The following is a 288358-nucleotide window of genomic DNA, read 5'->3' as shown; positions in this document are numbered from 1 at the left end:
TTAAGGAATAGAGGAACTGAGAACAAGAAAGCCTTCTTTGGGGCATTTGAATGTATATCTTTGGATGTAGGAATGCTAGGCAGCATACTGTTTAATTTGAGTAAAGTTGAAAATTCATGCTTTATCTTTGAGTTGAAAAATCCTCCACATACTATCTACATCCTTCCTTGCTAGTTCCCCCTTCTTTCCCCTTTCCCTCCCCTTACCAACTCAAAATAACAAAGTTAATCAAAATCCTGACTTTTCCAGAGTGGTATTGGAACTAGCACCAGCAATAGTAAAAATCTTTAATTTCATTTGAGGAGGGAGGGACTCCTCCATCATCAACATTATTATCATTTCAATTTTTATATATGTGATCATAGATCTAAAGCCAGAAAAGCCCCTAGAGATTATCTAGTTCACTGTCCTTATTTTTACAGGCGAGGAAACTGAGTCCTAAAGAGATTGTGACAAAATATGACATGCACTTATGTTAAAATATCCTAAATATAAGTAGGGATGGGCCTTTCTTTAACACAATCAGAAGTTTCAATCTTGAACATTAATTTGATTGACAATTTGAAAATCAAGAACTACTGTTATTTACCTAGAGAAATACTAGAAACTTTCCTAGTACAAATAGAGGTAAAGTAAGGATGCCCCTTCTTATTACTACTATTTGATACAGTTCTAGAAATGTTAGGTATAGAAATAAGACAAGGCAGAAAAATCAAAGGCATAAGCATAAGCAAAGAGGAGATGGAATTATCGGTATTTGTAGAGGACATAATGGTTTGCTTAGAAACCAAGAATCAGCAGAGAAACTATGTTTTAAAAGTGAAAATGCAAAGTTTGCAAGATACTGGAAAAATGTTAGAAGTCACTAATATTTAGAAAAGTAAATTTGTTAAAAATTCTGATTTAAAAAAAATGGATTTGTTGCTGGTTGAATGACTGGACATAAAGAGTAATTATTGTTCAATGTTAACTTGGAGTGACATGCCCCAGAGGTCTGTTATTTGGCCTGTGATATTTAACATTTTGATTGAGTTGGATAATAAGATGGAATTTAGTCTGCTCACATAAAATTATTATTGCTCGAATCTTTCTGATTTGTAATATCTTTATCTTACCCTGTAAGTCATGGAAGCCCTGTGAAAATGTTATGATCTAACATCACAAAATGAATTTTTAACTTGTTTTCCCTTCCCATTGAAAAACACTGTTACTGCCTGGTCACTTCAGTGCCAAACCCTCCAGTATGAGTTAAATTCTAGAACTTCCTATAATTTTCTATGAGGATCAAACTAGATCCCTTGGTTGATCAGGGAGGATCCCTTTATGGAAAAACTGTCTTCTAAAGAGCTGTTTGATAAAATTTTCAGGATTATTTCTAATAGATCTAATCACTTAATAAAGTGCTAAGTCATTCAGTTGAGTGGGAAGAAATCTGTGTCTCACTGGTAAAATGAAAGAAAAAAAAGCAAATACGGGGGAGGTTAATAACCAAGGACATAACACTAGAATGTAGACTAATGTTTTCACCTCATATTTCAAAAAATCTTTATTATTTTTTCAATTATTCAAACAAAAACAACCTAGTACTCTCTCCAGTGTGGCACCCAGCAGCCTCACTTCCCCCTCTCAGGCACCAAAGCCCATGGGTTCTCTCTAAGGTCTTTGACATCTTTGGGTTCCTTTCTATTTCCAGAACATTAGTTCAGCTCTTTATTACCTCATGCCTAGACTATTCTAACAGTCTCCTAACTGGCCATCCAGCCTCTCTTCAAGTTTTAGATAAAATCTAACCTTCTGCAAGAAGCCTTTCTTAGCACCCCTTAATGCTGGTGCCTTCCCAATAAGAGCACCTCCAATTTATTCTCTACTTAACTCGTTTTACCTAGTTGTTTTCATGTTGTCTCCCCCATCACTCAGTGAGTTCCTTTGAGGCAGGGAGGGTTTCAGCTTTTCTTTGTATCCCTAATGCTTTTTAGCACAATGCTTGGCACATGGTAGGAGGTTAATGAAAGTGAGTCGATGGCCTCTCATTTCTCTCTTATCTAATATAATCTCTATGTACAGCAAAACCAGAAAGGCTGGTATGAAGGAGACAGCCAGGGGCTGTGTTGACTAGATTGAGTAGGGAACTTTCTGTTGTTAACAGGGCAGGAGACTAATGGTTCCAGATGGGCCCGTCCCTTGAAAAAGGAGAAGCCAAGCTCTGATTGAAACACCTACTCACTTGTTCTGTCCCACTCCTCCTTCTTCCCCCCTCCCCCCACCATCTAATCCACCCAAAGCCAGAGTCCACATCTCAGTCTCTTTCTTCCTGCTGAGCCATTTATAAACTTTAAAGTGCTGTGTAAACGTCAGCTGTTATTATTATCCCTGCCCTCTTGTCTTTCTCCCTTTCTTTTCCTCCTTTGGAGCTTGTGGCCTGATGTTAAGCCAAGTAAGCCCTATGGGGCTCCAGGAGAGGTAATGTAATATGTAATCTAATTCTACCTTCTTAGTAGGAATGCATGTGTCTGTATTTTTAATCGATCTTACAAGTTATATTCTTAATTTATAGAGATGGCATTCCATTGATTTCATTCTTACATTAGAGAAATAATTTTTGTCACTCAGTTTTTTTGATATGTTTTATTTCTACAGTACAAACATTTACAGATTATTCTTGGTTTGTGAGAAGTCTCATAATAAAATAAAACAGTTAAGCAAAACTAATGATACAATGACCTCATCTGAAAGTTCATGCAATAGTTCACATCTTTAGCACCCTCCTTCTCCATTTAAAAAAAAAAAGAAATCTATTTTTTTTCTCTCTCATCCACCACTACCCTACTGGGAAAAAAAAGAAATGAGAAAAATTTCCTGTAAGAAATGTGAACAGACAAGAAAAACAAACTTCCTCAATGGCTGTGTATATATATACACACATATATACACACATACACATATATGTAAAATTCAGCACACCAAATCTCGCCTCTCTCTAATGGGTAGCATACGTTCATCATTGATCCTCAAAAAGATATAAAAAATTTCTATAACTGATGCAGAGTGAAATAAGCAAATCCAAAAGAACAATTTATACTATGGGATCCATATTGTAAAAAGAAACAATTCTGAGGACTTTTAGAAACTGAAGAATGAAATGAGGAGAACCAGGAGAACAATGTGTAAAGCAAACTGTAAAACCAACAAACCAATTCTTTCTGCATTGAAGGAGGGAGTTCATCCCTGGGAGCTCCCTAAACTTAGGAAATCACAGGTTCACTTAAACATTTTTTTCATTAGGTTTATAGGCTTTTATTGGGCCAGCAATTTCTCTGAAAGTCAATGAGCTTGCACGTCCTCATTAGCTAACTTTGCCGCTATTGTGAAAGATCCCATCTGTCTCATTGGACATCAGCTTACCATAACAGTTTGTTGGCCAAATGCTATAAAAGATCTTGGCAGCTGCTGCTTGACAAACTTAAAGAAATATGAAATATAATGAAATAAGAATGGGAGCAGTAGATCGGTTTCCCTATTAACCTGGCACACAGCCTCCCAACTTACCCTTATCATCCATGGACAGAGCACATTCACCTAGGGAGAAGGATATGCATAGGGTACGGTCATGGCCAAGACACACATATGTGAAGGAACGATCCATCCCTCTGACACTGTAGGGCTACCTTATGTCTTTTGGAGATGTCATCTCTCTGCTCCCCTGGTACCTACTCCAGGGACGTGCTGGGTATGGTTGTTGTGTTGTTGTTTCAGTCATGTCCCACTCTCTGTGACCCCATTTGAAGTTTTCTTGGCAAAGACACAGGAGTGGTTTGCCATTTCCTTCTCTAGCTCATTTTACAGATGAGGAAACTGAGGCAAACAGGATGAAGTGACTCACCCAAGGTCACACAGCTAAAAGGTATCTGAGGCTGGATTTGAACTCAAGTCTTCCTCACTCCTGGCATTGCACTCTATCTACTGCACCACCTAGCTGCCTCCTAGCTGCCCAAAGGGCAGTTAAGTGGAAAGTACTCTGGCTCTGGAGTTAGAGGACCTGGGTTCAAATCCTCCTTGGGCTCTGAGATGAGGAGGTTGGACTAGGTGGCCTCTGAGAACCCTTCCAGCTGACCGTCTTACCCTGTGATCCCACTGGCCTTCTACAGGAGCTCTCTGTTTCAAACAAGTTGCCCATCTGGGCTTTGTTCCCCAAACAGGTGGTAGGTGTTCCCACTTCCTTGTCTTTGCTTATGTTCAGCCTCTGTTTGCCTAGAATGCCTTCCTTGTTCCTGTCTGCTTATCTACATTTTTATCATTTTCAAAAGTCATACTCACAGCTCCTCCTCTTCTCTGTGCAGCAAGCCCTCTCCAATCACTCCCACCCCAGGGATGTCTGTGCTGGTCACATGGACTTGTTTAAAATTGTTAAATGGTCAATGTATTTACACCTTGGAATCCAGAAAAACAAACGAACAAACAAACAAACTACAGACTTGGGCTTGGTTTATTATTTTGGTTTTTTGTCTAGATTTAAGAAAGTGGTGGAGAAATAATAACAATGCAGATTACATTTATGTGATTTGGAGAGCTGATTGTTAAATATTTACTAGCAGGCCCTTGGCACTCCTCTAAACTCCTGTAGGAGCCATCATTCATCATTCATTTGGCATTTAGGATAATCGGATCATAGATCCAGAGCCTAAAAGCACCTTAGAGGCCCTTTATGGCAACTCCATTTCACACAGCAGGGGAAGCTGAGGACCAGGAAGGTCAAGTCATTTGCCCTAGGACACGGTAGCAGGATTTGAACTTGAGTTCTCTGACTCTAGAGCCTGTGCTCTTTCGCTTGTACTATGATACCCAACACCATGATGCCAACTTGTTTTGTAGTGGATCATTTTGGAATACTTAGAACCACTCACTCATATAAACCTTTACCCAGTAACAACCCTGTTATTGTTCTAACAGTCCTGTATTGTAGGCAGTATCAGAAGTAATATGACCATTTTACAGATGAGGAAACTGAGGCTCCCAGAGTCTAATGACTTGCCTATAGTCACACAGCAAGTCAGTGTCAGAGTCAAAGTTTGAATTCAGATCTCTGACTCTGGCTCAGGGATTGAGCTGGCAGAACATGTTGAAAAAGAAAAAAAAAATGGATTGTGTTTGAAGTTTGATTAGGAAGGAAGAAGAGAGAAAGAGAGGGAGGGAAGAACAGAGAAAAGAAGGAGAAAGAGAGGGAAAGAAAGGCAAGAATGAAGAAAAGAAAAAGGAAAGAAGAGAAAACCTAATGCATATACTAAATTAGGCAAACAACCCAGATACAAATGGTTTGTCCAAACCTTGAGTGAAAACAGGCTGCAGAGTGCCTGTCTTGGTTCAAACAACACTCCCAGTCTGAACCCCAAGCTGCTTGCCAACATTCCCCTGGAAGGCAGAAGCAGAGGCTCCTCTACCACAGGGAATTGCCTTACTGCCCTTGGCAAGCAGGCCAAAGCCTCCAGGTGTGGGAGGAGGCTCGTTAATCCAGGCAAGCCTCTCTTCTTCCCATTTTAGGGCTTGCTACTTATGAGTTAGTTGGAGAAATGTGTTTCCTGGTAAGCACTCCTTTCCCCTGCCTCCGGGCTGGAATCCAGGGGCTTGCCAGGAAAGCAGAGCAGGTGGGGGTGGGGGTAGGGAGAGCATCTTCCTGTCTGGTTCATAATAGCCTCCCTCCCTGTGGCCTCAATAGCGAAAGAGAGAGAGAGAGAGACAGAGAGAGAGAGAGAGAGAGAGAGACAGAGACAGAGAGACAGAGACAGAGAGACAGAGACACAAACAGACAGAGACAGATACAGAGAGAGACAGAGATGGAGAGACAGACAGATACAGAGAGAGACAGAGACAGAGAGACAGATACAGAGAGAGAGACAGAGACAGAGAGAAGAGTGGGAGGGAGAAATATCATAAAGCAGTTAAAGCAAAGGATTCAAGCTATTGGCTGCTGGAAGAGCACCCGGTGGAATCCAATGACATGTAAAACCACCTATGCTTCTTGTGAAAATCTGTGGCCATTTCTCCAGTTAAAGGAGAATGTATCTTTCTTACATCAGCAGGGAAAAAAAAAATAAAAGTATAGTCATGCTCCTAAAAGAGATCAGCAGCAGACATGATTGGTCTTCCACCAAATCTGTGGTCCATCAATGACATTTGAGTCAAGTGTACATGGAGGGGGAAGCCAAAGTCCTATAAAAAGCGAGAGGTGAGCAATAGCCTTGGGGAAGGACATGACAGTGTAAGCAAGTGGGAGAGACAGAAGATGGGAGAACAGATGCTTCTCAGCATGGGAGCCACTGCTATGACCACAGATTTATACTGAGATGAAAAAAGGAGTGACTATTGCTGCTTCTTTTTCAATGAGAGCAACAATCGTGAAAATCTGTTTTTCCTGTCTAATATTTCATGCCGATTCTCACTGACCCTACTTCCCATTTCTTATTTCTTTCAACAAAGTCTATTCACTTTTTGCAGTGGACATAAGTGCTCAGAAATAAACTGATTTCTCTAAGGGGTGTGTGTGTGTGTGTGTGTGTGTGTGTGTGTGTGTGTGTGTGTATGTCCATGGAGAAATTAAAAGAAGCAGTGGAGAGAGAAGTTAGGCTAACTACACAATTAAAGAGAAGGAAACTACATTTCTGGCTTACCAGATGGGGGCTCAAAATTAACAAGAGATTTTTTTATTGAAAGTGTGTTATTGAACTTACTAAAAGTGGAGACCAGAAAGGAATCTCAACCTTCCTGAATTTCTCCTAGACAAAGAATGAACTAAGTAATGGTATGAGGGGGAAGGAGGCTCAGTGAAGAGCAGTTAGCTCTCTCACAGCCCCTCTGAGGCAATTAGCCTTAAACAATTCTGTCTCCTCATGATTTTTTTCCCACTACAGGCTCAAAGAAACTCTTTTTACCCATGAAGCATAAAACAAGGGCATATAGTGAGGGAAATCTCATGCGTGCTGTGATGGCTGACAGGAGGAGCTGGAAGAGAGGAGCTTGAAGGGACTGTTTGCCAAGTTCCAGAGAGGCATAATTCATTAACTCGTGAGGCATCCCATTCCACTTTTGGCTAGCACTGATCAGTAACAGGTTTTTCCTTATATCAAGCCTACATCTGCATCATCGCAATTTTTACCCGTTGCTTCCAGAACAAGTTTAACCCTTTTTTCATAGGCCAGCCCTTTGAACAGTTGAAGACAATTCCATCTGCTCTGAGTTTTATTTTCTGATCGAACCTCCTTTGTTCCTTCAGATGATCCTTGTATCTTCTTACCATCATTGTTGTTTTTTTGGGGACAAGTAATAATACCTTGTCTAGCTCTTATCAAAGGCATGGTGCCCAGAATTGAACACAAAACTCCTGAAGTGGCATGCCTGTGGCAGAGAACAGCTGGACTATTGACTGACTTGTTCTACACATTAGTGCCCCTCAGCACAGAATAGGACAGTATAGGCATTTGGGCCGTCACATCCTACTGTTCATTGATATGTTAGCTTGTGGTTCACTAGGGCCCCAAGATTTTTTTTCACAGAAACTATTCTCTAGTCATGCTTTCACAATCCTACGTCAGTGAAGTTGATCTTTTTGAACTTGTATGTAGAATCTGGTATTTCTCCCTAATCGGTTTCAGCTTACTCAGTTTATCCCATTGCCCTGGCCTGTCTCAAGGTCTTTATGCATTTGAACTAGGTCATCCAATCCCAGTCAGGTGAATTGAACTTACCTATGAATGCACTGTGATTCCCTTAGTCACCCAAAGTAAATAGGTTTTCATGGGTGCCTCAGATCATAGAAAGGCTGGTTAATTTAGAATACTCAACATAGAGAAGGCTTGGTGGGCGGGGGGGAGGCAGGAATTAAAGCCTGGGGTTTGATTTTAAGGAGACATCAACACATTCTTCTCTTTACCCACCAGAGTTGAGAAATGAGAAAAAGCCGTTTCTAACAGCAAACAGTCCATATACTTCCTGACCTTAAAAGGCCTCCTTTCTGGACAGCAAAGAAATTTTTGGTGCTGGACATTTGGCTCTCATTAAAAGCTTTTTGATGAAGTTGGCATGGCTGATGCTTTCCGCTGTAGCGACTTATTTAAAGCCTGGAAATGAATGTATATGAATGTATTACCTTTTCCCCATATCTAAGGACTGTTTTTCAAAAGCTTTAACTACAGACTGATTAAGAAGCATTTTCCCTGGAAACTTTCATTCCAATATCCTTTCCTTGACCCCCTCACAGTGAGGGATAGGGAGGCCTTGGGATGCTTCCTCATTCCCCACCTCTGTGTCAGTGAAGGGAGGGTCCATCACAGATCTCTCAAAACATCAGAATATCTCATTAAAGGGTGCAGGCTTTCTTTCTGTAGGCTACAACTTGAAGGAATTTTTTTTCTTGGGAACCCATTTTTAAAGGAACTAATAACCATTTACTTAGTTCCTAGCAAAGTACCGAGCTATCCCCCACCATTACCATTTGCTGGATCCTTGGGCAGAACACTTCCCCTTCTGGTTTCATAGGAATGGGACAGAGGGATGCTGGGTAAAAAGGTGGGAAAGAGGAGCAAGGCTGCCTTCTGTTAAGTAGTTCAAGCTATGTGAGAAGCAGGTGGGAAAGGAGCCTTGAATTTGGTGCTGAAATCCAGACTATTGGGTTGGAGTCAGCTTTAAGAATGTAGTAATTCTATCTTGTGGGAGATGGATCAAGAGAGGCAAAGAGAGCTAGAAAGGAAGGGGGAAATGTTGGAATTCGTAGTAATAATGGGATGGAACAGGATTTGACTTGTGATTACATTGGTGAAGGGAGCTCCTTATATCAGTATCTACTGTGCAGCTTGTCTTAGAGAATTGCCTAAGACTGTATTGACAAACTCAAATAAAAATGGGATGGGGTTGGGGGTGGGGGACTAAGCTGTACATAAGGATCCCTGCAGTCACATATTGACTTAGAAAACCACTTATTACTATTATCTACGTTTTATTGCATTTTTGTTTTTTTAAAAAAATGTTTCCCAAATACATTTTAATCTGGTTCCAGCAACACTAGGGAGTGTTTTAGGAGGTGGGTAACCTGGGACCTATGGCTGACACCTCTAGCCTAGGTCACCTACCTCCAAGGGTTGTTGGGAGGGGAGAAGGGGTAAAATGAGATAACACTTGTAAAGTACTTTGCAGCTGAGTGGATCAGTGGATAGAATGATGGGTCTGGAGTCAGGAAGACCTGAGTTCAAATGTGGCCTCAGACACTTAGTAGGTCTGTGACCCCGGACAAGTCACTTTAACCTTTGTTTGCCTCAATCCACTGGAGAAGCAAATGGTAAACCATTTGTCAAGAAGATCCCACGGATGGTATTGGTGTGCTGTGGTCCTTGGGGTTATGAAGAGTCAGACATGACTGAAAACAACAATTGCAAACCTTAAAGCCATAATAAATACTAGCTGTTATTACAGGTTAAGTGATTGACCTAGGGTTACAGAGCCAGCATGGATCTTGGGATCATAGATTAAAATCCAGAAGGCACTTAGAGGTTACTGAGTCCAACCCATTCATTTTACAGATGAAAATAAAAATGAGGGAAGTAAAGTGACCACTCCAGGGTCACAAAGCAAGTAAATATCTGAGGTTGAATTGGAGCCCAGGCCTTTCTAAATCTGAGTCCAACATTCTATCCACTATTAATCAATCAGTATCAATCAATAAACATTTATTAAGCCCTTACTATGCATCAGGCACTGGGGATAAACGAGAAGCAAAAGACAGTTCTTGGCCTCAAGGAGCTGTTAGAACAGTCCGGCTAGCAGCTGCTGTGGGGGGTATAAAACCAACAACAACGAGCTCACAGAATGCTGCAAGCCCAAGTTCTTTTGATCTGCTTTACTAAGGAAAGCAACATTAAAGGGTTAACAAGCTTACTTTAATCCGGCATACAAATACCATTCACTTACTTCAAGGGAAAAAGCCAGCACCCTGAACTTCAGAGAAATACAAAGTACAAACATACATTTATAAACAGACCAAATACAATTCAAAGTTACCAGCATCTGAGTTCATCCGGGGAGCTCTAGACAACAGCTGGCTCAGAGTCACATGTCACTACTGCTGCAGGTCAGAGCTCCGAAAAAGAGAAAGCCAACCCCTGGCTTCATATCTTTTTCAGGGTCAAAGGTGAGTCACACATGAGACTCACTCATGTGACCTAAAATTGGCACAAAAATGCCACTTAAACCCATATGGTCACAAACATGTCACTCGAACCCATGTAAACTAGGCTTTCCCTTGAGGCAAAGAGGTCCTCAAGGACTCTTAATTTAATCAAGGAAATAAAGGCCAAACTCTTCAAGGGCACTTGGTTGAACTAAGTGCTAAGAGCCCATTTAGATTGCCAATACAGGAGCTTACAATTTAATGGAGGAGACAACATGCAAACAAATATATGCAAAGCAAGTTATATACAGGATAAATAGGAAATACAGTCGATTCTCAGCATTTGGTAGTTAGGTTCTACAAAGTCATCTTGACTTTGAACCATTGACTTGAACCATTAGTCCTACATCACACCGCCATAGGTTAGAGTCCAGACTAGAGAGAGCCCAGGTTTTCCTGTCACCAAGTTGTTGAAAATCAGGCTAAGGCTAGATTTGAACCCAGGTCTTCATGACTCCAGGATAATTGCTCTGTCCACTGTGCCACCTAGCTGCTTACTGGGATTTGAATCCAGGTTTTCTAACTCCTTCCATGGTACCATGCTGCTAGCGGAGGTTCAGGGAGGGGTTAAGATTAAAGTTGTGGCAGTTATTTTGCTGATAAATATGTGTTGGAATTTTTTGGTGGTTGATTTAAGAAGGAAAAAAAAAAGACTTAAGAAAACAACTCTCTAAAATCCTCCTGGCATGGTCAGAAGAATGCAACCACGGGAACACTATGACTTGGGTTCAAATTCTGTCTCAGAGCCGCTCCAGCGACGTGATGCTAGAATAGTCATTTAACCTCTCTGTTCCTCAGTTTCCTCATCTGTAAAATGAGGGTTTCTGAAGGAATGTGAACCCCTTGAGGGCAGGGACTGGTCTTTCTTGTTGTTACTGTTACTTCTTTGTTCTTGCTGTTGTCGTTTTTTTGTTGCTGTTATTGTTATTTCTTTCCATCCCTAGCACTTAGCGTCATCACACTCGGCCCACAGTAAGCCTTTACTGAATGCTTATCCACTTGGCTGATTGACCAGCCCTTGGTTTCCTTATCTGTAAAATGAGGAGGCTGGTCCTGTCTAGTTCTAGAAGTACGATCCCATGACTGTATGCTTCCTCGTTGTTACTGCTCCTCCTTCTTTCTCAAAGAAACCAATGACATCAGCAGGGTGATGTCTTGACTTGCAAGTGAATTGGATTTAAGTGAGGCTGGGCTGTGCAGTCATCAGCCAGTGTCCAGTGGCGAGACATAGGTCAGGACGATAGATGATAGCCCCAGATGCAGTGGGAGATCTTGACCTTTTTAAACAAAAGTCTTTCCCAAGTCTCAGCTTGTCTGAGACAATGCCCAGTCAGTAATTAAAGGCTAGGTAAGAATTGAGGCAAAAGCTGGTCTAATTTGCCTTCATAAAAGAATAAATCTGGGAGGGGAAGACTCAGAATTTTAGATGCTCCCTAAAGCCTCCTCCAACCCTATAACCTTTGATCCCAAGGAAGGAAGAAAAGAAAGAAAGAAAGAAAGAAAGAAAGAAAGAAAGAAAGAAAGGAAGGAAGAAAGAAGGGTTCTTTGAGGGAGGAGAAGCAGACATGAAGGAATCTACCTAGTAAAATAAGAGCTGAACTGAGGTCCCCTTCCTCCCTCCTCTCCATAGGTCTGGCCAGGGAGAAATGAATTCCATCCCACAGCCTCCTAACCTTCCAGAGGTAAAGGCTTCTTGTTGCCTCAGCCCCCTAGCCAGAGACACTCTCCAACAGCTCTGAGCTATCAGCAGAGGCTAGATAGAAACTGGACTTTTAATGAAAAACCTGATCTGCAAGGAGAGTTTACAATGCCAGGGAGGCAAGGGAGATGGAGCCTGAGCTACCCTCAAAGAATTTTCAGGCTCTCTCTTCTCCAAAAATAATCATTTATTGGTGAGTGTTAAAGACAGTGCTTGCTGCCTCCATTGACTGACACCATGGCTTGCTTGCTGGGGTGGGCTGGGGTGAGCTGGAAAAGGGGTTGAGGGTGGGCTGAGATAGGAAAAGGGGTAGAGGGTGAGCTGAATCAAAATGGCTGAACAGGCTGTTTATTTCTTCTTGGGGAAGAAACAGTCTAATCAGAAACTATAGGTTTTGACACTGACTCAGGAAATCAATCAGTCAATAAGCATTTATTGAGCACCTACTATGTGCCAGGCACACTGTGCTAATCATTGGGGATACAAAGAAAGGCAAAAGACAGTCCTTGCCCTCAAGGAACCGTAACAGCAAGCGAAGTGGGATTTTTTGCTGTTTTTTTTTTTCTTTTGGAATTCTAGCACTAAGGCAATCAAGTGCCTTTGATTGAGTCTTGCCTTTGATTGAATCAAGAATCTTTGATGACCTGCTTAAGTCACAAAAAAGCCGATGTTATATGAGTTTGAGTCACATGAGCCTAGGTCATGAAGGTTATGATGACCTGTGACCCTGAAGAAGTACATACACACACACACACACACACATACACACACACACACATATATATATATATATATACTCTGAGGTTATATACACACACACATACATACATATGCTCTGAGGTTAGCATTTTGCTTTGGAGGCTCACTCATAGGAAGAGTGTTCTTGTGATGCAGCCAAATGAGACTCTGGGTAGCTGTTAAGGAGCCCCCAGCTTTGATAACCCAGATGTTGGTGCTTCTCTCTCTGATAAATATGTATGTATGTAATGGTCAGACAGCTAGAAGCCATGTCTGTTGATTTGTGTTATTTTCTCTGCTTGTAATTCCTGCTTGTAATTTCTGTTTGTATTTTCTCTGAAGTTCAGGGTGCTGACTTTTCCCCCTGAACTAAGTAAATGATATATATGTTTGACTAAAGTAAGATTGTTGACCCCTTTAGAGTTGCTTTCCTTTAGAAAAGCAGATCAAAGAATCTGTGCTAGCAGCCCTCTTGTGTGCTGGTGTTATTGACCTTACACCCCCAAAGCAGCTGCCACTAACACAGTTGTTGTAGGAGCTCACAATCTAATGAAGTGACCTTGAGCAGGTAGCTGATAGGCCCTCATTGTACCTACAGCCCTAGGTGTAAAATGAGCATGGCTGCTCTATCCACCCTTTCACTTCAGATGAGAGGCTATTGGTTAGGAACTGAGGAAGCCTGTGGATAGAACAGTAGACTCAGAGTCAGGAAGACTCGGGTTCAAATCCTGTCTCAGAGATTTACTAGCAATGTGATGCTGGACAAGTGGCTTAACCTCTCTATGTCTTAGTTTCTTCATCTGTAAAATGAAAGAGGTTGGCCTTGATGGTTTCTAAGATCCCTACTGGCTTTAGATCTATGATCCTTTCAACATCTTGGGCACTTTACAGTAGTAAAGAAGAAAAGGGGTTTGGCCACTCTGGGAGTGAAACACTTTGGACCCCTTTCTCTTTTGAGCCATCCTGGTTTCCCTCCCCTTTGTTGTTGTTTAGTCAATTAGTTGTGTCCAACTCTTCATGATGCCATTTGGGGTTTTCAAAGATACTGGAGTGGTTTGCTATTTCCTTTTCTAGCGCATTTTACAGATGAGGAAATTGTATCAAATTAAGTGACTTGCGCAGGGTCACACAGCTAGTAAGTGTCTGAGGTCAGATTTAAACTCAGGTCCTCCTGACCCCAGGGCTGGTGCTCTATCCACTATGCAGTCCTGGTTTTGGAAGAAAACAACAACTGAATTATAAAGTTTGTAACCCTAAATAAATGATGAAGGTCTGTGTTATGACAGACTTATAGGCAAGATTTCTCCCAAGCCTTTTCTTTACAGAGGATTCCAGGGTTAACATGCTGTTACGTTAAACCAAAGGTGGCTTCAGGTTGATGGTACAGAGGAAGCATTTCCCACCAAAAACCCAAGAGTAGAGTAGCAGAGGAGTCAAATGCCAGGAAAATAAACAGAGATCAAAATGACAGGAGGCCCAAGTCCATGTAAACAGCAACCAAGAGATCAGCAGGAGATAAAGAAAAAATGCAAGATGAAAGGGCCAGGCCAAGAACAGCCAGGAATCAAAGAATTAGAAGAAGCCTCAAAAGTTAACACATCAACGTTTAAAGAAGTCCAAAGGAAACTGAAAGATTGGGGCTTGGTAGGCTGGTAGCCAAACAGATGTGGAATGCCAACAGCTCATAAAGAACTTGGATACTGAGGCCTCTTGAGGTCTTAGCCTCATCTGTCTTTAGTGTTCTTTCACCCTGTTAAGGTCAAGTCCCCAAAAGTCTTGTGCTAAAGGCCTATAGAGGATGACTGAAAACAGTCACATCTATAGTAGGAGCAGGGACAGGGGCTACATTTTGTTCTCTGGTAGAAGCAAATTCCCTGATACTCCCTCTGTTTCTCACACATTCAACTGTAAGGTTTGGTTGTCTAAGGAAATCTGGGTTTGCATTATTTTTTTTTTTTAATTTTAACTTCCTTTCTATGGATAGTTTCAACTTTAAGCCACACCCAAGTGGTATTCCTAATGGTAACAAAAACCAGGCATCTACACTCTCCTCCTCTCACTGAGCCCTTTTCCTCCCATGGGGGATGAATGACTTTTTTAAGTGGGAAAAATACTAGCTGAGATGGCAGAGTTTTCCAGTTGTAGGAGAGGCCCAAATGTATGATGACAAGACCAGCCACTGCTTAGGTGACTATCTGTGCTCTTGGCTTCATGGATGGGAGGTTCCGGTTAAGCCCTCTTGCCCCTCCCATCTACTTTTATATTTTTCCAGAACTACCAATGTCCCTTTTTCCTGGAAGGTTTGGTGCTTCTGCCTTCCCTGAGTCTTTGGTGCCTGGAGTTCTCTGGCTTGGATAATATCATTTTTGCTGAACTGGGAACAGCTCCATTGCAGTATACCGTGTAACCTGCAATGCCTTTTCTCCAAAGGGTCCAAGTGTGAGCCAGACCAACATGCCAGGAAGGAGCTTGGGAACTTTCAATTCCCTACTGAGTTTGTCCTGTGGTTTTGGTCAGTTCCAAATACAGAAACTTGCAAAGGGATGTCCAATATCCCAATTCCCTTCTCACTATTCCTTGTAGTCTCAGGAAGGTAAGCACTACAATCTTGGTCCTTATGTCTTTTCTTCCCTCCTTATCTCCACTCCACACTTAATTTTTCTATTTCTAGAGGCATAGTGGCAGGAGTGTTGGCCCCTCTCTTGGCCTCTGATGGTAAAAAATAGAGCTACGTCTCCCAGGAGGAGTGGTCATCAAGTAATGAAGGCAGATTTTTGTTTAGGATGGCTGGTATTATCAGTCTTGTTAGTTTATAGTCACATCTCATATTCATGGTCTCAGTATGAGGAAATTTAAATTTATTACGTACAGTTCTCTTTTAAGGTTTACCATCTGACTGGAACACCTTTGGGACAAACGAACAAAATCCAAAATGACAGCCACCTTTATATATTAAGCAGCTATTAAGAGCTAGGTACTATGTTACACATTAGGGATACAAGGGCAGAAATTAACAAGTTCTTATCCTTAGGGAGCTTACACTTAAGTGGGGAGAAACAGTATGTATGCAGATGAATAAATACAAACCATATGCAAAGTGAATACAAAGTCATTTTGGGGAGAGAGTGGTTACTAATTAACTGGGAGGATCTGGAAGGGCCTTGTGTAGAAGATGGCATTTGTTTTTAATTGACCTAAGTCGTTCATCCTCCCAAAACTGAATCAGCTAGGCCAAAACTGTGGAAAGATTGACCGAGCAGCTCAGTAGTTTGAGTACAAAAGAGAGTGGGATTCAATGAGGTTTTCTGGAGAGTATCAAAGGAAAGACCTTCGTGGGGTGTTACAGAACAGATGGTCTCCCGGTCAGAGCCCCAATCCAAGCTTCAGTACACATATGTCCCCAACAGCTACTTAGTACCAACCATGAAGAAAAGATCTGCCTTACCTTGGGGTGTGTGCTGTGACCTAGCCAATGGTATCATACCTAGGAAGCTTCCTTGCCATTTCTCTTTCCTAGTTCTTTTCTGTCCACTTTCCTACTTAAGATGATCTGTGACTATAAAGAGAAACAACTGACTTAAAAAAAAACAAACCTAACAACAAGGAACATTTTACAGCAAAGGCTTCATCTATTACTGGGTTTTTTTCTTCCCATTCTGAACAGTGTCAGATGCCAATTAACTTCCAAATTACCATTCACAAACCCAGGAGAAAGACCCAAACTCATAGTCTTTTTGTCACATTTGATGATAATCACTACTTGTATCCTGTGCCTTTTCCGCATTTGGCCAGGCTGAGTCGTTGTGTGATTTTATTAGTCAATCCTTGCTATGTGTGTCATTTTTATAGCTGTTGGGAGTTGAAACTGTCTTAATAAAGAATATTTTAGAAACGTTTTTAAAAAAAGAATGTTTCAGAAATGTTAAAAAAAAGAATATATTAGAAATGTAAAAAAAAAAAAGAATATTTTAGAAGCGTTAAAAAAAAGAAAGAAGATGGCATGTGGGCTCAGCCTTGAATTCCAGGATTCCAGGATGTGGAGGTGAGGAAGAAAAGTGTCCAGCCAGTCTGGGCAAGGGAAAGGGGCAGAAGAGTCTCCTTGTCCCCTCTATTACTCCCCTACCTAGGCCAGGAACCTGGAAGGAGTAGTTCTTACTTCTTACCAGTGGGGGAAATGGTGGAGATGGGCTCCGCTGTCCCTCTGAAAAGAGTTGCTCCTGATGCCTGTATCTGACACCAGCTGGTAGCTTTGCTGTGAGGCAATGAGCAAGTATGAAGTAAAGGTACAAGAAGACCCAGAGAGGAGTCTTTGCCGCACATCCTGCTCTGCCTCAAAGAAAATTCACAAATCTGGCCTGCGTCATCTGAAGCAGGCTTCTGATCTCTTCCCACTGAAGGTTTTTTTTTTTTTGGAGGGGGGAAGGCAGGGCAATTAGGGTTAAGTGACTTGCCCAAGGTCACACAGCGAGTACGTGTCAAGTGTATGAGGCCGTATTTGAACTCAAGTCCTCAGGGCGGTGCTCTATTCACTGTACCACCTAGCTACCCCTGAATGGTTTTAAGATGTGGCCTTCTAGCAAAACAATCAAAAGTCTGGCATCTGGCCCTGCTGATTAAAGCCTCATAAGTGACACTCAGTCACTACTGTTCCTGACCAGGTTAGACTGGAGGAGATTTCTGAATCTGCACTTCCTTGAGGAAGGAAGTTCACATATGCAGGACTTGGTTATAGCAAAAGAATGAATGAATTTCTATGCGTAGCTGCATTCTTATCCAAACAGAATTGTGACTCTCCCTTCCTACTTTCTCTTGGCAGAAAAGGCAAGGACTTAAAATGGTCAGTCTAACTTTTGGTTCTTCTTTTCTTTGACTTTTGATGACATGAAGACCTAGATGAAAGAATATAGATAGGTCGTATTGGTCCAGCAACATATGACACAGTTTATTCATTCCTCAGAAAAGTCTCTCTAGGCTTCTCTCGGGAGGCTTCACTATCAATAAATTACAAATTAAATCACTAGACCAAGGGCTTCTGAATTTGACTCCTATGGTCTCTTCCGACTCTTATACATTCTGACTTCAGTTTCTTCCTGTGTAAAATGAGGGGAGTTAGTCACAGCTCTAAATCTATGATCTCATGATCTCAATAGCTCTTTTCATGTCTAAAATTAGATGACTATGTTTTCTGATCAGTGAACCAGCTCCTGGTAACAGGTATCATAAGATGATTGTTGTTTAGTTGATTTCATCATGTTTGACTCTCCATGACCCCATTTGAGATTTTCTCGGGAAAGACACTGGAGTGGTTTGCTATTTCCTTCTCCAGCTCATTTTACAGATGATGAAACTGAGGGAAACAGGATCAAGTGACTTACCCAGGGTCGCATTCCTAGTGTCTGAGGCTAGATTTGAACTCAGATCCTTCTGACTCAAAGGCCAGCATGCTATCCATGGCTCCACCTTGCTGCCTACCATAACATGGATCCAGGAACCAACAGCTTTCTTTAGCATCCATTCTATGCTGTTGTGAGAGTCTCAGGAAGGATTAGAAACTTGCTTCTTAGCATAAGTAGAGAAATATAAAGAACTTAAAAACTGTTTTTTTGCTTTCCAATTCACTTAATCCATTTTATCTCTCCAGACCCAGATCATGATTCTCTTCTTATCTATCAGGGCATCTTGTCATATGTCCTGCTGTGTCCCATACCTCCTCATCAGTGCCACCATCCACACTCACTTTCTACCTCTTGTTTTAAAATGTCAGGTCAATACCATCATTGTTTCTGGGAAGAGCATAACAATCTGTTGCACATTAGCTCTACTCACAGTTCGTGTGACTCTGCAGAATAAAACTTGCCCTGGCCACCACTCCCCTTAATGTGCTCTTTCTGTCTACTGGAATATAAGCTTCTTGAAGGCAGAGACACTCTCACTCTCCTCTCTGTATCTTCAGTGGCTAGCATAGCACTGGACATATAGTAGACATTCAAATACTTTTTCTTCATTCATTTATTTATAAACTAAAGGATGGCTCAAAATATTAGGGAAAAGAGAATCATTCTTTCCCTTGGATCAACTCCTAAATTTAGGGAACAATTTCTATATTTCTCATTGAATCACAGCATTTTTAAAAATAATAACTGTAATACATGGTCAATTTTTGTAAAAATTCCATGTGGTCCTGAGAATATACATATTCCTTTGCTATCTCATTTAGAAGATGCCATAAGTCTTATAATTCTAGCTTCTCCCACAATTTGTCCAGTTCCGTATTTTCCCTTTTGTTTATCTTTCTGTTAGATTTATCCAAACTGGAGAGAGGGATATTGAAGTTTCCTATCACTGATTGTGTTTAACTGTCTATGTCTTGTAGCTCAGTCAATGTTTCCTATATGAATTTGGATGCTAGGGCATTTGGAGCATAAAAATTTATTAATGACATTGGTTTGTTATCTATGGTTCCCTTCAGGAGAATGTAGTTTCCTTGTTTTACCTTTTTATTTTTTGAATACTTGTTGTTTTTTTTCTTGGGCAGATAGCATGATAACAATTTTTACATTTTTGGATTCACTTGACACACAGCAAATTTTTTCCATCCGCATAGTTTTGCTTTGTGGGTGTCTTTGTTTTTTAAATATGTTTCTTGTTAGCAACAGATTGTAGGGATTTTTTTTCTTACTCATGCTTAGTCATAATTTTTCATTTTATTGAATTGTCTAATCCATTCCCATTTAAAGTACTGAGAGTTAGGCTTGTACTTTTCTTCATTTGTCTCGAATATTGGGATTTTTTCAAGTTGTGACTTTTCCCTTTTCTGTTGTAAGCATAGTATTATGTTCCTTCAGGTACTTTAGCTCATTCTTTTTTGAGGTGGCCCTATTCCCACTGGCTACCTTCCCTTCACTTCCAATCCTGTTTGTTACTCCTTTCCCTTTGGATTTTGCTTACTAATTCCTTTTTCTTTCCTGCTTTTTAATGCTTATTTAATTCTTCCAGCTCCCCACCTTTTTTTCTACTAGGTCAAGTAGATTCCACTTTCTTCTCCTCTTCCTTAATTAGTCTTGTTCATCAGGTGTTTTTTAATTTTTTTTTGCACACCATTCCAGAGAGAATTTCTCTCTCTCTTCATTATCTATTTTCTTTCTCTACTCTAGACTCATTCTCTGGACCACTAAAATTCTCTAGTCTCTCTATTCTCTGTATTCTTCATGGAATTCAAAACTTCTGAGGTCCCTGTTCTGGGCTCTCCTCTCTAGGGAGTTTCAGCCACTGCCTTGTAGAACCTGTCCCATGGACTCTACTTTTCCATTATTCCTCCCTCTCAGAACAATGCCAATTCCTCCAGGTGACAGAGGACGCTGCCCCATGGTCAAACTTCTCCCTCCACCATGTCCTTGATTATGTAGCCCCCTACTGATCTGTACCCTCCCCCCAGGTACCTTCTCCCCCCCCACCCGTTTGCCTCAAAATCTCCTCCCTTGGTCCATTCCTTCCCACTTCCAAGGGTGCCAGGTGCCCCCAGGAGTTCCAACCACTCCCCTTCCAAAGTAGGGCAAGTAATCTTTACTAGCACTAAATCCTTCAAACCTCACCTAGTGCAAGGTCCCTATATCCCTTCACAGAACATCTCCCTTCACCCATAGGAGAATTTATCAGCGTTACATCCTCCTGCTGTTAAAGTAAGGCTTTCCTCCCCACCCCAACTTTTAATCCTTCTCCTCTCCTTTTCACTCTCTCCTTTCAGGTTCTACTCTTTCTAAGTCCACAAGTGTCCCCTTCCCCTCATTGCTAGCCCTCAATTTGGCCGGGACATATCACAACTCTTCTGTATCCTCTTTCTTCCTTCTCTCCTCCTTTATTACCTTCCTATGTTGCAATATAGTTCCACAAAAGAACATTGATTCACCTATAGGCAGGGTGTTGCCAGGTACTGTCTGTAATGCCCTAGGTCTGGCTCTTCCCTGTAATCTACATCAGACTACCCTCTTCAGCCCATCTACTTGCATACATTTAGAAAGAAGTCTCTTGCTGGTCTCTCTGCTGTCACTTTTTAGCTGTTTCTGTCATTGGCTGTTACATTTATTCGCCCCTCCTGCATTTCTGTTGCTTGGGGGTATTTAAGAAGCAAATAATCTGGTTTTCATTCCAGAATGTTTCTGTCTCTTTATTATTGAATGTCCATCTTTTTTTTTTTCATTTATAGGTAAGCTAATATTTGTAGGGTAGGTCACCCTAGGCAGCATGCTGAGTGCCACTGCTTTCAAAACGCATTGTTCTATTCTCTCCTGAATTTTCAGGTAGGTGTAGAATAGTATCGTGTCATTCACACATCCTTTTCTTTGTATTTTAAGGTCTTTCTCATTTGTAGGACTTGTTTTTGAACTGAGTTGTTAAAGTTAACCATTATGTATCTTGGAGTATGTAGCCTTGGGTTTTTTTTTTCTGGATAAGATCTATGGATTCTTTCAATTGATATTTCATTTTTTGATGTTCAGAAGTTCTGGAAAGTTCTCTCAAATTATTTTTGGTACTGTAGTTTTAAAGTTTTGGGGTCTTTTTGTCCTGTTGTCCTCTTCTAGGAGACTTATGATCCTTAGGTTGTCTCTACACATCCTGTCTTTGAGGTCAGTATGTTTTGCTTGGATAGCAAGCATATTTTCTTCTAACAGTTTTATTTTTTGTTTCTCTTCTTCTAGATTGTCCTTCACCTCAGGGTATTTACATTCCCAATCTGCTGTTATATCTTTTATTTCTTTGGTGAGGCTTGCCAGTATAGATTCTGGTTTTTCAATTCTCACCATCACCACCACCACCACCCTCCACACCATCATCATCATCATCATCATCACCACCACCACCATCATCATCATCACCACCATCACCACCACCACCACCACCACCACCACCACCACCACCACCACCACCACCATCATCATCATCACCACCATCACCACCACCACCACCACCATCATCATCATCATCATCACCATCACCACCACCACCACCATCATCATCATCATCACCACCATCACCACCACCACCACCACCACCACCATCATCATCATCACCATCACCACCACCACCACCACCATTATCATCATCATCACCACTACCGCCACCACCACCACCATCGTCATCATTAGCTACATAGGCCATAAATTATGCTCTCTTAATTTTCATTTCTCTTTTAAACCACCCAGGAACAGAATGTTGTAGTTTCGTGTTCTTCTCAGATTTCATAGGATCTTCTGTCTCATCAAGCGTTGGATCATTTTTCTTTGTTTTGCAGTATTCATTCATAGATGCCTGAACTCATTTATTAGATCTGGAGGCCATATTTCCTTCTACTCTTAGTATTTTCTTAGTTTATTTATCTGTTTATATTCAAGGTCTTTGAGTTTTCTTCTTCCTGAGATATTTGGTAATTTCAGCCTTTTTCCGCCCTCTTATTTTTCACTATTGCTCTCTTTCAGACTCTTTTTGACTCTCCTCTAATAATCATCTCCTGGGGGAATAGATCTCAAAGCATCTCTGCTTCCTCCCACACTGGTCATTTCATGATTCATCAGCTTCCATCTCTGCCCCAAGTGACTCTTAGAGGGACAGAACCAGCCCCAGTTAAATGCAGAACTCTTTCTCTCAGGCTTAGTGGAGTGTTACACAGTTCCCCCATCCCCTGGTCTACTGTTCTAGTGTCCAGTTCCACTCCCTCTGTTCCTCAGTTCTTTGGCCTAACACTGGCAATTCAGACAGCTTCTGGGCTGATATATGGGGTTGATTTCTATAATTTGGGTCTGTGGAGCTCTGGGAATAGGGGGACATGGGGTGTGAGAATGAGCTCTATTTTAAAAAGTTAATTATTAGTATTTTTTTTAGTTTACAACACTCAGTTCCACAAGTTTTTGAGTTCCAAATTTTCTCCCCCCTTCCTCCCCACTCCCCCCTAAGATGGCATGTGATCTAATATAGGTTCTACATATACCTTCACATTAAACTATGAGCTCTATTTTCAGGCCCAGAAGCATGTCCTGGCCCTTTTCCTCTGTTCTTCAGCTCTTCTGCAGGGATCTTTTGCACCTCAGAAGGCTACTGCTGCTGCATTCTTTGTCATGGCCTCAGTAAGCTTCCACAGCCTGGAAAGAAGGAAGGGGGACTGAGGTATGGATTTTGTTGCAATCCTGTTTGTCAGGTCTTTGAGTCAGCTAGTCCAGCCTTGCCACTGGTAGCATGGTGCTATTATTCACAAGAATGAACCCCAAACTCTAAAATAGCTTTAGAAAGACATTCATGAGATTGTTTGGTAGAGGAAAGCAAATCAGAAAGGGTGTGGCTCCCTCTTGTCTAGGCTCTGGCAGTTTATATTATGTATAGGATTTAGACAAGGGTATTTGCACATGAACCACCAGAAAGGCAGCTTGAAAACAAGGTAAATAGGTATGGATAATAGCACATATAAACATTCAACAAAATTTGGGCAAAGCCAAAACACAAGCTTAGGCGAACCCAAAGCAACACCTGGGCGAATGGACCTAAAACATAAGTGCTTTGGGTGGATCCAAGACTTGGGAGAACTCAAAATTCCTTGTGGCCATTTTTGGCATTCCTGGAGAGTTACTGGGGAACATTCTGGGTTCAAATAATCTCTAGTTACATAAAATTAGATTTAAACAATATAATAATTTAATGTTTTCCAAACAATGTAATACAATATTTCCCACAGTGCAAGGTGTGAGAAGGGTACTAAGTGAGCTCATGGTAGCATAGAATTTTTTTTAACCTTCTTTTGGATTCTGAGTGTCCTAGACTGTGGAGACAGCTGAAGTTACTTTAGTGTATAATTCCTGTTTTGGAGAGGTCTGAGAGATTGAGAGGATCAGAGAAATATCTAGTCTATATCTTGTTGGTCATGTAACTCGGAAGTTCCTTTTTTTTGGTGGGGGGTGGACTTATAGCATGTTAGAAATGGAAAAGATGTAGAGATCATCTAGTTTCTCCCCTCCCCTTAATTTTATAGATGAAGAAAGTGAGGCTCAGAGGTGCTAAGTCAGCAATAATATAATTTCTGTATATCACTTATGGCCCGGGGGCTACAGCATTCTTTCCCTCTAAGGACCCTAGCTCTGGGCTCACACAGACTTAGTTCAGTCCTGGGGAAGTCTGGCTTCGAAAGAGAGAGCACGAGAACTCTGGTTCATTAATGCTTGAGCTGAGTAGAACTCTGGGGAAAAATCTCTCAAAACAAAGATTAACCCTCTCCAAGCTCCAGCCCCGCAACTGGCAACATGGCTAAACGTACCCAAGAAGGTCAGAATTGTTGGTAAATATGGAACACATTATGGTGCGTCCCTCAGAAAAATGATGGAAGAAAATTGAAATTAGCCAGCATGCCAAGTATACCTGCTCCTTCTGTGGCAAGACCAAAATGAAGAGATGGGCTGTGGGTATCTGGCATTGTGGATCCTGTACAAAAACATTAGCTGGTGGTACATGGACCTACAATACCACCTCTGCAGTTACAGTCAAATTTGCCATCAGAAGACTGAAGGAATTGAAAGACCAGTAAAATCTTCTTATCAAATATTTGTAGCCCATAGTCCAACAATAAATGGGTTAATTTATGGAATAAAAAATTTAAAAAAAACAAACAAATCCCCCCCCCTCCCAAAGATTAAGTTTGGCTCATATCTAGGGTCTCCCTAAAGGTATTAATGAGATCTCTTCTAGAAAGGTACTCTGTACAAAGTAGATGAGTCAAGGACTGCTATGTATTTCCTCTACCACAAAAGAAATGTTTAGAACACAAAAGCTTCATGAGTGTACATTGACAAATACTTGAAACATCAAATAGTAACCCATAACTCCAATTGCACTCTCCCAAGGGGTTAAAAATTCAAAACATGACACATTTTGTGAGATTATTGAACACTTATTTTATTTTCCCTTCAGATGTGCGTTTTCTGAGGAAATCATTCAAGGTCCATATCTTTTGGCTAGCTAGGGAAGGTTTTAATCTCATGCTCTTGGTAGAAGTCTTCTTCAGCACCCAGAGCCAGAATCTCCCAAGCTCTCAAATGCACAAAGTTGCTTTCATAGCTAGAAGCATCTTTCTCAGGATCATCATTTAGTCACCTATGTTCAGAGAAAGAAACACAGAGGAGAAGAGGGAGACACTAAAGGTCCAGATTCAGGCCTATTTACATAGGCATATTGCTCTTGAAGCTACGGACAAGAAGTCACCATTGATGCTGAGGGTTAGTGGGGAGGGAGAGAAGAAACATCCCTTCCTCCCCTCCATGGGAATCTAAGGGAGAGGACTCAGAAAATCCTGATATGCTTGACAAAGTAAGAAAAAGTGATAGTGGAAGTTCTTTGCTTTCGAAGTCTAATGAGTAGGCTGGGGTGGGGAGGTGGCCGCTGATGGGCTAACCCAGGTTGAGAGTAACCCTAAGCATATGAAGACTTCCCCCAGAGGAATGGGTGGATGACAACAATTTGTTCCAGTGGCCATGAAGGTGGCTGAAGCAGACACTATGGAGGATTAGAGCTTAGTCAAACACCAAGGTCACCCACTGGCCATTGCCAGTTGTCTTGATTTTTGTCTTGCCACTGGACTTTGATGAGTCTGGAAGAGAAAGTGAAGCTGATGACTTTGTGCAACTCTGTCTCACTTAAATCCAATTCAAGTGCAAGTCAAGACATTACTCATTGGTTGTCTTAGAAAATGAAGGATGAACAACAACAATGAGTAGGCTGCTCTTCTCATTCAATGTAGCTCCCTTTTCCTCCATCAGACCCAAAGTTCAGTTCATGAGACCAATATGAGATTGCTGCGTCATCCTAAAGCAAAAGACCTTCAGCACTGATTCAGAGGATGCACACCAATGGAAGAGACATAGGATTGCTCAGCCCCACAGGATAAGCCTTGAAAACCAGTTCCCAAGTCTGGTCCATAGGATGTGCTGGATCCAGTCCAATCCTTCATGACATACTTTGCAAATGCATTTTAAAAACTTTGCTAATCTCAAAGTCCTATATAAATGTCAACTATTAAGTGACTTGTTCAAGGTCTCACAACTCTTACTTAGGGGTAGGTGGCCTCCATATGTAGCAAGCTAGGATCTGCAGGAAAAGGTCAAATCCCTCTCTATGGAATTATGGTAAGAAACATTTGTGAGGAGGTTGGTTTTGTAATAAAATTAACAAAAGGGAAAAAATAGCTCCAAAGAATCCAAAGAATAAACTTGAATATAAATTACAGTCTCATTCCATAGTGTGATTCCTTCCCTCCTCACCTTCTTAGAGAGAAAAAAAATAAGGGGGGAAAAGTGCCTCAGATTCAAATTAGTTCTCTGAGTCCAAGTATTGTAAACACAGAAAGGCTGCCAAATCTGGCTCTAAATATATTCCAGTGATCTCATGTTTTCTTGTGCATTGGAAAAAAGAAAATCATTTTTACCCATCTTGGATGACAAGTGATATTTTGGTCTTCCAAGGAAGCACTGGGAAAGGGTCAACTTAATCAAGAGCTGCAGCTCTTCTCTCCACACTGGAACCATCTCAGGAACAGATTAGTATTTTTTGGGGAAAGTGTCCTTCACTCCCTCCTCCCAAATGTTTGTCTACAAATTTATTTTTTATTTTTTTAAAAGCCTCTAATCAAAAAAATCCTTTTGAGAGCTGAAAGGAGGGAGCCCTGAGTGCTACAAGGCAATTCACATTTTGGGTGTGGCATCTATAATCAGGACTGATTTCCTTGCTTTTAATTTACCAAAGAGACCATGTGTGGCATCTTCAAGGAGGGGACAGGGGAACTTTGTTGAGGGTTTCACCAGACAGCATGGAAAGTGGGGACCCCCTTGGTAGACGGTAAATTCCTTGAGGGCTGGGACTGTTCTTTGTTTTTCTTCTCCTTTGTATCCCTGGCACAGTGCCTGGCATGTAGCGGGCACTTGTTAATTCTTGTTGAATTGAACTAAAGGAGGCAGTGTGTGGTGCAATGGAGAGAGCATTGGCTCTGATTCAGAGGACTTGGGTTCAAATCTTGCCTCTATTGCTTACTTCTGGTGGCACCTTGGACAAGTGAAGTCATTTAGCTTTCACAGACCTGTTTCCTACTTTGCAAAATTAGAGGAGGGCGGTGTGGACTAAGCTAGTCCCTGTGAATTGAGTTGAACTCACTTGGGCAAAAGCAGGATCTCGTTCTACCTGCCCTCATTAGCCTGAGGATGAAGAGCTTGTGACGCCCCATTCTGCTGAAGCACCTTCTGGCAGCTTCTTCATTTCCTCTCTTCTTGGCAAGGTGGACACAAGTTTTGCCCTCTTTCTGGTTTCATCCAGAAACTGCCATGTGCATCAAAGGTAGAGAAGGCTCTCTTTCTTTCTGAACTTGAGTCATTCAATGGACAATTAGCTCACCAACAGACTGTCTTGCCTTGATGTGTAGAAGGGAGCTGGGGTCGCTTGGGGCGATCACGTCTTCCTTGCCTACTTCTTTCTGTTACCCTGCTGTCCATGTACGCAGGTTAGGTTTCCCCTCGACACCTCATGAAATCTCTCTCCTGACCCTGTCTGTATATAAATCAAACTGCAGGATAGCTCAGAAATATGACGAATTTGTTGGCCAGCTCCTGCTTGGAAAAGGGGGGCGGGGAGGAAAGGAAAGGGATTCTAAACTAACCAGTACTTGGCTGGAAAAGCAGCCAGAATTTAGTGTTCTTGGAGGCCAGCCCCAGCTGCTCAGACAGGGATCTGCCAGGGGAGTCTCCTGGGGAGAAATGGGGGAAGGGGGTAGGGAGGAGGAGATTGCTGACTCTCCAAAGCTCCAAAGCAGGAGAAAGCTTTGGTATCTGTTGAGCACATTATCCAGAATTTTTTGGACACTTCTTACTCAGAGCCGAGAACTCAGGGGGTTGCTAGAAACTAAACTCCAGCTAGTGTATCCAAATGGGCTTTGTTTCATTCCTGGGTGAATTCTGCAGGTTTGAACTTTGTAGCACTGCTTTCCTCACCCCAGACAGAGAGTTAGGACTCAGAATGGGGTGTTTGCCAACTCTCCTTGAGGTTACAAACTACAGCTCTGACTCTAAGTCCCTGGGGGTTTGGCTCTTTCTCTCTTTCTTCACTTGTTTAAATGTTCAGCTTGCTAGGCTCTTTTGTTTAATGTTCAGCTTGCTAGGCTCTCTTGTTTAATGTTCAGCTTGCTAGGCTCTCTTGTGCAGTGTTCAGCTTGCTAGGGTCTCTTGTGCAATGTTCAGCTTGCTAGGGTCTCTTGTGCAATGCTCAGCTTGCTAGGGTCTCTTGTCTAATGTTCAGCTTGCTAGGGTCTCTTGTCTAATGTTTGGCTTGCTAGGGTCTCTTGTGCAATGTTCAGCTTGCTAGGGTCTCTTGTTTAATGTTCGGCTTGCTAGGGCTCTCTTGTTTAATGTCCAGCTTGCTAGGGGTCTCTCAGAAGGCTCAAATTTTCATAGAATCCTAGAAACGCAGAGCTGGAAGGGACCTCAGTGGGAAAGCATGAATGCCATAGATAACCTCAGTCAACCAAGAAGCACCTACTGTGTGCCAGTCATTGATAATACTAAGACAAAAGTGAAATGTTGCCTGACCTAAAGGAGATGGCACCCTAGTGGGAGAGATAACATGTATATACAGAGGTATACACAAAATTGATATGAGGTAACTTTGGGGTGAAAGTATTAGCAGCTGGAAGTGGTGGTGTATGTGGTGGGAGGCAGGGGGGGACCCGGGGGGGCGGTGGTGGAGGGGAGAATAAGAAAGTAGCCATATAGTCTCTGCTTGAAAATCAGGGAACTCACTATCTCAGGAGGGAATCTTGGTCTTCTGGCTGTTCCACGAACAAGACACTCCCTCTCTCTGCTCTGGAAATTCTCTCTGACTGTCCTCCATGCCTAGAATGCTCTCCCTCCTCCACTCAGACTACTGACTTCCCTGGCTTCCTTTCAGCTCCAACTAAAATCCCACCTTCTTATAGGGGGCCTTCCCCAACCCCTCTTAAATCTAGTGCCTTTTTTCTGTTAATTTTTTCCTATTTATAGCTTGATTTATATATATTTATTTGCATGTTTTCTCTCCCTGCTAGACTGTGAATTCCTTGAGGGCAGGGGCTGTCTTTTGCCTCTTTTTGTATCCCCAGTGCTTTGCACAGTGCCTGGCACATAGTAGGTGCTTAATAAATATTTATTGATTTATTGCATCTATTATTCCATTTTGGGATAGCTACAAGGCTGATTATTTTCAGTGAACTGAGATATGGAAGTCCAGCAATAATCCCTTCTGTGGCTTCTGGCATAGTTGGATTTTGGATCATATCTTCTCAAATTAATGTTTTGAGCCCCCATTCCCTCTGAATTGCTTTCCCATGACCAGCCAGTAATTCATCACATGACATCACATGGTAGTGGTGGAAAAGGATAATTTACTTAAAATAGAAATTCAGGATAAAACCAAGAAAATATATTAACAGCAAACATTTTCAATGTCAGCCCTAAAAGCCCCTCCCTCAACCTCTAGGTTCCAAGTTTGGTCTCTGTCTCTTTCCAATCCCCTTGCTTTTTTGTACAGGGGTAGAGGGACATGGGCAGTTTATAGGTAATTTCACCCCTTCCCAATTTTCCTCTTCTACCTCCCAGGAAGGGAACTTGCTCAATCATTCATAGAAGGTACTGGGGCCCAAAGGTGGGCTGTAGGCAACACCTTTGGGCAACTAGGTGGAGCCATTGTGGATAGAGTGCTGGTCCAGAAGATTCATCTTCCTGAGTTCAAATCTGGCTTCAGACACTTACTAGCTGTGTGACCCTGGGCAAGTCACTTAACCCTGTTTGCCTCAGTTTCCTTACCTGTTAAATGAGTTGGAGAAGAAAATGGAAAACCACTCTAGTATCTTTACCAAGAAAACCCCAAATAGGTTCATGAAGTATTGGACAAGATGGAAAAGTGATTCATCAGAAAAAGGCGGTACTTTTCTTTCCATTTTGCTGTAGTATCAAGTCTTGGCTGTTTGGATTTCTTAACACTACAACAAGAAAGCACAAAGGAATGACAAGCAGTAGCAAATCTTGGGGGCTTAGGCTTCTTGCTTGGGAGCCAAAGAGGAAATTGAATCTCATCATCTTACTGTAGTGACGTTTGTCACTTACCTCAGTTTCAGCGTAGTTGGATTATAAAAGTGGCCCTAGTTATCTCATCCTGTCATTCTGACTTCTCCCAGCATTCCTTTAAAAATCTGATTTTTATTGATTTTTTTTTTTTGGTTTTTAACATTACATTTATTTATCTTACCCTTACCATTCCCCTACTCATGGAGACATCCTTTATAACAAAGATTTAAATGGAAGGGGGAAAAACGAGCAGTTTATCAGAACCAAAATACTGATGTCTCACAGCATATACAACAGTCCACACTCAGGATTCCCATCTCTTCCCTGAAGAGGAAAAAGGTTCATTTTCTCTGGGGCCTTCTTTAGTCTTTATAATTACACAATGAGTGGGTTTATGCTGCTGTTCTTTCTATTTACACCGTTGTAGTTCTGTGTGTGTGTGTGTGTGTGTGTGTGTGTGTGTCAATAGGGGTTAAGTGACTTGCCCAGTGTCACACAGTCAGTAAGTGTTAAGTGTTTGAGGTTGGATTTGAACTCAGGTCCTCCTGACTCCAGAGTCAGTGCTCTATCTACTACACCACCTAGCTGCCCCATGTTGTAGTTCTTGTGTACATTGTTTTCTTGGTTCTGTTTACTTCACTCTGCCTCAGAGAACTGATGGTACAGTGTGATAGAGACAATGGACAGTGATACAATTTCATCTAAGGGAAGCCAGATCTTAGATAGAAGGAATATGAGAGGAAGATATCCAGAAAGAAAGAAACATGGAAGGGGTGGAGAGCTGGAGAAGGAGTAGGATTGAAGAAACAGGGGATGAGAGAATAGGTGGGAGAAAGCAGGGCAGTTTACTCCTAGGTATCCAGTAATTAAGAAACACATGGATAGGTAGAATAACATGTGGTTGTGTTTGTCTAGGCACATGGCTGAACAACAGAAATGCTCTCACTCTCCATAGTGCCATCTTGGGGTTTGAGTAGAATCAATTTACAATTCTAATAGTCGTCAGTAGTCAATAAACATTTATTAAACGCCTACTATATGCCAGGCACTGTGCTAAGCACTGGGGATACAAATACAAGGAAAAAAAAGGAAAGATAGTTTCTGCTCTCAAGGAACTTATCATTTAATGGGGGCAGACACACAAAAGGAAACTGAAAAAGAATGAGGAAGGAAGGCATGGGGGAACGTGATAGAGAAGTCGGAGGAGTTGAAAAGCAGTTCATCCAGGTGGGTATTGAAGAGACATCTGTGCTGAGACCCCTCTTTAAGTGAAGTCTTTGGCTCCACCTTCCGATCAGGGGGCAGATGATGTATGAACACCAAAGCTGGCCGGATCTCACTGGATAATGAGATTTTACCAATGATGAACTTCCTGGGGGATGGCTGAGAAATCAGAGGGTTGGGGCAGCTAGGTGGTGCAGTGAGTAGAGCACCGGCCCCGGAGTCAGGAGGACCTGAGTTTAAATGCAGCCTCAGACACTTGACACATGTACTAGCTGTGTGATCTTGGGCAAGTCACCTAACCCCAATTGCACCCCCTCCCGCCAAAAAAAAGAAATCAGAGGGTCAACAACACCACCACTGGTATCTTGGCATAGCTCCTCTAATATTTTGTCCTATTTGCCAGGTATACTAATTATATGCAATTGAAAAGCATCTTAATGAATAAAGTCAATACAACTAGGATAAAAAAAAAAGAAACTGCCAATTGAGGAAAATTACTTTTCTCTCAGAAACCTCAGAACTGTTTTTAATCTACATTTATCAAGTTATTGGTGATTTAGAGCAATTTTTCATGCGGTTGTTTCTAATTCTTCTTTTGAGAACTATTTATTGAGAACTGTTTGTTCATATTCTTTGACCATTTATCCATTGGAAAATGATTCTTGGGCTTACGTATTTCTCTTATATATAAGAGAATATATACATATATATATATATGTATGTATATGTAAGGTATCAGACTTTTGCCAGATATATTTGATAAGAATATTTTCCTTCAATTGGCAGTTTCTTTTCTTATCCTAGTTATATTGATTTTATTCATGCAGAAGCTGTTCCATTTCATATAATTGAAATGATCTGTTTTATCTTCCTTAATTTCCTCCAACTCTCGTTCGAGAATTCTATCCGAGCCGTAGTTCTGAAAGTTACCTGGCTTTGTTCTCTCTTCTTTTTTTTTTTTTTTTTTTTTTGTGGAGCGACCTTTTACATTCAGGTCCTGCTCCCATTTTGAGCTTATTGTGGACTATCATAGAGGATGTTGGTACAAACCTAATTTCTACCAAATTGCTTTCCAATTATCTCAGCAGGTCTTGTCAAAAAGGAGTATACATCCTCAGGTTTAGAAAATACTGGGTAATTGAGTTCAATTATTTTTATTTCTCTGTTATCTTGTCTGTTCCATGGATCTTCCTTTCTATTTAAAAAAAAATCAGTGCCACATAGTTTTGGTGGTTAATGCTTTATAATATAATTTGAAGCCTAGAGGTAGTATTCCCCCTTCATTCCTACTTCTTGGTGCTCCTTTCAAAACCAAAGGGCTTCTCACCAGTCTGGAGAGACTGCTGAGGCTTAGAATAGACCTACTGTGCAGGCTCGTGGGAAATGTAATTCTCCAAAGGGATGATGTCCACTTCCCTCACAATCATAGTAATCTTTTAAATTTTTATACAGTTTTATACTTTTCAAAACATTTATACAGACATCTAATTTGATCCTTAATACAGTCTTATGAAAGTGGTAGGGCAGATATTATTTTTAAATATTATGATATATCCCATTTTATTATGACATACCTCCTTATTATGATATGATACCCCCCTCATATTATAATATATCTCATTTTACAAATAAGGGAAACTGAGGCTCAGATTCAGTGCCTTGCCGTGGGTCAAACAGCTACTAAGTGGCAAAGTAAGGACTGAAACTCAGGTCTTCTCATTATGAGTGAAAACTGATGTTCTATTATACTAACTAATATTAAAAGTTTCTATCCCCAGGTAGTACCGACAAACTCACTGAAAAGATTTCTAGGAAATGACATTGCTGCTTTCAGATGATGATGATCATCCTATTTTAACTACGTGATCCCTTTCTGAATGTAAGATCCTTAAGGGCAGGGACTATCTTGAATGTTTTTATCTGTATTCTCAGTGTTTAGCACAGTGCCTGGAATACACTAAGCACTTAATAAATGCACCGTCTATCTATCAGCCCTCTCTCACTCAAATCAAAGTCATCTGCAAGTCATGTCATCATCTCCCTGATGTCATGGTCCTCTTCAAGAATGAAAGACAAACACAGCATAACAACAACTCATCTAGCATCTTTCTAATCTGTAACCCATGGGACTCTCTCTTTATTGGTGAAGATGAACGCCCTGTCCTGTGTGAGGGGACTCTTTGGGACTTTTTCATGATTCAAATTGCTTTGAGAGTTTCTGACTTCTAGTTTGGAGAGGGAAGATGAGAAAGCCTCACTTCAGGTTGCTGAAGACTCTGGGAAAACATGAGAGGAGTGGGTGGTCTCCATCATGTCACTATCCCATTTGCTGCACTTTGGGGAACGTCTCCTTGGGTGAGATCCAGGACTCTCCCTCTCTTGGTTGAGCTGAGTTACCTCTCCCTTAATGGGAGAGCTCCTTCACTCTGTATGATCTGGTCTATATTTTCCTATGCATACCAGCTCTGATTTCTGTTTTGCTGTGATTTGGACAAGTGGATTTCTTTGCTATTTGCTATGCATGTTCATTGTGGAACTGGTATTTGGTGGGAAAGGGACAAAGCCTTGGATATAAAGCTTTCCCTCAGTAATGACACAGCAATTGGAAGTTAGAGCAAACCCGATCATATTCCCCTAGACTAATAATATTTAAAGAAGCAGATAGATACAATTCTAACCTTGTACCCTTTCTTTCTGAGAAGAGCAGAGTGGTGGCCTCTGACCTTAATTTCCTGCTTCCCTCCTGGCAGGAATTAAAGTCTTCCTTGGAGAAAGGGGCAGGGGGGAGAAGAGGCTAGATATGTTTGAGCCATACAAAGACAATTCCTGCTACATGTGAAGGGATGTGCGCCTTGCCACACATGGGGCCCTCTTCTTTCTTAGATATCTATCTTCCATCTAACAATCTATCATCTATCATCCATCCATCTATTATTTATCTATCATCTACTCATCTATCAATCTATCATCTGTCCATCTATCATCATCTATTATTTATCTATCATCTATTCATCTATCTTCCATCAATCATCCATCCATCCATTTATCTATCATCTACTCATCAATTTATGATCTGTCCATCTATCATCCATCCATCTGTTATTTATCTATTATCTACTCATCTATCAATCTATCATCTGTCCATCTATCATCATCCATCTATTATTTATCTATCATCTATTCATCTATCTTCCATCAATCATCCATCCATCTATTTATCTATCATCTACTCATCTATCAATTTATGATCTGTCCATCTATCATCCATCCATCTGTTATTTATCTATCATCTACTCATCTCTCAATCTATCATCTGTCCATTTATCATCCATCCATCTATTATTTATCTATCATCTACTCATCTATCAATCTATCATCCATCCATCCATTATTTATCTACCATCTATTCATCTATCTATCATCTGTCTTCCATCTTTCTATCATCTATCCTTTTATCATCTATCTATCATCTATCTTCCATCTATCATCCATCGATTTATTATTTATCTATCATCTACTCATCTATCTATCTGCTATCTTCCTTCTTTCATCTATCCTTTTATCATCTGCCTATCATCTATCCAACCATCATTTATCTATCAATCAATCTGTCATCTATCTATCAATCTGTCATATGATTAGAGCCAGCACTCCCTCACCCAATGCAGCTGGTCATCCCTCCATGACTTAGTAGAAAGTTTCATGAGTTGCTATGGCCAAAAAAAGTACCACTTAGAGGCTAACCATCTAGAGACGCTCCTTTCTCCCTTTAGCAAGGCTGACCCTGAGCTGACAAAGAACATCAAAGCTTGATCTACATATCATAACCTTTAAGGATGCAGGATCAGCTCTTCACAATGATTGGAATATGGCTTTCATGGGGGAAATCATAATAATCAAAGCTCCATTTATATATTACTCTATTTTCGACAAAAGGATTTCTTTCGCAACAACCCAAGTAGTCATTGCATGTTTTATTATTGTTCTCATTTTATAGATCCTAGGAACATTGACTGAGAACTGGAAAGGACCTTAGAGATAATTTGATCTGATCCTCTCAGTTTACAGATCAAGAAATTGAAACCCAGGGAGGGCAAGTGACTTGTCCAAGGTCACACAGGTAATAAGCTTCAGAGACATGATTTGAACCCAGGTCCTTTGATTCCAGAGCCAGGGTCCTTTGCACCATGCCATGAAAAGGAGTCGGCCCACGGATTGTCCAGGCACCACATATGCATGCATCACATGCCAAGACAGTGTTTGCTCCTTCCCCCTTGTCACACCAATCCCCTAAATGGGCTGGTAGAGCAATTAGTTCTTCATGGCAGGAACAGATCACTGAGGCAAATCTCCTTCCAGGGATTTCCTGTCACCAGAGCCACACTAATACAAACACATTTTTCATTAGGAGAAACTAAAACTCACAAGTGACATCAACTGAAAAATGTTTCTGCAAGCCAGTTCTTTCCATTGAAAGTTAAGTGCATGACAGCTGGTGACTTTTAATGGAAGGAAAGTTTGCTGGGCTGAATTCCTACCAAACCACTGGAGAATTTGTGTTTTTAATTTTGATTTTTGGAGAAACACAGCACTTCAGGGTCCAACCAAGCAGGCCAGGAATGGAAAGATCTGGTCTTGCTTTTCTAATTGTAGCCTTAAAAGACCCTATGGATGGTCCTTAGATAAAATCATGTTACAATTTATAAAAGTGTTAATTTCCTTTACTTATCCTTCACTTTCGAGTCATTGTTTGAGAGTTGGTTAAGAAGGAACTCAACTTTTCCCACCAGTCATCTGGGTCTCAAACCAAAACAGCTGGGTTTCTTCAAGAATACCTCATTCCTCATTCTGGTTAGCGGGAAAAAGTCCTAGCATCACCTCCACACCCTGTAATACTAACAGAGAGGGGAACAACCAGGACCTCAAAGGGCCTGATATTATGCCATAGGAAGAGTCTTTTGAAGTGATGAGATATTTCATCTAGAGAAAAGAAGACTTTAAGAAGATTTAATAGCTAACTTCGGGGATTTAAAGGGCTATTATGCAGGGCTTAGATTTGTTCTGCTTGGCCCCAGAGGCCAGAACACGGGTCAGTAGGTAAAAGTTGAAGGGAGGCAGAACTAAGTGTAATGTACTTTCTACCAATATAAGCTGCCAGCAAGGCAAACAGCCCGCCTCTGTGTGCCAGGCACTATTAGTCCCTTAGGAAATAAAAGGGGAATAATTCCTATCCTCAAGGAGCTTATATCCTAATGGAGGTGACGTAAGTATATACAGGCAGACGTAAGAATATACAGAATGTGTCACCCCCAGAACTTGGGAAGATATTCTCTGCCTGGGAAAAAAGCTGTGTGATTCATTGCTGCGTTAGGTCCCTTCAATTTGTGCAGAGCTGGAAAAGCAGATAATGAAGCCTGTCACATCTAGTAGAAGGGTTGACTTCCAGCTTGGGGAGCGGGCTTCTTGGAGGTGTCTTCAGGAAGACAAGATTTGAGAGGTGGAGGAAGGGTCCTTTGCCCAGATCCCAACATAATGGTGGACCAGGCTTCATTCCCTGTGTGGAATATGGGCTCAACTAGCCATGCCTGAACCAAAGGTCCCTGGCTGCTTTGTTGCTCCATCTTTGTTTCCTTTCCTCTAGCATGGACCCAATAAACATCAGGCCTGTGAGCGCTGGCCAATTCCAGTGATTACTGGAATGAGTGGTGTTTATAGTAGCAAAATTCAGATCAGACTTGTGACAAAGAAAAGCATCAGAGAGGACCCCCAGAAAAGAAAAGATTGTTTCTATCAGGTGATAATAGTGCAAGGTGAAATGTGTTCCCCAGAGACTTAAGGGTTAGTCTCCCATTTGATTTACTAGTATTGTTGACCCGAAAGTTTGGTTAAAGGAGGAAACAGGCTACACACACACACACATGTATATATACATATATGTATATATACACACATATATGTATATATATACATATACACAAATGTATATACACACATACTTTGCAGGTATATATGTATATATGTGTGTGCATATTATATATATATATTTATAAAAAATTTATTCCCTTAAAGGTGGCAGATACATGATCATGGAGTTCTAACTGATAAAAGGATGAGGTTTAAATACACTTTAGAACAATACCGAATCAAATTTATGGTCTCCATATGTTTTTATTCATATCATGAGAAAGGAAGTTTTTTAGTTGAATAAGTCATAAATACAATAAGACAAGACAATTGACAAAGTAGTGTCAATTGGAAATTACGACCCCAGAATGTCTGTTTCCCCTGTATATGGACATGTCCCTAGGATACCAAGATAAGAGAAGCCCCACTATTCTGGTTGCAGACATCCTGTCACAAACAGGAAAAATGCTTCTTGTCCATCTTATCCTGACACAGGAAAGGGCATTTTTGGAGCAAAGCAAAAATAAAAAGTCTGGTTGATTATTTCAGGCTTTGGTCTTTATTGGGGTTCAAATAACCTGAAAGGATTGTCAGTATTAATATTACTTTCCTGATTGTTTTGCTATTCTTTACTGCTTAGCATTCCATCTTCTGTTGGGGAATAAATTATCTGTTCCACACCTGACTTATTTTTGTACATTGAATATTTTTTTTTAAACTTTCTGTCCTTATTGAGGAAAAGCAATAGACTTTGATCCCTAAATCATTTCTATAGTTAGCAACTCTCTAAATAGTAACTTTCTTCTGGAATCCAAGGGTGAGATAGGATGGGGTGGAATGAAGCATAGGGGAGTCTAACTCCCCTAGTGAGAAGCCAGGCAACTCCAGAGCAAATGAACCTGGTATACAACTTCATGGCTGGGTTCAGAGGAACCCAGGAAGCAGCAAAGGGAAAGCCCCCAAGCTTCCATGACTCTCAGGTGCTATACTAGATAGACAAAATGATGACAAGATAGTTTTAGATGGGAGGGCACTAGAGCCTGGTGAGATCAAGAATGGCTTCATGTAGTAGGTCGTTGTTTTAACAACCCAGCTAGCAGCTTCTCTGGGGGAGTAAGATTCCCGCCCCCACAGCCGGCACCAGGGGGCTGCTGGGACCCAGGAGGCTGCCGGGACCCAGGAAGCTGCCGGGAAAGCACAGGTTCTTTTTATCTGCTTAAACAAGGAAAGCACGGTGAAGGGGTTGACCAGCTTACTTTAATCCAGCATTCACTTAGCATACAGACAACATTCATTTAGTTCAGGGGAAAAAACACCAGCATTCAGTTAGCATTCAGTTAGTTCAGGGGAGCATACAGACAAGCATCAAGAGACAGACCAAATACAGATTCATTGACTTACTTCAGGGGAAAAAAAAAACCAGCACCCTGAGGTTCAAAACATTTATTTAGTTCGGGGGAAAAACAAACCAGCATCCCGAACCTCAAAACCAAAATACAAACAAATTACAAATATCAACAGACAGACCCAATACAATTCATAGTTACCAACATCTGGGCTTGGCCCGAGAGCAAGGGCTGGCCCAGAGTCACGCTTGCTTGCTGCTGCTCCCACACCAACCGGAAGAGGAAAAAGAGAGAGATCTTCAAGCTGTCCTCTCCCCTCTTATAGAGTTTTTGACATCATCAAGCGCCGCCTGAATGACCAGGGCCGATTGGTTCTTGACTTGGCCCCTCCCCCTAGCGTAGACCAGGTTCTGGAGCTAACACCTCCCCTCAGTCAGCCCCATGACTCATCACACAGGAAGTTGTCTGCTTCCTGGAATGCTCTCTGGGCTTCCTGCCCCGGAAGAGCAAGCCACAGTGTCCAGAGGCTCAATGAGGTAAGCCGAGTCATTCAAAGAAAACAAAGGCCATTCTGGTTACAGTCGTAGGTTTCATGTAGTATAAATTGAGTTTTAAGGGAACCAGAAACTTCAAGAGGTGGCAGTGATAAGGCTGGAGCTGGGACTACAAAGATAAAAATGAAATAGTTCAGGTCCCTATGGAACTTACATTCTATCAGCCCCAGCCAAGGTTGGTTGGCTACTTGTTTGGAGTTGCTGAATAGGGGATTCTTGGTTGGGCACAGGTTGGCATTGATTACCTCCGTAGCTGCTTTCAAACTCAGAGATTCGATGATCCTGTCGCATTTTCCTGTGAGAATGATGAATTTCAATCACTCTAATAGCAGTCATAGCTCCTGTGTATGTAGCAATCTGTTATGTAGGCAGTCCTACTGTTTTTGTTCCTATGTTATAGATGAACAAATTGAGACTCAGAGGGGTTAAGTGATTTGTCCAAAGTCACACGGTTAGTAAATAGCAAGAACTAGGATTCATTGCCAACCTTCTGACTCCAACCCATCTCCCCTACTTCCTACAAATACTCTTTTCCCCCCTCTATTCTTGAATAGAGAGAGCCTAAGATATGAAAATTAAAACAACAGATCTATTAATAAATTTAAATTTGACTCGACACATGCAAATATTCAAATATATGACCTAGCACCAAAGACATGAGCAAAAGCATTAGAAAAAACCCAAATAACAAACAAAATGGAAAAAGACAAATGATAGAACAAAACAAACAAGTGTTTGCAAATAATTGCACGTGCAACCGTTTTTGCAGTTACTTACCAATTGTTTTAAGAAATGAAGATTAAGTTCATCCCCTCAGCAAAGGAGCACAAATGTTGTTCATTGTGTTTACCACAAGTTTTGTTGTTATTTAATATGGTCTGGTGACATAGTTGTATTTGCTGAGTCTATTTTTTTCCTTTGCTTTATTAACCCTGTATCGCTTCATGAAGACCTTTCCAAAGTTCTTTGTATTCTTCATTTTTGTCACTCTCTTTGGCACAATAACACTATTCATTTATAGCCACATACCGCAAGTTATTTAATCTACGTGACAGATTTTTCTGATTTCACTGCTATTTGCTGCTTAGACATTAAACTGCAGAAAACAATTAGAAAACATAATGAAAATAAGGGGCAGCATGGTGTAATGGATAAAGAAATAGCCTTAAAGTCAGGATGACCTGGGCTCAGGTATAACTTCTGACATATATTACATGATACAGTGGACAGAGGGCTGGGCCTGGAGTCAGGAAGGATCATCTTCCTGAATTCAAATCTGGCCTCAGACACTTCCTAGCTGTGTGACTCTGGGTAAGTCACTTAACCCGGTTTGCCTCAGTTTCCTCTTCTGTAAAATGAGCTGAAGAAGGAAATGGCAACTCATTCCAGTATCTCTGCTAAGAAAACCTCAAAGGGGGTCACAAAGAGTTAGACACAACTGAAAATGACTCAACAACAACAACATCACAACCTCTCAGTGGCCCCCAGGAAACTCTCTAAGATATCAATTGTACAACAGGTGTCATCTGCAGGAGTAGAGAAAACTTCCTCTCTGGGAATTCCCTATGCCAATGAAATCATAAGTATGGTACAATTTTTTTTAAAGGTTAAGAAGAGATCGTAGGTTAAGTTCTTTCAAATATTCAGTTTCCATTTATCTACTGTGTCCTTCCCTGCTGCCTACAGATATATCTCAGGTTTTCCTAATCTTAAAAAAAAAAAACCTTCACTTGAGCCTACCATCTTTTTAAACTATCATCCTATTTCTTTCTTTTCTAACACAGTCAAAATCCTAGAAAAAGCTCTTTATGGTCCCTGAATCACAAAATTTAAGAGCTGGAAGGCAGAAAGACAGAGAAAGAGACAGAGAGACTTGTACTCAAAGCCTTTCAAAGTGTCATTATATATAAATTGTGAGGGTGTTGGGCTAGGAGATTGGTTCAGCTCTAGATCTATAATTCTATCCTACACACTTAAAAATAATACTGGAAGCAATCTAAATGTCAAAAAATAGAGAGATCATTAAATGAATTTTGACATAATAATGTAATGGAATAGAATAATGTAACTAAGACCAAGAAGTAGAAGGAATACAAAGAATTCTGAAAAGATCTTTAAGAAATAATTCAGATATGAAACTGAAGAGCTTTTGTGCTGGCAAAATCAATGCAACTAGCATAAGAAGGGGAGGTATGGATTGGGGAAAAAATTGCTACATATGTAGCCCTACCTTGTAAGGCATACCAAACTCGGAATGCTCAGCAAGAGATGTTTCGGAATAGAGACTTTGGGAAGACTGTGTGTGAATGTGACCCAGGTTGCAAGGTCTAGTCCCCTCCATCTTTTGGCCATGTGGACTTTGCAGAGTCAGGTGCTTAGCATCCAATTTGTATTTCTCTGCTCTCCCATTCAAAGGCTAACAGAAGTTGCTGTTAGCACTGTGGCAGTCACTCTATGGGATGATGCCACTGAGGCAGGCAGGGGACTGTGACCAGTGAATGCTGAGCCTAACAGAACAGGTTGGGTGAGATGACCTTTGCTGCTTTTAAAGAAAATTGTTTCCTTCAATCGCTCTGAGTCAGAGAGAAAGCAAATTCCTTAATTGCCCCACTCCTTTAGAGTTCCTGCTTCACCTTTTCCGCAGAAGGACACAACACAGGAAGGCCACGGTACCAGCAGCAGAAGGCTGCAATCAGTCAGCATACACTTGGAGAGGTTCTCCTCCCCTCTCTCCCACCCACGACTTTTGCCCATTTCTTTTTTGCTAATTGGATGTCCCACGGTTGGATAAAAGAAAAACAATTTGTGCTTGGGTTGTTATTTGGGAGGAACATAGAATCCCAGAGTTATGCAAGATTGGAATAAGAAGTTGTCAAGTCTTCCAGCACTTAGTGAAAGGCTGGAAAATGGGGAGGCAGCCGAGCAATGGGTCTGGCCCTGGGCAGTTCCCATCTGGTGGCATTACCCAGTGTGTTAACCTTTATCCAGCCCAAGATGAAAAGCAAGGAGAAATAAGAACACAGAGATAAATTTTAATTTTAACTTTCATCTCCTAGATATCTACATCCATCCATCCATCCATCCATCCATCCATCCATCCATCCATCTATCCATCTATCCATCTATCTATCTATCTATCTATCTATCCATCTATCCATCTATCCATCTATCCATCTATCCATCTATCTATCTATCTATCATCTATCTTCATATGTATACATGTATGCACATGCATGTGTAAATGTATGTGTATCCGTATATGCATATATCCTGATGAGGAAACATATGCACACATATACATATGTTCACAATACCTACATATGTGTGCATACATATTTGCATATATACACATATATTTTAGTGAACCCCAAAGCCAAGGATGAAAGGAATTGTGCTTCCTGGTTTTTTTGGGGGGATCCTTTACCCCTTGAAGTTGAGCCTTTGCCTTATCTATGATAAGGTTCTGATACCTAACAAAATTAGGGAGCTCAATTGTATAGTATCAAGAGCCATTCCCTAATAGATAAATGGTAAAAGACATGAAAAGTTCTTTATAAAATACAAATTACAATCATATGAAAGACTGCATCAAATCACTAATAGAGAAGTGTAAATCAAAGCGATTTGGAGCTTACCCCTCACCCAGGAGATCTGCACATATGACAAAGAATGGTAATAGTTAATGTTGGAGAAGCTGTGAAAAGATAGGCACACTAGATACACGGTTGGTGCAGCTGTGAACTGATTTGACCATTTTGGAAAGTAACTTGGAATCATGCTAAAAAAAATGACCCAAATTTCTATATTCTCTGATCCAGAGATCCTATTGCCAAGCATATGACTCCAAGGATATGAAATGCAGAAAGAAAGGTCCTATAGACACCAAAAGATTCATAGTAGCATTTTTTTTTGGTAGCAGAAAATAACTGGAAACAAAGTAGATGCTAATCAATTGGGAATGGCTAAATAAATAAATTGTGACACCCAAATGCAACAGGGTATTACTCTGCTATAAGAAGTGATGAATATGAAGAATTCAGAGAAGCATAAGAAGACATAAATGAACAGGCACAGAGTGAAGTGAGTAGAACCAGGAAGACCATACAATAACATGATCACAACAATGTAAATGGAAAAAACAAAACTGGATGCTCTTCATTGATCAGTGCCCAAGCTTGACCCCAGAGAATAGGTTAGAAAATGCTCTCTATTCCACTTCTTTTCAGAGTGGATGGATTATAAGCATGGAACATTGTATATACAGTAAAACATGGTTCCCCCCCCCCCATTTCTTTTTGTTCTTTGTTACAAGGGATAGTTCATTGTGTAGCTTAAGGGGTGTGTGAGTGTGTATGTATGTATATACACATACATACAGATATGTGTGTACATGTACATATATGTATGTGCATGGATACACACATATATAGTAGCTATCTGTCTCCCCAATCTAATCAGTCCTTTGCAGAACTACCAAAATGTCTTTCCTAAAGCAGGTCAGACCATGAAACTCCTTGATCAATATACTTCAGTGGCTCTCCACTACTTCTGTGAGTAAATATAAAACTCCTCTATTTGGCATTTACATCCCATCACAGTCTGGCTCTATCCTACTCTCCCAACTTTATTACACATTACTTGCTTCCTTATACTATTTCTCAGGCAGACTGGTCTTTTTGTTCTTCCGTTTGCCATTTCTGGACCTTGTACTGCTTGTTCCCCCATGCCCAGAATGTATTCCCTCCTCATTTTTTTTAAATTCTTGGTTTCACTCAAAACTCAACATTGGTGCCATTAGTCTGTCCAGAGGCTACTGCTTTCCCTTGTTAAACACTGGGGATACAAATCGAAAAGCAAGAGAATCCTTGCTCCAAGGAGCTTATGTTCTAATGGGGAAGGGCCATAAATGGAACTTTCCAGCTGTAAATCAGATGAAAAGTCTCATGGCTTTTAGGGTGCAGTAGCAAACCAGAGAGTAATGCATCTTCTTAATGTTATTTCCACTAATAAAACCATATCCATTTCTGATGTCGAGCCCCATGACAATATGGGAGCCATACTAAACAAAACCATAGATTCTTCAGAGTGAGCTCATACTCTCATTGGCCCTTTTAATCCCAACCTTTGTTCAGAGTATTTGACTTATATTGGATTCATTTTGTTCCTTTGTTCCTCCAATCTCTTCTTGTAGAACTTGATCTCCTTGAGGGCGCAGACAGTTCCATTTTTTCTTTGTATTCTCATTGCCTGGAACAGTGCCTGGCCCATAGTAGCATCTTGATAAATGTTTGTCAAGATGAATTGAATCCCACCTCTCCCTAGATTATACCATCTTGGAAGAACTAAAAACTTACAGGTCCTTGTCTCTGAAAACAGCAGCACAAAAAACTTGAAGATTGGAACAGTGCCCTCTCTATTCCAGAAGCAGACCCCCCACCCCCGACTTTAGTATAGAGTTAGAAGTCAAGAAATAGTCTGGAAAAATGAGCAAACAGCAGAAAAAAAATACTGATTATAGAAAGTTACTATTTTGACAGGAAAACAGCAAAACACAAACTCAGAAGACAACAACGTCAAAACTGCTATATCAAAAGCCTCAAAAGAAAAATATGAATTGGTTTCAGGACATGGAAGAGCTCAAAAAGGATTTTAGAAATCAAGTAAGAGGGGTAGAGGAAAACTTGGGAAGAGAAATGAAAGTGATGCAAGAAAATCACGAAAAAAGAGTCAATAGTTTGGTAAAGGAGATACCCCCAAATACTGAAGAAAACAACATCTTACAAACCAGAATAGGCCAAAAGTAAAAGAGGCACAAAAATCTAATGAAGAGAATACCTTGAAAAGCAGAATTGGCCAGATGGAAAAAGAGGTACAAAAATCCACTGAAGAAAAGAGCTCCTTAAAAAGTAGAACTGGCCAAATGGAAAAGGAGGTACAAGATATCACTGTATGAAAGTGAGAGCTTTTAGCTATGAGGAGAACAATGTCACTTTCTGCTGACAGTACCATGTAGATATGCCCTGGTGTCTCTTCCTTGGATGACTGGACTGGATGGCGTCTCTAGAGCTCCCAGATACTGTTCATAAGACTTGGAGTCAGGAAGACTTGAATTCAAACCCTGCCTCAGACATTTACTACCTGTCTGATCCTGGACAAATCACTTAATCTCTTGGGGCTCAGTTTCCTCATCTGTAGGATGGGGGGGATCACAGGGTTGTTGTTGGGATTAAATGAACTAATGTATGTAGAGTGCTCTGCAAACCTTTAAGTGCTCTCTATCTGCTAGATAACGCTATTTTTGTTGTTGTTATTATTATAATAAACAAGCATACTGTCTGCAAAGGGTCCCTTTCAGTTTTCATTTATTTTTAATAAACAACGAAATGGTCCTGTTTGTTCAGGTTGCTTCCTCTGAATTAGATTAGGAACCTGAAAAGTTGAGTCATAAATTCAACTTATTTTCCACATGAGGAAATGCATTCATTTTTATTTCTTGGATTTAACAAGAGGGCTTCCTTCCCCTTTTCTTCCCCCCTTGTTCTAACTGACATTCTGTTTTCATTTTTTAAGAGGAGAACTAGAGATGCTACACTCTCATAAATGATCACAACCATTCTGTTTTCCTCTCTGCCTTTGTTTTGACATGTCTAAAATAATTATGCTTTTATTCTCAAGCATTTACATTATCAATCATTCCATGAAAGAAGCATCTCTCTCTCTCTCCTTTTCACTGTTTCTGTTTCTCTCTCTATATCTCACTCTGTCTTTGTTTCTCTCTCTGTCTCTCTATCTCACTCTCTTTGTGTCTGTTTTTGTTTCCGCCGCTCTCTGACCCTGTCTTTGTCTCTGTTTCTGTTTTGTCTCTGTCTTTCACTGTCTCTGTCTCTCTCTTTCTGTCCCTGTCTTTCTGTCTCTGTCTGTCTGTCTCTCTCCCTCCCCTTGCTCCCCCCACCCCAGGCCTATCGTGCTACTATGGTATCCAGTAAACATCTGCTAAACAAAGCCAGAAGTCTTGCTTAAATCAAATGCTTGTTTATACTCCTCGTTATTCCATCAATCCTGAACTCAGCAAGAGCTGGTAAGTGTAAAGAGAGCAGAGCCTCAAACCTTTGTCAGTGACTCCTATAATGCCTTAGGTCCTTCCTTACTCTTTAAGAAGCCAGCACATTATTACTCCTGCCTTGTTCATTGCCTGAAGGTCAGATATACTGTCACTCATGTAAGGTTCTTATGGAACAGAAGCCAAGGGGAGTAAATCAAATCAACTATACATCTTATGACTAGATGGTGCAGCAGATCAAGTGTTGGACTCAGGGAAAACCCGAGTTCAAATCCTGCCTTAGACAGTTACTAGAGGCAGTGAGGTGGTACAGTAGAGAGAGTGTAGACCTGGAATTAGACCTTACAAGGTCTGAGTTCAAATCTGGACTCAGATACCATGTGAAGTCACTTAAGCCCTATCTGCCTCAGTTTCCACATCTTTAAATGGGGATAATAGCAACCACCTACCTTCCAGGGTTGTTGTGGAGATAAAATGAGATAATTCATAAAGTGCTTTGCAAAACCCTAAAGCGCTATGTAAATGTTGACTGCTGTTCTTACTACACATCCCTTCTGGTGCTAAATTTATAATTCTAAGATCACCTTGTATGTGTGAAAAATCAAGCTGGACAATTGGGCAAGGAATTCTAGGGGATACACAGATAAGTAAGACATATTCCCTTCTCTTCAAATATCACATAATGACACACATAGAAACCCTGATCTAGAGCTGGGTCTAAATAGAAAAGGAAATAAGATTATGGCCCAGGAAGGTTGAGAGACTCATCCAGAGACATGCAGGTGATAAACATTTGAAGTGGGATTTGAACCCACTTATTTTTTTGACTCCTAAGCCAGATCTTACCCCACCGTTCCATGCTCTAGGGCTTTCTTTATAGGTTAACAAAGTACTTTCTTCAGACAACTCTGTGAGGTAGGTAAGTATAAGCATATTTCTCCCCATTTTTACAAATATGGAAACTGAGGCTTAAGAGAGGTTAAATAATTTGCCTAGGGTAATATTGCTAGTAAATATTAGAACTAGGATTTGAAAACAGGTTACCATACTCCATAGTCCAAGGCTATTTCCACCTTGATGCTTTAGACTTTATCAGGGGTGGGGAACTTGTGGCCTCGAGGCCACCTGTGGCCCTCTAGGTCCGTCCTCAAGTGTGGCCCTTTGACATTCAGTCAAATGTGTCCTCAAGGCTGCAGATTCCCCACCCCTGGACTCTAGATGGTGAGGCAAGACATATACATACAGAAAAAGCATCTTCCACTAAAAGGTGCTATCCTAGAGGAAAGGCAAGGCAAGGACTGACAACAAGCACTTATTAAGCACCTGTTATATACTAGGCACTGTGCTAAGTGCTAGGGATACAAATGTATACTTATGCAACTGTGGACGAGTTACTTAACTTCTGTGGGCCAGGCTTAGCACTGGACTTTTCAAGGACTCTACATAGGCTCTGCATGTCCAGGGTTATAAGCTGCTTTGGCCATATGTATTTTACATATGTATGCCTCAATGTACTTTAAGTTTGTGTCTACTTTTCCCATGGGTATAGTGTGTATTTCGTGAGTGTTTCTGTAATTACTTTTTTTTGCTATGCCATTTGTGTCAAAGTCTCTGAGACCTAATGGTCTACTGGCTAATTATTAATGGGAGTGGTGAGGATTAGTGAGCAAAAGCGTTAGCCTTGGAGCTTGAGATAGTAGATACTTTCTGGAAACCCCACATGTGATGAGTATGAGTCAAAGCTAGGAGAGTAATCAAGATGGGGTATTACATAAAAATAAAGAATTAAATAATTAAAGATATATTAATTGCTCATCGTTAGGCTGTGCTAACATAGACAAAATGACAGTACTACCTACATTGACTTACAGGGTCAGTGTCATGCCAATCAATCTACCAAAGAATTGCTTTATAAAATGAGACAAAAGAATAACAAGATTCATCTGTAGGAATACAAAATTAAGAATGTAAAAGAAAATACTGACAACAGTGAAAAGGGGTCCTACCACTATCAGATCTCAAACTATATTACAAGGCATTAATCATCAAAGCTATTTGGTATTGGTTAAAAATTAGAAAAAGTTGATCAGTGCAACTGAATAAGTAAAAAAAAAGACCCAGAAGCAAATGCACAGAGCAGCACAGTGTTTGATAAACCCAAGAACACCAACTACTAGAGTAAGGACTCACTTTTCAACAAAAACTTCTGGGAAAATTGGAAAGAAATCTGGAAGAAACTAAGCTTAGACCAACATCTCATACTACATACTGCAATAAGTTCCAAATTGATACATGACCTAGATACAAAAGGTCATATCACAAAATAGTAAACAAGAAAGGAAGGGGACACCTTTCATAACTATGAATAGAAGGAGAATACTTGGCAAAACAAGGGATAAGGGTTATTCATGAAAGTTAACTGAAAAATTTTAATTCCATAAAACCAAAAAGCTTTTTGCACAAAATGAAAGCAGAAAGGAAACAGTTAACTAGGAAAAACTCTTTGCAATAAAATTTTTCTGATAAGTATCTAGTGCCTAATGCAGGTAGGGAACTGATACAAATATATAAGGATAAGACCCATTCCTGAATAGGTAGTCCTCAAAAGAAGAAAGGTTAACTATCAACAGCCATATAAAAAAGACTCCGACTAACTAAGAATAACAGAAAGACAAAATTAAACTAACTCTGAGGTTTCATCTTATACTGATCAGATCAGCAGAGATGACAAAAAGGAAAATGGCAGTTGTTAGAAGGTCTGTGGAAGAACAGGCACACCAAAATGTACTGTTGGAGAAGTTTTATGAACGGTCCAACCATTCTAGAAGGCAATTTGGAACTAAGAATCACTAAGCTGTGCACAACCTTTTGACCCAGCAATACATTTACTAGGCTTATGTCACAAAGAGAAAAAAATAAAAAGAAAGGAGCTATATATGCCAAAACATTTATAACAGCATTTTTCCAGTAGGAAAAAACTAGAAACTAAAGGGGAATGGCTGATCAAATTATGCTATATGAATGTAATAGAATAATATTGCATGGTAAAATATGACAAAAGGGGACGGATTCAGTTAAACCTGAGAAGAATTGCATGAACTAATGCAAAGTGATATGAGCAGAACCAGGAGATCAATTTATATAATAACAACAATATGTAAAGGAAACGAACTTGGAAAGACATAAGAACTCTAACTGCAGTGACTAGTCGTAACTCTAGAAAGATTATGATGAAGTATCATCATTAGCCAGAGAGGTGGTGGATTACTGTAGATTCGGAATGAAACACACATTTTTAGACATGATCGATATATACATTTGCTTTGCTTGATTATGCATATGTATTACAAGGAGAGATTTTATTTTTTTGGAGGGGGGAAGGAGATTTTCTGACAATGAGGAGGGTAGTGAAAGTGATGAAAAGAAGAAGAGAAGGAAAAGAGTATTAACCACAGAAAAGAGCAGAAGTAAATTTAGAAGGGGACATTGATAAGTAGAACAGTATTGGTACTACTGTGTTAATATTATATATACTTTAAACAGTCTAAACTAGAATAGAGACTTACAGTTTGATATAAAAACCTCTTTTTAAAGTTTTTTCTTTGTGTATGGAAAGGTTTATGTTTGTTGACATTTGCTCAGTTCATCATAAAAAAAAAACAATTTAAATGAAAGATAGGTAGGAAGATGTGGAGGAAGCAATTTCCAGACATAGAGAACAGTCTGAGTAAAGGTGCAGAAATATGAGAACACAGGTGGAATGAGTGAGGCACTGAAGGTGATGGGTGCATTTGTATGTAGGTACTTACTTCAAGGTAACTAGGCGGTGCTGTAGCAGATAGATTGCCAGGCCTGGAGTCAAAAGGAAGATTCATTTTCCTGAATTCCAATCTGGTCTCAGACGTTTACTAGCTGTGTGACCCTGGGTAAGTTGTTTAACCCTGTTTGCCTCAGTTTTCTCATCTGTAAAATGGCCTGGAGAGGGAAATGGCAAACCACTCCAGTGTCTTTGCCCAGAAAACCCAAATGGGGTCATGCAGATCCAGAAAAGACTGAAAACTGAAACAATTAAACTTACCTACTTACTGCAAATGATCACTCAAGATTTTCAATTATTCATGCCTCCAGTCTTCTCTGCCATTAGTGAATGTAATCAAGTGTTGACTAAAATGCTTTGAATGATGATAGCTTTATTTCTCCTTTGGCTCAGAGTTCAGTGGGCCCTCACAACTCTAATTTTACTTTTTTCCCAAAGGCATTTTTGTAATCAGTTAGGTCCAAGACTTGGATTGCTTCTGATCCCTCACTAACATTATTTCTTCATCTCAGATGGTCTTACTCTATGGCAGTCGAGGAATGGCGAGATGATGAAAAACAGAATAGAAAATTAAGATATGAAGTCAATAACCTTTTCAGACCATAGGTAAGAAGGGAGAAAAGCATTAAGAAATTCAATTCATTTTAATAGGATTTTAAAGTGTACAAAGTACCTTCCTTGCAACAACCCTTTGAGGTAGGTTCTACAAATACTCTTCTCCCACTTTATAGATGAATAAACTAAGGCTCTTGAATTAAAAAAAAAAACTTGTCTAACATCAGTAAGTGACTGAGAAGGAATTTTAATACAGTATCTCTCATATCACAGGAGAAAGTCAGGAGAGAACAAATTACTTTTCCCAAGATCTTGTTGACCTATAGCTTATCTATCATTCAATTTCAGAATTCCTAGATGGTCCCTGATTAGCTAAGTACAAGATCTGCGTCTCTTAAAAGGAAAATATATCCAATCTTTAGCCCTTTCCCTGCCCCATACCTTTACATCTTCCCCCAATACACCCTAAGAAATCCATCTCCCAACAAAAGGAGCTCTGATGGTAAGGCAATTTATGTTTTTTTTTTCCTTTTAACTAAGTTTAAACAAACTGGAAGGTAGGAAAAACAGATGATAAACTCTTTTTCTAAGAAGTATTTTTAAGCACTTCCAGAGGGTTTGTTACACTTAAAAAAAAGGCATTCAGAAGAGAAGTTCATGGTCCTAATGAACAAGAAGCCCCAAGTTTACAATCTGAAGCAATGGTAAGTGTACCCTACTTCATGCTAAAAGCCGTATAATCTAGCTCCCCAAAAGTTTACAATAGAGGAAAGGCCTAGAACGCTAGGACATACCTGGCATGCTATTTTGTTTGGTTCATAGGCTCAATTCTTTCATTTTGTACTTTCTCAATGGAGTAAAATTAAAATATATCAAATGAAAGAATAATAAAATGTCTGAGCTGGGAAGTATACTTACAGGGCATCTCACCTGATGACGACACCCCCCCCCCCCCCCCCCCCCCCCCGCCATGAGGGTCTAGTGAGGTTGAGGAACTATGCTTCTTCTCTCTGGCTGTTTTCTGCCCTCCCCAGCAGATCTATTCTCCAAACCTAACCTCTAGAAGCGTTTTCCACCCTGTCCAAAAATGTGCTCTCCCCTCCTTCTCACTTCTTGCTCTAACATAGGGGTCAAATACACACATAGGCAAGCCTTGCCTTGTGCAAAACAGGCACGATGGTATTTATCCAGTGTTGAGAAATTGCTGTTAGGTCCAGAGAGGCTGGAGTGCTAAACCCATTTCCCATTCCATATCTAGACATGTAGTTTGGATTGGTTTTAATCCTGGGGGAGCCTGGCCTTTATTGGGAGGGCGGAGGCTCAGTCACTCTCTTTGCCTCATTAAACACCATCCAGATACTTGGGGGAATTTACTAACAGCTTAAAACAGGCAGTATAAAAATACTCCATGTACAGTACAAATCAGGTACAGGAAAAGTAATTTATTCCTACACACAAAAAAAATTCTAAACAGTAAAAAAAAATTCCAGTGCACATAAAGAGAATGACAAAACATGATTCAAAACTGAAATTACAAGTCTTACAATTTGCTGAGAGGACAATTTTTTTTAGAAGGTAAAGCAGTTTGCGGGACTGCTAAATAGGCATTTTATATTTCACTTTGGCTCTGCACTGTCCAAATAACTCTTAGTATGTTTGCTGAGAAAATGGCCAGGTTGGGGTATTTTTCTTCTTGAAGGCCATTCTCTCTATGAATTATGGAGTAGTTGCCAGGGGCTGCTTTGCTGCACCTGTTCAACTCCAACTCAGTGAGACCCAAGACCTCTGGGGCTCTCCAACTTACAAGATCTCCTCAAAGTCTGAAATTTCTATCTCAAGATAGATATTTACTTGCCTAAGGTCAGGAAGGGAAACACAAAAGAGAAAACCCACACCCAAGTTCAGATTTGTCTCAACAGTGTTTTAGATACCATATGCTCATAGCCACACAGTAACCAGGGTGGGATTAATGAACCATACCTTTCCCATTCCCTCTCAGGAAGCAGCTCAGAAAAAAGTCATGGCATTATTTGAATTGATAAAGGAAGAAAAAGGCTGAGGGGATGGTTGCTCCCTGTTCTACATTCTCTGAGGCAGTAAGGGGAATCTATCGTTTCAAGATAGAACCATCCTTTAGCCCTAGGGACAGAAGTAGACCCCAAATCAACAGTGATTGATCTGAACTTTGAAGCTACACTTAACATCTGCTAATAGCATATTCTGGCAAGAGAGAAATCATGTGGAACAGATGGAATCATGGGCAATGTATTCAGAGAAAACACTGTTGCTTTAGCACAGAGTATTTTTGCTTTCATCTATAACTGTATTGCGTGCCAGTCTTTTAAAAGTCCTGTTCTCTTCCAAGCTGGCTCTGCCAACTGCCCCTTTAACTGGGGGGTTAGGGAGAGGGGCGGTTTCCAAGTAAACAATAATTGCCTTTTGCTTCAGCAAAATAGGTTCCCATGAAAATGTAATTCAAAAGGAAATAACATTTGATGCCCTGTCAAGTTTGTAAAAGCAGGATTTTAAGTGAAATATTCAGTGAAAATTGAATTTTTATAAATGAAACCTTTTAAAAAATGTAGTATGGAATTCTCCTGTTTAAGACTATTTGTACATTATAAACACATACACCTTTATCCTTTAAATCTCTGATGCAAAATCTCATGAGTCTCTAGGTCCAGGACCTGAGCCAGAGGAAATGAGGATGGAGGAGGAGAATCAGGGACAGACAGTTGAAAGTTTTATTGTTACAATATGTCACAGATCTGTGATTTTGGTGATGTGCACGCTTCCTCCATTTGTCATCAGGCCTATACTGAAGTCCATCCAGTTTGCTAGGAGCTCTGGAACTTGTTCTCTGCTGGCACGGCCTTTAAGAACCCAGGGTGACGCCTCCATGCCATGATGGGAAGATGGAGTCAAACCTTGGTAGAAGAAGTTTGTGAAAACTTGAAAATAAGATCAGTGACAAAGAAACTACTACTTCTCACTGCTGCAATCAGGAACACAAAAGACAGGCTCAGGTGAGCTCTTAAATATTTTTAGGCTTCACAATGCCCAGCACATAGTAAGTACTATATGAATTTTAGGCATCATCATCATCGTCATCATCATCTAGAACTGGTCGTACTGGTGGATTTTAGTGGTTAACAGCTCATTGTTAACATGGCAGAAGTTTCTAGTGAGGACCTCCAGAAATCTAGGCTTGATGTATTGTTTTACATTTTTATGATTGACTTTTGGATAAAGGCATTGGTAGCATGCTCAACAGAAATTCAAATGACCAAGCTAGGAGGGATAGCTAAGACTCTGAGTGATAATGTCAAAATCAAAAAGAATCATGAAAGGCTAGAGTCTTGGGTTGACTCTAAAGATGCGATTCAATAGAGATAAATGTAAAGTCTCATACTTAGCTCCACTTAGCTACTAAAATGATTTTTCTAAAGTGTCTGACCATGTGACTGCCTTGTTCCCTACACAATAATCTCCAGTGGTTCTCCATCACCTCCAGGATCCTATATGATCCTCTGCTGGGTCTTTAAAGCTCTTCACAAGCTAGTTCTGCTTGCCTTTTCAGTCTTTACACACTTTACTCTCTTACACCTACATTCTACAGTTGATTAACCTTGTCCTACTTTCTTTTTTGCTCACTACACACTGTATACTCCACCATGTCTCAGTATGGCTGTTTCCTATGCTTGGAGTGCTCTCCCTTCTCACTTCCACCTGTTGACATCTATTGTTGTTTCCCTCCCAGACTCAGCTCCAATACCCACTTCTGTACGAGGACTTCTTGGTACCCTCAGTCACTTGAACCTTCTCTTCTAAGGTGACCTTCTTTCTGGGCTGTATGTACTCTACATGTTGTCCCTCCCATTAGCATGTAAGCTCTGAAATGCTCACATGGAATATTTGTGCCCAAACTGTGGGAGAGCATTCCAAACTCATATTGGTCCATCACACTGTAAACTCTAAAATAGTGGTCATTTCCTCTTTGAGAAAGGACAACCACCAACCAAGCTCCTTGAAGGCAGGGACTGTTTCATGCTTTCGTCTTTCTTTGTATCCCCAGGGCTTAGGATATCAGAAGCACTTGGGCCCCAGTGGAGTGATTTTCCCAAGGTTACACTGGCTTTAGCAGGTGCCAGAGTCATGGGCACTGTGCCTTTCAATGAACCTGAGGTCATCTTAAGCCTTCTTGGCTTATCCCATTCTTGATTTGTATTGAGTATGAAGTCCAACAAGACTTCAGAATATATTTTCCCAGTAAGTAGAATGTAAGTTTCCTGAGCACTAGAAATGCTTCATTTTTATCTCCATATCCTTAAAGCATTTAGCACAGGGATTTACACATAACAGTTGCTTAGTGAATATTTATTGAATTAAAAGAGGGATAGTCTTATTGTATTTTGCCATTGTCAGCTCACATTTGGGGCACATTACATTTAGTCCTGGGGATGGAGGGGGAGGGTGTCACATTTCAGGAAGCATATTCAAACTGGAGCATGGCTGCTAGCATGGTTAAGGGATTGGATCAGTTGAAAGAACTGGGGATGTTTTGGCTTAGTTTCTGCTAATTTCAAGTGTTTGGGGAGCTGTCGTGTAAAAGATGGATTAAATTCCTTCTGCTTGGCTCTTCAGGGAAGAATTAGGAGCAATTTGTGGAAGCCACAGAGAAGCAGATTTAGGCTGGAGGTAAGGAAAAATATCCTAGTGATTAGAGCTGTCCCAAAAAAAGAATGAGTTACCTTAAAAGGTTTGCTTTCACTGGAGGTCTCCAAGTCTCAAGCCAAGGGTGGAAAAACCATTTGTCTGGAATATTGTAGAGAAGATTTTCAGTCAGACACAGATTGGATGAGAAGGTCCCTGAGGTCCATTTCAAGAGTCTGTTAGCATTTGGAGAACTTAACCTTTAATTTAGAATCCCTCTTCCTTTTGGGCTCTGGGTAGGATAGCTTTCATGACCCTGTTAAAAATCGTTGGTAAATATGTCTCGTTTGTTGCCTCACTCAATGTTGCTATACAGTGGATATTTTTTAAAGCAAAATTATTTCTGTGGTTTTATCTGCTGTGGAGTCTTGTACACTTTCAACGTGTGGGAGATGCTTTGTTTGACAATTTTAAGCGCTGGAGGATTTGAGTAGTTTAAGTATGTATTTTGCTTTACTGAGCAAGTTATTTTTGGGAAATCAACTGGGATTTATAGTCTCTGGTACCTCCCTGTCAGCTGTGATTATGAAACTGTGGTTTTCTAAAGAAAACAGTTGGTAAATGCTTGCTGCTTTTTCATGTTTACATCAAGGCCTGTGATATCCTGAATATATCTTGTTTGTAAATAGCTGTTTGCTTGTTGTCTCTCCCCCTTAGATTATGAGCTACTTAAGAGCATGGGCTGTCTTTTTTTTTTTGTATCCCCTGCACTTAGCAGGGTGACTTGTACATTTGTTCAGTTGTTTCACTTGCTTCTGACTCTTTGTGACCCCAGGGACCCTCTGTCAATGGAGTTTTCTTGGCAAAGATACTGGAGTGGTTTTGCCATTTTCTTCTCCAGTGACAAACAGAAGTCATGCGACTTGCCCAGCATCACACAGCTCGTAAATGTCTGAAGCCACATTTGAATTCAGGGCTCAGGCCCAGCACTCTATTTACTAAGCTATCTAGTTGCCACCTTGTACATTATTTATTGACAGTAGCTGCACAGACCATTCAGATAAAGATTTCAGAGAGAATAGAACAGGCATGAATCAGAATTGGCTGGTTTCTTCTGGGTCACTTTATTTTCTCCTAAGTTATCTATTTTTTTCTTTTGGAGTCTTTTCTTCCTTGAGACAGCTTGAAAATTAGTCAATTTGACTTGAGATAGCTTGAAAATTAATCAATTTGAGTACCTTTAAAATTGTGTTGCCTGTAGCACAGGTTTCTTCTGTATTTGGTAAGGTTGTTGCCTTCCAGACTTTACCTCCTTCAACATCACTGCCACATTTTCAGAGTACATAGGGTACCTACCATTCAGAGTACAAATATCTTAGTTCCTCTCTGTGTATTAGAATGAATTGCTCTAAAACATCAGATCTATTCCATCTTTTTATTGTTCTTTCTTGTTCCAGTTTTATCCATGAAAGGGCTAAAGATGATCTAATTTAATTAGACCTCATCGAGTTCTCTGCAGGTATCTTATCTTTCTCCTCAAACGGTTTTTTGCTGCTTTGTGGAAGATATTGCTCAAAATCTTCCACCATTATCTTTCAAAATGTTTGCAAATAAGCTTGCACTCTAACTCTGTATTTGCTTTTGGCAGTCATGCTTTTCTGCTTGGCAAGGAAAGAGTGTTTACTGGTTGTGGGGGTCTTTGGACTTCTTGCGATGACTGGTTGGTACTGGTTTAACTTCTCTAAGAAAGTCAGTCATAGTCTCTAGTCAATAAGTCCTTATTAAGTGCTTAGTATTGTGCCAGGCACTGTGCTAAGGACTGAGAATAGAAATATAAGCAGAGAGAAGACGACATATAAAAAGATGCTGAAAACAGGAAAGGGGAGAGAGTACAAATGATGGAATGATGCAGGGCATGCTAGAGAAAGTCCAGAGAGTCAGCAAGTGCAGCTTGGAGAGGAATGAAGGACCTCTTCCTTAAAATGGAGGTTCTGGAAGGAACCAATCAATCAGAGAGAGAGAGAGAGAGAGAGAGAGAGAGAGAGAGAGAGAGAGTGTGTGAGAGAGTAATCCAGTTGTGTTGGGTACTTGCAGAGTGAAGAGGTTTCTCTACAGCACAGTAGAGAAAATCTTCTGGAGATGAGTCAAGAATGAAGACCGGAGATGAATAAAGACATAGCTGGCCTAGGCTTCCTCCTTAAAATTGTCTTTACTTTCATCCATTTCTTGTTCTCTCTTAGGAGCTGAAAGTTTGTTAAAATACATCAGGCCAGAGGCACTCAAACTTTTCTTTGGTGTGGTCCTATCTTTACCTATTCTTCTCAGTTGGCATTGATTTTCATCTTTGCTTTAACCAGTCAAAATCATTGTATACAGACAGCTGATTATGAAGTCATCGCCTATCTGTTAATATATAGTCAATTTAATTTAAAAAAAAGATATTGTTCAGAACTTGAGATGTTTTAGTACCTTCTTTCTTCTTGAAAATATCACAATTTGAAATTTCTGAGTAATATTTAAACACTCATTTCTTGATCACAGCTGTATTGTACAAGAGTTTTTCAACTGATTTTTTTTTATGTGATACAAAACCTCAATGTACCTATATTTGAATCTTTCATAATGAATGAATGGAAAGGTAATTAGTATTTGCCTTAAGCACTGGGTTACAAAGTAAGCAAGATGGTCCCTGCTCTCAAGGACCTAATGGGGGATGGGTTTCAGCTGCAGATCAGATTGGAGGGTCTAGTAATCCTGAGTGAACAGTGGCACCTTCTTTATTGTCATTCCAAAATCTTATCTGTTTTGGATGCTGAATCCTTTGATGGTGTCAGGGTAGACTTTGGTAAGGAGCAGTTCACTTCCTTTCCCAGGTCTTCATTAGCAGTGGTTGCTGAGGAGATGGAGGCTTCAGCACCTACAGAGGCAGTTGCCAGGTCGTATTCTCACAAGGTTTGATTTCCCGGATGATGGTTGCAAGAGGAACGCTGTGTTGATGTTCTGTGGTGTGAGGGAGAGCATTGTTCTTCCTGGGGTTCTTGGACTCTACCTGCCTGTTAGTGGTAGCTGGTGCTGGTAGTGATGAGATAGTAAGCCCCGCTCAGAGATAACTGTAGTGTCCATGCTAGAACAGAGGTGACTGGTATGGGGGGGCATAACAATGCCTGGGGTTCCTGGGCTTTTGCCCATCAGTGGCAGTTGGTGTTGGGGATAAACAGATAAAAGTTGTCTCCTTTAGTGATGGTGTCTGGGGCTGGGCTGGAAGCAGGCTATGGTCTGGGGCTCCTGGGCAACAGGGCTCGAAGGGAGGTGGTGGTCAAGGTATTGTCTGTGGTTTGAGCTCATCACATCCTTTTGTCCTTCCTTCAGGATGCCTAGCTGCTTCATTTAGGCTGGCTTGTCCGCCCTGTTGGTGGTTGTTGGTCAGCAGTTACCCAGTGTACAACCCCAAACAACTAAGTAAACCAACAAAAAATTGATTGAAACCTTCTACTTCAGTAGTTCACAGTTTTTTCCAAGGATGGGCATGTGCTTTTTAAATTAGTACCAATACTGGCCATGAAAAAAAAATCAACTGTTAAGGTCAACACTTTTTTTCATAAACTCAAAAATGAATATGAACAAAACATACAATGTCATTTGTTTTAAATAGTTTAAAGATTACAGAAGCTATTATGCATCATAATGTGTCAAAACACAGTTGAGATATTTCTCATTTTGTTCTCTCTCTTTTTATATACACACTACTCTTTGCTATGTTTGTGAGACATAAGATTACTTAGAAATATTTTCATATTTGGTACTTCTTCTGTGTCAAAATTTTAAGCAGGCATCTGATGTTCTGAGAAATGACTATTATATTTGGGGTAAAAATATGTTTAGTCAGAGATTTGTCTTGCATCATAACTTTTCTTACCCCACTGAATCAGGTTTTGATTGTAGGTTTCTTTTTATTCAACTGTTTCTGTAAAAACTTTTGCATCTATCAAGGACAAAGTAAAGAGTTGAACAGGAGTCTTTGCTTAATCTGTTTAGCAGTATTTGAATTGGGTCCCAAGCTATTACCACCCTAGCAATGAGCATCACATATTAAAAGTATATTCTTCTGAAACTTATGTTAAAACTGAACTACTAAATTAAGTTTTCTGCAATTATTTAGAATGGTTACCATGCCCTGGTATGCCATCACCCAACTGAAACTTCTTGTCCTCTGGGTTTTTTCATAGTTTGTGACTTAAGTGCTGACTCAACTGTGAACATCCCACTCTCTTAACTTCCTCTAGGTTTTCATTTTTGCCTATTTCCTTGGGCATGGTATTCCCACATTCATCCCCCATCCTGAAGTTACACTACACACTTCCCTCAGAATCTCTTGCCTAGTAGTTCCAGCCTCAGTCAGAAGTGCAGTTATAAATCCCATGTCACCATATTGGCTGGACATTTCTCCAAGGTCTCTCCAGCAATTTTCTGAGATGGACTGTGTCCTATCTAAACTTTTAAGTCTTCCTTCCAAAGTGTGCCTTGCACAGTCTTCTGCACATAGCAGTTGCGTGAGTTTTTATTTATATATGTGTAGCAACTGTAAAGAAGCAGCTAGGTGGTCCAGCAGATACAGAGTGCTGAGGCCTTGTTTCAGGAAGACTCGTTTTCCTGAGTCAAAATCTGGCCTCAAACACTTACTGTGTAACCCTGGGCAAGTCATTTAACCCTGTTTGCCTTCGTTTCCTCACCTGTAAAATGAGCTGGAGAAGGAAAGGGCAAACCACTCCAGTATCTTTGCCAAGAAAAAAAAACAACCCACATGGGGTCAGTCAGACATGACTGAAAACAAAGACTGTTATCGTTTCTTCTTTTGAGAACCATTTGCTTCCATCCCCAAATATTTGATGTTCTTGCCACTACCACTTTTGCATTAATGCCACTGTGTATCATTGTATGTCGGCTTGCTTTGGAAGATCGTCAAGTTCTTCCTAATTCCCACCCCCACCCCCTTCCCTTACTTGGCTTTTGAGCTCTTCTGTTACTTGGCCCCAACATCTATTTGTCCAATCTTATTACCTAGCACTCCAGTACCCAGCTTGTTCCAATCAGGTTGGTCTCTTTGCCACTACCACCTCCACTACTTTCCCTATCTGAAATGCTACCTTCTCTTACCTAAATCCTATCCCTTTTCAAGGCATAGCTGGTCTCACTTCCTCCATAAGTTTTCTCTTACTATTCTTGTTCAAATTGGCACATAGGGTTGTTGTTGTTTTTTTTTCTATTTCATGTGTTAGTTTTGCCATTCCCCAGAATAATATAAACTCTTTGAGGAAGATGACTGTCACATACTTCTGTACCCAGCATAATATCTACGTATTGTACTGGGCACAGAAATCCCAAGTATGGATTTTTAACTCTTTTGGAAATGATCTAAGTATCACAGAATATTATCAGCTTTAAGAAATCTGAAGAGGTCATCTCCTGAGCTCTAAGAACTCATTTTAAGAAACAATTTGATAACTATACAGTATATTAATTTAACTGGTTTCTCTTTGTATTATATACTGTGAAGGGATCCAAAGGCTTCATCAGCCTTCCAAGGGAGTCTATGGCACAAAAAATGTTAAGAATCCCTGAGCTAGTGCAATCTCTCACTATTTTATAGATGAAGAAACCAAGGCTCAGAGAAGTATAAGTGATTTTCATAAAATCGCATAGCTGGATAGTGGGAGATTAGTCTAGAATGAGTTCTACATAGGTATAGGTGACCAATATGAAAATGAAGACAATACTCTGCACTATCTAAATTTTAAGTAATTTATTTCAGTAGAAAGATTTCTGAAATCTGCACTTAAATTCAATTTTAAACCAGCTTATGCAAACACACAGATCACACGCGCACTCACTTACATATTAAAAAGAAACAGAAATTCCAACGAGCTAAGATGCACATCACTCAATGAGATCATAGTGCAATTGAGTTCTCTATCGTGACTGTACCCTGGAGTGACTGGGATAAAAAGGAACAAAAATGGCTTGTGTTTACTGCATATTAGCACTGTTTCATGTGTACTTGGATATTGATCCCCACAGACTTTGATCCTCATTAGGTTAAGTTGTATGAGTCTCTCCTCCCCACGTATACACTCTCATAGGTCTTGAAGCAATGAGTTTACCAGTAATTAAGGTGTCAAAAGCCCTAGAAATCCTGGTAATTTATTAACAGGTTATCATTCTAGAGCCTCTCTCTTTCATTATATTGCAACTTATTTCCTTAATATAGTATCACTGGATCATATTTGTGAGTAGCACTAGTAGGACATATACTGTTAAGTGGAAACCTAACACCGGCTACCTAGCATTGAAAGGGCACCTAATAGTCATATTGCTTTTGGCTTGTTAATTCAGGAAAAGCATTCAGCCAAAGCCACATCCTACTATTCCATTCTAACGATCCCACCACTATTCTGCAGTACAAATAGTTGGACCCAAAATTTATATTTTACTCTGCTAATAACCCCAAAGGACCTGGTTAACCTTTCACTGGGCTTCAAAGATCCTTTGAACAGCTGATTATGCCTGTTCTGTATCACACTAGCCCTTCAAAAAGTGAACATTTTACCACAGTGAATTAGTTGAACAAGAGTAGCTCCAACTCTTGTGATGAACTCATAAGTAAAAGCTCCAAGCTTTTAGAGGAGTGTTTAGTTTTCAGTAGTAAAAACTAATTTCATTTATTTCCTCTCCTCATATTTTGTATTCTGAGCTTAAAACCCTCCTGTATGCAAATAATGCTTATATAAATGTTGGTGAAAGATTGTTCTTGAAACTAGTTTTCACTAAAGAATAATTATAAAATTAAAGGGAAACATTTTATAAACTTTAAAAGATTAAATAAGTCTACTAGGTGGTGTATGCTGATGATATCTGGCTTTCCTGTTATATTTTCAAGCAAGCATAAAGATGACTAGTTTAATGACTAACTGATCAAACTAAGGAGGTCTCATTTCTGGCTATGATACCATCTTGAATTAAGAGCTAGTCCTCTTAGCCCAAGGTTTTAGCAACTATACATAGTTTCCCTTTAATACCTTTTCTCTGCTTACATTTTATCCTTTCCCAAAGCTCTTGAGAAAGGCCTTATATTTATTCTATGTCGACAGAAGCATCTCTTAACAGGACATCAGACAGTTCTCAAATTTTGTTTATTTTTTTAAAAAGGATTTATTTAATGACAAGGTTTAAGGTACAGGACAGAAGGGCATACAGAGAGATAGTATCTCTAAAAAGGCTCAAAACTCTAAGGAGGATTCTGATAATAACCTACAGTCACCTATTTACACATGTTCTCAGTCTTAGATTTGGTTGGTGGAGAGAGGGATAGCACACACTCTTGAAAAAAGAGGAGTCAGCACACAAACGATTATTGTCATACTCTCTGCCCTAGAATTGGTCTTCAAATTGATAAGGCACTGACCAAATTTTTCTCATGCTATAACTTGAATCTACCCTTTCAATAAGCTCAGTGTTTGTATATACAGATTTCTTTTATTAGAACCCTCCACATAGAATGTCATCTAAGACACAAGCCATTTTTGGGGAAAAGAAAACCAAAAAAAGGCATTTAAATAATTTTCAAAAGACTGATTTCACTTGGAGAATAATTCATTGTCAACGTGATTTAATACTAGTTCTCGCATACAGAAGCCTACAAAAGGCAGTATATGTCACATTGACCATGAAAACAATCTTTTTTTTTCCTTAAAGAATATAAATCTAAACAAAAGAAAAACCCACAGTAAAATGCCACTGAAAAAGCCAGATAGACATCAATACGTGCTTTGTCACACCTCGACTCAGAAGAGTCATCTTATTGTTCTAGTAGGACATAATCTAATTCCCCATTTTCAAAAAGGGATCCAATTATTCATTGGGCCTTTGGAGCCTGAGATTTTGTTGGAACAAGAAAGGCCTTCTGATAGACAACACTGTTGTAGTCTGTACCTCATTCTCAGAGCAAGATGTTGTGTTGGACTAGGAATTTAATTGTGCTTCAGGAAATGGCTGGGAAACCAACAATAGAGCTAGAGCCTCTTTTTGTCAAGAAAGCAAGTCTTCCATTGTTTGTTGATTCATTTTTCATTTGATAGCCTGTGTATTACAGCAATAAAAATGTAAAGCAGAGTCTGACTTAAAAAAAAAAAACCTGAAGCGTAATTTGGACAGGAAAAATTTAAAATAAGCCTAAATGGTCAGATAAAACTTGAAGCACAGCAAAGAAGAGCAGATAGGTTGCAGAAGACTACTTATTAAAGGACCTAAAACAATGCATTTCAGCCAGTCTCCTAACATTTCTTATGGCCCTCTAATAAGTCTTTTGGAAGACTATTAAAAATCAGTACAGATACCATGCTGCTCTAATCATCTTTGCTTTCAGTAGACTGAACATGTAGCTATATCAAATATCAACACAGTTCATACAGTGCATAGTGCAGTAGTCATATGGCATTTTCCACAGGAAATAGCTTTGTAAAAATGAAGCACATGCCTAGGAAGAAAGAATACTTGAACTCAAATTGTTTGGATCCCTTTCCGTAATGTCAATACAACTAACATTTACACAATGGAGAAAAGGAAGGTGTGTTTGACTAACCCTCTTTTAAGCCTCACAATGTGGAGAGTTCCCTAAAAATAATACTCTGAAGACACATCATCTAAAGCTTGAACATGGATGAGAATTACTAGCAAACGTGTACATTCCAAGTAAAATGAAATTTACTTTAGTTCCTAAGCTTTTAGAATCGGGGTCTTATTTCTACACTAAAAATACACTTCAATGTTAGAATAGTTGTTAAACATGCACCTCAAATGAAGTGTTTGCTGATGTCCATTCAGGGTTTTTGGACATGTAACTTGTAGGGTTTATTCCCTAAATCAGTTTAAATTCTCTCCTAAGTACATTCTTGGTAAGAGGAGAGAGAGAAAAAAAGGACATATTTATGATCTTATTTCAAACACATAGAAATTGCAGTGACAGCAGGCTTAGTAAGACAGGAATAAACTCATCTTCTAACGGAGGTACTTAGGAAACTTGGTAAGAACTTTAGTCATTTTGCTATACTAAGAAATTCATTTGAATGAACATCAGTAAAACAAAAATACTGGACTTCTGGATTGTACCTATGTTTTAATGGATGGCTATTATTTGTAGTTGTAATTAAATATGATAATTTTGGCATCAATGACAAATTCTTTGAAACGGACCAATCTGAAGTTACAGATAAATCGAGAATCTTGAATATATCTGTGGGCCGAGTGGAATTATTACAATCAAATTTCGGCAATTCTTCCATGCATATATGGATTAAAGAGTTGGAAACTCAAACACACCTTCCAACACAACGTGGTTCTGTCTTTGGCAAAACTATGACGTCAGGCTCTGACTCCCAGTTGCATATTTTTGCTCTAACATGAGAACAGAATGATTAGCCTGCAACATTAGCTTATATATATATTTAAAACTCCACAGGTAACTCACCTACACTAACTCTTTTAAAGTACACACACTGTCTAAAACACTTATTTCTGAAAAGAAACAAAACACATTAAGAAATTTTAAAAAATTAAAGACAAAATTAAAGATGTGCAAAGTCTACATAGTAATACTGCTGGCTATGCAGATGGTGTCTTTGCTACGTACCCAACATGGGTCAGACTCGGGGGATGCATGAATTGAAAAATGATACTCCTTTTGCCATCTTCCAACTCATGTCAGTTTCCAAAATAAAACATTTTGAAGTCAAAACCATTATCTCACACAACAGACAAAAACAGAAGATAATGGACACTAAATCAAATGTTTCTAACTGCCTTACATCAGATACATACTGAGCAATTGCTACATCCTTTTCAGAAACAAAAAGAAATATATAGAACTTAACACTTAGAAAGACTTCGGCATCATAACATCCCCTTTCAAACCATAATTGATCCTTATTTATTTCTGGGTTTAACAATATTACCTATTTAAAATTTCACAGGATCAAGGGCTAAATACTTATGGTAAAAAGCAAAAAATAAAAGAAAGGTAACACCTTCTAAGAAAATGGTGTGTAAAATTATTCATTTTACATAAGGCTAATTTTGTAGTAGGAATGTGGAGATAGAAATCAATTCCTAGAAAATGTCATGTGATATTTCTTAATTTGAGCTACTTTTAAAATGCAAGAGGGCTTCAAAAGTTTACTTGATGACCCTGTGTAGCTGACCAAATAGTTAATCTTTGTTCAAGTGCTCACTTTGAAGCTCTGAGGTGACAGGATTTAGACTGTATTATTTTCCTCTTTATATTTCTGTAGTTAAATGGAGTGTTGCATAGAAGACAGCACAATTTGGTAATTCAAAACATAGATATAAAATTTAACTAAAAGGATATGATTTCCTGTTAAAGGTCTTTACTAAGTTTCTAAAAAAATGTCTTATTATAAAGGGTAACTTGTAGAAGAAGAAAGGTTTTTAAATTTTAATCTAGGTCTCAAATTCATTCATACATTATGTATTTTCCCTTTCAAAATGATTGTTTACTATATCCATGTTAAGGTAAAAAACATTTCCACGTTCAATTTATTAAAAAAACCAAAATCATGTACGCAGTGGGAAGACTTTACACCAATGTGCTACTGAGTTTCTTCTTGAATATTAATTAAAACGAGTAACTTCAAGAAAATAAACTCTGGCACTCTGTAGTTTAAACACTATAAAAGGAAAGTTCTGAATTCTGATCCCATTAGGTATGTAATATCTTACTGACATACATCACATGTGACTGGAAAACTGGATGATCCAATTATGTAATATGGTTAGTATGAAATCACCTTTGGGTAGGATGTCTAGTTCAAGATTACAATTCTCTCCTAAGTCTCTCTCCCTCTTATTCAATAATGCAGATGCCTGTAGAATCAGACAATGGGACTAAATTTTAAACCCACTTAGAAACATCCATGCTTTTCTGGATCTTTCAGTTAAAAACAACTCCCCACTCCCCTCCTCTGGGGTCTGGTGTATGACTACTCAGCCTTTGTGCCTCCTGCAGAAAAGAATGTTCCCCATACAGTACTAAGAATTGCAAGTTTAGTGTTTAAAACAACAATAAAAACATTGACAACAACAACCCTTCCCCCACCCCCCAATCACATTATTACAATTACAGTTCTTCCACTCTTGGTCTGAGAGACAGTATGGGGCTACAGATGAATGGAATATGAGAGAAGTTCTTAAAGTGAGCTGCTGGTATAATCCCTAGAACGTGAAAATTTCTTTACATCCACAGTTTGAACCCAGCTCCTAATGTAACCCTTAAGAAATGTTTTACTTTTTTCTTTAAAGAATATCTAAAAAATGTGATACCCTCCCCCCCTCCAAAATTAGTAGAAAGTTAAAAGAAATGCAAACTAGCTACAATCTACCCTAAGCACAGCACCGCCAGAAGTCTCACACACACTATTTGGTGTTTCATGTTGTTTTTCCTTTCACTCTTTAAGGCAGTGGTTTCCACAGGTCAGTTCAGAGAAAAGAAGCATGGTCCATGGCAGTTCATGTTGCAACTCCAATTTTCACTTTGGGAATATCACTCATTGTGAATCCATTCCCTGAAATTAGTGCTTTTTGTTTGTTCAGTTCTCCAAAGTCTAGAGGCTGAGCCCGCAGGCTCTGTCCTGGCACAGATTTGTATAGCTGGCACCTGTTCATCAGGTCCTTACTCCACACTAGTGAGCCACAGTTCATCTGTCTTCTTTTTTAGGTTTTTACCCTTTTATTCAAAAGTCATCAAGTTGGTAGGAACCTGAAAAACATAACAATTATGACTTTCATTTTTATCAAACTGTCCCAACATCTCATGTCATTTAGGCAAGAAGCCCATGTCAAACTTCCTAATTTGAGATTATCCAGGGAATTCAAATTGTAAATAAAAGAAAATGAATATAGTATACATACCAAAAACATTCTCAGTCTAGTGCTGTGGTACACTACTCAAACAGAAACCTATCCCTGTGAGCTGCATATTGACTTAAAAACCTCATAAATTATCTAAGTCCTATTATACTGCTGTTCATTTTGTTAAGTGTTTCCCAGTAATATTTTAATTTGGTGGCTGTACTGCAGTTCTGCTGGCAGCAAATTTGATATCTCCATTCTGGAGGGCCTAGAAGAAAAAAACCCCCACAACATAGACATACAGATCAAATAAAGCTCAGCTACAATCTTTGAAGTCAATTAAAGTGTGAAAAAGAAGTGCTTTGACTCCAACTAGAGGAAGGATAGAAAGTCAATTTAATGAACATTTATTAAGTGCCTACTGTGTGCCAGGCATTGTACTAAATGCTAGGGATACAAAAAGAGGCAAGACAGTCCCTGCCCTCGAAGAGCTTACAATCTAATGGGGGAGACAATGTGTAAACAAATATGGACAAAGTAAGCTATACGCAGGAAATAATTAAAAGAGGGAAAGGACTGGAATTAAGAGGGTTAAGGGAAGGCTTCTTATAGAAGGTGGGATTTTAATTGGGACTTAAGGGAAGTCAGAACAGATCCCACACTAAGTCTTCTGGTTCTCTATAATAGGTTGTTTTAGTCAGCATTTGAGCTATTGGAAGCAGTCTAATTACTTGAGGGTGGTAGAAAGTGTTTACTCTTTTCTATGTTTCATTTAGACAATGCCTCCAATAGGGCAAAACGAACAAACAAAAAAGTCTAAAAGAATGAATGCATTTTCCAAAAAGAAATTATTGTATTGAGGCAACATTTTATTTAAGAGATCATTTATTCTTCTTAGGAAAACATCCATGAAACAGGAAATAAGTGAAAAAGACCCTTGGTAAAGCCAGAACTGATGTCACCAAGTCCATGTACTAAAAACTGGTGTGGTTTAAGGTTCATTCCCACTATAATATGTACCCCAATAGCTTCTGAAATATCACCATGTTATAACGTATTTACATGTGACAGAAAAGTTCATAATGACCTTTAGTCATTTAAAAAAAAAGGCTGATGTTCAGTTAGCAAGAAAGTATATAGTTTATTTTAGAAAGGTTTTTTTTTTTCTTTTTTTAAGTGGCTAAAATAAAGTCCTGAAATGCCAATTCAGCAATCTGGAAAATTCACTTACGTGCCTCATCTTATTTCCATCTGCGCTGGACGATGAAGAAACAAAAACAGCAGCTCATGTTTGCATGTTTTATGTCTATAAAACGGTGTTGAAAAAGCACTGTCATTTGCAAATGAGAAAGTTGAGGCTCAGGGAGGTTCAATTAACCAGATAAGGTCCTACAGCTAGCAAGTGGCTCGGCCAGAGCTAGAACACAGCTCTCAACACTTAGGCTTTTCCCTACGTATAACAACACGGTGATATCATGTTGGTTTTCTGCATTGGACATGACCATTTTAGCAGCAGGATCAAATCCCTAACGACTCATTTCCCTGCCCTGAACTTGGAATAGAACTATGGACCACTCGTACCTTCTCTAGGCTCCGGTTTCCTTATCACACATGTAGAGAGGAGTTTAGAATGGGTTGTACTATCTTACACTTGTATAATGTTTTAGTTTTAAAAGTATACTAACGTGTTTTAAGATATGTAAAGTGTCTTACAGCTTTAAAATCCTCTAAAGTATATCTCTAAAAAGAAATGTTAGCCAGTAAAGACAGCTGTTAGTTTTGTCTTCCAGTGATAATGTAATAAAAAGGTTTTCTCTCAATATCAATTTTTTAAACATACCCCGGTAGAAAGGGGAGTGGCATTTCATGAAAATTATGGTGTTTATACAAGGAAAATGGGAGGGGGCCTAGTTAGGACTGAGAGAGACAACAGGTAAGCAGCCCAATTACTACACTAGCATTTGAGAGCTGTGAAAAGGACCAGAGGGAGGCTTCTATTATGATAGATTAGCTTCTCTCTAGAAAACTCATGGAGTCCTGGACAAGAATTGAACATGATGAGAAGATATGGGAGGTCTGGGTTGTCAGTATAGGGATTGTACTAGCATGTGTGGAATGTGCTCACTGCTTACCTCTGCCTTTCAATCTTTAGCTACTGTAGAGACTTAGTTCATGAACAGCTTTCTATGAGAAATCTTTCTGGGGGCTCTTAGTTATTAATATTCTCTTCCTACCCAAATCATCTCATATTTACTGAGCTGTACAGCCCCTCAGAAGAATACAAACTCTTTGAGGCAAGGGACTATTTTGTTTCTGTCTGAATCTCTAGTGCCTTGCACATAATGTGAGCTCAATAAATGATAAATGAATTTGCACCAGTGAAGGAAATACTCATAATCAGATGTACATCATCAGTCTAGTATCTAATTTTTTAATTATACAAATTCATTTCTAGAAGCCATCTTGATATCAAAAGTTGTAAATCACCCTGGCTTCTGCATGGACAATTCTGAGTGTTAGAGCTGTGAGTTCAGAGGCTAAAGGTTGACTCTTGTCATAGAAAAGCCTGAGGAACATAATGGGGAAAAATATTTCCTTTCATAGCCTTTTATTTCATCCAGATTGCTTATATGAGAGGTCTGACAGTTGAGTTAATTATTTGAGGTTTCTCTCAGCATCTCAGATAATGATATTAATAAAAACTGTAATTTATATAGTATTCTAAAGTTTCCAAGGTAGCCAGGTGGTGCAGTGGATAGAGCTCTAGGCTTAGAATCAGGAAGACTCATCTTCCTAAGTTTAAATCTGGCCTCAGACACTTACTAGCTGTGTGACCCCTGGGCAAGTCACTTACTAGCTGTGTGACCCCTGGGCAAGTCACTTAACCCTGGTTGCCTCAGTTCCTCATCTGTCAAATGAGCTGGAGAAAGAAATGGCAAACCACTCCAGTAAACCCCAAATGGTGTTAGGAAGAGCAGGACACAACTGAAAAACGACTGACCTGAAAAAGTTTCCAAAACACTTTATATTATTTTATTTGAGTCTCATGATGACCCTGTGAGATAAGTGTTATTTGTCACTTTACAAACAGCAATCTTTGAGGTGGCTGGCTATTCTTGTGTCATTCATTATTTACTCAGGCTTCACTTTCTTTGCTTTACCCTCAATAGCTGTGTTATTCCTTCTTTGATCCTTTTTTTACTCCCCAACAATAGCTTCAAAACAAAACAAATCCAAACATACCCAAACAAATGACTCTTTCTTTTGCCTGCAGCCTTAGTCCAGTCAGACTTAAGGGATCCTAGCACAATTTTTATGGGGACATTCTTTTATAAAAGTGACCTCAAATGTCATCTACTCTACTAGGTTATCTGTGCAGGGACGGTCCTTTACAATAAATAAGTCTTCAGCAATGGCGGTCAACACAAGAAGCACTCACATCAGAGCAGTACGTTATGTTTACCAAGCTCTTTCCTCTTGACAGCCATTAGGTAGTAGCCGAAGGATTATCATCTCAGTTGTACGGATGGAGACTGGATCTGAGCAGGTAAGTGGCTTGCTCATTATAAAAAAGGCCAAAGTATGGTTTGAATTTGGGTCTTGTGAATCTATGCTCAGCACTTCTATCCCCTAAGCACTCTGCTGCCCTTTTGTTTTCATTCTGTTACTTGCCTTTGTTTCTATCTTCTATACATAACTTCCCTTTGTAATCTTTATTGATATCTTTTAGCATAATTCTGAATTGCTTTCTAACAAGCTTAAACTAAATCTACTATAGCTGTTAGACAACTTCAACTATATACATGCCATGTCTTTTCTGGATTTGGTTAACAAGTCCCCATCCATGTCAGGCTCTTTAAGGCAGTGAGCACCCTTTTTCCTCTTCACTGAGATCACTTTTGTATCTTTAATCTTTAAAATTTTATTCATGAGAGCTTCCCATCCCTCCTGGGCTAATACCTCCTGCAAAATGTTAAGACCATTGGATCCTAGTAAGCCTATCTCTGAAATCATCGACAAGCATTTATTAAGTACTTATATGTACCAGGAACTGTGATAAACCTTGTGGACACAGAGAAAAACAGAAAACAATCCCTAACCCTAAGGAATTTATATTCTAATGAGCAGAATAATCTGTATAAATTTGTATGAACTGATAGAGAGTGAAGAGAACCAGCATATTGTAAAGATGGCTGGTTGTGGTCCTTGGTGCTTGAAGAAGACCAAAATGACATTACTATGTTTCGGGCAAGGTACAGTGTGTCCAACTGTGGCTAATCAGACTAATTAAGCTCAGAGGCTCTACTTACGGGTTGGGTACAAATAGTCCACATGAACATTTGGAGTGGTGATGTCTCTAAATTTGTGCATCTCACTTTTCTTTTGAGTTACTGCAATACGGTTTTGCCTATAGAGCACAGCACTTTCTTTGATATTGGCATACCCTGCTGGGTGGTCCTGTGCCAGTGTCTCCCACATCTCACAACTGATTGCAAAGTTCTTCAGAGACCTTGAGAGTGTCCTTATATTGATGCTTCTGATCACCAAGTGAGCGCCTGCCTTGTGTGATTTCTCTGTAAATAGTCTTTTAGGCATTCAAACTACATGGCCAGTCATGAGAATTGTACTCTCTGCAGTAGAGTTTGAACACTTGGTAGGTCAGCTTGGGAAAGGACCTCAATGTTTGGTACCTTATCTTGCCAGATGATCTTCAGAATCATCCTAAAACAATTCAAGTGGAAGTGGTTCAGTTTCCTGGTGTGGTGCTGGCATACTGTCCAGTTTTCACAGGAATACAACAACTAGGTCAGTGCAATGGCTCTTTTTCAGTTTGGTAGGCAGTCTAATACCTGTTTTCTCCCACAGTTTCCTTTGGAGCCTCTCAAATGCTGAGCTAGCTCTGCCAATGTATGCATCAACCTCATTATCGATACGTATGCTACCAAGGCAAGTGAACTTATCCACAGCATTCAAAATTCTCCATTAAGGAGTGGTTTCAAATATGGATGGTGTAGTGCTGGCTGGTGAAGAACTTCTGTTTTCCTGGTGTTAACTGCCAGGCCAAAATTAGCACAAGTGGCAGAGAACTGATCCATACTCTGTTGCATCAAGCTTTAGAGCCTGCACTGAGTGTTCGATCATCTGCAAACAAAAAGTCACCCACCAACTCTTTTTCCACTTTAGTCTTGGCTTGTAGCCTTTTCAAGTTAAATAATTTACCATCAGTGCAGTAGTTGACCTTGATGCCAATTTTATCCTCGCTGAAGGCTTCTGACAACACTGCTTTAAACACCATACTAAAAGGCATGGGAGCAACCACAGAGTCCTACCTCACTCCACTGGTGACTGGAAAAGTCCAAGAGCACTGTCTACTATCCAGAATCCAGGAGAACATGCTATCATGAAATTAATGTACAATACTAATTAACTTTTCCAGGGAACTACATTTCGTCATGATCTCCCACAAGCCGTCATGACTGGCAGAATCAAAGGCCTTGGTCAGATGGACAAATATTATGTACAGACCTCTGTTCTGCTCCTGGCATTTCTCCTAGAATTGTTGGGCAGCAAATATCATATTGACCATTCCTTGGCCCTTTCTGAAGCCACACTGGCTCTTAGGTAGATGACCGTCTTCCAGGTGAAAGATCAGCCTATTAAAGAGGCCTCTGGCAAGAATCTTGCTAGCAAGTACAAAGAAAAAACAATCCCCCACTCCTTCCTCTTTCCCCCCTTCCCCAATTGTCACAGAAAAATCTATTTCCTTTACTTTTATAGAGATCGACAATGCAGGCATCCTTGAACTCCTGAGGAATAGCCTCCTTTTGCCATATAGCCCATAAAATTTCATTCAGCTTTTATATGAACAGTGGACCCCTGCCTTGTAAATCTCTGCTGGAACAGAATCAGCACCAGGGATGCCATGGGAGAAGAGCCTAAAGGCATTCAAAACCTCTTCTTCAATTGGAAGTTTGGCTAGAGAGGGACTGACTTCAACTTGAGATATACAGTCAATGGCTTCCATATTGGCTGATGATGGTCTGTTGAGAATGCTATGGAAATGTTCTGCTTAACTCTCCTAGCTCATGTTCTTACCACTAATCAATGTGGCTCCAGTGCTGAGTAGCTGAGATGCACCACAAGTCTTTGGCCCATAAATAGTCTTCAGGGCATCAAAAAAAACTTTTTGGATTGTTATTAACAACGTAAAGCTTAATTTTCCCTACCTTCTTTCTGAGCCAAGAATCCTGCATTTCTCTAAGCTTTGCTTATACTTTACTTCTGGAAGAGTTAAATGCCGCCTTCTTAGAGAGAAAAATGAGCTATCTTGCTGGTATATCCTGTGGAGTTCTCGTTTTTTTTGTTTAGTAGCTTCTGAATTTCCCTATCATTTCTGTCAAACCAATTTTGATGTTTTCCAGTGTTCTGACCCAGATGAACAAATGCAGTGCTGTACACCAAATCTCTGAACGTTGCCCACTCCTTTTCTGTTGCCAACTGTGTTTTGGCTCAACTTTCCCTCTAAGTTAGCAACAAACTGTTCACCGTGGGAGTAGTGCTTTAATCTGTTGACATTAAGTGTTCTTGTAGTCCTCTTGCCTTGGGGCTGCTGCTTTTGTTGAATGCCAATGTTTCACTTGGAGAAAATAAGTCTATGATCAGTCCAGCACTCTGCACCCCATATCACCTTCATCACTCTCACATCCTGTCTGTTCCTTCTCTTTACAATAACATAGTCTACTAAATGCCAGTGTTTGCTGCGAGGTGCATCCTGGAAGTTTTATGGTGTTTAGGTTATCAGAAGATGGTGTTGGTGATGAGGCCATGAGATGTGCAAGTCTTTAGTAGTGAGTGACCATCGCTCTTGCTGTTTCCCACTCCATTTTCCCCAAGAACTCCCTGCCGCGTCTGATGGTCTATGCCTAACTCTGGAGTTAAAGTCACCCAGAATCATAAGCTTGTCCTCTCTTGGCGCACTGTTGATGACAGTCTCCCAGTCTTCATAAAATTTTTCTTTGACTTCATCAGGGTTTGTCATGGTAGGAGCGCAGGCACTGATGAGGGTGGCATGATGCTTTCCTGCAAATGGCAACTGCATTGTCATGAGCTTGTTGTTCACTCCTTACAAGCTTGCTGACTAGATCAGTTTTGATTGTGAAACATATGCCAGTTTCATGGTGTTCCCCACCACTGTGGCCACTCCAGAAAAATATATTATCTAGGTCCAACTCTGGTAAGCTGGCTTTCATTTGGCAGTCTTGTTTCACTCAGGCCTGCTATTTTTTTTTTTTTTTTTTTTGCTTTTTGGCAGGGCAGTTGGGGTTAAGTGACTTGCCCAAGGTCACACAGCTAGTACATGTGTCAAGTGTCTGAGGCCAGATTTGAACTCAGGTCCTCCTGACTCCAGGGCCGGTGCTCTACTGACTGCGACACCTAGCTGCCCCTTGGTCTGCTATTTGAATGTGAAACTGGCTGAGTTCTCTCGAAGCAAGAGCTGTTCATCTTTCAGGTCTACTGGATTTTTTGTGGTCCTGTTTCAACAATCTGGCTAGCAGCTTCTGTGGGGGTGTAAGATCCACCCACAGCCAGCACCCAGAAAGCTGCTGGCATGCTGGGAAAGTGCAGGTTCTTTTGATCTGCTTAACTAAGGAAAGCAAGGTGAAGGCGTTGACAAGCTTACTTTAATCCAGTATACAAATATCATTCACTTAGTTCACAGGAAAAATCCAGCACCCTGAACTTCAGAACAAAATACAAACAAATTACAAACATCAACAGACAGACCAAATACAGATTCATAGTTACCAACATCTAGGTTCAGCCCGGGAGCTCAGAACAAGGGCTGGCCCAGAGTCACGTGCCACCACTGTTGTAAGGAGGAGCTCCAAAGAACAGACAGCCAACCCCTGGTTTTTATTGTCACAAAGAGGCAGACTTAAACCCACGTGGTCTAAAAGCCTCTGCTCTCCTAGACATGTAAACTAGGCCCTCCCTGGAGTTAGCCCCACCTTGGGCCCCACCTTAGTTGCCAATCCACATCCACTAAGGTTTTACATCTAATAGGGGTTTGGGCCTGAGGCTTAGCACCTAGTAAGGCTCAATGAATTACTCAAAGAGAACAAAAGCCAAACTATTCAAGGGCACTTGAACTAAGTGCTAAGGAGCCCATTTTTGGTAACCAACACAGGTCCATAAGAATGTGCGCATCCCAAGTACCAATGGTGAATGGAATCATCTTTGCACAAGTTTTTGTACCTTTTCTGTGTTTCAACCACAGGGTGGGATCCCTGTCTGTCCTGGTAAGCAGTACAGGGTTGAATGAAGCAGACAATTTTTTGGAAGAGGGAAGGCAGGGCAATTGGGGTTAAGTGACTTGCCCACGGTCACAGAGCTAGTAAGTGTGTCAAGTGTCTGAGGCTGGATTTGAACTCAGGTCCTCCTGACTCCAGGACCGGTGCTCTACTCACTACCTAGCTGCCCCCAAAGCAGACAATTTTTAGGGCACCTTTTCTAGCCCCTTCTACACATCAGGAGGTGAGCAGTGTGGTCCTTAAAAAAAGTAGCTCAAACACCCAGATGGATTGTAGAATCCCACTGCTGCTTCATTTCAGTGAGAAGATGATCCCATGGCTTGGGCTGCTTGTGTGCAGGATTCTGACTATAGATCCCAGTGCATCTGCACCTGCTGCTTTGTTACTTGCCTGTTGCCACAGGACTCTGAGATTGGTAAAAATGGTAAAATGATCTGGGTGATGATGATCTGGGTGATGTCTTTCAACTTGAGCATTAACTGGATTTAAGTGAGGCAGAGTTGTGTTAAGTTGTTGGCCTCACTACCTCTTTCAGAGTCATCGAAGTCCAGTGGCAATACAAAAGTCAAAATGACTGTTGATGCAGCAGATGACCCTGTAGTTTTTGATGTCTAACTAAATTCTAAGCACTCCATAGTACCTGCTCCCACTACCTTCATGGCCTGTTGGAATAGACTATTCACATCTGTTCATTCTGCTGGGGGGCATCTTCACATGCTTGGGGAAAACTCACTGACAGGTTTGAGGGGACCCCCCCCGACTTAGCTCCAAAATATTAGTTTCTGTTATTTCTTCTATCTTTTTAAGGATGAATTTATAATTCAAGCTTGTCATAACCATTAGTTCCTCTACTTTTGCAAGACAGGGAATTCTAGCAGATATCCAAAGAGGTAAAGTCTCCTATCACTGTTTCTTGTGCCAGGTCTGAGAATTTACCCACACTCTTCATTCAATTCCTCCTTCTGCCCAGATAATCTGTCTAGATTACTTCCATGACAATACCACTTCTTTCTTCCCCCAATGATCTTTATCCAAATACCCATGATCATGTTTCCTTACTCATCGCCACCAACATAAATGACATGCATATAGCACTATAAAGTCTGCAAAGAACTTAATATACCATAACACTGTCTAAAGCAAACTGGGCCATCTTTTGCCTCAATTCTTACCTAGCCTTTAATTACTGACTGGGCATTGTCTCAGACAAGCTGAGACCTGGAAAAGACCTTAGCTTAAAAAGGCCAAGGTCTCTCACTGTGTCTGGGGCCATCATCTGTTGTCCTGATCTATGTCTTGCCACTGGACTTTGATGACCTTGGAGGAGTGAAGCTGATGACTTTGCACAGCTCTGTCTCATTTAAATCCAATTCACTTGCAAGTCAAGATATCACCCTCCTGAAGTCATTGGTCCTCTCTGAGAATGAAGGACAAGCAACAGAAACAGCGATAACATTATCATCACCATCATTCCTTGGAATACCAGAAGCTCCTTCATCCAGAGATCGTCCAGTTCCTCCTTCTAAAGAAAAAGTCTCACAGCTGCATTCTGTCCTTTAATTCCCCACCTCCTGACCCAGGCGACAATCCCCTTTGTTTCTCTACATCCTAGTTTTCTTCTTTCTCTTTGAAGCCTTACTTCTACTCTGATCTTACAAGAAACATGTTCCTTCTCCCTGACTGTGTGGAGGGTAGGAATGCCTTTCCCCAGTCCTTTCACTTTTGAGTCTGGAACAGAGACCAAGTAGTGCTTTTTATACACCATGGTGCCAGCACAATCAAACTTAGCACATTCTCTTACACATGACAGCAAAATTGTTTTTGACACCCAAAGTTCCTTGAAGCAAGACCCTAAACCCTTCGACTCCTCTTGGGTGATACCCTTGGCTGATTCTTGTGTCTTAACTGCTGTGCTAAACTGCCTATCTTTGAGTCATAAACAAATCAAATGAGATTTATCCCCTTTGTTTCATTTTACTGCTGAGCACCAACTACTTCCCACTATACTCCTACACTTTAGGTTTTTAAACTCATTATAGGTTTATGGTCTATTTAACACTAAGTCTCTCTTTAAAAGAAAGACTGATAAAAATGGTTCCTGACAGTGCAATCAGCCCCTCTGAGGACTGGTCCTAGGTTATTCTAGCTCTGGAGACAGAAAGATCCAGGTTCAAAATGACCTGTCTTTCACACACTCTAGCTTTGAGGCCATGCATAGGTATTCCTAAAAATACATAAACAGAAAAAATATAAACAATGTTTTTCAAGTACCAAGCTTCTATGTCAGTGGGTTGTTTTATTTCCCCAATGTTCTATAGAACTCTAAGGGTTTCTGGTAAGATGTTGAGATAAGGCAAGATGTTTATGTTATGTTTGCTTTATCAATTTGGGCCCTACTAAGACTCAGTGTTAAGGAACAGGGTTCCTAAAAGTGGAAACTCAACACTTCAGGGATCCTACAATCTCAGTATCTGAAGGTCACAATTAAAAATTATGTTGGTGCTACAGTTGTTTCTAAAGAAAATTCAAACTATGTTTAGATTTCAACAGCTTTAGGTGTTAATTTTCTGTTCTTTATTATAAAAAAGTTATGTCCAATCATATTGCTTGATTATATATTAAAAAGTTTTCAACAAGCTCTACAAAGTGCTTGCTTTTTTTGTTTGAGCCAATTCTATAGATCAAGAGACTCTTCAGTGTCACTGGATATGTTCAGCTGCCAGGAGTGTTTAGCTTTAAAATGAAAATGATGCATGATTCTTAAATATATGCAGTCAAAGCTAACTGCCAAAAGTGAGTTCCTTGCTGAGAGCACAAAGCCCCTTTCTTAGCAGTTTCAAAATTATAGAAATTGTAGATGGAAAAACCTTTTAAGAGAGTTTATTCTACTGCCAGTGCAGGAAAACAAAGCTATCTTGTTCACTTCCTATTCAGGAGAAGGCCTCTTATTTTTTCTCAGTCACTTTTAAATACAGTTCTCAAGTTAAATAGTACTCTAATAATACTCTTAAAAAAAAAAAGCTATCAACTCACCTGTTGTCTGTTGCTTTGGCAGGCTGCACTCAAATGTTTAAACCACAGCATTGCATTCATTCTATTACCAGCTTGAAACTTGTATGAGTTTCCTATATTTAGAAGAAAAAACAAAAAAGCGGAATGAAAAATGATTAAGCAGAGATAAATAAGAAGTGTACATGCTGCCAATATCAAAAGTCAGCTTGCCACCAATACTTATTTTGGTCATGTTGTATTTTCCCCAAAGTAGGCCAAAATGACTAACCCTCTAATGAGGAAGCAACTGATCAGCATTGGTTAAGTATTTACTAAAAGCCAGGCAATGGGGCATACAAAGACAAAAGTCAGAATTCACTTCTTCAAGGAGCTTACGTTCTTTTGGGTTAGGAGACAACAAGTACATACAGAATAAGTAAGGGGATGCAATGGGGAAGGGCATTAGCTGAGGGGATTAGGAAAAGCTTCCTATAAAAGGTAGTACTTGAGCCGAGTCTTTAAGGAAACCTTTAAGGATTCTCAGAGACAGAGGTAAGGGGGGACGCAAAGGTACAGAGACCAGAAATGGAGGAACAGCAAGAAGGCGAGGTTGACTGGGTTGTAGAACGTGTGAAGGAGAGTGATGGTTAACAAGGCTGGAAAAGATTGGGGCCAGGTTTTGAAGGGCCTTAAAAGCCAAACAGAGAAGCTTCTATATGCTCTCAGAGATAATAAGGAGTCACTGGAGTTTACTGACTCGGGGAGGGACATGGTCAGATCTGTGCTTATGTGTAATTACTTTGACAGCTGAATGGAGGATAAACTAGAATGGGGAGAGATTTGAGGCTAAGTGACCAATTAGAAAGTTATGCAATAGTTCACATTAGGGGTGCTGGTGGCTTTAGCTATGGTGGAAGATCCATTAGTGGAAAGACACAGATGAATTCTGAAGGTAGAAATGACAAGATCTGACAACTGAATGAATGCGTGCACTGAAGGACAGTAAGGAATCGAGGGAGACAGGATGACACTAAGGTTGTGATCCTGGTCCCTGAAGTAGGTTATGGTATCTTTGACAGAAATAGATAAGTTTGGAAGAGGGGGGGTGTTTTGGGGAAAAGATACTAAGTTTTAAGTTTAAAATATCAATGGAATATTCATTTTAAAATGTCTAAAAAGCAGTTGGAGATGCGGGACTGGAGCTCAGGAAAGAGATGATGACTGGGTACACAGAGCTGAGAATCATCTACTTGGGAGATAATTATGCCTATGGAAGCTGATGAGGTGAGAGGACAGGGGAGGGCAGGACAGGGCAGAGCACAGCAGAGCAGAGTAGTTCAGAATGTGCCTACCATAGTGAAGTGAGGGGTGGAAAGTTCAATAAGCAGGACCCTGAATTCAATTACCTTTCTCAGAGTCTGTCAGCAAGAAGAGATCTGGGTGTTCAGGGTCATCAGCCATCATCACCATCCATCCTACCACAGAAACATTCTTATTTGACGTAGATTTAAACTAACAGATAAAATAAGAACATTAATTAAAAGTGAGATAATATATCCTTTGTTCTAAAAAAAAAAACTGAGCACATACCCCCCACATGTATAAATTATATATGTGTATTGTTATACTAATGATTATGCCCATCATAGATCTTATGCAAAAAAAGAGAAATTTAAAAAGGGTAGAAAAAGTAGAAATAGAGTTTTCTAGAGGTAATAAGTTTCCATGGACTTTTCACAGAGGCAGCTAGAAGCTTCAGCAGATAGAAAGCCAGATCTAGAATCATGAAGGCTTGAGTTCAAATCTTGACTCAGATATTTCCTAGCTCTGTGATCCTGGATAAGTCACTTAACCTATCTGGCTTGGTTTCGTCATCTGTAAAATGGGGAGAAGAATAACACTTAAAACTCCCTGGGCTGTTGTGAGGATAAAATGCGATGATATTTGTAAAGACGTTAGCACAATGCCTGGAACCTCATCATAGGTACTTAAAAAATGCTCACTTCCTTTCTTCCTTTTACTAAGCAAGAGAATGAGTGACATGGCCAGAATTTTAGGGAGATCAATTTGGCCAATGCATGAAGGATGGATTTGAGTGGGAAGAGATGAAGCAGAAAGACCAATCAGGATGATAATTCAGTAATCCAGATGAGCGGTAATGATGGCATCAACTGGGCTGTGTGTGTAGAAAGAAGAGAGAAAAACATGGAATATGTGAAGGGAGAACTGAAATGATTTGGGAAGATGGACATGTGCTTGTGGGATGAGTGAGAATGAGGAGGCGCTGAAGCTGAGAACAAGGTCACAATCTATTTGCCCCCATTCATGCTATGCAAGGTGGAATTCTTGACAGTCACTAACCCCCAGCCCCTGGGAGGTTCCTGCTCACGCTGCCAGGTGACCTGCAGGCTGGAGGCTGGGGGGAACCATTTCCTAACTGCGCCTGATTGCCAATTTGGGAGCTCACAAAGCAGCTAGCTGAAGGGGAGAGGGGGTGTGTTGGGGATAAGGGTATATGTGGAAATGCTGGAGACAAACTCTACAACACGCTATAACAGGGAGGGTGTAATGTTTACCTTTCTATTGGTTGATCACTCATCCCCTGGGGTAGGGGTCCTGGCCTCCACTTTGGAGATCTCTGCTCTATTAGAACTTGCCTTTTATGTATTCTATTCCTATAGTTCCTGCCAGGTGATTGTGCAAATAGACTTAAACAGTATCAGTGGGTTAATGTGATACCTCTCTAAGGAAACATTTAATTTTCACCTTTGAAAATCATGCCTTAACCCAAAAAGGCCTTGTGGCAGACCAACTGAGGTATTTTGAGGAGAAGGGCCTATTGGTATTTCTCATATATCCTTAGGATACAGATGCTTCCTCTGCCTACACAAGACCCAATACCAGTATCAGTAAGTTCATAAAATTATCTAAAATCTAGGTAATAAATCAATTCCTGCTGATATAATAACAACTGGCAAAGCTTATATAATACTTCTATATTCTACTTTCAACTCAGAATCATACAGCTTTAGAATTCTACAAATTTTGTAGTCAACAAACATTAAATTTAAACAAATTTGCTATAGTCTCCAAAACGTCTTCACAATAGCTGGGAAAGGAAGAAAAGAAACTTAAAGACCTGGCTTTTAGAGTGATCTAACAGAACAGAATCTGGAGAAAATAATTCTTACATATTTTTACTTTTCTCCTTTCCAGAGGAGACAGAAATTGACAGAACATTAAAGAAAAAGGGATTTGGATCATACTTAATGTGAAGAGCCTTGTGATAGTAAGAATGATCACATATTAATCCTTCCCAGTAAGTCAAATACAAATTTCATTTTATAAACATCTAAGCTATAACAGGGGATCTTCTGTTGTTGGACAATTCACATTGATCTTTTGAAAGGAGACCGAATTTGACTGTCTTACTTGATCATCAAATTATTTTCAATGTCTTATTTGAAGATTAAAAATGACCCATACATTAGTAATATAAAGGTACTACAGAAATGGAAAATAGAAATTAGGTAGTTTTAAGGTAATAAAGTCCGAGAATGAGAACTTGTACTATTTATTACTTGTTGGTTTGATGGCTTATGCCTTTTCAAAGGATTTCAGCATGATTTCCTGATGTTTCCTCCTACCTTGTTCTAAAAGCCTGACTGCTGGAATTCATTATTCAGTCAAGAAATTTAAACCAAGAGAACTCTCTGAAACATGCTATTTCTTTCTTTAGGCTAATGTCTTTATAATCAACCTAATTTCCTTGGTAATCTTTTAAGAAGTGAAGTACAAATTATCAGTCTCGTATGCAGCTCTTTTGCAATGCAATGCAAAACACACGTCTGATAAGTGATTTCTGATACATTCAGCTTCTTTATTATGACTTTTTTCCAATCAAAAATTTAAAAAGCATTTTACTGTTAAATTACCATCTTTTCAAGATAGCAGATTTTGTGATTCACACACGAAGAGAATGTTGTCACCTGGCTCCAAATAAGAAAAGAAGAATAGATATTTGCAGATTCCTTAATTTCCCTATACAATGAAACAATGCTTTTTAGTTAAGACTAAACAGAACCAGAATTGAAAATTATGTGTCTGTTCTTGCTAGTGAGGACATAGGTTTAGTTTTTCAACCAATACCACCAAAATAAAACGAACATTTTTAGAAACCCTCAACTGCATTAATCATGGGGGAAAAGGGAAAAGTACTGAAGTAAAAATCATGTTAAATGATGAGAATTGTTGAATTAAGCTGTCTTCTAAAGCTTTTTAATTTTTGGATTGAAGGATTCTTGGATAATAAAACTAAAGCTCGTAATTTCACTGTGAGTTTGCGGAGTTAAAATATTATTTTAACTTGAGATTATATTCCAAATAATTAGTACTACAAAAATTATTGAAATGTACAGTAAGAATGGAAAATTTAAGATTTGTGCTAAAAATCTTGCAGAAAACTATTTAATAGTGAAAATATTCTAACAAGATTTATTTACCTAGTCTGGAGGCACACAGTATGTACACCAAGTGACAAGTATGTTTAACCTGGCCACCTGGGGCTGTGATACAACAGTCTATATATATTCTAAACATCTAACTTGTACACATACTTAATAAAGAGTTGCTGTTTGGGCTAAAAACATATGCTGTTAGAGATTAACAGGCTAATAAAATAAATTCTCCCTCAGTGTAAGTATTGTAACCACCTAATTTCCCCCAAAACTTGGAAATAAATATTACTTGTATGTTAACACCAGAGCCTGAACTACCCAAATGTTTCTTAACAACCAGTGCCTTAAAGAACTCTTTTCAGGAGAAAATAATTTCTTTATGAGGACAGTAGTAGATTTTCTTGATTATATTGTTAACTTTGAAGATGAGCACTTATAAAGAATCCAATTAAAATGTTTCCCTACACTAATCCCTGCAACCTTTAAAGGTTGGAGACCACTTTTCTGAGTCACAGTAGACATTAACATTCAAGATATCAATGACTGACAAAGCTCCAAGTGGCTCTCCATTTCACGGGTCACCTAAAGATCTCCAGTAGCTCTATAATGCTGCTGCTGAGATAAAACAAACTGCTTAGCCTGGCATTTGAAGTATCTGGCTCATGTCACCTTTATGATACATTTTATAGGCTTGTCCTAGAACTCGATATTCAGCCAAACTGATGTCCTAACCATTCTCAGAACTTCACATCCCATCTCCAGCTTCTGGGTCTTCATGTAAGATATGCCTCATGTCCAGAATGCTCCCCTTCCTCACTTCTGTCTCTCAGAATCTCTGGCTTCCTTTTGAAGTTGAGCTCAGGTACAATCTCCTATGTGGAATCTTTTTTCATCTCCCTAGCTATTAATGCACTGTGAATACACTGTATCTTCTTCCCCAGTGGAGTGCAAGCTCCTTCCTTTCGTGTTTTTGTCATCAGAAATCTAGCTCCCTGAGAAGGCACTGAATTCCTGGTCATGTTCTCCAGTACTGAAGGCACCTCTCACACCTGAGACACGGGAGTGGGAGTAAGCACACTACTTGCTCCTTACTACATACACTTCCATAATGCCTCCTATTTCATGATTTCCCACCATCCTCCCTTACACACTCTCATGATCTGTACGTTCATTCTAAGCCAGAAACAGACAGGAATGGTCCTAGGTACTGAAGAGCTTCATGAACTTCGAGGAGGTAACAACACATATAATGAAGTCCATCCCTAGAGACTGCACAGAGAGGAAGAATGAATAAGGCAGTGAATGTCTTTAAGAAAGAAGAAGACTTTAGGGCTGATAAAGAACAGCTGCTAGGGTCTTCATGAGGTGCTATGGTGTCGTGTTCCCATTTACTCTAGGCCTAAAGCCTTCTTCCTTCTCATACCGCCTTCGGACAGCCCTATGAGGCTCACTGCGGGGCGTCACCATCATTCGCGAGAAGCAGTAATTTGGATCTGGTTTAATGTGACCCTAACGGTCATTCGTGTGTGCTCCTATTAATGCTAGGATGGATCAAAGTGTCTGGCCTTAACCAGATCAAGCTCTGCCGAGCCACTTTCCCACCTTTAGTGACTTGCCAGCCGGTGGTGCACTGGACAGAGCACTGGGCCTGGAATTAGGGAGGCTTGAGTTCAAATCTCATCCCTACCACTTACTAGCTGTATGATCCTCGGACAACTAATTTAACCTGCTTGCCTCAGTCTACCCAACTGTAAAATGAAGATAATAACAGCACTTACCTCCCAGGATTGTCGTGAGGATCAAATAACCTAATCCTTGTTTTTTTAAGAAGTGCCTGACATATAGTAGGTACTATATAAATGCTTATTTCGTTCTCCCCTTCCTCAAACAAGTGAGTTCAGGATTTAATGTACAGTCATGCTTCATTGCTCTTTTCTGTTGTATTTCTAATTCTCTAGTTTTAAAGAATGAATATCACTATAAGGGAATGGGCAAAAGTTGAGTAGCTCTTAAAAAGCACATTTTGTTGGTAAGGTGGGGAAGCTTGAGGGAAGATAAAAGGTTTCAAGCCCACAGTTGCACCAAAGGAAAGCATGATAGGAAACACAAAACAATGCTAAGGACTGACAAACTGTTATGACAAAAGAGTGTAAGCCTCAGAAAAAAGCAAAGAATTTGAGAAAGAAGCAGAATCTAGAGCTGTTCCTGATTCCTCTACAGTGTGAAGCTGGCTTCTTTTTTGAGGGGGGAAGGCAGGGCAATTGGGGTTAAGTGACTTGCCCAAGGTCACACAGCTAGTAAGTGTGTCAAGTATCTGAGACCAGATTTGAACTCAGGTCCTGTGCTCTACTCACTGCACCACCTAGCTGCCCCAGAAGCTGACTTCTTGAGTAAGAAATAAAAGATTTTTGTTCACGCTACTCAACAAGCCTTGCTAACTATTCTCACAAATAGTCGTGGGCATAAAAACTGTCATGGACAAGAAAGACTCGATTTCTGAAAACTGGAAAAAAGGTGATTTTTACTGATAAATTAATTTTTTCATCCCAGGCCAAACTAAAACTGTTGTCAGAAGAAATCCAGGTAAACCTGTCAGATCTAGATATTTTTAACCCTCTATAAAATGCCCACCCTTCACAATGTTTTGGGAATTCTTTCCAAACTTCTAGCGCATCTAGAACACTAGTTCTTACTGAGCATGGAATAATTATAAAAAATATATTCATACACTAAGAAGCAAAATTGTTCAAGAAATACAGAAATTCTCAATAGGAGTCACCCTGGGGTTCTACTTTACACCCACTGATGCACTGTTAGTGGAATGAGGAAATAGTCCAGGTATTCTGGAAGACAATTTGGAACTATGCCCCAAGAGTTACTCTGCTGTGCATGTGTATCCTTTGCCTTGATATCACTCCTAGGCCTGGCTGACTGGCAAAATGATGGTATTCATCACTGTAACAGGAAACTAGGGAAGGTTTTGGGGCAGGCATCAATGAGGTCAGTTTTGGATCTGTTGAATTGGTATCTATGAGATCACCAGTTCAAGATTTCCAAAGAGCAGTTGGTGATGCTAGACTGGAGGTCAGGAAAAAGGTTAGGGCAGGCTGAGTTGACCTAAGAGCTATGAGCGTAGAGATGATAACTATTTACTGGAGCTGATGAGATTATCAAGCAAAACAGTATGGAGAGAGAAGAGATGAATGAAAGACGTGTATTAAGTGGCTCTTCCAAGGTCATAGAGTAAATTAACGGCAGAAGCAGATCTATATTTATTGAAATTTTGCCTGTTGTTTTGCTCCTGAGGGTTCATTCCCTTTCTAGCTATGCTTCTGACTATGTACCACTATGACTCAAACGCCTTCCCATCCTGGAACATTTCCTTTGCCATGCAGGTGTCCTTCTCCCAGTGGTGAATTCCATTCATTTTATTTCTCCATTCTGGGGACAGCTTGGACTGGCGAGACTCCATTTTCACCTGGCTCTGTTTCTAACTTGTTAGATTTTGCAACTACACCCTCTTCCTCACTTTTCAGCTCCTTTTTATGTATCTTCTCCCATTAGAATATAAGCTCCTTGAGGGCAAGGCCTGTCTTTCTTTTTGCTTACATTAGTATTCCTAACACTTTGTAGAGTGCCTGGCATATAAGTTAAACAGGTGACAAATGCTTTTTGCCTGCTTTCAATATGAGGAAATTGAGATCAAAGAACGGAGGTCTAGTCGCTGATATTCACTAACTAGCTATGTAACAATGGACATGCTATAACCTCTCTGGGCCTTAATTTCCTCATTAATAAATTAAGCACTCTTCTATAAACCTAAGGCTTTCCAGCTCTAGTATTATAGGGTTTTACGGGCATGCAGGAAGTGAGAGAGGCAGAGAGACAAAGAGACAGAGACAGGGACAATATATAAATAATGTCTGAAAAATGGCAAGGAAAGATATTAATTCTAGGAGTTCCTTTCTTGATGTATAAGGCATCAAGCTACCCACAAGCTGCTAATACCATTCAGATTACCAGGGCAAAAGAGGAAAACTCCCATTTAGGATTCAGGAGACTCAGTTCCTAGTCCTGGCTGTGTTATTATTTGGCAGTAATTTTGAGAAAGTCCTGTCAATTCTCTAGGCGTTGGCTGACTCCACTTCAAAATGCCGTCTTTAGAACCCATATTTCTTTGTTCAAGAAGTTTTGGACCTTTCTGTGACGATCTTAAATGACTGTCCCAAGGCTTTACTTGAGATTTGTGAAATCAAATGCATTTAAAAAATATATTGAGTATAAGAAGATGAAAGGGAAAATCCCCTTTCTGGTGGTATTATGTTGCTGGTTATTAGGTCCCTACTTTGAGATTATAATACTGGAAGTAGAAATCTAAACAGAAAATACCATTAGCTGCTTACTGTGCTTATAAAAGAAACCAAGACTCAAATTTTTAAAACGCAAGAAAAATTAATAATTAAAACATACACTACTCATCTCATTAGGTAGAGGACAAAATCAAAGTACTAAGCTTAAGCAAGAAGACTGAGTAAAGAAATGAATGAAGAACACATGGAAAAGAGTATCAATAGTTTGTTCATCCCTTCAGTAACTGAACCAAGATGGTAAAGCTACCATGCTTGAGTCAAATGATCTGTTTAATGAATTCCCTCAATCAGAATCCATTTGGAATGTTCAGGTTTCAAAATGGCACACATAAAAATCTGTAACAGCTCTCAGCAAAAACTTCAAAATAAGAAAAAGCACATTGCTTTAGTATAGGCTACTGAAAACATGAACATTAACATAATATAATTAAGCAGCTACAGGTATTATGCTAATTATTGGGAATACAAAGAAATGAAATCCATCCCTTGCCCTCAGGAGCTTATAATTGTGGGAAGGGATATATTTCAGGTGTAATGAACACACACACATACACACACACACACAATAATACAGAAAGTAAGTGCAAAGGAGAGATCCAGAGAAAGTGTTATGAGAAATCTAAGGAGAAAAATACGTCAGAACTTTTGAAGTCAGAACAATAAGTCAAGTTAGAAACCCTTCAGGCAGATATAAAGAAATTATATAATTCAACATTATCATCAGGTGAATGGAGTTTGGGGGCAGTCGAACACACCCACACACCCACCCACGCATGCACACACAGACTTACATGCTTTCTCTCTGTAGCCTTTAGAGACTTGGCCGCATAGTAAAAAAGTTGCGTCCCACACAAAGCTGCCCAATATTTTGTCCAAGAAGCTACCTGAAAAGAGCAAAGAACCAAGTTAATAGACTAAAATGCATAAATGCTACAATCAATAGCAATAAATTTACTCTCAGATAAGGGCTGCCTGTGTAGTTTTATGATAGGAGAAAAACCTTCATTCCTGTGTTCTAAAGTGGACTTCTTTAAGATTTCCGTCCTATTTCCTAAAAGATCTGTGCATTTAAAGATGAAACACAATAAAAGTAAAGCTTTAAAAAAAAACCACTGCTGAAGGAGCAGATGCTGGTCACCAGAACTGGGCACAAAGGCAATCAATTAGATTCTAACTTTTCTAGCGGAAAAGAGAAAAAGAGAAATGCAACGGATTAAGAAAAAGCTGTAGTTTTATGTATGATAACAGAAAACCTTCTCTCATACAACTGATTTTATGTTACATTACTCCCTGTCTTGTTGTCCTGTGTTACAGACCAATTGTATTACTTGCTTTTTCCATTCAATCTCTTCTTGCCTCTTTCCAACTCAGTATCTTTGTGCAAATATTTTACCACCTCCCCTCTGTCCAAATCTCTGCCTGTTGAAATCCTGACTTCCACCAATTCATAGCTAGAGGGCTACCGAGCCGCCTCACAACTCTGAAATTGTTATAATTTTGTTTCTTTACGATTTAAAACATCATTCTTTTTCTAAGTGAAATTTAAAAAATTTTCAGGGTAATTTTAAGTTTTGCTAAATATGATTCTCCTCATTTACCAGAATCAGTAGATACCACTGACTTTTGTTGAAATGTTTCCTTACTTCATGAAGGAAATTTAATTATTATCTATCCTTCACTTTGACAAGTAACTATGCGTTTAACTTTTTTTGGAAATGGTGACCTTTTTAGAGGCATAATTAGAAGGAGGTTGGGAATCATTATATTTTTTGTTCTGTCAGCAGTTCAAAGAGGGCTGGATTTGGAGTTAGAAAACTTGGGTTCAAATCCTGGTTCAGTCACTTACTACCTCTGAGGCGACTTAACCTATCAGCGCCTCTGCGAAAGAAGTTGGACTAGATGTCCAGATGACAGTCCTTTCCAGCTTTAAACCTACAAATCTACTATTTAGATGGCTACGGATAAGAGTATTTGCTAATTACTTTCAGTACGGAAAGGAAGGAGATAATATTACTTAAAAACAAAACAAAATATCCTTACTTTTTAAGAGCACATCAAACTTACAGCATCTTAAAACACATGGTCATAGCAAAAGGTTTTACATAGAAAATTAATTTATAGAATCTAGAATTTCAAAGCAAGAAGTAACTTTGCACATTATTTAGTTCAGTACCCTCATTTTATAGATGAGGAAACTGAGACGCTGAGATGCTGTGATATGTCCGATATCACATAGCTAGCACAAAGATTAGCACCCAAGTTTACTGACTACAAGTTCATTGATCTTTCTACTACATTATGTTTTGTGTGCTTTAACAAATTTAAAGAAGGGCAACAATTTTCCTTAATAGTCATTAGTAACAACAGAATTCCTCTAAAAATCTGTTATTCAGGTGCAGCACTAAACACATACCATCTTCATATTAAATTAGATTCTATTGAGTATAATTCTTCTAGAGAATACAAGATGATCCACTGTATAGCAGAGGTAGCAAAACACCAGGGCTTCTCCTCTATTTAGAAAGCACACACTGATTTTCAGAAGTTAATTCTAGGAGCAATGTGTTTAAAAAATAGCTCACATAATACAAATTATTTTGAATATTAAGGTTACAAAAGAGATTTAAAAAAAATCTTTAGGTCTCTCAAATGAAACCCATCTTTTTCACAGAAAGGACAATCTGCAAGCAGTCCATACATTCAGAATTCTCTACACAAAGATTCTTGAGAGAACAGCATATAACAAATGAGAGAAAAAGGCTTTAAACAAACCACATAGATGAAAATCCTGTATTTAGACTAGTGAATTCTGAGGGTGATTCTTTGTTTCATAATAGGATAGAAAACAGGTTTCCTTTCAATAATAAGAGGGGCTAATGAACTTAAAATATGATTTTACTTTACATTCAACTTTCTGGTAACACAGATATGTTTTACAGCAAGGCATACATGTAACAAGGTTACCTCCTAGTCATATTGGTTGATTTTTCCTAGGTTCGTTATCACATTATTTTAGACCCAAAACAAATGTAGTTTCATATTTATGATGAATATAATATGACGAAGTCTTACTGTAGGCTTTTTGCCTTCTTTTAAAACAGTTTTCCTCCTGAGAACACCTTGAATAGTAACTGCTCCTGGATACAAATGTACAGCCAAATCTTCTGACTCTGCAGAACTATAATTATGTAAAAGAAAGAAAAAGGAACATGTAAGAGTTTTTGTCTAGGCAGTTATCAAGGTAGGTGATACTCAAATGAAACATTATCCTTAATTTTTAAATCGTTTTACTTCTTTTCTTAAAACTCAGAGAAAAAAAGATTGGCAATCAGAAAAAACTTTATCTGAAATTTATAAACTTATAAAAGTTAATTGAGAAATTATTAAATCCAGCAGATGGTTCGAAATAAAGAACTTTTCTATATATCAGAACACATTTATAGGCTTAAAATAATATAATAATTTGAGTAAGGATTTAAAGGAATTTTTCTTCTTAAGATGCTGTATTACTATCATATATGTATGTATATATATATGCACACATATATATGTATACATATCCCCATTAGGATTTTTCTGTACTGCTGAGAAAGATAAGGATTCTTTTTGTCAGAATCATTTAAGTAAAACTGCAAAACCAAACCAAAACAAAAACCACCAAAAAACAAAACAAAAAACCAAACCCCCAATCACCGCAAAAGCTCAAACAAAACATACTTAATTTAATTTTAAAATATGTGAAACAAGTTATAGAAGCAGTAATAATATAGATAAAAAACCAGGTCTGGCCATAAATCAAAATGATAGTTTAATATTATAATGCGCAAGTAAATTCCATTATAGCCTGCACACTGCCCAAGAAGTGAGTATGAACAAAAAGCTCTGGTTTCCTTTCCACAAGTCTCAAGACAACAACCACCACAACCACAATAGCAACAACAACAATAATAATGAAAAAAACAAATGGTTCTTTTCAATTAGTCTAAATTCTTGAATTTGAAAAGAAAACCTTGCTGCGTGTAATCAGGTTGAACACGTAGTTCTCTAAAGGTGTCACACTGAGTACAGAAGTCCTTCAAAAACCAATGTAAATTTGAGCTTGTTAACTGATCTAATATCATAATTTAGGTGTCTTCAAAGTGACTTAGAATTTGATAATCGCTAGAAAATTTTTCCTAGAGCTATGAATTTGAAGCCACATGCATGGAGAATAATTCAGACACCATTAAATGAACATGAAACTTAACACTAAGAATTAACATTTGCTCTTTTATGGTAGTATTATGAACTGGTTCTTTCATTTATTTCTAAAATTATCTGTCCGGGTGCAAAAAGGAACCTACTTTAATTAGGATGGATGAACATGATTTTAAAGATTTTATTATTAATAGAAATATGATGGCTCTGCCAGTGGCTTGTCTAAATTCATCACCTAAAATTTACCTGCTACCAAAATTAAAAAGCCAAACTGAATGCAGAGGTGTTAGCAAAAAAAAAAAACCCAAAATATGTTAAATGAAGCATTATGCTTAATAAGCAGCTTTGTTGCCAACCTGATGACCAAAAGCATCAATAAGACCGAGGCACTAAAGATACCTACTTGAAAGCATCTTTTAGAGTTTGCCAGAAAGATGCAAGATGCTAGTAACATATGTAGGTCAGATGGGAGCCATATTGCAAAATTACGTACATCAAATCATAAGAAGACATATTGAGATTTTTGGTTAAATCTTAATCAGTGATTTGGGAAAGAACAGGAATAATGTCAGACCACACCCACTCAAGCCAATCACCAACACCAGAGGGAAATTCTATGACCCCCGAGTGCAGGGGAATTGTACCTGCTGGCCTTCATGTGGCCCCGATAGCCATTTCGTGCCACTCTTGTCACCGGACCGAGAGAATGGTATAATCTGTTCCTGTTGGATTCCATTATAAATTGTATATATTACATATACTTTTATCCACACATTCATCATCAGTACCTAGAACAGTATAATAGTTTCTCCCAGTAATATAGCTGACTACTATTACAAATGGACAGTATCTGATGAGTTCTCTCTTTTTAAAAAAGCATGCAGCATAGATTAAAAAAAATCACTTATCATTGAACAGGTGATGTCAGTTCCTCTAAAAAACATTCTATGGTTTTTAATGTGACTGACAGCCATCACCAGACTTTCATCACCATAATTTTTGTAAAGGATTCAGGTGTTGCAGATACACAAAGTATACCAAAAAATATAGAAACACTTAAAAATACAACAATTAATTCCTATCATATCTCCTTGAATTCAAGTTTGAGTAGTGATACCTCAATGATCTGAACAATTCATTTTTACTTTATGTCCCTATGAAGACACCTAAAATGCAACAAAGCCCCTATTAAAATATGAACTACAACAGTCTTATCTATTATTTTCCTTTCAATCCCATACGAACAGTCAAAGAAAAGTGGCAAATCATTAACAGAGCACTAAACATTGGCAGGATTTTATTTTTATATCAACTAATAGTTAAGAAGTGTTAAAACACTTTGAGGCATTATTTATTCAAACTGTTAAAGTGATTGTTAAAAAAAGGAAAAATACATCTATAGATTCTGACACTCCTCTTTGCCTGGGGAAAGTTAGAAGTAGCATTGTTAACAAATAACATTTAAAATGAAAAACATCATTTTGTTATCTAAAGCAATAGCAAACACAGGATGCAAATTTACTTAAAGAGGAATGACTTCATGCATTAAGCTTAGTATTTTGAGTTCTGCTATCCATTGTCAAGAGTCTTAGATCTGGTTTTATTTTTTTCTATCTTGTTTCTTCCAGGCAGCATTTATTTAACTGTGTTTGCAATTTTTCATGACATGCTATATGATTTAAACTTGGTACAATGGCAGTTGTCTTTCAGTTGCATTTGTCTGAAGAGCAAAACATCTGTCATTGAGAGGTTTCTGAAGGTCACTCCTAGGAAGAGTGCTCTCATAATGAAGCTGCCAGAATCTTTTTCAACATATTATTACTTTAGTAATTCTGAAGGTATTACTAAAAGAATATGGAACACAGTTTTTTGTACTTCTTAACATACTCTGGAGTCAACAGCTGATAGTAAGGACTAGGTTATTTTTCAAGAAGGAAAACCTAAGTTGTTAGACAGTTTGTTCAATTTGGAGACAAAATCAATGAGAACTCTTCCGCTTTTTCCTCTTAGGAAATTCTAAGGAAAAAGAGTGAAGATTAAGTTTGCAAAAGAAATAATTTAAAAGTAAATAGTATTAAAAAGGCAAACTTGAGGATACTAACAATTCTAAATCCAGAAGAAATGAAATATTTCAATATCCAAAAATTTAACATCCCTGTAACTACCCGTATCACATACTGATTAGAAGAAATCTTTAGGAACCTAAGTATTAAAATTTAATTCCTCTTTCAAATTTCTCTTTCATCCTACATGATGTTTCCTCCCAGAGAGGTCATGCTCTCTTTCAAAATTCTTACTATCAGTTCCAATATTACAATTGGAAATCAAAGGGGAATAAGTACTTTTTATAAAACTTGTAAGTGTAGGGAAGAGGTCAAATTTCAGCATAAGCTACTCACAATTTAAACAGACACTGAAAATGACATTTGTGGCTTGTATTCATTTTACTCAAATTATTTCAGTCAAGAAATGAAGTGCTATGTATACTTAATGAATGCCCAAATGACTAGAAATAAGGAAAAAGCCTTAAAGGAATTTAAATTCTAACATATTATTATTACTCGCTTTTCTTCCACTGGAGCTCAGATATGTTATATTTTATGTCAATTCTGTATATCATTTGCTAGAGGTGGGCAATTTAAATCAAATGATATAGACAACATTGCTAATTTACATAGGGTAAATAAAAACTTTCTGTGCTACTGAAAATGTTCAAATACACTTGTAAAACTGCATTACTGATACTTCCAACTTATTAAATGACACAATGCCTACCCCTGGAAGAGAAGGAATAGTCTGGGGCTGCCTACTTTTCTGAATGGCTAACGGTGGCATGGCTTACACAGAACTGGAAGGGACTTTTAATCACTTAAAACAAATATGTAAGGAAACTGAGTAATAACCAGGGATATTTACATAACACTTAGAAGTTCACAACATACTTTACATCACCTCATTTGAGCCTCAGAACAACTCTGTGAGACAGGTACGACTCTATTTCATAGATGAGGGTGAAGTGATGGGTCTGTGGTGACCCAGCTAGTTAAGTGTCTGGCCCCAGGTGCAATACTCTCTTGAAGTACAGGATGTTTCCTCCCAGAGAGGACATGTGACTTGATTGAGGTGACATAGCTAAGCTAGCGGCAATCATGACTAGAATTATCATCTACTTAGAACTCAAGGGAATGCTGAAGTCATGGAAATAAGAAATACTGCAAAATTCAGCCCTAACTCGATGACAAATCTTACAGGGAAATTCTACTACTATTGTATCATAAATACTCACAACCAAATGTGATCTCTCCTTCCTCAGACCATTCGGGACACTCAGCATGTTCTATTTTATCTTATGACTTTTAATCCAACTGTACAAAGTGTCTTAAGTCACATCAGAATCCTTTACCCTCTTGTTCTATGGTCAAACCCCAGTTGTGGATTATTCCTACCACTGGCCTTCTTCATTTCTATTCACATGTGGCTAAATAGAACTAGAGCAAATCAGAAAACCATGGTGACTAGGTCCACAATAAATTTATGTCACATGATCTTAATGGCAGCAAGGTAATCCTTTTACACCTCCCTAATCAATCCATTACCCTCATGCTCACAGAAGCTACCCCAATTATCATACTGCCCCTTCAATCTTTCAGCAGAGGACCTTGACCCCTATGTCACTGAAAAAAACTGAGGCCAATCACTGAAAGCTCCTCCTCTTCCCTTAGTCTTCATTGCAAAGCACTCTGTTATTTTCCCTTGAGAGCTCTTTGTTCATGCTTCTCCCATGAAGTTGGCACCCTTCTCTTTGCCAATGCACCCTTGATCTCAGTATGTCACCTCTTCTCCAGCAGACTACCTTACTATGATCTCCATTCCCTGGCTAATCATCAGCCTTTCCTTATTAACTTGCCCTTTTCCCTGCTGCCTATAAACACGCCTACAACTAGCCTTTATCTCTCCACCCTTTCATGACTAACCTCCTTGAGAATTACACCAAGTCTCAAAGAGATTGTGAGGAATGCAGTTAGCCCAGTGCCTGGCACATCGCTGGTTTTTAGTAAATGCTTGTTCCCTCCCATTCCCCCTACTGTCTTCTAAATTCTCTTCAGTCTGGTTTCCCATCTCATCTACTAGCTGCTTCCTTAATGCCTACAACTATACCCATGTCTCTTCCAAACTCTTACTTGAAGCATCCCTCCCTACTAGGTATTGTCCTCTATCTCTTCTCCCTTTTTTAGCTAAACTCCTAGAGAAGACTGCGTACAATCAATGCCTCCACTTTATTTTCTCCAACTTCCTTCTGACCTTTCTGCAGTCTGGCTTCTAACTCAACTGAAACTACTCTCCAACGTTAAAAGTATTCTCTTAACTGACAAATCTAATGGCTCTTTCTCAATCCTCATTCTTGACTTCTCTAGTATTTGGTGGGGACTGCCCTCTTCTTGATACTCTTCTAAGTTTTTATGACACTGCTCATCTAACTTTCCCCTCTGCTGCATCGTCATCCAGGCCACAAATTATCTGCAGGTGTTCCTCAGAACTCTGTCCTGGGCCCTCTTCTCTTTTGCCTCCACTTCTATGTAGATAATCCTCACATTTATTTGTGCAGCCCTAACCTTTTTCCTGACCTCCAACTGGATGTCTCAGAAGGATCTTAAGTTCAACAAGTCCAAAACTGAACTCATTACCTTTCTCCCCCAAACTTTCTCCTATTCCAAATTTTCCTATTGCTGTCAAGAGTACCACCATCCTACCAGGTATCATCTTTGCCTTCTCAATCACCGTGAGCCCCCATAACCAACGTTGCCAAGTCTTGTCATTTTCCCCTTCATAACGTCTCTAGCATATACCCCCTTTTCTTTTCTGACACTGTCATCACCCTGGTCTAGTCCATTCTCCACCCAACTGTCAAATTACCTTCCTAAAGTCAAAGTCTGACCATGTCACCTCCTTATTCAGTAGCTCCCTATTACCTCCCAGGTCAAATATAAAATTCTGTTTGATTTTTAAAGCTCTCCATAACCTGGTCCCTTCCTATCTTTCTGGTCTTACTTCCCTACTCACCCTTCCCCATGTACTTACCAACGCGTAATAGTGCCTGCCTTGCTGCTCCTTAAAAACAACACTATCTCTGGGCTCTGTGCATGTTTACTTGCAGTCCTCCACGATGGAATACTGTCCCACCTCATCTTCGCCTCCAAATTTCCTGCCTTCCTTCACATCTCATCCAAAGTCCCACCTTCTCAAGAAGCCTTTCCCACTCTTCCTTACTGCTAATGACTTCTGTCTAATTTGTCTTACATATATCTTGTTTATATATATAGTTAGTTACATGTTGTCTCCCCCATTTGATTGTAAGCTCCCTGAGATCAACAGCTGTCTTTTACTGCCTTTTAGGGGGTATCTCCAGCACTTAGCACAGTGCCTAGCACACAGTAGGTGCTCACTAAATGCTAGCTGGTTGACTGACTCATCATTCGACTCAAATTGTCTTCTCCAAAGTCATCAATGACTCTTAACTGCCAAATCTAAGGGCCTTTTCTCAGTCTTCATTCTTCTTGACCTCTCTACAGCCTCTGACACTGTCAATCACTTTCTTCTACTAGATACTCTTCTAATTTTTTATAACACTGATCTTTCCTGGTTCTCCTACTTACTGAACTGCTTTTTCTCAGTCTTCTTTGCTGGTTCTTCAAATAGGTCACGCCCATTTGTATCTTGGGGATCCCCCAAGGCTCTGTTCCTCTGTGTGGGTCCTCTTCCTCCTATACTGTTATCTACATTGGTGATCTCATTAGCCCCCATGGATTCACTTATCACATTTCTACAGATGATTCCGAGAGCTATGTACCGTGCCCTATTTCCTTCCTGAGCTCTAATCCATATCACCAACTGCCTTTTGGAAATCTCGAGCTCAAACAGAAAAACAAAACAGAACTCATTATCTCCCCTCCACCAACTTTCCTATTACTTTTAAGGCCCCCACAATTCTCTTAGTCACCAAGCATCTAAACTTTGCCATTTTGATTCCTCACTCTCCCTACAGAGACAATCTGTTGTGAAACTTTTGTTTCTATAACCACAGTATCTCTTGTATGAGTCCCTTTTTCTTTACATAAACAGCTATCACCTAATTTAGGCCCTCAGCTCTTGAATGGACTGTTGCAATATCATACTAATTAGCCTCCCTGCTTCAAGTGTCTCCTACAATCCACCTTCCATTGTACTGCCAGAGTAATTTTCCTAAAGCGTAGGAGTGACCACGTTACCCCTTTAATTCTATAAATTCTAGTGGCTCCTCATTACCTCTATGATCAACTAGAAAACTTGTTTGGCAGTCAAAGCCCTACACAAGCTGGACCTTTCCTATCTATCTGGTATTCTATTTTACTCTTCGCCAAGTATTCTACAGTATAGCAAAAGGGGGCTATTCACTGTTTCTCACACACAATATTCCATCTCTTGACTTTTCATCTCTCCCTCCTCACCTCTGCTACCTGCCTTCTTTCAAAGATTCAACTCAGATTGCACATTCTTCAAGAGGCTTTTTTCCCAGTCGCACCCCCCAACTGCTTCCCTCTGAGGTTATCTTCCATTTATACACACTCTCTCTATATATATAATGGGTATTTCCATGCTGCCTCTAATATTAGAATGTGGATTCTGTAAGGGCAGCAATCAGGTTTTTGCCTTTCTTTATATGCCCAGAACTTAGTATGGCCCCTGGCACCATAAATGACTGACATTTCATCTGTCCCTAAGAGTGCTTTCTACATACTAGGTGCCTCAAAAATAAATATATGTTTGGTGAATGAATGATTGGCTAATTCATTTAATAAAAAAATTCCACATGGAGATAAATCTAACTTCACTTCTTAAAATTTCAGGTCCCTAGCATCAATTTCTACAGCTATTAAGCTGTATGTGAATTTATAGGGGCATATTGTAAGTGAACAGACAAATTCAATTCAGAGCTTTCAAATAAGCACTTTGTCTTACCTTTCAAAGGCAGGCCATGAGGTCTCTTCACTAAGCTCAGACCCATCACTGCTACCTAAAACCAAAAATTATTATGTTTTTTGAAAAAATCAAAACAAGATTTCCTCTAGTTTGAATATCGTCATCATCATTATCATTTACATAGTACCTTCTACGTGCCAGATACTGTGCTAAGTGCTTTGCAAATGTTTTATTTCCTCCTCACAACAACTTTGGGAAGTAGGTGCTATCATCATTGCCCTTTTACAGTTGAGAAAACCGATGCAGAGAGATATTATATGACTTGCCCAGGGTCACACAGCCAGTAAGTGACTGAGGATGGTTTTGAGCTCAGGGCTTCCTGACACAAGGCACAGAGCTCTATTCATGGTTCCCCCTAGTTGCCTACAGAATAAATTCTCTAATTATGGTCATAAAATGAATACTACCACCCACATATCCCAGTATACCTCCAAAAATAAACTGACGATACTGCATGAATTTGTTAAAATATTAGCATATAGGTTATATAGAGAATATATAAATGACGTAAAAGAAAATTTGGGTTCACTTTCACTTTCAAACATTTTTATTTCTGTATCAAATAATTTATTTTGAACAATTAAAATTAGAGCCTTTTATATCATAACTACTATGTGAACAGGGAAAATATAAAAATAATTTTAATAATGATCATAATTAAGTTTATGGAAGCCACTTGACTCATCTTTTGTACAAGGTCAGTTGAACCTAAATCCCATGAAGAAGCCCTGGGGAGTATCTTGGTAATGATACTGAAGGCACATTCCTCACCTATTGATATTCCACTAGACAAAGTAGAGCTCTCAGCCTGTCCTCGGGATGGGGCATGGGGCTCCATGACACTGTCATCCAGCAGATGTCTTGGCCCTGCATTGGGGAATGTTGCACTCTTAAATTCTGCTGTGTTCATTTTATGAATGAAACTGGAAAGAGAAAAAAATTAGTCTTGTATTTTATTACACTTACTTTTGGGCAACGTAGACAGAACATTTAAGTTATGTTTGCACACGTTACCAGACATTAACTTACTTGACTTGTTCTTATAAAAAAGGAAATAGTTACAACCATAGAAAACTATATACTTATACAAATTACAATAAAAGATCAGGAAAGTGGAAAGAATGCTGGCTGTAGTCAGTGGGTTCAATCCCACCTCTAACCTATGTGACCTCAGACAAGTAATTTAATTACCACAGGTCTTAGTTTCCTCATTTGTAAAATAAGTTATAGTAGACAGTCGCTGAGATCCCCTTCTAGTCCTAGGCTATGATTTTACAAGTCTCTGGCTCTATTAAAGACCAAGGGAAAGAATTGCTGAAAACAGGTAATATTTATCTATAAAACAAAGGAAAACAAAACAAAAATTTTAAAAAAGATGCTTTAAACGTATTTCAACTTGAAATTTAGATTCACTTTTATTTTGAATGATTTTATTGAAATAGTTTTATAGTAGTTTTATAGTAGCACTTGAAGGTGCTGGTGGGGGGTGGGGGGGAGGGAAGGTAGGGTGTATAGTAAAAAATTTGCGAAAGATATACCAGAGCTAAATAATGAGTCCAAATCCTAAGAGCAAATTTTCTGGAATAAATGAGAACCAGATCCTCTTTTCCTTTAACATTTAGCAATAAAATTGAAAATTCTCCAGCCTGAGATTATAATTTAAGATGATTTGTTTTGGTTGAGAAGGAAAATGACATGTATGAAACTGACATACTCTACAGGCTGAGATTTTTAAGAAAGTAAATTTGTAATTGATGGAAATATTTGCTGTGATTTTATTTGTACCAGGTTATCTGCACAAGTACATTCCTTGTAAAGAAATTAAAAATTTTATTGAATGTCTTTTTAAGAGAATTGTTTTTAATTGAGAATACCTACCTCAAAACGTATGTGCATATATCAGTAAGAAATTCTTTATTAAATTTAGGCAAACTGGGAAATTAAAAAATTTAGGCAAACTAAATTTCTGATGCAGAAATCAGAAATTTTGGTAATTCATGTGCAAGAAAACTAATGATCATTAAAATTCACAGAAAATAAGTCCAACTGATAAGCAATTTAAATTATCTGAATGTTTAAAAAAATGCTAACTTATAACCAAGGCTATGGCACTTCCTGTGTCCATGTGGTATCAGATTCCTAGGCGATGGAGGTGTTTGTGGTAGCAAAGCTCCTTCTGCTGCTATGATTTTTCTTCCACCTTGTGGAGATGCTCCTACTTCTGGACCTATGGTTTAGAGGGGAAAAAAAGCCATTTCCAAGGATCATAAAAAACATTTCACAACATAACATAATGATACTATTGGGTCTCATAAAACATGCAAGATTTGGCTTAAAATATTGATGTCAACTGCATTTTATTGACTAGGAATTATCAAAATCTATCCTCTATTCTGATCTTGAACAGGTTTATGTCTATCATACATTCCAAATGAGAAAATATAAAATACATACATTATAACATAACTATATTTTTAAAAGTAACAGGTATCCTGCGTTCTCAGCAGCAATACAAATATAAAAAGCATAATTAGTATATCTGAGAGCTCCTTGTGCTTGATTTGACAATTAGATGCTAGTTGTTTCACCTAAGGAGCATGTAATAATAATAATGTGACAGTTCACCCATCTATCTATCCATCATCTATCTATCTATCTATCTATCTATCTATCTATCTATCTATCTATCTATCTATCTTCCTTTAAAGTTTGCAAAGTGGGGAAGCTACATGGTGCAGCAGATAGAGCACTGGCTCTGGAGTCGGGAAAACCTGAGTTCCAATCTGGCCTCAGATACTTGACACTAGCTGTGAGACCCGATTGCCTTGTAAAAACAAAACAAAAAATCTAAAGTTTGCAAAGCATGTTACACATACATACTCATTTGGACTTATTTCTTTATTGACAATAATAAAAAGGAAGTTCCTTTGTGTGATTTTTTTTATCTTTTCTGATCATCACATTATGACCATGAGGGCAGAAATCATTCTCATTTCCCAGAGTAGATCATGGTTCTAGGAAGCTGGACACTTATTTAAAGTTGCACAACTTGGAAATAAATGGTAGAGCTGGGATTGGAACCCAAATCAAAGATTGTTCTGCACAACTTGACTAACTTTCCTATTCTCTGTCTGAAGGTTCTGCCTGCCATAAACAATGAGAGGGCTTACATAAGTTGGTCATGAAGATAAAATTACTACTGTTTAAACTTGAATGTAAAAGCAGAATTCAACAATCTGTGTGTGTGTGTGTGTGCGTGTGCATGTGTGTGTGCCAAAAATCACTTTTTTAAAATTGGGAAGGGTGAAAAAGTTTTAGAATGGCATGTTTTCCTTAAACAGATACTCAGGCTGGGCATGGTGATATATGTCTTTTAATCTTGGCTAAGGGGAAGCTGAAGCTGGTGGACCATTTAAACTGGCAAGTCCAAATAGTAAAATAGAACTAAATCAATCTGGTGTCAGGCACCAGCTTGGTAAAGCCCTGAGGGTGGGAGGCTGCCAGGCTGCCTAAACAAGGATGGACCAGCACAGGTCAGAATTAGAGCAAATCAAAGCATCTATGTCAATCAGCAGCGGGATCAGGCCTGTGAGTGGCCAATGTACTTTCGAACTAGGAGAGATAGGGAGCCAATCTCAAACCAAACCAAACCAATTGACAGGTGTTATCTTCTGAGAGTCAGTATTACCTAAATAAAAGTAGCTACATCACAGTAATAAATGTGAGATGGTGACGATTATGACACTCCTAAAAAATTACTTTTGTTTGATGGTATAGTAGCAGAATATTTTGCTCCGTAAGGATTCAGGAAGACCTGAGTCTGGCCTGAGACGCTTTACTAGTTGTGTGATCCTAGGTAAATCACTTTACCTTGCTTTGCCTCAGTTTCTTCATCTGGAAAATGGGGATAATAATAGCACCTGCCTTCCAAGGTTGTTGTGAAGATAAAAATCCGTAAAGGGCTTTGCAATCCTTAAAGTGCTATATAAATGCTATATATTACTTAAATTTCCAATATAAGTTAATGTTGGTCCTTTTCAATTATATGAGGGACAAGATGAAAAACTAACCATTACTAAGAAAATAGTTAAGGTCTATTTACATTTCCATATCAAAACTTCCAGCTGAAAAAAAAAAACACAAGCTATTCGAAATAGTATGATGGCTACCAAGATGTAACAGTATATACTTTGACTGTGTTATTAGCCTTTAAAAGGAGAAAGGCATAATGCTTATTTTGACATAACCATGTAATGTTGGATCACCATGCTTCTTGGTCCAAGAATAGCATTTAATAGTTACACGTCACAAGATTACTGGACAAATTTTTAGGTCTCCTGTGCTACCAAAGTGGTTTCATTGTACTTCCTTTATTAATAATTTTCTCCTTCACTTACTTGTCTCTAAAACTTTCTCCACCTTCAAACAGATGACTAGTGTTGCATTGTGGGAAAAATGCTGAAGAAGGAATAAAGAAACCTGGATTCTTGTCCCAGATTTTCAGCAACCCACCCACACAAGCTTGGGTGAGTTCTCTTAACTTCTCTGGGTCTTGGCTTTGTAATCAACAACACTAGGGGTCTGCACTGGATAAGCTCTAGAATGATCTATTTATAGCAACAATAAGAGTGGCATTCACTTTCTAAGTCTATTAGGAGAACAAGACAAAACTAGAAACAAAAATTATTTTGTTTCTGAGAGAAGAGAGCTGGCTTCAGCATGAGGAGGACCTGAACCCAAGGCCTGCCCATGATGGGCACTGGCTGTGTGATCAAGGGGCCATTGCTCCTGTGTCCTCTCAAGTGCTTGTGGACCCGCACGGGCCAGGGGATTTCCTCATTAGGCAGTTCCCTATACCAATAAAATCAAAAGCCTGAACAACAACAAAACCTTTCACATGTTTTAAGGAAAAGATTCTTGGTATCAAGGCACTTTTTAAAATTCAGAGGCAGGAGTTTCTTTAAGGATGTTTCAATAAGGAAACAGTAGACCCCATTTTGTCTCCAAGTGGAGTACTAAACATGTTTAAATTGGAAGGGTTTAGGGGATGAGAAACTCAAAACAATATGACAAACCAAACTACGTATTTTTAGGAAAAAAGATCATATCCTAACAAAAAAAAATTAGGATACCTTGAGCTTTCTTGTTAAGCTACTTTATATTTTATACACACACCCCAGACTCTCTTGTAACTATTTTTTTTAATTAAGTATAATGCCCACACAAAGGATTAGTAACTCTGAAGTCTGATTTCATTTTAATTACATACTATATTTTGTATGACCACATAACAAAATATATCTAGCACATGGAGGATAATATAAAAAAAAAAGATGATAAAAATCTAATATCTGAATTTATTGAAATTTGTAATTAAAATTCACCACTTAGCTCAGCATCACATAAATAAGAGGAACAAGTGATTTCATTATGCAGAGAAATCACTAACAAGAACTAAGTAGGCAAGTCCTAGGGAGTTGCTCCAGTCACAGAGATCTAACATGATTTCCCCAGGAAGACATAGATAGCAAGTATCTAAAGCAGTATTTGAACCCGACTCCTGTGGCTCAGCTTAGCACACAATATCCATTATGCTATACTGCTACCTGTAGACCACAATGACTCTCTACGCTTTTTAAAACGGTATTAAAATTAAGTCTACACACCAGTTTTCCATAATCATTAAATGGAATGACCTCTGTTTGGAGGGGTAAGGAAGGCTAGTTGATTTCTCTAGAAATTCATGTTGTCAAAACTGCAGTTTCCTAAAACATTTTCTTATATATGTTTTGTATCTTCTACTACTTACAAATTCAGATTAATACACATAATTGACTAATAATAAAAAAATTGCTGATCAAAAGAAAAACTAAGTATAAGTGAGCACAAATTTTAGCATACATTATAAAAATTTGCTAATTATTATTTATTTTGTAATAAAGAACTTTTTTACTAGGGGAAGAAGATAATCTTATTTCACTTCTTGATGATGAAAGCAAATTGGACATTACCTACTAAATCTTCTCTGGAAGCAGCAGAACGTGGTGTGCTTGTTCCTGGCTCGATCTTTAATGAAAGTCTATATTTAAAGAAGAAACCAATAAAACCTACATGAAATAACTTTAAAGATAAACACTTATGAAATAAACATTTGATGTACCATTTCTAAAGATATTTTTGCAAAATAATTTCCACAATTTACTTCTCCAATAAATTACAAATACACATACATGGACACGGACACTGACACGCACACGGGTAAGCCAAATCCTTAATTTTCTCAAGGACTAAAATGAGGTAAACAGTTCTTAAAAGTAATCTTCACGAGAAAAAAATGTCACAGGAAGACAAAACATTAAAAAAAAAACTTTACAGAAAACACCAATAAAGGAAGGAAGTATTGCTACCTTGTGTTTTGGGGTTCTTGGCAGCTATGACAGTACTGCCTGTGAGTTCATCTTGCCTTTTCATAGTGTTTCAACATGAGGCACTATTGATGCTTATTATTTTGAGAAAGTGGTCTCTAAACTGTTTCAAGCTAGCTTATGTCTTTTTTCAGAACTACTGGTTTCATTACTTTCTGTTCGATATATTAGTGCTCAGTTTTTAAAAAAAAAATCTTCCACCCAATATCAATATTTTAAATTCAGTTAAACAGAAGTTCTTAACAATAAAAAAGTGGCCTTAAGGTTTAGATTTCAGATATTTTTGATAAATCCTACCACATAGTCAACATCTGGGCTCAGCTTGATGTGTATAGTTTTACGGAGCGAGATATTCTGATTAGTCAGTAAGTTTTTTCCCAAAAGTGAATTGTAGGCAGCCAACTGGCAAATCCAACCTCAGATACTTACAAGCTCTGGGTAAATCACTTAACCTCTGTTTGCCTCAGTTTCCTCAACTGTAAAATGTCCAGGTTGTTGTAAGGATAAAATGAGATAGTATTAGTAAACTGCTTTGCACAGTGCCTAGCGCAAGGTAGGTGCTATGTCAATGCTAACTATGGTTGATGTCTGTACCATGAAATAACATTTTATTGAGATATTTGTAGAATTTTCTTTTTTTTTTTGTCCCTTTAAGACTGAGATTGATAATCATTTGTCTAGGATGAAAGGCAAGAAAATTTACAAAGATCCTATCAATGGGGAATCTTTATCAACTTGTGTTTCTGTAGCTGGTAAAATGATATCCAGATATTCTCTTTTTCCTGATGTTCATGGTATTGCAAAGTATTTCTAAAATTTAACTTAAAACACCAGTTACATTTTCTCAATGAGATGGGAGAATTTTTCAACATATGAAAATAATAGATAAAAAGCAGGCTAGATATTTTCTTAACCTAAAGAAAATAAGGCAGTAATTCCCACCTTTCATTCCGAAGTATAGATAAAAAACATTGTTTCAGCATCAATAGTACCATGATATACTTCAGACATTTCTACTACCAGGAGAACCAAAACATTGAGTTTTTCCTTTCTGATTATATCAATACATATATTTTTATGTGACTTCAGTGCTTAAATTAACAAACAAAACCCAATAAATTATGATTGGCAATATCTTATACCACCTCAAAAATCTTAAAAGAGGTATACAAGATTTTCTGATAGAGAATAGAGAACATTGTATCTTAATTTCAATTTAGAAGATAAAAGTAAATTTATGTAAAAGAAGGCAATCAATAGTAACTTTGCTATTCTGAAGCTACAAAAAAAGGGGAAAAAGTTACAGCTATATACAGCAAGCTTTTGAAGACCAAACATACTTGTAATTATCATCTTCCACAAATTTTTGTAGTTCTTCTATATATTGAACGGAGTTCAGATATTTCTGGACATGAGGCAACATGGGAATATCTACGAAAGAATGAGATACTACCAATTATTTTATAATAGTCCTTTAAAAGACAAGCTTAGAAACATAACTAAAAATAAATTAAGATGTACGTCATCTCTAAATAGGAAATTTTGAAGCAAATGCTGTCTGAGGTTGTACTTCGAAGAACACATGGAAATTTTACCTGGAGCAAAATATAATGTCTAAGTATAAAATATTGCTTATGTAGGATGAATTACAACCCTATGCTAACTAAAGTCCATCTTTTGCCTTTGTTTTGAAAAACAATTTAATCCAAGTCCTTCATATTTATAATTTTGATGGAAACATTTGGGAATTCTGTATATATGTAAAATAATTAAACCATTATTTAAGTTTGTGACATATATATCTAGAAAACTAAAACCTTCAATGCATCTTTAGAAGCATGTATTTGTTGAAAATTTAAAAATTCTTCATACAAAATATGTTCAAAGTACTGCGTGAATTTCTTCTAAAAAGCTTCATTCTACCTTCTGATTTACAGACACACTTCTGATTTACATATTTTTATGTCAGTATAAAAAAAATCCAAGAGAAGGTAAAAGTATCCCTCTTTCAATAGAATAGGTACATTCCAATATAGTCTGATGTAATTAAAATTAATCTTAGGTAAAAACATATAATATTGTTTTCTCACTAATTAGGGATGGGTACCTTCTAGAAAATATTTTGGACATGAATAAAGAAGCCCCAAATAACCATCAATTTTCTAAAAGTGGTAACTTAATGAAAAATCAGTAAAATTACTAAAAATAAGTCATGAAATAAAAATATGAGGAACTTAATCTAGTGGTAATGTTCTTTCTATGTCACAGGAATAATCTCATAAAACCTTTGGCTCACAGTTTGATAATATTTTTTCAATAGAGTTGAAATACTTCAACACATTTATTTATACCCTTAAGAATCCTCTTTTAAAAATCACTTGACTTGCTGTCCTATTCTAATAAATTGGGTAAAGGAGAAAGCAGGACATAAAGCTATAAAAACAAAAGCCTTATCTTTGCTTTGAGGACAACCTGATCACTCATTGGGAGATACAGGTATTTAATAACTAGCTAACATAGCATACTGCGTAGAGTTGGGATTAACTCAATAAAACTAGTCAATGTCAATTATCCCAATATCACATCTTTTAGTATTATGCCATAAACACTAGAAAATTTTAAGGGATATAAAGCCAAGAGTTAAAACAGTTTTGCAAACACCAAGGGTTCTTAACCTTTTTTGCATCATGCATCCTTTTGGTAATCTGTTTTTAAACACACAGAATGAAACAATTACAAAAGATACCAATTATATTGAAATATAGTCATCAAAATATTTTAAAAAACAAGTTTATTAACCCCAAATGAATAACACCTGGTCTAAATAATGAATCAATTCTCAAATATGCAACAATTCTATCTTCAATGGTTGACAGAATACAGTAAGAATGAATTTATGTAGTATATTGTTTGTTAATAGCAGCCACCAATATATATTGGTCATCTCACTGAGTACGGCAATTGTAGAATCACAGAGTTTTAAAGTTGGAAAGGACCCTTGGAGGGCATTTAGTCCAACCTGTGCTCCCCTGAAAGAATGCCCACCAAGAGCTAAAGTTATTCCTGAAAAAACAGTCATTCAACCTTTGGTTAAACACCTCTGATGAAGGAAAAGCCACTATTTATTGAGGAAACCCATTCCATTTTTAGACGTTACTAATCATTAGGAAGTTTTTTTCTTCTGTTAATTTGTTGTTTGCAACGTCCATCCACTGCTCCTAGTACTAATGTCTGGTACCGAAAAGAACATGTCTCCTTTCACAGGATATCAAACTCCCCCCTTTTGGGGGGTGGAGTGGGGGAAGGGCCAGGGAAGGAGCCAATTGCTTCAACTGATGCTCTTATGGCACAGACTCTAGGTCCTTCACAATTCTGGCTGGTCTCAAGTCTGTCTATAGCTTATTATAGTCTTTTCTAAGATATGGTACTCAGATCTGAAAACAATACTCCAGATAAAATTCTGACTCAAGTAGAGAAAAGTAGGGCTATTGCACCTCTTCATTCTTAAAAGCAATGTTTCTTTTAACGTAGCTCAGAGTTGCACTTTTAAATAACTTTCAGATAAACTGCTCCAAATTTCTCTGAAAATTTGATAAGCATGCCAAATATATCTTCATATAAGTTACTAAAAAAAAAGTTAGCAGAAACATCAATCACAGAACCCTGGGGGCACTCCACTTGCAGAAGTCCTGCCATTATACAATGTCAGAAGTTCTATAATTTCAATAATGCAAAAAATAATCAAAAACCTACCATATTCACAAGACTGCTGTAAATCAGAGATTATTCGAAGGATGTTATTCATTAAATTTGATCTCTGCTCATTTTCTAGAATGCTTCCAGTTGATGGATATGCAGAATCAATATAAGTCAGATCTGACAGATAGATGCCTGAAACAAAGCAAGATTACAATGAGTAGTTTCCTTACTTATAACCACAAACAGAATAAAAAAAAAATTTAAAAACATTAGGTGGTTTTGCTCTTCAAACTTCTCCATATTTAGAGCACAGCATCATTAATACTTTTTTTGCCCTGGTATATCATAGAATATGCTATAGCATGGTAAAATTCTGGAAGGGTTAGCTATTATGGGTACTGAATATAACATGGTTTCTGGAGCTGGTGTTAACAGTGAGAGTCCAAATCCGGCCTCGGACACCTGACAGTCTTACTAGCTGTGTGACCTTGGGCAAGTCACTTTACTCCAATTGCCCTGCCTTCCCCCTCCAAATAAATAAATAAATAACAACAACGAGGGTCCATTGTATGGAACCACTTCAAAAGCCTTATCCAGACATTATTTACAATCTTATACTATGCTGTCAACACAAGCAAAAAACCTTCAATGACATACTAATACCTCTATGAAAGTAGAATATGAACATAACAGTATTTAGACCACTAAATTTTGCTTCCCCCTCACATATAATAACCTATATACATAGCAAAGTGTGTGGTTTGTTTGTCCTTCATTCTTGAAGAAGACCATGATATCAGGAAGATGATTCCATGACTTGCAAATGAATTGGCTTTGAATAAGGGAGGGCTGTGCAAAGTCACTAGTCTCACTTTCTCCTTCACAGCCACCTAGGTCCAGTGGCCAAATGTAGATCAGCCCACATACATAGCACGTGTCTCCTTGAAGGACAACCATCAAGCAGACAGAAGAAAGTAAATGAAAAGTGAAGTACATATATAGCACTGTCCCTAAAAACAATAATTGGTTTAATTTAAAAATCTAACTCAATTATTTGCTTTTAAATGTCTAAGTTTATGTAGACATTTACAGTGTTTAAAAGATCAACAACCCACTTTGTGAAACAGTTAAGTTGAACAAATTAGCCAGTCTTTGATCGCTTTCTGCCTATAAGCAAAACCAACCAAAACCAGAACCATAATTTATGTACAGTAGTTCTAATCTTAATTTATCATTATTAACTGTTTACTCTGTGCACTGAAAGAAACATAAGAGACAGTCCCCGCTCTGCATATCATAATTGGTGAGAGTCTGCCTTTCTGGACTACCTACCCCTATTTCCCATACCAATCCAATCGCACTAATATACTCATGAAGTCCCATTCCTATCTGAAAAGACCAATCAGTGTCGTATATTCTATTTCTTGATATTAAGTTTTTCCTTATGTCAAGCCCAAGTTTAAATATGCCTCTTTACAACTTAGTTCTGTTCACTGGGGCCTTCTTGGCTTCCTGTACCTGAGCTTTAGCTCATGCCAATTTTTCTGGGTAGGGAGAACTTTCCAGCCTCTATTCTGATCTAAGTCTAGCTGGAGTTTCATTTATGTGAATTTTAACTTTACCCCAGCTTCAAGTCATCTTTCTTTCACTCTACACCATTCATTTCATGACTGACAAGGTATTCCTTTTGCTAGCTGTTTGTCCCATTGTCTTATAATGCTATTTAGCTGTTATGTTGTTATTTAACTGCCCACACATTTGTACTGTCTAACAACACTCTAAGTGCCTTTGAGGTAGAGACTATCAACCTTATTTCTTTGTATAAGAAAAAGTGGTATCTAGATTACTTATTTCCCCCAAAGGGTGTTCACTAACTGTTGACAGACATAAAGAGTTCATGAAACAGGTAATAGTGTAAGACAGTATGTCTATCAGAATATACGCTCTTAAGAGGGCAGGAAATGTACTTTAGTTCTGTATTTCCATGGTAGACAACCAAAGAATAACTTCTTGAAGGTAGGGACAATTTTCACATTTTCATCTGCTATACTCAGTTCTGGGCACTTTACAAATGTTAAATGAAATGTGAATTGCTGATTAAGGGGCAAAATGAATAGAATAGGCAGTATTATATAAGAGTTCATAAAAAGGGAAACAGTTATGAGACGCTCCATGTGGCTTAAACTGAGCTCTGAAGGATAAGTATGAATTAGTATGTGGAAAAAAAGAGGCATGCCTGGTGAAAGGTACAGAATAAATGTCTGAGTTGAGTAGGATTAAAAAAGTATGTTTGGATTGAAAGTCTTACTTGGATCAGTAGAAAGGTGATATTTAAATAGCAATATGCCATTTACTGTGTTGGATACGGAGCCAGGGAGACCTGAGTTCAAATCTTGCCTCAGATACTTAGGAGTTGTGTAATACTGGGTAAGTCATTTAAGCTCTCTCGGCCTCAATCTCCTCACCTGTAAAATGGGGATGATATAACGGTGCCTACTACTTCACGGGGTTGTTGTGATGCCTAAATGAGATAACACGCATGAAGTGCTCTGCAAAGCTTAAAGAGCTATATAAATGCTTTCTATTGTCATTATGGGTTAAGTAATGTCATCATTCCCATTTTCCAGATGATGAAAATTAATCCCAAAGTTAAGTGATTCGTCCAGTCACAAAGCTAATAAGGAAGGAGTAGGGAAAAGGGCATGAAAAAGGTTCAAAGACCCAGGAAGTGTGGGAGTTGGGATTGCGGATTTTAATGATTAATTACAGAATTAAAAAAAAAATAAGGTACCCATTGTAATGCTGCCTAACCTTAACTCTAATCCTAAATGCCTTAAAAAAAAAACCAGTCATTTCTGGAGATATTCTTCTCTCTACCTTGTAACAAAGAAAAAGTGAAATAAAAACAAAGGCCCCCATGAATTCAGTGATCCTGTTTGACAATCCCCAGGTCTCCCTGCAGTAAGAAGGGAGGTACGGTTCATTATCTGGTCCCCACGCAGCCAGGGACCATTGCTGTTGTTTTTCCAGTTACTCAAGACTTCGACTTTTATTTTTACTATCCAAGACTAAATACTACAAACAAAGAAATGGAGGCCCTACTGCCTCTCAATAATGTGCCTGGCTAAATTAGAACAGAAAGTTCATACGGGGAGGTAAAGTATACAGATTAGTTTTCTAGTCAGCAACGAAATTCATATTCAAAAGAGTATTAGGTTTCTGAAAGAATTTCATTTATGTGTAAATTATGATAGCTAATATAATCTAATCTTAAGCAACACTATACACATACATTAAAGTTACAAAAACATTAAAGTTCTTAATTAGTTCAGTAACTGCTAGAATATCAACCTACTAAGCAAGTATCATAAAGCATTGATTCTTTCTGGGTTCCCTGTCAACGTCTGGCCTTCATTCTTGGCTAACAAAAAGGCAGGCTTATCTTCTAAATGGAGCTGAGTATCGTAACGTTTGTTTCAGGGCTCCACTTAAAAAGACATCTTTAGCTGGAGGCCTAGAATGTTTGTTTTGTAATTGCCCACTGAACTATTCCAGTCTGTTTCCAGATGGTGCCCTTCCCTCAACCTGCACACAATCTCCCCTTGTTCGTAGCTTTTTCAGCCTCCTACTGTCTCGCTCCCCTGCTCCCTCCCCTTATACTCTTTTATTTTTAAGGCCATTGGGAGGAAATCCTAAGGAGGAGTTTTTTCCCCTCTACTCTCCAGCAACTTCTTGGTGATGTAATATGTGGGCTGAACTTCCAAAGCTGGGAGAGCAAGAAAGAAACACTAGTCAAGGGTACTATACACACAATCTGGGTCAGCTGCAGCTGGTTACTACTGCATTTTTGCATGAAGCAGACACAGGAACGCCACAATACTTTCTCTGCTGGAATTAAAAAGACATCCCACGCATGGAAATTTATGCTGTGCTATCTAAAATTATATAGGTTGGTTTTCTAATTCAAGTAATCTATGTAAAGCTAGAGGGAGAAGCTCTTTAATGAATATTGGATCTAACAGTTCAAATAAAAAAATGCAGTTTCTACTAGAGTCATAGATGAACTAATGCCTACATGGACAATTCATAATTTAAAGCAAGATATAAAGGCAGCAAATTTGTCTCTGGATTCACTCTACTCAGCAAGCAATAAGGTACTTTTTCCCCCATTTTCATTGATTAAGAAATGATTAGCTTGTATGTTGATATACATGTTTGGTTTAATGACAGTACATATTATTTGCAGTATGATTATTTTTCATTTTCACAGAATGCCAAAATTAAAAGTAAACAACAAAGAATGCAGGGACAGAGTAGCTAATAATTTATTTAATCTTATTTAGGGATCCGTGGAAACAGTTTGAAATTACATATTACATGCTGTTCAAGCAATTATTATCATTTCATTGTTGAGACAATTAAACTTGATTTTTGTTACCTATTGAGAATGAAAACTTCTATGAATGATAGAAGATTTATAATTCAGAATAAAACATTTTTGTGTTAACAGCAACGAATCTGAAAATAATCTTAACTAGCTTCAGATTAAATACATTGGTTAAAATTAAAGTCTGTAGCCAGATGAGAAATGAGCTGATGAGTATTCAGAAAAGCAGAACAACTGTTATAATCTTTTATTCAGGAGACTTGTGTGTGCTGAAGGTTTTTCTATATGTGCATAGGAAATAGTGGTTCACCGAAGGGGCTCTATAAAACAGCAAGGTGACAAATTAAGAAAATGAGCAAGGAAGAGTAAACCACCGGACCAAAGATAAAACTGATTAAATAGTTCATAGACGGTACACCTCAAAACTGTGGCATAACTTAATATGACAAGATTTTCTGGGTAAATCAAAAGGGTTTATCAAAAGATAAACAATTTATTTTTAGGAAGTCAAAACCAAGAAAAATGCCAGTATAGTTTAAATGAACTTGCACATTTCAATTTTAATAACTGTTTTCAGATGGGTCACAGATGAGTAACAAGCTGAAACTATTACAGCTGGAATTGCCATTAAAAAGCATAATGGCATTAGAATACAGAAAACTAAAGCCCTTGCTACAGATGAATGGCGGCTTTGAGAAAATTAAAGTAAAATATATTAATAGAAATACTCTAGAAGCAGACACCATATAACAAAAATCCAGAAATCTTAGGAGGGAGGGAGGGACGGGGAGAGAGAGAGAGGGAGAGGGGGAAAGAGAAAGAGGGAGGGAGACAGGCAGAGAGAGAGAGAGAAAAGAAAGAAAATAGGTGATTCAAACTATTTCTGTTTCATAGTCTCCTGTCTGTTGATAAAATAGAACAGAACAAAGGCCCCAAAAGAAAAGACACCCTTGGAAAGGCGCACTGGGAGATTACAGTTGGGCACATAGGCTTTCTCATTACCACATACATCAAAGCTTCCTCATTGCACTCTTGGGTTTCCTTCAATACATCTAAGCGATAACATTTTCCTTTTCTGTTCAAGGATTTTTTTTAAATGATGGAATGATGCTAATTTTTATGCATTCACTTGTTATCAGTCAGTAGTGAGTTATCATTTACAGAAATGTAGGTATGTTTAATTTTGTAAGCCCCCAAACTTTCAATAGTAAACTAATAAAATCATCCTAATAACTAAAATTGTAAAACTCAGCTTTCATATAATTCCATTAATGAAGCAAAATTTATTTTATTGACTGACCTCCAAGGAACTTACTAATGCTTTAACTACAGACTACAGAATTTACTGAACTTCTCAATGACCGGATTTGAAACAACATGAATTTCATTAGTTTGCAGTCATTAAAATGAGTACATCATTAAGATGAATTCATGTCAACAGCTTTATTTTTAGCTAGGTTTGTATTTGAAAACGAACAATATCTCTCCTTCCCAAACCTGCCACTCGCGCTAACTCTCATATTAGTGTTAACAGCTACATTATCCCAGTCACCCAGACAGGAAACTTTAACATCATTTGATTTAGGAAAAACAATTGCAGTCTCCTGTAAATTCCATCTGCATAAAGTCGCAGCCTTTTGGTTTTCACCAATTACTTTAGGATTATTACACTAGTTTCCTGATTGGTCTTTGTCTCCAATTTCCCCATTCCAATTCAATACATACAAGACCAGCAGACTAATCTTCCTAAAATATTTCTGATCACAAACTCTCCTGTTCAAAAACCTTCAATGGTTCCACTGCCTAATGAAGAAAGTCCGAACTCCTTAGCTTGATATCCTTAGATTCCAATAATCTGGTTCCAATTTACCTTTTCCATCTTATTTCAAAACACTTCACTTTATGTACACTGTAGTGCAGTTAAACAGGATTTATAAGTCTTGCCTTTTCATATCTCCATCCCTCTGCTCACACTGATCCCTATGCCTGGAATGTTCTTCCTATTGAAATCCAAATCTTTTCCATCTGTTGACACTCAACCAAGTTGACATCTCCTCCATGAAGCCATCCCTGATCTTCAGCTGGAAGCGATCTCTCTTTGGATCTCACACAGCACTGTGCAAAACGTCTACGTACATACATTCTAATTTACATTATAAGTATTTGTGTTCCCATTCTCCCCCTTCCCTCCACCAAAAACACTGCATGCCCCCCTTTGGGGCCAGAGATAGTCCTTTTCTCTGTACGCCAAGTATCTAAGCATACTGTTTCGCAGGCACTCAATAAATGAAGTTAGTTGTAAAACCTGTCTCTGACATGTAAGTGCATATCCTTTGCTTAGACATCTCTAATTATTAATGCAGCATAATTAACCCCATCTGATAGAGCATCTTTATATCCTAATAGAGCTTAAGGCAATGATAGTGTTTTTATCTCTCCAACTGCAATGTGGTCCCACACCCTTGTACTTAGATCTCAGTAAAAACCCAATCCTTCAGATTGCTCTCAAATTTACCATCTGAAAGGAAGTCAGTTCTGCCTTCTATTTCCTCTCCACACCCACCAGCAGTGTTGTAAATCAGCAGACAAATATTACCAATAAAATTAGCCCAATGCATGGAAGGAATTGTTTTTTAAAAACAAAATGATGTACAGATGTGGATTTAAAGTTAAGTATATTGTAACTAATTTATAACATTCTCCTGGGGCTTAGGAAAATTTTAACATATACAAAAAAATTTTATGAGGTAACACAGATTTATAGGTTCTTGACTTTTAATACTGAACATATGTGGAAAAATATTAAATGAGTGAATGTTTTTAGGAAATTTAACAGTAGATGTATTTTTAAACCAGATCTTTACCTGTCAAGACCTGAATTTAGTACTTAAGAGATCTATTTTTTTTTCCTGGCAAAAGAAAATGACGTAACTAGTCCATTAACATAAAAAATATGGTCCCTGTTCTGCCTTAGGTGTTAGTGAGGTCATTACTTTATAAAAGATAAAAAAAAAAATCTCAATTTAGGCTTGGGCAGGTAAAGCAAACTACACTTTTAACTTAAATCTACAAAGGAATTAAAGTTTTTCTCTCCCTTAAAAGAAGTCGATTACTTCAGGTCTCCAATTCTCTATTTGATTTGTGCGGTGGCTCAAGAGGTTTTTCCCATCATTTGGACCCTATATTGGCCAGAATGAACTTACTGTATAGTAATGTAAACATATTTAAGATGTTATTTGGTTTTATTTTAATACAAATAAGCTATCTGATATTTCTGAAAATCCTATTAAAACAGACTACAGAGGCACAACTAAAGTTTTAGGTGGAAATAATTTTAGTAGTCTATAAAACTCATGTCAGAGATGACAGACTAGATATCTAAGCAAGAGGATACTTACAAAATGTTATTTATTTTGAATATTTCAAAGCAGTTTAGAGAGAGCTCCTTGTTTTGCTTAGTACACAGATTCAGTATAGGATCCAAAAGAAGTTTTCATATTGTTAGTGTGATTAAATTAGCAGATTATAACATTAAAAATATGTTACAACATTTCTTCCATACAGTCAACTCAGATGTGATTATTTATATTTTGGTTTGCTGTACCAAGATCTGTACTGATACTCCGTGACCAAGTGTTTAGTAACATGGACTTAAATGTATGGAGGAGGCTTCTCTTCAAATTTCTTATAGATTTGTGATAATAATTTTTACAAAGAGTTGCTTATCTTAAAACAAACAAACAAACAAAACCTGATAGCTGATGTTTATCCCAGAACTTCCTAACTAGAAAGGCAGTGTGGTATAGTGGAAACAGAATGTTCAAGGAGCCAAAAGACTCCAGGCCTATCTCTTGTACTTACTAGCTGTGTGACCAAGTAATAACCTTAATGATTTTTACATTCCTCACTGCAAAATGGGGACAAGAGTTGTAACTACTCATTTCACAGGACCAAATGACATCATGTATGTGAAAAGACTTTTTTAACCTTGCAAAAACATTTACATCCATGTGTATTTCAGGTTTTCAGTCAATGAGAGGACACTTTAATGGAGACAAAAAAGTCAACAAAGCTTTAACAAATGCTTTGCTAATACCAGAAAGTAAATGAGAGTTTAAAATTCCAATGGAAAAGTCAAGGCCTTTTCATTTTGTTTCAGTAATTAGCAGTAATTTTTAAAAAATATACTTTTTGTTCCTTTTCAGTATTATCTTCATGAAAACTTGATCCAACTTTATAGTACTCTCTCACAATCATTGTGTTAACTCTTATAACTCTCTCTGGAGAAAAAAGAACAAAATTGTCTGCATCACAGGAAAATAATCTAGGAAGGTCTTTATTCTCTTGCCTCTGGGGCTTACTGTGTGACTCAGGGTAGGTCAGCCTTCTGGGGGAGCTTGTGTCCATCTCTGAAAAGAAGGAATGGGACAGGACTGCCTTGGAGGTCCCTTCCAACTCTAAACCTATGATCTTTATGCCTGTTTTAAGGTATTTTGTGTTCACTTAAGTGTCCCACTTAAATAGTGGGAGAGAGTTTGTAACATCTTTGCCTATTTAATTATGTAGACCTTATAGATGGAATAGGGACCCCTAAGAAAGTATTGGATTTGCCACTGTTTGCTATGGCTTCCCTTCCAAACAATTTATTACTTCAAAATACAGAAATATCAGATAAGAAGAGTGAACACTTAGCGATGGAAATAAAACCTTACTTACAAGAATGACCCAATGATCCTCCTTCTTGACAGTGAAAGAACAAAGAGAGAAACATTAACTAGGAAGAAAGCTTTGAGAGTCCTTTGGACTTTTAACATTGAATCTCTCAGTGCTGGTGATTACATCTGCTACATGTAGGATCCACCTGGCCCAAACAACAAAAACATTCAGCATCAACCTTTCACAATGGGAAAGACTGGCAATAATCACCAGGAATAGATAGATGACAAGTATTCATTCTCCTTCCCTGTTATGTGTGAGTGGAACTAATAGAGGAGGAGAAGTTTCTCTACTGCAGCAGTTCCTCGAGGGCACAGGTAAAGAATGAAGGCACAGTGGTGGATTTTGGTGGTTGTTAAAGGTTTACACGTGTATATATAATATAATGATAGAAACACTGATATCCAGGCACACTTAGTACTTTGAAGGTTACAGTACTTTAACCAACAACACTGGCAAATTCCTGGTCAAACACACACGCACATACACACAAACCATGCATAAATACATATATACATGTATGTGTATATGTGTGTGTATGTGTGTATGTATGCATGCATGTAAATTGAAAATGGAAATTAAGCCTTTTGGAGTTGAACATTAGCTGAAGGGAAAGGAACAAAAGCAAAAAAATTTTTTCAAATTATATCTATTTGGGTTAACAGATGGAAAAAAAACTGGTACGGTCTAGTCTAAAGGAAAATGGGACATTTCACAGAGATATATTTCCAGGGTTCCTTGGTTCTAGAGTAGAAGGACATTACTTTCTTGTGGCACTGGTTCCAATTTTTTTTTCCAGCCACCAAACAGCAGCCTGATTTCCAGTAACAGATTTTTAGGCTGTCTAAGTCTAGGATACCCCTCATGCTTTCTTTCCTTCATATGGTCTGTGACTGGGTTTACTGCCAATCTTTCCAGAATAGGCAGATCTTCTAGAGCTATGTTCTTCTGGGACGGCCTTTTAGAACCCAGTGACTTCCAGGACACATTGCAACATACGAGGAAGACTTTAGTGGAGGTTATGATATTGCTAAAGAATTAAATCAGTTGTGACTGTATGCCATATCTTATTTTGTTTTCTACATTTTATAGAAATTTGTGAATAAAAGATGTTTTTAAAAACCATACTTTCTAGTTTTTAATATTATATGAAAATAACCCATGCTAGAAGGTAGAGAATAACTCATCACCAGAAGGTGTGAAAACTTTGTCCTAGCAATTTACAAATAGAACCTAACCTACTGTGGTGTAGTGGGTTTGTGATGTGCCTGGGTCATAGAATTCCTCTACCAGTAAAATATGGATCCCTCAACTGCCAGAGGAAAGGAGACAAAGTCCACAAATTCTGCTGAAGAGAACAGAAGAATTTCGCACTATTGTGCTAATACCTCAACATATCATCATAGTTCAGGGAATATGATGTCTTACAATAAAACTATAATTGTAGAGTAAAAAGCAAGTTATATTGCATTTCTCCTTCCTTTCATAGAAAAGACATACTCAAAAATTCATGTCTCATATTTTTGGAAATATCCTCATAAGCCTCTTTAATTTATTAGCTGTCAGGCTCCTTAATGACAGTTTGTATGGTTTTCAAAGAAGAACCACAACTACTAGGCTAAAGCATAAGGTAAACAGTAACAATAAGATATCAGGTAAATACTAACATGTGTTAACTAAATGACTAAACCACAAAGACTGACTTAGTTGACAGTTGAGTGTTGGGAAGGTTTCCATTTAACAATGCTTTAATTATACCACATCTAAGAAAAATTGGGCATCATTTCATAGTGTTGACAAATATGTCAGAATAACTTGTTCAAAGGTGGTGAGCTGGTAGAGCTACTCTTAAGACCTGTTTTGTAAGAAAAATTACAAATTAATATTGCTTTAGGGGAAGTTTAAGAAGCCAAGACAAGGTAATTTTGGCTAGGAAGATAAGAGTTACAGTTATATTTTTCTTATCAATAAATCTTCATTTTCTCCCTAGCATACTTTTTTATATTACAGACCTTAAAAACGGATTCATATTAATTATTTTTACTTTTTTCCCCCCCTCGTTGATTAGTTTTTCAAAAGACATCACTACTACACAACCTCATTTCAAAATGAAGGCTTTTATCTGGACTCTAGGTGTACTATTCTTCTTATTAACGCCCATTGGACAATGCACAGAAGGACAGTCCAGAACCAAAAAAATAACCCAGCGGAGGTACCCTCGTGCGGCAGATGGTAGAGAGGAAGGAAAGAAATGTGGTTATACATTCCTGGTACCCGAACAAAAAATAACAGGGCCAATTTGTGTCAACACCAAAGGGCAAGATGCAGGCAACATAAAAGACATGATCACGAGGATGGACATAGAGAACCTGAAGGATGTACTCTCCAAGCAGAAGCGGGAGATAGATATCTTGCAATTGGTGGTAGACGTAGATGGAAATATTGTGAATGAGGTAAAGCTGCTGAGAAAAGAAAGCCGTAACATGAACTCCCGAGTCACTCAACTCTATATGCAACTCTTGCATGAGATTATTCGTAAGAGGGATAATTCACTTGAGCTTTCCCAACTGGAAAACAAAATCCTCAATATCACAACAGAAATGTTGAAGATGGCAACAAGGTACAGGGAGCTAGAGGTGAAATATGCTTCTCTGACTGATCTTGTAAATAATCAATCGGTGATGATCACTGTGTTGGAGGAGCAGTGCCTGCGGATATTTTCCAGACAGGACACCCACGTATCTCCTCCTCTTGTTCAGGTGGTGCCACAGCATATTCCTAACAGCCAACAGTACACTCCTGGTTTGTTGGGAGGTAATGAGATACAGAGAGACCCAAGTTATCCTAGAGATTTAAGGCCACCACCTGATCCTGCAACTTCTCCCACCAAAAGTCCTTTCAAGATACCTCCAGTAACATTCATCAATGAAGGTGAGTGAGTTACCCAATCCCCATTAGAGATATACAGGGTAAAAGTTTTATGGTTTACAGTATAAGAATGTACATCACAAAGGCAGAAAAAATACCTTAATCCTTATTATGATTCCACTATTACTGTAACATATTTTGCAGTAGGTGTGATATAGAAAGCTGTCATCACTGCTAGAAAGATCTGAGTTCAGGTTATAAAACTTCTCAGGACTACCCCCATCCTCCCACCTCCCCTTTAAGACTAAAAGTTGTGGAGAAGGTACTAATCTGCTCTGGTAGGATCCTCACTAGGCACACCCAACACCAGTGAAATTTCAAGTCTGACCCAAAAAAAACAAAGAACGAGAGATGAATATTTGTCTATTTTGAATAGCAATAGCAAATTCAACTTGGTGTATAACATGCATGGGCTCCCCCCACCTGAAATCGTTATAGCTGAAGGTACTGCTGTCAATTCTGAATGACTTCCATAATTTTCTTTGTCCAGCCCTTGCTTTCAGGACCCAGAGAACTGCTAGAAATAGTCACATAACTGGTTATGGTGACAATCCACTATATTCATATTCTCTAACTTCAAACAGGACTCTCTGTACTTTTTTTTAAATGATTCCCTAACATCATTCCACAAAAGATTGTTTCAAACTGTCTTTATTCTTTTTAAGTCTTCATTTCCCACACATCTCTTATTCTCAGCCCAAGATTTTGGGTCCAACTTTACTGAAGAGATGATGGTAATAATAGTATAGACAGAACACTGGACTAGGTACTAAAAGATCTAACTCTGTGACTACTGGGGTAAGAGCTTAGGCAAATGAATTTATTTTTTAGGCCTACATTTCATCTTTTATAAAATGGGAATAATACCTTTAACAACTTCACAGAAATGTTAAGATTAAGGTTCATGTCAAGGTACTTTGAAATTGTAAGATATTAATATAAGTGGTTGATTTTATTGTTATTTACTAAGATTTATAGTGCTAGACATGAGTTTTTCTAGCTTCCCACTTCACCTTTAAGTCTGTGTCTACACCAGCTTGTTTCACCCCGAGGGTATCCTAACCCCTTTTCAAGGTTAACCTTCCTACAGGTACCTTTATTAGTGTGACAGCTCCTGAGAGTAGGGATTGTTTTATTTTTTTGCACAGTGCCTAGCATATATAGCAGGCTTGTTGATCGATCGCTTCAGCCCTCTGGAATTAGCAGGGCTCAGTGATTGACAGCAGGAGCTTTTCTTTTCTTTTTAAACTCTTTCTCTCTGAGATATCTTTTCCATTCCTGTTACTTCAATAATAACTTGATTTAGATGACTCCCCAAATTAGCTGAATTTACATACAGCGTACCTCATTTCATTAGATCTTTCCAACAGTTTGGTGAGGATAAGTGACTGGACCATGATTAGGAAGCCAGTAAGCACTGGTGAAAGGGTATGAATGCCCAACGACTAATAATTTAATCATAAAATAAACAAATTAAAACAGAAGGAAAATAACAATCTTTTAGAAAAAGTAACTTTTACTTTCAAGTATCTCATTCTAATAACATTATGGCCTATTACTGTAGGTTGTTGCAACACAACAACTGACCAAGCATAGACAAGCATGAAAGAAAAGGAAAGCTGATGACTGGCTAGGGAGTCTTCTTTTTCTGAAAATCTGGTACAGATTTCTGATAATTCAATGACTCTATCCATTTCATCCAACATATATGAATATTAACTTTCAATTGTATTATTTTGTTTTTTAACCTTTTTGTGTGTTATGGACCTCTTCTCTGAATGGTTTTTAAAATGTAAAAACACACAGGATCACAAAAGAAACTAATTATGCTGAAATACAACGATCAAAATATTAAAAATAAGTTGAAGGACCCCAGGTTAAGAATTCCTGGAGGTTTATTAGGTCCCAGAGAAAATATTTAGTGAAATGCAAAGAGCTGATGTAATTAGCAGCTTTGAGGTCCCTTTCAGCTTTAGATCTATGATGCTAAACTTAAGATTGGTATATTTATTCATGAATCCTCCTGAGTGTGTACACATGTGCACATCAACAAGACAAGTTATATAATATGTTAATAGACAGGTTAGGATCAATCTCTGTAGATTAAAAAGATAAACAGCACGTATTGTCCTTTATCATTCTATATTGAACAGCCATTTGGTTTTAGGTTTAATTTTTGTATTTCTAAGCCAAAGAACAGTTTCTTTTATATGTATTCTCTTATTGATTATTTTTCTATTTTTCATTATGTATTAAGAAAGTAGAAATTATTATGAATAGAATTTAACACAGCTGTAATCAGACACTAACAACTATGAATCAGATAATATGTTTATTTTTGAGGAATTATACAACCCAGGTAGAATGTTAACTTTTAAAATACAAAATAAAGAGATCCAGTAGTTGATCAATAATAAGGATGCTCAATATTTCAACAGTGCTCTAACCTTATTAGCCAAACTATATTAAGCTTCCTACCATTCATTCAATCATTTTTAGTTTTAGGGGTTTTTTTTTGGGGGGGGGACAAGGGGAAGGCAGGGCAATTGGGGTTAGGTGACTTGCCCAAGGTCACACAGCGAGTACATGTGTCAAGTGTCTGAAGCCACATTTGAACTCAGGTCCTCCTGACTCCAGGGCCGGTGCTTTACTCACTGTGCCAGCTAGCTGCTCCCATACAATCATTTTTAAAAAGAAAAACACTGACCAAATTAGTGTCACTTGTTGAATGTCAATTTCACAATTATCAAAAAATATATTGTTTGTGTATGATTCTCTACCAAATGAGGAACTGAGGAGTTCCCTCTTGATATTTAAAATACTAAATGTTTTTCCTACTGCTATAAATATTAGGCACTTTAGGTCAAGTTTCAAATTTTTTTGTTTGCTTTCCATGAAGACTTTAACATAGAAGTTATGCAATTTAATTAGATGATTTTAAGTTCTTAGGGAACTTTAATAAATTTTTAATATGTAATAATTAATAATAATATAAATTCTGCATTTAAAAGGAAAACAGTCATTTATCAAGTCAAGTAAATGTAAAATTTATATAAGACTTAAAATTTAAATGTATAGTACCATGAAATGTCTTGGTTTAAGAAATATGAACTGTTTAATAAAGTTAATATGGCCTGATGTAGCACCTTATCTGGAATTATTTCACAATAGTCTATAAGAATGACAGATATGATTCAAAAACCTCAGAATTGGATTCAGAAGAGGGAAAGATAATATTCTAATATAGCATGCTATTAGAGGAATTACAACATGTTGTAGTTGAGGAAGCAATAACTTTCAGCAAAATGATTTAGCAATTTGAACCATTCGGATGGATAAAGTCAATTGAAGATGCTTTTAAGACTTGCTCATTCAGGATTAAGCCTATAGTTCTCTTTAAATTCAGTAGAACAGGCAAAAGGGTCCTACATACTGTATGCTGAGTCAAGTCACTTGTACTCAAATTCTGACTCTGCTTGTCAGTTAATCTCTTTGTCCCTCAGTATCAGTAAGCTGGGGATGATGATACTATGAACTACGTAATGTGTAGGGTTGTCAGGAGAGTTGTAAACCTTAGAAGCACCATATGAAATGTGAGCTAGTCTTATAATTATTTATTTTACAGAATCACAAAACTTTAGAGTGAGAAGGGAGATATTAAATTCCATTATTTTATAGATAGAGAAACTGAGGCCTAGAGATATAAACATTATGATCACAAAGCTAATTAGTGACAGAGCTAGATCCAGAACCTAGGTCTTAGATGTTCAGTTCAATGTTATTTTGTTTGGTTCTTGAGCTTTATTTTACTATATTTAGTTTGAGATATTTTTAATGTCAACCACTTTACATTAAAAAAAAAATGCAGTACCTAACCTTTAAAATGATCATGTTGAATTGAATAATACTCAAGGTCCTTTCAAGCTTGAAATCTAAATCCTATGATTCCCATTTTCTGTGAAAACTATGAAATCTTCTACCCCTCCCCTCTAGTTGAACCCGAACCTCTTGTATTCAAATAGGATTATCTCTTTGGGGGAAGTTTAACAGAAAAATACTAGTGTTTCTGCATTTAGTTAAACTTTCTTAAATTGTTTCCCCCACCTGAATAATGGGGAAAAGTAAGATTCCTATTATTCACTTGTTTATAATTCTACTTTTTCGGAGTAGCCATCTTTTCTCTCTTAAATTGTTTATTAATTTTTGTTTTGTATAATTCAGAAAGCATCCAGCTTTATTGGTTATTTAAATCTTATTTGATGCCTCTGTTTTCTGTATTCTAAAATAGCAATATATCGTATCTTACTATCTGTATACTTTTTATAGGCAAGCAAAAAGAGCCAAATATCCACTCTAGGGTGGCTTGAAACTAAATCAAATTGTTAACAGCTTTAAAGATGTACACTTTGCCAAATAATTTCTCTGAAACCTAACAAAACTTTATTTCCATGCTCTATCTACATAATATATTTCAGGACTTTTTAGAATTCCAATATGAAATCTGTGCCAGTCAACTAGCATTTATTAAATGCCTACTATGTGCCAGGTACTTTGCTAAGCACCAAATAATCAGAGAAAAAAATTAAGTTTTCCTTAAGAGGATGTCACTCCTTCCCTCCTGCCTCTTTGTACAAGCAAGTTTGGGTCTTACCAGTCCAAAAGAAGACTCTCTTCCTGTTTTTGTATCAATCAACTACCATTCCATTTCTTTCCTTTCCTTCTTTAAAAAGTTTTCTACTCAGAATGTCTCTACTTCCTCACTTCCTATTCTCTCCTCAACTCCCTGCAATGTGGCTCCTGCCCCTGCCACTCTAAGGTCACTAATGCTCTCCTAAGCCTATGCATTTGCAGTCCTTATCCTCTTTCATCTCTTTGCTGTACCTGGCACCACTGACGACCAACTCCAGTTCAGTAATAAATAAACATTTATAAATTGCCTTGAACATTAATGGTGCTGTGTTAGGCATACAAACACAAACTCAAAACAATCCCTAATTCTCTAATTGCTCTTTCTGGTTCAAAGAGTAGGTATTCATGATTTGCTGTCAGGTTGCTAAAAGGTCCCCAGTGCAGTGCTCCAGGAATCAATCCTTGGGCCTGTGTTAATGAACACTTATCAGTCTTAAGTTTTATTAAATTTGCAGATGACACAAAACTAAAAAAAAAAAAAAAGGAGAGAAGGATATCACATGGAGACAACTGAAAGCAAGATGAAATTTAGTAGATATAAATGTAAAATTCTATACTTGAAGGGTAAAAGAAATACATGTTATAAGTACAAAATGGATGAGACATGGGGAGATAGCAGTTTTGTCTAGTGGACTACAGATTCAATAATGTGATGTGTAAGCCTATTGCGATCTATTTTAAAAATCTTTTTATTGATCTTTTGTTTTAATATCCTTATTTCTGATACATGCCCTTCCTCTTTTCCCTCTCTAGGGAGCTATCTCTTGTAACAAAGATTAAAAAAAAAATAAGGGAGAAAAACCTTAGATCAAATAACACAACAGTGTCTGACAATATATGAATTAATGCAATATTTAGCAGCATTAGAGAAGCAGTAGTGTCTATCCCTAGACAGGGGCCAAAATAATTTTCTTAAAGAATTGGCTTTAGACAAATCAGACCATTCAGACAATCACATCAGTAACCTGCCCAAGATTCCCTATTGCCCATAGGATAAAGGAAAAATTTCTCAGCTTGACATTTAAAAAAAAGTTCCAGTGATTCACTGTGAAATGAGTAGGCTGTGCTAGATCAAGTGTTCTTCATCTGGGGTTTGTGAATTAAAAATTTTTTTTGATAACTATTTAAATGTAACTGGCTTCCTTTTCATTTATTTATGTGACTCTGAGAAGGGGTCCCATAGGCTTTACCAGCCTACCAAAGAGGTGGATGACACAAAATAAAAGAAGAGCCCCTGGGCTAGATGATTTTAAAGATCTTGTTCAGCTCTAAACCTGTGACAAGGATAACTTTCATGTTTATGTCAATCATTTTTTGGATATATCTGAGCTAGCAGAAAGCCATCTCCCCCTAAAACTTTACACAGTAATTCATCACATAGCTCCCATCATCTCTCACCAACACTATCACAATAGGAAGGAAGGAAACATTTATAAAATGTTTACTAGGTGCCAGGCACTGAGCTAACTACTTTACAAATACTACTACCTAGTTAGATACTCCCAATAACCCTGGGAGGCAGGTGATATTATCATCTTCATATTATAGTTAAGAAAAATAAGGCAAAGAGGGGCTTAAGTGACTTGCCAGGGTCACACAACTAGTACGTGTCTTGGGTCAAAAGCGAACTCAGGTTTTCCTGACTCCAGGCCCAGTGCCCTATCCACTGTCTCCTTCCTAATTGGTTTCCTTGTCTCAAGTCTCTTCCCTTTCCCAACCAAACTATCCTCCAAACTGCTTGTCATTTTCCAAATGTGCAATTCTGAATGTTACTCTCTTACTCAATAAATAGGAGATTTAGTTCCCTATTGTCGTTAGGATCAAACATAAATTCTTGTCTTGTTTTTAAAGTCCATCATAATATGGTTCCAATTTTATCACACACTATTCCCCTTCGAGTATTGTGCTCAGCCAGATTGGCCATACTGCTGTTCTTCATCCATTATTCTTCACTTCCAATTTCTCTTGCTTTGTATCCCCTGTGCCAGAATGTACTTCTTCCTCTCTTCCACTTTCCAGAATCACTTATTTCTTTCAAAAGTCACCTCAAGCACTACCTTCTATATGAAGCCTTTCGTGATTTCTACTTCCCCCCAAATACCATGTATATATTTTGTATATACTTACATGTGGCTATGTTGTCTCCTCTGATAGACTGTAAACTCCCTGAGGGTAGGGCTTATTCATTATTGGTTTTGTATCCCCAGCTCCTAGCACAATCAAGTAGGTACTACTTTTTAGTTGAGTGAGTTTTAAAGTATTCTGATACAATTAAGTTATAATATTGCGCAAAAGAATTATCATCCTTGGATCCTACCATTAAGATGGGCAACTTCTATCATGGCCAAGCTCTATATCTAAGACACTAGGCACAGAGTTATACACCCTATTTGTTGTTGTTAATAAATTTGTCAAGATGTAGCTGAATTCAGTTAGCCAGCATTTATTAATGCTATTATGTTCCAGGCAACAGGAATATATATATCAAGTTGAGATAATCTCTGCCCATAAGGTGCTTATAGATTCTTGTGGCTTACAGTATGATTGTGTGTGTGTGTGTGTGTGTGTGTGTGCGCGCGTGCACGCGCGTGTGTGCATATATAACGTGGATAAGTAAATATAAAAATATCACACAACCATTTTGGAGGTATGCGCATGTGTGTCACTGGATGTGAATCATGAAGGGTCTTTTGAAGGAGGTAGCATTTGAACTGACCCCTGAAGGAAATAAGGGTTAGGAGGGAGACCATTTCAGGCATGGATTTTCTGTTGGGGAGAGCTGGATATAGGGCCTATCTTAAGGGAAATTGTACTGGGTACTTATTATTTCTTTCTATATTTCTTTCCTTCTACATTTTATGTATAAAATAGACTGGTAAAACAAAAGAATAAGGCAAAATAGTTGAAGGCTACTAAAATTCAGCTTATTGTGAAGACTTTAATAGTCTCCTATACCTTATGGTACACTAGATTATACTGTTTCTAATGAATGAATTCTTTAGAAACAATTAGCTTTGGTGGAGACTAAACATTAGGATGGCATGTAGCATCCAAAAGAAATGTTGAACTGTTCTTATTAAAGCATTTTTATTAATCAGCAGGATTTACCAAAGAATTTGTTGGCTATGAAAAATAATTTTATCTGTCCCAGAGCTTAATGTGGCATTAGAACATGCCAAACACTGCAATTCTGACCATTAAACAGAAGCAAGCTATACTAGAAATTACCCTATCTTGAACAGGCTAAATTTATTTCCTTAGCTATTTCAGGTGACAAATAAATACAGATTATGAGAAAAGGAAAGCAAAAGATAACAAAAGACATGATGTGAAAAGGCAAGAAGCTAAATGACAGCCTGGGCAGGTAGGTGGCACAGTAGATTTAAGTGTGGAAGACTCACCTTCATGAGTTCAAATCTCCTCTCAGACATTTACTAGCTGTGTGACCCTGGGCAAGTCACTTAACCCTGTCTGCCTCAATTCCTCATCTATCAAATGAGCTGGAGAAGGAAGTAACAAAATACTCCAGTATTTTTGCCGAGAAAAGCCCAAATGGGATTACAAACAGTCAGACACGACTTAAACAAACTGAACAACAACAAATGATAACTTTAGAATAGGAGGAAATCTTATACCTTCCTTGTAACAAATAGTATAAAAGTTTTGTTCAGGATGAGGATGCAAAATAAATTTTTGATAAAGATGCCCCTGAGACCAATAAAATAAAATAAAATAAAATCTTAAAAATCCAACGTAAAACAGTTTCACAAAAAATACTAAGCTGAGCCAAGATTTTCACTTAAACAGAAACCTGGGATATCATTAGAATTATATGAACACTGATTAGATCACTTACTGGATGCCAACCACAGAAACACAAAATTTGGATAAGGAATATTGACTAGCCTCAAGAGGTTTTGCCCATCTACTAGGCGGGAAAGTCCAACAGAGCTAAAAGGATGCAATGTCATACAGTAATGTCAAGAGAAATTACAAACCAAAGTGCCATGTGAGAAGATGTGGAGGAAAGGTCACAGAACAATTGGGCAGGGCTGCTGGCAAGGTGGGGGGTGGGGTGCAAGGGGAGGAGGGGCTGTCATGCAAGTCAGAGGCAGAATATGTGCTGGGCTTAGGGAAAAAGTCAAACAGCACCCCAAATCCTCCTTTAAGGATGACTTTTTAGAGATGAGCTGAGAAGCAAGGGTCTTGGATCAGCAACTTTATCTGTAGAATTATAGTTCTCTGATTTAAGGAAGATCTGGTTTAATGGCAAAAGAAAACTTTGAGGATGATGTCAAATTTAAAAAAAAGAGAGAGAGAGGTCAGATTCCTGCATCAAAACAAATTGCTACATTTATACTTTTTTCTCTTTATAACGTTCACTGCCACTCCCTTGGGATTGTATTTGAGTTGCTAGAAAATCACAAGATTTTTGAGATGGAAGAGATCTTTGCGATCATTTAAATTCAAACTGACTTCTTCTACAAATATATTTTGTGTTTATACACACACACACACACACGTTATTTTTCCACATAGAATGTAAGCTCCTTGGGGCAGCTAGGTGGCGCAGTGAGTAGAGCACCGCCCCTGAGTCAGGAGGACCTCAGTTCAAATGCGGTCTCAGACACTTAACACATGTACTAGCTGTGTGACCTTGGGCAAGTCACTTAACACCAATTGCCCTGCCAACAAAACAAAACAAAACTAGAATGTAAGCTCCCTGAAGCCAGGGACTATTTTGTTTTGGCTTTGTATACCTAGTACCTAATAACATATTAAGTGCTTAATAAATACTGATGGATTACAGATAAGAAATAGCAGTGAGAAGATATGTCGAAGGTCACAAACACTGGGGGAGAATTAAATCCTAGGTCTTCAAATACACAACTGAATTTTTCCCCACTATACCATGGTAGTCCAGGCATATGAATCCTATTGAAACTGAACAAATTAGTAACAAAAGAATAACAACAAATAGGACACTGAAAATTTTTAGTTTGCCTTGCTGAAAACAAATGGAAGTCAACAGCGAGCAAACAAGAAACTAAAATACTTAATTAGGCTTGTAGTGTAATGAATTGGAGTCAGAAGACCTGAGTTCAATCCCAGTCTCACCACTTAGCAGCTGCGTGACTGACCTACAACTTTTTTGTAAGATAGAGGTAGCAATACGTATATTACTTACTTTAATAGGTAGTTTCGGAATATTAAGTTGACTGTATGTGGAGTGTTATAAAATAGAAACAACGTCACCAGGGCAACAAATCTAATTTCTCAAGGATGACATTGTTAAAATATATGCATTTCTTACCAAGAAATCTCTTATCTACTCCTGGCTCACTCTTCTACATAAACGTGGAAACTGAATGAAACATATATCCAACGTTACACAGCAAATTAATGACGGGACAATGGATATGAATGAAAAAATCCTCAAATATTATAGGCCAAAACAGGATTACAAAAATAAACTTGAATAAAGACATGTTAAAAATGTGCTAAAGGCACATGTGAACATTTCTTGTATTTTCAAGTTAAAAGGAGGAAAGATATTTTCAATACTAATTTTAATTGTATGTTTTAGATTGGGGTTTCAAAAAAAAGTCATATACAGCTTTGTTCACGCCAAGTCAATCTACCAGATACAAAAGCTGCAAACAAACTTCATGCAAAAATTCAGATTCAGAACAGTCTGAAAAGAAAAACTTGTACGTGCACTAAAATCTTAGTGACTCAGATTCAGCCTCCACAAGCCTAGCACAAACTGAGTACCTACCTATGGAGAACAAAGGAATGTTGTTGTTCACATACCTGGGTCATTACTCAAAAGTTCCTTCAGGTGTTTAACAAAATTGTGGAATATTCATTTACTGAATATAATGGATACTGAAGCAAAAGAAATCCAATAAAAATAGCTGATATTTTTTAAAAAAGAAAAGGCCAAAGATCACATAGAAAGAATTATATTTATTTATGTATAATGCAACAACTGCAATTTCATGTTAATTGTAATACCTAGGTGGGGAAGATTATAATTTCCTTTTCTTTGATATACTACATTGGAAGCGGCTTTTCTTCAGAAGACAAAAAGCTAACTTGGGTCCCATAAGGTAATTCCATATGGCTCCAAGGTCAGAAATGAACATTTTATAGAAGTTCTACATAAAATCAATTTTGATGGAACATATCCCATTGTTCCCCGAACTAATGACTTGCTTTAATTTACATTATTTAATGATTTAATCTATGCTCATCAAAGAAATTAAAGTATAGTCCTTTCCCATAGTCTTATTCTGATACCTCTATAAAGGGGAGGATCCTTGGTTCTCAAGTTTTACTGAGAGCCAAGTTTAAGCCCTGGCAGGTTTTACCATTCTAGAAAGGTTTCACGTATGACCTTCACAATGGACTGAGGGTGCTTTCTAAGAATCAGTTCAGTAAATATGGAGAGGCACATCAGCAATAGGCCAGGCAATTGGTGATGAATTTCTGGGCTCTAGCAATCCATGGAACAAAGGAAAATACAAAAAGGGCCTTCAGTACTATGTGACCTCCTCTGCTTCTGCAGTGATGGGGGCAGAGTATGCCGAAAGGGTACAGAGAGTGCTAAGAAATCACACAATTTTTAAACTATCTAAAAACTCTGCTGTTATTCTAAATGTGAGCTACCTGTCCAATGACCAACCTGTGGACTAGATGGACGCTGAGGTCCTTTCCAACTCTAAAATTCTGTGATTCTGTGTGGACATACTGCTGGAGGAGCTGAATCATATCAATCTTGTTATTCTTTCTATAAAAGAAACCAGAAGAAAGAAGGAAGTTGCAGCTAAATGAAAGGATGGGTGACAGGTAATCCTTAATGAAGCAAAGAAAGAATCTGATAGAGTTAAGTCTTATCACACAGGAAAAGGCAATAAGAAAAATGATTTCATTGGATATTCGGTCAGCTTGCACTGCAGTAGTGAAGTGAAAAAAGCACTATGAAAATAACTGCAGTTTATTCTACCAATACTGATCAGGATGACAACACTTAGGATGAAGATTTAGAAAAATTCCCTATCAAACTTGATATGGCCTTGCAAATTAAATTATGATACTTGGTAACATCAATGCAAAGCTGGGAAAATAGAAAGACACTGAGAAATATGAGAAAGTATTTTATAGGAAAAAAGGAATTAAAGTACTCACAGACTTAGGGATTACAAAGAAACCTCATTTTTTCATATCATGAACCTCTAAGAAAAAAACTGGTCATATTGGATATAGTGAAATTATGAAACAATATTAGAAAAAACACCTGACAGAAAAATCCTTGTTCCTGACGAGGGAATTATCCCTGAAAGAGCTGTGTGTATAGTCAAATCACTGACTTATTAGGGCAGAGATCAGAATCAGTAAAAAAGTAGGAAGAATAATAGAGATATAGTGTACAAATGACACAACTCAAAACTGAACCACTAAAATCAGCAGTTAGCGATTAAAAATAGGAAATCAACATATGAAGTGGCACTGACACATTATAACAATATTCAGATGTTTAAACAATGCAGAATTTAAAAGGACCTTAGATAACATCTTATCTGATATCTTTGGACAATTAGGAAATGAATTCAATGAAGTTTAGCAAAATAAGGTTTATAAATGAGCAAAACTCATGTTCACCTAATGACAGATGATAAATAAAAGCACATTTCTGGAGTCTATTTTATGACTTGATGAAGATTGAATTGAAATTATTTTAAATGCCTCTTGAATGGCAACACCTGAGTTATACTGCAACAAATGAGAAGTATTTGCAGGTTCTTCAAAAATCTCTCCTGGGGACTGGGCAAAGTTAAGTTTTGTTTTTTTACCTCAAGAAAGAACCCAATAACAAGGAATCTAAAACTACAAACCCACTATTCCAATACTGGAAATATAATAGGAATGAAGAAGGAACCACAGATAGTAAAGAGTTACTAAAGGCCTACAGACAGTAATACTTCTACAAAATTTCCTAGAAGTGAAGTAAAAAAGAACCAAATTTATACAATACACTTTGTATAAATTAGTAAACACTTATAAAAAGTCCCTACCCTTTCAACTGCGTGAAGGAGATAGCATGTATACAGATAGACGTAGACAACACACACACACACACACAATAGAAAGTCATAGCACAAAAGATTTTGCTGAGTAAAAGGGGCTGTTTGGAAAGGAGGGTAGCAGGTGGCATGGCCAGACAAACGTTAGGAAAGTCACTCTGGCAGCTGGGTGGAGGATGGTTTGGAGTAGGGCAAGAATGGGCAAGACTATTCCAATAGTCCAGGATAAGAAATGCTGATGGCCTAAATCAAAGAGATGGCTGTGTGAGTGGAAAGGAAAGACATAATAAAGAGGAGAAGTTGTGGAGGAAAAAAATAACAAAATGTAGCATCTGATTGAAATAATTCATGCAAAGCATTTCACATATCCAATGAATCACGAGAGCTTATGATTACTTTAAAATGTAGCACCAAATGAATATTTTTTAAGCACTTAAAGATAAAAGTTGATCAAATTGTGGCAGAACTGTTAAGATTAGAAATCATCGGGGGCGGAGCCAAGATGGCAGCTGGAAAGCAGGGACTAGCGTGAGCTCCCTGCCGAGTCCCTCCAAAAACCTATAAAAAATGGCTCTGAACCAATTCTAGAACTGCAGAACCCACAATACAGCAGAGGGAAGCAGGGCTCCAGTCCAGGACAGCCTGGATGGTCTCTGGGTGAGGTCTATCCCACACAGAGCTGGGAGCGGAGCTGAGCAGACCCCAGCAGACCCCAGCGTGAGCTGCTTGGACCAACCAGACCAGGAGCCAGGCGGAGTGGGCCCTAGCGCCCTGAATCAGTGAGCTGCAGCAGTTACCAGACTTCTCAACCCACGAACACCAAAGACAGCAGAGAAGGTTAGTGGGAAAAGCTGCGGGAGTGGAAGGAGTTCGGGGTTCGGCTTCCAGCCCCGGGGGCAGCGGAGGTGGGGCAGCTACAGCTGCAGTTGCTTCTGGCCCCAGGCCCACCTGGTGGGAGGAATTAAGTGGTGGATCAGAGCAGGAGTGCACAGCCTGCTGAAGATCTAAGCCCAGTCCAGGCTGGGGATTCTTGGGGAAGGAGTAGTGCTGGTGTGACAGAGCTGGCACCTCCCCCCCAAACGTGGAAAATAGAACTCCTTAGTCTACAAGCAGTCATACCCCACTGAAAAACTCAAGGGTCAAGTTAGTTGGTTGGGAATATGGCCAGGCAGCGAAAACACACCCAGATTCAGTCTCAGACTTTGCATTCTTTCTTTGGTGACAAAGAAGACCAAAACATACAGCCAGAAGAAGTTAACAAAGTCAAAGAGCCTACAACAGAAACCTCCAAGAAAAACATGAACTGGTCCCAGGCCATGGAAGAGCTCAAAAAGGATTTGGAAAAGCAAGTTAGAGAAGTAGAGGAAAAACTGGGAAGAGAAATGAGAAGGATGCGAGAAAACCATGAAAAACAAGTCAATGACTTGCTAAAGGAGACCCAAAAAAATACTGAAAAATACACTGAAGAAAACAACACCTTAAAAAATAGACTAACTCAAATGGCAAAAGAGCTCCAAAAAGCCAATGAGGAGAAGAATGCCTTGAAAGGAAGAATTAGCCAAATGCAAAAGGAGGTCCAAAAGACCACTGAAGAAAATACTACTTTAAAAATTAGATTGGAGCAAGTGGAAGCTAGTGACTTTATGAGAAATCAAGATATTATAAAACAGAACCAAAGGAATGAAAAAGTGGAAGACAATGTGAAATATCTCACTGGAAAAACCACTGACCTGGAAAACAGATCCAGGAGAGAAAATTTAAAAATTATTGGACTACCTGAAAGCCATGATCAAAAAAAAAAAAAAAGCCTAGATATCATCTTTCAAGAAATTATCAAGGAGAACTGCCCTGATATTCTAGAGCCACAGGGGAAAATAGAAATTGAAAGAATCCATCGATCGCCTCCTCAAATAGATCCCCAAAAGAAATCTCCTAGGAATATTGTCGACAAATTCCAGAGCTGCCAGATCAAGGAGAAAATACTGCAAGCAGCCAGAAAGAAACAATTTCAGTGTTGTGGAAACCCAATCAGAATAACCCAAGATCTGGCAGCTTCTACATTAAGAGATCGAAGGGCTTGGAATACGATATTCCGGAGGTCAATGGAGCTAGGATTAAAACCTAGAATCACCTACCCAGCAAAACTGAGTATCATGCTCCAAGGCAAAATATGGATTTTCAATAAAATAGAGGACTTTCAAGCTTTCTCAGTGAAAAGACCAGAACTGAATAGAAAATTTGACTTTCAAACACAAGAATCAAGAGAAGCATGAAAAGGTAATCAAGAAACAGAAACTGCAAGGGACTTACTAAAGTTGAACTGTTTTGTTTACATTCCTGCATGGAAAGATGATGTGTATGATTCATGAGACCTCAGTATTAGGGTAGCTGAAGGGAATATGCATATATATGTGTGTGTGTGTGTGTCTGTGTGTGTGTGTGTGTGTGTATATACACACACACACACATATACACACATAAAAGAGAGAGAGAGCAGACACAGGGTGAGTTGAAGATGAAGGGAAGATATCTAAAAGAAATAAAATCAAATTAAGGGATGAGAGAGGATCATACTGAGAGAGGGAGATAGGGAGAGATAGAATGGGGTGGATTATCTCGCATAAAGGTGGCAAGAGGAAGCAGTTCTGTGGGAGGAGGGGAGAGGGCAGGTGAGGGGGGAATGAGTGAACCTTGATTTGGCCTGAGGAGGGAATACCATACATACCCAATTGGGTATCTTACCCCACAGGAAAGAAGAGGGAGGAAGATAAAAAAAAAAAGGGGGGGGGGATGATGGAGGGGAGGGCAGATGGGGGTGGAGGTAATCAAAAACAAACACTTTCGAAAGGGGACAGGGTCAAGGGAGAAAATTCAATAAAGCGGAATGGGTTGGGAAGGAGCAAAATATAGTTGAGTCTTTCACAACATGAGTATTGTGGAAGGGTTATACATAATGATACACATGTGGCCTATGTTGAATTGCTTGACTTCTTAGGGAGGGTGGGTGGGAAGGGAAGAGGGGAGAGAATTTGGAACTCAAAGTTTTAAAAACAGATGTTCAAAAACAAACAAAAAAAAAAAGTTTTTGCATGCAACCAGAAAATAAGATACACAGGCAATGGGGGCGTAGAAATTTATCTTGCCCTACAAGAAAGGAAGGGAAAAGGGGATGGGAGGGGAGTGGGGTGACAGAAGGGAGGGCTGACTGGGGAACAGGGCAACCAGAATATATGCCATCTTGGAGTGGGGGGGAGGGCAGAAATGGGGAGAAAATTTGTAATTCAAACTCTTGTGAAAATCAATGCTGAAAACTAAGTATGTTAAATAAATAAATTTAAATTAAAAAAAAGATTAGAAATCATCGACTACAAATTTTTGAGTAATATATGACTTCACAGGATCATAAATTTGGAGTTGGTGCAACCGGACCAGGCTACTATAGGCCAGGTCTCCATTATGCTGTTGAGGACTTTGGAGGCTTTCAAATCTAAACCTCTTACCCCAAAGATGAACAAACTGATGCCCGAAAGGCCAAGTGCCTTGCCCAAGGTCAAACAGGTAGAGACTAATTCATAATTCAACCTCAGGATCTCTGAAAACAGAACCTCATTCTCTTCTCTCCCCCTATCATGTCCCCCCCCAAATCTTCCCCTCTTCCAAACTTCCCTAAGGTTTCTACCATCCTTATGGGCACCCAGGTTTGTAACCTTAGTGTTAAATTTGACTCCTCACTCACATTTATCCCATGTATCCAAACTGGGGTGCCACATCTTTCTACTTTCACAATATCTCACATACACACAAAATTTTAAAAATATTATACACACACACACACACACACACAGTGCTGGCACTCATTTCCTCAAACCTTGGCATTCCTGCCTCAAGTTTTTCCCCTTTCTAATCCATTCTCCCCTCAGCTGCCAAAGGGATTTTTCTAAAGTGAGAGTCTTACTCAATAAACTCTAGTGGCTCCCAATTAACTCCAGGATCAAAATCCTCCCTCCATGTAGCTTTTAAATCTCTGCACAACCTAGCTCATTCCCACCTTTCCTGTCTACTCTGCTCCTTTCCATGTCCTCTACAATTCAGTGACACTGGTGTTCTTGTTCTTCTCACCAAATACTACATGTTCTTATTTCATGCCTGGCATGCTCTCCCTTCCCAACTCTGCTTTTTGGTGTTCCTCAAGACTCATCTTAAATCTCACCTTCTGCAGAAGCCTTTCCCTTTGGAAATTAATTTCTGTCTATTCTCTATATTTTGGACATGCATAGTTACTTGTAAGTTGTCTCCCCACTAAAACGGGAGCTTTTTGAGGGCTGGGACCATCTTTCTGCCTTTTTTGTATTGCTAGCACTGGCGTAGTTTCTGGCACAGAGCAAAAACTTAATATATGCTTACTAATTCTAAATTTAATACTTTCTACATAGGTAGAAACATCTCTGATTAGGAACCTTAAAGGAAATGATAAAAATGGTGTTAATGACTGAAAAAGCAGATGCATTTGATTTGAATATATTTTGTTTTCTGAATTTCGTGATGGACTGACATTCCAAAAAAAAAAAAAAAGTGCTCCATTAGGCCAGGACCTTATCACCTCTCCGCTGGACTACTGCATCAACTTTTTCATTGGTCTCTCTTTCTAAAGTTTCTCCCCACTCCAATCCATTCACCCAAATGTGGTCAAATTTATCTTTTCTAAACTGCAATGTCTGATCAAATCAATTCCCCTCATCCCATTCAATAACCTCTAGTAACCACCTAATACCTGCAGGATCATATGTGAACTCTTACTTGGCATTTACAACTCTTTATTAACTTGGCTCAATTTCATTACCCATCATTCCCCTCTGCACACAATCAAGTCGAACCTAACAATCTAATATTCCACCTCTCATCCCTGTGTCTTTACAGAGTAAGTCCCCACCCCCAACTTAACCCCCTAGACCTGGACTACACTCCCTTTTCAACACAGTATCTTGGAATCTCTCATCTCCTTCAAGAATCAGATCAAGTACCACCTTCCTCATGAGGTCTTTCATGGTCCCTCAGTTGTTAGGCTTTACTTGCCATGATTACCCTGTATCTCTTTTGGATGTGTATTCTCATATACCTATGTATATGTGCGCCATCTCTGCCAATCGAATTTAAGTTCTTTGAGGGTAGGAACTCTTTTGCTTTTGTCTTTGAATCTGTAATACCTGGGAATTCACTGAGCACAAAGTAGGCAATTAATAAACGCTTCTTGCTCAATAGACTCCACTACTAAAGAGTGTAATACAGCCTCATATTATTTTCTACCTCAATTCTTCTTTGCCTGTTTCTATGATCACCACCCTCACTGTCTTTTGCCAATTAATTGGCACATAGGAATGTTTTTTGTGTTCTTCTCTTCAGTTGGTATCCTCTTCTTCCTATCCAACCTTGAAAGGCTCATGTCAAATCTTACCCTTTCCATTTAAAGTCCTTCTCAACTTCTCTTACCCATAATGAGTATTTCTTACCTTCTCTCAAAGGTAACTAGGAGAGTGATTACACAAATTTTAATTGTTTACTTTCTTCTTTTATATGTGTAACCTGTTTTGCTTCCCCAAATCCACAGCAAACCCTTTGAGTAAAGCTATTAAATCTTACACTTTTTCTGTATTCTCTATGTAGGAAGAGGTCCTAAATCACCATTTATTGATTGATTAAAAAGAATATTCTTGGATTGCTGAATTACCTGGTTAGTGAACTTCCACTACACCATATAGCACATTTGCTAGCTGACTGAAACAAAGGAAAACCATTTTTACTGCCCCATAGCAAGGGCTCAATCCAACATTTAATATGTCCTAACTCCTTATTTTCAAATCCTTTCACCTCAATATAGCAATTTGCACTACTGTTCATTTTACTCTTTTTTAGTCTCTTATCCAGTTTTTCAAATTCTTTCTATTCCTTTCCTTCATTTGTGATCACTTACTTCAGAACCCAGATACCTCAAACATCTCCTCTGACATCTTCAATCTTTATCTGAATTTCCCTTTCTGTCTTAAGAAACAGATGTTTTGCCACAAGCTTGAAAAACCAGTAATGGAAACATTTATGGTCATGTCTACACAAACTAAACAGTAAACCTGCTAGGGACCATAAACTGTAAAGATGTAAAGGAATATTTTGAGATAAACATCTCTTACATCTGTTTCTCCAACATGATCTTTATAGCAGCAAAATTTTATGTAGTGCTTTAATATTTGCTAAGCACTCTCACAATTTATTATCTCTAACATAAAGTAAAAGAAATGGAAGGCTCAGAGAGGTCAACTGGCTTCCTATTGGTAAGCAACAGAATTCGAACCCAGGTTTCTCCTAATGTTCTGTGTAACAGACTTTATATTACACCATTCTTCTTGGTATTTGCGCTCAATAAATGTTTAGTCACAATTTTGGAGCTAAAAGAGGTTCTAGACATTATTTGGTGTAATCTACTTATTTTACTGATGAGGAAACTGAGGTATAGGTATGATATGGTTTGCTTAGGACCATAAAACATGGCAGTGGTAGAATGGTGACCAGAGCCCAGGTCTCAACTTCCTGGCTAGTGATCTTCTATAATACAAGATATATTAATAAAAGTAAAACCATTTATATTATATAACAAAAGGGATAAATAAATTTTTTCTATGCTCTTTACACCCTTCTTCCCAACAATGCTTCATTTTGATTTTAAGAATCCCTCAAGACTTAAAAGAGCACAAAAAATTCACACATAAGAGGACAATTTAGGTGATATGTTTGTATAAAGGGCTATAAAACTTGTAGGCCTCCTGCTTCCTCTCTTTCCTTCCATCTGGACAGTGGTATAGATAGCCTGAATGCCACAGCAGAGAATCCCAGAATAATAACATAAAGAAGCATAAAAAAGAACTTCTAGTAACTTGATTCTTCAGAGTGAGGGTTTGGATTGGGGAAGGGAATTACTGATTATAATCACAGGCTTTTAAAAATTTATGTTACTATGGCAATTTACAAAGCATGGGGCATTTTTCATTTGTTATATAAAATTAAATGCAGAGGAAAAGAACCTTAGTAGAAACTATGTTAACACAGCGTTCCATAATAATGATTTTTAACCTTTATTTTGGTTGTAACCAATTGTTTGAAAACCACAGGACCTTTCAAAGACTGTCAGCAAGCTAAAGAAGCTGGTCATTCTGTCAGTGGCATTTATATGATCAAACCTGAAAACAGCAATGGGCCTATGCAGCTATGGTGTGAGAACAGCCTGGATCCCGGGGGCTGGACTGTTATTCAAAAAAGGACAGATGGGTCAGTCAACTTCTTCAGAAACTGGGAAAATTATAAGGTAAATAAGAGTTTGGGGAAATCAGATGGCATACTTTTTGTAATAATGACATTCTGTGTCACAATCAAGAGGCATATTTTAAAGATAATTACTTCCTACTTTTTATCTTATATAACACTGACATTTATCAAGTTCATATGCCTGCTAATCACTTAGTTTTTAATAAAAGTAAAATTATAATTGAGAAAAAAGAACTAGAATAATAACTAAGAAAGAGCTCTTTGTCTCATCTCTAAAGAGATACAACACATTCCATCTTATTTACAAGTTCATAATCTTGGCATCTTCACATAGGAAAAGATTAATGACATATATGAATTCTTGAAAGGTTAATACTAGATTTTATTACCTAATACTTTGGCATACTGTTCCATCATACTCTTTTTTTTGGTGTAGCACATACAATACAGTCTTTTATAATTAAAGGAAAAAATTAACAAGAACCCTAAAAAAAATTCAATTATCATATCCTGTTTTATGACTACTTGCTTTAAAGAAACATTTATCTCTAAACTCTGAGAACAAAATGACTGAATGTATTTTAGCTGACATTTCCATTAATATAAAATAAAATTTTTAGTTCATTCCAATTTTATACTTATTTGTTTTTAAACTTGGATCATTTCAGAAATAGGTAGAAAAGTTTGAGTTACTAAAACAAGTGGAAATTTCCATGTTTTATGCATTATCACACACAATAAGGAACTATAATAAAGAGGAAAACAGTCTACAAATGGAACTCATTTGGAGGTACATAATTTAAAATGTTAAGATAACATCTGCCAAATCCTACATATTGCCTACTTGTACATTCCACAAAGATGCAACAATGCAGATGAATGCCTTGCTTACGTAGGAATATAATTTGGTTTATTTTGCAATTTATGATAATAGAAAAAAAGAATGCCATTTAATCTTTTTATATTAATAAGTTCTCTAATGCCTAGAACTAACAAATATATTATTAAATAGACAAACTTAAACACACTATTATACTATGCTAAATATCCTGGTTAAAGATAAATGGTTAAAAATTTTTTAAGTATTTCCAATTTAAGGAAACTAAAGTTTGGCAAACAGATTAGGCAAAAAAGAATTTATTCCAGGCAAAAGATAGAGATGCACCAAACTAAATAAATGGTACATCAAATTAATGTCATTAGGTCCCATACTGTGATTGAGAGAAGCAAAAGTTTTTGTTTTAGAGGAAGAAGGGTGTATTCACCAATTATTTTCTTAGTAGTTCTAAAGAGAGTTCAGAAAAATTTTTGTAAACCATAGCCATATCCCTGTACTGGTGTATATTAAAGGCAGCTGTGTCAATCCCATCCCTGTCCACATTTCCCATCCTTATTTTCCTTTCTTCCCTTTCCTCCCCAACCTCAGTTATAATTATACTAGTGGAGGGAGTACCATGTTGGTGTATTCAAGGAAATTTGAGGTTTCTGAAAAGTGTAATATACCTACAATTGTTTAGATTTAAATGTATAGGTGTTATATGCACATAAACACGTGTACATATTTGTGCATTATTTACTAACAGAAAGGATTTGGAAACATTGATGGAGAATACTGGCTGGGCCTGGAAAACATCTATCTGCTCACTAATCAAGATAATTATAGGCTGTTAATTGAATTAGAAGACTGGAGTGATAAGAAAGTCTATGCAGAATATAGTAGCTTTCGCCTGGAGCCTGAAAATGAATTCTATAGATTACGTCTGGGAACTTATCAAGGAAACGCAGGGGATTCTATGATGTGGCACAATGGAAAACAGTTCACTACGCTGGACAGGGACAAAGATATGTACACAGGTAAGTTGTTTTATTTCATGACGCACAGACAAAACAATACCCAATATAGACTCTGACAGTATTGGCTATGGGACAGAATTCAGTACGCGGCCAGGACATTCTGACCTCAAGGATTTGAGCTTAGTTTAATGAGACTCTCACCTCTAAGGTGGTCCTAAGACATGGGTTCTAAGAACAACAAGGTTCCAATGGCTAATTCAGATAAGCAGGATTTCTTTTTCAGAAAAGGACAGTCCGAAGTTACCCATTTGACAATAATGAATATAGGTATATTTTACGTACAACTACTTGTGCCCTTAATTCCAGTTCTCGAGGCATAGGTGACTTGAGATATCCAGAAGCTTATATGTGTTTAAAGCAGGTCCACTGTGCACATACACATAGAATCCTATTTTCAAGAACACTGAAAGTTTTCAGCTGCTATTCCACAAAAGCAAGAACTTCAAAATGAATTCTTTCTCAAAGTCTAATTAGCTTCTGTTGGTGTTTCTCTACCCTTATTAGTCTCTGAGAATGCAGTATATTTGCTTTTTCTATGGAGGGAACAACAACAAGCTCTTTGCTTGATTTCCTTTAATCATCTAGAAATGGCATTTCTCACACTGAAACAAGCACTGCTCCCCTTCTTTGTGTTGTCTTGACTAGAAGAAGCCACTTCCTTAAAAACTGAGGTGACATAGTAGTACCAGGCACAAATAAACTGAAGCCAGAGCTAAAGGTGTACACATCTCTATGCTTTGCAGAACTTCAAAAAAGAAAATGCTCTTTAAAACAACCAATGGCATTGATAAAGGAAAAAAGGCTGTACGTTTCTTACTGAAATAAATGAAATCAGAAATAAGTATCAAAGATTTGGCTTAGATAGTTTCAAGACAACAGACCACTATGGACAGTTTTCAGGATGCCGTTTTTTTAAGAACAAAACTTTCCTTCTAATATCTTGCTTATTTTTCCTCAAAGGAAACTGTGCCCACTTTCACAAAGGCGGCTGGTGGTACAATGCTTGTGCACATTCTAATCTGAATGGAGTGTGGTATAGAGGTGGCCATTACAGAAGCAAGCACCAAGACGGAATTTTTTGGGCTGAGTATCGTGGAGGGTCATACTCTCTGAGAGCAGTTCAAATGATGATCAGACCAATTGAATGAAGAGGCCATTTTCCATTTAATGAACACAAATTTTAATGCTCTAGTTCCCAAAATTTTAAATGTTGTGTACATTTTTATTTTGCACAATTCATACCTGTAAATGCAGGACTACAATTGTTTTTATAACTATTTTTACTGTGATACTAAACAAAAATACAGCTTCTTATGAATTAACAGGGCTTAAATATATATATATATGTGTGTGTGTGTATGTGTGTGTGTGTATGTACTGCAAACTGTTACTTTTCAAGCCTATATTACTTACAAAAAGAGTTCTTCCAAGTACAAAGACTATTTTCTAAAATGTAAATATTTGCTCTATCTTAAAACAAATATTTGTTTAATTTTAAAGCAAAACTGAATATATGTTCAGATATTTAACAGCCTATTTAAAATCTTCATAAGATTATACTTTAATTTCCAGTGGGGAAAATTTTCTAATTTTTTAATGAATTAATGAGTTTGATTCCTAGAAGTATAGACAGGAGATTGGAGGGATACTCTAATTTTGCCAGTAGAAATATATTTTCCACCAAATAAAACATAAAAACTATTTCAACTGCAGTCGTGCCTTTTACATGCCATGATTAAATCTGAACTCCTGACTAGACACATTATAAATCTTTTCTTTCCCTAAAGCATAAGTAGGGACTATCTTTCTATGTAAATGACATATTCTGAAAGAATACAATATTTTATGGGTAGCATATTTTAGGAAAGGCAATTACAAGCTAAAAAGGTGAATGGGATGGTAAGGTGTCTGTAGATGATTCCAGGTCAGTCAAAGGTCTTGGGAATACACAGCCTCAAAAACCCAAACAAACCACTGGATGGAGATATGATGATAATCCTTCTACTGATCTGCAGAGAAAGTTGGCTTACTATGAGCAACGGGTGGGTACAAAATGCAAGGAGAGAGGCAGAGAGAATCACGGAATTTCATAGTTGGAAGTGATCTTAGCAGATCTAGTTCCCTACAGCAATCCAGTGTTTGTCAGGACATCTTGAAACAGCCAATGTTATCTTTGAATAGCTTTGTTAGTAAGTTTCCCTTTATATGAAGTCTAAATTTGCATCTATAATTTTCACCCATTTTCCTTCATTCTATCTTCTGACAACACACAGAAAAAATCCAATCACTGTGACACCTAACGACTTTTCAAGTACTTGAAGCCAGCCATCATACTCAACCCGAGTCTTGTCTAAGCTAAACATCCTCAGTTCCTTCAGCTGATCTTCATGTGAAATAACACCAAACTAGTCACCATTCTGGTTGCGTGTTGTTTTTGTCAAAAATCACTCCTAAAATAAGGTGGAGGCAATAAAAGAGGAGGAACATGGGACTGAACCTGTGATTTCATGGTACAGGGAATTCCTGAATGAGGAAATTCCCTCTTATCAATGCAGATTGATACCTTCTCTGCACTTAATCAGAGATGAAGTGTTCTGCCCAGGGTAGCACAACCAGCATGGGTCCCTTTATCCTTCCTGAGCCTTAACTCCTCTTTCGTAAAATGAAAGAAATGGACACGATTCCCTCAAGGTCTGTCTCTTTCAGATCTCAACCTGAGACGCTATGCTCTATGGCTGATAATGTGTCACAAAGAACATTCTCCATGTGGAGAATTTCTGGAGTATACCACCTCAGGACCATCTCCAAGCTGATATTAAACTGCTATATCCTTGAGGGCAGGATGCTTTATTTTTGTTTTTGTAACACTAGGGACTAGTACAATGCCTTGTGCAAAGCAGAAACTTAATGTTTGCCAAACTTAGTTGAATATTAATGACTATTAAATCTGGCAAATCCACCTACTCAAAGTTCATCTCATCACATTACTTTCTAGCCCACATCATTCCATTTTTTCAGCAGAATAAGCAGAGATATTTAATCAGATGCTTTGGAGGCAGCTGGTGGAGAGTGCAGCAGAATCAGGAAGATCTGAGTTCAAAGCTGACCTCAGAAACTTACCAGCTTTTTGTGTGACCTTGAAAGCCACTTAACTGTTGACTGCCTCAATTTTCTCCACTATAAAATGGTGATGATAATAGCACCTGCCTCCTAAGGTTGTAGTAAGTATCAAATGAAATAATCTTTGTAAAAAGTGCTTAGCATAGTTCCTGGAACAGAGCAGGTGCCTTTATAAATACTTACTCCCTTTCCTTCCCTTTTCCTGCTACACTCTGGGTAAACAGTATCTGCATTTCCCTAATCTACCTGTGTTTACTAATCTTGTTAAAACAAAAGGAAATAAAGTTAGTCTGGTACGGTCTGTTCCTGTTGGCTCTCCATGATATTCCTTTTCTAAAATTTCACTATCTCTTTAATAACACATTCTAGAATGTTTCTAGTAATGAAAGTCAAGATGAATGGCCTATACTTTATAGACTCAATTCCCTTTCTATTTTGAAAATCAGAGCATTTGTCCTTCTCCAGTCTTGCTGTACCTTTCCCATTCTCTATTGTACTTCCATATCAGTAGAGCAGATTAGCAATAACATCTGCCAATTCTTTTAAGTATCTTTAAGTAAGGATGTAGTTCCTTAGGGCCAGGTGACCTGACTTCATAAAAGGCAGCCAGGTAGTATCTTTCTATCTCCTTCCTTATCTGGGATGTTCCCTCCTGTCAGCCATTTTTTTCCTGACCTTTTCAGTTCAAAAATTATTCTCCTTGGAATTGAGAACACAAGCCAAATAAGAGCTCAGCAGCTCTGGTTTTCTCTCGTCATTGGTTGTTCTCGCCTTGCTTGGGCCTATACTTTCCCAATATAGCTTTCTTCAAAAAAGAATTTTTGTCTTTTGCTTTCACAGTCCAGACTTCTCTGTATTCACCAAGTTCACTGCTACTTTGTAATATTCCATGACATCCATGCACCACAATTTGTTTAACCATTCCCTTATTTATGGGAATTGGTTATCTATAGTTCCAGAAATGTTAGTAGGAGCAATAAGAAGCACAATGATGTGCAAAACTATCTCTACATGCCGATGATATGATGGCTTACTTAAATTCTAGAGAATGAACTTACTTAAATTCTTATTAAAATTCTAGAGAGTGAACAAAGAAACGCATAATGTCACGTCAATAATAAACAGAACAAACAAAGAAAGCATGCAAAAACTACCAGCATTTCTTGTAGCAACAACGAAATTCCTGAGGAAATAATAAAATTTACTATCCTATTAAAGGTATGACTGATTTAATATGACAGCAATCAAATTGCCATGGAAATGCTTTAATAACAAATTGATTTAGAGGAACAGAACTAGAACCCTAAAGGAAATAATGAAGAAAAATGTAGGAAGAATTGCACATGGCATTTCTAGATCTCAAAGCATTCAGCATCAAAACTATTTGGCACATTATAAAACAAAAAAAGGACATCACTGGACTAGAATAGATAAGGCAGAATCAAAAACAAATGGACATACCTATATGACAAGAATAAAATACTCTGAGGTTTCATGTCATATTCAAAAAGATGGCCAAAGATGAAAAAAGATGGATCAGTTGACATTGGCAGGATTGTGAAAAAAGGTATGCTAATATGCTGTAAGTGAATCTATGAATTGGTCCAAAAAGATACGGTGTTTCTTGAATCTGAGAAACAGGCGCTCTGCATCACTGTTAGTGTGTGTGTTGGAATAAGATTTTACTAAAAATCTTTTCATGAAACATAAAAAAATGAAAAGTCCACTATAAAAAGAGGCATAATATTTGATGAGAGACTGCTACTACAGAATAAAATGTTCTTTTGGATTACCATTCATTAATATTTTTTTTGCTAACAGCTTGACTGTAAAATATCTTACATTTAGTCAACAAACAACTTCAAGAGAACCACTGCATACCTGGTCATGAGGTTTTGCTGAAACAGATTTCAAGAGTACGATATATGCTCCATATAAAAAATGAGTATTTTGGCAGTGGGGCAGAATATAGCCAATAGGTGAAATAGTCACACTCTCTTTGCCGTGTATCTCACGCCTATTCCCATCGAGCTCTTTCTCCAACTGAGACATTCCTAAAAGCCTTGCAAGCATGCAATACACGAGCCTTCTTTGCTTACAGGTCATAGTGCTAGAGGAGTAGAGCTGAAGAGACTTAAAAATCACATGGTTTGACTGCTCATCTTACAGAGGTCCAGAGATGGTGCAACTTGCCCAAATTTACAAAGACGGTAAGCAGCAAAACCAGCATTTTCCATGATGCCATAATAGGTACCTCCTTGATCTGACCCTAATTTATTGGCAAATATGGTCTCATAAGGAAACAATACAATGGGACCTATTTTTGGTAGGGAGGAAAAAAGAGAAGGTGGGGGAGAAAAAAAGAAAAAAGACATGCAGAGGGATAAAGAGAAAAATAAGGACAAGAAAGAAGAGAGAAATAATTTAGTTAGCATTAAGGGATTACGCACTCTCCCTCACCCCATTTGATTTAAAAATAGTTCAAATTATTTCCTTCAGATTCAATCGACCAATCAACCAAACAAAAAACATCTTCTCTACTATGAAACTTGTCAGAAAAAGATTCTGGTGAAAACTTTGAGAAGAAATATAGGGGTTTATAAAAGAATGTACCTTTTTAACCTATCATTATATTTGGCTGTTACAATGTATCTCAATAGTCCTTGAGAAAATATAATTATAATTATGGTTATCAAATTTCACTAGACAGCTTAATTTTTTAAAATCTAAAACATGACCATCAGCTTTTCATTTGCCCAAAATTCATATCATTTCACTTTAAAATATGAAAAAACTTCTCAAGTAACCATTGTGAATTTTACATAGGAATAGAATTTCATAGTGAAAAAGTGTAGAATGAAGAAGACATCTAATTTGGGTTGAAAAGTAGAGGTAAGCATTGGCACAATGCTCCCTTTTTAACATTGTGCACAGTTCTGGATGAGAATTTCTAAGGGTAAGTAGCTTAGGCAACTAATAGCTAATGAAGATAGTCAACAGGTAGTAAATGCAAAGTGGATAAGGGATAAAAGGTGGTCACTTAATGTCTCAGTGCCCCAGACAACTGTTTCAGACTAAGAGAGCTAGCTGTCCATGTGCATCACTGGAAGGAATTTCAGTGACAGTGGTTTCTTAGGTTGATAAAATCACAACTGTACACCAAAAAACCTCCAACAACAACCAACCACAAAAAAAGACAATATAGATGTTAAGTACATAGAAGATGCTAAAAACATAATGGTTCAATAATATTTGAAAATGTTTTAAGTCTATCTATGAAATAATTATAAATATACTATAATAAATGATATTCTATGACCTGGACATTTAAATGCACCTGAAAAAATAAATCACTTACCTCCTCCTTAACAGTAAGATAAGGACCACCATGTTCTACAGATTTATATTCTGTCTTATATAGTAGCTTCTGTAAACTTTCTTTTCCTAAGACTATAACTCTGCTAGCACTGCCATGAAAAAATACAAAAAAATTTAGAAAAATAAACCCGTATTTTTTGCTTTCACCAGTTGGACAGAATATATTAAAGATTTTTTGTAAAGTCCTCTGATGAGAAATTGTGAAAAATATACTCAAACTAGAAACCTCAATTTAAAAATGGAAAAAGCAAATATTCTTATTTTGTATGGTTGCTTACTGAGGCTGTTTGAAACACAAGTAAAATATTTAAGATTATGTACTCAAGTATGTTAGTATTAGATTAAGGGTATTTTTGTTATTATTTTTATTTAAAAAAAATTTTAAACTTGCTTAAACTCATATCGACTGGAAGAATGACTGAAAGTCAGTTACTTTTGGGGAAAATGAAAGAAACTGAAATGAGAATTAAATTATTCGATTACTGCGATTTTGTATAACAGTTCTTAGTGTAGATCAAAGTTTCAAAGGAATGTAAAATCAAAGCTAAAAGACTTACAAACACATAGAAAGGAACACACATACACACATAAAAAAATCGAAATCCCAAAACTACCACCCAACCCAAAAAGAAATGAAGTCATGGAAAACAAGGATGTAATTTCTGGCTTTAAAAAAAGAAAAAAGTATGGCCTTCTGCCAGTTGGTTACAGTTCATTTCTCAGAGTCCAACACAACATGACTGAAAGTATTTTTATTGCAGCTGCAGAAGCAAATATGCATGTAATCTCAAAGAAAGAGATAGTCATTCACCCACAAATCAAAGTAAAATAAGTAAAAAGGACAATCTTTGATATTTTTCTTTTTCTATATTAGGATTCTTGAGAATGGTTTTTCAAACAGAACAACTCTTTACCAGAGCTTAATCTCAGTGTAATTTCACCAACAGAAAACCACAAAAACCTTCCTTGGTTACCTAAAGCCACAGAAAGCCTGAAATATTTGTTAGAAATCTCTGAATAAAATTGCTAATACAAAACTAGTCATTTCAAAAATAGTACTTCAATAATAAAGAACTAGTAAGGCTACAAAAATATTTAACAGTCTAACTAATTTATCCCAGGGGCTGTAAACAGATGGTAGGAGTAGAAGCAATGGGTGGCTGAAGTTGTAGAGAGGCAGATCTAGGCTTAATATAAGTAAAAACCTTCCTAATAAATTTTAGGAGGGAAGGGGGAACTCCTGGCCAGTAATTCTTTCCACTAATATTATTGGAGAGTTGGTTGTGACATTGATAGGTTAAATGACTTATCCATGCCCTGTGTCTGTCAGGTTAGATGCAGTATTTGAATCTGGGTCTTTCTAATTCTATACACATTCATATACATGAGAGGCATTTTGCCTCTTACCTAATAATTGGAGCCACGTAAAAATGAAATGAGCTGATCTGGGAAGTTGCAACTTTCTCCTTCACTGTTGCTGTTCAGTCATTTTTAGTTGTTCCCTTTTGGAGTTTTCTTGGCAAAGATACTGGAGTGTTTTACCATTTCCTTCTCCAGCTCATTTTACAGATGAGGAAACTGAGACAAACAGGGTTAAAGTGACTCGCCCAGGGTCACACAGCTAATAAGTGTCTGAGGTCAGATCTGGCCTCAGTTCTTCTGATTTCAGGCCTCGTGCTCTGCACTGCACCACCTAGATGCCCTAGAGAGTTTCAAACAAAAACTGTATTGACCACTCATCAGGTATCTGGTAGAGAGAATTCTTATTAGTGTATGGGCTGGACTAAATAACTTCTTTTTCAACTTTGAGATTCGGCTATTTGCATTTGAAGGTAGACAAAAGGCCACACACAAAAAAGGAGAATAATTAAGAAAATTGTTGATAAGCACTTATAGGTAACGTGCTTCCATTTTTCAAATCACATGGCACAAGGCAGATGACAGCAAAGCAAGATTAGAAGAATACTACATGTGATGAAGTTTACCTTAAAAAGTATATAAGGAAGGAAGGGTAAAGAATTAAAAAGTGCAAATAGGACAGAAAGAAATTGATAGGGATGGGTCAAGAAGGGTTAAAAGGATACTAGTTCAGGAGATCCTCTATTTTTTCTCTTCATTGCTTTGAAAATTTCCCCCACAAGCAGGGGGAGGAAAAGGAAGAAGGACTTGTTCTGAATTTAAAATACTCTTCTTCACCTCAAACCAAAGCACATTTAAATACAGAAATTGTTTAAAAATACACTATGGAATCTGTCAATCTAAACCTTCCATATGACCGTTCCCAGTCAATAGGTAGGAATACTGCTGCTCAGTTTTTTGGGTAGTTAAAATTTTTTTATTCTTAGAGCAACATACAGTTTGAAATACTACAGCTCCCCATTACACAAGTGAAAGAGGAATGATGACAAGAACTGCAAATCAAAGACATATCTCTCATATTTCATTCTATTATAAAGCACACTGTTTTACTTTTCCCTCCCTCAGCAGCAAAATGAAAACTTTTGTGCCAAATCCCTCAACACAGAATCTTGGGATTGTTCTCCAATGACAATAACAAATGAGTATTGTTAATGATTTTCAGATTTAGGGCAACAATTCTCACATAAAGCAATTTTTTCCTTGAGATATGCCAAACTACTACTCTCCAGAAAAATGTTTGCATCTTATACTAGGAATTTTCCTCCATACTGTCCAGTACAACTGATCCTACCTTGAGCATAAACCAAAAGAAGAGGCTATTTTTCAGAGAAAATTATGGTAAAGCCAAGAAAACATCTTCTCTTTCTTGTAATTTATTTCCACTTTAACAGAGTTAAGATGATCAGAATCAAAGGAATTTTGTCAGCACAACAGCCTTTATTTTGAAGGCAGAGAGAAGAGGCAAAGCCTTTATTAAGCACCTCTTACTATGGTAAGCACTGGAGATACAAAGAAAGGCAAAAATAGTACCTGTCCTCAAGGACCTCACAATTAAAAGGGGGAGACAACATGTAAACAAACATGTACAAACAAGATTATACATATATATGTATACATATAGGAAAGCTTGGTGGTAATCTTAGAGGGAAGGCATTAGCATTAAAGGGGACTGGAAAAGCTCTGTGCAGAAGGTAGGATTTTAGCTGAGACCTGGAGGAAGCTAGGAGGCCACGGTGAGGAGGAAGAGCATTCTAGACATGAGTGATAAGTCAGTTAAAATGCACGTAGTTCAGAGATACAGTATCTTGTTTAGGGAACAGCAAGGAGGCTGCTGTTGTTGGATCACCGAATACATGAAGGTGAGTGAGGTATAAAAAGACCGGAAAGGCAGGAAGGGGCAAGGTTATAAAGGGCGTTAAAAACCGAACAAATTTTATATTCAATCCTGGTGGTGATTAGGAGCTGTTAAGAGTTTACCGAATGGGAGATAATACGGTAAGGCTTGCTCTTTAGGAAGATGACTTTGATGGCTAAGTGGACAATGGACTGGAATGGGAGAGATCTGAGACAGGGAGCCCAAACATTGGATTACTGCAACAGTCCAGGTGTGAGGTTACAGCCATGTCAAAGCAGCACTGAAATGAAGGTAGAATCTATAGGAATTGGCAACAGATTGGATATAAGGGATTAGCGGAGTCAGGGATGAAACCATAGGCTGTGAACCTGGGTGACTCAGAGGAAGAGTGGCCTTCACAATAATGGGAGATTTGGGAAGAGGGGGCTGGGATAAAGGAACAAATGATGAATTCAGTTTTGGACATGTCTTTGAATTTAAGATGATTATACAACACCCAACTGAGACATTCTGGAGGAGGTTGGAGATGCAAGAGAGAGGTTATGACTGGACAAATAAACCTAAGTATTACGTATATAGAAAAGGAAGAGACAAAGGACCAGGACAGAGCTTTATGAGATGCTGATGGTTAGAGGGTATGCTCTGGATAAATATAGAGCAAAGGAGACTAAGAAGCAGTGAACAAACAGGTAGGAGGAGAACCAGTAGAGAGTAGTGTTATCTAGTGATGGCCTTCTCATGCTTAGCCACAAAAGGGAAAAAGCAGTGGAGATGGACCCATCAAGTGAGTAGTTTTTTGAGGATGGGGGAAACAGAAGTATTGTAGGCAATAAGGAAGCAGCCAGTAAACAGAGATCGAAGATTACAGGGATAGTAGAGATGATAAAGGAGGGAATATGAGAGAGAATAGCAGATGGAATGGGATCATTTGAGAATGTAGAAGGATTTGCCTTGGCAAGGAGAAGGGCCAACTTTTCATGTGAGATAGGGATGAAGGAGGAGATAATTGTAGAAGGAATTTGAGTGATGCAATGAGGAGGAAGGGAAAGGAAGGAACTTCTCCAGCTTCATCTAGCAGTGCAAGAATAAGAATAAAACCAATAGATGGGTAATTGAGAGTTGTTTCAATGCAAAATAGCTAGTTTTTAATCACATTTTTAGATTCTCCAGGTCACTAGTGCCCTCCTACCCCAATTACTTCTTATTAAATTAATTTGTATATATTTCTATTTATTAGACTTATTAGTCAATTTATTTATTTTATATTTCTATTTATTAATTTTATATTATGCTTTTATTTGTCATGTCATCCATTAGAATGCAATCTCATTTTGAGCAGGGATTGTTTCATTCTTTACATTATGCCCTGGAAATACAAGTACAAAGAATGAAACAATTCCTACTCAAAATGAGATTGCATTCTAATGACTGATGTGACAAATAAAAATAAATGTATTTATTGCTTATTTGACACTATTGTTTCCAGACTATTGTTCATCCAATGTCAATTATCTTCTACTTTCTGAAAGAAACACTGACTATTCCCAGTCTTTGTTAGTACCTTCTATATTGCCCTCTAGGACATTCTCTGACCTTTCTGTTCCTCATCCTCTTCTCCATCCCATCCACTGCTATTTGCGTTTATGAACTTCATGCTAAGGTATGAGACTTCCTGACTTTAAAGTTCTTTGACTTCCTCAGTTCTAATAATTTTCATTTCTAATTCTTCTCTGTAAAGCACAGCAAAACCTTGGGACTTGTCATCACTCTGAACTTTGTCATGCCCAAGATCTCAAGACTGAAACCCCCCCATCTCTGCCTGCAATCTTCTGTCCTCCTACTTCTGCCACTTGTGCAGACCTTACACAGTACTTTGTTTTGTAATTCTTTCATGTACTTCACATGTTGTAGCATGAATTCTAGTCATTTGTTTGTCTTAACCCACTCTTAGGTTTTAAGTTCCATCAGGATACATCTTATGTTGATCAAGATAATTTCTATGGTCCCTTTAAGTTCTAAATTCAATGAATCCATCTCACAATATCTAGTGTTGTGTTCTCTGCACAATGTAGGTGTTTAAAAATTGTCCAATGAACTGCCACTTGTAGGGCAGAGAAGCTAGCCTCGCTGAAGTAGAATGGCACCCTAAGGGAGATATGGGAGGTGGCAAGTGTAAGGCCAGTCACTTTCACTTTGCCATCACTTCTGCTACTGCTACCTCTAATTTACCAAAGAAGAAAACCCATGAAACTGAATCTAAGAGTTTTGGAAATAAGAATGTCTCAGACTACTGGCCCTTTTACTTATCTAAGTCTACACAGCCATTATTGTGGGGAGCAGTTACTGTGGAGAAGGGGCCTATCTTCTTCTCCACCACTAATACTGTTTATTGACCATCTACAATCGAGGGGCCCAGAAAATGGTAGCACTTCCAAGACCACTGATCCTGACTCCAGGGTACCCCTTAAGGTCATAATCCCTGGGGAGAAGTGGCCTGGTTATTGTTTCTGTATTACAGCTATTAAAGACCTAGAAAATTAAAGCTCTAACCATCAAAGTCCATGGCATTCAGCAATGAACATGACTTTATCATTAGAAATGACAGCAAAGAAAATTCATTACTGTCTGCTTTCCCACTGTATCCTCTGGGATTTTGCTATTGCTATGGAGAACTATATGTTGATTTTTGAAGGTTTATTTTGTATCTTGCTACTTGTTCTCAAAAGCATTACAAAATGTCAACAGCATCATGCAAGACTGTTCCAAATCACTAAGAATAAGAGAAATACAAATAACAGGCAACATCTCATACCAAGAAAATTGGCAAACGGGACTAGACAATGCTGGAAGAACGGCAAAAGAATCAACACATCATTATATTGCTAGTGAAGCTGTAACATGGTCTAACCATTTTGGAAGACAATATGTAATTGTACTATGAAAATGACAGAAACGTCCATACTCTTGGAATAAAAAATCGCTAGCTTAGGGCATTTGCCTCAAAACATTCAAAGCAGCACTTTTTGTGGCAGAAAAGAAGATGTCCCTCAACTGGCTAAAGTTACTTAAATGTAAGAATGACAGTTATTAAGAATTTAGAGAAACACAGAAGCCTTAGATGAGCCAATGCTAAGGAACAGCAGTAAGCAGTGAATAAGTAGAAACAGAAAAATAATACACACAGCAATAAAACTAAAACTGAATACTAATTCTAGTGACCAAGCTCATCCCTGAGAGATGCGGTAGTGTGACTCTTAGGATTTTTTGTAGAAATGGAAGACTGTGAGCATGGAATAATTCATAGACTGTCACTCAGCTGATGTGTTGGTGAGGTGTGTTGTGAAATGTGAAGTTCATTTTCTGAAGTTTTATTTTTATTCTTTGGTACCAAGGGTAACTTGCTAAGTAGGAGAAGGGGAGTCTAGAACATAATGGGAAATAAAGTACAATAAAAACACAACAAATAAAAATTTAAAAATAAATTAAAGGATGGCTCAAGGATACCAACCTTATTTGAGAGGCAAAAAAATTAGACAATTGGTATATACTGTAAATTGTCAAATTGTCATATCTTTTTTTAAAGAAAAAAATGGAATGTGATCTCCTCAAGGACAAGGACTCTTATTTTTGTCTTTGTATCGCCAGTGCCTAGCATGAAGTAGGTGTATAAAAACATAATTGAATTCAATCAGGGAAGAAAAAGAAATACAGATAAACAGTACGGGATCAGGCTATGAGGCTATATAATAGACAATTCCAATGTAAATTAAGCACAGATGAAATTTTGCACATCAATACAATTTCTTTACTTTGATAGGAAAAAAAGTACTTAATACTCTGAACAGATTAACATGTTTAATCTAAAGCCTCCCCAAGGAAGTTAATATAATGAACAAAACCATTAGGAAATCTAAAGGGCAATGTACATATTAGAATACACTTGACCTAGGTAAGAATAAGATACTTGGTTGAGACATCTCCTTCTCTTTAGTAATCTAGCCATTTTGGTTTTTGCCCCATATCTGTGATTCCTTTTCCTAAAGCCAGGCAGTAACTCTTTTGCAACTTATAAGCTTATTTTCTTTTTTTGGATGGGGGGAGGCAAAGCAATTGGGGTAAGGTGACTTGCCTAAGGTCACGCAGCAAGTAAGTATGTCAAGTGTCTGAGGCCAAATATGATCTCAGGTCCTCCTGACTCAAGAGTCAGTGCTCTATTCACTGTGCCACATAGCTGCCCCACAACTTACAGTCTTAGAGAGTTATCTAGGGGACTGTACCCAAGAGGTACAAAGCCAAAACATTTCAGAGGCAGAATTTGAACTTACTTCTTCCTGGCTCTGAGAACAGTTCTCTATTTACCAAGCCATACTGACTCTGAGACCTATCACACATGTTAAGGATATTTTCTTATCAAAAGATAGATTCTATTTCAAAATCTATTTCAGTAAAGTAATGCCGCTATCTATTATGGTCTTAAGCAAAACTTACGTAGCAAAAAGTCTTTCTGATAATCTACCCTCCTTTTTTTTTTTGGACATTCATTAATCATACCAATTTCAATTAAAAAACAAAAAACACAATATACTCTGTATTTAGCTCGACTATGAACAGAGCACTATGGGAAAGAGATTCAAGAAGACACATTCCAATGCAGTGGAAAAAGCAATGAACTTAGAGTCAAGGGACTGGAGTTCTGTTCCTGACTTTGATGCTCACCAGCAATATGAGCTTGGTTACCTCATCTACTGAGGCTGTTCCCCCAATTGTAAATGAATATTGAAATAAATTATTTCTAAGGTTCTTTTCTATTATAACATTCTATCGTCTACCACTCAAGCTTCCACTTTCAGCAATACTCAGGCCATGACTTGGGCAACTGGGTGCTTCAGTCCTCAGAGTGCTGGCCTGAAGTCAGGAAAACCTGAGCTCAAACATGGCTTCAGACATTTACTTGTTGTGTGACTCTGAGCAAGTCACTAAACACCTTTCTGCCTCAGTTTCCTCAACTATAAAATGCAAATAATAACAGCACCTACATTCCAAGGATGTTGTTTGGCTCAAATGAGATAATCTTTGTAAAGTGCTTTGCAGAGTGCCTGGCACACAGCAGGTATTCAATAAATGCTTGTTCTCTTCTCCTTCCCTCTCATCCCACAGCCAAATTCCACATTCTTTCTATATGAAAGTTCCTCCTACTTCCATATAAAATGTTTATGTTCTGTGTCCTATTCTCCTACGATCCTACAATGTGGGCACCAAAGTAATTCATTAATTCTTTGTGCTAATGTATAATGCCAAATAATAACAGTTAATATCTTAACCTCACCTTTTCATGTTAATAGCTGCCTTCAAATAACCCAAAGGAATGGCTATTTTAGACATTAAGGTCAGGGCAGTAGAGGAATTATTTTTTATCAGGGCACTTTCCTGATACCTTTCCAAAGATTTAATATTTGCTATTATGCTTACATGTAAAGTTAGTACCAAAATATGCCTATATTTCTGGCAGGTTTTTATTGGGAGGGGGGGGAAGGAAGAGGAGAATGCATGAGGAGGGATTTTTTTCCTCCTTAACATAAGAACAAAACCAGCATTAGTATGTAGCATTAGCAGGCACGAGTGTTTAAAATATTCAGTCTTTTTCATTTTCAGTGGACTAAGATTTCAAATTTTTTGCTTTGAAAAGTGAAAAATCCAGCATTCTGTTTTAAACAGCAGAACACTGATTTTATGGGGGACAGATTCCCATCTAACAGAATATTCAAATTGGGAGACATTTCCAACTTCATCTAATTCACTACTCATTTTATAGATTAAGAAATGGAAGCACAGAAAATGAATTGAAAAAATTACCCAGGGGCAGAGCCGGTATTAGAAACCGTGCTTCCTGACTTCCTATCCAGTCATCTTTTTTCAACATCATGTTTTCAATCTTATGGAACTGTGGGGAATGAATTTTAAAGACCATCCCAGATATAATCTACCCACAAAGCATTTTTATAACTCTGAACATAAAGTTACAGCAGATGGTAAAATAGAAGGTATAAGTCTATCAAAGTTCTGAGTTTCTGATTTTTAGCTCTACCTTATCCCTAGTACAATTCTGAATTAGGAGCACCCCTCTGGTCCTTTCTCTTCCCACATTCCCCAATAACAAAATGCCTAAAGAAAACATGCTAGTATATGGGTGACAACTGTAGAACTAAACAGTAATAAACAGCACACTCTTTCTACCTCTGGAGCTATGTGGGAAGTATAAAATGTACATGATGCAGGGAGAAACACTCTGCTGCCTCCCCTTTTGTATCACTATATGAACTCCTTCCACTTATAGAAGTCCTGAGGACAGGACAGAATGCTTGACTGCCAAACAGTTCTTTACCACCTCTAAGGCAGACAGGACATTCCATAGATGGTAGGAAAGTAAAGGTACAAACCTGTGTTATTACTTGCAAGAATACTACTAAAGTTCTTATTTAAATAGCACCTGAAGTTTAACACATCACTTTTCTTGCAACATTCATATGAAAAAGGTGGCAGATGTACTATCCTCATTTTCCACATGAGGAAATTAAAGCATAGAGAGATTATATAAACTGACCATTGTCATATCACAATAAAAATCTCAGAGCTGGGAATTTGAACATAGTTTAATGCTCTTTCAATTGGACCATATTAGTCAGTTCCTACACTGTCATCTAATCACTAGGAAAGGTCAAGATTAATGAATACAAAGGCCTAGTTAACAACAGTTAACTGTTTACATATCTTCTGTCAGAAAAGGCACTAAAACCCAGCACTGTTTGGCACCGTGTTACTTATTTGAAAGATGGGATCTTTATTTCATAAAAGAAGACAGTATATAGAGGGAAGAGAAGTAAAGGCATATCTTTATATTATTCTCTTTATATGAGAAATTACATGATTTTTACAAACACAGTAGGAATTTTAGAATTAAAGGTTTTCCATATATTGTCTCAGTTAATCCTCACAACAACTTGGAGAGATAACTGTTGTCTCCACTTTAGGGATGAGCAAACTGAGACTGAGCTGAGGTGACTTGCTGAAGGTTATATAGCTAACAAGTGTCTGGGGCAGATCTAACTCTGGTCTTTCTGACTTCAAGTTAAACACTTGCATCACTTGGTGCTTCAATTTATATGAAAATCCTAGTTTACATACACATTTAAGTGCATCAATTATTTAAAATGTCCTTACTCCAATGGAAAGTATATAGTATACGTATCATCAGATTTACTGAAACCAAACATATATACTTTATGACTTTACAGGTGGAAATATAGAACCGGGAATTCACTGGTAAGAAATACTTAAAAAGCACACAATATAGTATTTTATACAAGAAAATTTTAATTTAACATAATCAAAGTTTCCTTATTTTTGATTTTAGTATTTTAACATACTGAATAAGTCAAACCACAACTAAGAGGCAAGCATATGAATAAAATTATATATCTTACCTAAATATGGAATGCAAGGTGTCATCTTCAAACTACTAATATAATCTCTAAGTCTTTTGTAATTATCTTCTTTACTCATAACATATTCCAATTTTTCAAAAGTAGTTTTATCTTTTCGACTCAATAACTAAAACAGAGAAAACCATAAAAATATTAATTACGTACTGAATTTTACATTTATTGATGCTTTCACTTAAGTATGAACTAAACTGAATAAATAATAATTTTCAATTCCAAAAACTATAATTCTCATTCTATTGCATTATTTCTCATCTTTGACACAAAAGTTATATTTTTTTCCTTGTCATATTCTTTTAAGGTGTAGGAGTATTTGCATTAAACATTCAATTTTTATAAATTTTGCAGAAATAGGCCAAGAAGTAAAGCAGAATTATATGACTGTCAACCTCTGAGCTGTCAATAACCCTGGCTTTTCTTTACAGGTTGACTTATTAATATACTCATCTTCACAGTTGGATATTAAGTTCAGGGTTATCTTACTTTTGTAAACCACTGCTAGGAAACATTGACATATTGAATCAAAAGCTCAAGGTTTAAAATGAGTCTGAAGCTGGGGTTCTCAAATTTCTTAGTGTTGAGATTCCTTTACACTCTTAAAAATTACTGAAGATCCCTCTAAACAGTTTCTGTATATGTGGGTTACAGAGATACAAATATTTTAATATTTTATAAAAACAATTTTGATCTGGTGGATGCCCTGAAAAGGTCTTGGAAACCCCCAGAGTCCCTTAGAAATGACCATACTTTAACAATTGCTGTTCTATAGAATTTTACATTATGTTGTTGTTGTCAAGATGTCAAGTACAGCTGTGCTGACTAGACAAGTCTGGGCTGTGGCTGTGGGGAGAAGGAGCTAAGCTAGCACATACCTGCAGAGTGCATAGCAAGGGACATGGACCCCGCTGACTGTGGACATTTGCAAGAGAACAGGGTCCCTGGTTTTAGTTTCAGGGCAGAGAGGGTAGCTGTAGTTGGCAGTCGCCAGAGGGACCACAAGGAGCAAGATCAATTGTGGAAGAGTGGTGCTGGGGGCCCCACCCATGGCTTAGGAGTGGAGAGGACAGTCCAAGGTTGGGCCCCAAGACAGACCTCAGAAAATAGTAATAGGAAGGACTTGAGACTTGGGGCATCATTCCCCATACCTTGGGACTACAACTTGATTATACTAATAGTTGCTCTAAACAAAAGAAAACAATAAATAAATAAATAGATACATAGATAGATTAATAAATGAATGGAAATTAGTAAGCAAAGGAGAAAGAACACAGCCATAGATAGCTACTATGGGGATAGAGAAGATCTGGATTAATATTCAGAGGAAGATAATGGAGCTAAAAGAGCTACTCTCCTTCAAATGAGAAGTGTCAAGTGGTCCCAAGCACAAAAAGATTTCTCAGAAGAACTTAAAAAGGACTTTAAAAATAAAATAAGAATGAGGAAAAATTAGGGGAAAAAAGCAATCAAAGAAATTCAAGAAAATTATGAAAAGAAAGTCAACCAACTTGAAATAGAGAATAAAAAACTTAAGAAAAATAATTCCTTGAAAAGTAGAATTGGGCAAGGGGGAAGCTAATGACATTCTAAGACACCAAGAAATCATAAAACAAAATCAAAAAATGAAATTCTCTGAAACATCTCATCAGAAAAACAACTGATCTGGAGAAGAGATCAAAGAGAAATAATCTAAGAACAGTCAGGCTACCAGAAAATTACGATTAAAAAAAGAACTTTGATACAATATTAAAAGAAACTATCCAGGAAAATTGCCCTGAAGTTCTAGAACAAGAAGGCAAAGCAGAAATAGAAAAAATCCAGCAATCACCACCTAAAAGAGATCCTACGAAGAAAACTTATAGGAATATCATAGTCAAGTTTCAAAGCTTCCAAGTTAAGGAGAAAATAAGGGAAGCAACAAGGAAAAAAAAAGCTTTTTTTTAAATTTTTTTTCTTTTTGGCAGGGCAATTGGGTTTAAGTGACTTGCCCAAGGTCACACAGCTAGTACATGTGTCAAGCGTCTTGGGCCACATTTGAACTTAGGTCCTCCTGACTCCAGGGCTGGTGCTCTACTCACTGCGCCACCTAGCTGCCCCCCCAAAACATTTTAAATATCATAGGGCTACAACAAGGATTATACAAGACCTAGCAGTTACTATGCTGAAGGACCATAGGTCTGGGAATACTATATTCCATAGAGCAAAAGAACTGGGGTTACAACCAAGGGTAGCTTACCCAGAAAAGTATAATCCTGAATGAAAAAAAAAAGATATAGAACAAACTCAAAGACTTTCAGGTTTTTGTGACAAAAAAACCTAGAACTTAAGGGAATTTTTTACTATTAACATTCAGCAGAAATATAAGGTAAAGATTAAGGACTAATTATGAGGAACTCAATAAGGTTGTTTACTTCATGTATTAGCAGTACTCTTATGATTGTCATTATTTGGGTAGTTTAAAAGAACGGTGTGGACTAAGCTGAGTATGATGAGATGATTCTAAAAAAACTAAACAGACAAAAAGGAGCAATAATCTCATACAAACGAGGCATGAAAGAACTGATACAGAAGAAGCTAGTGGGGGTAGTGGATGGTGCTTGAACCTTATTCTCATTGGGAATGGGTTAAAGAAAGAACATATAAATCTAGAATGGTGTAAAAGTCTTATCAATTCAGAAAGAAATAAGAGGGCAAGGGGATAAGGTGGAGGGGAAGAGGATATGGGAAGGACTTTTAGAGAGGTAGGTAGGTTAAGGAATAGGTGGGCAAGGTAGCAGGTAGAAGTAAAGCAGAGGAGTGAGGAGAGACAGGGTAAATAGGCTGAGAAGGATAGAGAGAAAAAATAGGAAGGAAGAAAATACACAACAAGTAATTGTAGCTTAGAATGTGAATGGGACGAATTTATTCATAAAACAGAAATGGAGAGCAGATTAAACATTTAAATTCAACAATATGTTGCTGTCAGGAAACATAAAAATGTGGTATACACAAAAAGATAAAATAAAGGGCAGGAGTAGAATTTATTACATAAAAAAACAGGGGAAGTAATCATGATTTCAGACAATGTTAAAGTTAAATTAGATTTAATCAAAAGTGGAAATAGAGAAACCACGCTGTTGTTTTAGACCATTTAAAGTACATAGACAGTATAAAACACCTGAATGTATACTGGACAAAACAGGCACAGGAGCTGTATGAACATAACCATAAAACACTTTTTGTACAAACTCAGATTTAAATAATTTAAGTAATATTTATTGTTCATGCATAGGTACAGCCAATATAATTATTAAAATGACAATTTCACCTAGTCTATTTATTCAATGTCATCCCAATTAAATTACTAAAAAATTATTTTACTGAATTAGAAAAAATAATAATAAAGTTCATTTGGAAGAATAAAAGGTCAGGAACTTCAAAGAAATCAAGAAAAAAAGATGTAAATGAAGTAGATTCAGCAGTATCAGCCCACAAAACTATATTATAAGGGAAAGCATTGTTGAAGTGTAAAAAGGATAATTTTGATTATTTTAAATTAAAATTTTTTGTATAAATAAAACCTATGTAGGCAAGAATAGAAAGAATGCAGAAAGCTGGGGGGAAACTTTCATAGAGAATCTCTCAGACAGTATGTGATAGCATTAGAATTTTGCTGTGGTGTAGGAAATGATGAGCTGGTTGAATCAGAAAAACATGGAAAGATGCTATCTACCTTCAGAGAAACAGATGACAGGTGGAAATAAGCACAGTATGTCTTACATATATGTGTAAGAGTGAGTATGTATATTTTATAGATATCTATGTATATTCATATATATCCATGCTTAATTGTAGCCTTCTTTAGGGTGAGAGAGGAGGGAGGGGGAAAATAAAGTAAAAAGTGCACAGCACAGAACAAAAGAAAACCAACAAGGAAGAAAAGCCAGGCAGCTTTAAAAACAATGTGTAGTATTTATTATATAGGTTTTCTTGAAATGGGAATTTATTGTTTTATACTGAATGCCCTCTTATGGTCTGCTGCATACACGGCAATGTTATTTTCTCATTTTGTATTTAAGTTTAAAATAAAAAATATGAAAGCATAAAATAAATAAATAACTACATTAAGACTTACAAGTTAAATGCCCCTACCAATACCTAAGAAAAGGAGAAAAATTAATCATATTCTCAAACAAAAGATATGTCCACAATAATATAACCCCACCTCTGCTTTTTTTCCTAAACAAATGACTTGAAGGAGCTGTTGTTGTCCAGTCCTGCTCAAAGCAGCCTTGAAGAACAAGGAGGGCAGGAGGGAGGGGAGTTTTCAAGCTCAAGGGAAAGGAAAGCTGGGAGGCTGGACTGCCACATCTATTGGGAACTGAAACATAAACAACACCTGGACAACACCTGATTAAAGTAATATGAGACGTGTCTTGATTAAGTTTAATGCTTTGCTGCACACTTTGGTACTGAGGCAACAAAAACACCATGACAAATATATTGTAAGGTCAGATTTGGAAGGAATTATAGAGGCCGTTAAGTACAACTCATTCATTTTACAGAAGAGGAAAGGGTCTCAAGAGGCAAGATTTGAACCTAGCTCTTCCTGACTCTAGGTCCATTACTCTATCTGGTATACTAAGTGGTCTTATTTTAGATAAAACAAATTCCAACATTTTTCAGATCTAAAATTAAGGAACAACATCAAAAAATCAACTAATAATGTAGAAATCTAATTTCGTGAAAACTAAGAGGTAAATTACTCAAAAAATTTAGAAAATACTGTCTCACACATAGTTAGCATTTACTATTTGCTGAGTTGAAATTATTTAAATAGGAGGTGACTGTATATTCCACAAAATGCAGTAATGTGAACGTAGAAAATGTAAAACTCAATCTTCTAGTATTGTTATTTTATTTTGCTCATTAAAAATTAGAATACACAGTGGTGTCATAGAGAGAATACTCTATATTGCACAGTCAGATCTGAGTTTGCCTTCTGGCTTTCCAATGTACTTTGGGCCAGACCTTGAAAACCTCTGACCTTCAATTTCCTCATCAATAAAATAAAGCAAATAAACTAGATAATTTAAAAGTCACCACCAATGCTAATATTCTAGGATGATAGTGCCACATAAAATGTTACCAGTAAATAGCGTGTGACTGGACAGCACCTTAGCCTCATAGTCAGAAAAACCTCAGTTCAATCTTGTTTCTGACAGAGTCTGTATCCATGGGCAAGTCACTTAAATTCTTAGTATTTCATATGCAAATGTCTAAACAAAAAACTGCGAGCAGCTGATTTATATTGGTAGGTCTAAAGTGACATGATTTTACTAGTGAAAATAAAAATCTGTAAAATATTGCCTATAGAAAACAAGGGTATTTTAATCAGAAGCACTTTTTTTGATACTCTGTGAATTTTCCTCTAAATTTGCACAACTGAAAGAAAATGGGCAGGGGGAGGGGAGAGGGATTGATAATTTTCTACTGATTAATACGAAACATTATATTGTTAAACAACTGTCATGTGCATGTAACAAAATTCTGCTGGGAATAATTTTCTCAAAAGCAATCAACAGACCACTAACAAACTAAAGTCAATAAGCCTGGCTTCTTATCCTAGCTCTGTCACAAATTAGTTGTGACTTTAGTCATGACACAATCTCTGGGCTTCAATTTTTCCTGATGTAAGGTTAGACTCGAAGATATAATTTCAAAGGTCCCTGCTTAACCTACGGAACAAGGAAAATTCCTTCGGAAGATGAGATAGGTTTATAGAAAACCTGAATATTTTGTATAACTACAAAGCCATTTTAAACTATCTTTTCTGTAAGTTAGTAAATTACTCCTGACACTAAAAGACATTTATAGACACTTTAAAGTAGACAAAGCGCTTTGAATATATTAACTCACATCATCTTCACAACAGACCGATGAGGTAGGTAAGTGAGCCAAGGCCTCAGAAAAGCCAACTGTCTAGAAACTAAAGATTGTTTTATTCGTGGTATTTGTATACATAGTACCTAGAAACCAACATGCAGAAGGCACTGCATAAATACTTTCTGATTGACTGTGTGCTCAGGGTCACATATTAAGTGAGCATTAGAGAAGATTGATCTGAACCCAAGTCTCTGCTAATGGTAAAACCAGCAGTGTGCTTCAATGAACAAGTTTTTATTAAGTGCCTGGTATGCAGCAGGCACTGTGCTAAGCACAGGGGATATACAAAAAGGCAGAAACAGCTACTGCCCTTAGCATTTATGTAGTACTTTCAGAAGCTCACAGTCTAATGGGGGAAATGAGTGAATAAATGGACCAAAGACACACACACAGCAGAATGAAAGTAGCCTTCAAAGGGAGCAGCAGTAGGCAGAAGGTGGCATCTATTTGACTTTGGAAGGAAGCCAGGCAAAGATGAGGAGGGAGAGCTTTCCAGGCATGAGGAAGAGTTGATGTAAAGGCCTGGAGACAGGAGATGGCCTTCTGAGCTCGAGGAGCAGCAAGGAAGCCAACATAGCCAGATGACAGAGGGCTTGGAGGAGCATCAAGTGTAAGAAGACTGGTACCCCAAGGCCTGACCATGGCACAAGCTCTGTAAAAGTCCTGTCAAGTGAGAAGAGTTTCAGGTAGAAGCCATTCATATATCTATTTCCAAGGGCCCGTGGAGCTAAAGGCCAGAGTTTAATCACTAAGTGGGCCATAGGGTGATGAAATTTTAGGGCAAACAAATCTCTCAAAGACCATCTCTTAAGCCAAGAACTGATCAGTGGAGGAAGCAAGCACGCTGATTAAATTACAGATCATTGAAATATTGAAGTATAGTTTTAAAAAATACTCACTGCCCATGTTTTAGTTAGTCTGAAGATGGGGGCACTTTGTAAACCAGACACCACTGCCATAAGTGCATGGAGGTTATTTAATTCATACAATTTCTGAAAAATAAAAAAAAAGAATTGAAAAATAAATGGCATCAGTAAAACCATTTTAAATTACATACATTGAATGATCCTTTAGACAAATATCATTTGCTTTGCAGTTTAAAATTGTAAAGCTATCTATTTTCATAATGGAAAAAAGGCCATCTGATAAAATACAGCATATCGATAAACAATCAATAGTCACTAAAACAAAGAAATACATAGAAAATTCTTAAAAATTTAAGGAGGGCACAAACAAAAAGGGCAACTGTCACTATATCAAATTTAATAAATAACTTTAAAAAACAAACTCACAGAAATTCATGGTTTTATAGAAAATCCTCTTTTTTGTTCCTTGTTAACTAGAATGTTTGTTGACAAATTCATAATAAAAATTTAATTAAAAAAGAAAACTCTTAGCAGGTGACACAGTCTTTAATTACCTGGCAATGTAATATTCTAAGTACCATACCAAAAATAATGATAGGAGCCAGAGAACTGAAAAAGATCTCAAAAGATAGGCAAGTGAATTTCTAAACCATAAGAAATGGACAGTGGCTTGTTTTCTTGTGGAGGATCTCTAGAAATAGAAACTCTACAGTCTCGATTATTTCCCCATTATGGGTACTCAGTAGAATTTACTGATTTAAATTATATTTTCTCAATGTAGAGAAAGCCTTCTGGCTGAAGCAAGACAGAGTTCACCTAGAAGCCAAGAAGGCCTGGTTTTATTAAGTACTTAATCTGTGCCAAGCATCGTGGAAAGTGCTGGTAATAAAAACAAAGGGAAAGACAGTCCTTGCTCCCATGGAACTCAAAGTCTACATAAACACATAAACAACAATATGCAAAAAAACTATGCACAGGATAAGTTGGAAGTAATCAACTGAGGGAAATCATCAGAATTAAAGGGGCATCAGGAAAGGCTTCCTATAGGAGGTAGGAGTTTAGCTGGGAAGAGTGGGGACGGAGATGAAGAAGGAGAACATTTAAAGTATGGAGAACAGCTAGAGAAAATGCCTGGGTCTGAGAGATAAGAGTATCCTGATGGAAGAATAGCGAGGAGGCCAGTGTCACTGGCTCACAGAGTATGCTGGGGAGGAAAAGAAGGTCTAAGAAGACTGAAAAGGTGTGGTTGTGAAAAGGTTATGAAGGGCTTTGAATACCAAAGAGAGGATTTTATATTTCATCGTGGAGATAATAGGGAGCCACTGGAACTGAGGAGAATGACACGGTCAGACTGGCACTTCTGGAAGATCAGTTTCACAGCTGCGGGGAGGATGGATTGGAATGGGAAGAGACTTATGATAGGGAGACAAACAGGCTATCGCAAATGTACAGCTCTGAAGTGATGAGGGCCTGCAGGAGGGTGGTGGCCAGAGAAGGGGCATTGGTGTGAGATATTAAAGAGGTAAAATCAACAGGATTTGACAACAGATTGAATTTGGAGAGTGAGAAATCAAGAACTGACATCTAGTTTGTAAACCTGGGTGAGGAGGATGGTTGTACCCTCAATAGTAAAAGAGAAATTAAGAAGATGGGAGGGTTTTGGGGAAAAGATAATGAGTTTAGTCTTGGACACGATGAGATTAAGATGCCTACGGCACATTCAGTTTGAGATGTCTGACAGCCATTTAGAGATTCAAGGCAGGAGATCAGAAGACAGTTGAGAGCAAAGAGATTTGTGAATCATTAGCACAGAAGAGAAAATAAAAATTAAATCCTTGGCAGTTGATGTAATTACTAAGTAAAATAGCAGAGAGGGAAAAGAGAGGAGAGCCCAGCAAGATACCTACCTTAACATCCAAATCCTTCCTTAACCTCTCAGCACTCAAGGCAACTCTCTAAGATACTGTTGGTAAGCATACATTCTATTGTATTACCCATCACCTGAGAGTTCCCGCCCAGCTAACTCTATATGGAAGGGAAGGGAATAAGCATTTATTAAGTCTATTATCGAGAGGCACTTTGCCAAGTGCTTTACAAATATTATCTTATTTGATCCTCACAACAACCCTGGAAGGTAGGTGCTATCATTATCTCCATTTTACAACTAAAGAAGCGGTTAAGTGACTTGCCTAGGGTCACACAGTTAGTAAGTATCTAAGACCTAATTTAAAATTCAGGTCTTCCTGACTTCAAACCCAGTGTTCTATCTACTGTGTCGTCAGCTGCCTCTACTTGATAAATCCTGTCAGAAATACAAATTTATAAGGGGTAATGCCTATAAAGGAATGTCCTTTTCTGACTGGTTGAACAGAATTAAATGGAGCAAAATGAAATGTGTGAAGTTTTACAAATATGTATTTTGAAGTAGTCTATAGTAAAGTCTTTCTTATCCTGTTTTTGTAATGTTTTTATTTACTTCATAGTTCAGAACCTGTTATCATACATGAATTCTCATCTATCAGCTAGTGGTAAATTGATACATTCTTCAATGGAATCAATCTCATCAATTTGTATGCTTAGTCCCTTGGTGCTGATTTCTCATTGTTTTATGTGGTTTTTACCCAGATCCTCCTGTAAAGCTGTAGATGTATCTAAGGTGCTACAGGATTAATTCTAGATCTTACAAATTGAGAAGCAACTTGTTATAGCAAAAGACTAATGAATTTTATGGCAGAAAGACCTAGGTTCAAATACCCCTTGAGACACTCTTTAGCTTAGCTATGTCTCCCTGTCATCAACATAAGGCTAACAACACCTGGAGCACTCTCCTCACGGAGTTAATGGGAGAAACAAATGAGAATGTATGAAAAGTACTTTGCAAACCTCAAGGCAGCCATATAAACACCAACGATGCCAGTGCATCACTTGAACATTGTGTCCATTATGCCTTGCTAATTAACCATGACATTCTTTTTCGATTCATACATTTCCTGAAAATTATTCCTTCTATCACTTCTTATGCATATTCAGCATTGATATATTTTAGCCTTACATCCCATCCGCAACATGAGTCTTTGTTGCCCTCTGAGTCACCCACGATTTTGATTCTCTGGAGATTGTGGTAATTTGAAACCTTATGAAATTCATGGGATAAAACTTGTTTAAAAAAATATGGATTTTTGTGTCAAGGCAAAGTTCAAGATCCTTATTGTGGTCAAGAACACGATCTTACCAGTCACCCAGATTGATGATTTCAGAGTCAGCCATCCTCCTTATTTTACACACCTCACATATTCAGTTGCCAAATCAGAGTTAAAAATGTCAAAGAACTTTATATATGAACCTGGAAGTAGTTGGCAACTAGTGGAATTTACTGAATAAAAAGGCAACACGGTCAGACCTACCTTTAGGAAATTCACCAGTAGCTATGTGGAGAATAAGACTAGAGTGCGGAGAGACTTGAGGCAAGAAGATAAATTAGAAGGCTCTCTCACTAGTCTAAGTTCTGGGGTACGTAATGGAAGACTGAACCAGGACAATGGTTTTTATTTAAACTGAAAGATGCTACCAAGTTTTTTGGAATTAACTATCATTTTTATGCTGATAATTCTCAAATCTACTTATTCAGCCTAAACTCTCTGCTGACCTTTCAGTCTTGCACCTTCAACTGGATGTCTTATAGGCAACCCAATCTCATCATGTCCCAAACTAAACTCATAATCTTTTTCCCAAACCCTGTAGCTATTCAAACTGAGAGAACCGGATGTACGTTATTCAGCTGCTTTAGTCATATCTGACTCTTGGTGGCCCCATTTGGGGTGTTCTTGGCAAAGATACTGGAGTGGTTTGCCATTTCCTTCTTCAACTCATTTTACAGATGAGGAAACTGAAACAAACAGGGTTAAGTGACTTGCCCAGGGACACACAGCTAGTAAGTGTCTGAGGCCTGATTTGAACTCAGGAAGATGAGTCTTCCTGATTAAAGGCCCAGTACTCTATCCATTGTGTAGTTACTTCCCAGGATTATTGTCGGGAACAAATGAAAAAAAAAAAAAAAACATGTGAAAGGTTTTGTAAATTTAAAGCACAAATTCTAGCTTTTATAATATTGTTGTTACTATGTGGCTGGTTTCCATGGAAGACAGTTTCTCTGGGGAGGTAGGCTATCTTTCCTGTTCCTTTCCCTCCCCCTCCTCTACCCATTGAAAAGATAAGAAGTACAATACCCATTATACATATAAAGTCATGCAAAACACATTTCCACAGTAGCCATGTTGTGGGGAAAAAAAGAGAAAGTGAAAGAAACTATGCTTCAATCTGCACTCAGTGTTCAGCAGTCTTCTTTCTATAGGTGGATAGCATTTTTCATGGTAAGTCCTTTAGAATTATGACTGATTAATGTACTCATCAGAGTACCTAAATCTTTTACAATTAACTGTCATTGCAATACCATATCACTGTTACTGTTTACAATGTTCTCCTAATTCTGCTCACTTTACTTTTTATCAATTCATAAAGGTCTTCCCAGGCTTTTCTGAAACCATCTACTGCACCATTTCTTACAGAACAATGGTATTCCATTACAATCATGTTATCACAACTGGTTCAACCATTCCCCAATGGGCATCCTCTCAGTTTACAACTCTTTGCCACCGTGTGTGTGTGTGTGTGTGTGTGTGTGTGTGTGTGTGTACATACACATATACTATTGCTATAAATATTTTTCACATATGGATCCATCTCTTTTACTTTGATCTCTTTGGGATATAATCTAATAGCTAGGTTTTTTTTAAGCTTTTATTTAGTGTTTTATTTTCCCCCAGTTACACGTAAAAACATTTTTTAACATTTGTTTTTAAAACTTTCAGTTCCAAATTCTCTCCCTTTTTCCCTGCCCACCCCCCACTCCATTGAGAAGGTAAGCAATTCCACATAGGATATACGTGTGTAATCATGAAAAACATTCATAATAGTCATGTTGTGAAAGAAAACACAGACAAGAAAAAAAATCAAGAAAAGTTAAAAAAAAAAAAAGTATGCTTCAATCTTCATTTGGCCACCATCAGTTCTTTCTGTGGGAATGAATAGTTTTTCATCATAAGTCCTTCAGAGTTGTCTTGGATTACTGTATTGCTGAGAATAGCTAAGTTACTCATAGCTGATCATCTTAAAATATAGCTGTTACTTTGTACACAGTACATTTCACTTTGTACTAGCTCATGTAAGTCTTTCCAGGTTTTTCTGAGAGAATCCTGCCCATCATTTCTTATAGTACATTAGTATTCCATCATAACCACATACCGTGACTTGTTCAGCCATTCCCCAATTGATGGGAATCCCCTCCACTTCTAATTCTTTATCCCCAGAAAAGAGCTGCTATAAATATTTTTGTACATATACGTCCTTTTCCTTTCTGTTTTTTATCCCAAGTGGTACTGCTAGGTCAAAGGGTACCCATGGTTAATAATAAGAAAAATGCAAATCAAAACTGCTTTGTGGTTTCATCTCACATCTAACAAACTAGCAAAGTTGACAAAGACAGGAGATGTTGGAAGGGCTGGTTGTTGGTTGAATTGTGAATTGGTCCAACTATTCTAGAAAGCAATTTTTATTATGCTAATAAAGTGACTAAAAGGTCCCTACCCTTTGATCTAAATAGCCAATTGATAAGTTCAAAGGAAGAAAGAAAGGTCCTACAAATACTAAAATATTCATAGCAGCACTACACAGAGTATCATAACTATATTTTTAAGGAAGAACCCAGAAAGTAGACTGAAGGCCACACAACAGACAGGCTAGAGATCTGTTCCTAAACAGATAGCCTTGCGATATTAGACTACTACATTCCCATTTCAGGCTTTAAGACACACAGAAACTACATTTCAGGTGAAAATAAAACATCTCTAAATTAGCAATTGGCCATTAAAGCAGAGCCCAAAAGTTGTTTTTTTAAGTTTCTTCTGTCAAAATACATATCAAGTGATTAGAAAAAAATATATAACAGAATAAACATACCAAATGTAAAATATATAAGATGGGTTAAGAAAAAATAAGTCAAAGAATCTAGTTTAGGAAACATTAAAATGAATTTGCATTAGAAGTGGATCCTAAAATGTTAGAGCTAGAAGAGACCTTGGAAATTACGTGGTGCGACCTCCTCATTTTTCAAATTAGGAAACTGATACCCAGGAGTGAAGCAACTGGCTCAAGTTTCTCCCAAGTTGAGTGCTCTTATCAATTCACCATGAACAACAATCAAGTAGGCATCAGAGCTGAACAAAAAGGGCTGAACTGGAAAGGCTTATCTAGAAACATTTCTAAGATTTAACTCAAATATAAGGAAACCCTCATGTAAGCCCCAAAGCAAAGAAAAAGATTCCTTACCTTTGCAGTTTTAATATAATGACTCAAAACTTCTGCTCTGATTTTTAATGTCTGTGCATGAAGGATCTCTCGAACTACCCAAAAGCTTACCTAAAAAAAGAACAAAGACAACTGAAGGAAAAGGCTGGTTGTTCAAGTCATGTAAAATTAAATCCAAAAGACTAATCTACTCCCTAAATAATGGTATGACCTAATATAAAAAGCCCTGTACTTGTTTGGGTCAGAAGGTCTTTGTTTGAATTCTTTCTGCTTTACCTACTTCAGTCATAGATTTATCAACCTTGGATCATAGATTTAGAGAGAGAAGGGATCTCAGAGGCTATTCAGGCCAGCCCACTCATTTTACAAATGAAGAAGGCCCCAGTAGGTTAGTTGATTTTCCCAAGGTTACGAAGAGTCTTTAAGGTGAGATTGAATCTAGGTCCTCTGATTCTACATGGTCTTCCTTGTTAGAAGCAATAACAGTTAATAGTAATAATAGCAGCTAGCATTTATGTAGCACTTCAAGGTTTGCAAAGTGCCTTATAAATATCACCTCATCCTATTTTCACAACAACCCTCGGCCAAAGGTCCTATTATTACTCTGATTTTAAAATCGGGGAAACAGACAGCTATTAGGTGATTTGCTCAAAGTCCCACAGCTATTAAGTGTCTGAGGCTGAATTTGAACTCAGATCTTTCTGAATCCAGGTCCAATGCTTTATCCACTGACCTCTCTAACTACTTCTAGTCAAATAAGTTAATGTATATAAAAATGTATATAAAAGCTGTCAACTGAAAATCATAATTAAAATGTGATATACTAAAGAATTAGAGAATCTCAAAGTTGGAAGAGACTTTAGCAACCATTAAGTTTCAACCCATAACTGACCAAGAATCCCCTCTTCTACTTCATTAACTAGTAGTCATCCAGCCTATTGTCAAAGACCTCCAATATGGAGGAACCCATCAATTCCAAGGCAGCCCATTGTGATACTGCATTGCTCTCCTAGAAGGGTTTTCCCTACAATGAATTTAAATTTGCCTCTTAGCAGAATTCCTAGTTTTGCCTTCTAGGGTCAAGTAAAACAAAAGTCAAGTCCCTGTGGTCCCAAGAAGAAGACAACTAATTACACTTTCACACAGCCTTCCTAAGTCTTCCCTTCTTTAGGATAAACATCCCTAGTTCCCTCCATCAATCCTTAAATGGCATGGTCCCGAGGCCCTGCTGCAACCTGACTACTCTCCTCTGGATAGTCTACAGATCATCAATGTTTTTCCTAAAGTTCAGTGCCCAGAAATGAAAACAATAACCCAGATATAACATGACCATGGTATGGTAGACTGTGACTACTATCTTCATTTTTCTAGACCAGGGGTGGGGAACCTGTAGCCTCAAGGCCACAGGTTCACCACCTCTGGTCTAGACACTCTGCCTTTCTTAATGTACCTAACTCTTTTTTTGGCTACCCTGTCATACTCTTTAATCATACTGAGCTTATAATCTACTGTAACACACTTCAACTGAACTGCTACCTAGCTACATCTCCCTTGTACTTTTGTTTGTTTTTGTTTTTTGGCAGGGAAATTGGGGTTGAGTGACTTGCCCAAGGTCACACAGCTAGTACATGTGTCAAGTGTCCGAGGCTAGATCTGAACTCAGGTCCTCCTCACTCCAGGGCTGGTGCTTTACTCACTGCGCTACCTAGCTGCCTCTCCCTTCCCTTGTACTTTTGAAGCAGATTTTGAGTCCAAGTACGGAATTTTACTTTAAACATCATTAAATTTTAAAAATATTTCACTGAGATTTTTTTTGGATGTTTACTCTGTTATCCAATTTGTTATCTATCCCTCTCACCTTTTTGTCATCTGCAAATCTGATAAAACTTTGAATCAACACCTTTATCCAAGAATCGTTATTATTTCTGTATCATTTGGTCACTGTTGAAAACCTTGCTCTTTGTATTTCAAACAGAAGTCAGTTTGAAAATTTACACATTACTTTTTCCATGCATTTTTCAGGCACCCACTCAACTCTGATGCTTCTTCCATTTCTTTATTGTTTCAGGACACCTTTCATACCTTAAATTGCATATGTATTCACCTAGACATCTTTCATCTGGACTACTACAACCTGAGGTGCCCTTCTTCTTAGTCCCAAGAACCCTAGAAGATTGTTACAACTATCTTCTACACATGTAAATTATTTACCCTGCTCTTTGATTTTTCTTATATTCAAATCAAGGTCGTATGGCCTTCTCATCAGGACCTCTGTCCAGGTCCCCTCTCCCATTGGTGAGTTCCTCCCAGAACTTCCATTCTGAGGAGAGGCCTCAGGACAGCCATACTTTATTTTCCTGGCTCTGCTTCTCTCTGGCCTTTGCCATCATGCCTCAGCTGCCTTCTCACCTTGGAACTTCCCTCAGAGTCTGAATGGCCATTTCATCCTGGAATTGTTCTATCCCTCTGTGTCTCTCTTAACCCACAGATGAATTCCTGTCAGGGCTTTCATTTTGGGGAGGGACCCAAGCCACCATGCTTCATTACTACCCTGTTTCTGCTGCTCCCCACTTTCCTGACTTTGCCAACATGCTCCCATGTGGATACTTCTCCCTTCCCTCTGTAACTCCTTTTATGTGTTTTCCCCTATACAAATATAAGCTCCTTAAGGGGAGGGAATTTCTTTCTGCTTGTATTTGAATCCTCATTACTTAGTACAGTATCTGGCACAGAGTAAATAATAAATAAATGCTTGCTGACTGACCATACCATCCCTTATGTATACTGTATAGAATTCAAAATTATTTACTAAAGCTGAATAGTATTACAGTTTTCCAAGTATTTTCAAACATTAATATTTACTCATTGAATGACAGATAAGTACATTAAAGGAAACATAGATGATTTACCCAAGACAACGAAGTAAGTTCATTTGCTGAATATTAATTGTAAGTTTCCTCTTCTAAGTTTTAGTCAAAAGAGTAAAACTGGAAGGGTCTGTACAGGTAAGTCTAATCTAACTCCCTCACTTTGAAGATGAGGAAACTGAGGCACAGAGAGGAGAAAGTAAAATGACTTGCCCAAGTGACGGTGTCAAGGTTTTAGCCCATCTTCTGACTGCCAGTACAGCTCTCTCTCCGCTGCACCATGGTCACATTTGTTGTTTAGTTGTTTTTAGCTGTGTCTAACTCCATCTGGGGTTTTCTTAGGAAAAATACTGGAATGGTTTGCCATTTCTTTCTCCAGCTTATTTTAAAAATGAAGAACCGAAGCAAAAACAACAAGTGACTTGCCCAAGGTCACACAGCTAAGAAATGTCTGAGACCAGACTTGAACTCAAGTTGACTCCAGGCCAGATGCTCTATCCATTGTGCTACCATATGCTCATGGTTATGATTACTCTAGCTTAATAATAACTGAGATGTATAAGAAGTAGATTTATGACTACTATGTTACTCCAATATGCTTTTAAAATGAAAATAAATTTGTCAGGAGACAATCATTAAAACCAAAGAACAGGAAATTGATTTAACAAATCATTTCACTTATTTTTCTACAATTTTTATGGTCACTGTAAAATGCTAATAAAGACTTCTATTTTAGAACAAAATGTATCATTATTGTTTGGAAAGCTCCATAAACAAAGTTTAGATAACAAAAGCTGATATAGCAGATACAAAAACAATTCCACTTAGTATAAAGGGAGTCAACAGTGCAATCACCAATATACACTAAGGTGTATAAAGCAGTTCCTGATAGTACCCAGGACCTGGGCAAAGATGCTCAACTATAGGGGCTTAATCAAAAGTCTCTTTTACCAGTTATTTCTTTTCCATGGCTCAGTGACTAAGAAGCACATCGCCATACTACACTGTCTTTAAGGGTTACTGAGGATTGTAGGACTAGCTGTATACATTCTCAAAGGAGTGCAAATTGTCATATTTTTGGCACTGTGGGTTTTATTGTACTTTTGTATCTTCCTAGTTACCAAAGCTGCATGCTGTCATTTCTTATTCTTTTCAGTCAGGATGCTTTGAGAAGCCACTTACTCTTATATTTCTACCTGGAGTTTCTAATAACCTGTGCATTAGGAAGCCAGGTAGCAAAGTTTCTAAGTACTGTCTAGTAAAAGTTGAGAATGAGGGCCCGAGGCCTCTCCTGTAAGTAAAGGGCAAGACCCTTACAGAATGGAATTTATAGCATCTACTTTGGCTATAAAAATTGGTCTTTTTTGTCTATTTCCAGTTAATCATCTCTATTCCAGATAACTGAAGCTGCCAGATAAGCAGATCAGTTATATTTAAAAACTAAGTCAGAAAGGGAACAAGCATTTTTATAGCACCTAGTATGTTCCAGACACTGTGCTAAGCTCTTAACAAATATTATCTCATTTAATCCTCATTACAACCCTAGCAAGTAAATGCTATTATTATGTCATTTTATAGTTTAGGAAATTGAGGCAAAGAGAGGTTAAATGAGTTGTCCAGGGTGGTACAACTAGTTAAGTATCTAAGGCTGGATTTGAACTCAGGTCTTAACTCCAGCCCCCGGGGGTCTCTCTACTTGTACCATCTCTAGTGGCCTCTTATGTCTCTGGCTACTCTAATACAATACTACTATATAATGGGGGGAGGGAAAAGGCCTTGGTTTTCTGATATTACAGTCAATTCTGATTTTCATTCAGAACAAAATTTGACAAGATACTAGCATTATCTAATTAAGACCTGACATATTATGAAATTCTGCATAAGACACTTCTGTCCTGAATCCCCGGCTAAGGAGGCACATGAAATCTTGTTTTAATACTGTGTTACCTAAAGTATGAACTTGTGCCACAATCTGAACAGTATTACAATTTGTCAATATGTATGCATGTATGTAGGTGTGTAAGTACCATGTACATTGTAGATACCTGAATATTTACTGAATGAAAAAAAGAATCTATTAAACACTTACTCTATCCCAAGCAAGGGAGATACAAACTGAAAGGCAAGATGGTCCCTATTCTCAAAAAACTCACACTCTAATTGGGGTGATACAACATATAGAGGAGAATCTGGCTGAAGGGTAGATGGTAAAGCCTAAGAAGTTCTAAGGATTCAGCAGCAGGATGGAATCAAGGCCCAGGGCTCTTTATGTTGTCACTGAAGGCCAAAAGTAGTAGTTTGAGATCTGCAGGGTACAGTAACAAGGCTGACTGATAGTAAGACCCAGTAGTCCTCCGTTTTATTGGAAATTGGTGACTGCCTACTCATTTCTGCAGTATGAAGAACTATGTCCACTCCCTAGGGGGGAAGGCCTGGTCCAACACCACTGGGACCAGTGGTCCTGAGGTTCTGAGTGGATTGGGGGTCTAGGTTCCTTCCCACAGGAGGGAGATGCTGTGGGAGGGCTTCAGTGTCTAGGTAGGAGGAGAAAAAGATGTAAATGGGAGATTAAATTAAACGCAGTAGATACAGGTTCTAGTTCCAGCCCTTGAAGATGTGTGACTAATGTCCCAACCAATTCTAATATTTACATATTAAAGTGAATGAGAGATTTTAATATTCTTGGAACTCACATAGTATTTGAGCTTTATATATCCAGAATTATAACTAAAGGAGAAAAGAGAAACAAGACATTTTGTCTTCTATAAAATTTTGGGTTCTGTAATAGATCATCAATTTAAATTTTTCTAGAAAATCTCTTCAAATGAGATGATGCTAGAATAGTACATTCTGTAAAAAGAAGATGCCACTTTAACAATGTTTACTTTAGGGAAAAGCTCAACAAACACTTCTTAATGAAAACTTTCACTTAAAGAATTACATTTCTGAAAAGAGTATCATCATTTTAGGGAAGACTTACATGATTAAATCTTCTTGTGAAGGCAACTGCATTTGGTGCAGAACTGTATTTCTCTTTTTTATTCCATCCACAACTTGAAAGCTCCTGAAAAATTAATGATAATTAGATGTAATATGAATTAAATAGGTGGAAGATTTCCTTGCTACAATAATAAGGGTCAAAAAGGGTTGCAACATATAAGTATACATATATATATGCACATACATACATACACATGTAAATATAAACTTTCTAATTCTCCCTCAAGCACAATTTAAAATGAATAGTTAAAATAATGCATTTATCTAATACTGTTAGCATCATGGCTGAATTCAGCAAATACAAAGGGATACTTAATTTTCTAATTTTACTAGATATTATGTCATATTTGTTTCCTCTATTTTTGTCTTTTTATACTTCCTATTTCTAAAATACCATTTTGGTTTGTAAAATATAAACCCACATTTTAAGTTTTCAGTTTATTATGTTATAGATTCAGAGCTGGAAGGGACTTCAGAAACCAGTTTAACTCCTTCATCATACAGATTAGGAAATTGATGCACTATATTAATTTTTACATATTCATACATACATATATATATATATATATGCATACACATGTGTGCCAGTAACACATTATTAAATAGTTTAGTGTATTATTTATGCATTTTAAATTAATCACGAAACACCTGAGTGGAAAATAATAAAAATTCATTAAAGTAATGTAGCCTACAAATGTACATTTTCTAAATTAAATTATTTATCCCTATAGGATATACTTAGGCCTAGAGAACTTATATAACATTTAGATGAAACCCTAATTACAAGGAATACAGAAAGTTTAGAGAACATTCCTAAAACTTTGTTCAAGCTTTAAGGAATAAAATCTGTCAACAAGTCACTGCAATGATATAACAACATTAATTATTTCAAAGCTTATTTCCCTACCTGAGGCCCATTTTTCTTTCCTAACGCACGAGCCTTCCAACAACTTACCCCCTCACTGAGGAATTTTAGTGGTTATTTATATCTATCACTATCTATCTTTACGTATAAATGTGTCTTCTAGCATCAAACATGTGATTGCTTTATTTTTGCAAAGTGATGGCTGATCTGCCTCCCGGACAAAGTAGAGATGCTCATGGCATCCCCCTTCTGTATACTCCAGGTGATTCAATAGAATGAAGCTCTCTTAAAGAAAAGGGAAGCTAGATTTTGTTGGGGGAAAAGGTGTCATCAAAGCTTTGGAGAAGAAAATGGTTTCATGGAGAAGGGAAGGAAAAAGTACAGCTCGACACTTAAAGCTTAAAAACAACGAGGCTCTTCCCGAGAAGGAGATGTGTTCTACGGAGGAAGAAGGTACTTTTCTCCAAAGAATAATGCTAAAGAGCCACAGAAGTCATCACCTAGTCATAGGCACAGAAAGAGAAAAGCTGGCAGCTCCCTGGCCTCGTATGGAGACAGCTGTTTCTTAATCTAACAACAACAGAGAGGCAAGTTGCTTCCACTGGGCATGCATCAAGAAGAGCACAATTACATAGAGAAAGACTGGGTCCCCCTACCTTGGTCAAGCTGGAAGTACCATCATAGCCTCGATCCCAATACCGACAGGCATGGCAGCTTTGTCTTATTCCATTTTGGATGCTGGCCAATTTGTCCCTCTTTAGGTAGTCTCCTGGCCCTCCACTTCTAAGACTCACCATATTAGTACTAGATCAGCTTTATTCCTACTGCAGTTCAGAACTCCTAAACGAAGGGGATCCATCAGCCTCAGCCTTCCCACGCCCAGTCCCTTCTCAAGTATACTTATGCTTCAGTCACCTCTTTACACTACAGTTCTACTAGCTTACATGCTGTACTTTACATACAATATATGATTCTGGGCCTTTGCACTGGGTAGAAGGAAAAGTCTAGAATGTTCCCCTTCCTCACCACAGCTTCTTCGCTTCATTCAAGATTCAGTTCATTTCACTACGCCCAAAGAGCCATAGGAATGTTCATACCCTTTGACCCAGCAATACCACTTCTAGTGTTGTATCCCAAAGAAATCACACAAGAGGGGAAGGGACCCATATGTACAAAGATATTTATAGCAGCTCTTTTTGTGGTAGCCAAGAATTGGAAATCAAAGGGATGCCCATCAATTGGGGAATGGTTGAACAAGCTGTGGTATATGAAGCTAATGGAATACTATTGTGCCATAGGAAATGGGGACGATTTGGACTTCGTAACAACCTGGAAAAACCTACACGACATAATGCTGAGTGAGCGGAGCAGAGCCAGGAGAACACCGTATGCAACCCCACAGATATGTGGATTCCGTGAGGACCAACCCTGACAGACTTTGCTCTTCTCAGCAACACAAGGTGCAAGGACAACTCCAAGGGACTCACGATGGAGAATGCTATCTACACCCAGAGAAAGAACTGTGAAGTTTGAATGCAGATTGAGGCATACTACATGCTCGCCTTTTTTCTTCTATTTTGTTTTTGGGGTTTTTTTGGGGGGGTTCTGTTTCTTCTTTCTCATGATTCATTACATTGGTCATAATTCTTCTACACAACTTGACTAGTGTATAAATTAATTCAATGTGAAGTTATACATGGTAGTTATATGAGATTCCATGCCGTCGTGGGGAGGGAGGGGGGAGGGAGGGGAGAAAATCTGGAACTCAAAATTATGTAGAACTGTGTGTTGTAAACTAAAAATAAAAAAAATAAAAATAAATAAATAAATGAATAAATAAATAAATAAACAGAATAAAAAAGAAAGATTCAGTTCATTTCCCACCTTTTGCAGGAGGCCATTTCCGAGTTGTCACCTCCCTATCCCTTCCTACTAGTGCCTTCTCTCTGAAATTACCTTCTAATTACATAATAAATATTTTACATGTACATAGTTATTTGCATCTTGTCTCCCCCTCTATAATGTGAGTTTTTTGGGAGCTAACTACCATGTTTTAACCTTCCTTTGTATTGCCAGAATTTAACAAAGTGCCTGGCACATACACAGTAAGCAGTCAATAAGTGACTGCTGACTAAATGACTTATCTTAGAAATAAATTCATTCTTCAAAAGAGAACCGAGAAAGGAACATTTTATTGTGGATAATTCCCTATAGCAAGTAGGAACAGAGGTAGAAATAATGGGAATGCTGGGGGGGGGGGGATTGAGGAGGGGAGGGAACATTTCATTCCTTTCTTGAGTTTGTGATGAAAAAGAAGAGGAAAGTTGGAACAATATGACATGAAACTTAAGATTTTTGGAAAACAAATTTCAAGGGTTTAGAGGGAAAATAGGTAGGATCTCATGGACTAAAATTTTGAAGAAGTCAACCCAAGAGGAATAGGAGTTGCTCAAGAATGAAATTTTGAGATACAAAAGAAAATTCCACCGAGGAGAAGAAAACGTGTCACATCCAAAACGTGATGTGTCTGAAAATAGTCAACACAGATTTTAAAAAGAAACATATAAAAATAAACCTGCATAAATCCTCAGCATTCCTATATATTACTAACAAAGCCCAACAGCAAGAGATAGAGAAATTCCATTTAAAGTCACTGTAGACACTATAAAATATTTGGGAGTCTACCTGCCAAGACAAACCCAGGGCCTATATGAACACAAGTACTTTTTACACAAATAAAGCCAGATCTAAATAAATGGAAAAACATCAGTTGCTTGTGGTTAGGCCAAGCTAATATAATAAAAATGACAATTTTACCTAAATTAGTTTACTTATTCAGTGTCATACCAATCAAACTACCAAAAAATGATTCTACAGAGCTGGATAAAATAATAACAAAATTCATCTGGAAGAACAAAAGGTCCAGATTATTAAGGGAATTAATGAAAAGAAATGCTAGGGAAGGTAAGGCCTAGCCATACCAGATATTAAACTGTACTATAAAGCAGCAGTCATCAAAACTACTTGTTACTGGCTAAGAAACAGAGTGGTAGATCAGCGGAATAGGATAGGTACACAAGACACAATAGTCAACAACTACAGCAATCTACTCTTTGATAATCCCAAAGAATCCAACTTCTGGGTTAAGAATTCACTATTTCACAAAAACTGCTGGGAAAATTAGAAAATAGTATGGCAGAAACTGGGCATAGACCAATATCTTACACCATATACCAAAATAAAGTCAAAATGGGTTCATGATTTAGGAATAAAGGCTGATACGATAAACAATTTGGGAGAGCAAGGAGTAGTTTACCTATCAGATTTATGGAAAAGGGAAGAATTCATGACCCAATGAGAGATAGAGAGCATTACAAAATGCAAAATGGATAATTTTGACTATGTTAAATCGAAAAGTTTTTGTATAAACAAAGCCAATGCAACAAAGAAGCAGAAAATTGGGGAAAAATATTTACAACCAATGTCTCTGATAAAGGCCTCATATCTAAAATATACACGGAACTGAACCAAATTTATAGAAATACAAGTCATTCCCCAATTGACAGGCAGTTTTCAGAGGAAAAAATTAAAGATACCTATAGTCATATGAAAAAATACTCTAAATCACTATTGATTATAGAAATGCAAATCAAAACTCTTAGGTACCACATCTTTCCTGTCAGATTGGCTAACATGACAATATAGGAAAATGATAAATGCTAGAGAGAAGTGGGAAAACCGGAGCATTGCTACATTGTTAGTGGAGTTGTGAACTGATCTAGCCATTCTGGAGAGCAATTTGGAACTATTGCCCAAAGAGCTAAAAAATGTGCATACCCTTTGACCCAGCAATATCACTTTTAGGGCTATATCCCAAAGAGATCATACAAGTGTGAAATGCACCCATATGTACAAAAATATTTGTTGCAGCTCTCTTTATGGCAAAGAATTGGAAATCAAGGAGATGCCTATCAAGTGGAGAATGGCTGAACAAATTGTGGTATATGAATGTAATGGAATACTATTGTGCAGTAAGAAATGAGGAAGAGACAGACTTCATAATAACCTGGAAAGACTTACGTGATCTGATGCTGAGTGAGGGGAGCAGAATCAGGAGATCGTTATACATGATTACAGACACATGGTCTCTATAAGGACTAACTGATAGACTTGACTCCTCTCATCGATGCAAGGTTCAAAGACAGCTCTAAAAGACTCCCGATGGAAAAATCTATGCACATCCGAGAAAGAATTATGGAGTCTGTATGTAGATTGAGGCAAACTATTTGCTCTTTTTTTTTCCCTTCGTTTTTGGTTTCGTTTCCCCTCTCTCACGACTCATTCCACTGGTTATAATTCTTCTTTACAACTGGACTATTATGTAAATAAGTTCAATATGAAGGTAAATGTAGAACCTACACTGGATTACATGCCATCTTGGGGCAGGGGGGAGGAAAGGGAGGGAGAGAAAATTTGGAACCCAAAAACCTGTGGAACTGAATGTTGTAAACTAAAAATAAAAATAAAATAAAAAAAATCACAAAGAATATATAGAAGATGAAAGCAAGACCAGGTAACAGAAGATGAATAAAATAACGTGGCACAGTCTTATATCAACAAGTGTCAGGAATGCTAAAATTTAGAATGAGTTGAGGCTAGTGAGGGATGCCAAGTTCAAAAGATTTTTTTTGGTGGCTTGTTTTACTTCATTTTAAATCTAAGAGGAAAAGGAGAATCAAAGAAGAGAGATACTTTGCTTGGGGACCATTGGTCTCCAAAGTGAGGGAAAGTGGCATGATTCTGAAAGGTGTGTGATGAAATGATCTAAGAATATACAGTAAGATAGGTTGTAGTCCTGCCCTCCCTGCAACATCTATGTCATTACCTGTCTTGAAAAAAAAAAACAACAAAAAAAAACTACACAGCCTCCTGTCTCATCATGGGCCCTTCATTTGTACAGGTACCCTAACGACAATCTCCCTTTCTCCCTAGTCCCTCAGATCACCTTGTAGCTGTACCTTTGGCTGGCTCTGTGCTCTTGAGCAGTCACTGGTCAATAAGGGTCATCCTCCCCACTCTACTTCATTGTTGGTGGGACAGTCACATAGTATGATCAGGCACGGATGGGTTACAAGTGATATCAAAAAGTTCCTTCCAAACTCATTTTTCTTCCAAACTTGCCTATTATATGTTGACTTACCACCATTCTTCCAGACTCCTAGATTTGCAACCTTGGTTTCATCTTCAATTCTTGATTCTTACTCCATCCTCTGAAATCTGGCTTCTGATCTCACCTTCAATTTAAACTGACCTCTCCAAAACCAACAATCTTTTGATTGCCAAATTTAATAGTATTTTCTCAATCCTCATCCTTCTTGACAATGTTGATAATCTTCTCCTAGATACTCTCTCCCTCTCTAGATTTTGATGATAGAACACTCTGCTTGTTCTCCCCCCGAATGACTGTTATTCTTTGTCTCTTTTGCTAGATCAGGGGTAGGGAATCTGCAGCCTGGAGGCCACATGTGGTCCTCTAGGTCCTTGGATATGCCCTTTTGACTGACTCCAAGTTTTACAGAACAAATCCTTTTATTAAGGGGATTTGTTCTGTGAAGTTTGGATTCAGTCAAAGGGCCACACTTGAGGACCTAAAGATCCACATATGTCCTCGAGGCCACAGGTTCTCCACCCCTGTGCTAGACCATCAGCCATTTCATGTCCTCTAATAATGGGTGCCCCCTAAAGGTTCTGTCCTGGGCCTTCTTATCTTTTCCCTCTATACTAATCTCATTTGCTCACATGGGTTCAATTATCATCTCTGTGTAGATGATTCCCAGATCTATATATCCAGAACTAGTATCTCTCATGAGCTATTGTTGCATATTACCAACTTTCTTTTGAACATCTCCAACTGGATATTCCATTGTCATCTCAATATCACAATGTCCAAAAGAAAGTTCATTATCTTTTCCCCAAAACCCTGCCTTCTTCAACACTATTCTCCTACTCACTCAGGTTCACAACCTCTACTTATCCTTAACTCCTAAACTCATACTCACTCAACATCTTCATTAATATTTCTCACATCCAACCTCTTCTCTCTACTCAAATTATAATCACCCTAACTCAGGCTTTAATAATCACTCACCTGTACTAATGCAACAGATTTATAAGTGATCTCCTTGCCTCAACTCTACTATCCACTGGCACATTTGTTGTTCCTTATTGTCTATCTCCCGTGCCTGGAATTTTTTCCCCTCTTCACCTTTGCTTTTTAGTTTTTCTGGTTTCCTTTCAGACTCAACTCAAATGCCAACTTCTGGTCCCTCTAGTGCATTCCTCTCTGAAATTACTTTCTCCTATTCTGTAAATATCTTTCATGTACTTGGTTATTTCTATTTTATCACCTCCAATAGAAATGTGAACTCTTTCAGGGCAAGAAGTGTTTTTGCCTTTTTTGTATACCCAGAGGCACACAGCAAAGTGCTTTATTAATGCTTGCTAAGTAACATATCAGTTAACCAAACTTTATCATTTTTACCTCCAGAATATCTCTCATACTTCTCATCCCTATTCATATGCCTCCTTCCCCAGTTCAGGGTCTCATTACTTCTCACTTGAATTAATACCTCCAAATTGGTCTCCCTACCTCCTATTTGCTCCTCTTATCCATCTTGCACACAACTGTCAAAGTGCTTTCCTAAAGTGCAGGTCTGACAAGGTCGCCTGTCTATTCAACTGACTCCATTGGTTCCCAAATGACTTGTGTGGAATATCATTTCACCTTTATCTCATCCTTTGTGAATTTCTAATTTTGTCTAAGTTTTATAATATTATTAGGATGAGTAGTGAAAATGTGTAACTTATATGTAAATAAACGTACATATATTGAAAGTACGCGCAAATTTTTTTGCTGCTACTGATCAAGGCACATGACCAAAAAAACCTGGAGACTGCTTTATCTAGACTACTGCAATACCCTAAATGATCTCCTTGCTTCCAGTTTCTCATCTTCTCCTTGACTTCCTTCAGGACTCAGCTTAAGCACCACCTTCTGCATGAAGCCCTCACTGTTCCCCCCCCCCCATTACTAGTGCCTTGCTCTCCAAGATCATCTTCTGCCTGCTTTGTATGCTTTCTATACACCTCTATCTTTACAAGATCTACTCATTGCCATGTTAAGCTCCTTGAGGGACAGGAGAGTTTTGCTTTTGTCTTTACATTTCTAGTGACTAGCACAGCCACTGGTACAGAGTAAGCAGTTAATAAGTGATTGCTGGTTGAACTGATCTTTCCCCTCCACTGTGGAACAGAAGATTCTAACTTTTTTCTAAAGTACCACTGAACCAACAACACATAAAATTCACATGTCTGAGTGAATATATCATCAACATCTACTTCTGGAAAGTTACATCAATGATTCATTTTAATACGTAGAATGAAAAGTATTTCCAAAGTTTTAAATAGAATGCAAATTAAAATATTCAACAAATGGCACATGTCGTACTCAGTTAAAAGAACTTATTGAATAAAGCCACAGCTCTTAATAGTGTTTATAACTCTGCAGAAAACAGCTTACATTTATATCATACTTCAAAGTTTGCAGAGTGTTTTATATAAAGAATTCTCACATCTATGAGGTAGGTACTATTATTATCCCCAGATAAGGAAATGAGCTCAGTGTTGCATTCAATTTGAATTCCCTCCTAGAAGCTCCTGGAAGTAACACAGTCAGGACTGCACTGCAGGAATATCCAAAATGGCAGCTTTATGGAAGACAGATCAGAAAAGGGGAGAGACTTGAGGCATGAACACACCTTCTTCCAAGTGGACAATGAACCATTAATGCCTATTCTTTGGCTCTTGCCATTCAATCAGCTACAGATTCATCTAAAAACACTATCACCTGGCCCATGTCTTGCTATCTTTTGGACAAGATGAGCATGATGGCCTCTGGCAAATAATTGCTAAAGTAGTACCCAAAGCAGTTCCTTATTTTTCTAGTCTCCTAAGAATGCCACACAAGAAAATGAAAGGGGATTTGGGCTGAGAGATGTGGCCTGGAATGACCTGTTCTGGATGAAGCAGTGAATTCCACTTCTTGCTAACCATCCATTTAATAATACATACAAGGATTTCACAAGGAAGTGTGGAAAAAGTGGCAGGTAGCTGGCAGACTCTTTTACCTTCCTCTTTTTGACAACTGGGACAATATTCACTCTTCTCCAATCCTATAGCACCTCTCTCATTCACCATGATCGTCCAGAAATCACTGACAGCAGCTCGGCAATCATACTCATCAATTCTAGCAGTAACTGAGGCCATAGTTTGCCTGGGTCTACTTGAACTCATCGAGAACAACTCAGTTTTCACTTACTATCTCCCTAATTATCTTGGGTATAAATTCACTATTAGCCAACTTTGTTTTGTCCTTTCCAGATCAAAGACTGTCCTCCTTGGCAAAGAAAACAAAGCCAAAATACAGTTGAGCAGTAACTCCTTCTCCCCATTATCATCACGCTGTCTAGACCAAGCAATGGTCCTATGCATATTTGATCTTCTTTTCCCTAACAGAGCTCTAAAAAAACCCAACAACAACCTTTTTGTTGTCCTTAGACTTCATACTGTATAATCTTTAGATCTTAGGCTTTCTTTAAATCTTTTTTTTTCCTTCTACACTGTATGGTGAATCCAAACCAACAGACCTACAACAGATGCTTTAAATATATCCAAATATTCCTTCTTTAAAGAATTTTCCAATATAATAGATGTATTCTTCCTCATCTTTCTTATTTTCTGTTTCAATAAGGTAGTTATGGGCATTGTTATGGACCTTCTGAGAGACAACGTGGCTTAGCAGAAATAGAGTTGGCCTTGCAGCCAGAAGGGTCTGAGTCTCATTTTGGACCATGTAGCCCTAAGTCAGTCACTTAACTTCTCTAGGTCTCTAATTGTATTTGCTAAATCCCACATTCATGGAGATGAAAATCTAAGTGCACATTCTTCATGTCACTATATTCAGCAACAGTAGAAATATGACATTAAACAGAACTAAAATAAATTTATCATAGGACATACTAATCTTTGGGATCATCCCTAAGGTCCTTTCTAGTTCTAAAATTCTGTCACCATCATTTTGTAAACTTTCATCACATCAAGAACACATGATCTTTTTATAGTCCCAAATTCATAAGAAGTAATTTTACTTCACATCTCTACAAACACTTAAATTAATGCAATATATTTAGCTGTTTTAAATTTGAGAAATAAAGTCAAAATATTACTCACATCTGGTTGAATAGCCTTAAATACTGGGACATCCATTAATGTTATCTGACCCTGAAATGAAAAATATTAAATTATATTCAAAATTACTATTGTGTGATCCTATGTAACATAATTTATCAGGCTTACTTATATGATTTTGTTAAAATCACATTTGAGATATTTCAAAATACTCAATCTGTCAGAATTTTTTCATCCATAAAGAATACTATAAGGAGTTTACATAAACATACAACATGTACACATATACATACACACTTCGAATTTGAAAGCAAATGTCTTTCATAAAATAGAAGCATTCCATTTCAATGTAACCTAATTCATTTTTAAAGTATTCCTATGAAATATAATAATGTCTGTTTAATGAGAGAAATGGACTTAGTCCTGATCACATAAATTAGTGGAATACTCAAGAACAGATTCCATATGTCCCAATTCATAGACTAGTGTTGTTTGTATGTCTACTATACAATTCCCTGAATACTACATATTTGACAAAGATAATAGTTTCTACTTAATTTGGAGAAGAAAAATCTGACACCTTGCCATTAGTATCAATTCATATACATTAGAATATTCTCTGTAAACACTCTCATTAAAATTTTTGCATAACCTCAACTTAAGATATGACTCCTGGTGCATAACCACTACTCATCTGCTCTGGGTCTCAGTAAGAGAGTTATTGCTCTTACTTTAATAATTTTGCTTTCTTGCCAAAAGAAGAGGCACTATGTAAGTTCCAATGACTGACAAAAATAGCAACCTGCCTTCTCTAGTTCCTACTGCCACATCTGTGAGACACAGTATGCAGGACTATTTAAAATGCATACTTTACCAAAATCATTACTGGTAGTGTTGAAATACTTTTCCCACTCCTCCCAAAGGAGATAGGTTATTTTCAGACCTTTCAAAATCAGTATCCCACAGCACTATATCACAAATATAATATTTATCTACATGTAAAACTATATATGTATAGTCTTTCACATATTTGTAACTACAATGTATCTTATAACTTAGAAAAAGGTGATGCCTTCTGATAATCTACCTTTATTTCTAAACTGCAGGTTACTATACAGTTAAAATTTGTTTAGGAAAATATAAAATGGTTCTGTAAAAGTTTCATTTTAAAATGCCTCAATGTACTTAGTGACATTTAGTCTTTTCTCTTTCCTCCCTCCCTCTTTCTTTCTCCTGTTTTCAGGGGAGGTGGGGGAAGGGGAAGAATATATTTATGCATATGATGAACAAAACTCTTCCTCACCTGGCAAAAGTGAGAAATAGTGTCCTATCTTGACAAGACATACAAGCCATTTGCCACTAACTGACAAACGTACCGAACAAGATCGCAATGCCTACAAGAAGATTTATGGAATTTCCTATTGTTTTTGTTATAAATCCTGGCATTAACCTAACCAAATACTATTAGTAAATATATTTCACAGAACTACAGATTTCCAAAATTACTATAGAAAGATGGAAGGACTTCTTCAAATTTTGTAAGATCATTAACACTTTTGCACCTCATGTCAATACAAATGCTCCCATAAATGCTCAAACTGTCAATGTCCCACAGATAAATAGCCACATTGTTTTTCCATCTCTTATCCATTTTCTTTCTCTACTACCATGTTGCCTAGACAAGAAAAAGATGGCCTAGGCTGACCTGCCACCTAGTGGCTAACACAGGAATTATCTCAGCAACTTTTCCTTCCCCAGGGAAGCATAATACATCGTGCCTTTCCTTAATCCTAGTTTGACTAATTGCACCTCAAGTCACCTTTCAAAAATGTACAAATTTTAACTCTCTCTCAACCACAAGCCCACCCCATCTCTTACCATTAAACCAAGAGAATCCTACTACCTCCACCCCAACCCTTATTCCACGTGTGGGCCAAAAGATCAAGACTCATTTATAATATACCTGTATCAAAGAAAATGAAAGTCATTGTTCTAGGGACAGAGGAGGCATTAAGAAAAAAAAAAGTACCCCCAAACTCAGCATCAGTCACCTCCCATATCCAATCCGTTGCTAAGTCCTATCAACTATCCTCTTAACACCTCATGTACACATCTCCTTCACCGGTGTTTCTCTCTGCTCATTTAGCATCCACCCAAGTGAAGGTCCTCATCACCTCATGCCTGAACTGTAGCAACAGCCTCCTATTTGGTTCTTCCACCCAGCTGCCAAAGTGCTAATCTAACCAAGCCATTCATGACTCTTACTCCATAAATCCAGTGGCTCCTTATTACCTCTAGAATCATATAAGAATATAACTATTTGGTTTATGAAGCCCCTTCACAACTTAGCCCTTTACCTTTCCAGTCTTCTTACACTTTGTCCCTCCACATATTCTAACACCCAATTCCACCGGCCTTCTTGCTGTCCTTAAACAAAACACACGATCTCCAGACTCCACACTTTTTCACTGTCTGTCCCCCATGCCTGGAATGCTCTTCCCCCTTCTAGGCTTTCTTCAAATTCAGCTTAAATTCCATCTCCAGCAGACACCTTTCTGAGCTACCCCCATTCCTCTACCCCACTACTAATGCCTTAGCTCTGAAATTACCTATCACTTATCCAGTGTATTTCTTGCACGTACATAATTGTGTGTGTTCTCTCCCAGTAGAGTGCTCCTTCAAGGAGGGGAAAAAGTCTTACTTTGTATCCCTAGTGCTTAGCACAATGCCTAGCACGTAGCAGATGCTTAATAAAAATGTGACTTCATTTGTTGACTTAACTGATTGAAAAGTTACCCCAAAGCTGAGGCCTAGATATAAGGTAGGAAATACCTAAGCTAGCAAACAATTGGTCTCCTTGCCAGGACTATGAAAGAAAGTATGAACAATGTCACTTTATGAATATTACTTTATAAAACTGAAAAAAGTAAAAGAGAAACCAAACCTTCAAAAGACTTGGTGTATGACCCAATTAAATCTGATCAACCTAAGAATATTAAAGATGAACCTGAAATAAGGACACCGAATAGACTAGAAATGGAATAGGTCTGTTTCCATAGCAATCTGTCCTCATAACTGATGACAATGGAACTACCTTAGTACCAGATGTTCAGTATCAGTGAGTGGAAATCTAGCACTAAAGAAAATCAGTTTGGAAAGAATGGCTCGAAAGGCTCAAAATCAAAATGAAGAAATCATGCGGTGGGTCACCATTTTGAAAGTATTTGGTTTGTCTTTCAGGAATTTTCAAATAGTGAAAATTTCCAAAAGAATGAAACCAGAGATGGTATGTTGCTCCTCCCCAAAGAAAAAAGTCAAATGAGAATCAGCAACCAACAACTAACCTTAAATGCCTACTTTCTGAGTCGCATCACTGACTGAAAGGTATAGGAAATGAAAAAATCCTGTTTTTTTAAAAAATCTGTTAAAAATTAAATACACAAATAATTAAGTGGTAAAATAGATCTAGGATCTTGTGGATTTGGATGTTTCCTTTAATACTGCAGATAGCATGCCATCTGGTGCCTGTCCCATCCTGTGGGATTCTTTTTCATGACCTCCCATAAACTCAACACAGGGGGTCCACCCAACATGCTAAAAGCATTCCTCCCACTACACCCCAAGGTAGTTTATTCCACTTTGGGAGAATTCTGTTTGTAAGCTTTTCCTTAACTGAAGCCTAAACTTCCTTATCCTTTACTCCTACTTTTGCCTTTTTGATCCAAAAAGAAAAAGTTTAATGCATGTTGCATGATAGCTTTTCAGATACTTGAAGAGAGCTCTCGTTGCCTCCTTGAGTCTCTTTTTCTTTAGGTCAAACATCTCTAATTCCTTCCAGTTGGCTGACTTTTATGAAAGTTGACAGTTTCATCAGAAATGAAGCCAGAAAGCAAATGAAAGTTACTGCTTCCCCTGGAGAGGGAAAGAAGTTGGCAGAGTTGGTTTTATCGGTGTCCAGAGGGAAAAAAGTATCATTTCAGAGGCTAATTAATAGTACCAGCTAGTAGGATAGCTACTAGTAGTATAGTTGGTCGTAGTGCTTTAAGGTTTGCAAAGCACTTTACAACGATCTCATTTCATCCTCATTCCCCATCTTCCAGATGAAGAAACTGAGCAGGCAGAAAGTAACAGAAATTAAGAGCCTTGCCCAGGTCTGTTCTGATCCCCCAACCACTCTCCATCCACTTCTAGTCATTAGAGTAAGTTTCTAAGTAGCCAGTATCAAACAGCAATGGCAGTGAGTAGGACTACAAAGGGGAATCTAGAGTCTCAAAGATCAAAGCATCCTAAGTTGCAAATTGTATTATACATGAACAGAAAAAAAATCACATCCTGGTACTGTGTGCTAAATTAGGAGAAGCCATTGTGGCTCTGCTGTCAGGGCCTTTTAGTCCTATAATATTTAAATCTCAGATAAGTCCCAGACATCCACAGTAAGACCAGCAGAACACCAAAGGTGACTGATAACTGAGTCAATGTAGATATGTTAACTTTAAAGTTTTACAAACAACTTTGAGATGATTTGGATATATTAATGAGCTAACCCCATGGTGGCACAGATAAGACTTAGTCTGTTCCCCCATAAAAACCCTATAAAAATGAGACTTCAAACTCCTGTCCTTCAGTACTCTTCCATTGCATCCATGCTTCCAAGTGCTCCCAACCTGAATCCATAGTTACCTGAGTGATTCTCTGTTCCTCTACTCCTCCTCATCCTTTTCCTCACACTGCTTCTGCCTTCCTCCACCACTGTATCCCTGTTTCCAGGCCATCTGCCTCCATACCCTTTCTGCCACCTGTCTCTTTACTTTCTGTGCTGTTCTTCCCTACACCCTCTGTGCCTTATTAAATGTGTGATTGCAGTCCCACTTCCTGCTACCCTCACGGTATTTCCCAGCAAGTACCCAAAAAACCAGGAATGCCTGCCCCATTTCATAATTTCATAGATAATTAGTATTTGACCAGATCATCCAGCTAATAAGTGTCTGATGCTGTTATTTAGACTCAGGTCTTACTGACCCCAGGTCTAGTGCTCTACTGTGCCAGCTGGCTACTATTTGGCCATCTCATCTTGCTCAAGAGAAGGGTCTGCAAAAAAGACAACTTTGAAAATAACTGGAGTTTAGGCTCTAACATCTATGCAAAGGATGCATTTAGCAGAAATCTCAATAAAAACCTCCTTATTAAATCAACATATGCTTTGAGACTCAGAGACTTTAATGTACAGGTGAACTAAACCAAGATACCAAAAAGGGTTCAAAAATATAGTTCAAGAATATGAAACATAAGGTCAAAAGCTTATAGATTACAAAGAAGCTTCATATTTATATATTATGAATATTTGCTTAAAGAATAAAGTAAATAGATATTAAATATATCACAAAAATGAAATCATATGCTTTTAACCAAATCAGAAGACTCACTGACACAGTCATCCCTCAATTTGAGAAGCTTGTACAAGTATACCATCAACATATTAAAAAAAAAAAGATCAAAATGAATAAAAAAAAGAATAAAAATTAGTAAGATGTGGTAACTACAGGAGAAGGAAATGACAAAGTACTCTGGTATCTTTACCAAGAAAACTCCAAACAGAGCTACTAAGAGTTGGACATGACTGAAAAATAAATGGTAACTAAAACAACTCCAACCTAATACAAACAAAGCTGCTGATGCCTAAAATTGGGAAATGGATAAATAAATGGACTTAAAAGATCATGATTTCCTGAAGAAGTTTAACTAACAAAAATTAAGAGAAGACCAAAAAAGCTTACTTAGAAACCACTTAGCCCAGAAGCCACTTAGTCCAGCAAACATCTGATCAGGGAAATATTGATTTGGAATATAAATTAATTTGTTAAATCTTACCAGAAAAAGAAGTGACAAGCAAAATGGCAGTATATATTGGGTATAAACATAACTCCCAAAGCTTACTTCAAATCTACAAATAATGCAATACATATATAACTGAAACTGCAAGAAGAGGAAAAGACCCTTTGAGCCAAAAATCACACCACAGGGAATGAAAAGTTTTTTTTTTTTTTAAATCAGCATTTCTACTAACAAAAAACTAGAAACAAAATGGATTCCATCAGAATGGTTAAACAAATTATGGCAGAAATAGAAAAGCAGACCACTGAACGGAAAAATAAGTGATTAAAAAAAAAAACCACCAATAAGCATTTATTAAACACCTACTATGTTCCAGGCACTGTGCAAGATGCTGGGAATTTCAAAATAAAGAATGAAACTCAAGAAGCTTACATTTGAGTAAAAGGGACAAAAAGTGCATATATAAGTATACTCAGAATAAACACAGCTGCTAGGTGGTGCAGCGGATAGAGCACCAGACCTGGAGTCAGGAAGACTTAGTAGCTATATGACACTGGGCAAGTCATTCAACCCAGTTTGCTTCAGTTTCCTCATCTGTAAAATGACAAACTATTTCAGTATCTTTGCCAAGAAAACCCCAAATAGGGTCCCACAGAGTCAGCCATGAATGAAAAACCAATGAACAACAACAAAGTTAAATCCACAGTAGTCTGGGGACAATACTAACGTTGGGATGGGAGGAGCAATGAGGAAAGGCTGCATGTGGCGGAGGATGTTTGCAGGCTAGTCTTGAAGGAGAAAAGGGACTCTATGAGGCAGAGGTGAGGAAGAAGAGCACTGGAGGCATGGAGGGAAGTGAGTGCAAAGGCATGGAAGTAGGAGATGCAGTGTCCTGTGAGAGAAACAGAGAGAAGGCTACTTTGACCAGACCACAGAGTATGGGAAGGTAACTATTCTATCATGAAACTACAAAGATAGGCTGAGGCCAAACAAAGCTGTATGTATTTGTTAGATGCCATACTGAACCAGTAGATTTTATTGAGGAGAGGGATGAGGTCAGATCTGAGCTTAAGGAAAATCACTTCAGAAAGTTTAGAGGTGAACTGGAAGTGGGGATCAGCTTTAAGCAAGTAGATCAATTAGGAGGCCACTGCCCTAGTGCAGGCAAGAGTTGGAGAGGGCCTGAACTGGCTTGTGGGAGACAGATACCTAAAATGTGGGGGTAGTAAGACTGCAAGATCTGACAAATGTCTGGATATATGTAAGAAAAGAGAGAGAGAACTATAAGATAATGCCAAGGTTATGAACCTAGGATAATGGAAGAATGATGGTTCCCGTAACAGGAACAGGAAGGTTAATATAAGGGATAATTTTGGAGGAAAAATAATGAGCCATACTATTCTAGATATGCTGAGTTTGGGGATGTCTCTGGGATATCCAGTCTGAAACGCCTAATAGGTAGTTCTCAAGAGGGACCATGGGTATGGACACAAAGTCATATAGATCTATAAGTCATATGCAAAAAGTTAATAATTAAACTCATTACAGATTACGAGGTCACCAAGAGAGTATGCAGATAGAAAAGAGAGAGTCCAAGACAGAGCCTTGAGATACATGCACAGCTAGAGGGTGTGATACTGACAATAAGCCAGAAAAGAAGTAAGATGGTTAGGAGAAAAAATAAGGGAGAGTATTGTAATAAAAATTTAGAGAAGACAACCTAGGAGAAGAAAAGAAGGGTGGGGTGGGAGTGTAAAAGGAGTTAAATACAGTGGAAAGGTCAAAGAAGTTGAAGATTGAAAACAGGTTATTATATCTGACAATTAAGTGTGGGTAGATAAATTTGGAGAGAGAAAAGTTTCAATTGAATGATGAGATAAGAAACCAGAATACAGAGGACTAGGGAATGAATGAAAGAAGTGAATACAAATTTAGACAGCTTTTTCTAGGAGTTTGGCCAAGAAAAGGAAGAGAGACACAGGACAAGTTTGTGAAGAGGGTAGGGTCAATTGAAAGATTTTTAAGGACAGGAGCGATATGAGCATATTACTGATTTTCTCGGGGCTTACATATAAAGTGGTAGATGATACAGGTATAATACAGGTAGTATATATGAAGCCAGTAATGTTTCTTTCCTCTTATGATAACAATAACTACCAAATTTCACAAAGACCATGATACAAAATAAGGTTTTTTCCTAGTATTGTCTTGAGCATCATACTTTTTCCACAAAGGCTTGGTCAATGATACCAAAACAGTATTGGTTTGGGTTTAAAGTGTAATGCATGTAGCATTCTTGGAAGTAGGACCCAGGCAGAATGAAGGGTACTTTGTTCTTCATACCTCTTTCCAGTTGGTCATACATAATTAAATGGTTGAGCCATGATTCAGAACCATGTCCTCTGACTCCAAATATAATAATTATAGCAGATATTCACATGAAATATAAAATCTAATTTGATCTTTATAACAACTCTGTGAAGTAGGTGCTATTATTATCCTAATTTTGCAGTTGGGGAAAATTGAGGCTGAGAAAGGTTAAAATGACTTGCCCAAGTCTGCACATATATTAAGTGTCTCTGACAGGATTTGAACTTAGATTTTTTTTTGATTCTAAGGCCAGCACATTCACTCAGACACACTCTCTCTCCATATACATACACACTACTCTGTTTCTTCTGGTACTTCCCCTTCAAGAGCACACCTAATCCTTGGCCAAGTTCCTGCCCAGTGTGGCCAGGACTGATGGATGGGTAATTAGTCTCCATTTCTGAGAAAATGTCCCTTCTTCTTTTTGCAGAGGTGTGTGTGTGGGGTGGGGGAGAGGTACAGCAGGGGGGAGCCAGGAACTAAACTGGTCTGCCTTTTAAAGAATTCTTTTTTTTCTAAAGAATTGGCTAGCAGGATAGTAGGAAGGACAAATATATTCAGAAATAAAGAAAATAAAAAACAAGATTGATAAAAAAATTTTCACAATACATTCACACCAACACCTATGAAAGTGCCACAAGATACTGACTGCTCACCTACAATACTAGTTGTTCCAAAGTCCCTACTTTCTTTACCCCTCAATCCCTAAACCAAACTTGTCTATGGAGATGACTCATTATTACCAAGTAAATGTTTTAAGAAAAAAGCTGCCAACCCATTGCTTACCGCATATTCTTCTGGTGTAACCTTAAGAACATCGAATACCACAGCATCAAAACTCTTCTTCAGTTCAGAGCCTTTGTCACTTAATGATTCGGAACTGCTACTTTTCTGTCAATATAAAAGCAAACACCATAGCCAGTTTAATATATAGCCGCTATAGTTGTGATGGAAACTAAGAGGCAAAATACAACTAACAAAGTTTTGAAAGTGTTGAACAGTTAAATACTGCAAAAATGTGCAGTTCAAAGTATATCTGAGATAAGATCTGCCTTGTTTTTAAAAGCACTGACCTAGGAGTCAGGAGATTAGCTTTGCAACACATTTATTATCTCTAAGCCAAAGTTTCCCCATCTACAAAATTGTGAAATTAGTCAAGATAATCTTTTAAGGTCTATTCCTGATTACCAGTGTATGATTAAAGAATATTAATAAATAAAACTAATCTTTTCCTTCAAGTTAAGATGCCTAACATATATGAAAATAGGGTATAGTTGCAGGCTAGATTTGGAAAACACCAGGACAAAATTTTATCATGTGACTCCTCGATTACAGTGAATTCCTATTGTCTCTAGGATAAAATACAAACTCCTTTACTTAGATTTTAAAGTCCTATACAACTTGGCCCCAAATTATCATTCTGGCCTCACTGGACATTACTCCTCCTTCCTTGCTGTCATCTAGCCACAATGGTCTTCTTTCTGTCCTCACACACAATGCTGCATCTTCCATTTCTATACAATTGCCACGCATATTCCTCATGCCTAAAACGTGTCCATTATTCTACCTCATAGAATCCCTCTCTTCCTTCTTTTAATGACCTCCCCCAACTGCTAGTGCCATCTCTCTCAAAATACATTATTTAACCCCTCTGTGTATAGTCTTAGTGCAGTTTTAAGCTACTCACTTTAAAATGCATCTAAATTTACTTATTCTCTTTATATTTTTATATGTACTTACTGTCTTTCCCATTAGAATATAATAATAGCTCTAACAGCTAGGATTCATTTAACAATTCTCAAAGTGCTTTACAATTGCTATCTCATTTGATCCTCACAACAACCCTGGAAAGTAGGTACAGTGACATGCACACAGATAGTAAATGTGTGAGGATGGATTTTAAACCCAGGTATTCTTGACTTCAAGTCCAGCAATATATTTACTGCAACACTAAGTTCATTGTGATTAGGGATTGTTTCATTCTTTGTACATGTATCCTCCGTATCTAACACAGTTTAAGGTACATGCCAGCTGTTTAACACTGATTGTAATTGATTAGGTCCCTGACCAGGAAGTCAAACATGGGGAAGTGAGAAGATGCTGTCTATTAGCTCCATCTTAATTATTTTGTTTAGTCACGTGCTTTTACCACAACAGTAAATGCTGAGTTTTTGCTCAAACAAGAGAATATTATAGTGCCTGGTACATAGCAGGAGCTTAATAAATGTGTATTCCCTTCTCTTCCCTTTCACATGGTATTCCAGAACACACAAGAGCCTAGATCACCTCTATACACCCTAGGGGGCTTATAAATATACTAGTTTAGAAGGAAATAAAAACAATTAGTTGTAGACTCCTTCATCTAGCACAGGGATCCACCTATTTCTGGAGTCCTGCAAGACTCAGGCAAATCAGGGAAGGTGGAAAGCAGAGTGTAGAAGAGCTAAGAGATCTATGGGTGGGGTCAAAATGGACACTAATGGCCCTGAGCTGCAAAAAGCCATAGGCAAAGACTAATCTGAGATCCCTAAAGTCAGTGGCTCGCAAGAGCCTAGTGCAAGAGAGAAACACTGGGAAGATTCTGGTGGCATATGGTGTGGCACTAGCAACCCAAGCCAAGTGGCAAGAGGAAAGAATCTTAAATAAAGACCAATCAGGCATCCCAGATCCTGGTGGCAGAAGTCCCTGAGACTAGAAGCTGGGAGAAAGGACCCCAGGCACAGTCTGAAACAAGGGAAGGTTCCATAGACCTATGTCAAGAGAGAGTCCACAGGCAAAGTAAAGCAGTCCTAGAATCTCTCAAAGAGCCTCATTTTGACCACCATACCCAAGACCAGAAAGGTCCTGTTCAGGGCATTCAGTTAAACTTGATCCAACCTGGCTCCCCCAACTAAGAGACTGAGGCAGATGAGATAAGCAAACCAAGGAAAACACCAAATATCATGAGGAAATGGTATGACATTGTATAATTGGTTTCAGAAATGTCCAGGGAATAAAGCTGAAGTAGGATTGCAACTTAACAAGAAATCCACTGAAGAAAAATGTCCTGGTCACAAGAATATAAGAGTCCCTTGAAGAAATGAAACAAGAAATACAAAATGGAATAGCTAGAAAGAAAGCCTGACAAGGAGAACTGAAGCCTCAGAACAGATGGTAGAAAACCTCACCCAAGAACTGAATGAACTGAAAATGAAAAGGAGTCAAACTGAAAATGACTCAATAGGAAGAGAAATATGAAAACAAAAAAATCAAAAGATTGAAAAAAAACCCAGAAGAAAAATCTAAAAAACATTATATCAAAAACGGCTAAGCTAGAAAACAGGTTGGGAAAATCTAAAAAATTATTGAACTCTATGGAAATTATGACAAGAAAATGCGGATATCAAATAATAAAATGCCAAGAACTCTTAGAATCAGAAAGCAAAATGAAAACAGAATTTTCATCCCCAGGAGTGTCACAGACAAATCCCACAGCTCTCAGGTCAAATAAAAAATACCACATTCAATCAAACTAGAATGAGTTTAAGTACCAAGGAACTAATGTAAGGATCAAGACTGATTGGGGATACTTAAAAGGAGAAGATAGCTTGGAATATATTCTAAAAGACAAAAATATAAAGGTTTACAACCAAGAAAAACCTATTCAGAAAAACAAAGTATAATCCTAGAAGGAAAAAAAAAACACCACAGACTTTTAGTGTAATAGATTTATTATTTACATGTTATTTAAGAGAATGAAAAAAGAAGTGGATTCTCTGAGCCCTAATGTTCTGAAGAGTCATAGAAAATGGTAAAAAAAATGACAAGGGGCCTGAAGATGGTTTTGCTCCATTTTAATGGTCTTAGAAGAAGACAAAAATGAGAGGAAAAGAGAACTCCAACAGAGAAGAAACATGACATTTTCATTTATAGTTGACAAGTGTTAGGAAGACTTTCTGTCTTTAACCATCTTCTTACTTGCGATGAGCAGGCAGGGAGCAAAGAGAGAAATGTACAAGAAGAGAGGACAGAGGGAAATACATATTTCATAACCATAACACTAAATATGAATGGAATGAATGCACCTATAAAATGGAAGAGAAACAAAAAGATCAGAAAACAATCCAACAATATACAAAAATTAAATTTAAAACACAAAGATTCATACAGAATTCAAATGAAAGGCTGGGGCAAAATCTACTATCTTCAGCTGACTTAAAAAAGCAGAGATAGCAATCATGATTTCAAACAAGGTTAAAGTTAATACAAACATAATCAAAAGGATAAGCAGGGAAATTACATTATTTTTAAAGGCACCATAAATAAATTAATATAACTACTATATGTGTATATGCGTGTGCATCTATATATATATACACACACACATATATATATATATATATATAGATGCACGCGCGCGCACACACACACACACACACACACAGATATATGGCATAATCTCTAAGTACTGAAAAGTTAGTCAAATTGAAGGGAGAAAAAGATATTAAAACTATAACAGTAGGTGACCTTAACGTACCCTTTTCAGACCTAGATAAATATAATCAAAATCTAAAGAAGTAAAGGACCTAAATAGAACTTTAGAAAAATTAGAGAGGACAGAATCCTGGCAATTACTGAAGGGAATAGAAGGATTTACATATTTCTTAGCTATATGTGGCAAAATTACAAATATTAATCATATATTATGGAACCTTCCAAATGTAGAAAACCAGAAATACTAAGCATAATGATTAATGATCACAATACGATAAAAGTTATTTTCTGTAGAAGGCCCTTAAAGAATTAAAAAATAATTAGAAACTAATTAACATTCTAAAGAAATGTTGGGTCAAAGAACAAATTTTAGAAAGAGAAAATTTCATTATATAAAATCACAATAATGAGCTTATCAAAATTTATAGGATGTAGCTAAAGCAGTTCTGAGGGTAAAACTTTTATCTCTGCATGCTTTCAAAAAGAAACAGAGATGGAATCAATGATTGGATATGCAACTGAAAAAAAATCTGAATGACAAACAAAAATATCCCAACTAAGCAACAGAGTAGATATTCTGAAAATTAAAGAGAATAATAAAACTTTCTAAAAATTGATAAATGAAACTAGGAGCTGCTATTTTTTAAACAGAAAAAGTGAAAGATTGATCTGATTTTTTTAAAGAGAAAAAAATTCGTTTTGATAATGAAAAAGAACTCATAACTGGAGAGAAAATTTAAAAAATTAACAAAAACTATTTTGTCCAATAATATACCAATTAAACTGACAACTTAAGAATAAATAGAATACAATTAAAATAACCCAACAGTAGAAAAAGGAGTAAGTCACGAATGAGGCCCCCCCCCCAAAAAAAATCCAGGACCAGAAGAATTTACAAGTCAATTTGATCAAACATTCAAAGAAAAATTAAATGCAACACTACTTACACTGTTGTAGTAATAGAAAAGAAGACTGTCTTCAAATCCTCTATTCTACAAATATGGTTTTAATATCTAAGCCAGGGAGGGGCTAAGCAGAGAAAAAAACTAGACATCAAATGTGGCCAATGAACAATAACATAAAAATTTTAAAATAAAATATTATCAAGCAGGCAATACATTAGGGCTGTTCATTTACTATGAGAAGGTAGGGCTTATACCAGAATGCAGGGGTGGTTTAACACAAGGAAGAACACGAGTATAAATCATGTTACTACTATAAATAACAAAAAATAAATCAATAGATCCTTAAAAGGCTTTTCACAAAAACCAGAACTGGTTTCTTCAATGTTTTATTCATTTTACACTTAAATACAAACAAGAAAAAAAAAACTTTCCCTGTACACAGAAGAACATAAGAGAATTCAATATAAAACAATAAATTTCCATTTCAAGAAAACCTATGTAAGAAATGCTACACATTGCTTTCAAAGCTATCCAGCTTTTCTGTGCTTCCTTCTAGGTTTTTTTTTGATCTCTGCTGTGTACTTTTTATTTTATTTTTCTCTCCCCTTCCCCCTCCCTCCCAGAAGGCTACAATTAAATACAAAAATACATACATGTACATACATATCTACAAACATACATACACACATATACATATACGTAAGATCATTGTGTGTGAGTGTGTGTGTATATATATATATATATATTTGTCAGTTCTTTCTCTGGAGATGAATAGCAACTTCCTTCATATGTCTCAGTCTTTCCATGCTTTACTAAATCAACCAACTCATCATTTCTAATATCACAGTAGTATTCCATCACAATCATATACACACAGCTTGTTTAGCCATTCTCCAACTGAAGGGCATAATTTTAGACAATCTGATAGGTATCTGATGATACCTCAAAGTTGTTTAAATTTGTGTTTCTCTAATTATTTAGAGCATTTTTATATGATTACATATAGTTTTGATTTCATTGAAAAATTGCCTGTTCATATTCCTTGACTATTTGTCAACTGGAATAGGACTCATACTCTTATAAATTCAACAAAGTTCTTTATATATTTGAGAAAGGAGATCTAAATATTGAATATCTGTAAAAACAACTTATTTCCCTATTTCACTATTTTAATTAAATCTATTTTAGCTTTAACTTTGTCTGGGATCATGATCACTACCCCTGCTTTTTTTACATATTAAATTCTACTCCTGCCCTTTATTTTACCTTTGTGTGTATCTCTCATTTTATAGTGCTTCCTGAAAGCAACATACTGTTGAATTCCAATTTTTGATCTGCTCTCAGTTTTTGTGAGTAAATTCATTCCTTTTGCATTCTAAGCTATAAATGTTGTGTATTTTCCTCCTTCCTATTTTTCCTCACTATATTTGCCCTTTCTCCCCTCACCCCTTTGTTTTATTTCTACCTGCCACCTTGCCCTCCTATTCCTTAACCTACTCACCCCTCCTAGAGTCCTCCTTTATCCTCTCCTCCCAATGCCCGCCACTGTCTTGCCCTCTTATTTCTTTCTCAATTTAAAAGACTTTTATAACCTTCTAGATGTATATGTTGTTCTCACTTTAACCCAATCCCAATGAGAGTAAGGTTCTAGCACCACACGCCCTCCCCCCATATTAGCTTCTTCTGTGTCAGTTTTTCCTTTCGTGCCTTCTTTGCATGAGATAATTACTCCTTTTTATCTCTCCACACATTTTTACTTTTTAGAATCACACTATCATATATAACTTAGCCCAAGCCTTTCTTTCAAACTATGCAAATAATGATAACAGTCATAACAGTATTGATAACATTTTCACACACAAGACATAAACAGCTTGAACTTACTGAGTTGGTTTTTAATATTTACTTTATATTTCTCCTGGATCTTGATCTTTCTTGATTTTTCTGATCATTTTTGTCATAAATAACTGAAACCCTTTCAATTCGTTAAATATCCCTTTCCCCTCTTTTCGGGATTATACTTAACTTTGCTGGGTAAGTTAGCCTTGGTCTTAACCCCAGCTCTCTTGCTCTATGACATATAGTATTCCAAGACCCATAGTCCTTCAATGTAGAAGCTACTAGGTCTTGTGCAATCCTTACTGCGCTCCACAATATTTAAAATGTTTTTTCCCTTGTTGCTTGCAATATTTTCTCCTTAACCTGTGACCTTTGAAATTTGGCTATGATATTCCTGTAAGTTTTCCTCCTAGGACCTCTTTTAGGTGGTGATTGGTGGATTTTTTCCTATTTCTGCTTTATTTTCTTTTTCTAGAACTTCACAGCATTTTCCTTAGTAATTTCTTGTAATACTGTATAAAATTCTTTTTTTAATATCTTAACTTTCAGGTAGTCCGAGTATTCTTATAGTCTCTCCTTGATCTGTTCTCCAGATTAACTGTTTTTCTGATGAGATGTTTCACATTCTCTTCTATTTTTTTCATTCTTTTGATTTTATTTATTATTTCTTGGTGTCTTATAATGCCATTACCTTCCCCTTTTCCAAGTCTAGTTTTCAAGGAATTATTTTCTTCATTAAGTTTCTGATTCTCTTTTTCTAGTTGGTTGACTCTACTTTCACAATTTTCTTGATTTTCTTGGATTGCTCTTAGTTTTCTTTCCTAACTTCTTTTCTCAATCTATCCTAATTGATTCTAAAAGTCTTTTTTAAGTTCTTCCAAGAACTCTTTTTGGGCTTGTGACTATTTGACTTTTCTTAATGAAAAAGAAGTAGCTATTTTTAGCTCCACTATATTTCTCTGAATATGAACCCAAATCTTCTCTATCCCTGTAGTTGCTAGCTATCTATAATTGGGTTCTTGCTCTTTTGCTTACTCTACCTTTAAGCCGCCTCCAGCTAGGCTGTCTGGCAAATGCTCTTGCTCTGTGTGGTCCCTCCAGTAGCTGCAAACTTCAACTGTTCTCTGTCCTAGAACCAAAACCAGAGACTCTGCTCTCCTGTAAATAGCCAGGGTCAGCAAGTCCCCGCCCCTCTGCTACCACACTCACCAAATGTGTACTAGCTCCTTCTCCCAAGACATAGTCTGGGACCACATCTGGTCAGCAAAGCTGTGCTTCACATCTCTCAACAGTGGGAGGTCCTTCAGTCTTCTCCTACTCAGTCATGACCCCCACACTGTCAATGAGGTGGAAGTTGCTGAGGTTGCCTCCCAACCTAGCTGCCCTCAGGGCCTGTTGTTTGTTGATTCCACAGAGTCAGCCTGGAGGTGTCTGCACTTCACTCAGGCTAAACCTCCACCCCTGGATGTCAGGTCTTTCTTGGGGTCCTTTCAGGTTGTCTGAGGAGGACAACTACTTTACCCCAATTTTTGTTTATTTCTGCCGCTCTTCAATCACTCTGAGGCAACATTTTATCCTTTTTTGTGAAGAAATTTGAAGAGCCTCAAGTCTTCTGACCTACTCTGCCATCTTCCCAGAATCCTCTCCCAACTTGTTTCTTTTTAAAACTCTAAAATGCATGGAAACACATGGAATTTTCCTCAATATAGTAAATAACATCTATATAAATTCAAGAGCAAATATTATATGTAACGGAAAAAAGTTAGAAGCCTTCTGCATAAGATCAGGGATAAAGCAAATATAGCCATTGTCACCACTACAATTTTACAAAGTGTTAAGGTGATAGCTATAGCAATAAGAGAAATCAAGGCAATAAACATGGGCAAAAAAAAACACTGAAGGAAACAAAAATTAATTTTTTGAAGATGACATAGCTTACTTAGAAAACTCTAAAGAAGCAACAAAAAAATTAATTGAAACAATTCAATCAAGTTTCAAGATATTAAAATAAATCTACAAAAATCATCATTTCTGTATATTACAAACAAAACTCAGAAGAAGAACTAGAAAGAGAAATTCCATTTTAAAAAAACTATAGAAGTGGGGCAGTTAGGTGGCACAGCAAGTAGAGCACCGGCCCTGGAGTCAGGAGTTCAAATGAGTTCAAATCCGGCCTCAGACTTGACATAATTACTGGCAAGTCACTTAACCCCAATTGCTTTGCCTTCCCCCCCCTGCAAAAAAAAAACAAACACACACACACAAAAAAACTATAGAAGCTATAAAATATCTGGAAGTATATCTACTAACATGCACCTAGGAACTATATAAATCCAACTATAAAACACTGTTTGCAGAAATAAACACAGACCTAAATAATTGAGAGAACATTACTGATGGGTAGGTCAAACCAATATAATAAAAAATCTAAATCAATTTACTTATTCAGTACTTCAAAAAGCTACCAAAGGAATATTTTACAGAACTACAAAAAAAATTCATACAGAGGAAAAAAGAGTCAAGACTCTCAAAGATAACAACAAAAGAAAGGGAGTCTACTGATACCAAATCTGTCTCAAATTGTACTACAAAGTAGTAACCAATGGTTAAGAGGTCTAAATTAGAAAATATTGGTACACAACATATAGAAGGAGCAAACAAACAGTGGCTTAGTGTTCTATAAATCTAAAGATCCTTGTTAAAGGGGAAAGGATTTACTGTTTGACAAAATCTGCTGAGGAAACTATAGAGCAGTCTGGTAGAAACTTTTGACTACTACCTCTCAACATATACTGAAATAAGCTCCAAATGTGTACACGACCTAGATACAATAAAAGGTCACATCATAAGCAAATTAGAACAGCAATGAAGAGATTTCCTTTCAGATGTATAGAAGAGCTCATGATTAAACAAACATTTGAGAGGATCACAAAATGATTACTTTGATTATGTAAAATTTTAAAGTTTTTGTAAAAACAAATGTAATATAATTACAATAGAAAAAGACAAATGGGAAAATAATCTTTGCCACAAGTTTCAATGATGAAAGTCTCATATCCGAGAAAAATAAGGAACTAATTTATAAGACTGAGAGCCATTCCCTAATGGAGAAATGATCAACAGATATGAACAGGCAGTTTTGAAAGTAAGTTTAAGTTTCCAACAAGGAAAAATGCTTCATCACTAGTAATCAGAGAAACGCAAACGAAAGCAAGTTTAGATCCCATTTCAAACCCATCAAACTGGCAAAGATGACAAAAGAAAATGAGAAATGTTGAAGGGGTTGTGGAAAACCAACATATTCACAGACTGTTGATGGAGCCCTGAATCCAGCCATTCTAGAAAGCAATTTTGAACTATGCCACCAAAGTTACTAAAGTGTATAAACTTTGACCCAGCTATATCACCCCTATACCTATCTACAAAAGTACTTCAAGAAAGGGGAAAAATTCCTATATGTTAAAAAAAAATATAGCAGTTCTTTTCAGAGTAGTCAAATAATGGAAAATGAAGGGCTGTCCTCTTGGAGAATGGTTAAACAAATTCTGGTATAAGAATATAATGGAATATTATTGTGCCATAAGCAACGACCAAATGGACATCTTAAGAGGAAACTGAGGATATATACCTTTATGAAATGACACAAAGTAAACAGAACTAAGAGAAGAATTTATTCAATGAGACAAGCAACTTGGAAAGACTATAAAACTCTGTCTTAATGAAGCAATAAACCACAGGTCAGAAGACTGAAAATGAAATACACCACTCAAGTGATGAACGCTGAGAGAGACAAAACATTTATAGATGTAACCAATGTAGGGGTGTAGTTTTGCAGGGCTATGCCCGTTTGTGATGATGGTTTTGTTTTTCATTCTTTTTTTAAAATGTTTTTCAACTGAAAAATGTACAGTGAAAGGGAGGCAGGTAGATGGCACAGTAGATAGAAGTGCCAGCCTGGAGTCAGGAAGACTCATCTTCTTGAGTTCAAATCTGGCTTCAGACATTTATTAGCTGTGTGACTCTGGGCAAGTCACTTAACCCTGGTTTGCCTCAGTTTCCTCATCTGCAAAATAAGCTGGAGAAGGAAATAGCAAACCACACCAGTATTTTAGCCAAGAAAACTCTAAATGGGGTCCAGAAGAGTCAGACACGATTGAAAAATTACTAACAACAACATACTTGGGAAGGAGAGATTATGAATGCATGTAAAAATAAATGTTTATTTTTTTAAAAAACCAAGAATGAAAACAATTCCTATTCTGGGGTTTATATTCTGATGGAGAAAACAAATACATATATAAATGTATACAGAATAAATATAAAAAGAATATTCAAGTAGAAATAAATATAATTAAATATAAGGTAGTTTGGGGAAGGAAGACATTAGTAGTTGGGGGGAATCAGAGGGTGTAGAGGGTGGCTACTCACATTTTCATCCCATTTCACATGCATTTGTGATGACATGTTTTAGGAGATCATCAGAACCTTTTATAACTAAAGCATCCAACAATTGGGTATCTTTATTTTGTATATTTTTTGGTATTTGGTATCTTTAATTTGTTCCAATATAGTTTGCCTTCTTGTGGTACCAAATCAGAAAGGAACATAATGTGCTTCCCACTGTCTTAAAAGTCAAACTGATTATCCAAAATGGCTTCAAGTAGGGAAAGCCTGCATCCCTACATTTATTTCTTAGAATTGTATGCACACTTTTATCACACTGGCCAGAGTAGTAAACCAATTACTAGAATTTCCAGAGCCCAAATTCACCAACATTTCAGGGTTCCTGCCAGGCCAGTTAGTCAATAAGCCTTCATTAACTGCTTACTAAGCACCAGACACTGTGCTATGCCCTGGGAATACAAATACAAGCAAAAAGAAAGATAATCCTTACCTTTAAGGAGCTTACATTTTAATAGAGGCAGACAACATATAAAAGGAAGCTGAAAATTTAAGGGTGGGGGAGTGTGAGTGGGATAAGGTAGAAAAAGTCTGGAGTGCAGCTGGGAGAGAAATGAAGACACAACAGGCCTGGGCATACTCCTTACATGGAGACTCTGAGAGGAGCCATTCAATTAGAGGGAAAGGTCAAAGGAGCAAAGAGTGCACAGAATCCTGGCCAGCACTGCCTTACTTAACAGTTGCATCTCCCTTCCCTCCATGATATGAATGATGAGCAGTTGGGTTTTGAAGTTGATCTTCTTGTACTTACCGAAGGTGGTAGATTTCAATATTTTATAAGGGAAAACTTTAAATCCTAATTAGGGCCCACCAATGACGGATCATGCTGCTTTGACAGATGCTGAGTTACTTATTACAGGAAAACGTTAAGTAGAGGCTAGATGACTATTTGTTAATCATGTAAACTTAATTCATGTTTCCAGTATGAGATGAACCAAACGACTTCTGACATCCTTTTTGACTAGGATCTTGGATCATTCAATTGCACAGTGGATTATTTAAATATATAACATAATAATCTTTGAAGAATTAAAAATCCTTAAGATACGTAACTGTATTTCTTACCTCTGAAGCAGTAGCTGCAATGTTAATGTTGCTCGACTGCCCGTTCATTAGGTCCATATTTCCCACAACATCAGTTCTTGGCTTTCCGTTTACTGTAGTAGGGCTTTGAAAATTTCAAGTCCAAGGCAACAAATACATTATTCCTATAAATAAATGTTGATAAAAGGTAATGTTAGAATGTTTGCCCCACTAGGATTTAGGATTAGAAAACAAGTTTAACTAAAATGAAGCCAAACATATCAACAAGACTCTTCCCTTGGAAAAAGAAAAAAAGATAATCAGTGAAGCATGGTTTTAAAAAATGCATGTAAGAAAACAGAAGAAATGCCAGAAGAAAACACAGATAAGCAGGGCAGTTTCGCAAGTTTACTCATTTATTTTATATCTAAATAGGTGCTCAATTTCACATACAATTCTTTTTCTGTTTTACTTTGTATATAGAAATCCTTGTTTTATTGGGTATTCGTTAAATATAGAATAAAAAGCTCAAAAAATGTAAAGCAAAAAAATAAGATAAAATGATGCCAATTGTAGAGTCAATACAGTTTTTTATACTCCACATTGTTAGTCAGGCATGGCAGCAGATTCCTGTAAATCTGTGGATTGAGGCTGGTGAATCACTTAATGTCAGAATTCTGATCTACACGGTGCTAAACTGATCATATATCTGCACTAAGTTCGACAACAATATGGAGGGAAGAGAGTTCCAGGCTGCCTAGGCCAGGGTCAGAAATGGAGGGAGGTCAAGGCCATAATGAGATCGGGCCTGTGAGTGGCCTGGGCAAAACAGGGGACCCAGTCTTGCTCCTTCTTCCTTCCAAAAAAATTGTTGACCTTAAAATATGGACATGACAAGGGAATATAAGTGCCTCTCCAAAAGAAGACTAAGAATATTGACACAAATGAGAATTTTTATGAGAACAATCTATACACACAGTGAAGACATCTTGATAAAAGTAAATCTGTATATTATAAAGCAGCAATCATCAAAACTACTTGGTACTGGCTAAGAAACAGAATGGCTGATCAGTGGAATGGGTTAGGTACACAACGGACAGTAGTCAATGACTATAGTAATCTACTGTTTGATAAACCCAAAGACTCCAGCTTCTGGGATAAGAACTCATTATTTGACAAAAACTGCTGGAAAAACTTGAAAACAGTATGACAGAAACGAGGCATAAATCAACATCTTACACCATATACTCAGATAAGGTCAAAATGGGTACACTGATTTAGACATGAAGGGTAACACTATAAGCAAATTGAGAGAGCAAGAAATAGTTTACCTGTCAGTTTATGGGAAATGGAAAAATTTATGACCAAACAAGAGAGAGTGTTACAAAATGCAAAATGGATAATTTTGATCATGTTAAATTGAAAAGTTTTTGTACAAACAAAGCCAATGCAACAAACATTAGGAGGGAAGCAGAAAATTGGGAAAGAATTTTTACAACCAGTGTCTCTGGTAAAGGCTCATTTCTAAAATACATAGAACTGAGTCAAATTTATAATACAAGTCATTTCCCAGTTGATAAATGGTCAAAGAATATGAATAGACAATTTTCAGAGGAAAAAATTAAAGCTATCTATATTCATCTGAAAAAAATGCTCTAAATCATTATTGATTAGAGAAATGCAAATTAAAACAACTCTGAGGTACTACATCATACCTATCAGATTGGCTAACATGACAAAACAGGAAAAAAATAAATGGCGGAGAAGATGTGGGAAAATTGGAACACTAATGCACTGTGGAGCTGTGAACTGATTCAACCATTCTGGAGAGTAATTTGGAACTATACCCAAAGGGCTATAAAAATGTGCATACCCTTTGACCCAGCAATACCACTTCTAGGTCTGTATCCCAAAGAGATCATAAAAATGGGAAAAGGACCCACATGTACAAAAATATTTATAGCAGCTCTTTTGTGGTAGCAAAGAATTGGAAATTGAGGACATGCCCATCAACTGGGAAATGGCTGACATTGTGGTATATGAATGTAATGGAATACTACTGGGCTATAAGAAATGATGAGCAGACTTTAGAGAAACCTGGAAAAATTACATAAACTGATGCTGAATGAAGTGAGCAGACTTTGATAGACTTAGCTCCTATTTGCAATGCAAAGATCTAAGAAAATTCCAAAAGACTGAAGATAGAAAATGCTATCCGCATTCAGAGGAAGAAATATGGAGTCTGAGTACAGATTGAAGAACACTATTTGCTCTGTTTTTTTTTCCCTTTCCCATGGTTATTCCCTTTGGTTCCGATTCTTCTTTACAACATGACTAACATAGAAATAAGTTTAATATGATTGGACATATATAGTCTTTATCACATTGCATGCCATCTTGGAGAGAGAGAAGGGGAGAAATTTAGAACTCAAAATCTTATAAAAGTAAATGCTGAAAACTAAAAATAAATAAATGAATACATAAAAAAGAAAATCCCAAAAGGGGTCACAAGAAGTCGGACATGACTGAAATGACTGAACAACAACATTTTTATAGTCACAACTGAAAGAAAAGTAGATTCTTTCAATCAACAAGAATTTATTAAGTATTTTCTATACGGCAGGTACTATGATAGATTCTAAGAATACAAAAAGAAAATAAATTACTCTACCTCTGAAGGACCTTACATTTGATGAGGGGATATATGTGCCTATAAAAGTATAGAGAGTAAATACACACAGAATAAATATGAAAGAAACACAGGTTGATGTATGAGAGATGACATCTTTATAATGAGAACTTTATAAGAGGTAAGGACAACAGTGGAATAGCACTTTCAGACAGCAATTATATTATTAAGCAGGAAGCAATCAAAACCATCTGGTACTGGAAAAAAGGAAGGGAAGGACAGAAAAAAAACAGAGGGGAAAAGAGAGGGGAAGGGAGGAGTGGAGGAAAGGAAAAGAGAATGGCAATGACAACAAAAGAAGGGCATAGTCAGTGCTGGAAGATATATGAGATGGTAGGCAGGCACATCAGTGCATTATGGATGGAGCCGTGAATCGGTACCACCATTTTGGAAAGCAGTTTGTAAATACGCAAATAAAGCAACTAAAATGCCCATATCCTTTAATCCAGAGATTTTACAACTAGGGTAATTTCCCCAGGAGGCAACTCATTAAAAGTGCCTTACCAAAATTATGATAGCACTTTTTTGATAGCAAAGGATTGGAAACAAAGTATATGTCCATTGACCAGGGAATAATTAAACATATTGTGGTTACCCGAATATAATAGAATATTACTCTGCTATAAGACATGATGACTATGACGAATCTAGACAAAGTGATGGAGAGAAGCAGAATAAAATAATATGCACAATGTCTTATCACATTATAAGGGGAAAACCACAAAAAATAAATCAAAATTGAGTGTTGCAAAATTACAAATAGACACAGGTTAAAGGAAGAGATATGAGAAGACACCCTTTCCCCATACCTTTGCAGAGGTAGAAAAATCAGTAAGTGTGATATACTGTATACATTTTTAATTATATTGATTCCCTCCACCTACCCTTTCTCTTAAAAAACATTTCTATGGAGTTTATTAGGGGAAAGCGAAGGATACTGGGGGAAATTACGGTGATGTCAAACTCAAATAGAAACAGAGGGCTCTGACTTCTATAAGAGCATCCCTTGCATGCTGCATATTGACTTGGTTTTAAAATGTAATATTACCTATGTTTTATTATATTTTTATTTGTTTTGTTAAGTATTTCCCGATTACATTTTAATCTGGTTCAGGCAGCACTTAAGAGTGTTTGACACCTTTAATGTAAAGAATTACATCAATAAAAACTTATTCAAAAAATTATAGTTTCAAACCCCTTTTAAGTACATTATTGTATATGATCCTAGAACTACCCTGTGGATGAGCAGGGTAGATGTGAAACAAACTGATCTGAGGCTATACAGCTAGTAAAAACACAGATTACTGTTGTTATAAATCAAGCACTAAATACTGAGTGTAAAGCAACAAATTGCACAAGCAGTAAATTGTTAAAGCAGAAAAAGAGCTGGACTAAGAGTGTGAAATTTTAAGTCCTTGCTCTGATGGTATAAGTCATCTTACCTCTAAATTTGTTTCCTCACCTATAAAATGAATATGATAACTCTTATACTACAGAGCTCACAGAGCTATACAGGAAATATTTTATAAACCTCAAATGTGAGCATTAGTAACTGGTAAGATCAAGAATTTCCAGTTCATGGTGTAGCCCTCTACACTGGAAGTCAGGAGACCTGGGTTCTAGTTCTAGTTCCTACTTGCCAAAGTTTGTACTATAAAATGAAAGAGTTTGGACTAAAAGATCTCTAAAGTTCCTCCTAATTTTAAAATTCAGCAACTTAAAAGAGTCTTCTTGCTAGAAAAATGTTTGGTTTCCTCAAAGGCATACAATTTAAAATCAACTACAAGTGTTAAAAAAATGTACAATATCTATATTATAACTTTCGTTTATGAACTGCCTTCTTTCTCTTTATCTTTTTTCTATTACAAGGATAAGGTTCTCAAAATATCTGCCTCAACTCTCCAAATTTCAACTCTTTCTCCCTCCTGTCCCACTGCCCCTTCCCATATTACCCTTCCTTCCTTCTCCCCTTTCTTCTACTCTCAAGTTTTTTTTTCCCCATTAAAATGTAAATTCCTTGAAGGTAGGAGCCCTGAAAGAGGGCTTGCATTTATGTACTTAGTGCTCAGCATAGAGCTGGGAAAGTAGTTAAGTGTCTCTCCCTCTCTCTTTCCTCTCCACCCCTCCCCTCATGTGACAATACTAAGCACACTTTTACTTACAGCCTTTTCTGACAGCGAAGTAATGATATCCCATTCCTACCTTCCTCACTATTCCTTCTCTCTTTCCTTCTACGGTTTCTCTTTTTTTTTCTGTCCCTTTAACACCAAAACTTGGCTTCCAAACCTTTAGCTTCTCTGTACAATCTCTTTTGACTATTTTATTCACTCCTTAGAGTTTTATCACAATCTTTATCTCCAGCAATGGCCTCCATGTGATTGTCTTCCATCAGTACCTCAAATTTAATGTTCCAAAATAAACTTATCACTTTTCTCAAGAAACCTTTCTCTTTTTGTTTCAATATTTCTACTAAAGGTACTGACAATGATTCTAACTCTCATCCAAGCTCAAGACCTCAGTCATTTCTCCTTTCTTCCTCTTCATTCTGCATATCCATCAAGTCATGAAGTCTTGTCCATGCCACTGTCACAAACTCATTGGAATTTGTAGCTTCTTTTTCATTGCCATTTACACTATGTTCAAGTTCAGGTAATTACAACTGACCTGAATTTTCTTTTTTTTTTTTTACAATAGCTAAAGATAAAAGAATTATGACTTCTAAAAAAGGATAAAAGAAAGAACCCAAGGATGGAGTTGGAAGAGTCATTGAGAAGTAATGAATGTAAAAAAAGAACACCATCAAAAGACTTTTTTTCAAGAAAGAAAGGACAAAGAAGAGTAGATGAGTTAAAGGAAAGGGGAAGACAGAAGGTTGCTGAATAAGTTGAGGTGAGTGTGTTAAAACTAAAACACTCTTTCTGGTGTCCCACTCTTCAGATCACTTGGGTGACCCGTCCTCACTACCTTAAAATTTTTTAATGAGCTCTTCAGTAGCTAAGAAAAATCTTCTCTGCAATGGAAAGCACCTTTTGTTGAAAAAAAATTTCAAACTTCAGAGATGATTTTTTAAATAAAAGTTTATTTTTGTGGGCAAGGGAAGATTGAAGTAGGAGTTTCTGGAAAGTACACCAAAAGTCTAGGCTAGTAATAAGGACACAAAAAAACAGCACAATGCCTAGAACATAGTAAGTAATAAATGTTCTCTCTAATCCTCAGTCTCTTATAATGGCTGTGACCCCATTATTTTTAAAAACTAATCTCTAAAGTCATAACCACTTAATTACTAACCCCAAGGGACTTGACTCAGTCATCATCATCCTTGACCTTTTCGTAGCATGGCACAAATATAAAATAAGCTAATTAACATCCTAATTAATATAACATGAAATAGAGATCTTAAGTAATCCAATCTCAGAAAATGGAATTGAACTATCCATAAAGGAACGGGAGTGGAGGGGAGTAAGAGGGAGGAATAGAGAATGAGCAATCAGACTTTGGTCCATACAGATTCACAGGTGAAATCTAAAAATGTTTAAATAGTAATTAACACTTACGCTACACAAGATGCAGCTAAGTGGCATAGTGGATATAGCACCAGGCTTGGAGTCAGGAAGATCTGAGTTCAAATCCAGCCTCAGCCACTTACTAGCTGTGTGACCCCAGGCAAGTCACTTAACCCTGGTTGCCTCAGTTTCCTCATCTGTCAAATGAGCTGGAGAAGGAAATCACAAACCACTTCAGTATCTTTGCCAAGAAAATCCTAAATGAGGTCATTAAGAGTCAAACACAACTGAAATGACTAAACAATGACAACAAACAGCGTGCTACACAGATTATCCTAAGAAAATAACAAAGAAAACACTATACACCAAACTCTTTTTAATGAAACAAATATAGCCTTGATACCTAAATAACAATAACAAAGAAGATAAAGCAAAAAATTATAGACCAATATAGATGTAAAAAACATCCAGTAAAATCTTAGCAAAAAGATTACAACAATATATACCCCCAAATTGCCCTGGCTACCATGACGATGCTTTGCCCTGACTCTCCTCCTATCTGACCTCCTCCACTTCATTAAGTGGTTCTTACTCCTTCCAATCCCTAATTCTGAGAGTGCTCCAAGGCTCTGACAAATAATTTACAATTATCATCACTATCTCTCTCAAGTCTATATATCCAGCTTTAATCTCTTTCCCTGAACTCCAGGATTGCATTTCCAACTAACTGCTTGTTGTACATCTCTACCTTGACTGTCACCTCAAAGTCAACAAATCCCTGCTACACATACAATCCTTGTAAACTAAACCTCATCTTCTTAATCTCAATTTTCTATTTTCAGGCACCACCATCTTATCTGTCACTGAGGCTCAAAATCTTGGAGTCATTCCTGATTCTTCCATTTCACCCCACCCCCGCCCCCACATCTAATCAGTTGTGAAATTCTGTCAATTTTTCCTTCACAAAATCTATGGAATTCATACCCTTCTCTTCCCTCAACCACTCACCGCCGTAACTCGAAGGCCTCATCACCTCTAAGACAATTTTATAAAGAAATCTGAGCTGGTCTCCCTGCCATTCCATCATTGACACAAATACTCTAACAACCAAGTCCTACCATGTCTCTCCCAGGGACTAAAACCTTCTGTGGCTCTCTGGTGTTTGTGGGATAAAAATAAAATTCAATCAGCCTGAAATTTAAGGCCCAAAAACATCTGGCCCATCCCATCTTTCTATCTTTCACATTACTCTCTTTCACACACACTATATTCCAGGCACAATGTAATACTACCAATTCCCTAAATTCAACAAACTATCCCCAGCTCCTATATTTGTATATATCGTATCTAGGTCTAGAACACACTTTTCCATCGGCACCCCGACCCAGACCCACAGAAGCACAACAATTTTGAGTTGGAAGAGACCTCTGTAGTCATCTAGTATAATCAAACAAGATCTTCTTGAAGGCCTCCAAGGAAAGGAAAAACCACCACCTTCTAAGGAAGCCCATGCCACCAGGCTCTGGAGTTGGAAGATTTGGGTTACATTTCCACTTCTGATGTTTATTACCTGTGGGCAAGCCACTTAATCACCCTGGGTCTCATTTTCATCATCTGTAAAATAAGTAGGTTGAGGGAAGGGTTGGACGAAATGTCTCTAAGGTCTCCTTCAGCTCTAGGTATGATATACTAATTTCATATAGCTCTAATTATTAACAATTTTTCCCTGACATCAAGTTTAAATTTGCTTCTTTGAAATTTGTACCCACTATTCCTGGTTCTGCCCTTTGGGGCTAAACAAATCAAGTTTCTCTTATTTCAGGGGTGGGGAACCTGCAGCCTCCTGAACACCTAGACTTCATCATAGTCTCCAGTAACTCCCCATACTACAAGACCACAACAACTCTAAAATTCACACTCCTCAGTATGGCCTGTCCCTGGGGCCCCTCTCTCTGACTGGAGAGGGTAGAAAGTGAATAGCAGAAAGCTCCTCACAAGTCCTCCATTTAAAAAGGGAGCCCAGGGCACACATCACAATTTCCTACCAGACTGCACTTCTCTGGACTTCACCATGTTCTGGTTCCCCTCCCACCCTCTAATGCCTCAGGTTCTTTTTATGTGTTGTTTTCCTCTGTTACATGGTGAGCTCCTTGAGGGCAAGGGCTGTCTTTTGCCTTTCTTTTCTATATCCAGCAGTTAGCACAGTACCTGGCATACAGTGAGCCCTTGTACTAACTCTTGACTACCTTGGCTGCTCTCCTCTGAAACACTCCCATTTAACAATGTCCTTAAACTACTATGCCGGGAATTAACGTAATATTCCAGATGTGGTATTTCCCCCAAAAGTGCAGAAGGGCTGCTATCTCCTTATTCCTGATTGCCATGTCAAGCTTCTATAGCTGCCATTAATCACAATGCTGACTCATACTGAACTTCAATCAATCAAGTGCCAACTTGTGAAGCCTTCCCCAGACTTCCAAATGAAGGCATTTTCTCTCTCCTAAAGTTCTCCTAGTACACTGCCACCATCTCAGCCTGCCAACCTGTAATATACTTGTCTTTTCCACTACTTTTCCAGGGCCCTCCTAAGTGATTTCTTGAAGGCAGGGGGCTGTCATATTTATCTTTGTTTCCCTAGCCTGTTTCCTTCAGTACCTTCCATAAAGTAAGCATTTAACAAATGTCTGTTAAATTGTTTATTGAAGGAATAGAGAACATAGAATTTTCCCTAATCAAAAACCTGATATACTCCAAACAAATATCCCCATTTCCTTCTCAGCTTGGCATTCACATATTTTCACAAAATGATTCAATTGAAAATTTTTTATTTGTTCACTACATCGAAGGTATTCTTTCCAACTCTTGCTCTCTCCCAAATGATATCCTACTTATGTCTCAACAGTCCAGGTCAGGAAAACGCCTTCTTCACATTTTCTTGTAATGTGCTGCTCTAACTAAAAGCAACCCTTCCTCCAATGAACTTGCCTAGCAGTTAGTACATTTCTCATGTACTATTTGACCCTTATGCCTCATACCTTTAATCCTTCCCATTAGACTGCTATCCCCTTCAGGAATTAGCAGAGTATCTAAGACATTAAATACTCAAGAAAAATCTGTTGAATACAATGAAAATCCTAATTCTAGTATTAGAAGTCAATCAGTATAAAGGGTGAAAATATGTTTGGGAAAGCACTGAGCACATCATTAGCTTCAAAACACTTGAAAAAATTATTTCTGCCTTCAGATATTTTGTAAGCTTATCATCATTCTTTCATTTTAATACTTTATGTGAAGCTTCTACACATAAACAACTGATTTCTTTATGAAATTTGACTTTTATGTGCCTTCATTTTTATTCAGTCTTATAAACAAGAAAATTGATCTAAAAACATGTCATAAATACAATGAACTGTTTTAATTTCATCTAATTACTACATACACCTATACTTAGGCAGTTTCATTTTTGTCCCTGTAATCCCAGGCCTAGTGAAGTCCTTGGCACATTGATTGTATACCTGAACCTAATTCATATTCCTTAAAACTGACTGGACATTTCCCCCAATTCTGCTTCTACACCATATCTAACTTGGTAAAGACTTTAAATATAGACATTTTAGTTTTTAAACGTTAACAATTTTAAAATAAATTACCATCCACCCAGTACCTAATATGAATAATTAGTTCTACCTTAAATTTATAATTCAATAGTGCCCTCTAGTGTTGCAAAAAAGACTATTCATATTTAGGAGATATAAATATAAATTAAACCAAAATAATGGTTGTGGGACTGGTTTCCTGAAAAAAACATTGAACACTAAGGATTTTATTAAGCACCTAAAAATGCAATGTAGTATGTAAGGGAAATAGGAGAGATACAAATGAAAGTGGATAACAAATTTTAGTTATAAATTTGACTACTTTTAAACACAAAGAGAAATGAATTAAATAAATAATTCATCACTAACAGTAAATAATTATTTTTCTATATACTATATGTTCAAAATTTTTAATCAAAGTACTTGCAGAACAAAATTTGACTAAAATGTTATTAAAACCTACTATGAAAATATATTTCACAGTGAATCCAGTCATAATTACACTTAAACTTGTTAACCAATATTTACCCACAATGAAACCTAATTTTTTTAAGACATGAAAATACCTCTTCATTATAATATGTTTTTAGAAAATAATAAAATGGAAGATGGCGGCCAGAAAGCAGGGACTAGTGTGAGCTCCCCTCTGAGTCCCTCCAAAAACCTATAAAAAATGGCTCTGAACCAATTCTAGAAGTGCAGAACCCACAAAACAGCAGAGGGAAGCAGGGCTCCAGCCCAGGACAGCCTGGATGGTCTCTGGGTGAGGTCTATCCCACATGGAGCTCGGAGCGGAGCCCAGCGTGAGCGGCTCGGACCAACCAGACCAGGAGCCAGGAAGGGTGGGCCCTAGTGCCCTGAATCAGTGAGCTGCAGCAGTTACCAGACTTCTCAACCCACAAACACCAAAGACAGCAGAGAAGGTTAGTGGGAAAAGCTGCGGGAGTGGAAGAAGTTTGCTGTTCGGCCACGCCCCCAGGGCAGCGGAGGTGAGGCAGCTACAGTTGCAGTTGCTTCCTGCCCCAGGCCCACCTGGTGGGAGGAATTAAGTGGTGGATCAGAGCAGGAGTGCACAGCCTGCTGAAGATCTAAGGCCAGTCCGGGTTGGGGGTTCTTGGGGAAGGAGCAGTGCTGGTGTGGCAGAGCTGGCGCATCCCCCCCAAATGTGGAACACAGAACTCTTTAGTCTACAAGCAGTCATACCCCACTGAAAAACTCAAGGGTCAAGTTGGTTGGGAATATGGCCAGGAAGCGAAAACACACCCAGATTCAGTCTCAGACTTTGCATTCTCTCTTTGGTGACAAGAAAGACCAAAACATACAGCCAGAAGAAGTCCACAAAGTCGAAGAGCCTACAACAAAAGCCTCCAAGAAAAACATGAACTGGTCCCAGGCCATGGAAGAGCTCAAAAAGGATTTGGAAAAGCAAGTTAGAGAAGTAAAGGAAAAATTGGGAAGAGAAATGAGAACAATGCGAGAAAACCATGAAAAACAAGTCAATGACTTGCTAAAGGAGACCCAAAAAAATACCGAAAAATACACTGAAGAAAACAACACCTTAAAAAACAGACTAACTCAAATGGCAAAAGAGCTCCAAAAAGCCAACGAGGAGAAGAATGCTTTGAAAGGCAGAATTAGCCAAATGGAAAAGGAGGTCCAATGGACCACTGAAGAAAATACTACCTTAAAAATTAGATTGGAGCAAGTAGAAGCTAGTGACTTTATGAGAACCAAAGGAACCAAACAGAACCAAAGGAATGAAAAAATGGAAGACAATGTGAAATATCTCACTGGAAAAACCACTGACCTGGAAAATAGATCCAGGAGAGATAATTTAAAAATTATTGGACTACCTGAAAGCCGTGATCAAAAAAAGAGCCTAGATATCATCTTTCAAGAAATTATCAAGGAGAACTGCCCTGATATTCTAGAGCCACAGGGCAAAATAGAAATTGAAAGAATCCACCGATCACCTACTCAAATAGATCCCAAAAAGAAATCTCCCAGAAATACTGTCGCCAAATTCCAGAGCTCCCAGATCAAGGAGAAAATACTGCAAGCAGCCATAAAGAAACAATTTGAATATTGTGGAAACCCAATCAGAATAACCCAAGATCTGGCAGCCTCTACATTAAGAGATCGAAGGGCTTGGAATATGATATTCCGGAGGTCACTGGACCTAGGATTAAAACCTAGAATCACCTACCCAGCAAAACTGAGTATCATGCTCCAAGGCAAAATATAGACTTTCAATAAAATAGAGGACTTTCAAGCTTTCTCAGTGAAAAGACCAGAACTGAATAGAAAATCTGACTTTCAAACACAAGGATCAAGAGAAGCATGAAAAGGTAATCAAGAAAAAGAACAAGAAAAAGAAATTGCAAGGGACTTACTAAAGTTGAACTGTTTTGTTGACATTCCTACATAGAAAGATGATGTGTATGATTCATGAGACCTCAATATCATAGTAGCTGAAAGGAATATGCATGTGTGTGTGTGTGTGTGTGTATATATATATATATATATATATACACACATACACACATATATGTTTATGTATGTATGTATATATATAAGTGAATGTGCATGTATGTATATATGTGTGTATATATATATACATAGAGAGAGAGAGAGAGAGAGAGCGAGCGAGCGCAGACACAGGGTGAGGGGTGAGTTGAAGATGAAGGGAAGATATCTAAAAGAAATAAAATCAAATTACCGGATGAGAGAGGAATATATTGAGAGAGGGAGATAGGGAGAGATAGAATGGGGTAAATTATCTCGCATAAAGGTGGCAAGAGGAAGTAGTTCTGTGGGAGGAGGGGAGAGGGCAGGTGAGGGGGGAATGAGTGAATCTTGCTCTCATCAAATTTGGCCTGAGGAGAGAAGACCATACATACTCAATTGGGTATCTTACCTCCACAGGAAAGAAGAGGGAAGCAGATAAAAAAAAGGAGGGGATGATGGAGGGGAGGGCAGATGCAGGTGGAGGTAATCAAAAACAAACACTTTGGAAAGGGGACAGGGTCAAGGGAGATAATTCAATAAAGGGGGATGGGTTGGGAAGGAGCAAAATATAGTTAAGTCTTTCACAACATGAGTATTGTGGAAGGGTTATACATAACGATACACATGTGGCCTATGTTGAATTGCTTGACTTCTTAGGGAGGGTGGGTGGGAAGGGAAGAGGGGAGAGAATTTGGAACTCAAAGTTTTAAAAACAGATGTTCAAAAACAACAAAAAAAAAGTTTTTGCATGCAACTAGAAAATAAGATACACAGGCAAATTTATCTTGCCCTACAAGAAAGGAAGGGAAAAGGGGATGGGAAGGGAGTGGGGTGACAGAAGGGAGGGCTGAATGGGGAACAGGGCAACCAGAATATACGTCATCTTGGAGCGGGCGGGGGAGGGTAGAAATGGGGAGAAAATTTGTAACTCAAACTCTTGTGAAAATCAATGCTGAAAACTAAATATGTTAAATAAATAAATTTTAAAAAATAAAAAAAATTAGAAAATAATAAAATGTACACTGAATAAGAAAAATAAACATTATAATCTGACAACTACTGTGTTAATGCCTTGGATAATAAATACCTGATGTTTGTTAACTTAATGGGAGAAGGGAGAAGAAGAAGAGGGAGGGAGTGTTATTTATGTATCGTTAACTTATGCCTGAAAGACAGCACCACAGAGTGGAGAGAAGACCACCTTGGAATCAAGAAGACCTGAGTTTAAATCTTGCTTCTTAAACATACCATCTGTGTGACTGCTTCTGTGTGACTCTCTGAAACCAAATTACAGAGGAACCCTTGATCTGCATAGGTGGAAAAAAAGTTTAGTCCCTCACTCTAATGGAATCACAAATGCAGACCACCCCTGATCCAAAAATTGTAAGAGTTCTGACACTAGTTCATGTGACTGTGACCAAATCAGTTAACCTCTGCGAGCCTCAATTTTCTAACATACAATGAATAATATTTAAAATACCTATCTCACAGGGGTGATATGTAAAAGTGCTCTGCAAACATTAAAACATTATGTAAATATGGGAGTTAGGTAAGCAGGCAGCTAGGTGCATCATAGATCGAGCCCTGGGCCTATAGTAATGAAGACCTAAACTCAAATCTAATGTCCGATACTTAATAGCCATGTGACTTTGGATAAGTCATTAAAGCTGTTTGCCTCAGTTTCTTCAACTGTAAAAGGGGATAGTAATAGCATCTACCTCCTAGGGCTATTGCGGGGATTAAATGAGATAATGTTGGCAAAGTACTTAGCACTGGTGCATAATCAACATGATATAAATTTATGCTAGCTATGATGATGATGATGATGATGATGATGTTCAATAGTATGTTTAAGTTAATTAACATCCAACATTATTATCTGGACAGCTTATATTCTATTTAACCCAAACACCAGAATGCATTCATTTTGGGTGAAAACCCCTTCAATTATTTGAAAGCATCTGAAAAATACCTGAATCTGAAAAAAAAAAAAAAAAACGGGTTTATGGTTCAGAATTTATAGTCACCAGAGGGATAAATGAATCCTCAATGAGAATGAGACGATGATAGCTATCATTTATGTGGTGCTTTAAGGTTTGCAAAGTGTTTTCCATACATTAACTCATTTGATATCATCTCATTTGATCCTTACAACCCTGGGAAGTAGATGCTGTTATTATCCTCATTTTACAGATGAAGGAACTGAGGCAGACAGAGGTTAAGTGACTTGCCCAGGATCACAGAGCTAGTAAGTGTTTGAGGCTAACTTTGAACTCAGCACTTCCTGACTCCAAGTGCAGTGCTCTACTCACTGTGCCATCTAGTTGTCTCCAGCATATAAGCATATATGATTTGTAATATTTTTTAAAAAGAAAAAGACCCTCTGGATTTTTAGACTAAGATGTCATAAAAGTTTAACTTAACATAACACTTGCCATTTTTAAAAAATTTCAAACTTGTCAAATTACCAATCCATAGGATAATGCTCACTCATTTAAAGCCTCTGGTAGATACAGTAAATTATAATTTCCTTTTCATTGGGTAGTCTAATTCCACAGAACTTGAATATTCAAGTAACTATATCTACTGGCTGTGACATATATCTCACATTTTATCCAGGAAGTTCATACTTTATGGCTGATAGAAAAAGAAAGGAGATACCTGAGACAGCTCAGATACCCATGAATGGACCGTGATTTGAACTCGTCAGTAAAAGATTACTATTTCTTTAAATAGAGCCGCCCAGTTAGCAACAAAAGCTTGTTGCACCTAATGACTAACATACCAAAGAGATTCTAACAGCTCTGTTACAGAAAGGAACATTTGTCTTGAATCGGCAAGAATTTTTTGTTCTCTGGCAAATTGAAATTCTGGAATCAGATTGCATCAGGCCCTTGTCAAAATCTTATCAAATAACTTAATTCTTACTTTTGTTAAAGTATGCTCAAATCCAGGCTTCCCTGAATAGTACTAATTGGACAATTCCTTTGTTTCTGGAGAGGCCCACAGCATTATTTACCACATGGCTAAATTTAAAGAATTGTATTTTAGTGCTTAGGCTAGCATGCCAAAAAATAAAATTTCAAAACAGAAAGTTACTATCAAAGCACAGAAAAAGGAGGCCTTTCTTAATTCTAGTCTGCTGCCACTGCTCTAGCTTTTGGAAGAAGCACCTTTACCTTTAAAAATCAAGGGGAAAGGATAGAAATAATAGTGACTTTCAAAGCTACCTACTCACTCAGATAACCCAAGGATCATTCATCTAGGAACATAAAGCAAATGTGGCTACTGACACATTTATAGTATATATATATAGTATTATATAGTATTTCAGCAAATTTTTTTTTGTCCCACAAATTCTAAAAAAGTAGCTGAAAACTTCACCAGTGGTTTGTTAATAATATTCTTATTTAAAAATCACAATAAATGTAGTTGATTTTTAAATAAAATTAAAATTCAGTCATATTGGGTAAACTGTATCATATCTTTTAAGATAATCAGATTTACAAAATAGTGTTCTGTAAATAGCAACTGCTACTTTATAGTTCTTTTGAAAAGTGCATGAAAGGCTGACTTACTAGTTCCTATGCTGAAATATTATTTCATCACTTCTTACATCATGACTTGGGTAACAGTTAACTCAACAGTCAGCAATAATAGTACAGAAACGAGCCTACCTTTTCTCTCCTGTAACAGAAAACAACTTCTGTTCAGAACACACAAAGAGAACACTGCCTTCTATGCAAAAATTTCAAATCCCTAATGCCCCAGGCCACTAAGTTATAAATGGCAGAGAATGCACCAATCTGTATCAGTGGTAGGATTTTCCTCACTAGGATTTCTTGTATCAACGAAAGCACAAAACTAATCCAACAAGAAAATAATCACAAACCTTTATTATTTGTTATTGTTAATTGTATTTACTGTATTTATAAAAACAGTGGCAGATGGTTAAAATATGTACTTGGGATGTGTTAGTATAGGAGGGGGGCCAGCAATGGAAAGATAAAGCATATCTGAGGCCAGTCATTTGTACAAGCATTCTGCTATATTACTAACCTTTTTGGGGTGATAAGAGAGGGACTGACAGCTCCTGTTAAATATTTTTTTTCCTTTTTCTTTTTTTAAAAATTTATTTAGTTTTCAGCATTGATTTTCACAAGAGTTTGAATTACAAATTTTCTCCCTATTTCCACCCTCCCCCCCACTCCAAGATGGCGTATATTCTGGTTGCCCCGTTACGCAGTCAGCCCTCACTTCTGCCACCCCACTCCCCTCCCATCCCCTTTTCTCTTCCTTTCTTGTAGGGCAAGATAAATTTCTACGCCCCATTGCCTATGTATCTTATTTTCTAGTTGCATGCAAAACCTTTTTTTTGTTTGTTTTTGAACATCTATTTTTAAAACTTTGAGTTCCAAATTCTCTCCCCTCTTCCCTAAGAAGTCAAGCAATTCAACATAGGCCACATGTGTATCATTATGTAAAACCCTTCCACAATACTCATGATGTGAAAGACTAATTATATTTTGCTCCTTCCTAACCTATCCCCTTTATTGAATTTTCTCCCTTGACCCTGTCCCTTTTCGAAAGTGTTTGTTTTTGATTACCTCCTCCCCCATCTGCCCTCCCTTCTATCATCCCCCTTTTTTATCTTCTTCCTCCTTCTTTCCTGTGGGGTAAGACACCCAATTGAGTGTGTATGGTATTCCCTCCCCAGGTCAAATCTGACGAAAGCAAGATTCACTCATTCCCCCTCACCTGCCTCCTCTTCCCTTCCTACAGAACTGCTTTTTCTTGCCACTTTTACACGAGATAATTTACCCCATTCTATCTCTCCCTTTCTCCCTGTCTCAATAGATTCCTTTCTCATCCCTTAATTTGACTTTTTTTTTTAGATATCATCCCTTCCTATTCAACTCACCCTGTGCCCTCTCTCTCTCTCTCTCCACACATATATATACATACATATACACACACATATATACACACACATATACACATATATACACATGCATACTCCCTTCAGCTACCCTAATACTGAGGTCTCACAAATCATACACATCATCTTTCCATGTAGGAATGTAAACAAAACAGTTCAACTTTAGTAAGTCCCTTGCGATCTCTTTTTCTTGGTTACCTTTTCATGCTTCTCTTGATTCTTGTGTTTGAAAGTCAAATTTCTATTCAACTCTGGTCTTTTCACTGAGAAAGCTTGAAAGTCCTCTATTTTATTGAAAGTCTATATTTTGCCTTGGAGCATGATACTCAGTTTTGCTGGGTAGGTGATTCTTGATTTTAACCCTAGGTCCAGTGACCTCCGGAATATCGTCTTCCAAGCCCTTCGGACCCTTAATGTGGAAGCTGCCAGATCCTGTGTTATCCTGATTATTTTTCCACAATACTCAAATTGTTTCTTTCTGACTGCTTGCAGTATTTTCTCCTTGATCTGGGAGCTCTGGAATTTGGCTACAATATTCCTAGGAGATTTCTTTTTGGGATCTATTTGGGGAGAATGTGATTGGTGGATTCTTTCAATTTCTATTTTACTCTCTGGCTCTAGAATATCACGGCAGTGCTCCTTGATAATTTCTTGAAAGATGATATCTAGGCTCTTTTTTTGATCATGGCTTTCAGGTAGTCCAATAATTTTTAAATTATCTCTCCTGGATCTATTTTCCAGGTCAGTGGTTTTTCTAATGAGATATTTCACATTGTCTTCCACTTTTTCATTCCTTTGGTTCTGTTTTATAATATCTTGATTTCTCATAAAGTCACTAGCTTCTACTTGCTCCAATCTAATTTTTAAGGTAGTATTTTCTTCAGTGGTCTTTTGGACCTCCTTTTCCATTTGGCTAATTCTTCCTTTCAAGGCATTCTTCTCCTCATTGGCTTTTTGGAGCTCTTTTGACATGAGTTAGTCTATTTTTTAAAGTGTTGTTTTCTTCAGTATTTTTTGGGTCTCCTTTAGCAAGTCATTGACTTATCTTTCATTGTTTTCTCGCAGCCTTCTCATTTCTCTTCCCAATTTTTCCTCTACTTTTCTAACTTGCTTTTCCAAATCCTTTTTGAGCTCTTCCATGGCCTGAGACCAGTTCGTGTTTTTCTTGGGGGCTTTTGGTGTAGGCTCTTGGACTTTGTCAACTTCTTTTGGCTGTATGTTTTGGTCTTCTTTGTCACCAAAGAAAGATTCCAAAGTCTGAGACTGAATCTGAGTGTGTTTTCGCTGCCTGGCCATGTTCCCAGCCAACTTACTTGACCCTTGAATTTTTCACCAGAGTATGACTGATTGTAGAGTAAAGAGTACTTTGTTCCAAGCTTGACGGGATGCGCCGTTGATTTCCGAGCTATTTCTATACAGCTAGCTCTGCCACACCAGCACTCCTCCTTCCCCAAGAACCACCAGCCTGGACCTGATGCAAATCTTCAGCAGGCTCTGCATTCCTGCTCTGATCTGCCACTTAATTGCTCCCACTAGGTGGGCCTGGGGCCAGAAGCAACTGCAGCTGTAGTTGGGTAGCTGAGCCACCGCCACTGCCCCCAGGGCGGTGGCTGAACCGGGAACTCTTTTCACTCCCTGCAGCTTTTCCCACTAACCTTCTCTGTTGTCTTGGGTGTTTGTGGGTGGAAAAGTCTGGTAACTGCCACAGCTCACTAACTCAGGGTGCTAGGGCCCGCTCCACGTGGCTGCTGGTCTGATTCATGTGCGCGGCCCACACTGGGCTCCACTCCGCTCCCAGCTCCGTGCACGATAGACCTCACCTAGAGACCATCCATGCTCTCCTGGGCTGGAGCCCTGCTTCCCTCTGCTATTTTGTGGGTTCTGCAGTTCCAGAATTTGTTTAGAGCCGTTTTTTATAGGTTTTTGGAGGGACTTGGCGGGGAGCTCAAGCTAGTCCCTGCTTTCCAGCTGCCATCTTGGCTCCCTCCTGTTAAATATTTCAATGTTAAAAACAAATAAGAAATGGGATGTGAATAGTTGTAGAGGCCACCTCTGTGTCAGGACAATAGAGGCTAGAAAATTGTGAAGGGATAAGAAGGCAAAGTCAAGATTATCTGCCCAAAGTTACGTGACTGACAAATGGCAAATTTGGAAGTCCTCTGATTTCACCTATATCACTCCTTCCACAGTACCATTCTGTGTCCCAAAGGCAAATTTATTTATTTTTTTACCTATAGCTTAACTGGCCTGAGTATCACTGAAAATTGTCCAAGTGTCATTGTTCAATTGTCAAAGATTCAAGATCTACATAAGGAAAAATTTCCTAACACTTGGAGCTATAGAAAATGGAATGGACTGCCTACAAGGAGGTAGATTTCTCCTCACTAGAGGGGAAGGAAAAGCTAGATGAATGATGACCTGCTAGAGGAGCTGTAGAAGGGATTCTTGTTCAAGTCTAGATTGGAGTAGATGATCTCCTCCCCCCAAGGAGATTCTGTGATCTTCTACTGACTACAACTATTGATAAACAAACTAAACAAATGTGAGAATAGATAATAATGGTGATCTCTTCCAAACTTTTAATATCACAATCTATACTCAATAACGAAAATATTCAACCAGCAAAATTTTTCTCCCACTTACTTGACGAACACTGGCATTTTAGAAATGAAAAGAAATAAGTAGAATGTAAACTCCTGGAAGGAAAGAAAGCTCTTTATCTAGACAGTCAATTCTCAATATTTGCATATTTAACTTTCACACCTTCAACCATTTGTATGATTTTAATAGTAACCTCATTTTCACTTCCCTGCTGGCAACTGCACGTATTCATGGCTATATACAGTAAAGAAAAAAAATGACTCACAGTTTCCAAGTCTGAAGGGTGGCCTGGCATAATCGACCAGCTGGCTAGATTGTAACCTCAAGATTAAAGGTCAATTTGCTTCTGGGCTCCCGTACTCCAAGACCCTCAAGGATCTCAAATGGCACACAAAATAGATGGCTGACAGATTATTTCAAGTTGGGGCATCCTATATGATCTCTAATGCCACCCACTGGCTGTGAAGGAGTGTCAGAAGTGATGTCCTGGCATCTTCTAACAGCAACGAGACTAAAGTACCAGCAACTTCCCTTGGTTTTCAGAGGGTGGACAAGGTGTGGACAATACAACACCTTCACATCACCATCTGACATAGAGGAAGGGAAGATCCAGGTTTAAAAGATTTTAAGAATTTTATTTGCTGTACAATACTTATGGTACTGTAGAGTTCATGTTATGAAAAGTGAATATTGTCTGAAATAAGTGTCTTCTTAAATTGAGATATTAGCACAAATGGTCACAGAATCAAAGGAACTACTAGCAAGAAAAATGTTTTGCATGTTATCAATTTTATTTTATATACTGCATTTTATGGGTAATTTCTGGGTCATTGTGTTAGGAAAAGTGCATATTATCAGAACTAATATGTTGTTATAAAGAATCATATGCAGTATATTTTCAGGAATCTTAGAGAAAGATGACAGTTTTTGGTGGTTGCTCAAGGTTATCAGCATTTGCACTCCTGACCTGTGCGTCATTTTCTAGGAACATAATAACCCTCCCCCCATCCCACCCCATCCCATCCCGTGAAAGTTGAGGATCAACCGTATAGGTCTATCCTCAGTGATCATTAGCCCAGTACCCAAGATTAAGTAGACACATAAGTGTACCTTGAATTTAACTGAATTAGGCCAATGTAACCCAGGGAACCATGGATTTGGTGTCGATGTCTTGATTACTCTTCCCTAAATTGCAATCCCATTTTGTGAATAATCTAACCCCTCTGCTTCACTACCTTTCCCAACTAAAATCTACTATTTGGTCACTCCATGTCTTATATAGTCTTTCATAGTGTGCTATGAAAATCTGAAGCTCAATAAATTTTTTGCTACTTACTGCTCTGGTAAAAGGTTTGTGGGTAAAAACAAATGATTTAGTAGAGCTTTTCAGATAACTAGTAGTTGGCTACTTTTTTCTACCAGCTACTTTTAAAACATGCAACTTCTTTGTAACTAGCAGGGAAGCAACCATGGTGAAAGTCAAAATCGTGACTTGTTGCAGATATGGATATCATTCCCACTAGCTGAACATCTGCAATTTTACACACTTATCCCTGGCTAATGGGTTAAAAAAGATCCCAGTGGTCCCTATATTGTGAATAACAGGAAATACACTTTTAGCTAGTGTTTGGAAAAGTATCCCCAACGCTTGCTTGGCACAGTATGTGTGCATAAAACAGATATCCCAAAAAACACTTGGTTAACTGACTAAAGAGCATGCAATTAAGTCTTCTTAATACAAAATAAGGATTGGATTTCAGATCGGTATAAGGTCAATAATTTCATACAATCTCAAATGTGAAAGTAACCTAGTTCTCTCATGCTTGGAATGCTGGAGCCAGATGGTAAAGGATTTTGCCCCCAAACTCAAAACAGTTTTTTACTATGACTATACTAAATCTTTTTCAACAAGGTAAAATCTATCAGAGTTTGAAATCCATTAGCAAAGCTTTAAAGAACATGGAGTCAAATCCACCCCTTTATGAAATTCTGTGGAAGCTACACACACACAACATTGTAATATAATATTTCTCCATTTGTATACAACATATACACACAGAAAGGTTTTTTTAAACTTTCAGTGAAATATTTTATAATTTAAACCCAAAAAGCTTCTTAGTTTTCTCTATCAGTAAAATAACAATAATATTTCATAAAAATCCTAAGTTCTGTTAAAAAAAAAACACTCCTTTAAAAAAATAGCAATTCTCATGTCTAAGAATACTCCATGAAAACTGTAAGAGAAATGAAAAATACTGTAGAAACTTCAAACACTTTAAAGCTACCCAAAATGACAGCTTCGACAAATTCATATAACACCTAAATTGGAAAAGAAATATAACTGATAACATGTGTAAATTAATTCTTTCATTTAAAAGTCTTACTTTTGAAAGAATTAAAATAAACCTTTTGTCAGAAATAAGGTTTATTGGAGTATTTTATTTAACCAAATTATTTTTGTGTTTCAACCTTTAGAATTCTTCCAGATTGGTTTGTATTTTTCTCAAAGAATATTTTAGATGCAAATTTATGTAGAAAGAATAGTTTTCAAAAACAATTCTGTAAAGAAATGTATGCACTGGGGGCAAAAAAACAATCACTAAGAAATTAGGCATCTACTTCCTGCCAAATCATATGAATCCTACTCCATTCTCCTTCAACAAGATGGTATATGTTTAGCCCTATACACAGAAACTAGCCTATTTCCAAATGTGTTTCCCCATCTAGAAGCTAAGAGTTCCCCAAGTAGAGAAAATGTGCGATTCAACAACTTAAAAACTGTGAAGTTAATTTTAAACTCTTTTGAGATAAAAAGGTAGCTACAAACCACTCAATTAAGAAATTAGTTTCTGTATAGGAACTTCTTTTTATCAGATTGATATTTAGGGGTGGGATTGCAACAAGCAGGTGACAAGTAATGAAGGCCTGAACTAGGGTTGTGACTCAAAAGTGGAGAGAAGGTGATGCACAAGTGAGATGTCATAAAAGTAGAAGCAACAAGATTCGGTAAAAGATTAGATAAATGGAATGAGAGTGAGGTGTTGAGGATGACACTGAGGTTGTTAGCCTGGGTGACTGGAAGAATAGTGACACCCTGGTCAAGAGATAGGGAAGTTGGGAAGAGGGAAGGATTCAGAGGTAAAGATAATGCGTTCTGTTTTGGCCTTGTTCACTTTGAAATGCCTACAACCAGCTCTAGTGATCCAAGAGGCAGCTGAGTGTAGTTCAGCAGAGGAAATAAGACTGGATATATTGATCTGGGAATCATCTGCATAGAGATATCATCAAAGTGAATGTGGACAGAGCCTTCAGGGACACAATGATGACATAACAAAGGAGACTTAGGAGTGGTCTCTCAGTGAGACCATTCCTCTTCCTTTCTCAAAAGCCAAAAAATTGGCTTACAATCTTTTTTTCCTCCTGAACTCCTACCTTCACACTAGAAGACTTTGCCAAACATATTGGCACTCCCTTAAAGACCCTAACTGCTCATTTCCTCAATCTACTTGTTTACCATGACCTACTCCTCCACCCCACCTCAGCCACACACAAAAAACAAAGATAGTCATACTCTTACCCACATATGCTTCAACTCCATGTTCAAGAACTCTAAAATTCAGTTTTCTGGCCATAATCTACTAACTTTCCACCTCTCCTGCCTTTTCAAACCAAACCCTGGTCTTTCACCCACACCATGACTTCCGATCCCTCTACACCTCATTTCTCTCCCAGGCTATTACCCCTTCACCAGCCACTATCTGTTTTCCCCATCTTGACCCCTTGGTGAACCAGTTCCACTCTACACTGCCCTCTTTTCAACCCTGTCCTCTTTTATCATAACAACTGCACCCTGCCCAACAAACTTCACCCCTGGATCATTCCCACACATGCTGCTGAAAGAAGTCAGAGATAATTAAACAACCAAAGATGAAAAAAATTTATTAACAGTTCTAACTGGGTCACCACAAATTTGTTACACAACCTCAAATGGGCCCTCGCTGCTCCAAGTCAATCTTTCTATACCTGTTTTAACCAACTCACTATTCCAATTTCCACAACAGCTCTCCTCAAACATCCCATGGCTCCCTCTCCCTGAGAACTCTAATATTTTGTTGGAAAAAAAAGAGACCATCTGCTCCCTCTCTCCTCCTCAAATGACATCATTCAGATGTCTATCACTATCTCCTCCTTCATCCATGTGTCTCACGAAGTGTCTCAACTCCTTGCCAAGGCAAACCCCTCTACCTGCACAAGTGATCTCATTCTATCCCGTGTCTCCAACTCTATCACTTATCTTCAATCTCACTGTCTACTGGCCTATTCCCTACTTCCTACACACATGCCCATGTCTTGCCCAGCCTAAAAGAACCCTCAGTTGATCCTTCTATTCCTGCTACCATCTGCCATCCTGTATCTCTTCAGCCCTTTGTGGCTGAATTTCTTGAAAATGTGGTCTTACAATAAGTTGTCTCCACTTCCCCTCCACTCACTCTACTCTTAACTCCTTATAATACAACTTCTGAAACCACCATTCAAACAAAACTACTCTCCAAAGTTATCAATGATGTCCTAATTGCCAAATACGATAGCTTTTTCTCAATCCTCATTCTTCTTGAACCTCTCTGCAGTTTTTAAGACACGACTACCTTTTTCTTAAGGTTTCAGGATACCACTCTCTCCTGGTTCTCCTCCAACTTATCTGATCACTCCTTCTCAGTCTCATTTATAGGATCCTCAAGCAGTCCACAAATAGTAACTGGGTATCCTCAAGGGCTTTGTCCCTCTTCTATTTCTATACTATTTAGTGATCTCAACTCTCACGGACTGAATTATCATCTCTATGCTGATGATTCTTAAATTTATCTATCCAGTCCTAACCTATCTGCTGACCTCTAGTTAGACATCTCCAAAAGCTTTTCACAGATCTCAAACTGGATGTCCAGTAGACAACTTAAACTCAACATATCCAAAATGGAACTGTTTCTCTCTCCCCTTAAAATATCCCCCCATCATAACTTCGCTACAATTGTTGAGGGCATCATCATTCTCCCAGTCCTCCAGGTGTCACCAACTTCTTACTGTCAATCACTCCCTAATTTTAATTTGTTGCCAAGGCTTGTCGATTTCACCTTTACTGCATCTCTCAAATATACCTCCTTCTTTCTTCTGATACTGTCACCTTATCATCTCACACCTAAATTATTACAAAAGTCAGATAGATAGTCTGCTTGCAACAAACCTTTCCTAAAGGGTCAGTCTGACTGCGTTCTTCTAATACTCAATCAACTTCAGTTGTTCTTTATTACTTCTAGGAGCAAATACAAAATCTATTCAGCATTCAAAGCTCTTTATAACCTAGGTCTTCCCACAAACCTTTCCAGTCTTTTTACACCTTACACTTCCCTCCACATACTCTCCAATCCAGTAACACTGGCCTTTCCTTGCTGTTCTATGAAGAGACACTTCATCACTTAACTCTAGACATTTTCTCTGGCTGTACCCCATGGCTAGAATGCTCTCCTACCTCATATCTCCACTTCCTGGCCTCCTTCAATTCTTAGCTAAAATCCCACCTTTGCCAATCTATCTAAATTCTACCCAGTTATTTGTTGATTATTTCTTTCTGATCCTATCAATCTGCCCTCAAGTAGCTTATATTTGGTGGGTTTGGGGGAGAAAAGGGAGAGACACTATGTATATAAATGGGTATATACAAAATACATACAGAAAATATATGTTACATGTTCTCAAATGGGAGAGAATGAAATCTCCATAAAGATAATAGATAGTACTTATATAATGTTTTAAGGTGTGTAAAACACTTTACAAAAATTGTTTCATTTGATTCTTATATCAACCCTAGGAAGTAGGTACTATTATTATCTTCATTTTACAAGTGAGGAAACTGAGGCAGAGATTTAAGTGCCTTGCCCAGGGTCATACATCTAGTGATATCTAGTCAATCAATAGTCAGAAAACATTTATTAAGCACTTACTATGCCAGGCATTGAACTAAGCACTGGGCCTACAAAAAGAGGCAAAACACAGTCCCTGTCCTCAAGGAGTTCACAATTAAGTCAGTAAGACAATGAACAAATACACACAAACAAGCTATATTACACCCAGATCTTCTGGATTCCAAGTCTGGTTAGCCTGAGAGCAGGGACTGTTTCACTTTGTCTTTGTAACCCCAATACCTATTCACAATATCTAGCATATACTAAGTGCTTTAAAATGCTTAACTGACAACAATAATTAACAACGTATAATATAATATCTATCATTAAATGCGGCCCCCTCCAAAGGCTCTCCAAGACCTCAGCAATTCCCATAAAATATATAAACAATTTTAAACTGAGTTCAAGAAAATATTCAATTAAATTTACTTAGTATAGTAAGAACTTAATATTCTCTCTTAACCTTAACAGCTGAGTTTCTTTCAAGTGGCCAGAAGCATGAACCAAGTTTACAGTCTGGTCATTTGGTAAAGACTCCACAGGAACACATGGGCCCATGTGTTCTCCTAATATCAAGATCCAGCATGAAGTAGAACTTCCCAGAGCCAGCACTCTGCCTACATTCAGCTGACTTGTTGCTGACAGAACTCAGGTCAATTCCTGCAGTGCCCTACCTCATTTGCAATATGGACCTGGGGAAGCACGGGTAAGGCAGGTCATCATATGCAGGGATAAAGTCTCTTTTCCATTTGCTACCTTATCTCCTCTGCTTGATTTCCCCACCCCCAATATGACTTTGACATTTCCATTTCCCATTTGAGATGGTCTAGAGCACTAGTCTCAAAAAATTTTTAATCTCACATTCCCATTAGTAAAAAAAATTTTAAGCTCACACCACCAAAATACATATATTTACTTATTTATAAAGTAAACAACATACTACTGTGTTAATAACTATGTACATTGAAAACTTACAAAATAGAAAATTAAAAGGGGTAAGATGAAATATTTTGAAAATATTTTATCAATGTCAAAAAAACTGTCCTTACTAAAAATAGTATTCTTCATAATGATTTTTAATTAAAACGGTGTGATTGAATAGGCTTCATTATTTTAAAAAATCTTGGTTTAACACTGTGGTATCGTGATTCAAGTTCTGGTTCTGTTATGTCACTATGTGACTTGGCCAAGTCTCTTAACTAAGTCTCTAGTTCCGTATCTGTAAAATATGGGATTTGGATTCAATGAATTCTAACATCCCTTTCATCTCTAAATATATGACCCTGTGATATTTACTGAGCATTGACAGAAGCCAATGCCACCACAGGTTTAGACAACTCATCTGCAAAAGCTCATCTGCAAGAGAAAAATATTATCAAGTGCTTAATAATAGTAACCCAGAAGCTTCCCCAGCAAGTCTATTACTAAAGTTTCTGTGTACAATAAAATTAATACAATGACTTTTCTGTTTCTTTGTGCAATGCTTGATAGAATCACTGAGGAGTAGTAAGAATCAAAAGGGAGAGTGGCAGGAAGAAGAAAATTAAAATGAAGGTCTATATAGGTCTCTAATCAGATACTGCAGAGGAAATGATGATATATACCTTCTTCCCATATAGATAAAATTCAGAAGACATTTTAAAAGTTTATTCAAATTCTATGCTGCTTAAAAGCTTATTTGTTGGGTTTCTCTCCCTAAACCCATGGATAAAAATGATAGGGATGGGACCTCATATTGCATGAACTTAATGTTATTTCCAGAGTCTGCAAAGGAACAAGTAGTGGAGGGTTTCTAGCATAAACACTAGGATGTTTCTCATTTAGCCGTTTGCTGTCTTACTCACTTGTATATGTATCCTCACTGCTTTACCACAATGCCTAGTATATAGTAATCACTTCTGGAATGTATCATCTGTTTCATCTATATAGAAATCATGACAAGATATGAGGGGTACCCAAGGAGAATTTGTGCTCCTTTTGTGTTACTGTCTGCTTTGTGCCTTTGCTATAACATGTAACTTGACTTATGACTAATCATCGACTGCCATAGAGACTAGACATTTCTTACATTAAAAATACATATCTCTGTAAACAGATAAGCTAGATATCCACACTTTAAAAATCTAGTCAAGGCTCAGCACTGCAACTGAATAGTTTTATAATTTTAGTCTAGTAAATAGACTAAAATAACTAGACTCTAGTTATTTAATCTCTCAGAGCCTCAATTTCCTCGATAGTCAGAAAGACAAAAACATGTGTTTGTCCCTCCTATTAATCTTACAGGACTGAAGGAAAAATGATGTATGTATATGATCTGTCACCAGAACATAAAAAATGTATGCACAAGTTATTATTCTACTCTAATCTATTAGCAATAATCAAATAGAACTCTAATGGATGCTGTGCAAGATCTCAAATTCATACTCATTTAATAGCTCTCATTTATATTCCACTTCATTATATTTCTATGCAGCATTAAAGTTTACAGGACAATCCTGACAACAATCTCACAGGAGTCCTGTGAGTACCCTCCTCATTATACATAAGCAGAAACTGAGCCTCTAAGAGGGCAAATGAATGGATCTCCTTGTTAAGTATCAGCTGGATTCCCAACCTGGGCCTCTTAGGTCCAGGTCTTGTCTCTTCATCCTGCATCACACTGATTCATCACCATTTTAGGACTGGACAACATCAAGATAATTCGGTACTATGTTACTAGAGATAATTATGATGTTGAGGTGACTCAATAGATTACTGGGCCTGGAGTCAGTAAGACCTGAGTTTAAAACTGGCCTCAGACACACTGGGCAAGTCACTTAACCTCTGTTTGCCTTAATCCACTGGAGAAAAATGGGAAACTACTGCGGTATCTTTGTCAAGGAAACCCCATGGACAATATTGGCATGCTATGAGTCCAAAGAGTCATAAAGAGACAGACCCGACTGAACAACAATTATGATGTTACTATACAATGGAAAAGAAGAACAGTCAAAGACTGTTTGCAACAAGTGTTTGCCTTCATAGCTGTCCGAGTTCTGCAAAGATATAACGTAGCAGCCCTCCCTGATTTCTCTTTTGATGAAGTGAAGACAGACAAAAGCAAAGAGGCAACATATATGTGACAGTATTCTACTTGATATTACCAAACTATGATATAATGGAAAAAACAACAAAGTAAAAGCATTTCATTGTCTAATCAAAGTTCTATTACTAATTTTTTCAGTGCTTGAGACAAATAATTTCACTAAATCTCTATGGTCTTTAAATCATTTTTTTAAAAAAGATAATATTTGTTCTATTTTATAAAGGTATTTAATGTAACAGATTGGGAAACACTTTGAAAACATGCCAAGTTCATGCCCAGTAGTGTACTTCATTGTGTATCTTATTTTTTAGGGTAAGAAATAACATTCGGGGGGGGGGGGGGGGGCAGTGGCGGGGAGAGCCTAGATGTTGGAGAAAATGCCAAGAAGTTGCCTGAACTCTCCCATATTTCCCTCCAAACAACTTTAACTAACATCTTAAAACAAGTTTTGGAGCTGCAGAATCCACAAAAGGACAGGTAAAACAATCTTCCAGGCCACAACAACTTAGAAGAACTACTGGAAAGGTCTGTCTCATTTGGGTAAAAGTGGGGCATAGCTCAGCCTATGCAATGTCTGGGTAAGCCAGCAGGAGGTCCCTAGCCCCAGCAAAGTTCAGCAGCTGAGGCCCCACGGCCCCAGCACAGCAGGCCAGCAGCACAGGGAGCCAGCTGTGAGGCCTCAGTGCAGCACACAAATGGGCAGGGTGGGTGGCTCTGGTGCAGGAGAACAGTCAGGCCCAGAAACTCCAGTGTAGAAGGCCAGTGGCCAGGTCCCTGATACAAGAAGCTTGGTATGGTACACCCAATGCCCCAGGAGCAAAGCTCAACTTTAAACGTCACAGAATAGGCTGGAAAATGAGCCAAAAAAAAAAAAAATCAAAGAAAGCCATGATGATGGGGAAGTTCAAAACACAAACTCAGAAGAAGGCAACAATATCAAGATACCTTCATACGAAGCCTCAAAAACAAATATGAATTGGTCTCAGGCCCAAAAAGAACTGCTCAAAAGTTCCTAAAACCCGCGCTGAGACGGGACATGTTTTGCATGGGTCCCAGGAGAGGGCTGAACCTCACACGGAGATCAGGTAGTTGGGGAGGATGGCAACAGCGTGGCTGGAAAGCAGGGACTAGTGTGAGCTCCCCTCCGAGTCCCTCCAAAAACCTATAAAAAATGGCTCTGAACCAATTCTAGAACTGCAGAACCCACAAAACAGCAGAGGGAAGCAGGGCTCAAAAAGAGTTTTAAAAATCAAATAAGAGAGGTAGAAGACATGAGAAATGGGAGTGATGCAAGAGAATCATGAAAACAGTCCACAGCTTGATTGATAAAAACAAAAAATGAAAAAAGATATACAAAAATATACCGACAAAAACACCTTAGAAAGTAGAATTGGCCAAATGGAAAAGGAGATACAAAAGCTTACTAAAGAAAATAATTACTTAAAAATATGAATTGATCAAGTGGAAACTAATCACTCCATGAGCCACCAAGAATCAAACAAAATCAAAAGAATAAAAAAAAAAAGAAAAAAATGTGAGATCTCATTAGAAAAACAACTGACCTAGAAAAAAGATACAGGAGAGATAATGTAAGAATTACTGGACTATCTGAAAGTCATGATCAAAAAAAGACCCTAGATAGCATCTTTCAAAAAATTATCAAAGGAAATACCCTCATATCCTAGAACCAGAGGGTAAAATAAAATTTGAAAGGATCCACTGATGACCTCCTGAAAGAGATCCCAAAACGAAAACTCCCAGTAATATTATAGCCAAATTCTAGAATTCTCAGGTCAAAGAGAAAATACTGTAAGTAGCCAGAAAGAAATAATTCAAATATTGAGGAGTCAAACTCAGGATTACACAGGATCTAGGAGCTTCTACTCTAAAGATCAGAGGGCTGGGAATGATTTTCTGGAGAGCAAAAAAGCTAGGATTACAACCAGGAATCACCTACCCAGCAAAACTGAGTATATAATCTTTCAGGGGGAAAAAATGGATATTCAATGAAATACAGGACTTTCATGCATTCCTGATGAAAACACCAGAGCCAATAGAAAATTCAACTTTCAAATACAAGACCCAAGAGAAGCATAAAAAAGATAAACAGTAAAGAAAAAAACAGGTTATTCAATAAAGTTAAACTGTTTACATTCCTACACAAGATGACAGTATTTGTATCTCTTAAGCACTGTACCAATATAGGGGCAAGTTAGGAGAGTATTATATATAGACAGAGGGTGCAGGTAAATTGACTTTGATGGGATGATATTAAAAAAAAAAGATGAGAAAGTGGACTGTACTGGGAAAAGACAGAAGGGAGAGGGAAAATGGGGTAAAGGATCTAACATGATGGAAATATGCAAAACCTGTTACAGTGGAGGGAAAGGAGAGAGGGGTGAGCACTGCTTGAACCTTTCATTGGATTTGGCTCAAAGAGGAATAACATATACATTTAATCGAGTACAGAAAGCTATCTTAGTAGATAAGATTTCATAAATAGTAGGAGGGAACAGGGACAAGAGGTGGGGAGGCTGATAAAAGAGGGCAGACTGAGGGAGGCGGTGATCAGAAGGAGGGATAGGTAAAAATTAGTATAAATAGGGGAAAAATAGGATGGATAGAAATACACAGTTAATAATCATAATTATGAATGTGAATGGAGTGGACTCACCTATAAAATGGAAGCAGATACCGGAGTGGATTAAAAACCAGAATCCTATTAATATGTTGTTTACAAGAAACATACCTGAAGCGCGCATGCGCACGCGCACACACACACACACACACACACAGAGTAAAGGTAAGGGGCTGGAACAGAGTGTGTTATTCAACTAAAGAAAAAAAAAGCAGGGTTAGCAATCATAACTTTAGATAAAGCAAAGGCAAAAATAGATCTAATTAAAAGAGACAAGGAAGGAAACCATGTCTTCCTAAAAAGGACCACAGACAATGAAGTATTTTCAATACTAAATATATATTCAACAAATGATACTGCATTCAAATTTTAAAGTTAAATGAGTTACAGGAGGAAACAGACAGCAAAACTATACTAGTGGGGAACCTCAACTTTCCCCTCTCAGAACTAAATAAATCTAACCACAAAATAAACAAGAAAGAACTTAAGAAGGTGAATACAATCTTAGCTAAGGTAGATATGATAGTCTCTTGGAGAAAACTGAATGGGGATAGAAAGGTATATATATTATCCTCAGTTGCACATGGCACCTACACAAAAAGTGACCATGTATTAGAACAAAAAACCTCACAATCAAATGCAGAAAGGCAGAAATATTAAATGCTTCCTTTTCAGATCATGATACAGTAAAAATTACATTTAATAAACAGCCATGGAAAAATAGATAAAAAACTAATTGGAAACTAAATAATCTAATCCTAAAGAATGTGAGTCAAAGAACAAATTATAGAAACAATAATTTCATTAAAGATAATGACAATTGAACAACATACCAAATTTTGGGGGTTCAGCCAAAGCAGTACTTAGGGGAAATTTTAAATCTCTAAACAATAAAATAGAGAAAGAACAGATCAATGAATAAGGCGTGAAACTTTCAAAAAACTAGAAAAAGAACAAATTAGCAATCCCCAATTAAGTATCAATTTAGAAATTCTGAACATCAAAGGAGAGATTAATAAAGAAGAAAACCAAATTACTAGTATCAAAAATGAAAAGGGTGAATTTACCACCAATGAAGAGAAAATTAAAAGCATTAACTAGGCAGTATTTTGCCCAATTATATGCCAATGAATCTGACTATTTAAGTGAAATGGATGAATATTTACAAAAATATAAGTTGCCCAGAATAACAGAAGAGGAAATAGAATACTTAACCCCATTTTAGAAAAAGAAATTAAACATGCCATCAATAAGCTCTATAAGAAAAAAATCCCCAAGGCCAGATGGATTCACAAGTGAATTCTACCATACGTTTAAAAAACAATTAATCCCAAGACAATACAAATGCCTTGGAAATAGGTAAAGGAGTCCTACCACTTTCCTTTTACAATACAAATATGGTACTGATATCTAAATTAAGAAGAGTAAAAACAGAAAGAAAACCATAGACCAATTTTTCTAATGAATATCAATACAAAAACTTCAAACAAAATATCAGCAAGGACATTACAGCAGTATAACGCAAGGGTCATATACTGTGACCAGGTGGGATTTATAATATGAATGCAGGGCTGGTTCAGTATTAGGAAAACTATCAGCATAACTGACAGTATGTCAGTAACAAAACCAACAGAAATCATATGATTATCTTAATAGATGCAGAAAAAGCCTTTGACAAAATACAACATCCTTTCATGTTAAAAACACTAGAGAGCATTGGAATAAATGGAGTTTCCTTAAAATGATTAGTAGCATCTATCCAAAACCATCAGCAAGCATCATTTGTAATAGGGATAAGCCGAAAGCTTTCCCAATAAGATCAAGGGTAAAGCAGTGATGCCTATTATCGCCACAATTATTCAACACTGTATTAGAAATGTTAGCTATTGATTCATTCCACCGGTCATGATTCTTCTCCACAACTTGACTAGTGTGTAAATTAATTCAATGTGAAGTTATACATGGAAGTTGTATGGGATTCCATGCCCTCTTGGGGAGGGAGGAAAATCTGGAACTCAAAATTATGTAGAACCGAGTGTTGTAAACTAAAACTAAAAATAATAATAATAATAATAAAAAATGTTAGCTATAGCAATATGAGAAGAGAAAGAAATTGAAGAAATTAGAAATAGGCAATGAGGAAACAAAACTATCACTCTCTGCAGATGATATGATGGCATACTTGGAGAATCCTAAAGGATCAACTAAAAAACTAGTTGAAATAATGAGCAACTTTAGCAAAGTCCCAGGATATAAATAAAACCAATAAATAATCAGCACTTCTATATATTATTAACAAAAGAAAGAAATTCCATTTAAAATTAACTGTAGGGGCAGCTAGGTGGTGCAGTGAGTAGAGCATCAGTCCTGGAGTCAGGGGGACCTGAGTTCAAATCCAGCCTCAGACACATGACACATGTACTAGCTGTGTGACCTTGGGCGAGTCACTTAACCCCAACTGCCCTGCCCCACCCCCAAATTAACTGTAGACAACATAAAATATTTGGGAGTCTATCTACCAAGACAAATCCCCCAGAACTATATGAACACAATTACAAAACACTTTTCATACAAATAAAATCAGATCTGAACAGAAAATATATTAATTGCTAATGGTTGGCTGAGCCAATAGAATAAAAATGACAATTCTGCTTAAATTAATTTGCTTATACAGGGACATACCAATCAAACTACCAAAAATTATTTTATAGAGCGAGAATAATAGCAAAAGTCATCTGGAAGAACAAAAAGTCAAGAATATCAAGGGAATTAGTGGAAAAAAAAATGTGAAAGAAGATGGCCTGGCCATACCGGATCTTAAACTGTATTAGGAAGCAGTAATCATCAAAACTATCTGGTATTGGTTAAGAAATAGAATGGTGGATCAGTGGAATAGATTAGGTACACAAGTAAATGATCATAGTCTGATGAAACACAAAACCCCCAGCTTTTGGGACAAGAACTCATTATTTGACAAAAATTGCTGGGAAACCTGGAAAACAGTATGACAGGAACTAAACATAGACCAACATCTTACACCACATACCAAGATAAGATCAAAATGGGTCCATGATTTAAACTACTGATTAGAGAAAAGCAAATTAAAACAACTCTGAGGTACTACCTCACATGCAGCAGATTAGTTAATGACAGAAAAGGAAAATGTTGGAGGGGATGTGGGAAAATTGGGACACTAATGTACTATTGGTGGAGTTATGAATTGATCCAACCACTCTAGAGAGAGAAATTTGGAACTATGTTCAAAGAGCTATGAAACTCTGCATACTCTTTAAGCCAGCAAATACTACTACTAAGTTTGTATTTCAAAGAGATCCAAAAAGAGGGGGAAAGACTGATTCATACAAAAATATTCATAACAGCTCTTCTTATCCACCGGTGGCAAAGGACTGGAAATTGAGGGGATGCCCATCAATTGGGGAATGGCTGAACAAGCTGTGGTATATAATCATAATGGAATACTATTGAGCTGTAAGAAATGACATGCAAGATGATTTCAGAAAAACCTGGACTTACATGAATCACTGAAGTGAGCAAAACCAGGAAAGCACTGTACATAGTAACAGCAATGATCAACTGTGAATGTCTAAGCTATTCTCAGCAATACAATGATTCCAGGCAATTCCAAAGGATTCATGATGAAAAATGCTATCCAGTTAGATTAAAGCATACTATAACAAAAAAACAAAACACAAACCAGATTAAAGCATACTATTTTTCTACTTTCTGTACTTGCTTTCATGGTCCCCCTCCCCCACTTTGGGTCTGTGTCTTCTTTCATGACATGACTAATATGGAAATGTTTTGCATGGCTTAACATGCATAACCTGTATCAAATGGCTTACTATCTCAGGGAAAGAGAAAAATTTGGGGAAAATTTTTTTAATGAACGTTAAAAATTGTCTATACATGTAATTAGGAAAAAATAAAATATAAAATATTCTTACTGGATTAAAACTACCTTGTTTTAATTTCTTACTGATTTTCAATTTCAGTAGTTCCTAACACTTGTTTCTCTGTCCGATAGTGTAGTTATGATATGTGAACACTTAAAATGCTGTAGACAAAACTATTTTTATACAAATAATTACTCACATATTTGTCTTAAGTTCAGATGTTTATTGATAGGAATTTATGAAAATAGAGCTCACATGCATACGAAGTAATCCAAGGCTGAAATGCTGTCTTTTAGGCTTCAGACCCCACAGTTAATATTTTTGCACGTACCAAGACCAGTATTTCAGGAAGAATTCCAGCCATATTTCATCTCACTCATTATTTCATGGACTTACTTGGAAGTAACTTCAACATACTCTTAGGACTTCTGACTTACTTTTTCTACCTCTCAGTTCTCCTTTATGTGGTATCTTCCCCCCATTAAAAAGGCAGAAACTTTCTTATTTCCTTGTATTCATATCCCCAGCACACTGCTAGACTCATAAGGAGCACTTAATCCAGCTACGAAGAAGGAAATTCAAATTTTGTTCTTTTTCCTTCTCTAGGCACTATTATTTTCAATGCTGAGCTTTCCTCCTATGTGACCATCTCCTCAATCTATCTTGCTACATCATCATCTATATCCCAGCCTCTAGCCATAATATACACCATGGGTATCTCTATAAGTTCTCAGTGACCCCATCAAATCCCCTGAGTTTAATTATTTTCTCTAATATCTTCTGTCTTTCATTACAGTATTACTCTCTTTCCTGAGTTCCAATCCCACATCATCAACTACCTACCAGAAATTTTTCAAACTCATCATGCTCAAATCAGAACTCATTTATTTATCCCTCCCCAAAATATACTCTTCTGTATACCTCATCTATTTTGGTCAAGGGCACCAGTCACTGAAGTTCCCAACCTGATCTCTGACTTCTCACCCTCTCTTGCACTGCACATAGCTATGGCGAGAATGGACATCTTTGCTTTACCTCTGATCTTACTAGAAAACTTCTTGGTTTTTGATAGTAAGGAAATACCCACTTGTTACTATGTTTTCTAGCATTTTTAACAGGAATGGGTAATATATCTTGTAAAACTTTTCTTCCATCTATTAATATGATTTTCTGTTGTCATTCTTTAAAATAGCATAAATTATTAGTTTCCTTATTATTAAATCACCCCTGCATTCCTGGCATTAATTACAGTGTAAAAACTTTCATTGATATGTTGTTGGAGGCTCCTTGCTAATATTTTATTTTACATTTTTGCATCAATATTTATTAAAGATATTGGTCCATAGTTGTCTTTCTCTGTTCTGATTCTATTCTCCCTGACCAAAGTGGTGTCACAGGAGTTGTGGCAGGTCTCTTTTTCCTTTTCTTTCCAACTTACATAGTTCAGAATTGGTTGTTCTTTAAGCATTTGACAGAATTCATTCATCGAACCTTGAGTAATCATTTAGGACTTCCTCAATATCTTTTTCTAAGATAGGGTTATTTGTGCTCTCTATTTCCTGTTCTGTTAATCTGGGCATTTTATACTTTTGTAAATATAAATCCATTTCATTTACATTGTCAGTTTTATTGGCATATAGTTGGGCAAAAAAGTGTCTACTAACTCATTTCTTCTTCACTGGTATAAATTTACCTTCTTCCTTTATGATACCTTTATGACAACTGACAATTTGATTTTCTTTTTTCCTTTTCTTAAAGTTAATGGCTTATCTATTTCATTGTGTTTATTTTTAAACAGCTCTTTGCTTCATTAATTCAATTTTTTTTCTTTCAATTCCGTTAATTTCTTTGACTTTTCAGGATTCCTATTTTAGTATTTAATCAGAGATTTTGAATTTTTAAAGGTTTTTTTATCTGCATGTCCAATTTGTTGATCTGCTCTTTCTCTATTTTATTAAGTATTTTAAAGATGCACATTTTACCCAAAATAGTGATTTGGCTGCATCCCCAAAACGTGGTTATCTTATCTCACTGTTGTGATCTTTAATGAAATTACTGTTTTTCTGATTTGTCCTTTGACCTACTCTTTAGGAATAAGTTATTTCGTCTCCTGTTTTTAATTTTTGCTTCTAAGGGCCTTTGCTGAATATATTTTTTCTTGTGTTAGGTCCATCAAGGATGTATTTAATATTTCTATTTTCTATATTTGTTTGCAAGTTTTTTATGCCCTAATATGTAGACAATTTTTGTGAAGATGCCATACCCTGCTAGCAAATATGTATACTTTTTATTCCTCTTCAATATTCTTCAGAAGCATATATAACTTACCTAAATTCTATTTTTCTTTTATTTTTTGTTAGATATATCTAGGTCTAAAAGTGATATATTTTTCCTTGCAATTTATTTAACTTTTCTTTAGATGTTATGCAACTTATGTTTAGCATTAACTGTTCATAGTACCTTTCAGCAAAATATACTTTCACTGTTTACTGCTTAAAGGGTTGTTGTTGCTGAGATTGTGATTGCTATTGCCTGCTCTTTTGTTTTAACTTCACCTGAAGCATAATAGATTCTGCTGCAGCCCCTTATTTTAGCTCTACATACATTGCTCTGCTTCAAGTGTATTTTTTGTAAACAACATGTTAGAGTCTGCTTTCTAATTCATTCTGCAATCTTCTATTTTTTGGGTGAGGTCTTCTCATTCACATTCAGTGATGAATTACTGTTGTTTTCAGTCATGTCCAACTCTGTGACCCCATTTGGGGTTTTCTTGGCAAAGATACTGGACTGGTTTGCCATTTCCTTCTCCAGTTCATTTTACATATGAGGAAACTGAGGCAAACAGAGTTAAGTGTCCTGTCCAGGGTCACACTGCTAGGGTCTGAGGCCAAATTTGAATTCAGGAATGAGTTCTCCTGACTTAAAACCTGGCACTTTCACTGTGCCACCTACGTGTCCCTCAGTGATGAATGCTAACTACGTATTTCCTCCATCCTATTCTCTTATACTTTTCCTTCTCTTTGTTTTCTGGCCTCTTCTTTAGGAATTTGTTTTGCTTCTGACTAGTCCCTCTCGTAATCTACTCTCTTTTATTTACCCATTTCTAGAAACATTTCAATACCTGTGTGTGTATTCTTCATTCCTTTGACCAGTGCAGATGAAAGAAATTTAAGTGTCACCCACTGTTCCCACCCTCTCCTCCAGGTTTTACAGACTTCTACTTGTGACATATTTTCCTTATTCTTCTTCTCCCTTCTCCTCCCCTCCAGTGTATTCTTCCTCCCTGCTTTCCACTTTTTCTTTAAGATCTTCAAAATATAATAGAACTAAACTCAGGGCTTCTATCTTATAAGACTTACTCTACGACCCCTGATAAGGTTCAATGGGGACAGGTGTATCATCTCTATTACAGTAGCTTTATCTGTCTTTAGTCCCTTATTTGGCTTTTTATGCTTCTCTTGACTTCTGTGTATGTATTAAAAAGTTTCTACATAGCTCTGGTCTTTTCATCAGGAATGCTTAGAAGTGGTCTTTTCATCAGGAATACTTAGAAGTCCTTATTTCATTAAAGGTCTATTTGACTGTGAGCCAAGCTATTTTATCTTCTACTGTGGGTCACGCCCCCAAATGGGGTCACACAACTGAATGTGGAGGTTATGAAAAATTTGGCAACAGTAAAAGGTTTCTAAATGTGCAACGACCAAAAATTTAAAATTAAATATATCTTGGATCTAAAAATCCAAGTTGTTTCTGGCAGTGCTTGCCTGTGCTGCACCGCGCAACTTCATTGCAGCCTTGGTTTTAAAGACGCGACATGAGCACTTTGTACTGCACATGCCGTCATGCCACACAACTCCAACAAATACTGCCAGAAACACCTCAGCTCAGACTTGATACTACTGTATGTTATGAATCACAGCATTTTTTACTGTACATACAAAGTTTTCTGCTCTTACAGTAATATAATAGTTTAATAACAAAAAATAAAGACTTTTAATATTTTCCTGTCATTACTCAGTATGTATCAAATTGGTATATCTTTGGATTGGATTGTATTGGAATGTCTGATTTTAAAAACTGCCATTATCTCCTTTTACAGAAACATAAGTGTGTAACTGCAGTAAGTAAAGACAAAAGCCCTTTAATATTTCTCCACCATCACTGCTGTATGTATATGTAAGTATGAACATCAATTTTTAAAATTAAGCTTAAATATAATTTCATAAACTAAAGCTAATATTTAAGAAATCATTAGCAATATTTGTATTTTAGAACAAAAACATTTTTTCAGTTATGGATAAGTGTCTAAATTTAGACAGAATAAGTAAAAAAATACTGATGACAATGCAGCAGATTCTTCACTACCAGGTTGTGGCACACCTAAATTGACAAGAAAATATGTTGAATCATTTTTGCAATATTTCACCTCTAATAATGATGATGGTATGGAAAAACCTTTATTATTAATTTATAATGAAGTTTTGGCTGTGAAGAGCATGAAAACCAGCCAAAATAAAATCACACCTTAATACCAAGCATGCAGCACACAGCAATAAGCCAAAGAAATATTTTAAATGACTTTTAAAATCTTCAAATAAAGAAAAACAATGTTTTGAGGAATTTGCTACTGTCAATGAAAAGCATTTACTTGCATCTTAAGAAACTTATTTAACTGTAAAAACTAAAAAGCTGTACATAATTAGATAAGATCTTGTGTTACCTGCTATTAAAATGTCAAAAATGGTTCACATGGGAAAGTACGGGGATGAAATTCGTAAAATTCCTTTATTGAATGATACCGTTTCCAAAAGAATTTCTGAAATTAGTAATTACCAATTAGTAATGACCAATTCTCCAGCAGCTTGTTACCAGGCTTAAGGGCAGCCCAAAGTTTGCAGCTGGTATTTCTAACATGGCAGAGTTGTGAGATATGTTTACAAAGGAATCACACATGAAGAATTATTGTTTTGTCTCTCTTTGGAAGGGCACACAAGAGGGGAAGAAAATATTTTAGAGTTGATGTATTTTTCACAAATGAAGGTTTACAACCAAAAATTGTGCTGTAATCTGTAGACAGTGCTAGAGCAATGATGGGCAAGAATGTTATATTTGTAGGAAAAATTAAAGCTGGTGGCAATGAATCTATCACTTTTACTCACTGCATGATCCATCAGAGGCACTAATGGCGAAAAAAAATTATCACCAGAGTTAGATGTTATACTTCATGATACTATCAAAATCATTAACTTCATTAAAAGTCGTGTCCATTTGTTTTCAAACCTTTGGAAAGACATAGGTTTCAGTTACAAAAGCTTATTATTACATGCAGAGGTAAGGTGGCTCTCAAGAGAGTGGGGTTTAAACAGATTATTGAAATTGAAAGATGAAATAGTTATATTTTTAACTGAGCGGAAATTTGATTTTATTAATTTTTTTTCATAATGACTCATGGCTTTCAAAACTGTGGTATTTGTTGGATATTTTTGAAAAACTCATGATTTACACTTCAAGGTAAAAATTTGAACATATTTATGCTAAAAGATAAAATTTAAAGTTTTACTAAAAATGTTACCACATGGAAGAATAGAGTGGAAAATGGTACAGATGATTTTATAACTGAAAATAACCTTTCCAAAGATTTAAGTGTAAGAGTTATAATTGATCATCTGATTAATTTCAGACAGTTTCAGAGACACTTCCCTTCAAATTTTGACAGGCAGCGAGGTGGCTCAATGGATAGAGCTGGGCCTGGAGTCAAGAAGACCTTAATTTAAATCTAGCCTCAGACATTTAGGTGTGTGACCCTGAGCAAGTCAGTTAACTTCTGTTTGCTTTAATCCACTACAGAAGGAAATGGCAAAAGACTCCAGTATCTTTGACAAGAGAACCCCACAGATAGCACTGGTGTGCTATGGTCCATGGAGTCATAAAGACTAGGACTGGCTGAGCAACAAAGCACAAGAAATTGTGCTAAGCATTGTACGATATTACTTAATTTGATCCTCATTTTGTCCATTCTAATTTTCAGGGATTTAGAATCAGAATAAGGATTTGCAGCTCTTGTACCAAGTTGTTAAATCTCATTTCATTACATTCATTTCTTTTGCACTTTTTTCCCTTTAGTTCTCTATTTACAAGAAGTATCCTTTAACGTAATACTCTTAAAAAAAAACAAACAATAAAACACCATTGCATCTCTTCTAAGAACTCTAGTTGAACATGTGACCAAAGTATGTTTTATTTGGAGACTTTACTTGCAAATGTCTTGAAGTCATGCTCTTCTTCTGGGATTGTATCTGGGAACATCCATCATCATCACCACCATAATAAGCTTTTCAAGATGGGATTCTTTTTTTGTCTGTTCATTCTTTTAGCCTACAATCCTGATTTTGAGTTTTAGGTTAGGGCTGGGCTCTATACACTTGTGGAGGGCAAGTCTGGACCTAACTTGTGTCCTCTGGGATCCTTTTGAGGCTTTTTCATATATCGAGTTGTGTTATTTCAGGATCTCAGAAACAGCTAAGTCTGGGAAACTGCAAGGTTTTAGTGCTCCCAAAGTGGTCCTCACCTAGGATGAAATCTGATCCCTTGAACACTACTACCCTGGATCTATTACCCAGAACTAGGTAGAGAGTGACAGAACTGCCAAAATGGTGCCAATTCCTTCAGCCTGCACAAAGTCAGATCCCCTTCTGTACTAGATCTAGGCCTTTTATCTTACAACAGCCTTTCCTCTGCTAAAATGTTCCCTGTGGCAATCCTGGCCAGACTCCATCTCCAGTGTCCACAGGCCTCTCTGTACCTTTGCTGACTTGGGGTGGAAAAATGACTGGCTCTGACTTTTCTTGGATTGCCTGCTTCAGACTCAGTCTGGTGCATTTTCTAGATCTGTGTAGAGAAGTTGCAGTGTATAGTACAGCTGTACTTCTTCCTGCTATTCCACCATCTTGGCTTTGCCCCTACCATCTCTATGCTTTTGCACCAGTACTCTCTCCTTCCTATTGCCTCCTAGAACTAGCCTCCTTCAAAGTACAGCTAAAATGCTGCCCACTGGTAAGCCTGTCCTGATTCCCCCAGCAGCTAGTTCCTCCGTATTTTCTTGTATTTATTTTGTATGTTTATATGTATTCCTGCTTTTTCCTTTCCTTAACAAAATGTATCTATCTGTAATCTTTGAGAATGGAGACTTTTTTTTTTGTGGTCCCAGTGCCTAGAACAGCATGTGGTATTTAGAAAGCTTTCAATAAACAAATGCCTGTTGATTGATAAAAGACTTTTCTATTAGATAACTTAAGCCTAAACTCCCCCCAAAAATGTTAAGATTGGGTTTATCTAGAATTGTCCATCCTAGGCTAAAAGAAAATCTAATAAAGCAACATAAAATAAACACCAAAAATTTTTGCCCAAGAACTGGATTAAAAAAAACAAAACTATTGCAGTTGCAATGATAAAGTAACATATTTAACTTTAAAAACCTCAATATTCAAAGAATGAAATAAATGGATCAGAAACTGTGAAAATTCAAAATTACTGAAAGTTATCTTTTCAGAAACAAAGTCCTCAAATTACTTGTCACAGCAGGATGGCACATCTACATAATTAGGTTAAGAGCTATGTTAAAGTTGTATTTCTTCGAATGAATCTAAATCCTATTGGTTGCTTCTGGATTTGTAGGATAATTCTATATAATCAGCTTTAATTTGTTATTTGCCTAAGATAACACAGAGATATACTTAAAATAAGTGAGAGTAGCTAGATTCTCTCTCCTTCTCCCTCCCCACCCCCTGCCTTTTTTCTTTTGGTCTTATTCTCAATTTAGAATGCCTAGCAGAGTGTTTTGTTATTTGCTACTAAATAAAGATATCTTATCAAACATAAAGGAAAGATCTCCTGGTTCCAGTGAAAACTAGCTCCTAGGAAAATGTCACAGAAGCCAAATGCTTGCCCTAAGAATGTTGAGACTGATGTTGAAGACATTATGCAGAGTTCAGTTCAGGTCTTTTCAGAGAAACCTTGACCTTCTTTACACAATAATGATCTTAGTCCAGATTTAGCCTAATTTCCTGGGATGGGGGGCAGTGGGCAAACAACTCAAATCAGCACTATCCTAATACTCAGTTTGTTTGAAAATCAAGGAGTCCAGGCCAACCAAAGAGTAAATTAAACCAACCCTGTAAATGCACATGCCAAACAAGGAAAGAGAGATGGTGGTAACCGGTACCATCCAATACCTCTTAGAAGCTGGAGGTAAAAAAACTCATGGCCTGCTGTTGCCACTTCTCATGTGGAATCTGGATCAAGGAATGTAACAGGTACACTTTATGAGCTATTTCATTATAGGCAAATTCCTCAACATCCTTAATCTTCCCAAGATCATTTCCTCAACTTCCTTAATCTTCCCAAGATTACAAAATCTATGAGCTGGAAAATCATATAATGTAATCCCTACATGACTAAAAACTTTAAGATATCCTCAAATCATCATCCATTTGAAATAAGACTCTTTCCAACTTTCATCTAGTGTTCCAAAGTTTGTCCTCTAGGGTGATGTCTAATCATTTTTTCCACCTCTATCTAAAGTCTCACCTTAAATGAAACCTAGCTTTCACCCAATGACACCAACACTTTATTCTAATGTCCTGATCTATTTTCCCAACTCAGCAACTGGATCCTTGCATTTCTATGCCACATCCAAACCAGTGATTCATTATCATTCCACTGTTTCTTATTCTAAGTCTAAACCATTTAATTATACTGTATTATCTTCTCCAAATTCTTCCAACATTGTCTTACAGATCCCCTTCAGCTCAATTCAGTTCAGTAAACATTAACCCCTTACTACATGCAAAGTACTGTGCAAGGCCCTAGGGATACAAATAAGAAAAAACAGTCTTGATCTTCAAGGAACTTATAATCTAATGCTTGAATGGATCATCACTTCACTGATACTAGTAATTCCCTGCAGGAATACAGATCACAAGCCATCCATGCCTGCACATTCTATTAGAGTCACATCCATAGCCTCCCATGAGTTCACCAGAAAGGATCCATATAATGTGCTAGAGATCTTCTTTGATTTCTCTTGATATTATTTTGATACTAACAGAGCATTTGGGCTATGTCTCCCTCTTACCAGGTGGCCAGCCTATTTTCTCTTTTCATCTATACTACTCCTTGATAATTCCTTGTTTACAATGTGTTGCAATCTCCTTTGCTTACCATACAGCTTTCAAACTGTCCTTTAGGTAATCAACTCCAATTCTTCTGAGAATCCCATGATTTACAACCAGCAAAATATTGTTATTTAAAAGAAAAGCCTTTCATTCAGGGGGCATCTTGAAGTCATTAAAGTAACCCTGGAACTTCCCAAAGGCAATCCAATTTATACTCTTCTTCTAATCCAATTTGAGGCCCACCTCATCATTCATCCAGTGTCTAAAACACACAGGTTATCTATGATAGTCTGTACAACCAGCATTTTTCACCCACTTGGTTTGTCCTTGGTGGACAGATGAGCTCTTTTGAATTGTTAGGCACCTCACTTAAAATTCAACACACTTAGCAGTGTTAACTGGAAACAGGAGTATCTTAGAATCTTGTCATCTATATGGAATCCCTCCCTTCAACTTGGACTCTCCTCCACAAGAGTGGCAAATGTCTGGCAGAGATCTCTGTCTCTCTGATTTATCGCTCACTTTATATGATCAAAAGGTCATTCTGATATATGCATGGGAGACACTTTGCTGTAGAAGAGCCTTTAAGGCAGTATTTTATTCTACCAAAACAGATGTTTTAACTTGTTTTTTTTAAGTCAAACTATACCAGCACGGCAGGATTGCTTTATCTTTTGGCCAATTGTGTGATGGTAAAGATGTGAAATATGTATTATGGAATACAACTTTCAAAAGCTTGCTTATTCCTGTCTAATACCCTTATCGAATATGCTTTGCAGGGAGTCCCAAAAATCTTCATGTAGCTTTAAGCATTAATAGCTTTTTAAAAATATTTTCTTAATTATTTTTATTTTTAGTTTACAACATTCAGTTCCACAAGTTTTTTGGGTTCCAAAATTTCTCCCCCTCCCTCTCCTCACCCCTCCCCCCAAGATGGCATGTAGTACAATGTAGGTTACCTTCATATTGAACTTATTTACATAATAGTCCAGTTGTAAAGAAGAATTACAACCAATGGAATGAATCATGAGAACGGAGAAACGAAACCAAAAAAGGGGAAAAAAAAAAAGAGTGCAAATAGTTTGACTCCATCTGCATTCAGACTCCATAATTCTTTCTCTGGATGTGCATAGCTTTTTCCATCATGAGTCTTTTGAACCTTGCATTGATGAGAGGAGTCAAGTCTATCAAAGTTAGTCTTTACAGATACCTTGTGTCTGTAATCATGTATACTGATCTCCTGGTTCTACTCCCCTCACTCAGCATCAGTTCATATATGTCATTTCAGGTTGTAATGAAGTCTGTTTGCTCCTCATTTCTTATAGCACAATAGTAGTCCATTACATTCATATACCACAATTTGTAAACTGCACTGAGACTTCTGGGACACCCTATAGATCTCTCTCTCACACACTCACTCTCACACACACACACACTATTCTTAATTTCTATATTGATGGGAAAAAAAGTCACAGGTTAATAGTTACTGGTGTACTCTCAGTCACTATTTTTTTGGTAGTAGTAATAAGATCTAACATTTTTTCCACACTTCTGTTTCTTCCTCTTACTTCACAATGTCTGAGAAATTATCCTTTAATACCTTCATTAGAGATGTTAATGTTATTTACATACTTTTTGGATACTCCATATATTCCAGGAGCTTTTCCTACATTTATCTTTTTCAATATCATTTCTACTTCCTCTTTTAAGCACATCTGGGACTGCGATATTAAGAGTTTAAACGTGATAGAGTTCCACTACTGTTGCAATGCAAATTAAATATTAAAATCACTAGACTTCTTTTCTGTCTTTAATCTATTTGTTGTATTTTCATTTTGATCTTCAAATACCTTCATAATGACTTTGCTTACTTAGGTTTCCTGACGAATTTTGCATAGACTAGTTGTTTCCTCCACTGCATCTGTTTTATGAGGTAAGTAATAGTGCTCATTAATATTTGAACCACCTTTCTCTGAACAATTCTACAAATCAGTTTCTATCCTAAACCTGTGTTGTCTTGACTGCCATAATTCTTTTGATAATATTCAGTGTTTATTTTGTCAATAAGTTTCTCCAAAAAAAGGTTTCATAACATAAGGTGCAAAACTTCCAGGCAGTCTACAGGTATTTAGACTCTCTCATTCTTTCCTCTTGAACAATATTTAACAACAAATTTTTGCCCTCCTTGCTCACATCCCACCTTTGAACTGAAATCACAGAATATCAAAGTACATGTTTATTTAATTTGGAAAGGTCCTATCAAATTCTTTATTGGTTTTCATTGCTTCTTCATCCTCTGCAATAGATGCTGATTAACAAGCTGCAAGGAAGGTCTTTTTTGCAAATACCCTGAGTATTTGAGTATTACAACATAAAATGATCAAATGTTTTACGAAATCATTTTTTTTCATATTGCCTTTAAACAAATAATAACAGCAAGTCTTCAATGCCTTTATTTGCCATCCGGAGCAACATATATTCAAAGTGCGAAGAGTGATATAATTCAGTTCCTCAAAAAGTATGTTAGATCACTGACTGTTCGACAAGTATCAATGTTTAAGTTTAGGTTTTTATACAGTCTAAATACTCTAATGTTTAGCACCTCTGCCCTTTTCCCATTTCTGCCAACTGTTATTGGTTCAATTTCTTACCTATGACCCCACAGCTAGTAAAAACATCCAGAACTGGAAAGACTTACATGAACTGATGCAAAGTGAAATGAACAGAATCAGGAAAGCATTGTACATAGTAATAACAAAATGGCACGATGAAGAACGGTGAATGACAGCTATTCTCAGCAATACAATGATCCAAGACAATCTCAAAGAACTCATGATGAAAAATGCTATGCCTCCAGATAAAGAATGGATAATCTAAATACAGACTGAAGTACACTCTTTCACTTTCTTTTTTTTGGTTGTTGTTCAAGTCTTCTTGTACAAAATGACTAATATGGCATGGCTGCACATGGATAACCTGTGTCAGTTTGCTTACTTTCTCTGGGAGGGGAAAGAGAATTTGGAACTCAAAACAAAAAAAAGTTGAAAATTGTTTTAACATGTAATGGGAGGAGGGGAGAGAGAATAAAATACATATATCTATCTATCTATATACATATATATATATACATATACATATATATACATATACATATATATATACATATATATACATATATATATATATATATACACATATACATATATATATATTTTAGAAGTAGCCCTTCTGCTCTAGATTTAAGATACCATGATCAGGTATAACCCAATTATGTGACCATTTGTTGTTGTTCTGTCATTTCAGTCATGTCCAGCTTTTTGTGACCCCATTTAGGGTTTTCTTGGCAAAGATATTGGAGTAGTTTCCCATTTTCTTCTTCAGCTCACTTTACAGCTGAGGAAACTGAGGCAAATAGGTTTAAGTGACCTGCCCAGGGTCACGGTTAGCCAAAGTCTACTGCTAGATTTGAACTCAGGTCTTCCTGATTCTAGACCCAGAGTTCTTATCTACTAGGTCACCTAGATGCCCTAATCCATTGGGTAACCTAGCTGCCCCTCCCCCCCAAAGAGCTCTTTTTGTTGTTTAGTTCATGACCTTATAGACCACAGCACACAAACACTGTCTATGGGGTTTTCTTGGCAAGGATACCAGAATGCTTTGTCATTTCCTTCTCTAGGCAAAGGGTAAAAGACTTGCCCAGGGTCATACAGCTAGTAAGTGTCTATGGCCAGATTTGAATTCGTCTTCCTGACTCTAGGCCCAGTGCTCTATCTATCCACTGAGCCACCTAGCCACCTCCTTCACTTAACCACACCATGTCCTAAAAGCCAATGTCCTCTCCCTCTTTCCTTCTTTTCATTGCACTCCTAGGCTGCCATTATAACGCTCCCAGGGAAAACTCATCATCAGGAAACTTGTATCAGATTTTGTACTCACACCTTATCAGCACTCTCAGTAACCTCTGTCCCTCTGCCTGCAGGGCTGAGCAAAATTCTCCTCTCACAGCCTGCATTTAACAAGAACTCAAGGGTCCAAACTATTCCCACCAGCTGCACTTCTAGAAATCATGCCTCTGGCCAGATACCTTCTCCAACACTCTCTACTTTTCAGCTTCCTTTGGGGTACTATTAGACCGTAAGCTCTCCGAGGGCATGGATTGTCCAGACACATAGTAAGCCCTTAATTAGTGGGTATTGTACTGTATTATCCAGTCTTCGCTAACTCAGTCATTCCTTCTGCGTCCTTCACCGGTTCTTCTTTTTTCACCTAAACCTTCATCTATGAATGAATGTCACCCAGTCACCAGTCACCCGCCACAGAAGAAAGTGAAGTCAGTCTGAGATGGCCCGTTTGTGATGCAGTCGTACCGGACTTCACTTGTCACTGTTTCCCTTTCGAAATGATCACAAACCATCCCTTTAAAGCGTGTTCTAGAATTCTGCCAGGAAAAGCTGTTTTTAGACTCTATCTTATTTTGAAAGTTGGATCTAACTGCTCTTCCTTCAGTCCTGGTCAAGAAATTTCAAAAAGGCAGACGACAATAACATTTACCAGTTCTGTTGGCACTTCAGGAAGTCATTCATTCAGGCACGGGAGCTTGAATTCATTGCAAGCAAAGAGATCGGCTCTCTATCCTGCTTATCTTCCTCTCAGTCCAAAGATCACACTCTCAAGGGAAAATAAGAATTTAGTAGTTTAATCTTCTTACCTTCATTCATTATTGTCAAACCCATGATAGGTAGCAGTCTTATTCTTTCTTTCATCCTTCTCTTGCCCTCAAACAGCTTAAAAATGAAGTATTTTTACATTCCTACATGGAAAGATGATGTGTATGATTCATGAGGCCTCAGTATTAGGGTAGTTGAAGGGAATATGCATATATATATATGTGTGTGTGTGTGTGTGTGTGTTTATTATATATATATATGTTTATGTATATATATAAGTGAATGTGTGTGTATGTATATATCTATGTGTATATGTATGTGTATGTATGTGTGTATGTATATATATATGTATATATATATGTAAAAGAGAGGGAGCAGACACAGGGTGAGTTGAAGATGAAGGGAAGATATCTAAAAGAAATAAAATGAAATTAAGGAATGAGAGAGCAATATACTGAGACAGGGAGATAGGGAGAGACAGAATGGGGTGGATTATCTTGCATAAAGGTGGCAAGAGGAAGCAGTTCTGTGGGAGGAGGGGAGAGGGCAGGTGAGGGGGGAATGAGTGAACCTTGCTCTCATCAGATTTGGCCTGAGGGGGAATACCATACATACTCAGTTGGGTATCTTACCCCACAGGAAAGAAGAGGGAGGAAGATAAAAAATAAATAAATAAAAGGGGGGGATGATGGAGGGGAGGGCAGATGGGGGTGGAGGTAATCAAAACAAACACTTTGGAAAGGGGACAGGGTCAAGGGAGAAAATTCAATAAAGCGGGATGGGTTGGGAAGGAGCAAAATGTAGTTAGCCTTTCACAACATGAGTATTGTAGAAGGGTTATACATAATGATACATGTGTGGCCTAGGTTGAATTGCTCGACTTCTTAGGGAGGGTGGGTGGGAAGGGAAGAGGGGAGAGAATTTGGAACTCAAAGTTTTAAAATCAGATGTTCAAAAAAAAAAAAAAAGTTTTTGCATGCAACTAAAAAATAAGATACACAGGCAATGGGGCGTAGAAATTTATCTTGCCCTACAAGAAAGGAAGGGAAAAGGGGATGAGAGGAGAGGGGAGTGATAGAGGGGAGGGCTGACTGGGGAACAGGGCAACCAGATATATGCCATCTTGGAGCGGGGGGGAGGGTAGAAATGGGGAGAAAATTTGTAATTCAAACTGTTGTGAAAATCAATGCTGAAAACCAAATATGTTAAATTAAATAAATAAATTTAAATTTAAAAAAAAATGAAGTATTTTTTTGTAGTCCTTAGCCCCCATCACCAATCTTGAGTCTGTTCTGAGCTTTAACAATATTAACTATGGTTCTTCTGCAGGCATTCCGAGATGTTTGCTCTGGCTCCCATCTTCTATATTTGACTTTTCAAAATCTCAATTGGTCAGTCAATAAATTTTCTATAGAGCCACAATCAGTTTTTTTCATTAGTATCAAGTCATTTTATTGGGATGTAAATAGTGGTATTTTTACATCAAATAACCAAAACACACATGCAATGAAAGACACTAAGGAGTCACACCCACAATTCAGTGTTGCCTGGGAAACCACATTTAGGCTGAGGTTGTTACTATCTCAAAGGGTATGCTTGTCCGAAACATATTCCATCATGCCAGAAATGGGGGCACCCTTTTTGTGCAGGTTGGTTACATGATCACCCAGTTCTCTGATAAGATTTTTACCTGTTCATCCAAGTAGTGAGTTTCAGTGAAATCATGTAACTGGGAGGTCATTTTCTGTCAGGTGCTAGCTTCTACAATTCTATTAATGACTGATCTGATTTGACATTTTTCACAAGTTCAGTGCATGCTCCATTGCATTTGGTCTGCTTTCTTTATGTCCTAAAGGAAAATTCAGCCACCTAGTTGATTCTAAAGTTTCAAAAGCTTCTCAGCATGTTCCCTCTAAAGGGACTGGTATAAATAATATATGACAAAATTTTTCAATGCCATGTTCCAGTTGAGGTAGTAAGTCATGAAAAGGTAGGAAGCATAGAATGCCAAGGTGTATCTAGAGATTGATGATGACCTTCGAGCATGGGTGGTGGTTCTTTCACACCTGTGAAGGACAACAAGATCATCATGGTGGATGCAAGGTGTGGATGAGGCTGACAACTGCTGCTCTACTGGGAGGATGGAAGAGTGCTGTTTAGTGAAGGTGAAAGTAGAGAAGTGACTAAGGACAGTTCTTGCTGGGAATCAAGCAGCACTCTATCCCTGGTCATCGGTGTGGGTATTCCTTTCACCAATGCAGACTGTAACCAATTCATATCTTAGTAGATAGTCTTCGAGAGCTGCTCAGTACAAAAAATTTATCTCCAACTGTAGCAAACCTGGTAAAGTGCATCTTCAAACTTAGAAGACTGTTCTAGCTCTCACACACCTATTCTAGCAGAACTCTTTAGTTCCCACCAGAACAAATAATGATCAGGAAATCTAAAGAGAAAACAGAGGAAGTGACTTCTTCCACCCCAGAAATTAAGACCAGCCAAGATTATAAAATATTAGGAAATAACATAGCCAGCTACTCCCACAAGTACCTCAACCCCAATAACAATGTAAGAAAAACAACAGCCCAAGTAGTGAGTAGGAAAATTCAATGTAAAACTACAGTGAGCCATCTTTCCAGCCCAAGACTGCAAATTCAACCTACAAGCAAGTGACCAGAGCAGGTGCTGTGGAATAAGAATGGGTCTGGACCATGGACTCAGTGCCCAGAGATGCAAGTAAGTTCAGTAAACACAACCACAGAGGTGATCACAAACTCAGCCCCGGTCCAGACCATAATTGAAAATTGCCCGGGTGTATTATAATAAGAGAGCAGAACAAAGATAGAATCTACTCATCACTTGCAGAAAGGAACCTCAATGTCCCTGGAACTTTATCCAAAATGCTGCAAGCATCCATAAATAAATAGTTCAGATACCAAGGAACTATAGTCACAATAACACAAGACCTGGTAGTTGCTATTAAAAACAAGAAGTGATCCTGGAATACAGCATTCTGACTAATAATAACATATCCTGAAAGGCTGAGTATAATCCTATAGGAAGAAAAAAGTAGACGTTCAAGTACTTTTGATGGAAAGGCCAAAGCTAAGCGAGAACTCTGAAAAACAAATACAATAGTCCAGCAAAGACCAGAAAGATAAATTATTAAAACAATTGGAAGATGTGTGATAATGTAGTGCTAACATTATGATTAGGAAAAAAAGAATTTTTGAACCTTAATGTCTTCAAAAATGGACACTAAAGGAGTTAAGAAAAACAGAGGTCCTGAAGGGTAGATTGGTTCTTTTCTGAGGGTTCTGAAAAAGAAAAAGAGAAGAGTGAGTAAACATAGGAATAGAAATACTAGTAGTATAGAAAGGAGGAAGAAGGGAGTGGAACCTATTTCTCATAAATGGAGTGCTTGAGAACAAGAGTAAACAAATATGGAGAAGAGTTGAAAAGAGACAAAGAAGGGTTCAACCAAACACACGCATATTCATATATATATATATATGTTTTGGGTAGAAATATATCAAACTCAACAGGGAAGCAGACAAGGATGGCGGAGGAGGGAGAGAGATGGAAAAACATGGTGTTAAGAAGGAATTAGTAATACTCAGTGACAGCACTGTTGTTTTTTGGTTGTTTCAGTTAGTCCAACTCTTTGGGATCCCATTTGGGGTTTGCTTGGCAAAGATACTAGAGTTTGTCATTTCTGTCTTCAGCTCATTTTACAGATGAGGAAACTAAAGCAAACAGGGTTAAGTGACTTGCCCAGGGTCACACAGTTGGTAAGAGTCTGATGCTGTATTTGAACTCAGGTCTTCCTGACTCCAGGCCCAGAGCTCTATCCAATGAGCCACCTAGCCGCCCAACAACATCGGCAAGAACCAAAATCAGCATAATCACAAGCAAAACAAATTTCCTTATCTTAAAAGGGAGATTAAAAGTGGGAGAGAGGGGGAACTATAATTTAAGGGGGATACCTTACATAATAGAATATTATTGTACTATAAGAAATAATGTAAGAGATAATTCTCAAAGAATCCTGTGTAGTAGGAACTCATGCAGAGTGAGATAAGCAGAACCAGGAGAACAATTTCTAGAAGGCCACTATAAAGAAAAGGACTCTGATCAAAGTAATGACCAACCACAAAACCTTTGATGAAGCATGTTATCCACCTCCTGACAAACAGAGGTGACAGACACAAGTTGTGGAAGGAAACATACGTTTTTGGATATGGCCAATTGGGGTGAAAGGAGTGAAAAGAAGGGGAATGATATTGGCAAGTGATGCCAATTGTTTTTTAAAAAGAGTTACTGTGACATTTTACAAAATATGACCCGAATAGAAGGAAGGTCAGAAGGCAGCAATGTGTAGAATTTATTACATACTTTTAAAAGTGGTGTGAAATGGAGATTCTAGTTTCATATGGAATCTTTTTGTCTTCTCTTGTGTATATGGAAATGTTCTTTGTTGTTTAAGCTGAGAATAACAATAAGATGGTTAAGAGACTTATAAGAAGAGATAGTGGAAAGTACAAAGTTAAAAAATGTGAAACATGTTCATAAAAAAGTCCAATTTGATTGGAGAATATAATATATAAAGAGGTGCAGTAGAAAATAAGGCTACAGAATAGTACACTGAAGTCATATTGTAGAGAGCCTTAAAATCACCAGTGTAGGGGCAGCTAGGTGGTGCAGTGAGTAGAGCACAGCCCTGGTGTCAGGAGGACCCGAGTTCAAATCCGGCCTCTGACACTTGACACACTTACTAGCTGTGTGACCTCGGGCAAGTCACTTAATCCCAATTGCCCTAAAAAAAAAAAATTTAAATTAAATAAAAAAAAACACCAGTCTATAAACAGGCTGCAAGCCTTGACGGGGAAAAGAATCTGATAAAAGTAGAATCTAAACAGAAGGACTTTTCCTTAACCTTATCTAGTTAATATTTATAAGTTCGGTCTTTATCATGCTGTTGAGGGATTTATGGCCTGAAAATGTCTGAAAAATAGTTTTAATTCCTCTGCATCACTGACATACCTTTTCAACAGCTCTTTATACCCTACTATAACAAATCTAAATGCATCTGTTCGGTTTTCAAAGGCCATCTACAAATCTGAACTAGCTTATCTATCCAATTTTATTCCATACTACTCCTGAAGCAATGCAAAGAATACCAGACATAGAAGATCTGGGTTTCTTGTCTTTGGACTCTACTACTGACTACCGAGACTACAGGAGTCTCAGACCCAACATGTCCAAAACGGAACTTGTTATCATTCCACTTAAAACCTTCCCTTCCCTTTTTACTGTAGAGGGTACCAACATCCTCCCAAGTCACCATCTCGCAACCTCCATGTCATCCTTAACTTCTCTACCTCACTCAGCCTATCGCCATATATCCAATCCACTGTCAAATCTTGGATATTTCTACCTTCACAGCATCTCACATACATGTCCCTTTCTCAGCACTGAGACAACTTACAATCCTAGTGCAGGCCCTCATCGTTTCTCACCTAAACTACTACTACAGTATCTTTTTTAATTGGTCTTCCTGCTTCAAGTCTCTCCCCACTCCAGTCCGTTCTCCACTCATCTACCAAAGTAATTTTTCTAGAGCACAGGTTGACCCAAGCTCAATGGGCACCAGTAGCCCAGCCATCACCTCTAAGTCAAATATATAGTTCTCTACTTAGCATTAAAAGTTTCTCATAATCTGGCCCTTTCCTACCTTTCCAGTCTTATCACACAAATAAAGGTAAAAAATAGTCAACATACTATGACCCAGCTACACTGGTCTGCTTGAAAGTTCCTAAACATGATATGCCATCTCCTGTCTCTGGGCCTTTGCACAGGCTCTCTTCCACAGTTAGAATGCTCTGCCTCTTAACCACTGCTTCTTGGTTTCCTTGACTTCCTCCAAGACTCAGCAAAATGTCCCTCTATTTTCTGCAGGAAGCCTTTCCCAGTTCCCCCAACAACTTATGCCATTCTTGCATACCACCTGTCATCTACTCTGTACATGTCTTATATGTATCTAGTTATTTAAATGTCTCCTCCAGTAAAATACACACAATCCTTGAGGCAAGGACTTTTTTTTTTGCCTGTATTTTTATCTCCAAGGCTTTGCACAGTATGTGACATATAGTCAGCACTTAAAGAAAAAAATTGTAGTAGATACCTATTGACTTGGGAATGGCTAAGCAAACCATGGTACAAGAACATAATGTAACTCTGCTGTAAGAAATGACTAATAAAATGAATATAGAAAAGCATGGAAAGATGTAAGTGGACTGATGCAAAGTGAAGTAAGCAAAGCCAAGAAAACAATATGCATGACTACAACAACAATTTAAATAACCACAAATCAAAAGTGAATGTTACAAAATTACAAAGAACAAGCATGAGCCAAAAGAAATTAAACTCCCTATATACACTCTTTTGCAGAAGGGGAAGGTCCATGAGTATAGAACATTAAACATATTTTCAGATTTTTCCATGTATTGTTCAGTTTTACTTATGTTTTTCCTCTCCTTTTTTCTTTAAAAAAAAAAAAAGTTCTTTTGTTACACAAAATAGCTCTCTGGGAAGAGGAGAGACACAATGGGAAACTTAGGTAATATAAAAACAAAAGATATTAATAAAAAATTTTAAATAAATGCTTGATTGAGAAAGTCATTTAGCTCCTCAAAGTCTCAGGGTCATCACCTATGTAACGGGAAGTATCAACTAGTGACTGATTTCTATCATCCCTTCTAAAAGTCTATTATTTTACTTCCGAATCTGCCCCCACTTTATGTAAGTCAGTCTCATAAACATCCTATACCCATCTCTAAACATTTCCTTCCCTCTTTTCTTCATTCTATAATTACTCCACCTAAATCCTACCCAGTTAATTTCCCATCTACTTCATGAAGTATTCCCAGTCTATTCTACCTATCTCCCTTTCCTCTGAACTTCTATTATTCCATACAACTGAAGCTATAAGATCTTTGAAGAGCTTTGTACATTTTTATTTTGTATATACACTTATAAGTATACATGTGTCCACGTTCTTTATGTTGTCTCCCCCCATGGAATGTAAGGTAAACAAGGGCAGTAATAGTTTCATTTTTGTCTTCATCTCTCCAATGCCTAGAAGTGTCTTGACACATAATGTGCACTTAAATAAATGAGTGTTTATTATTTGAGTTTATAGTCCAAATGCTTCTTTCTGGATTTGCCCAGGTCTCTGCAGTCAATCATACTGAAAACTCCCCAGCCACTCTTTCCATCTGGTCTTTCCCAGTAGACTGCCCCCTCTATCATGCCCACTATCTCTTTAATATTCTGTCTTTCCCTGTCCACTAGCTATTTCCCTGCCTACAAATACATCTATGTCTCCCCCCATTCTCAGAAAAAAAAACCCCTCATTTGACACATTTCCCCACCCCTACCCCTGCTCTTGTCTTATATCTCTCCTCCCCTATGTGGTTATGCTCCTTTAAAAAAGAAAAAAAAAAGTTCAGTCTGCAATCTGGTTTCTAATCTCAACACTCACCTAAAACTTCTCTCTCCAGAATTATCAATGATCTCTTAACTGCCAGAGACACTGGCCTTTTCTCAGTCCTCATCCTTCTTGACTTTTCTGCAGCTTCTGACACTGCTCATTTTCCTCTCTTGGATACTCTTTCCTTAAGTTTTCCTGACTGCCCTCTCCTGGTTCACCTACATGTCTTCTACATGTACACTCTTTTCCCACTATACTGTTTCATTTGATCTCATCGGTTCCTATGAATTCAATTATAATCTTTATGCAGATGATTCTTAGATATATTTATCCAGTCAACCTATCTTGAGCTTCAGTCTAGTATCTCCAACTAGGCGTTAAACATATCAAAATTCAGAATGCACGGACTTCTTAAACTCATCATATTCAAAACCAAAACCACTATTCTTTTTCCCCCAAACCTCCCTTTCTTTCTAACTTCCCTCTTACTGTCAAGAGCACCATATTCCTGCCAGTCACTCAGGCTTATAACCTGAGTGACAACCGAGTCATCCTTGACTCTTCACTCTCTCACTTCACATATCCAATCTGTTGCCAAGTTTTAGGGATTCTATCACTCCCAAACTATTGCAATAACCTTCTAGTTGATATCCCTGCTTCAAGTCTCTCCCCACCACAACCTCCTCATAGCTATCAAAATGATCTTCCACCTTAAAGTGCAGGAGTGACCATGTCGCTCCCCTACTCAACAAATTCCATTGCCTCCCGTCGAGGCATCTGCTATGTAACGGCTACCCTAAACTTTTATTCAGGGATCTAATCATATCACTCTTCTTCTTAAAACATTTCAATGGTTCCCTATTGCCTACAGAAAAAAATTCCAAAAGCTTTAGCCTAGCATTCACAGTCCTCCATTATCTAATATCACTGTTCCTTTCTAGTTTTCTCTCACAATATTCCCCTTTTTACTTAAGAATTCAACCAAAATAAAGATGTACATACCCTTTGGCCCAGCAATACCACTTCTAGGGCTGTATCCCAAAAAGATCATAGTACATCAAAAATATTTATAGTAGCTCTTTTTGTGGTGGCAAAAAATTAGAAATCAGGGAGATGCCCATCAATTGGGGAATGGCTAATCAAGTTGTGGTATATGAATGTAATGGAATACTATTGTGCTATAAGAAATGAGCAACAGACGAACTTCATAATAACCTGGAAAGACCTATGTGATCTGATGCTGAATGAGGAGAGCAGAACCAGGAGAACATTATACACGATTACAGACACATGGTATCTGTGATGACTTTGATAGACTTGGTTCTTTCAGCAATACAAGGTTCAAAGACAGCTCCAAAAGATTCATGATGGAAAAAGCTATCCACATTCAGAATCTGAATGCAGATTGAAGCAAACTATTTGCTCTTTTTTTTTCTTTTTTTTTTTTTGGTTTTGTTTCTTATTTCTCATGATTCATTCCATTGGTTATAATTCTTCTTTACAATTTGACTATTGTGTAAATAAGTTTAATGCAAAGGTATATGTAGAACCTATATTAGATTACATGCCATTTTGGGGGAGGAGAAAATCCGGAACTCAAAAACTTGACACTGAGTATTGTAAACCAAAAATTAAAAAAAAAAAAAAAAAAAGAATTTAACCAAACTGGACTATATCATTTCCCATGTAATAGGTTTTATCATCTCTATGCTTTTGCTTACAACAGTCCTTACGCCTGTTCTGCACTGAAATCATACCCATCCTTCAAGAAAGCCTAAATGCGGCATATTCAAGGATCCTTCCTGATCTCCTATAGTAGGAAATGACTCTTCCTTCACGGACTAACTCACAAGCTATGCCCTCAAGAGACTCTTCCATGATTCCACCTAGCAGAAAACTACTTCTCTCCTTAAAATTCTAACATTTTGTAACCTTTTATGGTACTTAAGACTCTCCTTCGTGTTTGTATTGCCTTGTTAAAACTGACGTATATACTTTTTGAAACCTCTACACAGTAGGTTCATGGTTTCACAAACAATTATCTTTTTCCATCCTAACAAGTTGGTGTTGTCCTTCATGCTTGATGAGTACCAACATAACATCAGTACGTCAGAGTCAAAAAGTAAAAGTGTCTGACTGTGGCTGATCAGACCAACACAAGCTTGGAAGGCTCTACCACAAGTCAGGCACAAACAGTTCATATGACTGTTTGGAGTGGAGATGTTTAAATTTGCACATCTCACATTTCTTCTGAACTACTGCAGTTCTGCTTTGCTCATAGAACATAGTACCTTCTTTGATGTAGGCGCACCATGTGGCGCAGTCCTTTGCTAGTGTCTCCCATAATTGACTGCAAAGTTCTTCACAAAGACCTTGAAAGTGTTCTTATATTGCTCTGACTTCTATGTGAGTGTTGGCCTTGTGTGAACTCTACGTAAAAGTCTTTTAGGCAAACATACGCTTGCATTTGAACAATGTGGCCAGCCCACTGGAGTTGTGCCCTCTGCAGTAGAGTTTGAATGCTTGGCAGTTCAGCTCAAGAAAGGACTCCAGTGTCCAGGACCTTATCTTGCCAGGTGATCTTCAGAATCTTCCTAAGATGATTCAAATGGGAGTGATTCAGTTTCATGGCATGGTAGACTGTCCAGGTTTCCCAGACATACAATAATGAGGACAGCACAATGGCTCTGTAGACCTTCAGTTTGGTAGGCAGCCTAATATTTCTTCTTTCTCACACTTTCCTGACTCTCCCAAACACTGATTTGGTTCTGGCAATGCATGCATCAACCTCATTATCTATGTGTATATCCCTGGAAAGTACACTGCTGAGATAAGTGAATTTATCCACAGCATTCAGAATTTCTCCATATGCCGTGACCAATGATGTCACATATGGATAGTCTGGTGATGGCTGGTGGAGAACCTCTGTTTTCTTGGTGCTGTCAGGCAAAAATTAGCACAAATAATCTGCATACAACAGTTGCTGATCTAACCATGGCCTTTGATACTGTCAGTTGTGAGGGCTTGTGGAAACTCAAGGCTAAATTTGGTTGCCAGAAGCCATTCATCAGTATTATATGCAAGTTCCGTGACAGCAAGCTTGCCTGAGTTCTGGATAATGGACAATGATCTCACACTTTCCCAGTCAGCAATGGAGTGAAGCAGGACTGTGTGTGCTCATTCCCATGTTTTTTAGCCTGATGTTTTCAGCAATGTTGTTGGATGCCTTCAAAGAGGATGAAAACAGCATCAAGATCAGCTAGTTAAATTAAAGCTTGAATTATGGAAAAATTGTCTTAAACTTAGAAATATTAAAAAATGAAATGAGATACCTTAAGAGATATTCAAAACAAAACCTAGATAACCCATTGTTGGCATACTTTTCGACTGACATTTTTATTAATGACATGAACAAAGATACTTGGCAAGATTATCAACTTTGCGGATGGACACAAATCTTATTCGGTTACTGGTAGAACTAGTTAGCCTCTGAGCTCCACTCCAACTCAGGCACTATGATCAACTGAAAGATCCTTGAGGACAAGGACTACGTCTTAGTCTTATTCATCTACATATCACTCTGCAGCATGTACCACAGTATCTTATAAATACTACATACCCCACACTTGTTGAATAGATGTATGAAGAGATGGATGAAGAAGTATACAAAGTAACAAAGGTCCTTGAAATAATGTTTGTAATTCTAAATTAAAATTTAGAAGGTGTCAATTTAAAAAGTGAGGTATTGAATTTCCATTCATAGAAGGACTGAGAAGACAAAAATTTTATCCTATTCCAAATTATTCATAAAAATACAAATATTTGCTACATTCAAAACAGCTATCCATTTAAAACATTTATACTGTGGTATACAGAGCTACTTTAAGTGGGCTAAACAGTCTAATTCTTTGAAAAGCATTATACACACATCAAATGGTGGAAAGTATTCACTAAGACAGACAAGGTCTCTAGAAATAAGAAACGAAAATAAAAGTGACTGACTAGTCCAAAACTGTACAGGTAATTTGAAACAAGGGTTCTGAAATCTCAACTCTTAGTTTCAGATTCATCATAAAGCTAACTACAAATTCAAATAATATTTTATATTCATTCCGTAGCCATATATGCATGAAAATAGTACACATATGTTAAATACATACATACATGCAGCAGCTATACAAAATGCATATGACTCAAACACTAATTTGTGTATGTAAAGATGTGCTGTTATAACAGTATGAACTTTTTTTTCAGAAGACAATGTTTTAATTTTAAAACACCTTGTAAATTTGGTGTGAATTAGTTGGCTACAAATTGAATTCTCTTTGTTTTTAGTGATGCTGATACTGAGTAAGTAGATACTACCTTTTAAAATAAGTATTTTAGTCAAATGACTGCCTTTTATATTTTAGATGCCTATCACTTATTGATTCATGAACTTAACATTTACTTTGACAAAAATAGAATCTTTATCATGATCTACAATTGACACAGTATAAGAAAATCAATGAAACATATTATTTAATGAGTTGATTTTAAAAGTAACATGATAAGCCTGTGTGGTAGAGTGGAAAGAACCTGCGCAGATTCAGAAGACCTGCATCTACTATTTACCTGTGTTACTTTGAGTAAATCACTTCCTCTTGCTGGGTCTCAGCTTCTTTATCTGTGAAATGAAGGGGCTGGACCAAATTGATTTCTAAGATCCTTTCCAACTCTTAAGTTCTAGGATTCTAGATGTAGCTGGTTATAGATAGATAATCAGAGCTTTCTATCTTGTAAATATAGGAACACTGATACTATGGCCTAACTATTCATGTAACTGTATTATGTTACAGAATTTCTCATTGCATTTTCTTTTTATTTTAAATTTAAAGAAAAAAAGTGACTTTAGAGATGAGGTAATTCAAGTCCTTCAGTTTATAGGAAGACCAAGAAAGGCAAGGTGCATTTCACAACCCCATAAAATTAGTGGGTGGGAAACATAATTCAGACCGCCAAAGTTGAACCAAAGTTCTCACTGTCCAACTTTCTTTCCACTATATCAGAACTCTTTCTTTAAGGAAACTAAGACAACACTGAAAACTACTACTACCAATACTTTAATTTCAGTAATTCAAAAAATTGACAAATCTTTACTAAACACCACTATGTGTATGTGCACATTGCTCAAAATTTACTTTGCAAACTGTGTGGAATGTAACTTTTTTCTGCCTTTGAGAGATATGATTCTTCCCCAAAGCATTCACAAGCTAGATCTACAAAACCGTATTAGAGAAATCCATTAATCGACATCAGAGGGCTAGATGTGAGAAAGAAGATTAGAGGACTAGATGTGAGAAATAAGATTTAAAAGAGCTGATAGCACCTGAGACAAAGAATGCCTTTTTTCCTTGGTATTTGGTATAGAAAGATTCTTCAGGAATCCAGATATTAGCAAAATACTTAATGTAACATAATAGTTTGAAACAGCCTGTGAACCCAAATGATTCCTTTGTAATTCTGGAGAGTCTTAAGACTTCAGTTTCTCTAACTTTAAATGGGAAAACATTCCCCAATTCCTCCAGCAAAGGGGTACAGAGAATGTAAAAAGTGACTATAAAAATAAAGATGAAGTGAAAGAAAATTATAATTAAAAGGCCTAAAAATATATCAATTCCACTTAACACCGTTTGAGTTCAGGCTACCTTAATTTTCTTGGAAGCAGTAAAAATAAGTTTCAATTTCACCTTTAGCTAAAGATCTTGTCAAAGTCCCTTCTTGTTAAGATGTCCAAGACAGCACTAACATTCCAAAAGTTCTCCTTTACCAGCTGCAAAAGTTAAGTCTGGAGACATCTATACTATAACATCAGCATCTGAAAAACACCTGCAACAAAAGAATTCCTTCAGGAATAACACTTTCCAAAGCTAAAAGTAGTCTTCATATCAACTACATGCTTGCAGGAGAACAAACTTTCTAAGAATAAAGGAGATACTGAACAAAACTGAATATTGGAGATTCTTCCAAAGGAATATTCTTAACAAGGTCTTGGTGGATTATCATCACAGAGGTTCACCTTTGTCTACAAAAACAAAGCCAAACTCATCAGGGAAATCTGCTCAAGGAAAATAGTCAGGAAAGTGAAGAAATAGGAAATATATTAATTAGTTTAAGATGAGAGTTTCATTTAAGTCTTTGTGGCTCCAAGGAACCATATTATCCAAAAGCTAATACTAAGGGTTTTCTATGGCAGCATACATAAATTGGCAAGGAGGTATATCAATTCAAATCACAGATACAGTGTTACACAGTATCCAGATTCCTTAACTGGCATTTACTTTATGTAAGAATGGGTAAATTTATCCCAGGTATTTTTTTCTTTAACAAGGCATGTACATTTACAGATTACTTGCCCTTTGGACTATAATGTTTACACTCTAGATTATATACATTTAAAATTTTGAAATTAAAGTATTTCGGTTTTTTAACTATAGTACTAAAAATTGCCCTAAAACAAAAAAAGCTGAGGGTTTTGAAAAAAAATGTTAACTACTATAAAATGACATCAAAATCTCAAATCTTAAATTCTGCAATGACAGAGAAATACTTTATCGGTATCAATATCAACAAACACTATTAAAACAACTTACAGTTAAGCTTTCACTTTCCTCTATTTCTGGTAAGACTCAGTTGTCATGCTATGATGAAGCTCCTCAATTGCCAGAATGTTCCAAATAGTCCACCCCCACCCCCAAAGTTAATGGCCCATTGAGTAACTAAACAAATTGTTCAGAATGAAGCCATAGTCCTAATCTACATATAGTTATAAAATAAAAACCCAAGATTCTAAACATAATTTAACACCCATAAAGTTGTGCTCATCTGGGTATACCTTGTTCTTGAACCTCTTGTTCTATTACAAGAATCAAGATTACAAAAAACTTATTTTGCACAGTTAAAGTATTTCAGAAAAAAATTCAAAACAAATGAAATATCATTCAACAGGTTAATTTACATACCTCAAAAATAGTAATTTAAAACTCTAAAAGAAAGGAAATAGTCATAATTTGAGCTAAAGTTGGTGATTTAGAAGATTCTAGGAGAGCAGATCACTGTTTGTACATTTCATGGGCTAGAAACAGTCTATATTCAATACATATAGGCGCGGGCCCACCAGTAATATTTTTCCCCATTCACATTAATTTTAAGTGAACCTTCTAAAAATTAGAACAATGGTTAAGAGACTCCAATGACAGTGTATGCTCATGGTAAAGAAAAGAAAAGAAAAAGAATGAGAAATATGAAGACATACCTTTCTGTATCACATGTACTATATATACACATAATTTCAATACACTAACGGACAAACTTACGAAGTTTTTAAAAAAAATAGGAACATTGGCTATTCAATATTATATACAACCACACATACATATTTATATACATGCATGAGTATTTTCCTCATCCACATAATTTTTAGGTGACCCATTCTGAAGTTCAGAAAAACAGGTTAAGGCACTCCAATGGAAAAATATCCTTATGGTTCAGAGAAGAAAAGCAAAAGAACAAAGACTATGAAGGTACCAAATATGGTACATTCTATACGTTATGTCAAGGGTGACCTGTACAAAATTATGAGATTATTTCTTAAAGAAATCTTTCATAAACCATATGAATCAGGAAATAAATGCTGATAAACCACATCATCCAACGCTGGAAACAAACAAAAAAAATCAGATAAAAATGCATTTTAAAAAATCAGATTAATAACTTAGTTCTCTAGTAAGAACTTACTTTTAGAATGTAAGATGTAATTAAAGAGCTTTTATTTTTTAAACATGTATTTTCTCATTAAACAAATGACTTGAAAGTGAAATAGTCATATTTTAGAACACCACATCTTATTCCATTCATATTAACATATACAAATTGTTTTAAGTTATGTTACAACAGTACTATCTTGTAATTAGGTACAATTCATGACACAAAATGAATGCTTCTACCTTTAATTGCATCACATATCCAAAACAAAACAAGGTATAGTGGAGATTTAAACACAAATAAGTATACTAGATTTTTGTGAAAAACAGCCAAGTCAGTCATACCAACAGCATTCATAAAGTTTAAATATTCCTCAGAGAGAAAACTGTAATTTGAAATTCACATTTCAACTTTATTTCATGTTTCAAAAAGACTTATATTCCGTAATTCAATTAGTATCAAGGAAAGGAAGAATGTTATGAAAATATATAGGTCTAACTTTTCTTTCTTAAATGCAAAATGACCTAAATTTAAAATCACATAAAATGTTACATTCAAATATCTGAAATGATATGCAAAGTTCATATCCTTTATTTCAAGTAGTAAGTAAATTTTCAAGCCTTTGAAACTTAGTAATCAGTTTCTATGGATCATCCATAGAACTTAAGTGAAAAAGGTCATTTCCAGGAAATTAACAGTTTTAAAATTCACACACAGTGCTACAGCGGGCAGTAAGGTGCTCAACAAAATAACATTACTATTTATTATTTTACTATTTGACATTATACTGGGTGGGGAAGGCTTTGTGGCTTAACAAGCTATGACCTGTGTGACAGTAGTATCCTATAAGAGTGAACCGAAATGTTTTTAAAGGATGTGATGGTCATCTGAAGAGGCTTAAACAGAACCAGTAACACAACAGTAGATTTCTCTACGGAAATAAATACACCAAAGTCTGACAACCTGTAAACAAAGGTCCCTATGGCAACCACAGCGTTGCGACGAACCGAGGATACAAAAGAGATCGAGCTCTTGATTCTGATTTTTTGATTCTCATATTTTAAGAAGTTAATATGAGATACTAGTTTCTCAACCTGAAATCCCACGTTTCCACTCGCCCTCCACTCCACGCCGTCTACCACCAGAGCTGCTCCTTCCTCCTTCCCCTCAGCTCGCCAAACTAACTAGCATTTGTACTAAGGTACCTCCTCCATCACCACGCAGCTTCTTCCCAAACACACGCCCACGTACAGAGAAACCGGCCTTGCCCGCACCGAACCCGCGGTGCCTACAGGAAAGGGGGTTCCACCGGAGCGGGGAAGGAAGCTACGGCGGGGCTCCCCCGCACCGCAGTCCCCTTCCGTGGGGTCCGGACCCCACGGAATGCGGGACAGCCGGGGGAGAGGAGCCTCCCTTTGCCCACCCGGGCTGAGATGAGTCAGGAATCTTGCTCTCCGACAAGTGCCCAGCTCCGATAGTAATTAAGAGCGGGGGGGAGGGACGTGCCCACCCCCCAATCTCTCCAGCTAGGGGCCCTCTCCCGAGGCAGGGGCTCGAGCTGACCGCCCGCCCCTGGGGCCGCGGGGTGCACACGACTGACGCGGGGCTGGGCGCAGTCGGGCAACAGGTCAGCCCGAGCCCAGAATGGGAGGGCTGGGACGGAGCCGCACTGCCCAGCGGGTCAAGGCACCCCGGGGGGTGGGGAGGCTGCGAAGGGTCCCGCGAAGGGGGCGTGGTTCCGGCTGCCCGGACACTCCCTCCCCCCCCCCCTCCGCACACCTGCACGGAGGCGGCGGCCACCCCGGGGGAAGAGGAGGAGGAGAAGCGTCCAGGTCACTCCGGAGACAAAGCTCCAGTGGGGGGAGGGGGACCAGCGGGGACTGCGGCGGGGGAGGGGGGCACTGAGGAGGGGGCCCGGATCGCCCCGCCCCCCACACGCCGCAGCCCCCTCCCTCGCTCTCTCCTGAGCGCGGCTTCTCCGCGCCGAGGCCGCGCCAGGGCCCCGCACATAGACCGCCGGTGGCGGCGGCTGCGGCGGCGTCTCCCCCCCGGGGAGAAGGGGCCGAGGAGCCGCCATTCCCTCGGAGCGGCCCGCTCCCACTCCCACAGGCGGCGCGGCGGACACTAACCTGTGCGGCCGCAGCCGCCGCCTCAGAGGATGGCCCCACGACGCCGGCCCGGGGGCGGCCGCCGCTCCTGCCGCTGCTCCGCCGCCGCCTCCCGGGGTAGCGCTCCCCGACCGTCGCCGGCGCGATCTCTCATTCAGCTCCGGCCGCTGCTGCCGCCGCCGCTCGGGGGAGGGGAGTGTGCAGGATCCACCCCGGACGCTCTGGGGGGTGGGGGAGAAGGAGGGGGAGGGTGCGCGCGAGCGAGCAAGGACCGAGTGTGCAAGCGTGGGAGCGCGCGATGGGGGAGCAGGAGGCGGAGGGAGGAGGCCGGCGGCGGGCGGGGGCGCGCCCTGGGGCACGTGCGCGCGCGCGCGCTGACACCAACTGAGCCCTCTCGGGCTTGCGGGCGGGCGGGCCGAAGGAGGGAGGGAGAGCGGCCGGGCTGAGGCGGTGGCTCCCTCGTGCCTCTCCGCGCCACCCACCCACCACGCTGGCGAGCCTCCCGCAGACGAGCCCAACGGCAGCTGGGGTGGCTGTTGTGCAGGGCTCGAGGCGCGAGCAGCCGCAGCTACCTGCAAAGTCTGCCCCCACTCCAATAAAGGAGGAGAGCCGTGGTCCATTACCCACCCAGGATGGGGCAACACTCAGCTTCCACGGTGGGCGTAGCTGGGGTGTGGTGGGCGCTGCAGAGGCGAGAGCTTGAACCGCCGCGCTATTGCCATCCTCCCCAACTACCTGATCTCCGTGCGAGGTTCAGCCCTCTCCTGGGACCCGTGCAAAACACGTCCCGTCTCAGCGCGGGTTTTAGGAACTGCTCAGGTCGTGCTCGGGGGCTCCCCACGCCTACCGCAGGACTTCTGTTCATCAGTGATGCATCGGGCTGCACTTAAGACTTCGGGGTGGAGGGGGCGGTAATGGGAGGGGAGAAGTGGGGGAATGAAGAGCCGGGCCTACTTGGGCACTCTGCAAGATAATTCGCTTTAATGAGTATGTGAGAAAGAAATGTGGTCTCCCCTCAACTGGGTCTCCGCATAATGATTTCCAGGTGAATAAGATTTACACATCATTGTAGGAGCGTGTCGTTGAAGATGGGGTAATAAAATAGCATTGGTTAATGGGCTTTTCTCTAGAACCAAATGAAATTGAAGTTGACCTAAGATGTGGAAGGGTGTGATTTCTAAAAGTTGCAGTTTGCGGAGTGCCCTAATTAAAAGCAGCCCCACTTTAATGCACTGTGGTGGTAAATAGGATGTTTTAAATGGGCTACCTTATATTTGTTATAATTTAGACCATTTGGAAAGGGATAATTACTAGAGGAGCCACATGTTTTTCCTTTGCAACACATCTACCATAAAACATGGAAGGAATTCAGTTTGCAATCACTGTATAAAAATAGAAATTGACCAGAATTGGAGCTTCCAATTATTTTCTGCAGCTTCATAATAGACATTAAGTAGAAACAGACTAGCTTCTATTTTTCCCAATACCTGCCTAGTGCCATAACACTTCATTCTAACTGGCAAAGCAGGGATATCCTTCGTCCCAGGGTCTAAATGATGGATGCTTCTGCCAGAGGCTCCCAAGAAAAAGCCAAACGAAAGAGGACACACCTCAAAGAGGGAAAGCAAAGACAGTTAAGAAAGAAGAAGGCCTTCAAAGGAATATATGGGAAAGGGGTAGAAAACAAAGAGCAGGAGAGAGACAAAAAGCTATAAAGAAAAAATGAAAGAAAAAAATGACATACAGGTATAAGGAAAAATATATACCATACCATGTACCTATACATGTAAACTTCTTTGAAGGAAAAAAAAAAATTGCAGCTTAAATTAGCACTTTAGAAAAAAGAAAGCCTCCTCCTAGTTATGAGTTTGAAGGCACTGAGTAAATGTTTAGTCTTCTCTGAATGTTAGTACAGGAGTAAGAAAAAGGTGGCTGGCTTTGTGCCAACCACAATACATATCTAATTATTACAAATAATTAACTATTATTGATTAGGCAATAAGAAAACTAGAGAAATATTGTTAATGCTGATGTGTAATAGCCATAACTAACTTAAACTTGAATTTAGATTTCATAGAGGTATAAATGATCCTGTGTCATTACATCTACCAATAATTTTCAGAGTTTTGGATAAGGCCAAAGAAGTTTCCAAATGGGCTTGGATGAAAGGCTTTGTGGTTGCTGGAGCTAAGGAATCAGTGGTTTAGGATGGCAGGGCTGTCTATTCATTCTTAACTCTAGCTGACTATCTGAATCTCGGTGAGTCGTTCAAATTCTTTGTTTCTCAATGAGGTAAGCTTTAAAATGAGATTATTTCTGTTAACCTGCATAGTAAGCAATCAGTAAATATTTGTCCAATTGAATCTACACTTTGGTAAAGTAAATAATATATAACATGATTATTAAAAAGTTCTTATTTAATTTCTTTTCGTGACTTTTAATTTCTTCGTGTGACTATTACCTTGGTATTTCGTTGTCTTGGTATATTTAAATTCTTTTAATCCATTGACTGGCAAACGTTAAATCATGGCTGTTTACATTTAAAGAAAAACTTTTTAAGTGTGCCTACTGTTTTTAGAATTAGAGCATTTCTTCTTTTTAAAGTCTGTAGGTGGCATTATATATTCCATCTCCTTACATCATCATGGAAAAAAATATACAAAGTCCTAATGTATAAAATACAAATGCCTTTCCACAAAATAAAAATCAATAGGAATGCAATACAACTAAAAGTAGTTACAGGGTCATCACTGTATTTCTAAAGAAGCATTATGTAATGATACTGTTACCATCATTCAAAATTATTTCAGTATGTAAGCCTAGGAACTCAACTTAGACATGGAACAGGTAATTGTGGAGATAGAAGACCACCATTAGCAAAAAGGAAAAAAACTGACCAGAATTGAATCTACTAGGTAATTTTTATAGCTCTATACACTAAATAGAAGAATTGGTCAGTCTCATCTCATTATAGTTTGTAAAGAAAACCAGAAAATTAAGAAATCTTATTACTATAGTAATAGACCCTTGCAAACAGTGGAATTACAGAAATAGACATGACAGTTTTTTATTTAATAAATTTTAACAAATTTTTTTCACTTCAGTAGCATTAAAATCAGTTAAAGTAATGCTTCATTTTTCTGATATCAAGAAATATGGTGGACCATTTAAGTTAATTTTCCAAGTATATGATCACTTGAAAGTGACAAAAAATTTTATTTTAACTTCTTTTCATGGAAATCTATCTAAAATATTACATATTTTCCTGTCTTCTTGAAAAAGAGCATTCCAAAACAATTTAACCTTTTCTTGAGGACTTGTATTAAGCATCTGATGTGTTTGTTCAGGGTTCAGTGTTAAACCATAGGAATACAAAAGGCAAAAAATGAAAATAGTCTGTGCCCTCAGTTTATATACTACTGGGCAGAAACAACATGTACTTGGATAAATTCGAACAACCAAAAAAGAAAAAGATACACTAACCACTGGGGGAATGAGGGAAGCCTTCCCTAAGGCAATGGCTCCTTAATTGAAACTTGAAGAGTAGACAAATGATTCCAGGAGGCAGAAATGAGGAGAAAAGACATTTCCAAGCTACTTGAAAGAAACTACTTGTGCAAATGCATAAAGGCAGGAGATGAGGCATAAAGTTAGGGAAATGTCTACTAGTCCAATTTGGTTGAAATGTAGACTTCATGTAGGAATTTGGCATGAAAATAATCTGAAAAATTACCTTTTAGAGTTTATCTCTCTATTCATGTCAGATTATGGAGGGCCTTAAATGCCAAGGTGAAGTTTGTATTTCATGCTAGAGGCAATAGAGTACCAGTGAGAGTTTTTAAGCAAAAGAGAGATGTGGTCAGATTTTTGCTTTAGGAAGATCATTTGGCTTCCGTCCAGAAGATGGATGTCAGAGAAAAGAAACTGCAAAGAAGAAATCCAATTCAGAGGCTATAGTGATAGTAAAGGTAAAAAAAAAAATGAGGGCCTGAAGCTGTGGCTGTTGGGTAGAAAGGAGGAAACAGTGATGTGAGAGGCAAAATTGATAAGACTTGGAAATTACTCAGATGTGGCTAGTGAAGGAACAGTCAAGGTTGATGCCAGTGCTGTAAACTTGAGTGATGAGAAGGGTGTATTTCCAACAGAGAAAGGAAAGTCTGGAAAACAGCAAGATGAGTTCCATTTTGGACATGCTGAGTTTGAGCTCCCTATGGGGAGGAGACTTCCAGCAAGCAGTTTAATGATGTTTGAGTAGAGTTCAAGAGCAAGGATGCAACCGTGTATATAACTGTGGGAGTCATCTGAATAGAAATGGGATGTGTTGAGCTTTCCCAGAAAGAGAAGTAGGACCAAGACCAAATCTTGGGTAGCAGCCACCTTAAGGAAGCTGGAAGGGGATGGTGAATAGCAAGGGGAACTAAGAAAGGACAGGTGAGAAGCCACTGGGAGAGCGGTGTCACAGAAGCTGAAGGGGAGAGTATACAGGAGCACAGAGTAGTCAGCAGAATCAGAATCTAGACTGAGGTCTAAAAGGATGAAGAATGAAAAGGCTATTGGGTAAGAGAAATTGTTAATAAACTCGGATAAAAGTTTGAGCAAAATAGTGGGTTAGGAATGGTAATAGCATTTATATACTTGAAGGTTTACAAAGAGTTATACAAATACCTCATTGGTCTTTAAAATAGCCCTGGAAGGTAAGTTCTATTATTAGCCTCATTTTACAGATGAGGAAGAGCTCCGTGACACAGTGGACAGAGCACCTGGCCTGGAGTCAGGAAGACTCATCTTCTTGAGTTCAAGTCCAGCCTCAGACACTCAGATATTTACTAGCTGTGTGACCCTGGACAAATCAATTAACTCTGTTTGCCTCAGTTTCCTCATCTGTAAAAATGAGCTGGAGAAGGAAATGGCAAACCACTCTGTATCTTTGCCAAGAAAACCCCAAATGGGGTCACAAAGAGTCATACAGAACTGAAATGACTAAACCAAAACAGATGGGGAAACTCAGAGAGCCAGAGGTCAAGTGACTTGCCCAAGGTCATACACTTAGTTAAGTGTCTAAGACCAGATCTGAATTCAGGTCTTCCTGACTCCCGGTCCAGTGTTCTGTCCACTGCACCATCTAGGAATCCAAATTGCAAGGGATTTAGAAATAGTGTGTAAGAAATGGGAGGAGGAGTTTTGTTTCCACAGAACTAAAGGTGTAATTCCCCGCCCTCCCCCACCCCAGCTTTAGCAGAGACCAGGCCTCAAGGTTGGTCAGGTGAGAGGTCAGAGGCTTGTACGTATGTGCATGCTTTTTGAGAAGGCAGTCTGGGGAATTAGAGAGGCCAAACCCGCTTGAACCAGTTCAAGCTTATCTAGGGTCTGGTCTTGGTCGAGAATCCAGGCCTACTGATTTGAATAATTTGCATATGTTAAAGAGGGAAAGTAAGGGAAATAAAAGAATATAGTTTAATCCTAAACTAAGACAAGGAAAATCTAATTAACTTCACTTTTGCTTCTGTATCCTTATTATCCTATTTATATAAACTGTATAACCTAGGAAAACTATGTAAAAAACAAAGACTGTAAACTAACCATAACTCTAGCAGGAGTAGAGGGAATGGTCACCCCTGCTCCTGCAGCTGTATCAGTGTGTGAGCGTTCCCGTGAGCATTATACCTGCTCTCTTGAGGAGAGTAATAAAATGCCTTTCTCTGCCCACTTTGGTCTTGAGTTCTTTGGGTGAGAATAGGCAAATCACATGATCTTCCTAAGGTGAAGGGAAGCAATAGGCAGCAGAACCTCATAGGGCTTACTCCTGGATCTTGCCTTGGGGTGTCCTGTGATCCTCACTGCAGTGTTAAGAGAGCTACCGCTCTGGATTCTCTTGGGGAACCCTGTGGTCTGCACAGCCTTCTTAAGGGGACATCACTTGGGACTCCCGTCTCGGGAGCCTTGTGATCTTACTGCTGTCCTAAAGGGCCATCACTTGGGTCCTCCTAGGGTCTGACCCCTAGGAGGCTCTGTGATCCCCACAAATTAAGGAGTGGCTACCACTTGGTCTTCCTCTGGGAGTCCTGTGGTCTGTACAGCTTTCCCTAGGGATTATCACAGGGTTCTTCCTCAGAACTTTGGCACTGCCTAGGAAGTCCAATGATCCCCAAAACCACGTGTTCTCACAATTTGGGGAAGTCCAGTGATCCCAAAACCACGTTTCTCACAAGTGGGTGATTAGAAAGTTGAGGCAGCAAGTACAGAAGATAGGGAAAGAGGTAATGGGGACTTGAACAGTGACCACAGCATAAAATAGAATGGTCACTGGTTTTGGAATCAGGGCTTGGATTCGAATCCTAATTCTGTGCCTTTCTACCTATGTGACCTTGGAAATTCACTTAACCACTTCCAGCCTCAGTTTCCTTACCTGTAAAATGAGGAGGTTGAGCTAGTGATCTCTTTAGGGACCTTAACCCTAGAGCTAGTGAGATACAATCCATTTTTGCTCCTACACTGAATGTCTCCAGATTGCTACGCTTTTTGAAGTTTTTGTATCTAGTTTGTAAAATAGTTTTTCTGTGTTCCTTCTTTTCAGTTGTCCTCCCTTGTTGCAGGGCATCAGCCTTTAGCAATAGCTGCCCCTCCCAGCCTCCTTAATATAGGCTTCTCATGTGCCTTAGCCTAGGAAATCTAATGAGCAATTAACACCTATGAGTAAATCAATTCTGTGTGAGGGCCTGAGAATCTAGCCTGTGACTTGAATATACTATAGTGTTTTTGTTTTCTTAATATCTTTTTTTAAGTTGTTGAGAGGCCTTTTCACCTTGCTTCCTTGTTATCTACTGTTGTTTTTTCCACATAAGGAACATCTGAATAACTAAGGTGTTGTAGTCTGTATTTTTTTTAAATCGTTTCTGTAAAATCAGAATCTTTGTCAATGTTTTTGCAATTATTATTTTGAAAATTGAAATTATATTTTGAATTTGTTATTCAATATATTATCAAAAAAATTATTATTCTGCGTACCCATCGTGGCAAGAAGGAAGGTTAAACTTTCAAAAGGGAACTTGAGCTAAAGATAAACTCTAAAATGTCATCTCTACAGGTCTTGAATGACCTTACTGCCAATCCATCTGATTCTTCTCTATGCTCATTGTCTCTGATCTCTCTCTATTTATAACTTTGACTATCGACTTGCTCCTTGAAATACTTTAACCAGAACACAGAAGTGTTACACTTACTAGAGGCATGACTATGGTCAAGTCACTTGAACGCATTGAGCTACAGTTTCCTCTTCTGTGAAATGAGGATAAAATGACTTGCATCCTGTTACAGGATTGTTTAGAAGAAAGAACATTGTAAACCCTAAGTACTATATAAATGGAAGCTACTATTATGGTGTCTATGTCCAATGAATCATCAGGTCATTGATTCTTTCTTCAACATCTCTCTCGCGATCATTCCTTCCTTCTCCTTATAACTAGACTCCCAATTCACCATTTCAACACTCAAATGCCTACAAGATGACAACAACCTGAAAATGCCTCTGTGCTTCTCCAGCTAATATCAAAAAATACTTTTAGCATGTTAATAGCAGAACAATAGTTATGAGGGTCTACAAATATTAAATACAAAAATATCCTTTCCTGCCTTATTTTGCATTTGCAAAAATGCATTCAAGAACAAAACTACTTTCAAAAAGCTGAAAACATCTGAAAATCATTATGTCAGTAGAAAAAATTAAATGGAAAAAATGGCATCAGCCACTGTTCCTCATCTTGCCCATTCAAGCACATTAAAAGTGTATTGCAGAAGATAATTTTCTGTTAAGAGTATTATGCAATAATAAAATTGCGTATCATATTACAGATGGGAAAGCCCGCCTGCTTAATTACTGAGTCGATTTCTCTGTAGAGGAAAGCAATACTCTCTGTTGGCTTTATCATTCAAAGAAGAATATTTATAATCCTAGAAATTAGTGAGACTAAGCCCCCTTGTTGGGAAATACAAAAGCCACATTCAAGTATTAATTAATTTTCTCAGAGAAAGGCTAGCTCCTCATTCTTAGCCATTCAGCTAGATCTGATATTAAATTGAAAGCTGTTCTATCCCAGGGTCATAGAAATGGAAAGCACCTTAGAGGCTACCCCATTATTTGATGTGTTCAGCTTAGAAAAATCAAAATCATAATAAAAATTAGTTACTAAGTGATGACAAATTAGAACTCATTGAAAACATAATAACAACAAACTAAGATTTGTGTGAGCGGATCATCTGCTTTTTAAAAAAATTGTTACTGATTACTGATATGAACCTAAAAAATAACTTTTAGAGAAACAGGTTTAAATACCATTTTCCTGTCATTACATTACACCATCAAAATGGATTTAGAAATGTTTCTTGAACTCATAAAATAAAAATAATTTTATACTAGATACTTAAACATATATTAGTCATTGCTTCATCTCATATTTAAGAGTGGGCTTGGGGGGAAGGGTGAAGATCTGAGACTTTATGTGTTTAGGGAACTCCAGGTGTGAAAACTCCCTATACCAATGTATGTAACTTCTAACCTTAGAGAGTTGCCTGCAGTTTAGTATGTGCTTGAAGTAGGACTTAAATTCAGATCTCTGTAACTCCGGGGCAGACCTTCTTTGCACTTTATTCAGAATAAAAAAAAAAGTTGTCAAAAAGCTAATTCATTTCTCCTATCTAATTTTCATTTCCCCTGGCAACAGCATAGTTGAGAGCTGCATTTTCTCTAGCAGGCACTATTTTAACCCATTTCCCAGATGCCCTCCCTCCCTATTCCAATCCACCCAACATTCCTACAAAATTCCAGGGTAATGAACCTAGTCCCCAATTATGATCATACCACCTAACTTCCAAAAAATCCATCAATGGCTCACTATTGCCTACTGAAGGGCTTTCATGTAAAATCAATTGACAAGCATTTATTAAGTGCTTACTATGTGACAGGCAGAGTACTAGGTATTGGGAATTCAAAGACAAAAAAAAGCAGCCTCTGCTCTGAAGGAACTTATTTTCTATAAAGAGAAATAAACTGTGTAACTTTAAGTAGACATAAAATATATACTAGATAAGTACTAGGTCATTGGGGAGGGTTGGTGGGATAAAAGTTAGCATTAGCAGCTGGGGTAATCAAAAAAATTCTCATCTCAAGATAGTGCTTGAGAGGAGCTTTGAAGGAGGGTGGGGGTTCCAGGAGGCAAAGATGAGAAGGACATTCTAGACATGAAGAACAAAGAGAAAGCTAGTCTGGCTGGACCAAAAAGTTCATGAAGAGGAGTAATGTATAATAAGTCAGGAAAGGTAGAATGGAGCCACATTGTAAAGGGTTTTAAGTGACAAAAAGAAGAGTTCATTTGATCATAGAGGCAACAGGGAAACTCTGGAGCTTCTTCAATAAAAGAGTGACATAGTCTGACCCGTGCTTGGGGAACATCCCTTTGGCAGCTGTGTGGAGGGTAGATGGGAAAGGGAAGAGACCTGAAAGGCAGAGAGAGTAGGAGGCTTCCATAATAGTCTGACCCTGGGTGATGACTCTGTGACTCTCTCTCCCTAAGCCTGCCGTTCCTCTTGACTGCCCTGTTTCTGTCGAGGACATCACCATCCTTTTGGGATCATGGGATCACAAATTTAAAGCTAGAAGGAACCTTATATAAAATATAACCCAACCCCTTCATTTTATAAATTTTGAAACCAAGGCCTGGAAAGGTGAAATGATTGGCTCCCGGTCACACAAATAATAGGGTGTGGGTCAGGTTTCCTGTCAATGTTTACAACTTTAGTGTCATCCTTAACTCTGGGTCTTCCTCACCCCCAATATCAAATCAAGGGACAAGTCCCATTGACTTAATCTCCACAACATCTTTAATTCGTTCCCTTCTCTCCATTCAGTAAGTACCACAGTATATGAGCCTCTTAACCCTTTTTGTCTAGACTGTTGCTTCCTAAATGGTCTCCTTCATTGATACATGAGAAAATATTATGAAAAGAATTATTCTATGTAACTAAATGGTCCTGTATCTGCAAAAACATACTAACAGAGAAAATTAATAAATTGAGTTAGAGGCAACATTGTAGAGCGATGGAGTTCTGGATTTAGAAGACCTCTGTTCAAATTCAATTTATGACACCAGCTGTGTGACCACAGGAAAGTTGTTTAATCTCTCAAACTCAGGAAACTCCCTAAGACTTATCTCATAAGTAGGACACAGGTTGTATTCTGTGTTGGTGGAAGGAGTTCCCACATTGATAAGATCATAAATCCTAAGTGTATTGATGGATGTATAATAAATTATGATATTTAAAAAAAAACTTCAAAATTAACCAAAAAACAAGCAAGAAATATTGATAACTAAAGAAGAAAATAAAATTAAATGTGAAACATTATTGAACTGATGAGACAAAATTGAGAAATTATTAGCTTATATTACCCAAAAAAATCAAATAAAAATGAAAAAGGTGAATTTGTAATACACAAAAAGTAAAAAAGATCAGAAAATACTACATAATTATAAGCCTATAAAAGTATAAGTAAGAATTTAATGAAAATAAACATTTACAAAAATATAAAACATATCAGTTAGTAAAATGGGAATTACACAACCTTATATCAGAAAAGACATAAAGCAATCCATAAACAGACTACTAAAAGAAATCAATAAACATTTATTAAGCACCTACTATGTGCCAGACATTGTGCTAAGCACTGGGGTTACAAAAAGAGGCAAAAGACAGCCCCTGCTTTCAGGAGCTTACAATTTAATGGAGAGACAATATGCAAATAATATATACAAAGCAAACTATACAGGATAAATAGGAAATATTTAAGAGAGGGAAGGGCCTAGAAGAGAGGCTTTGGCAAAGACTTCCAGGACTTTAACTGAGATATAAAGGAAGCCAAGGAAGTCATTGGTTGGAGCAGAGAAGGAAGAGTGGTGGGGTGGGGTGGGGTGGGGTTTGAAGAGGAACAGCCAAAGAAAATGCCCAGAGCCTAGAGATCAAGTGTCTTGTTCATGAAACCGAAACCAGGGTCACTGGATTGGAGAGTACGTATCAGGGAGAAGGGTGTAAGAAGACTGGAAAGGTTAGAGGGGGCTATATTGTGAAGGCCTTTGATTGCCAAACAGAGTATTTTTATTTGATCCTAGAGGTGATAGGGAGCTGCTCGCATTTATTGAGTAGAGGGGTGAAAATTTAGGAAAATCACTTCAGCAGCTGAATGGAAAATGAATTAGAGGCAGATGCACCAGCAGAAGATTACAGGAGCCCAGTTATGAGGTGATGAGAGCCTGCCAGAAAGAAGGGGACATACTGGAGAGAAATTACAAAGATAAAATTGACAGACCTTAGCAATAGCATTGACATGGGGATTGGCGGGGTGGTGAGAGATAGTGAGGAATCCAGAATGACTCCTAGGCGTTAAGCCCAAGGAACTGGAAGAATAGTGTTGGCCTCTTTTGTTGTTATTGTATTTGTCCTTTGTTCTTGTTCTTGAAGAGGACCATGACATCAGGAAAATGATGACATGACTTGCAGTTGACTTTGATTTGAGTGAGGGAGAGAAGTGCAAGGTCACCAGCCTCACTTTCTCCTCCGGAGCCATCTGGGTCCAGTGGCCTGATATTCACCAGGATGACTCTAGGTGGCCCAGAATGTTATAGGGAAGGTAGGAAGAGACCTACGGGGAAAGAAAATGGGTTCCGTTTTGGACACATTAAGTTTAAGATCCACTTCAAGATGTCTGAAAGGAGATGTGAGATTAGCGTTCGGAGAGCATTTGGGACAAAAAAAGGTAGATTTGAGAACCATCAGGATAGAGATAGTAATTAAATCCATGGGAGTTGATGAAATCACCAAGTGAAGTAGTATAGAGGGAGAAGACAAGTGGGCCCAGGACTGAATCTTTCAGGTTCATTGCCCTTCAGGTGATCATTTTCAGTTCTTTTTAGACTATCTATTCAATGTCTTATAGCCATTCTACACCACCAGAACAACATTTGTATTTAGATGGATAATTTTGATTATATTAAATTAAAAAGGGTTTGTACAAATGAAACAAATGTAGTTAAGATCAGAAGGAAAGCAGAAAATTTGGAGGAAAAATTTCATAAATGGATTCTGAAATAAAGGTCTCCTATCTGAAATATATAAATGACTTTGTCAAATCTGTAAGAATATGAGTCATTCCCCAATTGCTAAATGGTCTA

General features: G+C 37.8%; 2 protein-coding genes across 4 annotated transcripts; one reads left to right on the top strand and one right to left on the bottom strand.

Moving 5' to 3' along the window:
- Window positions 1–60659: 60659 nt before the first annotated feature.
- Window positions 60660–276320, bottom strand: RALGPS2 (Ral GEF with PH domain and SH3 binding motif 2). 3 transcript variants are annotated; one of them, XM_036758284.1, is made up of 20 exons: window positions 276165–276320; window positions 209576–209718; window positions 197619–197723; window positions 188673–188723; window positions 178500–178583; window positions 172674–172763; window positions 166323–166415; window positions 159484–159610; window positions 108313–108450; window positions 105900–105990; window positions 104146–104213; window positions 100226–100361; window positions 98906–99057; window positions 98114–98168; window positions 91762–91839; window positions 89993–90098; window positions 87712–87804; window positions 79500–79605; window positions 78136–78227; window positions 60660–66698 (listed from the first exon to the last, which is right to left on the bottom strand). In XM_036758284.1, the coding sequence occupies exons 2-20, from the start codon at window positions 209630–209632 to the stop codon at window positions 66669–66671; spliced, it is 1752 nt and encodes a 583-aa protein (XP_036614179.1). In that variant the 5' UTR covers window positions 209633–209718; window positions 276165–276320; the 3' UTR covers window positions 60660–66668. The 3 variants fall into 3 exon arrangements, 2 of the variants coding, with proteins under 2 accessions (XP_036614179.1, XP_036614180.1); XM_036758285.1 differs by lacking the exon at window positions 91762–91839; XR_005010290.1 differs by lacking the exon at window positions 60660–66698 and having other exon boundaries at window positions 78141–78227; window positions 79500–79568.
- Window positions 112064–143931, top strand: ANGPTL1 (angiopoietin like 1). The gene is made up of 5 exons (XM_036758286.1): window positions 112064–112412; window positions 119430–120292; window positions 140223–140416; window positions 141960–142230; window positions 143191–143931. The coding sequence occupies exons 2-5, from the start codon at window positions 119470–119472 to the stop codon at window positions 143376–143378; spliced, it is 1476 nt and encodes a 491-aa protein (XP_036614181.1). The 5' UTR covers window positions 112064–112412; window positions 119430–119469; the 3' UTR covers window positions 143379–143931.
- Window positions 276321–288358: the final 12038 nt, after the last annotated feature.

The sequence above is a fragment of the Trichosurus vulpecula genome, chromosome 4 (genome assembly GCF_011100635.1).
Source record: "Trichosurus vulpecula isolate mTriVul1 chromosome 4, mTriVul1.pri, whole genome shotgun sequence".
Taxonomy (NCBI): Eukaryota; Metazoa; Chordata; class Mammalia; order Diprotodontia; family Phalangeridae; genus Trichosurus; species Trichosurus vulpecula.
The sequence above is the reverse complement of the archived record's forward strand: the minus strand, read 5'-3'. Positions and strand labels throughout refer to the sequence as shown.

What these genes read in the sequence shown, in the direction of transcription:
- ANGPTL1 (XM_036758286.1), top strand. Translation starts at nt 119,470, where the DNA reads ATGAAGGCTTTTATCTGGACTCTAGGTGTACTATTCTTCTTATTAACG. An exon ending in AGTAACATTCATCAATGAAG is followed by an intron (nt 120,293 to 140,222) that starts GTGAGTGAGTTA and finishes TGAAAACCACAG; the next exon opens with GACCTTTCAAAGACTGTCAG. An exon ending in GAAACTGGGAAAATTATAAG is followed by an intron (nt 140,417 to 141,959) that starts GTAAATAAGAGT and finishes ATTTACTAACAG; the next exon opens with AAAGGATTTGGAAACATTGA.
- RALGPS2 (XM_036758284.1), bottom strand. Translation starts at nt 209,632, where the DNA reads ATGGACCTAATGAACGGGCAGTCGAGCAACATTAACATTGCAGCTACT. An exon ending in GTCTAGTGGAATATCAATAG is followed by an intron (nt 98,169 to 98,905) that starts GTGAGGAATGTG and finishes TTTTGGTTTTAG; the next exon opens with GTAGCAGTGATGGGTCTGAG. An exon ending in AAGAAGGCAAAAAGCCTACA is followed by an intron (nt 87,805 to 89,992) that starts GTAAGACTTCGT and finishes TGCTCTTTTCAG; the next exon opens with GTAGCTTCTTGGACAAAATA.